A 246,261-nucleotide genomic window follows, 5' to 3' on the forward strand; every position below is an offset into this window, starting at 1 on the left:
CCATAGATTTCGAAGCAGACTTAAGTCAAAACTCTAACTCTGCTACTCAGGAAAATTCACTGTCTTCTTGGTAAGCAACTCCAGTTTAACTCCAGCCTTGTGCTTTAGGTTATTGTCCTGCAGAGAGGTGATTTCATCTGCCAGTGTCTGGTGGAAAGCAGACTGAATCAGGTTTTCCTCTAGGATTTTACTTGTGCTTAGCTCCATTCCGTTTCTTTTTTATCCTGAAAAACTCCACATTCCTTAATGATTTCAAGCATACACATAACATGCCGCAGCAGCAACTATACTTGAAAATATAGAGAGTGGTAGTCAGTAATGTGTTGTATTGGATTTGCCCCAAGCATAACACTTTTCAGGACAAAACTTGAATTGCTGTTGCCACATTTTTTTTTGCAGTATTACTTTAGTGCCTTGTCGCAAACAGGAAGCATGCTTTGGAATATTTTTATTCTGTACAAGCTTCCATCTTTTCACTTTGTCAATTAGGTTAGTATTGTGGAGTAACTACAATGTTGTTGATCCATCCTCCGTTTTATATTATCACAGCAATTCTACTCTGTAACTGTTTTAGAGTCACCAATGGTCTCATCGTAAAATCCCTGAGCAGTTTCCTTCCTCTCTGGCAAATGAGTTTGGAAGGATCCTGTATCTTTGTAGTCACTGGGTTTATTGATAGACCATCCAAAGTCTTATTAATAATTCCACCATGCTCAAAGGGATATTCAATATATTTTTTTACAGATATACCAATAGGTGCCCTTCTTTAAGAGGCATTATAAAACATCCCTGGTCTTTTTGGTTGAATCTGTGTTTGAAATTCACTCCTCGACTGAGGGACCTTACAGATCATTGTATGTGCAGGGTATAGAGATTCAAAAATCATGTTAAACACTTTCATTCCATGTAACTTATTATGTTACTTGTCAAGCAAATTTTACTCCTAAACTAATTTATGCTTGTCATAACAAAGGAGTTGAATACTTATTGACTCAAAGACATTTCAGCTTTCCCTTTTTAAGGAATTTGTAAGCATTTCGAAAAACATAATTCCACTTTGACATTATGGGGTATTTTGTGTCGGCAATTGACAAAAATCTCAATGTAATCCATTTTAAATTCAGGTTATAACACAACAACATGTGGAAAAAGTCAAGGGGTGTGAATACTTTCTGAAGGCACTGTGTGTGTTTACAAACAAGTGTATGTGTACAAATCAATTGGCATGAAGTGATAGTAGGCCTATCCTTCATAATAGGATATTCTGCTGTTTAAGGGTTTCTAACATTTCACAGGAACCTTCATTGGATTGCATCATGTGTGGCATGAGAAATAGCTGTGTTTCTGTAACAAGTGGCTTGGTAAGTAGCCAGTGACAACAACAACCTCTGCTCTAGATACAAATCACTCCATTTCATTTGAATGCCTTGTTTATCTAATAGTGTGGTGACAGGAGAAGACTTAGAATTACATTTTATTAATTTAGCAGACACTCACAGTAGTGAATGTGTAAGTTTTCATACAGGTCCCCTGTGGGAATCAAACCCACAACCCTGGCATTGCAAGTGCCATGCTCTACCAACTGAGCCACATGGGACATCACCCTGTGTTAAAGTACATGTGAGCCTGAGAGATTGAGCGGCCTGGGAGAGAAGCACAAACTAACAATGGCAGCTCCAGTTTTTTATATTTATAGCGCCCAGCTTGGGACTATAAGGTTCGATCTGCAAAAATATGATTCTGAGATAACTGGCTTTAAAGTTACGAACCCTCATTGATTTGAATGATGTCAGCAGTTTTTATCTTGTATTCTTTTGAACCTTACTGTATAGGTAGAGAACATTGAACAGAACAAGTCTATGTCAATAACTGAATTTGAAAGAAAAATGCAGATAGAACCGTGAAGTCCCAAGCTCTTGCGGTGTCAGCCACTGCAGTCTCTGTGCTCCCTCCGACACCCTGTGGCTGCTCTGGTCCCTCCGACACCCTGTGGCTGCTCTGGTCCCTCAGACACCCTGTGGCTGCTCTGGTCCCTCCGACACCCTGTGGCTGCTCTGGTCCCTCCGACACACTGTGGCTGCTCTGGTCCCTCCGACACCCTGTGGCTGCTCTGGTCCCTCCGACACCCTGTGGCTGCTCTGGTCCCTCCGACACCCTGTGGCTGCTCTGGTCCCTCCGACACCCTGTGGCTGCTCTGGTCCCTCCGACACTCTGTGGCTGCTCTGGTCCCTCCGACACCCTGTGGCTGCTCTGGTCCCTCCGACACCCTGTGGCTGCTCTGGTCCCTCCGACACCCTGTGGCTGCTCTGGTCCTCCGTGTGAAAGAGAGGCACGGGGGAGGGGGCCAGCTGCCGACTGGGATTAGGTACCTGAATCCAATCTTGAGGAGCAGTGAGCTCCAGTGGCGTTAAAGTGTTTTCTGGAGAATTTCTCATGTTCCCCGCTAGCTGATTACTTCCAGATTTTAGTTCTGCCTCAGCGGAGATGAGCTGCACAGTTTTGTCAGTCGTGGTTGAGATGTAGTTTGACACACTGGTTGCTCTGAGATGAGGTGTGTAATCACATTGGGAGAGCAAAAAGCCATTCGCAAATCATCTATCCAACATTGGACATGCATGTATTTATCACAATTTGCATGGATTTGATATGAATTAAGACAAAGGCCTCTTCAGATAAATGTTTTAATTTGTATTGTCTTCACAGCTATTTTGATTATGGTCTCAGAAAATATATACACTGAGGGTACAAAACATTAGGAACACCTTCCTAATATTGAGTTGTACCCCCTTTTGGCCTCAAAACAGCCTCAATTCGTCAGGGCATGTACTACAAGGTGTTGAAAGCATCCCACAGGGATGCTGGCCCATGTTGACTCCAACGCTTCCTATAGTTTTGTCAAGCTGACTGGATTTCCGTTGGGTGGTGGACCATTCTTCATACACACGGGAAACTGTTGAGCATGAAAAACCCAGCAGCATTGCAGTTCTTCACACACACAAACCGGTTTAAAGGCACTTAATCTGTTGTCTTGCTTATTCACCCTCTGATTGGCAAACATACACAATCCATGTCTTAATTGCCTCAACTCTTAAAAATCTTCATTAACCTATCTCCTCCCCTTCATCTACACTGATTGAAGTGGATTTAGGCAGTGGTGTAAAGTACTTAAGTAAAAATACTTGAAAGTACTACTTAAGTCGTTTTTGGGGTATCTGCACTTTACTTTACTATTGATATTTTTGACAACTTTTACTTTTCCTTCACTACTTTCCTAAAGAAAATTATGTAATTTTTTTCCCCTGACACCCAAAAGTTCTTGTTACATTTGAAATGCTTAGCAGGACAGGAAAATGGTCCGATTCACCGACTTATCAAGAGAACATCCCTGGTCATCCCTACTACCTGATCTGGCGGATTCACTAAACACAAATGCTTTGTTTGTAAATTAAGTCTGAATGTTAGAGTGCGCCCCTGGCTATCCGTCAATAAAAAAAACAAGAGAATTGTGCGGTCTGGTTTGCTTAATATAAGGAATTTGAAATTATTTAAATAATTTTACTTTTATTTTTGATACTTAAGTACATTTCAGCAATTACATTTACTTTTGATACTTAAGTATATTTAAAACCAGATACATTTAGACTTTTACTCAAGCAATATTTTACTGGTTGACTTTCACTTTTACTTGAGTAACGTTCTATTAAGGTATCTTTACTTTTACTCAAGTATGACACTTGGGTACTTTATCCACTACTGGATTTAGGTGATATCAATAAGGGATCATAGCTTTCCACTGTATTCACCTGGTCAGTCTATGTCATGGAAAGAGCAGATGTTCCTAATGTTTTTTCTACACTACATATACTGTAAATAGTAAATACAATTGGAATACAATTCTTTTTTCTAAAGATGTCAAAGATTTTACAGGACATATACTGTAAACCATTGTATTCTAGAAATACACAATTTGAATGGATATTTGAGCGATTTGGCTAAGTAAGGGGACATCAATACAAGACAATCTCTGTTTCAGCTGTAGAAAACCAAAGCCAGACCCTTTTCACCCCTCTTGTGTTGTTTTTTTTCACCAATGTCAGCACTGCTCTTTCTACTTTTGCTCATTAACCTTGCTTGTTCTTTCACTTCATAGCTCTACTAATACACCCCCTCTAACTCTTAGAAGCATCCAAATCCCCATGAATGACTAAAGAGAATGAGGCAGATATAGCCACACCCAAGCTCTGCATGGTAGATGTAAGTGGGGTATGTCTTGCCAAAGGGTTGGTTGAGCCACCCCTTGTTTCTAGGAAGCCATATACAAAATCAATCATGTGATCAAATATTTAGAAAGAGGTCATCATTTCATGGAGTCTGTGAAGGAAGAAACCACATTGAAAAAGTGGTAAGCAAGTTAGATCCAAAAAACAGATTTTCACAAACTCAAATTAGTTTATTGAGTTTTAAGACTTTTATACATCAGTTGGGGTCTCTATAAGCAACAATATGAACCTCTCATGAAAGTGTATGCATGAATCTTTTGGGCTAATATAGTCAAATTGTTGCTTTGGGGTAAATTGTGCCATTTTTCCAGGGCCATGTTGAGCCAATGGCTCAACAACCCCATACAAATGATTACATTTAGTCAGTTTTATGCATAATATGCATAGTATTTTTTCATTTTGTCATGCATATGAACTCAATATAGTGCCATTTTATTGTTACGGAGCAGACATCATCATGCCTTGTGTATTCAAATGTAAAACAAGCAGGGGTCTAGCCCCAATTGAGGTTCTTGAAAGAGCAGCCAAGGAAGTGGGAGAAGGGAAGAAGTCTATTTGAGCAGCAGCAAGGGATGAAAAAAATAGACCAATGGACACTGAAGAGTTACATTGACCAAAAAACGAATCAGTGTACCTGTGTGAAAAAGAGACTATTATAGAGTACCAGAGGCACACATAGAGTCTGTGCTTGTTAAACATATCAAGAATCTCATGGACCAGTTTCATGGGCTTAGTAGCGTCAAATTCAGAGAACTTGACTGCGAATAGGGCGGCTCAACTTACCTTAAGTTGTGTCAAAAGACAAGCTATGTTTTCAAAACTGTTATGTTTACATTCATTTTTTCCCACGGATACACAACATCCTCCAATATATGCAGATATATTTGTTAGAAACAATAGTAATGTATATTTCCCTTGACGTAGTGGCGGTGAATGTAAAAAATGGTTCAACATACACCACTGTCCCCCACTCCAGTCCACATTTGTTTCCAGGGGTAATGTTTGTTTATGCATAAGGCCAATATATTTTTTTCTAGTATCACATTTGTCACATACCTTATAGTTTAATAATCAGAGAAAGATGCAGTGGATAGCAGCTGCCTTCTGGGCTCCTGACCAATTCTGCTATTTTCTGTGTTTTTTTTTAAGTTGACCGTAACTTTTTTTGTACATAATGTCTCCGCCATCATTTCCTCCTCCTGACTGAAAACAGCCTCTGGACATCAGAACAGCGATCACTGACCTTGATTAGGAAACATTTCTACTTCAACAAGTCGGCAGCTCTGGATGTTCTGCTTACTCTGGACCAGGCCCTAATCCCTGGGACTCATTTTAGATTTGAGTCATTTAGCAAACGCTCTTATCCAGAGGGACTTACAGGAGCAATTAGGGTTCGGTATCGTGCTCAAAGGTACATCGACATATTTTTCACTTAGTCGGCTCGGGTATTGGAATCAGCAACTTTTCAGTTACTGGTCCAATGCTCTTAACCGCTAGGCTACCTGCTGCCTCAAAGGAGGAAGCCTTGGCGAAAGCGAGGCGGCATCCTGACGAGACTACGTCGATGAACAAATAGACACCGTTTCCCTCTGTTCTGTTGGTGAACATGCAGTCACTGGAGAACAAACTGGATGAGCTCTTTTCGAGACTATCCTATCAACGGGATCTGAAAAACTGTAATATCCTATGTTTCTCAGAGTCGTGGCTGAACGAGGACATGATAATACATCTGCCTGGTTTTCTATGCATCGTCAAGACCAGAGGCAGACTCGGATAAGATGAAGGGAGGAGGGGGGTCTCTTTGTAAACAACAGCTGGTGGAAGATTTCTAACGTTAAGGAAGTCTCAAGTTTTTGCTCGCCTGAGAATACCTCATGATGCAGACCATACTATTTACCAAGACAGTTTTCATCTATATTTTTCGTAACTGTCTATTTACCATCACAAACCGATGCTGGCACTAAGACCGCACTCAATGAGCTGCATAGGGCCATAAGCAAGTAAGTGTTTTTAATGCAAGGAAACTGAAATCCGTTTGCCTCATTTTTACCAGCATATCAACTGTGCAACTGGGGGTGGCAAAACTCTCGATCACCTTTACAACACACACAGAAACACATACAAGGCCCTCGCCCTACCTTTGGCACATCAGACTAGAACTCTTTCCTCCTGCTTCCTGCTTACAAGCAAAAACTCAAACAGGAAGTATCAGTGACATGCTCAATACGGAAGTGGTTCAGTGAAGCGGTTGCTAAGCTACAGGACTGTTTCGCTAGCACCGACTGGAATATGTTCCGGGATTCATCCGATAACATTCAGGAGTTTACCACCGAAGTTAATGCAGTGCATTCAGAAAGTATTCACAGGTAGAATAAACCTCTTTAAAATGGCATGGCTGCCAAATATTTTGTATATATTTTCAGTAATACCAGTCACCCCGCCGAAGAGATTCTATAATAAAGTATACTCAGTCCTAACAGATTTTACATGGGCAAATAAAATTCTGAGAATAAAATGGAATGCTTTACATTCTTTACATCTGAAGGTGGTTGTAACCTTCTAGACTTGGAACTGTATCAACTAACTACTCAAGGCTTTTACTTGCAGTATACAGTGCATTTGGAAAGTATTCAGACCCCTTGACCTTTTCCACATTTTCTTACGTTACAGCCTTATTCTAAAATAGATTAAATCGTTTTTTCCCCTCATCAATCTACACACAATACCCCACAATGACAGAGCAAAAACGGGTTTTTAGAAATGTTTGCAAATGTACTTAAAATAAAAAACAGAAATCACATTCACATACAGTTGAAGTCGGAAGTTTACATACACCTTAGCCAAATACATTTAAATTCATTTTTTCACAATTCCTGACATTTAATCCGAATAAAAATTCTCTGTCTTAGGTCAGTTAGGATCACCACTTTATTATAAGAATATGAAATGTCAGAATAATAGTAGAGAGAATTATTTATTTCAGCTTTTATTTCTTTCATCACATTCCTAGTGGGTCAGAAGTTTACATACACTCAATTAGTATTGGGTAGCACTGCCTTTAAATTGTTTAAAATGGGTCAAACATTTCGGGTAGCCTTCCACAAGCTTCCCACAATAAATTGGGAGAATTTTGGCCCATTCCTCCTGACAGAGCTGGTGTAACTGAGTCGGGTTTGTAGGCCTTTTTGCTCACACATGCTTTTTCAGTTCTGCCCACAAATTGTCTATAGGATTGAGGTCAGGGCTTTGTGATGGCCACTCCAATACCTTGACTTTGTTGTCCTTAAGCCATTTTGCCACAACTTTGGAAGTATGCTTGGGGTCATTGTCCATTTGAGACCAAGCTTTAACTTCCTGACTCATGTCTTGAGATGTTGCTTCAATGCATCCACATCATTTTCCTGCCTCATGATGCCATTTGTTTTGTGAAGTGCATCAGTCCTTCCTGCAGCAAAGCCCCGTCACAACATGATGCTGCCACCCCCGTGCTTCATGGATAGAATGGTGTTCTTCGGCTTGCAAGCCTCCCCCTTTTTCCTCCAAACATAATGATGTTCATTATGGCCAAACAGTTCTATTTTTCTTTCATCAGACCAGAGGACATTTCTCAAAAAGTACGATCTTTGTCCCCATGTGCAGTTGCAAACCGTAGTCTGGCTTTTTTATGGCGGTTTTGGAGCAGTGGCTTCTTCCTTGCTGAGCGGCCTTTCAGGTTATGTCGATATAGGACTGTTTTACTGTGGATATAGAAACCTTTGTACCTGTTTCCTCCTGCATCTTCACAAGGTCCTTTGCTGTTGTTCTGGGATTGATTTGCACTTTTCGCACCAAAGTACGTTCATCTCTAGGAGACAGAACGCATCTCCTTCCTGAGCGGTATGACGGCTGCGTGCTCCCATGGTGTTTATACTTGCGTACTATTGTTTGTACAGATGAATGTGGTACCTTCAGGCGTTTGGAAATTGCTCCCAAGGATGAACCAGACTTGTGGAGGTCTACAATTATTTTTCTGAGGTCTTGGCTGATTTATTTTGGTTTTCCCATGATGTCAAGCAAAGAGGCACTGAGTGTGAAGGTAGGCCTTGAAATACATCCACAGGTGCACCTCCAATTGACAAAAATTATGTCAATTAGCCTATCAGAAGCTTCTAAAGCCATGACATCATTTTCTGGAATTTTCCAAGCTGTTTAAAGTCACAGTCAACTTAGTGTATGTAAACTTCTGACCCACTGGAATTGTGATACAGTGAGTTATGAGTGAAATAATCTGTCTGTAAACAATTGCTGTAAAAATGACTTGTGTCATGTTTCAAAGTAGATGTCCTAACCGGCTTGCCCAAACTATCGTTTGTTAACAATACATTTGTGGAGTGGTTGAAAAATGAGTTTTAATGACTCCAACCTAAGTGTATGTAAACTTCCGACTTCAACTGTAAGTATTCAGACCTTTACTCAATACTTTGTTGAAGCACCTTTGGCAACGATTACAGCCTCGAGACTTCTTGGGTATGACGCTCCTACGTTTGGCACACTTACATTTGGGGAGTTTCTCCCATTCTTCTCTGCAGATCCTCTCAAGCTCTGCCAGGTTGTATGGGGAGCATTGCTGCACAGCTATTTGCAGGTCTCTCCAGAGATCTTCGATCGGGTTCAATTCCGGGCTCTGGCTGGACCACTCAAGGACATTCAGAGACTTGTCCCGAGGCCACTCCCGTGTTGCTTTGGCTGTGTGCTTAGGGTTGTTGTCCTGTTGGAAGGTGAACCTTAACCCCAGACTGAGGTCCTGAGCAGGGAGCAGTGTTTCATCAAGGATCTCTCTGTACTTTGCTCCATTCATCTTTCCCTTGATCCTGATTAGTCTTCCAGTCCCTGCAACTGAAAAACATCCCCACAGCATGATGCTGCCACCACCATGCTTCACCGTAGGGATGGGGTTTCTTCCAGACGTGACGCTTGTCATTCAGGCCAAAGAGTTCCATCTTGGTTTTATCAGACCAAAGAATCTTGTTTCTCATGGTCTGAGAGTCTTTTAGGTGCCTTTTGGAAAACTCCAAGCGGGCTGTCATGTGCCACTCTACCATAAAGCCCTGATTGGTGGAGTGTTGCAGAGATGGTTGTCCATCTGAAAGGTCCTCCCATCTCCACAGAGTAACTCCGGAGCTTTATCAGAGTTTACCATCAGGTTCTTGATCACCTCCCTGACCAAGGCACTTCTCCCCCTGATTGCTCAGTTTGGCCAGGCGGCCAGGTCTAGGAAGAGTCTTGGTGGTTCCAAACTTCTTAAGGCTAGGCGTCCCGCTAGCTTATATAGGTTGAAAGCTTAAATTATTGTTAATCTAACTGCACTGTCCGATTTACAGTAGCCATTACAGCGAAAGCATGCCATGCAATTGTTTGAGGACGGCGCCCCACATTAAAATATCTTTCCACCGGCACAGGTTTCATAAATTCACAAATAGCGATTAAATATTCACTTACTTTATGAAAATCTTCATCTGATTTGTCATCCAAAGGGTCCCAGCTAAAACATGTAGTGTCGTTTTGTTCAATAAAATCCTTCTTTATATCCCAAAATGTCTGTTTAGTTTGCGCCATCGATTTGAGTAATCCACTCGTTCAACATGCAGAGAAAGTAATCCAAAAATCTACCGCTAAACTTTGTTAAAACAAGTCAAAATACATTTCTATTGACTCCTCAGTTTCTATTGACTCCTATTGACCCTAAAATGTAATCAAACTATAATATTTCATACGGAAAGAAGTATGTTCAATAGGAAACCGATATTAGCAGGTGTGTCTTGTCTTCATCGTGCGCCCAAAGACGAATTTCCAAGACTGTGTCCCTGTATTAAAACTCATTATTCTTATTCGTTTTGGAAGAAACAAACCTGAAACCTTGAACATAGAGTGCTGACACGCAATGGAAGCCATAGGAATTGCATCCTGAGAGCTAGAGTTCAGAATGCCCCTATACTTTCCATTGTAAGAGCATGGGCTCTCTAAAAAAAAAGGTCCGGTTGGTTTTTCTTTGGATTTTCTCCTACCATATCTACTGTGTTTGAGTCTCCTACATTATTTTAACATTTCTACAAACTTCAAAGTGTTTTCTTTCCAATGGTACCAATTATATGCATATCCTGGCTTCAGGGCCAAATTTAAGAATGTCCTGTTGGAGGCCACTGTGTTCTTGGGGACCTTCAATGCTGCAGAATTGTTTTGGTACCCTTCCCCAGATCTGTGCCTCGACACAATCCTGTCTCGGAGCTCTACGGATAATTCCTTCGATCTCAGGGCCTGGTTTTGCTCTGAAATGCACTGTCAACTGTGGGGCCTTATATAGACAGGTGTGTGCTGTTCCAAATGTATTTTACCACAGGTGGACTCCAATCAAGTTGCAGAAACATCTCAAGGATGATCAACTGAAACAGGATGCACCTGAGATCAATTTTGAGAATAGCACCATCCCAACCGTGAAGCACGGGTCATCATCATGTTGTGACGGTGCTTTGCTGCAGGAGGGACTGATGCACTTCACAAAATAGATGGCATCATGAGCGAGGAAAATTATGTGGATATATTGAAGATACATCTCCAGACATCAGTCAGGAAGTTAAAACCTCTATGGGCTAGGTGGGACGCAAGCGTCCCACCTACTCAACAGCCAGTGTAATCCCGTGGCGCGATATTCAAATACCTCAAAAATGCAAAAACTTCAATTTTTCAAACATATGACTATTTTACACCATTTTAAAGACAAGACTCTCGTTAATCTAACCACACTGTCCGATTTCAAAAAGGCTTTACAACGAAAGCAAAACATTAGATTATGTCAGCAGAGTACCCAGCCAGAAATAATCAGACACCCATTTTTCAAGCTAGCATATAATGTCACATAAACCCAAACCACAGCTAAATGCAGCACTAACCTTTGATGATCTTCATCAGATGACAACCCCAGGACATTATGTTATACAATACATGCATGTTTTGTTCAATCAAGTTCATATTTATAACAAAAACCAGCTTTTTACATTAGCATGTGACTAGCATGTGACTAGCATTCCGACCAAACACTGCCGGTGAATTTACTAAATTACTCACGATAAACGTTCACAAAAAACATAACAATTATTTTAAGAATTATAGATACAGAACTCCTCTATGCACTCGATATGTACGATTTTAAAATAGCTTTTCGGTGAAAGCACATTTTGCAATATTCTAAGTAGACAGCCCGGCATCACAGGGCTAGCTATTTAGACACCCAGCAAGTTTAGCACTCACCAAAGTCAGATTTACTTTAAGAAAAATTTGATTACCTTTGCTGTTCTTCATCAGAATGCACTCCCAGGACTTCTACTTCAATAACAAATGTTGGTTTGGTCCCAAATAATCCATTGTTATATCCAAATAGCGGCGTTTTGTTAGTGCGTTCAAGACACTATCCGAAAGGGTAAATAAGGGTGACGAGCATGGCGCATTTCGTGACAAAAAAATTCTAAATATTCCATTACCGTACTTCGAAGCATGTCAACCTCTTTTTAAAATCAATTTTTATGCCATTTTTCTCATAAAAAAGCGATAATATTCCGACCGGGAAAGCGTGTATACGTACAAAGAGAGAGAAAATAAAAACATCTCGTGCCCTCGTGCACGAGCTTGAGTCTCAGAGTACTCTGACCAGCCACTATCCAAACGCGATAATGTGTTTCAGCCTGGGGCTGCCTCGATATCATTCAGCTTTTTCCCGGGCTCTGAGAGCCTATGGGAGCCATAGGAAGTGTCACGTTACAGCAAAGATCCTCAGTCTTCAATAAAAAGAGCCAAGATGAACAACAACTTGTCAGACAGGCCACTTCCTGTTCAGAATCTTCTCAGGTTTTTGCCTGCCATATGAGTTCTGTTATACTCACAGACACCATTCAAACAGTTTTAGAAACTTTAGGGTGTTTTCTATCCAAAGCCAATAATTATATGCATATTCTAGTTGCTGGGCAGGAGTAGTAACCAGATTAAATCGGGTACGTTTTTTATCCGGCCGTGTCAATACTGCCCCCTAGCCCTAACAGGTTAGCTTGGTCGCAAATGGGTCTTCCAAATGGACAATGACCCCAAGCATGCTTCCAAAGTTGTGGCAAAATGGCTTAAGGACAACAAAGTCAAGGTATTGGAGTGGCTATCACAAAGCCCTGACCTCCATCCTATAGACAATTTGTGGGCAGAACTGAAAAAGCATGTGAGAGCAAGGAGGCCTACAAACCTGACTCAGTTACACCAGCTCTGACAGGAGGAATGGGCCAAAATTCACCCAACTTATTGTGGGAAGCTTGTGGAAGGCTACCAAAAACGTTTGACCCAAGTTAAACAATTTAAAGGCAATGCTGCCAAATACTAATTGAGTGTATGTAAACTTCTGACCCACTGGGCATGTGATGAAAGAAATAAAAGCTGAAATAAATCATTCGCTCTACTATTATTCTGACATTTCACATTCTTATAATAAAGTGGTGATCCTAACTGACCTAAGACAAGGGATTTTTACTAGGATTAAATGTCAGGAATTGTGAAAAACTGAATTTAAATGTATTTGGCTAAGGTGTATGTAAACTTCCGACTTCAACTGTACACAGTCACTAAAAACGGTACAGGCATCCTTCCTAACTCAGTTTCCAGAGAGGAAGGAAACCGCTCAGGGATTTCACCACGAGGCCAATGATGACTTTAAAACATTTACAGAGTTTAATAGCTGTTAAATGAGAAAACATGAGGATGGATCAACAACATTGTACGTACTCCACAATACTAACCTAATTGACAGAGGGAAAATAACATGCATCCTGTTTACAATAAGGCACTAAAGTAAAATTGCAAAATATGTGGCGAAGAAATGAACATCTTCTGAATACAAAGCGTTATGTTTGGGGCAAACACAACACATCACTCTTCATATTTTCAAGCATGGTGGTGGCTGCACCATGTATCTATGCATGCTTGTCATCGGCAAGGACTATGGAGTTTTTTTTAGGATAAAAAGAAACAGAATAGAGCTAAGCACAGTCCTACAGGAAAACCTGGTTTAGTCTGCTTTCCAACAGAAATGAAGACTTTAAAATGGCAGTGTAACAATGATCAACAACCAACTTGACAGAGCTTGAAGAATTTTGAAAATAATAATGTGAAAATGTTGTGCAATCCAGGTGTGCAAAGCTCCTAGAGACTTACCCAGAAAAACTCACAGTTATAATAACTGCCAAAGGTGAAAATAGCATGTATTGACCGGGGGGTTTATGTAAATGAAATATTTCTGTGTTTCATTTTCAATACATTTGCAAACACTTCTAAAAACATGTTTTTACTTTGTCATTATGGGGTATTTTGTGGTGATGAGTGGCAGAGAAGAAATCTATTTAATCCATTTTGAATTTAGTCTGTAACACAAGAAAATTTGGAATAAGTCAGGGGGTATGGATACTTTCTGAAGGCACTGTAAGTGTATCGATGGTGTCATCCCCATAGTGACCTCCTATGACTCATCAAACAGGCAAAGCGTCAATAGAGGACTAAGATCAAATTCTACTACGCCGGCTCTGACGCTCGACGAATGTGGCAGGGCTTGCAAACTATCACGGATTATAAAGGGAAACCTAGCCGTGAGCTGACCAGCAACGCGAGCCTTCGAGGCAAGCAACACTGAACCATGCATGAGTGCACCAACTGTTCCATATGACTGTGTGATCTCGCTCTCCGTAGCCGATGTGAGAAAGACCTTTAAACAGGTTAACATTCGCAAGGCTGCGGGGCCAGGCGGAATACCAGGATGCGTACTCAGAGCATGCGTTGGCCAGCTGGTAAGTGTCTTCATTGATATTTTCAACCTATCCCTGACCCAGTATGTAAAACCAACATTTTTCAAGCAGACCACCATAGTCCCCGTGCCCAAGAACACCAAGGTAACCTGCCTAAATGACTATTTCCCCCGTAGCACTCACATATATAGCCATGAAATGCTTTAAAAGGCTGGTCATGGCTCACAACAATACCATCATCCCAGGCACCCTGGACCCACTCCAATTCGCATACCGCGCCAACAGAACCATAGATGATGCAATCTCTAAAGCATTCCACACTGCCCTCACCCACCTTGACAAAAGGAATACCTATTGAAGAATGCTGTCCATTGACTACAGCTCATCATTCAACACAATAGTCCCCTCCAAGCTCATCACCAAGCTCAGGAGCCTGGGACTGAACTCCTCTCTCTGTACTGCAACTGGATGCTGGACTTCCTGGCGAGCACACCTCCATCCACATTGATGGGGCTGTGGTGGAGCGGGTCGAAAGCTTCAAGTTCCCTGGTGTCCACATCTCTAAGGAATCGTCCACGCACACCCACACAGTTGTGAAGAGGCACAACATCACCTCTTCCCCCTCAGGAGGCTGAAAAGATTTAGCATGGGCCTTGAGATCTTCAAAAAAATGTACAGCTGCACCATTGAGAGTATCTTGACTGGCTGCATCACCGCTTGGTATGGCAACTGAGAAGTACCCAACCTCAAGGTGCTACAGGTAGCCTAGTGGTTAGAGCATTGGGCCAGTAATTGAAAGGTTGCTGCATCGATTCCTCGAGCTGACAAGGTAAAAAAAAATCTGTTGTTCTGCCCCTGAACAAGTTCCCCGGTAGGCTGTCATTGTAAATAAGAATTTGTTCTTAACTGACTTGCTTAGTTAAATATACAACATTTACAGAGAGTGGTGAGTACAATCCAGTACATCACTGGGGCTGAGTTCCCTGCCAGCTAGGACCTCTATACCAGGCAGTGTCAAAGGAAGGCACAAAAAATTGTCAAAGACTCCAGCTACCTAAGCCATGGACTGTTCTCTCTGCTACTGCACAGCATACCAGTGTACCACGTTTGGAACCAACAGGACCCTGAACAGCTTCTACCCCCATGTAAAAAGACTGCTACTGATCAACTGATTACCTGCATTGACCTTTTTTTGCACTCTCGCTTGCACTGACTCTATGGACACATACTGGACTCTACCCAAACATTCAGACATACGTATACCCCAACACACACACTACATACGCCCACACACTTAGAACATGCGCACACATGTGACACCACATACACTTTCACACACTCACACTCACACACTTTCACACTCACCACATACTCTGCTGCTACTGTCTATTATCTATCCTGTTGCCTAGTCACTATAACCTACCAATAGGGACATAGCTATCTCAGTTATCTCATACTCCTGCACATGGACTCAGTACTGGTACTCCTTAGCCGTGTTAATTTTACTCATTATTGTTATTAAGTATTCACTGTGTAATTATCCCTTGTCACTATTTGAAAAAAAAAGTTTTATCTTTAACTCTGCAATGTTGGAAAAGGACCCATAAGTAAGCGTTTCACTGTTAATCTACACTTGTTGTTTACGAAGCGTGTTACAAATCAAATTTGATTCGCAATGGCTTTATACATGAATGAATGACAAGAATCTGGCCAAAAGCAACTTTTATTTATCACCACCAGTCACCTACCCCTCTCACATTTTGACAAATTAGAACTATTTGATACCCCATCATCTTTTGAACAAATGATTTTGCTGTTGGTAGGCAGAACATAAAGACGTTCTATATGAGGATTTCCAGCATTGAAATAGCTACACATCTGGATGGCTTTCTGTCAATGATTAACTCATCAGTTCGTTACTATAGTAACTCTATAGCTACACTTGGGTGCTGTCTTTATAATTAACCTCTATCACATTGTCTTTTCTCATTTAATCTAGCTTTTTTTCTACTATCAGGGAGAGAAAAAACTCCTGCGGCTCTGTGATTTTTTTTCTAGATCAATTAATTCGCTTGATTAATGGATTCACTTGTCCTGAGTTGATAAGAGATCGGATACTTGCGATAACACATTTATGACGGAACTCCTACAGTGTAGAAGACATAGACCAGAGAAACGACGAAAGCCTTGTACTGAGGAGGGCATGTTGGTGTTCTGTTGAGGAATTCGTCTCCTAGAGGAAACAGACAGGGTAATGACAGTATCATGCTCCTTGCTAAAGCTTTGAAATGATATTGTAAACTCTACATGTTGTTGTAGCGCGAGGTGTTGTCTGAATGCATTTGCCGTAAGTAATTGTTTCGACTGCTAAATGTGTCATAATTGGACATGTTTACTCATTTTCCAAGAGCTGTTGGACAATTATAAACTTAACTTTTATGATCTGGTAAGAACATGTCATGTCGGGTCTAATTGAAAATAATGAATTCAACTGACACCAGAATATCCAAGGTTATACAGGATGTTCATATACAATATACATTATAATGCTCAAAATCAGTTTGACACACCACAGAGAAATGCAATCAAAGCATTGTGTTGTTTTTTCCCGGTGTATTTCGGACTAAGCAGGTGCATTTGTGTTGTGTCTGCAGGTGCATTTCTGTTGTGTCTATTCACTGGGTATGCCAGACAACATACTGTAGACTCCCTCTGTTTAGCCAACATAGGACTACTCAGTCCAAATCAACTCAACTGGACAGGTATACCGCCCACACCATTTATAGTTTACTCTGTAAAATCCATCCGTAAAGTTTTAAACAAAGCTAATGTATAACAATAGGTTAAATCAAACTACTGAAAGATAGTGGGTAATGATGCAAGAATCGAATTAATAAGTATAGATTTGAGTTACAGCGTAAAAAAATTAATTTTACAAAGACGTAGTCTTCTCTCTCAGAGATTAGTGTCCGGGGGATCAAGACCATGAGCCTTTGCAGTACTAAAGTCAGAGGAGAATCAGAGCTCTTTGATGTCACAGTTGAATGTAAAATGATGGCACTTTCACAATGTGGTGAAACCTCAATGTACTTGCTAATGATGACAGAGAAGGCCAATACGGCACCGAGATCCAAGGGAATTTGGCAAAATGCTCATTAAAAGGTCTAATAATTAAAATATTGATTCATTAGTCTAACATTGATTTACAGTCACACTTTATCAAGTCGAGAGGCTCTAATTACTGTGTCATTATGCCACAGGCCGACCTGTTCATTTTTGTCACTTGTAATGAAAAAGGACATTTCTTTAACTGCCTTTTAAATTTCTGACCTGTAAAATTTTAATAGGGAGTACAGTGGGTGTCGGATGTGGATTGGTAGTAAAGTCATGGGTGGCTAATGTCCCTGAGTCTGGTTAAGTGGCTGTACACACAAAGAGCTGCCTGGACCGCCTCTCTGGAGGGATTGGTCAGGGCTGCATTGTTTTAACGACAGGCTCAAACGCTTCCAACAAAGCAAAGCTAAATAGCCAAGCTCTACTAAAGCTGAACTTAGCCAATTGTATAATTGCAACATTTTTTATTACATTCAACAAAATATGCAAAAACATACCTGACAATTCCAAAAATGTAATTGAGATGTAGGGGAATATACAATTATCACTCTTCTTTGATACCATCCCTTTTTTTGTGGATAGCATTTAGTGGTTAGTTCATGAAAAGGCGTTGAACAGGAAGTGAATCCTATTTTCCACTCCATAGATTCAGAAAATGGTGCTTCAGACACTTGTGAGTGCGGTCAGGAATCCCAATTTGCCTGCCGAAATTGGAAATGTGCAGACATTGAGGTGTGATGCCAATAAAGTCAGTCAGTTTCATATAAGGGACTGGTGGATGGCCTGGTGGCTAGTCCAGTTCACAGACCAGCTAAGATGGGCCATGACACAATAGGCTCCTGTCCATGACCAACATACACTTCCACCAAGTGGAAATTGGACATTTGTGGGCGTTCCTTTTCCTCCATGAAATGTCAGTTACATTATTGAGAAGTAGAAGTTTCCATTGCCGTAAAGTACTTTCTTTGTGCTTCATGTGCTTCATTTTTATATATATTATGTCATCATTTTTTTCTTGTATTCTCTTATACGGTAAACTAATCCGATTTTGTATTGTTTTTTCAAACATAAAAATGTAAACTGTATCTTTTCTGGTAGAAGTAGTTGTAATGTCAAAATCACCATACAATGGCGCTTGATGTACTGTATGCATGAATGACAAAAATAGGCTGAGTTAATGTCAATCCTCAAAGCCAAATTAAAAACAAATTGCAATAAATCCATTAATGAAGGGCTGAGGGAACTGCTGTCTTTCCCATTTTAATGAGCTATGAAGAGAATCACACCTCTGTGATTCTGCTGCATCAGAACTACATCCACCACACCTTTGTTTGCACTCTTTATTTGCATTTCAAAGAGAGCCCATGGGAACATGCCTTGCATATTTACACCTGATTAGCAACTTTAAATGAACATGTCAAAATCCACGAAATGTTCATCAGTGACAGTGATAAGACCACACTGATTCAACACTGAGCTTGACGAGAATAAAACTACAAACAAAGGGGGATTAATCTAACATGGCATGGACTACACGCAGTTTAGTTCGTCCAAATAGATTTCATTGAAAAGGGAATATATGATTTTTAAAATTACGTTGGCTAAATGGATAAAGACATAACATATGAATGTATGAGCTCAATAACATTAAGGTTAACAGAAAGACTTGCTACTGTATGGGGATCTATATTGAGCTGTTTTAATAGGGAATCATGAAGAATGATTGTTCAAGGTTAAACATTAAACAATACTTGCAGAGGTAAAAAAAAATAATATATATTATACTGCATTCTTGAAATGGTGTGTTTGGTTATGAGCTCCTCACGTACTGTAGAACATTTATTTTCAATAGATGGGTTGGTTGTTTAGCAACAAACATCGATGCGTGCCCAATTATGGGGCAACACAGACGGGTTTGGCTAAGAATGTTGACAGCATGTAAACAATATTTTTTCTCCAATGTTTATTGAAAATAGAACATAGAAAATAGAACATAGAACATACATTTGCAAAATGAGCACTTGTTGTCTTTCAAATGCATCTTTACAGTTGTTGGTTAGCTAGCTAGCAATTATTTTTGCCATGTTAGCATTGACATGAAATCAGGCAAAACGCCTCAAAACAAGAAATGGTATCAAGAACAAGATGAAACTAACTGAAACGAGTCACTTACGATTCCCCACATGGCAGTTTCTTGTCATTGTTGCTAGCCATCTGGCCATCCAGAATCAAAACAACTCACAGACTTCTGCCCCATTGAAGCGTGCGCATTGTTTCCGTGACGTTGTCAGCTAACCCATCTATATAGATATATCTTATGTTTTTGTAGTGCATTCCTTCACAAAGATGAGATCATTAAATTTCATGACTATCCCTTAGTGTTCACATTATTATGTATTTTTTTCACAATCTGTCCAAATGAAAGAATGAAAAGGAGAGGGATCCTCCTAGCCCACCACAGCGTTAACGAACCCAGTACTCCAGCATGCACAGGAGAGGAAAACAGAAAAGTTCAAAATGTTAAGGTAAAGCTTGGGCATGCTAAGAAAAAAATGTACTCTCCATAATTTTCGATGCAAACTTTGTTCTGTTGAGCTCTGTGTAAGGTATGAAATATGAACTAACTATGTGATTATTAATTGGGCCCATTTTAATTTGAGGATTCTGGGCTGCATATTGTTGGCAGCTCTCCACGGGGTCTGTCTGCGCAGGAGCGTGTCGAGGGGGTACCAGGCTGGATGCCTCAGCTATTTAGAGAGCAGCTTGCCACTCGCACATTGGAATACCAATGAGTGAGGTTAAAAAGGCACGGCTCCTCTTGGAGACGGCTCTCCTTCTCCTGCTCGGCTCCAGAGGGTCTCCACGGACTAATTTCCAAAACCACCTCTTAATGTGGGCTTGTGTCAATCACCCGAACAGACAGCTTCATCCCCTGATATAGAATAGTCCTACATTATAACCAAGCACACCAACTGCTCTACAATAGCCACAGAGCGTTCACATACGGAAAAGGATCATAGGGTCTTTAATGACATTTCGCTCTGAAAAAAAATACTTTATTCATTTTTTTGTTCACATTTAAATTACAATCTTAAAGAATATGACCCAAAAGTGTTCTGGAGTCATAAACGATAAAGTGAATGCAAAATACAGATTTATTTTGAAAACAAAAGAAAGTGTATAGAACAAGAAGTGAAAATCTCAGAGACCGAGACATTTATTTTTATTATTATGAGTGACCAGTCTGTAAACTTTCATCTTTTCAAGACTGCACATTTACTTTTAAACTCCAACTTATGGCCATGGTGCTGTGAATATAAACTTCAAAAGAATCTCCGGCAGATGAAAATAATACTGTGGGACTTCATTTTACCCTGAAAGCTGTCTGTTGTAATCATTTCATTCCAGACTTTATCATCCACTTTTTCAAAGCCTGGGGGCTTAAGAAAGAACTAGACTGGAGGGACAGCCAAAGTACTATTTAAGAAGTGCATAATGTTATGTCTTGTAACTTTCCGGCCATATTAGTAATAACAATATTGAGTTGTTACCTTTTTGTGAAAGTCATCCATAAATTAACCAATTCTTGGGAAAATGCATAATAGGAACGTCTCGTATCTGTCAGTTAGAGATCTCATTATTTTCCCTCTGACATGGTCTCTCGATACCAAATAATATTTGGTCGGGGAAAGGGGAAAACATTTAAAAGGATCTTGAGCGGGGTGAAAGATGAACTCTCATCAGCATGCTTATATGAAAACACAAGGATAGACGTGGAGGTGTCCATTGAAACACACTTGAACATTATGAAATGGATGCTCCAAGGACATGGATTTTTTTTGGCTGTGTAGAAATAAGAATTTCGTATTCACCTCAGTTAATGAAAATATTGTTTATTTACTGAGTTTCTAAGAACAAACTGTGTATGTGATGGAAGTGACAGTATTATATACACAGGTCTAATGTATTAACAGACACTACAACGATCAACATTTCCAGTTCTTGAGTCATCTTACTGAACTCACGTGACCATATATTCTCATTAAGTCACAAACATAAAATTCCGTTGGTTAATTAAATAAAATGACTGACAAAATGTTGTGACATGTTTTCTCCTGCAAATGGAATGGGATTCTTCCTGAAGTTGAAAGTGTATTCACGGAGATGTTTATTTGGATACGGAAACAGTAAGGAAACGACCTGTTTTGAACGTTCCGGTGCCGTGTGTGATGCGACAGGGGTCAATAGGCTGCAGTAGTTGCGTGGAATTTGACTGTTGAACTGTAGAGCTCTTTGGAGTGTCAGCACTAAACTATTGATTACAATACGATAGTGCTGAGTGGGTTGGAGTCCCCACAGTCCAATCTGCCCATCAGCAGATTCCCAACGAAAAAACAGGGCACGACAAATGTGTACACTCGCTTGTACACTCGCTTGTTCCGCGAACGACATGTCCATCTGAATATCAGCCTTCTGATGATGATTTTACAATGTCGCAAGTTTTATTGTCACGTGCACAGGATACAGCAGGTGTGAAACAGTGCAGTGAAATGCTTAACTTGCAAGCTCTTTCCCAATAATACACAACAGGGATAGTAGTATAGATGAGAAGTAAAAACAAGCGATGTGAGAGAGAAGGAAATAATCAAATCAAATCAAGACAAGACGAGAATGTGGATATCTACAGGTACGATATGTAGGTCACTGTAGAGGTCAGTGCAGTGCCAGTGCCGCTATGCCAATGTGCAGGGGTACAGGAGTGATTGAGGAAGGAATGTACATGTAAAGGGGGCAAAGGTGTCTGATAGCGGGATAAATACTAATGGTAGTGATGATCTTTATGAACAATATAGCAGCAACGAATGGCCATACTAATCACTATAATCAATCAATCAATTATGGCAGCAGCGTATGTGGTGTATGCATGGTAATGAGTGAGTGTATGTGAGGTGTCAGTAGTGAGTGTGTGACCATGAGTGTGTGTGTGTGTGTGTGTGTGTGTGGTGTGTGTGTGTGTGTGTGTGTGTGTGTGTGTGTGTGTGTGTGTGTGTGTGTGTGTGTGTGTGTGTGTGTGTGTGTGTGTGTGTGTGTGTGTCTGTGTGCATGAATAGGAAGTATCAGTGCAGGTGTATGTGGCTGAGTGGTAGAGACCTGAGGACAGGCATATAGTCTGTGTAGGTAGTCAGTGTGGATAGTCTGTGGGAGTGAAGGAGGGCACAGGTAGTTAACCGTTTCATGCTATTCAACAGCCTTGTAGCCCGGGGAAAGAAGTTCTTTCGGAGCCTATTGGTCCGAGACCCGATGCTCCGGTACCGCCTGCCAGACGGGAGCTTAGAGAACAGTCCATGGCTTGGCTGGATGGAGTCCTTGGAAGTTTTTGGGGGGTTTTCATTTGATTGGCGAACAGATAGTACATCAGTAGCTCCATAAACACACCGCTTAACTCCTTCAGTGAAACACAACCATTCTTCTACTGAATCAAAATCCCTTTCCTGCTCTAGCTTTTCCCTAACATTAAACTGCACAGAAACTATCCCACATACTGAGTTTTGCTTTTTGTGTCACAATCCGAGATGGCATATGACACGTAAAACGATGAGAAAACGGTGGAGGCTTCCAGTAGATTGATTCTCCCATCACCTCATTCTTTTCTAGTTAGTATTTTATTGACTACAAAGGGAGAGCGTGAGTGAGGGAATGAGTGAGTGAGTGTCACCTATATAAATGCATTGTGCGTGAGTGAGTGAGTGAGTGAGTGAGAGAGAGAGAGAGTGAGAGAGAGAGAGAGAGAGAGAGAGAGAGAGAGAGAGAGAGACAGAGACAGAGACAGAGACAGAGACAGAGACAGACTGCCCTGTTTAATCCTTGGGGCATCGGTGTAATGTGATCACTTGTTAAGAACGCTAAGGCCTACAAGGAAATCAGAGCAGCATTTGAACCTCTAAGCTGAGTTGAACAAGATATGGCCCAGGTTGAGCTCCAGTTCTTCAGGGGGAATAAGACCACTCTGTAGAATAACGTTTGGAGGCTTTAGAGGCATACCAGTTCTTATGGTCACACAAGGAGCAGTTAGTCTGAACGGTAACCCAGTGTCCTACATGGACAAGTAAATAATCCTTGGGGTTCTTTTAGAGAAATATCTTGTATCATTTCTATTCACACGTTTCATCAGTTATAAACATAGTGGAGAATGGCCGATTTTTTTTTTCTCTCCTTCATGCAGAACATTGTAATTGTTTGATAGCAGTGATTAACCTTTGTGTATGTCAACTTTCTTTTCAAATATCTTCTCCTGGTTGCATCACACACCTCCAATTACTGTACATCAATGTAGCCTGATAGAAAGGGAAGAGATCCTATCAACTCTGGCTATGTAACTAATGCTCTATTCCTCTTCCAGGCAGATGAAGTCGATATTTATTCAACACCAAGAAGAAATGTGTTTCCAATTGTAATGCTCTCATCAACCCAGACCTTTAGAACTAAACCCAGCACGTGAAGATGTATCTATCGTCCGTCTGTCAACAAAATAAGCAGAAAAGGAAATAGGTTCAGGTTATTCGCCAGTCTTTTGCTGGATATCAAAATACAATGTTCAGCTTTAAAGGGATTACCATTTGACTATATCAACACATCATAATCCCCCTGTGTGTTGTGTGTCGACACACTTGATAATCAATACGTGAACTATCAACTTCTTTTCTCTATATCAGCGGTCTGCAGTAGGTTTCCGTACGCCATTCTTTAAAAGAGTTTACATTTAAATTCAGAGTATTTCAACTGCGCAAACATAAACTTTGTGATCAAAGAAATTGTTCACCTAGCTACGCATACACCACTGAAACGGTAAAGCATTCTGATTTACTCTACTCCTATTCATAGATGACTGATATGATAGTGGATTGAATAGATAGCGTATCACATTTCCTATTCCATTGTGATGGTATTAGAAGAACGTCACCCACGTAAGCGCAATATGAGAAAGAAAGAGGAAACTCAACCTTCCTTTGAAAGGTATGCAATTACAAGTCCACAATTCCAATGGATGTGGCAAGGCTAAAGTTGAAGCACATGAGACCGAAGAAACTTGTGCTATGGTTATGCATTTCCACCGTCCAAGAGAGTGACTGTAAAATTAATGAAGGGGGAACTCTGACTTTTAGTCAATGTAAAAATGTCATTAATGTTATTATTCAGTCATCTGAATGGTGTTGAATTTATATCATGGATGCTTCATGCTTAGAATTTTGATGGCTAGTATTTCAACCTCTCTTGTGATCAAGTATCTGGCCAGGTGTACACCAGGGACTGTGCATTGTGAGATGGGTACAGTGTGAAGGATATCAGAAAGGAAGAGGAATCTTTCTATGGCCACACTATTGAGTAATATGGATAATTCAATGTTTTAATTTTAAGGGACTTGTTTTCCGAACTGTAAAACATGCCTGTAAAAAAGTGATTGTTTTTATTTAGGGAGATAACGTGCCAACAGGCACACGCACACACACACACGCACACACGTACACACGCACGCGCGCATACAGAGTACTCTCTGGAGACCTTAGAGCCTCTGTATCTCTATAGTGTCTGCATTAGGTTTGAGTTTCCTCTATCACTGGGTTTTCCCCCTCAATTTCTCTTGGAGTGCCGGGACTTGATGAAGAATCTTTAAACAAATCAACAAAGCAAAAAGACAGTGAAGAGCCATGAATCAATTCTCCATAGAGTTTAGGATGCTGGTGAGGGATGAAGTATGTGCTTGCAATTGGAGAGTAAATGGTTTTCCGTCAATTGTGCTGGGATGCTATCCTTGTCTCGAGTACTGCTTCACATCTCCGAGGAGTGTCCTTTTCGGGTGGGAACAATATCAATGTTTTGTAATTCCATTTCTAATAACAAGGCTCTTCAGTCCTTTTGGAAAACAGGGTGCTCTTGGTAAAGTGTTCCATACTTACAGGAAGGGGATAAGAGTTAATGCAAGCCCATATCTGTTCAAAATTCTGAAACAAGGTCCTTGATAGACCACATAGATTGGTTGTGAAAATGGGGGCATGGAGTCTTTTAGCTACAAATCTGATTAAAGCTAGCACTCACTCACACAGCTGGAAGATGAAGTGTTACGGTATTCAGATGTTGTCTCCTTTATTCTTGGTTTTTACGGTACACTCTGAGACATGATACAAACATGTGTGCGTGCTTTTGTAAATGATACAAACGTGTGCATTCTCTCTCTCTCTCTCTCTCTCTCTCTCTCTCTCTCTCTCTCTCTCTATCTCGCTCGCCCTCTCTCTTTAATGATGAATACACATAAGTCCATTCATTCCTATCGTCTTGTCCTTCAACCAACCGTGCACACGAGGTAGTTTGAGGTACTGTAGTTCTCTTTCATTCCCTGGCCACAGTAAGTCTATTGACCCTCAGGGTTCTCCATTGTAGCTCTAAAGCAGTGTCGTCTTTAATCTTCTGGATCAAAGATTGGTCAATAAAAATCATCTTAGCATTTGGCGTGAAGGGGAAAAGCACATTCTGGTTTAGCACTAATTGGGACACAACATATCTATCCCATGGACTAAACCCATTTAAATCCTAATCAGCTTTCATGAAAAAAATCGGATTCAATTCATTTATTGATAAATGTTAGTTTTATAAACTTTCACGTCAGTTAATATACACATGTGTGTTTTGTAGAATACCCAAGGAAGCTGGTTTAAAATCTAGGTAATGGGTAAATCAAGGAAATCAAGAGTGTATGCAATTTGATAGTGCTCCAAGAATATACCTCTGATAAATGGTGTTCAGAGCAATGCAAAACAAAACAGTTATGTAAAAACATTAACTGACCTCTCACTACACTGGGATCAATATGGCAGAGTGCATTCCTTAATCCCACCATCTCTCATATGTCTGAAATGTTCAAGAATAAAGCACATAGTCTACAGCCCTCTTACAATTCATGCTCGACGGATGAATTATCTCCAAACTGAATGATTCCACTTCAAGCCAAAGGTTGCCTGTGTGAAAATAGCCCATGCACCATAATGTTCATGAAAGTACATTTTGATGAAGTCAAACCCAATGTGAGGCCGTTTGACAAAAGTCCTTATCTGCACCACTATGTGTTGTACGAAGTAGCAGCATAACCTTTTGGCTATGTGGCTATGGATCATTCACAGTGCTTAATTCATGTCAGTGGGATGCAGCTTGGGAACGGAGTTTATCCATAAACAAAAATGACTATAAAGAAAGCCATGGTACTGATGAATATCGTTTTAGCGGGTCATATTTCTGGCAGTATTAGAATTGAGGTTAAACCTCACCTTGATTTTATGATCATATTCTACTATATAAGGGAACTTAAAATTACTATAGGTTATTGGGAATTGAGGTGAAACAAAACTATTCGAAAAAAGGATTCCAAAAGGGTTCTGAGGCTGTCCACATCGGATAACCTTTTTTTGGTTCCAGTTAGAACCCTTTTTGGTTCCAGGTAGAACCCTTTTTGGTTCCAGGAAGAACTCTTTTGGGTTCCATGTAGAACCCTCTGGGGAAAGGGTTCTACATGGAACCCAATAGGGTTCTACCTGGAACCAAAAGTGTTCTACCTGGAACCAAAAATGATTCTTCAAAGGTTTATTTTATGGGGACAGCTGAAGAACCCTTTACTGTTTAAGATATCACCTTTTCTTCTAAGAGTGAGTGGAGTAAGTCTTGAGATATACTTTGAAGACATTTCATGGCTGGGTATGTAAGACATTCTGATCAGCTGAAAGTCTCGTCGACAGTAGACGTTTAATACAAGTTGTTTCATGATAAGCATTCAGGGTCTCCCACAATAATGGCTTGGGTACCTCCATGTCCAAAAAAGATACCAGGATTTACAAATGCCTTTGCAGAGGACTGTATTACATTGTCCTATTCTCATCTTTAGTGATCAGGAATGTGACAATTACTGTCATGTTGTGAAATTCCCACCCCTGCAAGACACTGCAAACAAATCTGTTGTGACCTCTGTTTAGCACTCTGCTATGGGCCAAGACACATCTCTTTCCTCCTAAAATGCAGAGGATTCTGAGGTCACGGTCATTTTGCCCGTGTCCCCATTAACAGATAATGTTTGTGTCTGTATCCTACTGTGCTAACACTGTACATTGAGACTGCGGCCTCTTTCTCAGTTACATCAATAGATTGCTATATGTGGGTCAAAGTGGAAGCTTTTGAATGGAGGATGATAGGAATACTTCCCAGTGTGATCAAAATGAAAGGTATTTAAACAAAGCCAAATAAACCCATCTCTCAGATGCCTGACCAGAACAAGCTGATCTTCAATGGAAATAAGTGTTAACACAGCTACACCTGTTCCAGCACTTTTGTGCCTCCATACAGAGGAGCATCTGGAGGGATGTATTGGACTCAGATTCAATTAACTTGTCAGATAATAAGGGGCAAATTGAGGGAGTTAGCTATACAAGTCTGAGGTCCAAAGGTATGATTGACGTTAGTCTCGATTCAACCCAGCATGAAAGGACGAGCTAAGTAAACAAATAGAATGCTCTCTAAATATTCCCTGTCCAAGTAATGGCACCAAGTCCAATATATTTTCTTGTGGAATCAATCCCCATATTTTCTGGTATTGCGAAATAATGTACAAAGGCAACAATTATGAAGTAGTGTCCGAAGGATCAGCACTGAGATGGGCATATATTGTGGCCGGCTGATTAATTTAATAATTCAGTAAATCTCCTGGATAAAGGACAAACCTGAACTTGCAAGCCTGTTGGGGGAGAAATGTGTTTGTAGAGAAAGGCTGAAGGGGTATTGTCAATCAAATACAGCATAATATTTTGGGCTTTGTTTAAGTCGGTGCCTTTTTACGTGATTTTTTTTGAATAAACATAAAGATTATCTTTGAAGGTAGTTGGCATACTCTCTATAGTTGGACATTTGTTAGTGGTACGTCTTGGACAAAAAGAAGTTGCAGGGGGTTTGGTGACGAATTGGTTTTTATCTGTGTGTTGCTGAATGACACAGTGTCAGATGCTGTCTGGAACCTTTCATGTTTCACTTCAGTGCACATTTCACAATCCTAGGCAGCTCCAGAATACATTACTGTGGACTTGTTGTTCTGCCACTTGTCATGTTTTGAAGACGTAGATGTACTGTAAAAATTTAGAATGATAACAATAACCAAAATGGAAAAACATATATTTAAAGTTGAGGGTAAGGTTTTTCCGTTATTGTTCTACATTTCATGGTATATAACATCATTCATGTTACATAGAGGACATCGTTTAACCATTTGGTCCATTATATAAAACATGCCTTTATTGCCCGCCACTTTAGCCAATCACAGTAACAAAACACCTTTCCACGAGCACACAATCAACACAGAAAAGCAGCAACAAGCAAAAACACCCTTAACAGCCAGTCAGTGGATCAGCCAGTGGATGGCCGTTGTCCAAGACCATGTCATTGGGAGGAAAATAACATCTAATCAATTGGCCAGTGTAATGTATGTGTGTGTATTGCTTTCATCCTCCAATTTTCCTCCAGCACTTGTGGGACAGTATCCACCCCGGTGGACATTGATCATTATTGGGGGTGATCAGTCAGCCCTCAGTCATGCTCTGTAGGAGATGAGCTCTCCTGGCTGGAACTACTCTGAGACTGGATGGCCCAACAGTAGAAGAAAGTAGTGCTGCCTCTATACTTAGTTAACACCAGTTTCCTATGTCTAATTGAGCAAACTAACTCACTATAATTTCCAAAATGTATTTTTAATTGTATGACATTGGGACATTTTTATATGTCCTACAAATTTCTATGAAGCCCTTTGAATGAGATAGAGATTAGGAAAAATGCCCAAATCCTCCAATGTTTGATTTTCAAACTCATAAGAAGCATATATTTTAAAAATCACACCCCTTAATTACACATTTCACTTCACACTTCCACAGCAGGTATTTACATGTATTCTCCCTGCGTTGGAGTAATGGTATATGTACTGCTATCACACTTTTATTGGGGTGATTGGTAATGTGTTCTGTATACAGCTGTTTGTTCACATGTAGGATCAGTTGACAACAACCTGTGAAGCAAAAGTCTCTCCATCCCCTTAAGAACAATTAAACGTTGTGAGCCCGTGATCTTGACATCTGTTCCTCCCTAGCAATCTGTTCCAGGGAAAAACTTGTTGAAATAGGCTGCAACCGCCAAGCAGCATGGCAAGATGGGGTCACAAAGTCGTTTATCATATAAAGGGTCAATTGTTTTCGGATCTTTCCAAAGGAATACTAAACAGTAGGTTTTTGTTTCTTAACAAGACAAAATGTACAGATGTAGGAGCTTAATTGGAGCCAATTTTCTACAGCAGGAAAATAGTCTTGCAGCAACAGGAAATGTGAATTTATTATGTGGATTACAATTAATGGACTTTTTTGTGGGGTTGATACATTTTTATATATTTGTATTTTTAGGGGGTAGATCAGCTTTAATATTGCAGATAGATTGTTGCTTTCATCAATGTAATTGTCTGCATCACTTCCAATCCCTCATATATTTTTGGGCAAATATATATATATATATATATATATATATATATACACATATACATACACATACATACTTACATACATACACACATAAATACATATACACATACATATAAATACATAAACATACACATATTTTTTAAAATATATTTTCCTTTATTACTTTCTAACCCTACCACCCCTCCCTTATATTTTTCAACTGTGCTGTGATGTTTCACAAAAGTTCTGAACCGTTCTATTCTCATAATTCGTACAGATTGTAAATTAAAAATCATTTTTTTTTGCTGAAAGTATTATTATATTATTGATCGATTGACTATGACTTTTCAGATCACCCATTTTTTTGTGGAAATGACAAACTACAAGTTTTGGTTTCCTCATTGCAAAGAACGTTCTCCTGCAACAGGGTATTTTATGTAATGTATTTAATCACTTTCAGTTTAATTACATGGTTATAAATAGGATTTGAACATTATAGACAAAAAGGTAAAGTATAGTATACCATGTATGCTATAGTATAATGGTATAATATAGTTCAGGGTACAATACAATCTGTAATTACTTGATTTTGTGTTTAGTAATAAAACGTGTAAGGAGTTGGACACTTGTTGGGCACTTCCTGCCCTCTAGTGGTGCTCTACCCTTGTGAGGCAGAGACAGACGGACGGACGGACGGAGAGACGGATGGACGGACGGACGGAGAGACAGAGAGACAGCGAGACGGACGGACGGACAGACGGGCGGGCGGGCAGACGGACAGACGGACGGACGGACGGGCGGACGGGCGGACGGGAGGGCAGACGGACAGACGGACGGACGGGCGGGCAGACGGCCAGACGAGCAGGAGAGTCTTTGTTATTGAGCTGTTAAACTGTACAGCGTGTTCACCAGGATAGATTTGCGAGACAAACGTTTTTAAATGATTTCATAAAATAATAGATTGGCTCTTATTCCGAAGGTAAAGACAGGCAGAACAGTTCATGGTTATGCATGTTGAGTCTGCAACCTAATGTCAGATATGAAAACTTCACTAACAAACCTTTAGATACTCCCCAAAGACATAATAATAATCTATCATTACGTGTCAATAAAACATATATATTTTTATGTAGTCTTAAATGTAAGTACAATACTGTATGTAACAACTGTAATTGAGATCAACTCAATATTAAAACACAGAACACCTGGATTCCGGACTCAGTTCAAATCATTTAGAAAATCACACCTCTTGATGAGATGTCCTGTGAAAGTCATGAATACACGTTTTGTTCTTGACAATATTCTAGCAAACTGAAACACCAGAAAGAGTATGTGAATATGATTAGGAGAGAATCAGTGTAAATGGTGCTATGATTTCCTCTGCCTCAGAAGCAGGGGAGATGGGGAGAGTGAGCAAGCGGCAAATGCCCAGTGAAAGGTCAGCTCTGTATCGATTTTTTTTTAAATATCTCTTAAAATACCTCCTGGCGTTGCAAATATTTTTGACTACCACCTGGTACTTTGTGGAAGGATGACCCCCCCCCCCCCCCCCCCCCCCCCCCATTCCCCTCCACCACCAATGCAGAGCACTGTTCTAACCAATCCGTCCAGAAAAACACTGCTTTGGGATATTCATCGATTGACTATTCAAATCCCAACATATGCGGCTCTGCTTCCACTCCTCAGCGCTCTGAGAAATGGTTCATTTCCTAGCTCTTCCACAAGGCTTCCTGTCTAGCTTAGGAGTCACTCGCACATCATGTAAATGAGAGAAAAAAGTAGGTAGAATTGTAAACAGATTCTATGTGGTGTGTTGACCGTGTTGCTGTCTATAAACCCCAAGATTGTGGGTGCATGGGTGTGTGTGCGTGTGTGTGCGCGCGCTCAACCTGTTTCTGTCTCTGTCTCTCTCCATATCTGTCTCTGTCTCTCTCTCTGTCTCTGTCTTTCTCTCTGTCTCTCTCCATCTCTCTCTCTCACTCGCTCTCTCTCCATCTCTGTACAATATGCCCTATTTTCGGCGATACTACAACGATGCTTTGGCTAGAGTGCATGCTGCTTCTTGAAGTATTTCAAAGTAATTCTTTTGAAAGTACATGTTGCATAATGTCATATGTGAACTCTTTTTGTTCTTCCCACTGAAACATTCCAAATTTGAGTTAGCGGAATATTTAAAGTGTATTATGGATAAAATGTGATTGCTGTACCTGTATAACGTCATGATGTATTCATTTCAGGGCATGTCTCATTTATGATTTTGAATACCAACCAACTGAAAATGTGCAGTTGAATACGAACTATGTGATGTCAATCAGTAGGCCTATGCCGCTGTACAAAATCTCAACTTTGCTTTCAAGTTTTACGCTCTTTTTCGACTGTAAAAACCCAAATGTTTTCTCTGCAAGACCCCTTCCTGTTTTCCCCCTGTCATTTTCCATTTCTTATCCATCCTTTTGATCACCAAAAACATCAGTCCATCTCCTCTATAAGCTGTCAGTTAAATCTCACTGCTGTCTGTCCACAGCTCTCTCTCTGCCTCCCAGTGTGCCCACCTCCCTGCTTGCCAAACTCACGTGTTACTGTGAGGAGTGAGCAGGTTTTACATGCAGTAGTGCCTTAATGTTGCTCAGTCGGTGGTCAGCCAGTCAGCCAGCCAGCCACTGAGCCACACAGCGAGCTCCTGCACTTCTGAAACACTGTTGGTCAACACAGGCCCAAGCTGCTAGAGATGCTGAAGCCACGCTCAGTCTGTTTCTGTTTCTGTCTCTCTCCATCTCCGTCTCTCTGTCTCTCTCCATCTCTGTCTCTGTCTCTCTCTCTCTGTCTCTGTCTTTGTCTCTGTCTCTCTCCATCTCTCTCTCTCTCTCACTCGCTCTCTCCATCTGTCTCTCTCTCTCTCTGTCTCTCTCTCTCTCTGTTTCTCTCCATCTCCGTATCTCTCTCTCGCTGTCTCTCTCCATCTCTGTTTCTCTCCATCTCTGTCTCTCTCTGTCTCTCTCCATCTCTGTTTGTCTCTCTCTCTCTCTGCATCTCTCTCTCTCTCTCTCTCTCTCTGTCTCTAACCATCTCTGTCTCTGTCTCTCTCTGTCTCTCTCCATCTCTGTTTGTCTCTCTCTCTCTCTCTCTGCATCTCTGTCTCTTTCTCTCTCTCTCTCTCTCTCTCTGTCTCTAACCATCTCTGTCTCTGTCTCTCTCTGTCTCTCAGTGCACCTGTCCAGCTCAGAAAACAGGCAGGGGTTCGAGGATAGCCAATAACTCTCGAAAATATCCGTTCTGATGTTATCGATTCATTGTGTGATCTTACTAAGAGCCATATACATATTTACAATATTCCCTTCTTTAATGTATACACACAGGCATTATTTACACATGTCAGTTTTTAATCACACAAACACTTGGCTTGCTGTGATTTCTCTATCTCCTTTGAGCAATATAAAGGTATGCCTTTCAACCGGGTATTATGGGGGGGGGGGGGGGGGGGGGGGGGAGCTGCCTCTTGCCAGGCTCCCTCAGAGCAGAGCACTCTTTCTAAGGTCAGAAATCCCACTGTAATGTTGTTGCTTTGAAGGTGTTTCTGAGAAGACAATAACAACTGTCCTGCTGGTGGGGAAAACAACACTATGGGTTGTTGTGAGAACGATCCTGCCGCTGGTCTGGGAAAGCTATGCTAAGCTTAACATCTAACGACATCAGCCTGGACCTAATTTTGATGTACATTTGATGTACAATAATATTAACCAAGAGTGTTTAACTTCGTACTTTATGTTAGTCTTTAGCAATTGCTACCTACATGGAGGCAGTATTTAACCAGGGGATGTGTCACTGCCTTGTACTGTAGTGTTCAATTTGAACAGTCTAATTGAGCTACTTTACATTGTAATAAGGGAAGGAAATGCATAGAATTGAAGTAGACGAGAACCTGTTCCCTTATGTATTTAAAAATAGGGCTTTAGAAAAAGCTACATTACCTATGTCTTCCCTTTTGAGATTTAATGACTCACTTGTGACTCCACAGAGAATTACTCCCAGTAATTGATTATTAAAACTTGAAATTGCAAACCATATCCATTATTTGACGAGTGAATGTGTTATCCTTGTAATTAACAAAGCTGGATACTTAGCGTTCTCCAGCACCAAGACCTCTGGAAAAATATATGCTGGGTTAGCAGGCAGACTAGGAAGCCAACATTGAAACTGTGTAATTAGCTGCGACACAATATATCAGAAAATTACCAGGTGAAAACCATCTTTAGAAAAAGTCTAGTAAAATTAGACAATTTAAACATAAAACACATGCAAATATAGCTGTCCATTATTAATGTTAGAATTTCCATCAAACTAGCCTTTCAAATACATGAAGAAATGGATCTTAATTCAGCTGTTCTTCTTACTTTGTCTGGAAGTGCAATCTATTATCTAAAAAAGGTAGACACAAACACAAAATCCAACCTTTACCTCAGTACTGTGTTTGCTCTGGTTGACTCAAGCTGTTGCAAAAATACCACATATTCTCATGATCAATGGGTTTCAACGTTGCATCCTGCAAGCCACTGCCTTTTTAGATATTTCTTTGTTGAGCTAATGCTATTTGTGTGCTACACCTGTTGTTCAACTCAACGTATAATAGCAATTAAATCTCTAAATAAATTGACAGATATAATTGGCCTTCGACAGAAGAAATCAGCTGCTCAATCAGGATGCTCATTAATAATGTATCTCTCATTATCCATGTCACTCTGTATTCATGCGTGTATCACAGGGTGGATGGAAACACGCTGCCAAAAAGTGTTGCACTGAGGAAATGGGCGTGTTTAGTGGGTAGAGGCATTTGAGAAAGAATAACAGAATTATAATTATATGTTTTGAGGTATGGCATTATTGTGGTAATGAATTCAATTACCCAAACAATATATAGCCATACACCCTACCTCTATCTAGATTATTTTGAATTAAATGTTATTTCTTACACACGTATATATTATAAAAACACATATATTTTGATGTTTAGAAAGTAAAAAGACAAAAGGCAAAACAGAGTGAAAAAAAAAGAGGACAGTGATCGTTAGATGTTTGGGGTGGCAGGTAACCTAGTTACCTTCTAACCAAAAGGTTGAAAGATCGAATCCCCAAGCTGACAAGGTAGAAATCTGTTGTTCTGCCAGTGAACAAGGCAGTTAACCCACTGTTCCTAGGCTGTCATTGAAAATAAGAATTTGTTCTTATTAACTGACTTGCCTAGTTAAATAAAGGTACATCTTTTTGTTGTTGTTGCCTTTTTACCTTAGTGACAGTGCTGTTCCTTTGGAGCTACAGTTGCATTAGCAGTAGAGCTGCCCTGGCCTCTAGGAACTGCCTGGTGTCATAGACTAAACATAGTAAATGTAAATTCGCCACACTCAAATTAGTGTAACATTTTACATTTGGTAACAGATGGTTACTTAAGGCAAAAACAATAGTAGGGTGGGTGGTCTGGGTGGGTGTATAATGCAAACGTCTAGCAACCTAAATGCGGAAGACACATTTCAGTTGAAGGCATTCAGTTGTACAACTGACTAGGTATCCCACTTTCCCTTTCCAAAGGTTGTGAGTTTGAATCTCATCACGGACAACTTTAGAATTGTAGTTAATTAGCAACTTTTCAACTACTTACTACTTCTTAGCTACTTTGCATGTTAGCTAACCCTAGCCCTAACCTTAACCCTTTTAGCTAACCCTTCCCCTAACCCTAACATTAACCCTTTAACATATCTCCTAAACTTAACCCTAACCCCTAGCCTAGCTAACGTTAGCCAGCTAGCTAGAATTCGTAACATGTCATACATTTTGACAATTTGTAATATATAGTACGAATTGTAATTCATAACATATCATAAGAAATGGGTGATGGACATGCACAAATTAATACATACAAAACGTAACATATTATACAAAATGGAGTATCACAGATTTACGTATAGAATAAAACTAAATGCTCTGAGACCAGGCTGCTGGGAGTGGCCTGACTTGCTTGGGGAGCCAGCCTCCTGCTGACACACTCTCGGGTCATGTACAGTACATCTAACGCACAGCCCATCCACTCTGTCCCTGTCTATACCTACCCTCACAGACCATCAGTACCTTCTGCTCCTTCTGGTCGGGTAAAGTAGAGAAGAGGAGAGAAGAGGAGTTGTTCTTGTTCTCATGTGGGCCCAGACAGTGAGCCCCAGTCTGCCTGGGAGGAGAAGTTATCCATAGGCTGTTTGGGCTGTTGTCTAGCTGGATGAATTCATTAAGGGAAGCAGAGTCTCTCCCAGCTGCCATCTCTCCCTTATCCCTGGCCCTGCAGCCAGACATGGATCAATGGCAGGAATAAATCCAAGAGGAGCATTTAGCTGAAGACCTCAGAAGCAGGGCTGCGTTTAAGACTTCAGTGTGCACATCTCCCCTGGATTTGAGCACAGTTTCAAAGTGAGACGTTGAAATAGCCGTGGCCATGAAGTGGTGGGGTGATTCGTTTATCTCACTACAGAGACGGTGTTGTTTTACTCGTGTTATGTGCAAGAAACGCCTCAAGTCAAAACGCTCAGCCGTCTGACTGCAATGTACAGAATACTAATCCATTTATCAAGGTTATTCATAATCTATTCACACATACAACAGTCTGATAAAGGTTCAGGTAACACGGAAAGAGCAGATGTTAAATGAAAACAAGTTTGGCTGGGGCATATTCATTCATTGCTTTCTGTAAAATAGATTTTCAATTCAATAGAGAAATATGGATTGTATTTCTCATTGTTGACAAACATGTCCTCATTCCAATGTGAACTGCAAGCATATGGTAAAAGAGACCACTGTGACTCTTTATAAACCAAATCAAATTAGGATATCATTTTTTTTTATAAAATAAAATCTTACTAGATAAATAATATTAAGATTTATCTATTAGGGATATACTGTACTGTATGCCCGTCATCACCTCATTTCCCCATTCTAAAGTTACTATTTATGTTTACTAATGACAGACCAGTGGATTATTAGTAGGCCTAATAGGTGCAGTAAAATGTTGTAAAAGTAAATCACTGATTGCTCTATTCAAACCATTGCAATTATTGGTCTACGCAACAGACGCTGAGAGATCCATTGACTTATATGGAGATTTCATCACTCCCTCCAGAATAGTACATGAAGCCATCTATTGCCATCTAGTGGCTAATATATGTACAACCGTAGTGGCTCCAGTGTCTATGCCAGGAAGGGCATCTTAAACTTGACCAAGGACGACAATGAGCGAATGGTGGACACAAACAAAGCTTTACAGAATACAAAGTATATGTACAGTTGTAGGATCTTAATTTGATCACCCTGTTGCAGGATAACCTTTTGCAGGAAATGTAAAACTTGTAGTGTATTCGAGTTTCAAAAAGGCTTCTGAAGTTTGTAATTTCCACTTCGAAGTATCAGACGTGATTTTCCCTTACGAAAAATGTATCAACCCCTAAACATTTTTGATTCATTATAATCCACATAATAATTCAAATTTCCTGTTGCTGCAGGATTATTTTACCTGCTCTTGCAAACTGGCTCAAATTAAGATCCTACATCTGTACATGGTCATTTCAGATACACTAAGGCTATTTAGGTCAGTATAAAATGGAAGCAGAGCTTGTTATGACCTGGTAAACTAAATGCATGCACTAACAACTTCACATTAATAGCATACCTTAAAGGGATACTTTGGGATTGTGGCAATGAAGTCCTTTATCTACTTCCCCAAAGTCAGATGAACTCATGGATACACTTTTTATGTCTCTGTGTCCAGTATGAAGTAAGTTAGAGGTAGTTTTGCGAGCTAATGCTAACTAGCATTAGCGCAATGACTGGAAGTCTATGGTATCTACTAGCATGTTAGCAGTAACCATAGACTTCGAGCATGGGCGTCTGGCCATCTGGCAATATGTTTATATGTACATATTCTTATTCCATCCCTTTAGATTTGTGTGTATTACGTAGTTGCTGTGGAATTGTTAGATTACTTGTTAGATGTTACTACACTGTCAGAACTAGAAGCACAAGCATTTCGCTACACTCGCATTAACATCTGCTAACCATGTGTATGTGACCAATAACATTTGATTTGATTTGAGGGTGGGCTGGTTGAGATTGACAAATATATATATATATATATATATGCGCCACCTCAGCTCAGCCAATCAGAATACTGTTGCCCACTGGTCAGCTAATTGGGGAGGTCAGGTCATCTGATCCATCCCTCTCCTTCTTGGTCAAATAGACCTTACACAGCCTGGTGTGTTTTGGATCATTGTCCTGTTGAAAAACAAATGATAGTCCCACTAAGCGCAAACCAGATGAGATGGCGTATCGCTGCAGAATGCTGTGGTAGCCATGCTGGTTAAATGTGCCTTGAATACTAAATGAATCACAGACAGTGTCACCAGCAAAGCACCCCCACACCATCACATCACCTCCTCCGTGCTTCATGGTGGGAACCACACACGTGGAGATCATCTGTTCACCTACTCTGCGTCTCACAAAGACACGGCGGTTGGTACCAAAAATCTCAAATTTGGACTCATCAGACCAAGGATAGATTTCCACTGTTTTAATTTCCATTGCTCGTGATCCTTTGCTCAAGCAAGTCTCTTATTATTATTGGTGTCCTTTAGTAGTGGTTTCTTTGCAGCAATTTGACCATGAAGGTCTGGTTCACACAGTCTCCTCTGAACAGTTGCTGTTGAGAAGTGTCTGTTACTTGAACTCTGTGAAGCATTTATTTGCGCTGCAATTTCTGAGGTGCAGTTAACTAGAATGAACTTATCCTCTGCAGAGGTAACTCTGGATCTTCCTTTCCTGTGGCGTTCCTCATGAGAGCCAGTTTCATTATAGTGCTTGATGGTTTTTGCGACTGCACTTGAAGAAACTTTCAAAGTTCTTGCCATTTTCGAGATTGACTGACTTTCGTGTCGCAAAGTAATGATGGACTGTTGTTTCTCTTTGCTTATTTGAGCTGTTCTTGCCATAGTATGGACTTGGTCTTTTACCAAATAGGGCTATCTTCTGTATACCACCCCTACCTTGTCACAACACAACTGATTGGCTCAAACGCACTACTTTTAACAAGGTACACCTGTTAAATGAAATACATTCCAGGTGACTACGTCATGAAGCTGGTTGAGAGAATGCTAAGAGTGTGCAAAGCTATCAAGGCAAAGGGTGGCTACTTTGAAGAACCTCAAATATAAAATATAACACATTTTTGGTTGCTACGTGATTCCATATATGTTATTTCATAGTTTTGATTTCTTCACTATTATTCTACAATGTAGAAAATAGTAAAAGTATAGAAAAACCCTGAAATGAGTAGGTGTGTACAAACTTTTGACTGATACTGTGTCAGTCACTCAGTCAAAACAGAAAAAACGGAAGGGTGGTGACGAAGAAGTTAGAGGCCAAAAAAGGGCACTTGAGGTCGACGCTGCTAAATATTTGAAATTAACCGATTTATTTGCTAAAACTTTGGTTCTGCTGGTCTGAGTGCTCTGTCTGTGTCTGTAGGAAATGACAGATCATCATCTACATTGGTGCAGTCTAGGTAGGAATAAAACAGAGAAAGACACTCAGGCACACTGACACAGATCATGTAGCCAGTAAGGCCTAATATGTTCCTGTCTATTTCATACCCTACCACAGTAGGCTAATTAGGGAAGGGGGATTCGGGGGACCATTTAAACACTAGGCTAGTAACAATATAGCCTAACAAGTCAGATTGGCTTTTATAACACATAGGTAAGGCAATAGTCATCTACTAGACCTTTATACAATGCTTTTTACTAAACACAAGTCACCATGTATATCAATAAAGGTCCATTTGGGTCTGTCTGTGTATTTTAATTGTTTTAACAATGTTTATTAACTTCTGAATCACAGTCTCTTCAGCTCAGCAAGTGAGTTTATAAGGTGCTGTTAAGTCCTGCCTATCTCTCGTTCATTTCATTCGATGGATGGGTGATAACTTGTTGGCAGAAAGATACGCATACGCGCTGTCAAATGCGTATCACAAAGCACAAGCACAACACTGGAAATCTATCCTCATCCACATAAACTAATCCCGGCATCGTTCTTTGACTTACACAGAAGGTTGTATATTGAATTCAACAGAAGAAAACAAAGGGAGAGAGAAACTGCCAGTTCCTTAATGTAGCCATTGGCTACAGCCAAAACATTAAGGAACTTGCAGTCTTTCTCTCTCTCCTTCTCTTCTCTCTCTCTCCGTTTTCTTCTGGTGAATTATACACCCATATGCTCTTTTGCCTCCAGAACAGCCCGAATTCTTCGGGGCGTGGAAACGTTGCTCAATTGGTATCACGGGACCTAACGTGTACCAGGAAAACATTCCCCACACCATTACACCACCAGCCTGTACTGTTGACAGCAGGCAGGATTGGGCCATTAACTAATGTTGCTTACGACAAATCCTGACTCTGCCATCAGCATGACGCACCAGGAATCGGGATTCGTCGGACCAGGCGATGTTTTTCCACTCCTCAATTGTCCAGTGCTGGTGATCACGTGCCCACTGGACGAGATGCCGTTCTGCACACCACTGTTGCACTGCGCAGTTATTTGCCTGTTTGAGGCCAGTCTGATAGCTTGAACGATCTCTCATCAACAAGCGGATTTCGCCCATAGGACTGCCGCTGACTGGATGTTTTTTGTTTGTTGCACCATTCTCGGTAAATGAGTGAAAAGCCCAGGAGGCCGGCCATTTCTGAGATACTGGAACTGGCGGGCTTGGCACCGACGATAATACCACTCTCAAAGTCTCTTTAGGTCACTACTATCAAAAATGTGTGTTACCAGTGTTTCAACTACAGTGCAACTAGCATGTCATCTACAACAATATAAATGCAATATTTTCATGAATGTATATATATTTGTGTTTATCTTGTGGCTAATTCTCAATACGTAACAATTATACAACTGAAATCAGACACTTGTTTGCTTCCTTTATTTAGCTTCCTTTATAAAACATGACAGTTCATGACATGCATTACTATTTAAATGCACTGTTCTCCCTCTATGTTAAAAGAAACATTGTATGAAATGCATTGTTAACATATCTTGGTTATTTAACTTGTTTCAAAGCACAGTACATCTTGTTTCATTATATCGTACTGGTGAAACCTGTCTGTACAAATTGCTGCATGATTACAGTACCATTTCCAAAACGAAGCAACAAACAGTACATGATGTATATCATAGTTTTGTTGTTTACATCAATATTCAACCATTCCAGGTGCTGCACATGGTTTACCTGAATCTTAAAAAAAAACTATAAAACATTAAAATGTCAATGTACAACAATTCAGATTTTGATCAATAAAAATCACAATATTATACTGTATTTCTATCTTACACTTTGTGGTTTCAATCTAAAATTAGGTCTGGATTCAATCCGTAGTGCTGAAGTTCAGCGCTGCAGTGTGCTTGAAATGTAAAGGTCATTTCCGATTGAGCTGGCATATGCAGCGTTTGCCGTGAATGAAGTCTCCACTAAAACGGGAACATTCCCTTTAAATGTCAATCGGGCAACAAAGTGGAACTTCGGCAATAAGATTTGAATCCGGCCCTTAGTCAAATATATCTTCTGTGGCTCTTGCTATAACAGAGAGCAGTTTTACATGTATTGATTCAAATGCAATCAATACAATTCAAAGTAATGTACAGTGCAGGCTAGTGAAGCGCGTTGTTGTGCATGCTCTCTCCTTACAGAGGTCACAGTACAGCTTAAACAACACGCAACCTTTTTGCATTCTCCTCTGTTACTCATACCTCTAAGATATATTTTTTTATCATAATTTGTTTTAGAAAAATACCTGAATTCCTTGAGATGTGAAAAAAAAACAACGAGCAACAGCTTAGTTTACCCAGGAGATGACCAAGGCCAGAGGACCACTTTAGCCTACATACTACATTTCCCATCATGCCTTGACTACAACCTGATAGTAGTGATCCCCTTCTACTGACAAATGACCAGGTTCAGCTTAACTGTGCCAATAATGCACAAATATTATGGCTATACCACACTGGTCATTCTATTCACATGGTGTGAACTGAGTCAAATATCCACTCTTGCTCTACGGATCCAAGTTGGCTACGGTAGAAGAAGATGTTCATTCCCATAGAAAGTTGTAATGAGCAAGTAAGCCGATACACAATGCAAACATGATCAGCTCCACATTATATACAGTACATTAACTGAAGTTTGGACTCAACACGTGTCACAGTGGTGTTTGTGATTCGTCTCCACATCCGGGCTAACATACAGGGTCAACCAATGGGCTCGCAGTAGAGCCCTCTCGGTCACATCAAGTCTACAGTAGATGCACTTTATCCAACACCAGATTTCTCAACACCTGTGGTCACTTCCCACTAAAGTCATTTTAACATCTTGATTTACATTTGGTTGAATTGTCAACTAATGTGAATTCAACAAAAAAAAACACCAATGGATTTAGGTAAAAAGTTGGGTGAAAAAAACTATGAAATTCCTTTACGTTGATGACTTTTTGCAAATCCAATCAGTATTCCACAATGATTCAACGTCGTCACACAGATATTTTTGCTGTTGAAATGACATGGAAACAATGTTGATTCAAACTAGTTTTGCCCAGTGGGTTGTGACACAGAATCTTCATCCATTTCACATCCTAACACCTCTAATTCATATTTTATTGAAAAACAAAGTCATTACAATGACCGATTACCACATTTGTCTCCAAGAGGATGGGTTCTAGTGGGTGATTATAACAGTGGTTTCAGCTGGCTTGTGTCTGGCCGTGTTCTCTGTGTCTCCTGTCCAAGGCACGGTAGGGAGGGAGGGATGTGCGGGTGGTTGGTTCTCCGGAGAGGCCCTGGCTCTGATTAAGGTGCCTCTGTATGTATTGGGCCCTGGGAGACCCCTGGCCCCTCAAAGGGTGATCCTGGCACAGTGGTGTTTGAGTTTGCAGGGCAGCACTCCCCGGTTGAGCTGGTAGAACTCCACTAGCTGGATCAGATCAGTGAAGCGGGTGTGACCGTCGTCCAGACTGTAGAACAGATCGCCCTCGTCATCCACCTAACACACACACACACACACACACACACGCTTGAGCATGTCATCTAAAAGATAAGAGAAGTGCATATACCAAAACAAGGGGTTATACTCACCGGTAAGATCTGAAAGTGTTTGATTCTCTGTGTGTGGCACAGTGACAGTACAAATGTCTTGGGGTTGCTTTGGCTGTCCCTTAGAAGAAATACTCTGAAAACAAAAGAAAAATCTCAGTTTCTTCAGGAACACCCTGGGACATTTTTTTTAACGGCATTTCTGTCCGTTTGAAAAATAAAAAAGTGTAGGGAGGAAAATACAAAAGCTATACTGAACAAAAATATAAAACGAAACATGTAAAGTGTTGGTCCCATGTCTCATGAGCTGAAATATAAAGATCCCCGAAATGTTCCATACGCACAAAAATGTTATGCACACATTTTTTACATTCCAGTTAGTGAGCATTTCTCCTTTGCCAAGACAATCCATCTGCCTGACAGGTGTGGCATATCGAGAAGCTGATTAAACAGCATGATCATTACACAGGTGCACCTTGTGCTGGGGGCAACAAAAGGCCACTCTAAAATGCGCAGTTTTATCACACAACACAATGCCACAGATGCATCATGTTTTGAGGGAGCGTGCAATTGGCATGCTGACTGCAGGACATTTCTCTACCATAAGCCGTCCTCAACGTCATTTTAGAGAATTTGGCAGTACGTCCAACTGGACTCCTAACCGCAGACCACGTGTATGGTGTTGTGTGGGCAAATGGTTTGCTGATGTCAACGTTGTGAACAGAGAGGCGGTGCGGTTGGGTTAAGGTATGGGCAAGCATAAGTTACGGACAATGAACACAATTACATTTTATCGATGGCAATTTGAATGCACAGAGATACCGTGACGAGATCATGAGGCCCATTGTCGTGCCATTCATCCGCCGCCATCATCTCATGTTTCAGCATGATAATGCACAGCCCCATGTCACAAGGATCTGTACACAATTCCTGGAAGCTGAAAATGTCTCAGATCATCTATGACCTGCATACTCAACAGACATGTCACCCAGTGAGCATGTTTGGGATGCTCTGGATTGACGCGTACGACAGCGTGTTCCAGTTCCCGCCAATACCCAGCCACTGAAGAGGACTGGGACAACATTCCACAGGCCACAATCAACAGCCTGCTCAATACTATGCAAAGGAGATGAGTCGCATGTAAATTTCGGTGTTCCTCAAGGTTCCGTTTTAGGACCACTATTGCTTTCACTATATATTTTACCTCTTGGGGATGTCATTCGAAAACATAATGTTAACTTTCACTGCTATGCGGATGACACGCAGCTGTACATTTCAATGAAAAATGGTGAAGCCCCAAAATTGCCCTCGCTGGAAGCCTGTGTTTCAGACATAAGGAAGTGGATGGCTGCAAACGTTCTACTTTTAAACTCGGACAAAACAGAGATGCTTGTTCTAGGTCCCAAGAAACAAAGAGATCTTCTGTTGAATCTGACAATTAACCTTGATGGTTGTACAGTCGTCTCAAATAAAACTGAAGGACCTCGGCGTTACTCTGGACCCTGATCTCTCTTTTGACGGATATATCAATACTGTTTCAAGGACAGCTTTTTTCCATTTACGTAACATAGCAAAAATCAGAAACTTTCTGTCCAAAAATGATGCAGAAAAATGAATCCATGCTTTTGTTACTTCTAGGTTAGACAACTGCAATGCTCTACTTCCCGGCTACCCGGATAAAGCACTAAATAAACTTCAGTTAGTGCTAAATACGGCTGCTAGAATCCTGACTAGAACCCAGAAATGTGATATTACTCCAGTGCTAGCCTCCCTACACTGGCTTCCTGTTAAGGCAAGGGCTGATTTCAAGGTTTTACTGCTAACCTACAAAGCATTACATGGGCTTGGTCCTGCCGTACATACACGTCCTGCCGTACATACACGTACGCTACGGTCACAAGACGCAGGCCTCCTAATTGTCCCTAGAATTTCTAAGCAAACAGCTGGAGGCAGGGCTTTCTCTTATAGAGCTCAATTTTTATGGAATGGTCTGCCTACCCATGTGAGAGACGCAGACTCGGTCTCAACCTTTAAGTCTTTATTGAAGACTCATCTCTTCAGTAGGTCCTATGATTGAGTGTACTGGCCCAGGAGTGTGAAGGTGAACGGAAAGGCACTGGAGCAACAAACCGCCCTTGCTGTCTCTGCCTGGCCGGTTCCCCACTCTCCACTGGGATTCTCTGCCTCTAACCCTATTACAGAGGCTGAGTCACTGGCTTACTGGTGCTCTTCCATTCCGTCCCTAGGAGGGATGCGTCACTTGAGTGGGTTGAGTCACTTACATGGTCTTCCAGTCTGGGTTGGTGCCCCCCCTTGGGTTGTGCAGTGGTGGAGATCTTTGTGGGCTATACTCAGCCTTGTCTCAGGATGGTAAGTTGGTGGTTGAAGATATCCCTCTAGTGGTGTGGGGGCTGTGCTTTGGCAAAGTGGGTGGGGTTATATCCTGCCTGTTTGGCCCTGTCCGGGGGTATCATCAGATGGGGCCACAGTGTCTCCTGACCCCTCCCGTCTCAGCCTCCAGTATTTATGCTGCAGTAGTTTGTGTCGGGGGGCTAGGGTCAGTCTGTTATATCTGGAGTATTTCTCCTGTCTTATCCGGTGTCCTGTGTGAATTTAAGTATGCTCTCTCGAATTCTCTCTTTCTCTCTCTCGGAGGACCTGAGCCCTAGGACTATGCCACAGGACTACCTGGCATGATGACTCCTTGTTGTCCCCAGTCCACCTGGCCGTGCTGCTGCTCCAGTTTCAATTGTTCTGCCTGCGGCTATGGAACCCTGACCTGTTCACTGTGATTACTATTATTTGACCATGCTGGTCATTTATGAACATTTGAACATCTTGACCATGTTCTGTTATAATCTCCACCCGGCACAGCCCTCATAGCCTGGTTCCTCTCTAGGTTTCTTCCTAGGTTTTGGCCTTTCTAGGAGTTTTTCCTAGCCAGCGTACTTATACACCAGCATTGCTTGCTGTTTGGGGTTTTAGGCTGGGTTTCTGTACAGCACTTTGATATATCAGCTGATGTAAGGAGGGCTATATAAATACATCTGATTTAATTTAGTCGCGCTGCATGAGGCAAATGGTGGTCACACCAGATACTGACTGGTTTTCTGATCAACGCTGCTACATTTGTTTAAGTATCTGTGACCAACAGATACATATCTGTATTCCCTCATGTGAAATCCATAGATTAGGGCCTTCATTTATTTAAATTGACTGATTTCCTTATATGAACTGTAACTCAGTAAAATCTTGAAATTGTTGCATGTTGCATTTATACATTTGTTCAGTATATTTAGAGTTCTTTGTGACAAAACACACAGAAAAGTGTCTGATGCTGCTTACCCATCAATCAGACCTTGTTGCGTGATTAAGCGGTGTGCCTCATCTCTGGACAGTTTGCTGTGGAACCAGGGCTGGGCCATATGGAGGGCTGCAAAACACAGTGCGACCATGGTGAATTTCATTATGCACCAAAAGGAGGAAAACATAGCACCTTTTTTTTTTTTCTAAGAGTGTGTATCTAAAAGCTAAAAGGGTTCTTCAGTTGTCCCCATAGGCGAAACCTTTGAAGACCCCTTTTTAGTTCCAGGTAGAACCCTTTACACAAACGATTCTACATGGAACCAAAAAGGCTTCTCCAATGGAGCCAGCCGAAGAACCCTTTTGGAACCCTTTTTTCTAAGTGTGCAGAAACTGGGTCATTGTGTGTGCAGAAACTGGCTGTCCTGAAATTGTCCAATAAGAAATTATTGTTTTTGTTTTCTGTTGTAAAATGGATGAATACCACCCACGAATATGACCCCACCCCAAAATTCTGCACTGTTGGTTAAGTAAGCATTTCACGGTATGTTGTTTTCGGTGCATGTGGCAGATAGAATTTGATTTGATGCCGGAAGGGAGTAGAAACTGGTGGCTGAGTCATTAAATTAGCTATTTGTAGAATCTTTGCATTGTAATTTCAGAAAATCTCCATAATATATCTCCAGTTATAGTGGAATGATAGTGTTTCACAATTTTTCACCCCAAAGTTATTTTTGGCCAATATAAAATCGTATTCTAAAATACAGACTTTCTATTTGACAACAAAAGCCAGACTGGCTTCTGGGAAAACTGCACCCTCCCTCTCATCGGCATCACTAAGAGACATGGTCATCTCCTCCTCGATCACATTGAACAAAAGCAGACTGGGGAAAGCGGGCAATGTGGAAGTCGCGCTGTTATTTTGTGGTTGCTAAAATTCTACACTCTTCGCTGATTTTCAGTTTGTGAGAAAACAATCCCTGAATGGTGTAGGGAATCATTGTACCATCTAAATGGCTGTGAAATATCTTCTCAATAACAAAAAATATTGTTTTTACAGCTGTTTGGTCCATGCTATCCGTTACCCCATTGAAATTTTAATTAAGGTTAGGGTTTAGGATAGGGACATCCCAAGGATTCTGGACTGCACTAACCTCTTCACCATGTTACAGGAAAATGGGATGCGGGGGAGGGGGGGGGGGGGTTGTTTGGAATACAGCATAGGAGTTGTTACAATTCCCCTAGCTTCCACATGGTTGATACATTTTACATGTAGCACCTTTAAGTCCAGTGTATCTGGTCAGGAGGGATGTGACTGCATTCCTGGGAGTTGCTGCATGCATGGTAAAAAAAAAGGACCTTCTACTAACCTATGTTTGACATGGGACTCTGGGAGGTGGATGGGCTTCCATGGGAGCTCAGACGGTGGCAGCTTTTCCTCTGAAGGGAAGGAGAGGAGGAGTTCAAGTATCACACGCTTGGACTATTTTCACATGGATACATCATTTCACACCTTATACACATTTTGGGCATTGACAAAGCATCTGTTGTCAGGTATTCAGTCATGGTAAAAAATTATCCTTTAAGCATTATTGCAGGACCAGTGTGTCACTGGTGTGTCATGCTGAGTAGAGAGAAATGATGTCAGAGAGAGAACCAAATGGCCTACCCTCCATGAGAGCCCCTCCTCCACGGCTACGGACAGCGCCTCCGATGGGTTCTCAATCACCCGGCTCTTGTGTCCTGAGAAGTCCATGGCCACCAAGGAGTTCTCGGAGATACTTCTCTGGAAATATTCATCATGTTTGAGGTAGTATATATTATTACGAGTATACAGTGTAGCAGTGTTTGAAATGTTGAAAATAAGTGTACAGATGGTGAGTGAAAGGTTATAGGAGAAGCACATTCATGCTTTCTGTGTGTGGTATTGTGCTGCCATCTAGTGTCTGAGAAGTGTGACTTGAGTATAATTTCTAGATGATTCCGAGCAAAATGTGCTCAAGTGACTGGAGATTAGAGCGGATGTGAATAGAATGACACATGGGCACATAGCATTGATTGTAGTCCCTTAAACTCTCAGTCACTGGTTCTAAATAAATCACACACAAAATAAAATACTTATCAGGATTGCTATGTTGTTGCTTTGATGTGTTGTTGTCTTAGGTCTCTCTTTATGTAGTATTGTGTTGTCTCTCTTGTGATGTGTGTTTTGTCCTATATTTATTTATTTATTTTAATCCCAGGCCCCCATCCCCACAGGAGGCCTTTTGCCTTTTGGTAGGCCGTCATTGTAAATAACAATTTGTTCTTAACTGACTTACCTAGTTAAATAAAAGGTTAAATATAAATAAATAAAACAATTAGTGAGTGAGAAGCATTTAAAAAATAAATAAAAATTAAATAAAAAAAATAATAAAATACAAAAATAAAAAAATCGCCATGATTTGCCCCTGTATCACTTCAGTTGTACAACTGAATGCATTAAACCGAAATGTGTCTGAATCAGCGTGGTGGGGGGGGGGGGGGGGGGGGGCTGCCATAATCGACATCCACATTTTCGGCACCCGGGGAACAGTGGGTTAGTTGTAACAAAGTGACTAGTGTTTACTTTAAGGTAGAAACATTTTAATCCTTCTTAGACTCTTCTCCGGTCCATTCAGACGATGTAAACATAATTCTGGAGCTCCCGGACATCACTGTGCAAACAAACTGATTGCTCCTTTCCTTGACATGTCTCAATTTTCTGTTTGGTTTCGTTAAGATCTAATTCTTTGTCCAGTGGTCTAGTCTAGCGGCGTGCTGTGCTCTAGGCCAGGGGTACTCAACTACTATTTGAGAAGGTGCCCACTGCAAAATGTGCACTGTGAACCATTGTACATGGGCCTTGAATAAAAATAAATAAAGTGCATGTTGTTTTCTGGAGAATAAAGGAGAGTTTAACAAAAATAAAAATCTGAAAGCACATAATGTCTCTGTGGGCCGTGCAATATTCATGTAGAAGTCCCTCTGGGCCTTGCATCAACGAGAGAAATTACACTTTCTGTCTCCTGACAATGTTTTGAACTTTGGCACAAAATGGTGTGAGAGCAACTCTTGAGACACTGGTGCCGTTGTTCATTGGTGAGCCTGGAGCAGTATTTGTTTTTAATAAAGTTCATTGTGGAGAAAGCTGATTCACAGCTGTATGCGGAGCCAAACATTGTCAGGATGTATGGTGCCAGCTTCTTGAGAACAGGGACATCAGCTGCAGGCACCATCTTTCCCCAGAAAGTAACAGGGTCACAGTCACCAGTCTGCTCCTTCAAAGACACATTTTCTTGCAGCTCAATTTGCAGTGAGGCAACATCTACCCATCTGAAGATCGGTTTTGCTTCTTTGGACAACTTTGTCACACTTATGACCAAGAAGGGGTTCTGAATGAGCAGCAGCAGTTCTCTTCCAACAGTGAAGTCATCAAAGCGAGCCTTGAAGTTTTCCATCAGCTTCTGGATGAAATCAACATGGTTTGGGAAAATCTTTGTCTCCCTGCATTTGCACCAGAAGATTGGGGAAGTGGACAAGTTCTCCCTAGAGATCATTCTTGAAAAGCTCCAATTTCTTCTGGAAAGCCCAGACTGCTGTTATCATATCACACACTGTGTTGTGCCATCCCTGCAGCTTAACATTCAGTTGATTAAGGTGTGATGTAATGTCTGTCAAAAATGCAACTGTTTCCATCTTCTCCTCATCTTCCAAAAACTGAGTTGCCTTGTCACTCTTTTGCTCTGATAACAAAGCTTTGATTTATTCCCAAATGGCCCAAAAGCGTTCTAAAACCCTGCCTTTGCTGAGTCATCTGATATCGTTGTGCAGTAGTAAGTCATCAAAACTGGCATTGGCCTCTGTCAGAAAGCCTCATAGCAAGTGGTGTTGCAGGGATGATGTTGCTCTCAACAAAAAAAATCAGTTTCATCATCATTGTCATGACCTCAGAATGCTCTTTCCCCAGACTGGCACACAGAACAGATTGATGGATGATGTCAGGTCAGGGTGGTTCTCTTTCAAACGTCCAACCGGTCCCCTCCCTCTTCGTATCATGGCTGGAGCTCCATCTGTGATGATGGAGACCTCCGACTTCAGATCTATCCTGCTTTTTGTCAGCATCCCTTTGATGGCCTCATGGGATATCCTCTCCCTGTGTGTGTGCGCTTCTAGATGTGTTATGCCCTAACTGCTCCCCACAGAATTATAAAACCTGACAAACACCAGAAGCTGGGCATTATCAGTGTTATCTGTTGATTCTTCCACAGCTAATGGAAAGCATGGTGCATTCTGAATGGGCTCATCAAGTTGTGAAGTCAAATCTTCAGCTAATATTTCAGTTGTCCTCATTGCTGTGGAATCTGACAGTAGAATCCGTTTGATCTTTTCTCTGAGCTCATCTTCTTGTTTACCTTCGAGCAAGGTGTCAGCAACTTCACACATGCATTATTTTACCAACTCAGTGACTGAAAAAGTTTGTTGTGTTTTCCCAAAACCCAAGCTTTCCTCAATGAACACTCCATTGCATGTTGTTGGGCTGTCTGGGAATTGGCAAGGGCTTTGGCAGACCTCTCAAATTGGGATTTTAGTTGGTTCATCTTGTTTGTTCTCACCTCTGTGTTCAGAGGATACGTTTGATCTAAATTACAATGCCTGGTGTCATAATGGCGCTTAACATTGGCACTTTTCATGAGGGCTACGGACTCACTGCATATCAAGCACATTGGTTTTGTGCTAGTTGCGGGGAGAATAAATACATACTGTTCCGTCCACTTGTCTTTGATTATATGGTTTTCAGAGCCAGCTTTTCTTTTTTTAACAAGCCATATTAACAAAGATACTGGTAACTAAGCTCCTATCTGTGATATTAACAGTTGAACCGCGGTCAAATCTTTCAAATCTTTCTGCCTGCTCGTCCCAAGGTTCCGTAGAGGATATTTGGATTGATGTTATTGGGTAAGACGCGGCCTCTTGTATTTGCATATAACCACGCCATTGGATTAGACAGGGCACTAGTTGAGGTGGGCGTTGTTTTTGAGAGAAAGAGAGGTTGCTGAGTTAGAGGCCGCTGCGCCCGGTAGATTTTTTAAAAAGCTGTCAAAAAGAATTGATTTACTTTTATATAACAAAATGCGACGTTGTCCGGTCCGTATTGACCCTTCTCTGGGTCCGGACCCAGACTGCGATCCGCCAGTTGAGTTTGGCTGCTCTAGGCTGTAGCGGCTGTATGGCAGGGTAAAGGAGATTAAGCAGCGCCATGACCCCTCTCTACAGTATATCCTGTACCCTAACCTAATGTACTCCCCAAGCATGTTCCCAGAAGCTGGGTTAGTCCAGGTGTGCATCCCAAATGGCACCCTTTTCCCAATTATAGTACGCTACTTTTGACCAGTACTGTACATAGAGAATCGGGTGCCATTTGAGACGCATCCTAGCCCTTCCCTTTGCAGCGCTGAGCTCAGGGTCCCAGACCCATGCCTGGACACTCTGTGCATTCCTCTGACAGCAAAGTAGAAGTGACGAGGTGTTAAGTCTGAGAGCAGCTGATCTCGGGTTATTTTTAGAGGAGCCAGGCTCCTCGAACATGTTCCAGTGCCCAAAATAGAACACGTGTTTACTCATACAGAATACTGGAATTTGAGGGGGAAACGCTCTCATTTTAGACTATTCTAGAAGATCACTCCGGTATGAACACTAAACTGTGTGTCCTGGGTCATGTGCTTTGAACAGTGTACCGGCACATTGGTATTTACACACCACTTACCATAGGTGAAGCTTTCTGTTTCTGGTGTGGTTGAATGAAGTTTTGGTACAGCTGTAACCCATACTGCAACACAAAACAGTAGGTGATAATGTTGTTCAGTAGGCACCGATCAGACATGATGAGGCATGGATGGATGGCATACAGTAAGTAGTCAGTTGGGGGTCAGGAAAGACCACACTACTAGAGTTGTGCTGACTTTGGAGATCTGTAGACACTTGACAGAGGTTGCATTCCCAATGGCACCCTGTTCCCTACATAGTGCACCACTATGACCCCTGGTCAAAGGTGGTGCACTATATAGGGAATAGGGTGTACATTTGGGATGCACCCAGACAGAGGATGTGATAAGGGGGTAGCATGGTGACTGTACCTTAAAGAGGCGCATGGCAGTGACCCAACAGGTTCTGGTCTTCTCATCATCTGCACACAACAGCTTGAGGTCTCGGGGAGAACCACGCTTAGTAGACTGGGGTGGAGGATCATCATGAAGAGAAAGCATGAGTTTATCAAACAGAATGCGGAAATTACTTGCCTTAATTGCGCCTGACGGGATAGACCCAGTTCCATTGAATAACTTAACATTGTAAAACCCCAAAGTATAGGTTTATAGATAGAAAAAGCAAAAACGCAAAACGTACCTTGACACAGAAGCCGTAGTCCGTTGGCGCTCCGTGTATCTTTTTCGCCGATAGTAACGTGTAGACGTCGCCGTCACTGAACTCGGCAATAAACTGGAGATGCCTTGGTTCCTGTGAATAGAGAACAAGAAACGTCTCAAATCTCCACATGCTTTTCAGTGTTCATTATTGTGTTTATATTACATCACCCCCCAACACACAATGCTCCATTGCAACCAGGGGTTCTTCCTGCATTCCACTGTAGAGTAGCCTCAAGTTCTATTACAAATCCAACTATGTGAGGGATCGGGGTAGAAATGTGAACAATGCAGGGGTGCGCAGTGTGAGGAGAGATGCTAAGCAAGTGCCCTGGTCCATTGTGATCACAGACTAAAAGTGATCGTTGTTTTAGCTGCAGACTCCTTCGAGCTGAGAGGTGGGACAAGGTTGGCACACTTTAACATAGTTAAGCAAATAGTATTGCCCTATCCATTACACTGTAGGTGTGGCTAGTATGTATATTTAGTGTTAAAGATAGGACCAAATATGTGACAAAGTGATAGGAGCTTTATTAATAGTATAAACATACCTGTCAGGGTGCCAAAGCAAAGGAGCACAAAGCAAACCATTGTTGAAACTTCATGTGTTTACGACACAACATTCTCACTTCCCTGTTGCACAGTGTCAAGCACAGGTACAGTCAGGTCCATAATTATTGGCACCCTTGATAAAGATTAGCAAAAAAATACTGTATCAAATAAATACAAATCTATTTCTCTGAGCAATTGTATTATAAAAATATATAATTTTAACCCAAAATGTTTTTGCATACAATTTAGCTCAGTATTTGTATAATTTATTTTATAGAGTATTTTTTTGCCCATCTTTATCAAGGTTAGAATAATGATGGACTTGACTGTAGGTATAGTTGTCTGTGTATGTGTTGACTGACTGGCAATGTGTGTGACTCCAACCAAAATTGTAGCCAAAACCAATGTACTCATGAGCATAAATCACATCATATCAAACTAAAGGAATTAAATCAAATCTAACTTCTGTTACTAATTGGATTGCCTATATTGGAGACGGCAAACCCGGGTCATTTTGTGCTCTAGTCTAAAGAACAGCTCTTCTGTAGTTGGGAGAGGGGGTAGTGGTTGGCTTGGCACAGCGCTGTGCAGGCCTAAGATTCACCTGTCATCCGTGGGTGTTGAGGGCTCAGTCCTTGGCAGTGGCATGCCATCTGACCTGAGGGAAAGCTAGCTCAACCAGTTCCACAGAGCAGCCAGGGAACAATAGAGCTAGCTACTCCCCTACTGTACACCACACCACGCTGGCAAATTGACACAGGCTTCTCACATGAACCCATAAAGCAGCAGGTAAAACAAGTTCAGTTCTCTCCTTAAACCTACTTGCTTTTTGCAAAAACACTACTTTAACACTTTTTTGAAGGAAATCTTTGTAATTCATATTGTAATTCATTAAAGGCCATGTTTCATTGAAATCTGGAAAAACGTGACGACAGTTACTTTAATATTGAAATATTTATAGACTACACACTTATATAACAAAATGTTATTGACTGACCTTTGATGTCCCCTTGTTTGAGAAGTAGAGACCTGACCTCCTCAAGACAAAGTAGAACTTCTTCCAAGACTTCCTGCCTTGTTCTTTGGCATGGAGGTACCCATGGATCTCTGGACAAGTGCTTGAGTTGAGAAATGTCTGTCGGACAGAAAATAGTCCTTAAATACTGTAGCAGCAACACTGAGGGGCGGTTTCACGGACACAGATTAAGCCTGGTCTTGGAGAACAGAGAATCTGGATCGAGTCTCTTCGAAAAGTGCTTTTTCTTTTTACCCGTTGCTTAATAGATACCTGTATTAGCTGAGAATGGTTCATAATCCCGTTGGTCTCACTTGATAAGGACACCATGTGATCTGGGAAGAAATCCTATCAATATGAAAACAACATCAGTCATAACACACAGGATCTTTACAACAGCTATCCATTACTGGTCCAGCTGAGTGCATTTAGAAAACAGGCGGTATAAATATACTAATTAGTTCACAATTGTTTTTGCTAAATCACACCCTGGTCTTACCAGCGGTTTATTGAAGAATTCATATTTGGCATAGTTCTTCCGGAAATATAGGCGACTGTCTGTGTCCACGCCCCAACCGGACAGCACCTCCATCACAGATTCATGGTCTTCTATGGTTCTTTCTGGTCAAAACAAGAGAAAGAAAATGTCAACATAGAGACCACAAAAGGCAAAAGAAAGAGAGAGAGATGAAAGTGAGAAAGATAAATGTTAGTAAAATCTACAGTATCCAACCATGTTCCTCATCACACTACCATGTAGTCAAACATTAAGGTTTAGAATAAAGTTATCAGAAGATCAAACATATAATCGTGATCATACAGTACACATTACAGTGGTTAGATCTGTTCAGATTCATAACAGTAATATAAACTGGTGCCCAGGGCCCACATACAGTACAATAAGGCCTGTGTCAGAGCAGGGCATGTGCTTTGCTACCTCTAAAACCGTACAGATTGATTATTAACCCTTTAATTAGAGATGGATTAATACATAGCTTAAGGTGGGAGTTACAGTACGTGCCCTGGTTCTGTGGGTATTATTATTTAGATATAATATAAAGATTGAACATTACTGAAATTAATATTAACTGTTACAATGGAAAGCAGTCATTTCGAGGCAGCGGACTCTGGAACACTGCACAGCCGTTTGAGGCCAAGTCATTCCCATAGTATGACCACAGTCAAGGCAAGGTGGTGGGGTGCTGGTTATGCTGGTCAGGATGGTTTGTGCTGTTTGTACCGTTTCCAAACTTTGCATCTGCACTGTTCAAGTAAATGTGATTTTGTAAAAAAATTGGAGGAAATAGTTAAAAGTCGTCCTTGTGCATAGAGTTGTATGGTTTAACTTTGTGATCATTGGTTTTTGTTTTGGCATAATATACATCTCAGCAGCATTCTGTTACCGTGGAATTGCCCAGCAATGTCTATCTTTAGTGGCCTACTTTTACAAATGTATTCATTAGGAATCCCATTTCATGTCTGAAAAGCAGCATTTCATCTCAACACAAGCACCGAATTAAGCGCTGAGAGGCTTTACAAAAAATATTACATCTACAGTACCAGTCAAAAGTTTGGACACACCTTTATTTTGACTATTTTCTACATTGTAGAATAATAGTGAAGACATCAAAACTATGAAATAACATATGGAATCATGTAGAGAATTTAAAAAAAGGTGTTAAACGAATCAAAATATATTTTATATTTGTGATTCATCAAAGTAGGTGTCCAAACTTTTGACTGGTACTGTAATTTGAGCAGCACTTCATTACAAACTTAGTGAAAGCAGATGCACTTCAACTAAATTGTACAAGAGGAGCACAAGCTTTATTTGGCTTGACCAAGATTATGAGTGAATCAGGCCACGTATTGTTATAGGAGGTTCTAAGGGCTCTAAAATGGTTAAGAGGAACTGATGTGTGGGTGTCCCAAATGGCAACCTATTCCCTATATAGTACACTACCTTTAACCAGAGCCCTATGGGCCTTAGTCAAAAGCAGTGCACTATAAAGAGAATATGGTGCCATTTGGGACACATCCTGTATACGTCCCGTGTAGCTCAGCTGGTTGAGCATGGCGCTTGCAACGCCGGGATTGTGGGTTCAATTCCATGGGGGACCAGTACGGAGAAGAAGAAAAAAAAGTATGAAAATGTATTCAGTCACTGCTTACTGTAAATTGCTCTGGAATAGAGCATCTAATAAAGGACTAAAATGTCAAATGTATCTGCACAGAAGCACTGGAAAAACAGTATTTTGTGTCAGTATGATAACATGGCAAAACAGATGCTGAGGGTTGTACAATACTGGTTCCCAGGTTTTCCAGAAATCCCAGTTACGAGAATATTTCCGGAATTAGGAGTGAAAAAGCAGGACATCCAGGAATCACCCAACCTGGGAATTTTGGAACCCTAGTTCTTTATAGTTTAACTTTCTTGGTCTCTTTATAATGCCAACAGATACAGTGCATTTGGAAAGTATTCAGACCCCTTGACCTTTTCCACATTTTGTTACGTTACAGCCTTCAATCTACACATAATACCCCATAATGATAAAGCAAAAACAGGTTTAGACATTTTTCATTCAGACCCGTTACTCAACTACGCCAGGTCACAGTTGCAAATGAGAACTTGTTCTCAACTATCCTACCTGGTTAAATAAAAAGGTGGAAAAAAAATAATAAAATAACATTGTTGAAGCACCTTTGGCAGCAATTACAGCCTCGAGTCTTCTTGGGTATGACGCTACAAGCTTGGCACACCTGTATTTTGGGAATTTCCCTGAATTCTTCTCAGCAAATCCTCTCAAGCTCTGTCAGGTTGGACGCACAGCTATTTTTAGGTCTCTCCAGAGATGTTCGACCGGGATCAAGTCCGGGCTCTGGCTGGGCCACTCAAGGATATTCAGAGATGACCCGAAGCCAGCCCTGCATTGTCTTGGCTGTGTGCTTAGGGTGGTTGTCCTGTTGGAAGGTGAACCTTCACCCTATTCTGAGGTCCTGAGCGCTCTGGAGCAGGTTTTCATCAAGGAGCTCTATACTTTGCTCCGTTAATCATTCCCTCGATCCTGACTAGTCTCCCAGTCCCTGCTGCTGAAAAACATCCCCACAGCATGATGCTGCCACCACCATGCTTCACCCTAGGGATGGTGCCAGTTTTCATCGGACCAGATAATCTTGTTTATCATGGGCTGAGAGTCCTTTAGGTGCCTTTTTGGCAAACTCCAAGCGGGCTGTCATGTGCCTTTTACTGAGGAGTGACTACTGTCTGGCCACTCTACCATTAAGGCCTGATTGGTAGAGTGCTGCAGAAATGGTTGTCCTTCTGGAAGGTTCTTCCATCTCCACAGAGGAACTCTGGAGCACGGACAGAGTGACCATTGAATTCTTGGTCACCTCCCTGACCAAGGCCCTTCTCCCATGATTGCTCAGTTTGGCTGGGCGGCCAGCTCTAGGAAGAGTCTTGATGGTTCCAAACTTCTTTCATTTAAGAATTATGGAGGACACTGTGTTCTTGGGGACCTTCAAATGCTGCAGAATTTTTTTGGTACCCTTCCCCAGATCTGTGCCTCAACAGAATCCTGTCTCTGAGTTCTATGGAAAATTCCTTTGACGTTATGGCTTAGTTGTTGCTCTGACATGCAGTGTCAACTGTGGGACCTTATATAAACAGGTGTGTGCCTTTTCAATTGAATTTACGACAGGTGGACTCCAGTTGTAGAAACATCTCAAGAATGATCAATGGAAACAGGTTGCACCTGAGCTCAGTTGAGTCTCATAGCAAAGGGTCTTAATACTTATGTAAATAAGATATATATATATATTTTTAATACATTTGCAAAAAAAATTCTAAAAACCTGTTTTCGCTTTGTTATTATGGGGTATTGTGTGTAGATTGATGAGGATTTAAATGTAATCCATTTTAGAATAAGGCTGTATGTAACAAAATGTAGAAAAAGGGAACGGGTCTAAATACTTTCCGAATGCAATGATTCATCATCAGGAAACAATTGACTCTACAAGAACAGAAGAGAAGTCACGTTTAGCTGACATTTTGACACATTTAATTTCCAAAGTACTACAATAACTTTGACTGGTTAACTTAAGTTTTCATTCATCTAAAGCAAAAGAGAAGAGACTCAGATGAACACAGCAAACTTTAAGACACACTTTACTAAACTGGTTGAATGTGAACAGCACATTTCCAGCTAAATCAATGCTTAAAGACTCCGTTAAATAATGAAAAGAACAGATGGGTAAGTTATGCAATCTAAGTGTGAAGAATGCTGCTGAGAAATGGTTAGAAGATAAGAGTCACTTTTGCTGCACAATTCAGTGTTTGCTGACCAACTTGTGGTATCAAAAGAGCAGAATCACACTGGTGTGCCACAGAAAGAGTAACTTCTTTTTTTGTCAACAATCTACACACAATACTCTGCAATATCGAAGTGTTAATGTTTTTTTAATTAGAAATGAAATAACTTAAATATATTCGTGGCATAAGTCCTCAGCTCCATGAGTCAACACATGTTAGAAACACATTCGACATCAATTACAGCTGTAAGTCTTCTTGGTTAAATCTATAAGAGCTTTGCACACCTGGACTGTGCAATATTTGCCCATTATTCTTTTCTGAATTCTTCAAGCTCTGTCAAGATGTTGGGGATTATGGCTAGACAGCCTTAGATTTTCCAGCACATTCAAAACTGGGTATCACTTTATTGTAAGGTATACATATTGGTCACTAATTAGTAGTTTATAAGTGTGTATATGAGCAGCTAAGACGGTATTTATTCCGTGTTATTAGTCATGTATTAGGCCTTAAGTATTTTCTTATTAAAACATTATAAGTCATAATACTGGTCAATCATTGACAACTTCATTGTTAGCCATAATAAATACACATTTGTCGTTAATTAAGAGCAAGACACAAGAAACAGGCTTTTAGTAAGCCGTCTCAATATGGGACTAATTACTGTACCTTAAAATGTGTTCCCTGCTCTGAATTGTGGCCACATTTTTACTTGAAAAATCTTCTTTACAGAAATGACCTCATTGGACAGAAAGGGGCACACATACCAACATAATGTATATGCCATACAGAAAACATTCCAGTCAACATTTGATGTAAACACAACAAAACTTGCATATATTTGAGTGTTGGCTGTATGGCGTATATTATGTATTACGAAACGCAAAGGAGCACACCTCCCCACACCCATGAGCAACACCATATATTGTTGGCCTGAAACTGAGAATTTCTGTAGTTTCATTAGATAAGAAATTGATTCATTAATGCCACACATTCAAGGTCGGGATTCAATCTGATCGCACAATGTTGACAATGCGCCTTTTAAAGGGATAGTTAGAGATTTTGGCAAGGAAGCCCTTTATCTACTCCCCCAGAGTCAGATGAACACAGGGGTTGGAACCAAAATTGTTTTCCAATCATTTCGTTCTGAACAGAACAACTATTTTTTTAGTTCCATTCCACTGTTTCGACCAGCAAAACAAAGTTCTGAACCGGTTCGAACTCAAAAGTTAAAGGTTTATATTGTTCCTTTCTGTTCCTTTTTTAACCTGTGAAATCAAATATTTGAATTTTTTTTACATTGAGCTCATTAAATTCACCAGTCAGTGCCGACAGAGCAGGCAAGCTAGTTGTTTAAATGCATAATGGACCAACAAGTGTAGCCTATGGCGCAAGATGCGACTGACATTTTGCTGGTGGGGAGAGAGCGAGAGAGGGTTGAGGAGAAGGCTTGAAGCGCTGGGCATCTTGTTATGACATGCATTATTTGAATTAGGTCCACATAATTATACCTAGGTGTGGCTTCTATGGAGGAACTTTGAATGTCCTTGAAGCTAGCTAGCTAACAAACTTGAGCTAGCTAGATAACAAGCTTGTGTGTGCAGAGCTGCACCAGATATCGAAGACACCTCTTACCTTTTTGTAGTTAATAAATCCAACGTGAAACTTGATAACTAGGACTATATTATCCTAAACTAGCATTGAAAAAGTGAATCCATTCTTCTCTAGCTAATAGACCGAGTGGGTCTTGCGACGGGTATACAGAGATGACCAGTAGTATAGAGTGCAGTGATGTGTCTATAAGGAACAGTGGTGGCAAATCTGATGGCTGAATGGTAAAGACCATCAAGCCGCTCGAGAGCACCCTTACCTGCCAATCTATAAATTACATCTCCGTAGTCTTTATGTAGGCCATAATTGTAAATAAGAATTTGTTCTTAACTGACTTGCCTAGTTAAATAAAGGTTAAATCAAATAAATAAAAGTCTAGCATGGGTAGGATGGTCATCTGAATCAGGGTTAGTTTAGCAGCCGGGGGTGAAAGAGGAGCGATTATGATAGAGGAAACCAAGTCCAGATTTAACTTTAGCCTGCAGCTTTGGTAAGTGCTGAGAGAAGGACAGCGTACCATCTAGCCATACTCCCAAGTACTTGTATGAGGTGACTACCTCAAGCTCTAAACCCTCAGATGTAGAAATCACACTGGTGGGGAGAGGGGCATTCTTTTTACCAAACCACATGACCTTTGTTTTGGAGGTGTTCAGAACAAGGTTAAGGGCAGAGAAAGGTTTATTGTAGAGCGTTTAACAAAATCCGGGGAGGGGCCAGCTAAGTATAAGACTATCATCTGCATATAAATGGATGAGAGCGCTTCCTACTGATTGAGCTATGTTGTTGATGTAAATTTAGAAGAGCATGGGGCCTAGGATCAAGCCTTGGGGTACTCCCTCGGTGACAGGCAATGGCTAAGACAGCAGATGTTCTGACTTTATACACTGCACTCTTTGAGAGAGGTAGTCAGCAAACCAGGCCAAAGACCCCTCAGAGACACCAATACTCCTTAGCCGGCCCACAAGAAAGGAATGGTCTACCGTATCAAAGGCATTGGCCAAGTCAATAAAAATAGCAGCACAACATTGCTTAGAATCAAGGGCAATGGTGACATAATTTAGGACTTTTAAGGTTGCAGTGACACATCCATAACCTGGGCGGAAACCAGATTGCATACCCAAGCGAATACTATAGACGTCAATAATCAACTGACTGGCTTTCTTGACAAGTTATTCCAACACATTTGATAAACAGGGCAAAATAGAAATTGGCCTATAACAGTTAGGATCAGCTTGTTTTCCCCCTTTAAATAAAGGACGCACCATGGCTGCCTTCCAAGCAATGGGAACCTCCCCAGAGAGGAGAGAAAGGTTAAAAAGGTCAGAGATGGGGGCAGCAACCTTAAAGAAGGGTCTAAACCATCTGACCCCTCAGCAGCCTCCACTGCCCTGAACCAGTTCCAACCCCTGGTGTCCAGTATGAAGGAAGTTAGCTTTAGTAACTAGCATTAGCACAATGACTGGAAGTCTACAGGAACAGCTAGCATTAAATTACCTGTAAAAGTCAAGCATGCTGTAACGCACGATCAGATTGAATCCCAGCACAAGTCAACATTTTACGTAAATAATTAGCCACCAAACATCCATACATATACATGCCACGAGTGCAATATTATGGTAATTCTGATTTAAAAGACACACTATGGAAGTTTAGATGCTAATTGTTTATGTAAATGTTTCACTTGATTTGTTGGCTAAATTACATAATTTATGTGGGGAGGTGTGCCTCCTGTCCAAGGAGGTAATTTCTGTTTAAAAAATTATGCAACTAAAAATGTGGCCACACTTCAGAATAGGGAACACATTGTAAGGTACGATGTCCTTATTAGTCCCATATTGAGACAGCTTACTAAGAATATGTTTCTGGTGTAACTTTCTATTAATTAACAACTAATATGTCTTTATTATGGTTAACAATTAAGTTATTAATGATTGACCAGTAATTTATGACTTGTGTTAGAATAAGAAAATACTTAAGGTATAATACATGAGTAATAACAAGGAAATACCTTATTAGTTGCTTATATACACAATTATAAACTACTAGTGTAACATATGTGTAACTTAAAATAAAGTGTTACACAAAATGGTAACTTGGCCTCTTAGGAACAGTCACGGTCTTCTTTGTAAGCAACTTCAGTGTTGATTTGGCCTTGTGTTGTAGATTATTGTCCTGCTGAAAGGGGAACTCCTCTTCCAGTCTCTGGTGTAAAGCAGACAAGCAGGTTTTTCTCAAAGATTTTGCCTGTGCTTAGCTCTATCCTGTTTCTTTTTATCCTGAAAAGCTCCACAGTATTTGCCAATGTCAAGCATACCCATACCATGATGCAGCCACCACCATGCTTGAAAATCAGGAGGCAGTTACTCAGTGATGTGTTGTGTTGGATTTGCCCCAAACATTCAGCTCTGCATTTAGGCAAAAAGTGTATTTCTTTGCTGTACTTTTCTTCTTCAGTATTACTTAACCTGTTATGGCTAGGGGGCAGTATTTTCACAGCCGGATAAAAAACGTACCCGATTTAATCTGATTATTACTCCTACCCAGAAACTAGAATATGCATATAATTATTAGCTTTGGATAGAAAACACTCCAAAGTTTCTAAAACTGTTTGAATGGTGTCTGTGAGTATAACAGAACTCATTTGGCAGGCCAAAACCTGAGAAGATTCCATGCAGGAAGTGCCCTGTCTGACAATTTCTTGCCCTTCTTGATTATCTCTATCCATTACAGAGGATCTCTGCTGTTACGTGACACTTCCTACGGCTCCCATAGGCTCTCAGAAGGCGGCAAAAAGCTGAATCGTGGCTTTGCAGGCTGAAAAAAAGTAGCGCGTTTGGATAGTGGCTGGTTACAGTACTGTGAGACTCAGGCGCGTTCCCGCGTCGACCCCATGCTTTGTTTTCTTTCGTCTGTTTACCTAAACGCAGATTCCCGGTCGGAATATTATCGCTTTTTTATGAGAAAAATTGCATAAAAATTGATTTTAAACAGCGGTTGACATGCTTCGAAGTACGGGAATGGAATATTTAGAAATCTTTTGTCACGAAATGCGCCATGCTCGTGACCCTTATTTACACTTCGGATAGTGTCTTGAACGCACAAACAAAACGCCGCTGTTTGGATATAACTATGGATTATTTTGAACCAAACCAACATTTGTTATTGAAGTAGCAGTCCTGGGAGTGCATTCTGACGAAGAACACCAAAGGTAATCAAACTTTTCTAATAGTAAATCTGACTTAGGTCAGGGCTAAACTTGGTGGGTGTCTAAATAGCTAGCCGTGATGGCTTGGCTACCTACTCAGAATATTGCAAAATGTGCTTTCACCGAAAAGCTATTTTAAAATCGGACACCTCGATTGCACAAAGGAGTTCTGTATCTATAATTCTTAAAATAATTGTTATGTTTTTTGTGAACGTTTATCATGAGTAATTTAGTAAATTCACCGGAGGTTTGCGGGGGGTATGCTAGTTCTGAACGTCACATGCTAATGTAAAAAGCTGGTTTTTGATATAAATATGAACTTGATTGAACAAAACATGCATGTATTGTATAACATAATGTCCTAGGTGTGTCATCTGATGAAGATCATCAAAGTAACCTTTGTGCTGCATTTAGCTGTGGTTTTGTTTTTTGTGACATTATATGCTAGCTTGAAAAATGGGTGTCTGATTATTTCTGGCTGGGTACTCTGCTGACATAATCTAATGTTTTGCTTTCGCTGTAAAGCCTTTTTGAAATCGGACAGTGTGGTTAGATAAAGGAGAGTCTTGTCTTTAAAATGCTGTGAAATAGTCATACGTTTGAAAAATTGAAGTTTTCGGATTTTAGAGGAGTTTGTATTTCGCGCCACGCCTATCATTGGATATTGGAGCAGGTGTTCCGCTAGCGGAACGTCTAGATGTAAGAGGTTTTAAGTGCCTTTTTGAATACAAGATGCATGTTCTGCATATTTGTATTCTTCTTTTCACTCTGTCATTTAGGTCACTACAATGTTGTTAATCCATCCTCAGTTTTCTAGCATCACAGACATTGAACTCTGTAGCTCTTTTAAAATCACCAATGGCCTCATGGTAACATCCCTGAGCAGTTTCATTCCTGTCCTGCAGCTCAGTTCAGAAAGGCGACTGTATCTGTGATGTGTCTGGGTGGTTTCATTTATAAAATCGACAGCATAATTGTTAACTTGACCATGCATAAAGAGATATTCAATGTCTGATTTGTTCTTGTTAGCCATGTACCCATCACTGCCCTCCTTTATGAGGATTTCAAAAAGCTCCCTGGTCTTTGTAGTTGAATCGGTGCTCGAAATTCAATACTTGACTGAGGGATCTTACAGATTAAATTTAAAAAAAATCATGTCAACCCCTATTATTTCACACAGAGTCCATGTAATTTATGTGATTTTTTAAGGCCACATTTTCCTCCTGAACTAATTTAGGTTTGCCTAAATACTTATGCAAACGTACACTTTAACATTAGAGTATTGTGTGTAGATTGTTGACGAATCATCCATTTTAATCCCACTTTGTAACACAATAAAGCGTCAAGAAATCCAAGGAGTCTGAATACTTTTGCAAGGCACTGCAAATCACTGTAATCAGGTATACTGTATTTTTATATGTGGAGGATTGTGTCGATTAAATACTTGGAAAACCGACTTGACTTTCTCAATTGCCTCTGATAGGATAAATAAAGATGTATGCAATAGAATTTTTACCTATGCCTAGATGAGATAGATGCTCAAACAGAGTCCAGCTGTGGTCGTCAATGCAATGATTCTTCATGACAAACAACTGGCAAATGTCCCGGGCTGTGATGTCAGTGGGAACCTCTACTGCGCGACTGGTATTGTCCTCATTATACACTTTGATTACCTGCAGTGAAGAAGAAAAAAAAAACACATTGACACGAACTACATCTGTATGATATAAAATATATACATACCTAACATTTACATATATCAAAATGTACATCAAAACATTAAAAATAACCAACAAGGCAGGAAATAGGGGTAGGGAGGCGTAATTTCTAATGCATAGGATTTTCAAATGTTCTCCAAGCCTAAGATATTAGGTAGGTGAAATCACATCAGTAACAAAGCCCATGATAATTCTACACCACAATCATTCAACCCACACACACACAACAGCACCAAATTCACCCAAAAGTTGGTGAATGTGTCCATAACAAAGTACTGTACTATTGCTCCAATTATCTTTCTCCATTCACAACAGTTATGTTACAGTTCTGCATTAAAAATTATCACAGAGAAACTCAACAGTCATGAAATATTAACACAAAACACCAAATAAGTTACTAACAAATCCATCTAACATCACAACTTACCCCTCTGTTGGGAGACAAGCAAACGTGTGAATTTGAGCCAACTCTGCAGCCTATGTAGGGCTGAGTGCACAGCATTGTAAACCAGGCTTTTAGTGAGGAACATGGAAACATGCACCAGACAGGCAGACAGCGCAGAGCTGAGCAGAACAAAAAAAGCAGAGCAGCGAGTCAGTGTCAGCTGGGAAGCGAAAAGCAGAGCCCTCTCTCTCTCTCTATTTACTGCAGTGGAGCTGAAATGAGCTAATTAGAAAGAGCTGCCTCTGATCACAGTGTTTTCCTGACTCCACAGATATATGTCACCGAGGCTCTGGCCCAATCACCTGCCACCTTTTCCTCAAGTAAAAAGAGACCAGGATCAGCCTGCTCTGCTCCACACACCCCAGGAGGAGGAGGAGGAGGAGAAAAGAGTCACAAGGCTCGCTCCCCCCTCCCTATTCACACAGCCATGGCAAGTCGAGTTCTTAGCATAAAGCCCTGCATGAGCTCAAAAGCAATTACAAAAGGTGCTAGTTAAATGTAATGCTAGTTGGGTCAACCTTGTCTAAAGTTGACAGGGGTGGGCGGGGAGAGGGGGAGGGAGAGAGGCACAGTAAAGATCAGCTGGCTGCCTCTGTGTGCTTGGGTCTTGGTTTAAGGCGGATCGGTTGGGCAGGACGCTCCAGCCCTCTTTTGTGGAGAGAAAGGAGGTCACAGTGCTCCAGCAGGGCTGGGGTTAGTGCCCTTAAGGAGCCCGCAGCGAATCAAACTTCAGCTATGACATCACCCCACAATGAAGTAGACGATCTAGTGATTCAAAATCAGTCAGTGCCGAGATTTACAAGACAAAAAAATAAAAATAAATAAAAATAAGATTTCCCTTTGTAGGTACCTAACAAAAACAAAAAGGGACTGCATTACTGGGATTACTTTAACAGCCAATGTCCCCTTGGTGGGTTGCCTGTACAGTACAGACAGACAAGCTAATGATAATGAGACACTGTAATCATCTTGTACATTGCAGCAATGACTTATCCGCACAAATTCTTTTTTTTTTTAAGGTAATGAAGGTTATTTTATTTTCATGACAATCTTCACCCATAACCGTCGGTTACACGGTAATTGTGCCAGCCTTATCCTCAACACAAATACACTGGAATGAACGCTCTAGCACACTAGGTTTAACATTTTTGTGCCAAGAGGATATTTTAATACATTGAAGCCCTTTATAGATGAACTGTGCTGACAGAACATTGTGTTCATTTAAAGTGAATTGCTTTACTTGAATGCTACATATGCATTGTAAATGACTGTAGTGTTACGCATACGGCATGCAGCACCCGGCCTCTGTATTCTTAACAAGAGAAACAATATGGCCTGTATGTCCTTATACCTGGGGTGATCTGCAGAGCTTCATATAGACTGCATATCTCTTTATGAATATCAATGTCTGCCATCCTTCAGAGAGCGTTGGACAAATATTTGATGAGGTACTTAAAAAAAAAAAAAAAATGACATTCAACACTCCGCAACAAAATCCTCTGGTTCTGTCCTCATTTGGTGAACTACTCTCTTAATTGGAGATACAAGATCACAGACAGCAAAAGTTCACAACTCACTAACAGCAAAAATAAAGTGCTTAGTTCAATCTAATGAATCCTTCCAACAGTCTGAACCCACACTAGTCTAAGACTGCTCCTATATGGGTTTGATCATAGCATGTTTCAACTAGGGTTGAAGTGACTGGCTACAGTATCCATGATAAATCACTTGTTCCAGGGAGTAAAATGAACGGCGAGGCCAGATAAAATGCTGCTGTGAACGGCTGCTTTCTGTGTCAACGAGGACAAAGAGATGCATTCATCAGGTAGCCATGCTGCTCCATGTGCAGACCTACACTTGTTTTTATTTCGACAGACCACAACTCCAACTCCCAAACTCACTCCTCTAAAGTGTCATACTACTAATATACAGGTAGTTATTGCGGTTCCTTTACAAAACCTTCCCTAGAAAGATTGATAAAGTCCGCTATTTTCTACCCGACTTTATGACGACTTAAGTCCTTTATATTGTCTTCAAGCTACAACAAAGAGGATTGAATATATAACGACTGCTTAATGCTGCAGTTTAAGTGAAAAGTAGTGCCGAGTGCAATCACAGTGATTCTGGAACTGTGAAACTAAATACCAAAGTGCATTTCGGTCCAAAGTAAATGTGAAGTGTGCCCATGGTTAACTTCAGATAATTACAGTCGTTCTGGAACTGAGGAAACTTAAAACAATGACATAGCCCTTTTCCCTGTCAGCCCCTGCACAGGGTGAGGGAAATAAGATAGGAGTTGGGCAACAGTGATAACGATAATGGTGATGACAAAGCTAAGCAGTGCTACGAGCTATGAAGCAGTACTAACTGCAACCCAAATTCTACTCCCGTCCTTCCCCGTCGACGGCCGCATTGTTGGACATCCAAAATGTACAGAACTCCGGGAAGAAAGGAACACGATGTGCTGAGTCTCAATGAACTTCTATTGAGAAAGGAAAGACATTTGCGCCGGCCTAAATATAGCGTTGTTAAGCAAAGCATAGACAGTTCTATAAGTCCTCTTTATCTCAAGGACAAGATTGCAGACACCGGTTTACCAATTAGTGTGTACTGGTTTTACCTTGAACTCCACGCCCACAGCTCGATTCAGTGTGTTTCCACTGTACATCCACAGTGCCCTTCACTACGGCAAAGCACTGGATAAGCTCAGTTAACCAGGCTACTCCTCCACAAGCTTCAACTCCCTGTCTGTCTGGGCACAGCAGGTCTAGCTGCTACTCATGGCCCTCTTTGCCCTTCTGCTCTTATTTTGAGGTATTTTAGTTCAACATTGTGCAGCTGTATATTCTGTTTCTGCCATGTAAAATGTCAAACCTTTCATTTCATGGGTCTGATTAATGCTTAACTTATTTTAACCATACATGTTCAGGTACTCAGGACACCAAACCAAGAATATGTTGAAAGACCATAAATAATGCTAGGGCAAACCTTTTACACATTTAACAGTGGTGCTTCTCAAGAGTGGTTCAACAGGCTCACATAGAACCTTGAAATGGCTCACTCTAGTGTCATTTTTGTCACACAGGTTTATAGACAATTATAGACACATATCTCAAGCTGTCAGATGTTTTGCATTCCAAATCACTTCTTGGTTCATTCATCGTTCGAGTGATGTCATCACAATTTGTTAGTCTGAGTTCATTGTGTCTTCTGAAATACGTGGACACAACTGTGTTTTAACGTCAACCATTGTTTTGGAATAAGTGCTCTGACTGCAACAGCTCGTCACATTATTTTGCCGCTACTATAAACCCGCTAGATCTACGGAAGCTTCTGGTGCAAAATGTAGGCCAGCTAGTAACACACACACACACAACAGAGGAGACAACTGTAGCTAACCTCAGAAGACACATGGGCCCTGTAATGACTGCCATATACTGTACTTCAGAAATAAAAGGGGAATATGTACTGAAGACAAATACATGAATTGAATGTAAAGAAAATGTGATGACTGATAGAAAAGACTGAAGCACATCCCAAAGGATCAAGCGAAACTACCCGGATATCTGGATTTGAGGTCCGTTTTTTTTTTTTTTTTTTTTTTTTTTTTTTCCACCAAGTCAAACTGGTTCAGAAATGTCGATGAATAAACATATTTCACACACACAGTTTTTCACTTCTATGTTTAGTTGAATCCAAATGTTACTATTTAACACTGACACAATTAGGATAGTTCAAGAATGCAGAAGTCATGCACAAGGTGGCAAAGAGAGGAAGGTACAGGCTCAATTCCTACCCGCTTCTGAAGACAAAGTGGAGTAATGGCAGGCAAGGTGACTCTTCTCGTATTGAAATTCATGTTTCGTTCTTCAGTACACAACAACTAAGGTGAAATGTATCCATATATCTCTTAATTGTAAATACTGGTATTCTATTAATTATTTTAGAAAAACCAAACAATATCACAATGTTAATATCTAAAATATTCAGAAGCCTCTCTACTGAAAGTGATTCTACTGTATGCTACAGAATGCACTTTGCACAGTATATCTCTACAGTGAGATCGTGCACACTGAATGTGTGAGACAGAGAAGTAGTCTCTGAACAATAAACTCCTCCTTTGTCCTTGGAAAACTAAAACTTTTTTTTTTCTCTCTTAAAGAAAGCCACTTTATCAAGCCACAAACAACTCTTGATAAAAATAGTTCCAAGGAGGACTATAGTTACAATGCAGAAGGTCAGAGAAAGCCAGAAAGCAAAAATTACTTTATATCAAGATTACAAATGGTACACAAAAGTTAATAGGTGTACTGTATTATTTATAGTAATGTAGTTGCTCATTTCTAGCAGCTCAGGGACTGTATTTCCATTGGTACAAATGCAACATGAGGTTTATTTTTTTGTTGTTGCTGAAAATGAAAACTTTGAGGGTAATCAATGCCTAGTTCTTTAGTAGCACTGACACCTCTTTCTTCTTTACCATAACAATATATATATATATATATATATATATGATAACAATATATATACGATCATGTTGGTATATTCAATGATATCATTGTACTATAAAATGGTGTAGAAATGTTGCCAACTTTAGAATAATGTAATTTGCAAATACGTCCACAATATTACCCATCAAATCACATTTGAAACGCATTTCCATATTTCATTTCTCCTAATTTCGTATCGTAAAAAAATAGTAAGTTAAGTGCAAATATAGGGAATGGATAATAGTGCATGGCTGATTTAATATCTACACAACACTACAGCAAGGAAAAGATGTGCATGAAAGAAATCTCAGCAGGCAAATAGAGAGGATTGGGGGAGAGGTGGTTGGCAGGCTGTGAATTGGGGGGGGGGGGGGTTCGCAATAGATCTGCACCAAGTTGTTCCCACAGCCACAATCGCCACAATTCATTATCCACATCTGTTTTACTGTAAGGATGAACAAAGAAGTCTTTATGAAGTTGGAGCAGGCTGCTACAGTATGCATTAGAGTTAATGATGTAATAATTAAAGTCACTCTCAATGGTCTGATAAAGGAGTTACACAGTGTTAGTAATGCTGACAAAGTTTTATAAATGTTTCCACTTAATATTACATGACGTAATCCCAAATGTGATCAGCTGTATTTAAGAATGTAACTGTAATCCAAATTACACATTTTTAAAAGAAAAAGTAATCCGGATTGATTACAGTTACTTCATATTTGTAATCGGATTACGTATTCCCCACTACATGTAATCCGTTACTAACCAACCCTGGTTACACATTAAATAAATATGTCTTCAATGAAATCTTCGAAGGGGAAAAGGGGATTTGGCCCTGACAAACATCCATTTTAATTCCTACATTGCAAAACAATTATACCTAGCTCCCTTAACTATTCTGCCAAACGCTAACTGCTGATAAACCTTTAAAAAGTTTGAGGTAAAAGGGGAATTTGATAATGATGATAAGTTATGCTTTTGTTGGAAAAGTTCAAGCGTTTAAGTCTTATTAAAAAGGGCAGGAGAAACATGTCCTTGAACACAGGACACTAGAAACATCCAAGAGTGCTAGATCTCTTTTCATAAAACCCAGTAATGCATTGAGCTAGGACCTATAATGGGTCACAGCCGAAAAGTGCCCAGAAATGCATTGTTAGATACGGACCACACATGCACAGGCCAGTTCGGCTCTGCTACATATTTCTTTCTGCAGGGCAAAGCTCAGCGTTCGAGCCAAAACTCTCCTATCAATCTTAAAATGTCAAGCAGAGAAGGCAACTTCAGTGAGAAGATAATACACTGACTATATTATGAGAAATAAAAAGAGACTAGAAAAAAACATTTTTATTATTTTAAAAGGGCTTATTATTTAAATCAACCACATTCTATACGGAAACGGATATAATTTGACATTTTAGTCATTTAGCAGACGCCCTTACAGTAGTTAGTGCACTTGTCCCACGTAGGAATCAAACCCACAACCCTGTCGTTGCAAGCGCCATGCTCTACCAACTGAGCCACACAGGGCCCCATTGGGATACATTTGAATAAATTCAACAAGAAATGTTTTTATAAAAACTTGTGTTTAATTTTCAATACATTATCCGGCTTCATGTACTAATTGAAAGAGCATGAAATGTACAACGCAGTAAACAGGTCAGAATCAGACCATGCACCATAGTTTAGACTAAATCTGGACACATTGTAGAAGTGGGAGGATTCCTTGCACACTCGTTCCTGGGGGGGGGGGGGGGTGACAGGCAGCAGTGAATTTCATACATTTCCCCTCATGAGAACGGACGAGGAGTCCTTCCCAAGCTCACTGTTTATCTGGAACCGCAGCACATGGTCTTGAGGACACAGACAAGCAGACGCTGCTAGTTATCCTAGAGTGCAAAAATGAATCTGAATTAATGGAGCCAAATTGATAACGGCGTCTCCGCAGCTCTCACAACAGTCGGCTCCAGACACTCTGTTCTTGACCAGGGCTTGATTCAAACAAGAACCCTCCACAGGCCCTCCCAGAGAGCTGAGCAGCAGGCCTGAGTCTCGCCAGTCTGCAGCCATCACACACACACACACACACACACACACACACACACACACACACACACACACACACACACACACACACACACACAAGGGCTGGATGTGGAGGAGGAACTGTATCTGACCCCACATGACTGCCTGCAAATAAAACTAACTCCCTAGAAAATGCAGGTCAATAATTACGCACAAATACCTTTGTTGCGAGGTATCGCAACAGAAACACTGCTATCCTACTTCTTTCTTTTCAACTGTACATTCCGTAAACTGAACATTCAAATTGATATTTTCATCCATATTACAGCATTATTTCTTATGTGCTCTTAATATTATTTTATAACACAAAAACAAATGGTCATTCTTACATCGTGCTATCCGGTTTGACTTGACTGTGCCGGACCTGAAATCATAAGAGCATAAATCGTCCACCTAGACATGTGTACACAAGGTATAGGTTCCTTGTGATATGACACAGTGATAGCTCCAGACTGGTAGCAGACATTCTCATTGAGTCAGAAGGCAGAACTGAACACCAACACTGTCTGGAAGCAGGGGGGGGGGGGTATGTCTGCCTTTCTGTCTGCCTGGTGAGGGGCCAAGCAGAGTGTCATTCCACTCTACCAGTTCTGTAAACCTAAAAGTCTCTCACCAGAATACATGTGGACATATGCCTTTGTTATATGACATTTATGTCGCCTCTGAGAAGTACTGACATCAATATTATGCACTTTCTACTATGGATGTCTATAAAATGATATGGATGTTATTAAAATCGTTATGCAATTATTAATAATGAACAATTGGATTGCAACGTAACCATCAATAACTTACAAATAAAGGTGTTACAAATGACAAAAATACGACCGGTACGCAAGAAGCTGTGTCATGGAACAATTTGCTTTCCGTAAAGAGTTTTATTTACCAATAGGAGTCTCTTCACAACCACGTTCCTTACCACACAAACATAGGGTCTACCTTGCACACCTTGCCAAGCATGGTATGGATTGAAGGTCTTTGTGCTAGCCTTTTGAGGGCTTTTGGTGCTGCAAAGACATGGTAGGAGCCATGTCCCCCGGCATTGCCAATGGGATCTGACTTGAGGTCATGCTCCAAAGTGCATACGTATTCTATTTCACAAGGTAGTCACAGAAGTGGCTGTGATATGGCTGAGGGAGCAGGAGTACTATAGGACCGATACTGATAAAACTTACTCTCCTTATCACCACATCTGCCCTCTTAATCCACTGGCTGCCGTTAGCCCACGTAGCACCCTCTTTCTTTATAAGTGACATTCCATGCGATCCAACATGAAATATTCTATTCCGTGTCAGTCACTACACGGTATGCAACGTACCCAAACATCAGAAAGGGTTGAAGAAGGTAATGATCAGTGACCAAAGTGTCTACACCCCAATAACAACTGGATGTAAAATTGCATTTTTTTTTTAAACAACTTCACATCCCCAAAGACATTCGGTATTTGAATAATATTCTATACGACATTAATGAATTGGCTTGAATACCATTTGAATAGTTTAACGAATGATAAACACAATAGAAACGGATAACAAATGAACTCAACCGTGTGTTAGAGATGCACAACAGAGCATGGGGCTTTTCTTGGATGAGTGCTGGTTGAAGTTGATGTGAGAGTCGACTCGCCCATAGCAGTCACGACTTGCCGCTTGGTTATGCAAATGCACCATGACATTGCAAATGCACGGCTGACAGTAGCTCAGGCAAACTGCTTTCTCACGACTGGAATAGCGTTTAAAACCCATGTTAAAACAATGGCATATCAAGCAAGGGGCCTTCGTACAATTCCGAATGGGCATTCAGTCCAATCACAGTAAACTAAAACCTGGTCAATCACGTATAAGCACACTGGCTACTCTGATTGTCACGGCAACTAGCACCACTGCACACACCACCGATACTAGTTCGATCCCTATATCTTTAATAATTTAACACACTACTCTCTCCTTTTTGTGGGACAATGTGTTTAAAAAAAATTCAAAAAGAAATAGGGAAGTAAAGCAATTCTATTTGTTATTCATGACTTTATCATTAATCTGATGATATTTAGAAACTATAATTCACGACAAAGAGTAAATAGGATAATAAAAACAGAGATTTGAGAGATAAAATTGTATGTCACAGAATGAAGGGTAGCTAGCGTAACAGTTTTCATTGGGTTGGGTTTATTTCAATCCTGCCCATATGCCCTCAGCAGGCAGCACCCAAGTAATCATTCATTCTGAGAGCAGCTACACGCTCCCCGATCGTAATTCCCATTCCATGGTCAATTTGGTTTGACATTCGATGTCCCCATCTAGCCCCATAGGGATAATCAGTTAATTACACAATGTACACGAGACATGTCAAGTAGTAGAGCCCGACCGATATATCGGTGGACCTTTTACGGATGTATTTGTATCAGCGTTTAATCCACCAAAAACGACCGATATACACTGCATTCGGAAAGTATTCAGACCCCGTGACTTTTTCCACATTTTGTTACATTACAGCCTTATTTTCCTCAATCTACACACAATACCCCATAATGACAAAGCAAAAACAGATTTTCATAAATGTTAGCAAATGTATAAAAAATAAAAAAATGATATTCACATAAGTATTCAGACCCTTTACTCAGTACTTTATTGAAACACCATCGGCAGCGATTACAGCCTTGAGACTACTTGGGTATGACACTAAAAGCTAGGCACAAGTACAAGTATGACACCTGCATTGGAGCGTTTCTCCCATTCTTCTCTGTAGATCCTCTCAAGCTCTGTCAGGTTGGATGGGGAGCATCGTTGCACAGGTATTTTCAAGTCTCTCCAGAGATGTTCGATTGGGTTCAAGTCCGGGCTCTGGCTTGGCTACTCAAGGACATTCAGAGACTTGTCCCGAAGCCACTCCTGCATTGTCTTGGCTGTGTGCTTAGGGTCGTTGTCCTGTTGGAAGGTGAACATTCACCCCAGTCTGAGGTCCTGAGCACACTGGAGAAGGTTTTCATAAAAGGACCTCTGTACTTTGCTCCGTTCATCTTCCCCTAGATCTTGATTAGTCTCCTAGTCCCTGCCGCTGAAAAACGTCCCCACAGCCTGATGCTGCCACCACCATGCTTCACCGTAGGGATGGTGTCTGGTTTCCTTCATTTTTTTACATTTAAGTCATTTAGCAGACGCTCTTATCCAGAGCGACTTACAGTAGTGAATGCATACATTTCATAAAAAAATGTTTTCTCCGTACTGGTCCCCCATGGGAATCGAACCCACAACCCTGGCGTTGCAAACACCATGCTCTAAAAACTGAGCCACACTAACCCTAACCCTAACCCTTGTACTGAGGAGAGGCTTCTGTCTGGCCACTACCATAAAGGCCTGATTGGTGGAGTGCTGCAGAGATGGTTGTCCTTCTGGAAGGTTCTCCCATCTCCACAGAGGAACTCTGGAGCTCTGTCAGAGTGACCATCGAGTTCTTGGTCACCTCCCTGATGAAGGCCCTTCTCCCCCGATTGCCCTTCTCCCCCAATTGCTCAAGGATGATCAATAGAAACAGGATGCACTGGAGGTCAATTTCAAGTCTCATATTTAACGGTCTGAAAACTTATGTAAATAACTTATTTCTGTTTTTTTTTTTACGTGTTTTTCGCTTTGTCATTATGGGGTATTGTGTGTAGATGGATAAAAAAAAATGTTTGTCCTCATCAATTTTATCCAAAGTCAAACCAACTTTGCCACGGTCGCACACTGGCCAACTGAAGATAATTAGTGAAAGAAGTTGGCTAGCTTGCTAGCTAGTCTAGGCTACTTCCAGACAAGATCAGAGCCCTATACTACAGTGTTAGAAAAGTATTCATACTCCTTGACTTACACATTTTGTTGGTTACAGCCTGAATTCAAAATAGATATATAAAAAAAAAATCTCACCCATTTACATACAATACCCCATAATGACAAAGTGAAAACATGTTTTTAGAAATTGTAACAAATGTACTGAAAATTACATACAGAAGTATGTAATTTACATAGGTATTCACACCCCTAAGTTAACACGTTAGAATGTGAGTCTTTCTTGGTAAATCTCTTAAGAACTTTGTACAATATTTGCACATTATTATTTTTTTAATTCTTCAAGCTCTGACAAGATAGTTTTCAAGTCTTGCCATAGATTTTCAAGCCAATCTAAGTCAAAACTAACTTGGCCACTCAGGAACATTCAAGGTTGTCTTGGTATGCAACTCCTATGTATATTTAGCCTTGTGTTTTAGGTTATTGACCTGCTGAATGTTGAATTCATCTCCCAGTGTCTGGTGGAAAGCAGACAACCGGGTTTTCCTTTAGGATTTTGCCTGTGCTTAGCTCCATTCCGTTTCTTTTTTTTTAATCCTGAAAAACTCCCCAGTCCTTAACGATTACAAGCATACCCATAACATGATGCAGCCACATATATGCTTGCAAATATGGAGAGTGGACTCAGTAATGTGTTGTATTGCCACATTTTCTGCAGTATTACTTTAGTGCCTTGTTGCAAACAGGATTCAATGTTTTGGAATAGTTTGATTATCTACAGACCTCCTTTTCACACTGTCATTTAGGTTAGTATTGTGGACCAAGTACAATGTTGTGGATCCATCCTCCGTTTTCTCCTACCATAACTCTAACAGTTGTAGTTACAATTGGCCTTATGGTGAAATCCCTGAGTGGTTTCCACCCTCTCCAGCAACTGAGTTAGGAAGGACGCCTGTAACTTTGTAGTGACTAGGTGTATTAATACGCCATCCAAAGTGTAATTAATAACTCATCATGCTCAAAGGAATATTCAATGTCAGATTCTTTTTTTTACCCATCTACCAATAGGTGCCCTTCTTTGTAAGGCATTGGAAAACCTCCTTTGTCTTTGTGGATGAATCTGTGTATGAAATGCACTGCTCGACTGAAGGACCTTACAGATAATTGTATGTGTGGGGTACAGAGATGAGGTAGTCATTCAAAAATAAATGTTAAACACTATTATTGCACACAGAGTGAATCCATGCAATTTATTATGTGATTTGTTAAGCAAGTGTTTACTCCTGAACTTATTTAGGCTTGCCATAACAAAGGGGTTGAATACTTATTGACTCAAACTATTTCAGCTTTCATTTTTTATTAATTTCAATAAAATTCTAAAAAGACAATTCCACTTTCACATTATGGAATATTGTGTGTATGCCAGTGACAAAAAAAATCTCATTTTAAATTCAGGCTGTAAGAACATAATTTGGAAAAAGTCAAAGGGGGTGTGAATACTTTCTGATGGTCAACTCAGTACAACTCGGGATAACCGGTACTACGATAGCGGCTCAGCTTTTAGCTAGATAAATCTATATGGCAAAGAACCCTTTAGTACTAATCTGTCCCCGGGCAGGCTAACTCAGGGCAGGCTAACTCAGGGCAGGCTAACTCAGGGCAGGCTAACTCAGGGCAGGCTAACTCAGGGCAGGCTAACTCAGGGCAGGCTAACTCAGGGCAGGCTAACTCAGGGCAGGCTAACTCATGGGTGAGGACCAATGAAATCAGACACCTTCCCTCTCGCAAAGATTGAGTCATCATCCCTTTCATTTGAGTTAGAAGACTGATTACATATTTTATGAACCTTTTACTGCAGTGTGCTAAATCAAGGTGACACAGAGTGTTTCTTGGTAGTCAAACAAATCTACTTTGAAACAAAAGTATACACCTCACACACAGTTATTGTTTTTTGTGTGTTAATTCTAATGTTAAAATACATATCACATTACACATTTAGTAATGACAGAATGCATTTGAAACTTCACGCACAGTAAAACTTGTGTATGACTAAATACAACTTTTATCGATAGGAGTGAGAAAAAAGTTGCTTGTGCATTGATAAGCACACCAAAGACGGCATTAACGATAACTAATAAATTAAAAACGACACTTCAAAACACCTATTTTACACCATGGCCTGCTGAATTTGCAAGATAACTTTTCTTTCATTTTGATTTCGGCACAAATGAAAATGTGGCACCGACTTGGCCCTTGGGTCATTCCACCTCATAGAGCACAAAAAACACCCACCATCTCAGATTGTTCTGAAATAGTTTCTGTTAGAAACCGATAGGGTTAGCATTGATGCAACATTATTTTGTTGAAATATAATTTGATCTCTGAGAAATTAATCTAGCTCATTGTACCCTAATTGGACATTTGAATTCATAGGATTAATATAATATTCAATAAATATAAACTCAGCAAAAAAAAGAAACGTCCCTTTTTCAGGACCCTGCCTTTCAAAGATAATTCGTAAAAATCCAAAAAACTTCACAGATCTTCATTGTAAAGGGTTTAAACACTGTTTCCCATGCTTGTTCAATGAACCATAAACAATTAATGAACATGCACCTGTGGAACGGTCATTAAGACACTAACAGCTTATAGACAGTAGGCAATTAAGGTCACAGTTATGAAAACTTAGGACACTAAAGAGGCCTTTCTACTGACTCTGAAAAACACCAAAAGAAAGATGCCCAGGTTCCCTGCTCATCTGCGTGAACGTGCCTTAGGCATGCTGCAAGGAGGCATGAGGACTGCAGATGTGGCCAGGGCATTAAATTGCAATGTCCATACTGTGAGACGCCTAAGTCAGCGCTACAGGGAGACAGGATGGACAGCTGATCGTCCTCGCAGTGGCAGACCATGTGTAACAACACCTGCACAGGATCGGTACATCCGAACATCACACCTGCGGGACAGGTACAGGATGGCAACAACTGCCCAAGTTACACCAGGAACGCACAATCCTTCCATCAGTGCTCAGGCTGTCCGCAATAGGCTGAGAGAGACTGGAATAAGGATTTGTAGGCCTATTGTAAGCCAGGTCCTCACCAGACATCACCGGCAACAACGTCACCTATGGGTACAAACCCACCATCGCTGGACCATACAGGACTGGCAAAAAGTACTCTTCACTGACGAGTCGCGGTTTTGTCGGATTGGGATTCGCGTTTATTGTCGAAGGAATGAACGTTACACTGAGGCCTGTACACTAGGGCGCGATCAATTTGGAGGTGGAAGGTCCATCATGGTCTGGGGCAGTGTGTCACAGCATCATCGGACTGAGCTTGTCATTGCAGGCAATCTCAACGCTGTGCGTTACAAGGAAGACATCCTCCTCCCTCATGTGCTACCCTTCCTGCAGGCTCATCCTTACATGTCCCTCCAGCATGACAATGCCACCAGCCATACTGCTCGTTCTGTGCGTGATTTCCTGCAAGACAGGAATGTCAGTGTTCTGCCATGGCCAGTGAAGAGCCCGGATATCAATCCCATTGAGCACGTCTGGGACCTGTTGGATCGGAGGGTGAGGGCTAGGGCCATTCCCCCCAGAAATGTCCGGGAATTTGCAGGTGCCTTGGTGGAAGAGTGGGGTAACATCTCACAGCAAGAACTGGCAAATCTGCTGCAGTCCATGAGGAGGAGATGCACTGCAGTACTTAATGCAGCTGGTGGCCACACCAGATACTGACTGTTACTTTTGATTTTGACCCCCCCTTTGTTCAGGGACACATTATTCAATTTCTGTTAGTTACATGTCTGTGGAACTTGTTCAGTTTATGTCTCAATTGTTGAATCTTGTTGTGTTCATACAAATAAACGCAGTTGACAGCGAGAGGACTTTTCTTTTTTGCTGAGTTTAGTACCTAACATCCGATTTGGACCAAATTTGTTTCTAACAATGAGTTAGCGATGAAGAATGCAAATACATTTTCAAAATCCACCCACGGACCCCCCACGTCAATCACACCCCAATAACTAATATAAGTTCTCTATGTCAGATGGTGGGTGGCATGGTTTGCTGAAATGACATCGAACGACCCCCATGGATTGATGTTTTAGTACTGTCTCAATGAAGAATTCGGCATTCGACTAGCAACGTGCGACATGCACGCACAGTTACAAGCCCGTTGGAGTTAGCAGCAAGCGGATGAGCAATATCCACCATCGTAGTACGGATGAAGCCTGACTGGAATGTGAAGCTAACTGAAGCTGGCTAGCTTTAGAAAACCCTGAATAGATCTAGCTTCAAATCCAATTTTATTTGCCACATACACATGTTAGCAGATGTTAATGCGAGTGTAGCGAAATGCTTGTGTATTCCTGGTCGTAATGTTGGTGAGTTGACGTTGCTCTTATATCCAATAGTATACCCCTCTGATTTGACTTTCAAGTTATCTAGAAGGTTGACTCTAGCTATGTACTGTTTTGGCAGAGTGAAAGTGCAAACGCTTCCCCCATTCAAACACACCAAAGCACGCCTCCAAGACCCAAATCTCATTCTCAGTCACATTACCTAATGAGGAGAATTGAAACCGAGGCAAAATCAGGAAGTTCAGCCCCACTTTAAAATGTTGAGAGTAAATAATTTTGCCTAGAGACAGACTACCCTCAAAAGACAGCCTGGGGGATTCAATAGACAGACTTGTCACACCCATTTATGGGGCTAGGGCAGTGATTTCACTGGTTTCTCAAGTGCTGCTGAGGATGGGTTATGACCCTGCGACTGGGGGATTGTGACACATAAACAGCTGGTCAGTCTGACATATTCCCTTTGTCTCGACAATGGAACAGCTCAAAAGGCTGAGTGAAAGCCTGTCAGCCTAATCAGGTGAGAATGCAGCTCTCATCATTGTGTTACATAAGGAGCACATTGAGACAGGCTAACAAGGAGCCACACTGTTCCAGCCCGGAGGTCACCAAGGTGTCATTCTGCATACTTCTTCAATGCTGAGAAATCCAAGTATTTCACACTTGACAATCAAAAGAGAAAGCCAAATCCATGCTAATCCCTTGGACTTTTTTTTTAAACAATAGAGCGAGGGGATCATTAGAGAAATGCAACCACTAATTTTTCTGTGTGAATCCTGGGTCAAGTGGAAAGGGGATCGGGCATAACGAGCTCATTTGAGACTGCTGTATCAAGTGAAGACTGACACTTTAGTTTCTTTGGGAAGATAATCGAGCTCTGCAATCATCTTATCAGACTACATACAGAAGAACAAACAACAATCTGATTACCTCCCTTTAGCAAATCACTAAGTATTCTAAATCGCATGGGCGCCGGAGACAACTGGAGAACGACAAATACATTCTGAAAGCAACTCATTATTAAAAGCTGAGGAGCGAGGTCTAACGCTGCTGATATTCTTTGGTTAGCACTGAGCTCTGTAATTTCAGGCTTTACCATGACTCAGAGGTCTGAGTTGGACTAACCCCCCTTGCCTCATCCCCTCCCCTCCCTCAGCCAGAGATACCCAGTGAGTGTAATTAACACCTGCAGGGAACCAATCGCCTCCAGGGAATGGGTGGTGTGGTCATCGAACGAGCCACAGCCAGCCTGACTTGACAGTTTTGGGGATAATGTATAGCAGGCTTTCCGTTTTGACGTTCAGTCATTTCTGAAAGCATAACCATAATTGTTAGCTTGGAACATAATGAATGTGCTCCCAGTTTAGTAAATGGCACCGAGCATGGGTTCTGTAAAAGCTCATATATCATACAGTACAGATACAACATTGGCACAAATCGAATCAAATCCGTGCAGAATAAAAAAAAACATTGCTCCTGACAATGATAAAATGCTAATGTTTTCACTCAAATTAAAATGAGATAGTGAAGTGAAAACAAAACCTGGTTACATCATTAAAAATGAATTTCTGTAGATCAGGAACAGCAAGAGCAGTTGTGTGACCATGTTGTATGGTTTTCTGCAGTGCAGGCTGAATCGAATCCCCTCCCAAAAAAGTATATATATTTTTTCACTTACTTTAAGTTAAAGTAATATAGTGTACAATAACTTGTGTATACCATGCATCTGCTATAAGAGGAATTAATAAACCTAACCCCCAAAAACAAAACGTTAATTCTCTCTTCTATGCTCTAGGTGGGAGACAGCCGCATGTACACAAATAACCTATACCGATAAACTCTTACCACGTAATTGCATCGCAGTTTCTATATACGCAACTACAATGTTGTTACTACAGTTATTACAAAGGTATAGGGACAAGTTAAGGTACTTAAGAGTTATTCATTTAAGCACAGGGAATTCCATGTGATGAGATCAAGTAGAACCAAAACAGAGCCAGGGATCTATTAAGGAGTGAACGCTGATCCAGTGCCAGGTCTCCTCTCCCTCACATTTACAGTCACCACTCTCTCCAACTTTCTATGGCGTCGTCCCAAATGTCACCCTATTCCGGATGTACTGCCTTCATTTTGACATTAGCCATCAGACCAGGTGTGCCGTTCATTGTAACACTAGTGCTGATACAGAATCTAGGTAAAGACCGGATCTCACAATCACACGTAGTGTGGATCCCTGTAGAGTGTGCTGACAAGGCATTCTCAACCCCTCATTTTCATACTTGCACAACTGGTTCTGCGTCCTCACGCCCTGCAGTATCAGATGCTTAGCGCAAGCCAAACATGAACGAGCTATGGGTGAATTTAAATTAAAACACGTGTCTTGCGGCTAGTTTTTTCCCCCGTCAGTACCATGCTATTTAGAATGACATGTAATGCCTGAGGTTTTCAACGTTAAAACATAACAGGGGGAATTGGTGTTTTCTATAATATACAGAGAACGCAGACTGGAATAAAATATCCGCTCACTTGAGTTGCGCCGCTTTTGGTCCAGGGTAATAAACAATCAGAGACGAGGGATGAGACGGTTGAGGGAATAAGTTCTGGGAAAGGGTTTGGAAATGGGTCAGTCAGCAGAGACTCCTCTCCCTCTTCACTCTTCCTGGAGAAAAGGGAAAGAAGAAGTATATAAAACAGAGGCAGCCATGGTAATGTCATTGGGATTGTATATTAGATTGCTGGAGGGCTGACGGTCTGGAGCCTACAGAGAGAGAGTCATAGGGATCTCCTTAGCGTCTATCTGAGACATCAGATTTTACAGTCTATACCCAAACTAAAGCTTGAGTATGGCCAGCTAGTGTTCTATACCTCCTCTCTATTGTTGGGGCCTTTGAGGAGGACAATGTGTCTTCTGTACATTCGAGGGGATCAGTATAACTGAACAGGTGATCCTCCCAGACAGACATGGATGACGGCCAGTGTCACTGTGTCTATGTCTGTGACTGTGCTGCGCCCCCCCCCCCCCCCCACACACTCTCAGCCAGTCAGACGACACACCCAGCAGAGGGACAAACCGATATTTGATAAAACAGATAACAATGCACCCTCCACCTCAGAGGCCGCTTAGAAATAGCACTTTGGAGCCTAGTTCTCTCCAAGTCAGCATTAATCCCATTAAATGGGACATTAATCAAGAGAGTTTGGTGATACACCCTCTATACATTCTGTATAGGCTACAATCTGTATACCCATGTTGACCCCATTCATGCATAGTGAATCCACAACTGAAATACAGTGTATAATGCTTCTGTTTATCTGATATGGATTTCTGATAGTGTCATGTACGAGGGAGCGGCCTTGATGGCCATTCTGTTGTTTACTTCTCAAAGCGTGTCCGTTTAATCCGTTCACATCGAGAAAAAAAACGGGGAAAAAAACAACCCTGTCCGTGTGGGAATGACCAGGCTGACAAAAGCGTCACCACATTCTCCGGTAGTAGCATGAGAAGATATGAAACTGAGAGTTTATAAGTGAAGGCCTTGAATGGTAAAAAAGGTGGCTCACGTTGACATTTCCTTACTGCTCTGTAAACACACAGCAGTTACTAAGTTACTAATTACAAGCAGAAAAGTAACAGGTGCTTGATTCGAGTCCAGTTCTTTCGGTGTACTATCCAAATTGGCTAAAACTATCCTCTCGTTGACAGCTGTGTGTTCACCACAAGTGTTTACAGGTACAAAGTCTACAGCTATTTTTCAACTGGGACTTCTTTGCCCTACCGCTGCGAACACAAAGGGTGTACTATTCCTCTGTAGGAGAGCACATTGTATGAGCTCATTAATCACATATGTTAAAGATTAACTTCAAGTAGTGAGTTACAGTATAAAGTAAGATAGATATGCTGAGGCTCTTGGAGGAAATGCTGGGATTTATATTACTAACACATTTATGAGGTTTGTGTTTTAGACAGTTCATTGAAAACAGACTAAAAATAAGTTTTTAAAAAAATACAGTAAATCACACTCATTCACACCAGCCATTCCAAAGGAGAAATAAACCATACCTATTTCCTTTGCAGACAGCAGTCTTGGAGAGCTGGGCAGTTGGTGGTTGTAAAGAAGCATGCAAAGGGATGAGGGACAGGCTGGAAGAGCCACTCACATTAGCCTTCCCACTCCCAAAAAGCTCTGCTTTCTCTCCGAGGCAGCCAGGGGTGTGTACGTCTTCCAGTGTGTTATTCATATCACTCATGGGGGCCGGCTATTTCCAAGGCATCATCTGGAGCAGAGAAAAGAGCTGAGCTGTTGGATTGGAGTGTAGAGTGTTCAGGGCAGTAGCAGAGCAGAGCAAAGTGAGAGCTGGGAGCGAGAGCTGGCTGGGCTCCTCTGTCTGATCACAGCACACAGCAGACACAAGCTTCTCCGCAAGGCTCATCTGCTGCCCATGAGGCTGGCCCAGTGGGGCAAAATGAACCCTCCTACCAAAACATGATCCACCACAATAAAGTTATTTTTAAACGCAATGACTCCCAAATGAGCCCTCTTCGCTTTGACACAGTGACATATTAAAATCCAGAAATGTGTCTCTCTCCCTGTCTGGCTTTTCCCCCCTGGTTTTAGTTGTTAATGTACCCTCTTTTTTCCCCTTCTTGTATTTTTTTATGAAATTATTTATTTTTACTACCTGGAAAGCAGACCTGCACACAAAGCACACTTACAAAGGGTTGTTCGTTGTTGGTATGCAAGTTCTCTGTAATGAGTCCTGGAGGTCTGCCAGACTGTAAGACCAACTGTTCCTTTGTCACAGACTTCACACTGAGGTCCCGACTACTTTAAACTGAGCCCCGTGCTGGATTGGATGCATGTGGAGAGTATCCCAGACAGAGTGACTCAGCTTTGGTGTGGTGGGCTGTGGCGTGGTAGTCTATGTCATTCTGTGATAGCCAGCCAGGCATTATGTGGGGGGGATGGTTGATGCGATAACATCTATCTGAAAGGTAATGTGTAACAGAGACTGGGCTGGGGTTGAGAGGCTACTGTAGATAATGACTGCCTACATGTGATTAAGGTAACATCTGGTCGCAGTACCAGTTTACTTAGCTTGCTGAAATCTAGATGACAGAACTTCGGTCAATACAAAAAGTAGCAAATGTTCTTTACTGGGTATTTCCAAAAAAGCCCCAAGCGCCAAAGTCATGTTCATAGGAGCACAACAAATTGGGTGTCAAATGAAAGCTAAGAGTTTATATTTTGGGGAAATTAAAGCATATGTCAATTTTTCTACCATTTTCCATCCTAAAAATTTGGAATGAGCAAAGGCTTTGATTGCTGGTCAAACAAAAAATGTATTAAAAAGGGTATTGAACTATACATTCAGAAAGAATTCAGACCCATTGACTTTGTCCAAATTTTGTTACATTACAACCTTATTGATGAAATTGTTTCCCCCCCTCAATCTACACACAATAGCCAATAATGACAAAGCAAAAACTGCTTTGGTATGTGCAAATGTATGAAAATAAAAACTCAGTACATTTTTGAAGAACCTTTGGCAGCCTTCTTGGGTATGACACTACAAGATTGGCACACCTGTATTTGGAGAGTTTCTCCAATTCTTCTCTGTAGATCCTCTCTCCACTCAAGGACATTGAGACTTGTCCCGAAGACACTCCTGCATTGTATTGGCCTTTGTGCTTAGGGTCGTTTTCCTGTTGGAAGGTGAACCTTCGCCCCAATCTGAGGTCCTGAGCGCTCTGGAGCAGGTTTTCATGAAGGATCTCTGCACTTTGCTCCGTTCAGCTTTCCCTCGATCCTGACTAGTCTCCCAGTCCCTGCTGCTGAAAAACATCACCACAGCACGATGCTGTCAACACTATGCTTCACCGCAGGGATGGTGCCAGGTTTCCTCCAGACGTGACACTTGGCATTCAGGCCAAAGAGTTCAATCTTGGTTTCATCAGACCAGAGAATCTTGTTTTCAAGCCTGATTGGTGGAGTGCTGCAGAGATGGTTGTCCATCTGTAAGGTTCTCTCATCTCCACAGAGGAACTCTGGAGCTCTGTCAGAGTGACCATCGGGTTCTTGGTCACGTCCCTGAACAAGGCCCTTCTCCCCCGATTGCTCAGTTTGGCCGGGTGGCCAGCTCTAGGAAGAGTCTTGGTGGTTACAAACCTCTTCCATTGAAGAATGATGGAGGCCACTGTGTTCTTGGAGACCTTCAATGCTGCAGACATTTTTTTGTACCCTTTCCCAAATCTGTGCCTTGACACAATCCTGTCTCGGAGCTCTATGGACAATTCCTTTGATCTTATGGTGTGGTTTTTGCTCTGACATGCACTGTCAACTGCGGGACCTTGTATAGACAGGTGTGTGCCTTTCCAAATCATATCCAATCAATTGAATTTATCACAGGTGGACTCCATTCAAGTTGTAGAAACATCTCAAGGATGATCAATGGAAACAGGATGCACCTGAGCTCAATTTCTTGTCTCATAGCAAAGGGTCTGAATACTTATGTAAATAAGGTATCCTTTTTTTATTTTTAATATATTTGCACAAATTTCGAAAAACCTTGTTTCGCTTTGTCATTATGCGGTATTGTATGTAGATTGATGAGGGGGGAAAAAATTATTGAATCAATTTTAGAATAAGGTTGTAACGCAATAAAATGTGGAAAGGTCAAGGGGTCCGAATACCTTCCGAATGCACTGTAAATACTTCAAAACACCATCATGTTTAAGTAAAGACCCCTGCCAACATTTAGTTTCGCAGAAATTATTTTCCTTCTGTAAGTTTAAGAAATATTGCCTAGTGTCTTGTCATTCTGTTACCAAAAACTCACATATCTTCAACATATTTTCACATCTCTCCCTCATGAGGGAGGATAATGAAAGATAACGAAGTAACAATGAAAGTTAGACCTACCAATTAGTTTGTGTTTTTACTAATATCAATTGTGTATGATTTATTAAAACGCATCATTATGTTACCAAATCGATAACTGAATGTTTGCAACAGAATTGGCTACAATGAGAATTCATAGAAGTCACAAACCACAGTTGGCAGCCCCCCCCCCCCCCCCCCCACACATTCAATGTGTAAAATCATAGCTTGATACTCTATTCTTTCTCCAGACATCCTTGAATCTTAATTCTGAGTAGATATTTAACTTAGGAAAAAGTGGTCACATAAAAAACTGAGGGAGATTTTACTGTCATTCTGTTACCAAACTTTACATCTGCTCTGTTCTTCAAGTAAATGCGTTTCTGTAAAAATGTATGTGGACATTGTTCAAAGTAGTCCTTGTGCATAGATTTGTATGGTTTAACTTTCCAATCAATGGTTTTTGTTTTGCATACTTCTAAAGAGTATCAGCATCATTCTGCTTCCGTGGAATTGCCCTACTCCAATGATGACTATTTCCACTTTATTAGTAAGTAGACATTGAACATTAATTTGTTCATGGCTGTTGTGTGTGATAATTATTGTTATGTGCTTCAAATCTGAAAAGTGGCCAATATCTGTACAGGAGCAACTTTTCAAAGTGCTACTTAAAATGCAAAAAAAATAAAAACTCTATGGCGAATGCCATTAAAACTCCCACTCTACCTGAATATCACTTGTTCTGAGTAAAGTTCTTATTACTCAATTATTGGATTCTTAAGTCAACGTGAGAGCCATCAGATAAAACTCTGAAAAGAGTGAAAATGGCACAATCTATGTTTAGTCACATGTCCATCATCATTGTGTCTTTTCACGGTTTACAACAAAACAGGCTCTAAAGGGTTTACTCGAGGACACTGAGCATCTATTCCCAGAACATGGCTTCAGTCTCACACTGAAGAGGCTTCTGTGTGTCTCGGGGTCCGTCCCAAACGGCACCCTATTCCCTACATAGTGCACTACTTTTGACCAGAGCCCTATGGCCCTGGTAAAAAGTAGTGCGCTATAAAAGAACCTGGGTGCCATTTGGGACGCATCCTCAGTTGTTTAAGCAGCCGCTAGCAATTAAATGGAAATCAGACAGATCTGTATGACCGGGAGCTGTGAGCCTCCAGTAATGCACTCCCAGTGTAAAGGAGCCTGAGCTAACAGCACTGTCACAATAACACAGCTCCACCTGGCTTAGGTTACCTTTTCACTTAGACACACCATCATATGAAAAGGCCCCCCTCTCTGGAGAGCACCACTGACAAAGCATGACACCAACAAAACAGGAAACCATCAAATAAAAAGGACAGAAGTGACATGCTACTGCTCAAGTCTTTGTAAAGGTGAATGTGAATAGTCCCATGCTTATTCAACAGATGCATTAAGCAGCGCAATAGTGATTTAGTGTAGTGCATGTGTTTGCCTGTGTGCGAGAGAGAGAGAGAGAGAGAATGACACGTACAGAGAGAAAAAGAAAAGACAGAACGACAGCGTAAGAGAGACACTACTCAAACAATTGAACTGGGGGTCCTCCAGTGGCAAAGTCCGAGACAAGGACGCTTAGGCCGAGCAGCATGAGCTGTCCAAAAATAACCCTGGACTGATACACATTCTTCTGCTATCAGTCAATGCAAATGCTTTCTAATTACATTAGTAGAAGATGAGAGCCAAAGCTATTTTAGTCGTCAGTGCCACCTCTCCCAGTCTTGCCACCATGACAGTCCCAAAATAAGACAATATCTGGTGAAATCCGAGGTAAATTCTCTCTGTGTGCATTACGGATGAGGAGTATTGGTTGAGTAAGAGATGCTGAGCACTTATGAGTTCATGTAAAGCGAACGGGCCAATCATACAGTAGCTTCGGCACCCATTTCGTTCCTTAACCGTGACCTAGGTCGTTCCTCTCATTGCACATACATGCACTGAAACAAAGCCATATTAGTGCCCTTTCTCCCAGAGGTCATATTGCATTCTCATGCCTTCAGCAGCCCCACCGAAAGTGATCCCCTCTCAGTTCTCGATCCGACACGAAGACAGTCCACAGCACTAGACTGACCTTGTCGGAAAAAGCCTGCATCCAGGGTAAGACAGCCTACATCCAGGGTAAGACAGCCTACATCCAGGGTAAGAATTACAGTACTGTGTCATCACTATGTATTTGGAGCTAAGGAGTTTCGAGTAGCTAGATCAACACTGCCATGTACGTTCGTCACAAACCTGCCGTACACGCTTCTCGTTCCCCAGTTCATTGTCCTTACTGAATACCCTAGTCCCACTCACCTCACGTTCATGAGTGGCGTGGGGAGTACAGGTGAGCTTCAACCCATGTTCCAGTGGGTTAGCTGCTCCTACAGAGAGGAGTTGGCCAGGTACACTAACATAGTGTTTATGGTGTCACAGCTGATTTCGTAAGGAAGAGATAATTTACGACAGAAGCTCACAAAGACAAAACAAAGCTTTAGGTGTCTTTCCGCAAGGTTGTGTGGTTATCGTTGTAGCTGAAAAACCAGGAACAGGTGTGGGCTCGTACAGTGTGACTGACATCAATATATGATCTAGCCCCCTAGACTATGTCCTAGCTAGAATAGGAAGTAATTGAGCAAACACTATCCTCATCATCATCATAAAATGATTTGTCTTCGGAGCAGCATACTCCCCACATCTATTTCCAGCCACACATGCAAGGGGCACTGCGCTTATGGAAAGTGCAGAAACAGTTATTCTTAGATGGTCACGTAGAAACATAATTGCGCATTACAAACAAGGCACACATCACACACACACCAACTCACTCATTTGACCTTTACAGCACAACTTACAACATCAGCTGCTCTAATGGGGGACATCACAGAATGGAAATAGCAAACTGGCTTTCTTTCCTAATCCTTCATCCTCTGTTGACGAAAAAAAACAAAAAAAGAGGACAGCTATAATACCGCAATCTATCATTCCTTGGAGTCCCGGTTTGAACAAAATGCTCTGATTCACAAAAACCAAGACAATTTAGTTGATTGGAGAGAAATGTTGTATGAGCCATTACGTGCATGACTGAGCAGCCAAAACACCTCATGCTGCTGGATTAACAATAGACAAAACCCTGTGACAAAACAGTTTTATGTAACTTGGTTGTTTTGCCCCAACTCAAGAAGTGCCGAAGCTAAAAGCAGAAGAATCCAATGCTAGGTGCAACAGGCAGATTACAGTTAGGTCTAATTTAATGTGAAATATAATATTATGTGATATGTTACCTACCTCCAAATCAGTCATGTCTAGGTAGGCTGCATTAAAGTAAAGTAACTACGGGGGTGGAAGGGTAGGATGGGGGACACAAAGAGAGGGGGGGGGGGGGGGGGGTAGCAAGAGAGTGAGATCATTAGAATCTCTACACATTGTCTGTAATTTACATATCACATTCCACCACTCACTGTAGTGCTTTGAGACTGTTTTTTAAAACGAAAGGCGCTTCACAAATCCAAATGTATTATTATTTATGACCAAGACTTTTCCACCGCTTGTTGAATTCTGTCCCGAGTCATGTCAGATGAAGAATGAAAATAATATATATACATCTGGCACCAGCCATTCAGTACCAATGATGTCATGAGTATTGTCATGCCTCCTGGGTATAATCTAAATCCAGGACCACTGTGATCTGTTAGACCTCACTAATGATTTGGCAATGTTTGGCATTTCCATTTAGTCATTTAGCAGACGCTCTTTTCCAGAGCGACTTACAGTAAGTGAATGCATACATTTCAATTCATTTCAAACATTTTTTTTTTTCTTCCCCGTACTGGCCCCCTGTGGGAATCGAACCCACAACCCTGGCGTTGCAAACACCATGCTCTACCAACTGAGCCACAGGGAGGCCACTACTGAAGAAGTCAGTTATATGTTATAGTTTTGCGGGAAGTTCTGAAAATACATCCCAATTAGTAGATGAAAGGCCTGAAAGTATTTTCTTAGTATGTGATTATTATTACCTGAAAAAGTGAAACTTAAAAGTGAAGAATACACAATGGTAAATTCCTAAGTCTAGCAGCTAATAGGCCTAATGTGTATAAGCAACTTAATTGCTTTACAAATCACTTCTAAAAGCAAGGAAACGGCTGCTAGCTTCAGTGATGCCAGATTTACTGACCTGCATGGATAACAGATTTGCCAAACGAGGCAACAAAAAATTCTAACCAATGTAGACTATTCTTTCTTTAAATACTGTAGTAATCTTACTTTTCTAATCCATGTAGAATTTACTTGAATAGCAAAAAAGTATATTTAGCGATACAGTCGCTGTTAAATTAGCATTTTTTTATTTGACAAAATCCATCAGTTAGGAAAACTAGCATCTGTAAAGTTCTCAGTTAATACCAGGTTCATGCCCTTGTATTAAACTGCATGAACTCGGGCGTACAAAAGATAGAGATATCGCATAATGTAACATGCGCCCGTCGAGCAAACACACTTCACAACTCTAGGAGAAAAATACTTGAAACGTGTAGACAAAAGGAGCTATATCTGTACAGCATAGCCTGCTCCCAGAGTATGTACTAAAGCTCTAGGAATGAAGAGGTTTTAGCCTCTGAGTGTAGTGCAGGAGGAGATAAGGAGACCTCTAAAATATCCACTTATCAACTACTAAAAATACACACCCTTTCTTGCTGAATATTACATGAGGCAATAACCAGCAATGAATTTCTAACCTACCCTGGGTTTGGAAGCAGGAGTTTTTTTTTTTTCCTCTCCAAATGATTTCATTCCTACTGGCTATGCACCAAGTGTATCATGCCTCTTTCAATCATTCAAAATTGGCTATATTGTAAAAATGTATGAAAACAAATTGTAGATTTTGGGTTTAGGCATTTGGGTTAGTAATGTGGTTATGGATAAGGTTTAAAATATATTTTCTTATGACTTTGTCAGCTAGACCACTTTGCATAGCTGCCTCCAGAACAAGATGCATGACGAAAAACGCTGACCTGTTGTAGCCAATATGGATTTCAATGTCAAGCCACGACTCAGTCACTTCCTTCGACTGACGCCAGATGGCAGTAGCGTAAGTGTTGAAGCGACGTTTTTTTTCTATGCATTTTACGGAACAGTAGACCTAAAGACATTTCACAGAAGTGTGAAATAAAGCGCTATAGCAGCCTGTGTGTAATGTCCATAATTACGCAAAGTAAACAAAACAAAATTAGATGAAAAGGATAACAATGGGAAATAGTTTGAATTATGAATGTATAATGGGGGGGTTACAGCCCTACAGGCTTGTTATGATTTTGCATAACTTTCCAATTCCCATTTGAAGATGCAACAGGGTAGGATGCATAATTTCACGTCAATGACACAGAGAAGACAGGTAGGCTGCACGTCTCTTACCTTTGCTGGCATATTGCACAGGAACATGCGCCACTGACCTCAGATATTGACTGTCTGAAAATAAGATCCAGTCAACATAAGGACTAAAAACGCAATGTCGAGGACAAAAATAAACCATCTAGACAGTAGGCTAGCTATCTGTCCAAATCCTACAATTAGCCTACATAAGTGTTCCCTAAAAACGGATTACTGTAACATAATCTACCTGCTACTCGCTGAAATAACGTTACTGCATATTGATTCCTCGCTCGTCTTCATCGTTGTCCTGGAGGTGTGTGTGTGGCGTGCTCGTCTAGTCCACGCGCTCTCCCTAGACAGGTGTTTATATTTACTCCCGTGTTACGTTACGTCATGCACAACCCTCACGTTCTACCTGAAAGAGGACTCACAGATCCTGCATGAAAAAGTTTCAAGTTTGCAGAGAAGTATCAAGTTACCTTTTTTTTTTTGTGCAACCTGGCCTGCAAGGCAATTCGTATTATCCGGGACGTTTCTTTGTGTCACTCTATTTAATATATGTTAAATTATGTGTTGTTTTGTCCTGTTTAATTGTGATGGGATTGTGAGTTGTATGCTATAAACTGCACTTCAATTACTGGACATTTTTACTGCTAATAACATTGTCTTCTGTGTCGGATTTCTTTGCAATTCAGTTCAACTTACATAAAAAAATGTTCAGTGGGAAACACTCATGGATTGTCAATATAATACTTTAATATACACGACAGTAACCTTTATTCATAACAGCATTATATGTTCAGAGAAATACTCTACACACCAGTGTATGTCTGGGCACAGCTTTATCAAAATCAAATGAGTAACACAAAATGGACTGAGGGATTTATAAGGACCACTTTCAGGTCCACCAAATTGACCTCTTCAAAATGAAAGACGGTATTAAAATAGGCTACTGTATTTTATCGATGACAATTACAACTGAATATGGAAACTAATAATATACTTTTTTGGGACAAAATAACACACGTGAAAAGTAGAATATGCATCAAATTTGAAATAGAAATCGTGAATAATAATAATAATAATAATACATACTATTATTTCATAATAACATCCAAATGATATGTGGAGAACATCTACTTACAGTTACTTTTGTCATAACAAAACAGAAAAGTAGTCTCTTCTACAGTTTTGTAGGTTGTTGTTAAGACTAGCAACAGAGGTCGTAAAAAACTATCAAACAAAGTTTCTACTCCTCTTTCCTCGGCTCATGCTCGAATAGACTCCAGGTCAGGACATCGGGCTCCTAAAAAGACAAAAGAGGGAACTTCAAACCTAACTCAACACAATGATACATAGATTATATAGGCACTCACACTGTCGCAGCCCCACTTATTAACATTGTGCTGTAACACCATGTTATTGTACAGTCTAGTGCTTACTGTAGATGTCTCCGTTGATCCATTACTTCTCAGCTCCTGTCCACACACACACTGAGCCACTGCTCAGGGTCACTCTGGCCTGCCATCTGAACAGTCATGTTGTCACTGGCTGGGCCACCGCTCAGGTCCGCCCTTCCCTGGAGCTCCAAGCCTTTGTTCTCCTCCGCCTCTCCATTGCCACTTCCCTGTGCTCAGCAGAGAAGACACAATGCACGCCATCATTCAAGACTCAGGACTGAGAGTGCCAGTCAACACTGAGGAAACTGGAAAGACACTGCTGTACCTGCTTTATATACGCCAACTACCTGTACAACACGAGTATAGGCCTAGAACAGAGTCCTTCAGGAATAAATATGGTAAAATACATGTGCGCAGGCTATTAACAAGGAGATAAAAAGTGTTCCCCACTGGATCACAGGGACCAGCACATCAATGACACGCAGGCACATTGATGTCTCTTAGGGAGGGGACCGTGTCACAGGTCAATGTACAGTACTAAGAGGTAGGATATGCAGCAAGGATTGTTTACCAGGCCACAAACTCGGCACAAACGCTTATTGTAAGACTGTTCCAATTTCATTGCGAGAAAATTGTATATACATTCTCAGAGAGGAGTACATCTCCCATTTCCTGTGTTATTCAACAGTCTCAAAGCTGACCCCAAAGGACATGGGAAAACAGCAGACCTCATCTGCGGGTAGTCTAATGGTTAAAGAGATAGCACTGACAGTGAAACATCGATCACTTTTAATCAGCTAGAAACTATGAGATTCTACTGCAAATTATTTGTTAAAGTAGGCATATGCTATGAACTTTAAAACAAGTATCAAAGAAATTAAAATTGAAGCCTAACATTTTATGGGAAAAGCAACTCTTTGGGTTTTATGTCATTTCAGAGTGTAGAGAACTGTGAATATAAATATCCAGATTCCTACTGTATGTTCTAATATTGAAAATACAGAGTCTCATATAGAGAAAGCACATAACACAAAACATCTGCAACAACTCACCATAGCCCTACATGGTCCTTTAGGATCATTGACTAAAAAGCGGCTTGTGATCGGGTAGAATGGTGGCAAGCGAGGAGAGGGTGAGGTGGAGTCAGTGGATAAGGACTGGGACCTCTTGACCGCCGAGGAGACAGCCTGGGCAAAACGGGACGGGGTCGTAGGAGAGTAGGGTTTGGGAGCAGCAAAACTCCTCAGTTTCTCCAGGCTCAGCCCTGGGGATGGGGGCGCCCTGGCAGGACTAGGCCGTGGAGATGGCACACTCGGCTCCACGTCAACTACATCAGCGCCCTCTGATGTCTCCTCGTCCCACTGCACCGGAGGAGGGAAGCTGTCCTCCTCCACTAGCTGCAGGGCCTGCGCTGCTGCTGCCACTAGACTGCCTGGAGCCTCCCTCTGGCCAGCGCCAGGACTGGCATTCAAACTTTTCACTGCCGCCGAGGTTACATAATACCCAGGTGTTCTTTTGTGCTGTGGCAAGCGGAAAGAGCCAGGCTTGGGTTTAGTTGCGGGCGGAATTTTCATCTCCGTGACCTCTGCTATTAAGCCTGCTTGGTCTCCCCCACTAGAGGGGGATGGAATCTTGTCATCTCCTGCAGGAAGTATTCTTGTTAGTGTTGAGGGGGAGTGAATAGGCTCAACCACATTGCTATTTATAGTGCTCTTACTACTAGTAGTAGTAGTAGTAGTAGTAGTAGTAGTAGTGGTGGTGCTGTTGACTTGCTGAGATTGGGAGTCTTCCCTAGGTACAATAGACTGCAGCTCGGTCTGTTCTGCTGTGACCTGTAACTGCTCAGCCTGTGTAGTACGGTCTTTGAGTTCAAGTGAACCTACTTCCTTCTCGAGAGCCACGTTGGGGGATTCCAACATCAGCTCCAGCTCAAAGTTTCTCAGTTTCTCCAAAGTCTTGTGAGGCATGATAGTGTACGTAGTCATCCCCACCTTGGGGATGTAGTCCCTGGTCAGCTCATTGGATGGCTTCGGAGGGGCCGGGCCCCTTTGAGTGGACGTTTGGTACTGAGGGGCTGCTGAGGCAGGAGATAAGGCAGGTGTGATGGGGTCAGCAGGGATCAGCAGCTCCTCTGTAGATGTGGCCATGTCCTTCTTCAGCGCCACCGTCGCAGAGGTAGAGGCTTTAGAAGGGGGAGGCACTTCCTGTTGTCGGGGTGGTGACACAGGACAGGGCGGTGTGAGATCGGTCTGGACTTGGGCATCCTCAGCAGGGGGACAGGGGGTGCTTGTGGCCACTGGCCGTTCACGATAGGAGGGGTCAGTGTCCAGCTGATCTGAGGCCTGTGTTCCTGTACTCTGTGTCATAGGCTGGGCTGCTGGTGGGCTGATAGTAAGAGAGCTCTCAGTACTACATTCACCTTTGACCCCATCTTGTGTTGTGTAATCTTTACATGGCAAGTCTGTCTGACCACCTATTTCCTCAGCTTGGCAAGGAGGGCTTTCTGGAGAACATAAAAAACATGATTTAGTACAAATAGACAATGATCTTGCCAACATTGCTACTAAAGCTATAGCATTTCATCCATAGTTAACACATTAATGTACATTGAACAAAAATATAAACGCAACATGTAAGGTGTTGGTCCCATGTTTCATGAGCTGAAATGAAAAAATCCCAGACATGTTCCATAATGCACAAAAAGCTTCTCTCAAATGTTGTGCACAAATTTGTTTACATCCCTATTGGCAAGCATTTCTCCTTTGCCAAGATAATCCATCCACCTGACCGGTGTAGCATATCTAGAAGCTGATTAAACAGCATGATAATTACACAGGTGCACCTTGTGCTGGGGACAACAAAAGGCCACTCTAAAAATGTGCAGTTTGTCACACAACACAATGCCACAGATGCTTCAGGTTTTGAGGTAGCATGCAATTGGCATGCTGACTGCAGGAATGTCCACCAGAGCTGTTGCCAGAGAATTGAATGTTAATTTCTACACCATAAGCTGCCTCCATTGTGGTTTTAGAGAATTTGGCAGTACGTCCAACTTGCCTCAAAACCGCAGGCCATGTGTAACTACGCCAGCCCAGGACCTCTTTATATTTTTGTTCAGTATATTTGAATTCATCGCTACTTGCAAACATACCATTTGCAGCTTCAGATGTGTCCATCTCAGCAATCAGCATGGGATCCGTGCGCTTAGTGTTGTTCACCATGCTGTGCACTAGTCTGTCAAAAACAGAAGTTATGAAAAGCAATGCAAAAACCCAAGTCAAAGAGAAACTACTTAATTCATACTGCACACTCTTAGAAAAAAAGGTGCTATCTAGAACCTAAAAGGGTTCTTTGGCTGTCTCCATAGGATAACCCTTTGAAGAACCCTTTTTGGTTCCAGGTAGAATTCTACCTGGAACCCAAAAAGGTTCTACAGTACCTGGAACCCAAAAAGGGTTCTACCTGGAACCAAAAAGGGTTATCCTATGAGGACAGCAGAAGAGCCCTTTTGGAAAGCGTAGGACTCTCTGCTAGAGTTCGTACTTGCCATCTGAGGACAGATCACAAGCCTGATCTTCCCCTGCTGGGCCCTCGCTCTCGGGTGGTGAAGAGGTCTCCATCTCAGCATACGGTGTGCCTGGTGCCTCCAGTGGTGGAGAGAGGGCCTCTGTTCTCTCAGAGTCCACGGAGATGTCTGCTGTTGACAGGTTGAGGCTGCTGTCGTCCTCCTGGACATCACTCATAGAGTCTAAGACCACGGAGGCAGTTGTCTCCTCCTGCTCCACGATCTCTTCCAGTGTATCAGGAAGTTGGCCATCTGCAGCACAACAGGATGGAGAAGATTGCAGAGGACATTTTCAATTATCAAGAATCGTAAAATTGAGATAACAAAATCTGCAATGTCTCATCTAAGTTGGGATGAAGAACTGCAGTGTGATGACGAGTAATGGTGTTGTGATGGGGATGAGAATGTCAGATGTTCAATTTAAACCAGACTCACTTAGAGAATAAGTTAATTTGGCTAATAAGAAAATAAGTACTCCTTTACTTCAGAATGAAGCAGCATATTATAAAAACTGATAGAAAGATGATTTAGTATTACTAACATCACTTTCACAATCACACAGCTGCAGACGTAACATTTGTGTCTCAGGGAAATTTCAGACAAGTTAACTGGGCTTAATGAAGACATGTAGCGTCTTATTATTCCCCTCTAGTTATTCACTCTGCATTTCAAGGCCGTCACAGAGGAATAGAGAGCAGAAGGAATATTCAGCAGGCTGGTTATACAAAACGGGGACTCCTCACTGTGCAGTCTGTGATGTCTAACTGAAGTGAACAGCCGTGGGACGTCGGGGAGGGATACCGAGAGAGACATCCAGGCCTGATCCTTCTCTGTGAAGTTGATTATGTGAAGCCAGCGAGGGAGGGAGGGCAGATAAAAATGGAGCAATACAAACATGGAGAAGTCAAATCTTTACGAGGACACTTTTATTTCATACAATCTGAGATAAATGGCTAGTGTGGTATTCAAATACTTAACTTACAAATGAAGTTTCTATGAAATACACTCACTTAGGCCGTCATTGTAAATACAAATGTGTTCTTAACTGACTTGCCAGGTTGAAACATTTTTTAAATTAAAAACAACTTAAGTCTGACAACATGAAAGATGTTACAAAAGACAGGAACAGAACACAAACAAGTACAAAAAGAGGCAGAAAAAAGATGACGCCTAGACGGATAGAGCCTACACTAAGTCTCTCTGGGTTGTGTGTATAGAACCTACACTACCATTCAAAAGTTTGGGGTCACATAGAAATGTCCTTGTTTTTGAAAGAAAAGCAAATTTTTTGTCCATTAAAATAACATCAAATTGATCAGAAGTACAGTGTAGACATTGTTAATGTTGTAAATGGCTATTGTAGCTGGAAACAGCTGATGTTTTATGGAATATCTACATAGGCATAGAGATGCCCATTTTCAGCAACCATCACTCCTGTGTTCCAATGGCACATTGTGTTAGCTAATCCAAGTTTATCATTTTATAAAGGCTAATTATTCATTGGAAAACCCTTTTGCAATTATGTTAGCACAGTTGAAAACTGCTGTTCTGATTCAAGAAGCAATAAAACTGTCGTTCTCTAGACTAGTTGAGTATCTGGAGCATCAGTATTTGTGGGTTCGATTACAGGCTCAAAATGGCCAGAAACAAAACCCTTTCTTCTGAAACTCAGTCTATTCTTGTTCTGAGAAATTAAGGCTATTCCATGTGAGAAATTGCCAAGAAACTGAAGATCTCGTGGAGTGGGAGGCCCCGGTGCACAACTGAGCAAGAGGACAAGTACATTAGAGTGTCTAGTTTGAGAAACAGACGCCTCACAACTCCTCAACTGGCAGCTTCATTAAATAGTACCCGCAAAACACCAGTCTCAACGCCATCAGTGAAGAGGCGACTCCAGGATGCTGGCCTTCTAGGCAGAGTTGTAAAGAAAAAGACATCTCAGACTGGCCAATAAAAATAAAAGATTAAGATGGGAAAAAGAACAGACACTGGACAGAGGAACTCTGCCTAGAAGGTTTTTGTTGTCTCTGACTAATGCCCTCCTTGCCTGGTCTGTGAGTTTTGGTGGGCGGCCTGCTCTTGGCAGGTTTGTTGTGGTGCAATATTCTTTCCATTTTTTAAATAATGGATTTAAATGGTGCTCCCTGGATGTTCAAAGTTTCGGATATTTTTTATTACCCAACCCTGATCTGTACTTCTCCACAACTTTGTCCCTGACCTGTTTGGAGAGCTCCTTGGTCTTCGTAGTGCACCTTGCTTTGTGGTGTTGCAGACTCTGGGGCCTTTCAGAAAAGGTGTGTATATATACTGAGATCATGTGACATATCATGTGACACTTAAATAAAGTCCACCTGTGTGCAATCTAACTAATTATGTGACTTCTGAAGGTAATTGGTTGCACCAGATCTTATTCAGGGACTTCATAGCAAAGGGAGTGAATACATATGCACACACCGCTTTTCCATTTAGTATAATTTTTTGAAACTAGTAATTTTTTACATTTCACTTCAACAATTTGGACTATTTTGTGTATGTCCATTACATGAAATCCAAATAAAAATACATTTAAATTACAGGTTGTAATGCAACAAAATAGGAAAAATGTCAAGGGGGATGAATACTTTTGCAAGGCACTGTACTACTGTAGTGAACGACTGGGAGTGTATGTCTGTAGATTTAATTATCAGGTTAGATTAGAATGTACTTACTGTCATGACAGCTCATTAAAGATCACTCCTCTCCCACAGAAAACATTCAATCCAAGCTAAGCTAGTCAGTAACAAATAGGAGATAACCAAAGTAAGCTAGTCAGTAACAAATAACAGATATAACCAAATGCTTGTATTCAATCAATAGCAGATAGTCTTTATTTGATCCATTTGATTATATTGAAGTACACTGAAAGATAAGCCTATGAAAACTCATGCAGGAAGGTGTAAACATGCAGCAAGAAAAACAGAATAGAGCATGTTAATCTAACAGACAGAAAACATGAGGAAAAGCAGCAGGTCAGTGCAGATAGAAGTGGACATGCTTGAGGAGGAGGAGCTGAAAGAGGCAGAGCGGGCAGAGACAGGAGGAAGATGCAGCAGCACAGACTGTCAGACACCGTCCTCTGGTGACCTGCAGGCTGCAAGTTTAGAGAGAGGAAGTACTTATAGAACATGGTCTTTACTCTTAATATGAAGAAACATAAGAATGCAATGACTATATCACAGGACATGTCCCATTGGATCACAACAGTGTTGACCTTATCCCTCAGACTTGTAGATACCAAGCATTTTAAATGAAATGAAACTTCAGAATAAGCAAACAAAGATATGGCACTAAAAACACAACTATGTTAACGTCATATTTATGATTAAGATCTAATAAAATTGTAAAGAAGAACTGTAGTCACAACAACTGTAGCTAGGTGTTCATTGTGAATGAAATTCAATCACGAGAACAGAAGCAGTAACTGACTCAATGTGTCTCGACCACTAGGAGGCATCAGAGCCAAATAAAATGAGTGCAACTCCCACTGACCAATCATTGGTCTTATTTACTGTTATCGATGGTTGACTTTAGAGACCAAAGTACAATTGTCCAAATCTCTGCCAAATCGTCCAGAAATGCAATAATAGCAATGTCTCACAAACCAGGAGAAAAATGTGTACTAAATTACATTTGAAAGAGCCTATAGACCAGGGTTCCCCAAATGGCCCCCCATGTTTTCTGAGCCCCCCCAAAATAAAGAAATAAATGGATTGTTGGATATAAAAGACCACCAGCAAATGAGTTCCAAGTGATTTTAATTTCCAAAGTATTCCCATGCATAATAGATAGATGTATGTGATTGTATACAAATGCAAGCAAGTTTTGAAATTACTATGTTTTAGTGAAATATTATATCGGTTTGGGCTTCTTGCAGTCAATTTGCATTCCACAAATTATTTTAATTATGTTCCGGGCCCCTGACCATCCGCTCAAGATTGTTTCTTGAGAGGATGAATCTAGTTGATGATCCCTGCTATAGACTCAAGTGACCCCCTCATGTAAATTTTTTTTATCTGAAAACATTGAAAACCTATATACAGGAGGTTGAGCAGAAGCCAATTCAATACAGCAGCATTAAATCCATTTAAAAACGTTCATACCTCCATCTAGCGAAGCTGCATCTTGGACAACCACACTGGGAGATGCGGGGGGTAGAGGAGCCTTGCGCTTCGTCCTCTTCAGGGAAGACTCCGTGCTGCGACTCAGACCAGCCATCTCCACAACAGAAGGGACAAAATAATCATTCAAATTCATCAAGAGCTCTGGACATAAAGTCTTAATTTTGGGGAAATTCAGGCAGTATTTTACAGACAGACCTGGCATTGACAAAGAACACAGATCGAGTTAGGTTAGACCCACTCACATGGTCACTGTCCTTTTGGGCTTCGGGCTCTGAGTCGGAGATGGACCTCTGGTGATGGCTGAGGTTAGAGGGGCATCTCTGGGACACCAGTATGGGGGGCAGGGGAGCCCGTCTCTTCTTTGGCAAGTCAGAATTCATGGAGTAGCAGTTGAATGTGGAGGAGTGGGCACTGAGCGAACTCATGCTAAGAGGTCGAGGCTTGCTGGGAAAGACTGGGGACGCCGGGGCACTGGCAGTCATTCCCTTTAAAAAGCAAACAAACATCCAATCAGATCCTGATCAGGGGCCTGTTCTCTGCAGTAAGCAAAGAGAAAACTAGCCAATCACATGACTGTGACAATATTCCCCCCTCCCCAACACATACCCATTCAAATCCTCCTAATCAGCCAAAATTGACTTGCAAATGACAGAGCTGAGAAATGTTGGTGATTGCATGTGAATAGATAAAGAACACACCTGCTCAGGTTTCTTCCTACTCCTCCTGAATAAACTGAACAATCCCTTGTTTTCTTTCTCCTTCTGTGTTTTATCTTTACCGGGTAGAACGGTATCTGTTAGGAATATATAGATCTTATTGAAGACATTTCGGAAATTCCTGACAAAGATTTAATGAACTTGACTTCAAATGCATAATGTCAGTAGTAAATCAAAATAAGGTAATAAAAGCATGTAAAAACAATACAATTGAGTTACATTACCTAGACGACCTAGATGAGTTGGGGTAGTAGGGGTAGGAGAGGCAGGTATGTCTTCTGAGTACATAGCTGTGAAAGAGAAGATGGAAATGATATGTGGTAGTAAATGCAGCATTTACATGAGTACACCTGTGTAGTTGTAAAATGAATGAATGGTGAATAGTGTTTATACAGAATAAGTATCTTGTTGGCAGACAAGATTTGGTTCTGGGTGCCGAGATTAGTTCAGAATGATTGGTAATTATTCAGATTAATGAATGTTGAAGGCTGTTGTTTTTAAATCAGAGAAGCCCTTACCTTTTGTGTCCGTTGCATACACCTCCCTTATTGCAAAATCATTGAGAGAACAGGTCAAATCCAAAGGATCCTTAGATTGGGCATCTCTCAATAAAAATGTGCTCTGCCGGTCAAATTCACATTTGTCACAAATAGATGGTAAGAGGTCTTCAAGGGGGACTCGAGGGCTTACTCTTAGTATAGTCTTCTGGGTATTTTTATAGTTTATTACCAGGCGAACAGTTGCCTGGAAATCAAATAAATGTGATTATTAGACTGTTTGAAAAAGTTATAATATATATATATATAGTACCAGTCAAAAATACACCTAAATATTTTCTACATTGTAGAATAATAGTGAAGACATCCAAACTATGTAATAACACATATGGAATCATGTAGTAACCAAAAAAGTGTTAAATCAAAATATATTTTACAGTTGAGATTTTTCAGAGTAGCCACCATTTGCCTTGATGACAGCTTTGCACACGCTTGGCATTCTCTCAACCACCTTCATGGAGGTAGTCACCTGGAATGCATTTCAATTAACAGGTATGCCTTGTTAAATAGTGTAATTTCTTTCCTTCTTAACCTCTATGGGCACCTACTCAACAGCCAGTGTAATCCCGTGGCGCGTTATTCAAATACCTTAGAAATGCAAAAACTTCAATTTTTCAAAAATATGACTATTTTACACAATTTTTAAGATAAGACACTCGTTAATCTAAACACACTGTCCGATTTCAAAAAGGCTTTACAACGAAAACAAAACATTAGATTATGTCAGCAGAGTACCCAGCCAGAAATAATCAGACACCCATTTTTCAAGCTAGCATATAATGTCACATAAACCCAAAACACAGCTAAATGTAGCACTAACCTTTGATGATCTTCATCAGATGACAACCCTAGGACATTATGTTATACAATACATGCATGTTTTGTTCAATCAAGTTCATATTTATATCAAAAACCAGCTTTTTACATTAGCATGTGACTAGCATGTGACTAGCATTCCCACCGAACACTGCCGGTGAATTTACTAAATTACTCACGATAAACGTTCACAAAAAGCATAACAATTATTTTAAGAATTATAGATACAGAACTCCTCTATGCACTCGATATGTACGATTTTAAAATAGCTTTTCGGTGAAAGCACATTTTGCAATATTCTCAGTAGATAGCCCGGCATCACAGGGCTAGCTATTTAGACACCCAGCAAGTTTAGCACTCATCAAAGTCAGATTTACTATAAGAAAAATGTTATTACCTTTGCTGTCTTCGTCAGAATGCACTCCCAGGACTTCTACTTCAATAACAAATGTTGGTTTGGTCCAAAATAATCCATCGTTATATCCAAACAGCGGCGTTTTGTTCGTGCGTTCAAGACACTATCCGAAATTGTAAATAAGGGTGGCGAGCATAGCGCAATTCGTGACAAAAAAATTCTAAATATTTCATTACCGTACTTCGAAGCATGTCAACCGCTGTTTAAAATACATTTTTTTGCCATTTTTCTCATAAAAAAGCGATAATATTCCGACCGGGAATCTGCGTTTAGGTAAACAGACAAAAGAAAAGAAAGCATTCGGTCGACTCGGGCACGCGCCTAAGCCCATAGTACTCTGAGCGGCCACTTGCCAAAAGCGATAAAGTGTTTCAGCCAGAGCCTGCCTCGATATCGTTCAGCTTTTTCCCGGGCTCTGAGAGCCTATGGGAGCCGTAGGAAGTGTCACGTTATTGCACAGATCCTCAGTCTTCAATAAAGAGCCAAGATGAAACACTACTTCTCAGACAGGCCACTTCCTGCATGAAATCTTCTCAGGTTTTGGCCTGCCATATGAGTTCTGTTATACTCACAGACACCATTCAAACAGTTTTAGAAACTTTAGGGTGTTTGCTATCCAAAGCCAATAATTATATGCATATTCTAGTTACTGGGCAGGAGTAGTAACCAGATTAAATCGGGTACGTTTTTTTTCCGGCTGTGTCAATACTGCCCCCTAGCCCTAACAGGTTAATTCGTTTGAGCCAATCAGTTGTGTTGTGACAAGGTAGGGGTGGTATATAGAAGATAGCTCTATTTGGTAAAAGACCAAGTCCATATTATGGAAAGAAGATATGACAGTCCATCATTATTTTAAGACATGAAGGTCAGTCAATGCGGAAAATTTCATGAACTTTGAAAGTTTCTTCAATTGCAGTCGCAAAAACCATCAAGCACTATGATGAAACTGGCTCTCATGAGGACCGCCACATGAAAGGAAGACGCAAGTTCATTAGAGTTAACTGCACCTCTGAAATTGCAGCCCAAATAAATGCTTCACAGAGTTCACGTAACAGACATCTCAACATCAACTGTTCAGAGGAGACTGCGTGAATCAGGCCTTCATGGTCGAATTGCTGCAAAGAAACCACTACTAAAGGACACCAATAAGAAGAAGAGACTTGCTTGGGCCAAGAAACATGAGTAATGGACACTAGACCAGTGGAAATTTGTCTTTTGGTCTGAGTCCTCCAAATTTGAGATTTTTGGTTACAACCGCCGTGTCGTTGCGAGACACAGAGTAGGTGAACGGATGATCTCTGCATGTGTGGATCCCACTGTGAAGAATGGAGGAGAAGGTGTGGAGGTGATTTACCTGCATGGCTACCAAAGCATTCTGCAGCAATTCGCCATCCCATCTGGTTTGCGCTAAGTGGACTATAATTTATTTTTCAACAGGACAATGACCCAAAACACAACTCCAGGCTGTGTAAGGGCAATTTCACCAAAAATGAGACTGATGGAGTGCTGCATCAGATCACCTGACCTCAACCCAACTGAGACGGTTTGTGATAAGTTAGACCCCAGACTGAAGGAAAAGCAGCCAACAAGTGTTCAGCATATTTGGGAACTCCTTCCAGACCTTTGGAAAAGCATTCCAGGTGAAGCTGGTTGAGAGAATACCAAGTGTGTGCAAAGCTGTCATCAAGGCAGAGTGGCTACTTTGAAGAATCTAAAATGTTAAATATATTTTTATATGTTTAACACTTTTTTGGATACTACATGATTCCATGTGTTATTTCATAGTTTTGATGTCTTCACTATTATTACTATTAGAAAATAGTAAAAATAAATGTAAAAACTCTTGAATGAGTAGGTGTCCAAACTTTTGACTGGTACTGTGTGTGTGTGTGTGTGTGTGTGTGTGTGTATAAACTCAGCAAAAAAAGAAACATCCCTTTTTCAGGACCCTGTCTTTCAAAGATAATTCGTAAAAATACAAATAACTTCACAGATCTTCATTGTAAAGGGTTTAAACAATGTTTCCCATGCTTGTTCAATGAACCATAAACAATTAATGAACATGCACCTGTGGAACGGTCATTAGGACACTAACAGCTTACAGACGGTAGGCAATTAAGGTCACAGTTATGAAAACTTAGGACACTAAAAAGGCCTTTCTACTGATTGAAAATCACCAATAGAAAGACGCCCAAGGACCCTGCTCATCTGCGTGAACGTGCCTTAGGCATGCTGCAAGGAGGCATGAGACTGCAGATGTGGCCAGGGCAATAAATTGCAATGTCCATACTGTGAGACGCCTAAGACAGTGCTACAGGGAGACAGGACGGACAGCTGATCGCCCTCGCAGTGACAGACCACGTGTAACACCTGCACAGGATCGGTACATCTGAACATCACACCTGCGGGACAGGTACAGGATGGCAACAACAACTGCCCGAGTTACACCAGGAACGCACATTCCCTCTATCAGTGCTGACTGTCTGCAATAGGCTGAGAGAGGCTGGACTGACGGCTTGTAGTAAAGCAGGTCCTCACCAGACATCACCGGCAACAACGTCGCCTATGGGCACAAACCCACCGTCGCTGGACCTGACAGGACTGGCAAAAAGTGCTCTTCTCTGACGAGTCGCGGTTTTGTCTCACCAGGGGTGATGGTCGGATTTGCGTTTATCGTCGAAAGAATGAGCGTTACACCGAGGCCTGTACTCTGGAGCAGGATCGATTTGGAGGTGGAGGGTCCGTCATGGTCTGGGGCGGTGTGTCACAGCAAAATCGGACTAAGCTTGTTGTCATTGCAGGCAATCTCAACCCTGTGCGTGACAGGGAAGACCTCCTCCTCCCTCATGTGCTACCCTTCCTGCAGGCTTATCCTGACATGACCCTCCAGCATGACAATGCCACCAGCCATACTGCTCGTTCTGTGCGTGATTTCCTGCAAGACAGGAATGTCAGTGTTCTGCCATGGCCAGCGAAGAGCCCGGATATCAATCCCATTGTGCACGTCTGGGACCTGTTGGATCGGAGGGTGTGGGCTAGGGCCATTCCACCCAGAAATGTCCGGGAACTTGCAGGTGCCTTGGTGGAAGAGTGGGGTATCATCTCACAGCAAAAACTGTCAAATCTGCTGCAGTCCATGAGGAGGAGATGCACTGCAGTACTTAATGCAGCTGGTGGCCACACCAGATACTGACTGTTACTTTTGATTTTGACCACCCCTTTGTTCAGGGACACATTATTCTATTTCTGTTAGTCACATGTCTGTGGAACTTGTTCAGCTTATGTCTGTTGTTGAATCTTGTTATGTTCATACAAATATTTACACAAGTTAAGTTTGCTGAAAATAAACGCAGTTGACAGTGAGAGGACGTTTCTTTTTTTGCTGAGCAGATGATCTATACTCACAGAAAAAAAATTACAAGATACAGCCATTATTAATTACAGTAAATACCCAAGTTTCGGAAAACAACTCTCAGATAAAACTTTTATAACTAGTACATTTCTACCACTGAGATTTCTCACGTGTACCTCTGGCATCTGAGGAATTGGCTTCTTAATCTTGTCCTCCATTCCTTTGGGCTTGAGCAGGACCTTCTCTGCTTCCAGGGCCCCGATCAGAGTGTTGGGTTTGAACTTGATTGGGTTTCTGTTGGTGGTGACGAGCTCTATAATATAGCCTGATGGGTTCAGGTGGTACTTGGCACAAAGCATCACTAACAAATCCATCATGGGCTTGCTGAAAAACAGAGACACAGGTTAGAAGTAATAAATCAACCTAGCTAAGGATAAAAGGTTGTGTGTTTTATATCCACAGAGAAGACACAGCACTGTTGGTGTGTGGAAATTGCAAATGCCAAGGAGAAACTACTATCACGAAAGTAGATGCCATGAAAGAATACGTTTTACGTTATAGTAATGCATTATCACACAACTTTTTTACAGTGATAACATGTAGCATAAGGAGCCATCCGTTTTTGCTTCATACACTACTGTTGGTGGTCTGGAAAACTCTTTAGCAACAATATCTACGCAAAGCTTTCCAGCAGTTTCCAAATTCTAGGCCTTGGGAGGGTTTTCTGCAAATATATGGCAAAAGTTAAATTATTATCATAATTAGTTCACTGTACTCTGTAAATGAAAAGAGGTTGAAGAATTGGATGCTTAATCCTTTTATATTAAAGTTGGTCTCGATTATAGCTTGAGAGGGCAAAGGGCAAAATATACCAACGGAGTGCGTTTGCGTCTTGCAAAACTAGAATAATAATATCTTGAGTAAACTTGATGGAGAGTGAACAGTGTGGGTCTGTAGTTTCATATCAGGACACAAAGTCCTTGTTCTGAAAAACAACTAAGCCCTTTTGACCGTAAGATATTCATCTCATGTTTGTCTGATTAGGCGTTTTGGTCTCAGCTGAATTGGTGTGGATGAAAGCTCCACAGACCAGACTTCGTAAGACTAACTTTCATGAGATGTATGTGCAGTGGGCTTGTATCAAAACTTAATCTAAGTTCTACCATAATAACTGTGCCTAAAACACAAATAACATTATTCTACCTTAGCAAGTGAAAAGGAACCAGCCACATTATACATTATACCACCTACAATATCTGACTCAAAGAAATGCTACATTCAGTTATAGCCTTGGAAAGATCACGTTATGGTAGAAGGATTCACGTAATCATATACCAAAAATAAATATGAATCAAATATTTGTTTTGGAATATGACACTCGCATAAGAATTGGTCAAAATGCTTTTAGATCATGCTTCATCTTGGAATCATGGGATGTCTTGGAGGTCTTACCAAGGAGGGAAAGCTGGGAGCAGTTTGTTGGTGTTTAGTCACAGTGAGACACTTCCTTTATTTATTTACTGCACTTCTTTTGACCAGGGCCCATAGGCAAGTCATTCCACAAAATTAGTGACTTTTGATATTTTAAGTAGAAATTGTGCACAAATATAGAAATATAAAAGTCTTATACTAAATGAAGTGACCTTTAATATAGACCACATGGAAAACTCAATAAATCCAATTTTTGATATGAATAAAGACTTGCTAAAGTGCCAAAATTCAGCAATTTTGACATGTCCCTCTAAGCATCCTCTGTGACTTCAATTAAAATGTTAACCCACTTAACACCAACATGTCTCCAAGTTTTCCCCATCATTGTAAAGCTGTAGTTATTTTTGTTTCTTTGACAAAGTAATTTCTGAAGCTTGTTTTAATATGGTGGAACTATTCCTTGTAAAATATTTTAATAGTCAAATCATAGTGTAAAAGCAGGTGAGCTGTTTTTTTGGCTATTTTCTGGGGTTTTGTGTTGGAAAACAGAGAAAACCGGGTGGGTCGAGCATAACATGTCAACCCTGTTACCCATAGATAGACAGGCTAGACATTGTTTAACAAAAATAATGTTGTGAAGCTTGCATTCAATTGCCCCTCCCTGTTTCACACAACGAGCTTCAATTCCCCCTGTCACGAGGGGATTTCTAAAAGATTTAAGATGTTGTCAACCCTGTTACTTTATTTGGCACTTAATAGGCAATTGAGATGGGAAAACTTGTTTTTATGAAGTTGAACATGTGACAGAATGTAAACATTAGGTGAAATCAAAACGTTTTTTGTTGTTGCCAAGTTACACTACTCAAAAGGCAACTAATTAGTCTGTCTAAACTACTGGCACACAGCTTGGACACCCATGCATACCCCACAAGACATGCCACAAGAGGTCTCTTCACGATCCCCAAGTCCAGGCGCACAGTACTATATAGAGCCATGACTACATGAAACTCAATTCCACATCAAGTAACTGATGCAAGCCATAAAATTAGATTAAAAACAAAACAGATTTTAAAAAAAGACCTTATGGAACAGCGGGGATTGTGAATCAACACAAACATAGGCACAGACACATGCATACACACACACGATAACATACGCACTATACACACACATGGATGTAGTACTGTAGATATGTGGTAGTGTTGGAGTAGGGGCCTGAGGGCACAGTGTGTTGTGAAATCTGAATGTATTGTAATGTTTTTTAAATTTTATAAACTGCCTTAAATTTTGCTGGACCACAGGAAGAGGATCCATAATAAATACAACATTGGTGGAATGACTCAGACACTAAGTAGGGAATAGGGTGCCATTTGGGAATTAAGACCTAGTCTCACCTGCCATGGACAGTGGCTGTCTTCTCCACTCCGCCTGGCAGAACCACAACCAGAGTCAGGTCCTGTTCAAGTAGGTTCTCCTTCTGGTCCATGGTCATCTGAGGAAATGCTGATACAGAGTGTCTCTGGGAGAGGCCTGCACCATCCAGTCCCTTCACTGATTCTGGGGGAGACGGGGCCTTGCTTTTGGTCGACACTCTGCCGGTAGGAAAAGCAAAGGGACAAGATGAGCCTCACACAATCATTTAAAAACTCTTAATAATATATTTTCAGCCTATTGCAGTCAGAAACAATACGACGTAGAAAACCCATTTCCCTGATGGCACCCATATGTAGGTAACATTAAGCTGGTAGAAAAAGATGACGCAGGGGCTCTGGGTAATATTTGTCAGGAAAAAAATTATAACCATCCACAATAGATGAAAAAACGAAATTTCATTAGACATGATTATGTCATGGCACTGCATGAAAGGAATCATTTCTTCCCGACGTAAAGTAAGCAGCTATTAGATGAAAGAGCTTGGGTTCCCTTTGCAAACAAGTCACAAGACACTCAAGTGTGATTGATTGATTATCCCTTCGGCTTGAGGACAGTGCAGCGTAGGCAAGGATAACACATGTGAAACAGAAAATTAAGTTGGAGCATTATGTGCTAAGGCGGTCTTTACACAAAGAGCTGATCGGATTGGTCAAACAACCAATTAGTGGGAAAATAATCAGAATTGAGCTGCCTGTGTAAACACTGCCCATGTCTCTGTTTGCTTTACTGTTGTCTTTTAAAACCAACATAATCGCCCCTCTAATCATTGAATGAGCTATTATTATTATTATTATTATTAGGATATGTGGCAGTGTAGTCAAAAACTAGATTTTCCTGAGTTTTATATAAACTCAGCAAAAAAAGAAAACGTCCCTTTTTCAGGACCCTGTCTTTCAAAGATAATTCGTAAAAATACAAATAACTTCACAGATCTTCATTGTAAAGGGTTCAAACACTGTTTCCCATGCTTGTTCAATGAACCATAAACAATTAATGAACATGCACACATGGAACAGTCGTTAATACACTAACAGCTTAAAGACGGTAGGCAATTAAGGTCACGGTTATGAAAACTTAGGACACTAAAGAGGCCTTTCTACTGACTCTGAAAAACACAAAAAGAAAGATGTCCAGGGTCCCTACTCATCTGTGTGAATGTGCCTTAGGCATGCTGCAAGGAGGCATTAGGACTGCAGATGTGGCCAGGGGAGTAAATTGCAATGTCTGTACTGTGAGACGCCTAAGACAGCGCAACAGGGAGACAGGACGGACAACTGATTGCCCTCGCAGTGTCAGACCATGTGTAACAACACCTGCACAGGATCGGTACATCTGAACATCACACCTGCGGGACAGGCACAGGATGGCAACAATATCTGCCCGAGTTACACCAAGAACGCACAATCCCTCCATTAGTGCTCAGACTGTCCGCAATAGGCTGAGAGAGGCTGGACTGAGGGCTTGTAGGCCTGTTGTAAGGCAGGTCCTCACCAGACATCACCGGTAACAACGTCGCCTATGGGCACAAACCCACCGTCGCTGGACCAGACAGGACTGGCAAAAAGTGCTCTTCACTGACGAGTCACGGTTTTGTCTCACCAGGAGTGATGGTCGGATTCGCGTTTATCGTCGAAGGAATGAGCGTTACACTGAGGCCTGTACTCTGGAGCGGGATCGATTTGGAGGTGGAGGGTGAGTCATGGTCTGGGGCGGTGTGTCACAGCATCATCGGACTGAGCTTGTTGTCATTGCAGGCAATCCCAATGCTGTGCGTTACAGGGAAGACATCCTCCTCCCTCATGTGCTACCCTTCCTGCAGGCTCATCCTGACATGACCCTCCAGCATGACAATGCCACCAGCCATACTGCTCATTCTGTGCGTGATTTCCTCCAAGACAGGAATGTCAGTGTTCTGCCATGGCAATCCCATTGAGCACGTCTGGGACCTGTTGGATCGGAGGGTGAGGCCTGGGGCCATTCCCCCCAGAAATGTCCGGGAACTTGCATGTGCCTTGGCGGAAGAGTGGGGTATCATCTCACAGCAAAAACGGTCAAATCTTCTGCAGTCCATGAGGAGGAGATGCACTGCAGTACTTAATGCAGCTGGTGGCCACACCAGATACTGAGTGTTACTTTTGATTTTGACCCCCCCCCCCCCCCCCCTTTGTTCAGGGACACATTATTCAATTTCTGTTAGTCACATGTCTGTGGAACTTGTTCAGTTTATGTCTCAGTTGTTGAATCTTATGTTCATACAAATATTTCCAAATGTTAAGGTTGCTGAAAATAGTGAGAAGACATTTTTATTTTGCTGAGTATATATATATATATATATATATATATATATATATATATATATATATATATACACACACACACACACACACACACACACACACACACACAATGAGGTTGGAATAATACTGTAAAATTGTGTAAGAGCTGTTTGAAGACAGCTTTTTTGGTGGGATGAAGTTTTGGCCTTCCATGGTGACATCACCTTGTAGTAAATTAGTTAAATCGACCAATAAGAAAGATAGTTCCAAACCTCTCTGCCAATAACAGCTAATTTTCCGTTTTCCCCTCCCCACTCAGACCACTCTAGCAAAACTCAGACCAGTCCTAGCAAAATTCTTGCTTGAGAAATTGCCAAGACCATTTTAATGAAAACAAATCACAGTAAGGTACTTAATTGTTACCCAGAAATGATTTGATACTAAGACCTTTAAGATTTTGTGGCGAGAAAAGTCTGACCATCTGTCACCAGAAATGTGTGGCCAGGCCCAATCAGTATAATGATGATGTAATTTGGATACATTATTTATCCAAATTACATCATCATCATTAAACTGACTGGGTTCCCTGGGGAGAGTGTAAACCATTTTTGTCTAAACCATTTTTTCTTTAGGTTGGATTGGAAATGTGTATCACTGTACAGCCAGATTAATTCCAACCTGACCACAACTGCTAACACAGTCAGCCAAAGAAAACATGCATGTATTTTAAAAGGAAGATATTTCTTGATAAAAGGTCACACACTTTGTCCTTCAAAGAGGGATACTTTACAATACAGTATGAGAAATGCAAATAATGCTTAACTAAAATAATCTATACATTTATCACATTTAGAGACATTAGGTTATGGCATCCTATTTGTGCATTGCCTCAGACAATAATGTAAGGAACATGCACGGGCAACAAATGCCTTTTTTGATGGCATTTCCCTTGATGCTAGTCTAGCGGCAGGATAATTAAAATATAATATTCCTTCTTGTGTGTTGTCTGGTTATGTTTAGTTCTTACCTTCTTTGGGTAGACCGTATGCGCACCCTCCTGCAGCTGTATAGTACCAGGTGTTAGCAGAGGGAAATTCCACTCAACATCTGTTTTCATATTTCGCACTGTAGATGTATCTAAATAAATATCACTAGAAACCAGCTTAAGCAAACGCAAATGCAGCTACCTTGCTGTTTTTCTGGCTGTAAGTTAGCCGTAGTTGGCTAGCTAGCAAGCAAGCAAGGGATAAGAACCTTGGGGGTTCTATTTAAGTGATAATGCCCAATGCCCAGACAGTATTGCAATGGAACATTTTGAACAAACGACAGAACAAAGAGACTTAACGACTGGGTCGCGTCTCTGGCAACTGAACCGATAGAACGACCAGCTGGCTTGGGTAGCAACCTTAGATGTGAGTCGGGACTATATCTTGTGGAAGGACGAAACGGTATGAATAAATACATCAAAATAATGTTTATGAAAATATGTCAACCATTATTTGAATATGTTGGTAACCCGTTGTATCTAGGGATAATGCCCTGGAAGGTGGTGTTTGGAGGATATGGTTTGACCGCCCGGGACAGACACCCGTGCTAATATATCCTCCAAACACCGGCTTCTTGGGCATTATCACTTAAATAGAACCCCCATAGAAACTAATCAAGTCAAGGTTTAGTGGGCCTGGGCCCATCAAGTTAAGAAATTGCAAAAAATCCTATTTTCAGAGTAAGTGGTGCCCTCTGAAGAAATTCCATAGGCTACAGGTTAGGCAGCTTAGTCGACTGTGTTACTCCCCACTGAACAACCCCTTGAATGATTAAAGAGAAATAACTTAGATCAACCGTCCCGCGGGGGAGGAGTTTGTAAGTAAAGAGAAATTTTTCCAGGACATAGACATATCTGACATTGGTAGAAAGCTTACATTCTTGTTAATCTAACTGCACTGTCAAATTTACAGTAGCTATTACAGTGAAATAATACCATGCTATTGTTTGAGGAGAGTGCACAATTTTGAACATGAAAAGTTATTAATAAACCAATTAGGCACATTTGGGCAGTCTTGATACAACATTTTAAACATCAATGCAATGGTTCATTGGATCAGTATAAAACTTTGCACATACAATGCTTCCATCTAGTGACCAACATCTAAATTGCAGCTGGGCTGGAATAATACATGGCCTTTCTCTTGCATTTCAAAGATGATGGTACAAAAAAAATACAAAAGAACGGACGTTTTTGTAAATTTTATTATCTTTTACCAGATCTATTGTGTTATATTTTCCTACATTCCTTTCACATTTCCACAAACTTCAAAGTGTTTCCTTTCAAATGGTACTAAGAATATGCATATCCTTGCTTCAGAGCCTGAGTTACAGGCAGTTAGATTTGGGTATGTCATTTTAGGCGAACGTTTTGTAAAAGGGTCCGATCCTGTTGACAGATGATCCCAGCTAAAACAGAGACACAGACACTACAGTGGTCCACATCAGGCTAGGCTACAAAGTCCAGATTTCATGTCTCAAAGTTTTACGGCAACGTGATTATGGGAATGAGACACGTTCTCCTCACCAAAATGAGGTCAAGATTTTGTTTCTTTCCACACATTTTACATTTACATTTATGTCATTTAGCAGACGCTCTTATCCAGAGCGACTTACAAATTGGTGCATTCACCTTATGATATCCAGTGGAACAACCACTTTACAATAGTACATCTATATATTTTTTGGGGGGGAGGGTGGGGGGGGAGGGTTAGAAGGATTACTTAGTCCTATCCCAGGTATTCCTTAAAGAGGTGGGGTTTCAAGTAGGAAACAACATTTAAGAGACATTTTAACTACAACTTAAAACAGTGTTACTGTCATAGGCTCTGAAAACAAAAAGCAGGTGCCAATATAGCATTAATTAATAGTCAAAAGTGCTTAAAGACAAACATAATATTGTTCAGTTTATGAAACAGTCCTGCTTTTCTCAGTAGACATATTCAGACACTTCTGAGAACATGTGTATGTACAGTTGAAGTCGGAAGTTTACATACACTTAGGTTGGAGACATTAAAACTTGTTCTTCGACCACTCCACTAATTTCTTGTTAACAAACTATAGTTTTGGCACGTCGGTTAGGACATCTAATTAGGACAAGTCATTTTTCCAACAAATGTTTACAGACAGATTATTTCACTTATAATTCACTGCATCACAATTCCAGTGGCTCAGAAGTTTACATACACTAAGTTGACTGTGCCTTTAAACAGCTCGGAAAATTCCAGAAAATTATGTCATGGCTTTAGAAGCTTCTGATAGGCTAATTGACATAATTTGAGTCAATTGGAGGTGTACCTGTGGATGTATTTCAAGGCCTACCTTCAAACTCCGTGCCTCTTTGCTTGACATCATGGGAAAATCAAAAGAAATCAGCCAAGACCTCAGAAAGAAAATTGTAGACCTCCACAAGTCTGGTTCATCCTTGGGAGCAATTCCCAAACACCTGAAGGTACCACGTTCATCTGTACAAACAATAGTACGCAAGTGTAAACACCATGGGACCACGCAGCCGTCATACTGCTCAGGAAGGAGATGAACGTACTTTGGTGCGAAAAGTGCAAATCAATCCCAGAACAACAGCAAAGGACCTTGTGAAGATTCTGGAGGAAACAGGTACAAAAGTATCTATATCCACAGTAAAACGAGTCCTATATCGACAACCTGAAAGGCCGCTCAGCAAGGAAGAAGCCACTGCTCCAAAATCGGCATAAAAAAGCCAGACTACGGTTTGAACTGCACATGGGGACAAAGAGCGTACTTTTTGTAGAAATGTCCTCTGGTCTCAATCCCATAGAAAATTTGTGGGCAGAACTGAAAAAGTGTGTGCGAGCAAGGATGCCTACAAACCTGACTCAGTTACACCAGCTCTGTCAGGAGGAATGGGCCAAAATTCCCCGAACTTATTCTGGGAAGCTTGTGGAAGGCTACCCAAAACGGTGGACCCAAGTTAAACAATTTAAAGGCAATGCTACCAATTACTAATTGAGTGTATGTAAACTTCTGACCCACTGGGAATGTGATGAAAGACATAAAAGCTGAAATAAATCATTCTCTTTACTATTATTCTGACATTTCACATTCTTAATATAAAGTGGTGATCCTAATTGACCTAAGACAGGGAATTTTTACTAGGATTAAATGTCAGGAATTGTAAAAAACTGAGTTTAAATGTATTTGGCTAAGGTGTATGTAAACTTCCGACTTCAACTGTATATAAAGTTACATACAGCCAATAAATTGATCCATTACCATTAAGTTACCTTGGTAGACAAGTACTTTTACTATACTTAAGTACTTGCCAGTTGCCAGACAGTGTATCAGATAACACACAGTAGTATGAACTCTGAACTCACAGGGTACCGTTGCCAACCATCAGTTACTGTCTGTCTGGGGCCAACAATTGATTTGCAGTGTGAAATATGAAAACAGATGTTGAGTGGAATCTCGCTCTGCTAACACCTGGTACTGTACAGCTGCAGGAGGGTCTGCATATGGTCTACCCAAAGAAGGTAAGAACTAAACATAACCAGACAACACACAAGGCGGCATATTGTATTTTCATTATCCTGCTGCTAGACTAGCATCAAGGGAAATGCCATCAAAAAGGCATTTGTTGCCAGTGCATGTTCCTTACATTATTGTCTGAGACAATGCACAAATAAGACGGCAGTTCAAAAGGCATAATATCCAGGTACTGCTACCGATTTTCAAATACCTGAGATGCCTTTGTGTGTGTGCGCGCATGTGAGAGTTAGCGAGAGAGACCACAGTCCATGGAAATTCAACAGTATGTGACTCCAAATCATTCCACAGAAGTTGATGTTCTAGTGTTGTACCGTTGATGATTAGGCTACTTCCTGGTCTTTGATTGGGAATCATTTCCAAAACAGAGGAACCACTACTAACTGGCTGCTACTCACTCCTCTAAATGGATCGACTGAAGGGGCTGGGCAGCAGGCAACCAACTCATGACTACTCACACAGTGAAGTACAGTATGACTACTGGCCTGCATTAAATACATTCTCCAGGGATTGTTATCATTTTTAAAACAAGTTATATCCTGATATGCCATTCTTGTATTTGTTTTGAAGCAATAAAAAGGCGGCACAATAACATCACCATAAGAGCTGTCTAAATTCTTTACATTCCGACATGCATTATTGTAGCTGGAACATAGGAATGTTCCCGTGAAATAACTTTGCAGCTTCTTTCATGAAATGTTTTCATAATCAATGGGAAACCCTGAGGGGGGGGAAAAAAGGTCATACTTGATGGGGAAAACAACAGTTTGTTTATGCTTGTGACCGACAAGAGTCAGTCTTGCCCAGCTGAAGTTAAAGTCAGTAAATACATGGGATTCGTTAACTCAGGTTTGATGCATAAAGATTAGCAAGCAATCCCGCTGTTGTAGTCAGTTAACGGTTGGTGTGTAGCCTAAAGGTCCCTTGGGAAAGGTGGGTTGAAGTACAAAGCGCAAAACAAAGTGGCTATGCAAAACAGGCTTTCCTGCCCTCTTCCGGACAACACCCTGTGTATTTTAAGAAACCACCAACAACATTCATTGTTGACTCTACTGTACGGGCTCACACATGCCACTGCAGGGTTAACAGAAACTCTACTGTACGCTCCCCACTTCAGCAAAACTATTGAATCAAGGCAAACTACAACCATCCACTCAAACCAATGTATCTTACAACATTCTTGTATGACAGTACAAATAACATGGGCCACATTGGGTCTTAAAGAAAGTATTACCTAGGCAGATGTACTTTCAAGAATCGTAGTAGTAATACCCTAAGACTGAAGGCACGTATACCCATTACGTTCCTCTTCAACAGTGTATTCGTTAATAAACAATGCAACATAAGTAAGACAGGGTGCTATAAGAAGATGTAGACAGACCTAGAGTGCCTCAAGTGAACCCTGTACTCTCGTTTCCAATGCTGAATACATGTTTGAACATGACACATTCATCCTAAAACAGATCCTCTCCACCAATCATTATCGAGTAACGCCTTCTTACCTCTTGGCCTCAGTGTTGAGTTATCCCCTCTTAAATACCTGCAATCTCCCCTGGATTCAAAGACAGACTCTGCTACGATATGCCTGTTGGAGCCACTGAGGTATAATAAGAAACGGCTGGAGCAGAGTAGACCGGGCCTACCTTAAAGCCACGCCCAGGCCATGATATTAGAGAATCTGTAGTCTCCTTTATTTTAAAATCGCCTCACAGTGGGCCCCCTCCGTCTGTCACTCGCAGAAAGCTCTTAAGCATGGTGTGTCGGTGGAGATTCAGTTCCGTTCAAACACAGAGAGAGAGAGAGAGAGAGAGAGAGAGAGAGAGAGAGAGAGAGAGAGCTCCCCCACGGCTAGTAATAAGCAGAGGGCTAATCAGCTTTACTTTACCTCCCTGCGCACTGCGTTGCAGCCGTGAACCTGTGGGCATGGCGGTGAAACAACACAGCCCTGCCATCCATCACATTCACAGCATGTTGATCAACTGCCTCGCATAGCCTCCAGTTCACACCACTGTGTCCGCTAGCTGTCTGTCCGGCTTACAGAGCCTGTCCAACAGCATGCCTGAGACGCTTTCCAAATGCTAAAATCAGCTGTTCATTTGTACGCATTTGCTTTTCATTATTATCTGAAAGACACAGACCACTTACCACCATGCCCTGCTTCTTTGAAGTGACTCATTCTGAAGTCACATCAGCAAGTGTGTGTGGATCTAACTCCCATAAACCAGCCTGCCAATGAATGAGATCACATGCACACCTGCTCAGATATGTTTCACCTAGGGTGCTGTAGTTGCTGAGACAAGAGTTTGGAATGGATTCCTTGTAGGCTAATCTTGTAATGATGTCTAGATGATTGCTTTCTGATGACGTCTGGTAAACATATCCTTAGATGACAAGACTTAAGCTTCAAGCCTCGGGACTTGTACTCATTTGCATAGGGTTGTTGAGATGAGGTCGATTTAATCATGTAACTACTGGCATTACCTTAGCATTATTGATCTGATGGATCCACAAGTCTCAATTCTAATAAACTTTATTTTGTTTTCGGCATTTGATCCACATTTGTATTTAATCAAACCTTTGTCTGGTTTTGGTTAAAATCGGTCAAATGTGAAATAGTAAACAGTATTAGAAAACTCAATGGAAAAACAAATGATTAAGTACATGCATTGTGCACGGGTAGGTTTTAATGATATGATCGAAGTGATGTTGTTAGTTACAGTAGTGGTTACTAGGTAGCTGAGCATTCCACCTGATTGGGTCTACTGTACAGCAGCATTCATTTCAACAACAGAAATGGTGACTAAAATATTCGTCAAACACCTATTTTTAAGTGGCAATTGACGAGACTATAACTGACTAAATAGACCCAGAATAAACTGTAACAAAAGGCAGATGTTTTATTTCAGTTCACTAAAACAAGAGGAGATTAAATTCTCTGTGACTAAAATCAGACTACCTATTGGACTGAACAATCGTTTTTGGCGAGATTGAGCGCTTTTCAGTTAGCAGCACAGATGCACAGTGCAGTCCTGTTCAGCAGTGGGAAGGACACGCCACACCCATCGTACTTCAGCTGGTGAGCTTTCCCCACTCACTTTCCCCACTACATTTCATAGCCAAGTTATGTTGCCACAGTATCCAAGTCTCCCTCTTTTCCTCAGAGAAAACGACTTGAATCTAGCCCTTACTGTTCAAAAGATATGACCCATAATACCGCCACTACATTTTTTTAAACATTTCTATCGCGCATTGGTCATTCTAAAACCATTTGTTTATGCTACACCTTGTTCAGTCATGTTACCTCATCAGCTACAGTGCATTCGGAAGTTATTCAGACCCCTTCCCTTTTTCCTCATTTTGTTACGGTACAGCCTTATTATAAAATGTATTAAATAAATGTTTTCCTCATCAATCTACACACAATACCCCATAATGACGAAGGAATTGTCCGTAGAGCGCCGAGACAGGATTGTATCAGGCCACAGATCTGGGGAAGGGTACCAAAGAATTTCTGCAGCATTGAACAAGAATATAGTGGCCTCCATCATTCTTAAATGGAAGACGTTTGGAACCACCAAGACTCTTCTTAGAGCTGGCTGCCCGGCCAAACTAAGCAATCGGGTAAGAAGAGCCTTGGTCAGGGAGGTGACCAAGAACCTGATGGTCACTCTGACAGAGCTCTAGAGTTCGTCTGTGGAGATGGGAAAAACTTCCAGAAGGACAGCCATCTCTGCAGCACTCCACCAATCAGGCCTTTATGGAAGAGTGGCCAGATGGAGGCCAGTCCTCAGTAAAAGGCACATGAAATCCCGCTTGGAGTTTGCCAAATGGCACCTAAAAACTCTGATTATGATAAAAAGATTCTCTGGTCTGATGAAACCAAGATTGAACTCTTTGGCCTGAATGCCCAACTTCACACCTGGAGGAAACTTGGCACCATACCTACGGTGAAGCATGGTGGTGGCAGCGTCATGCTGTGGGGATGTTTTTCAGTGTCAGGGACTGGGAGACTAGTCAGGATCAAGGGAAAGATGAACGGAGCCAAGTACAGAGAGATCCTTGATGAAAACCTGCTCCAGAGAACTCAGGACCTCAATAGGGTAAAGGTTCACCTTCCAACAGGACCACGACCCTAAGCACACAGCCAAGACAACGCAGGAGGGGCTTCAGGACAAGTCTCTGAATGTCCTTGAGTGTCCCAGCCAGAGCCCGGACTTGGACCTGATCGAACATCTCTGGAGAGATCTGAATATAGTTGTGCAGCGACGCTCCCCATCCAACCTGAGAGCTTGAAAGGATCTGCAGAGAACAATGGGAGAAACGCCCCAAATACAGATGTGCCAAGCTTGTAGCGTCATACCCAAGAAGACTCAAGGCTTTAAATCACTGCCTAAGGTGATTCAACAAAGTACTGAGTAAAGGGTCTGAATACTTAAGTAAATGTGATTTCAGTTTTGTATTTTTTATACATTTGCAAAAATTTCTAAATATCTGTTTTTGCTTTGTCATTGAGGTATTGTGTTTAGATTGATGAGGGGAAAAAATTATTTAATTCATTTTAGAATAAGGCTGTAACGTAACAAAATGTGGTAAAAGTCAAGGGGTCTGAATATTTTCCAAATGCACTGTAGTTATAGCTAACAACCTGGGGCACATTCAGCAGGATGCACCGTTTTGGAATGTTCAGATAGAATATTCTATGTAGAACAAACATGCCTCTCTGACATGTTGAATAAGGAATAATGTTGGCTCCAGTAATGGAATTTCTATCTAGAACGTTTGAGAAGATTTTGCAACGGAGCTTGGTCCTGGTAACATTACCAGTAACTTATAAGTAAACATTTGGTGGCACAGAAAGAAAGGAAAAGGGATAGCAAACAATTTGACTAAATTCGTCTTGAAACTAACCTATAAAAGACAGGGAAAATAAATGTGTTTTTGGTTAATGTGGACCCAGTAACTCAGACTTGAGCACTTGGACTAGGACTCGAACACAGGGACTCGGACTTCAGCCATAGGGACTCGTGACTCGACCATTGATGACTCGGACTCAAGCACAGGGGACTTGAGACTCGATTTTGAAGTAAGGTTTGGTGACCGACTACATTACTGTCTGGGAGAAACAGTCATTAGCTCCTGTTCAAAGTCATGAATCCCCGTTCTATTTTTGGACATCAATGTGGCTGCGGTGTCTGTGGAGCTTTGATAACAATGGCAATACCGCGACCGAGTGATGGAGGTGCAACCCGTACTATTTTGCCAATACTTTGCAGCAGCATCTGGTGATATTGTGCTAGTCTCTCCCTCTCTCTGTGCTTGTGTGAGTCTTTGTTTTGTATGTAATGTGCAATATCTATGTAGGCTGAATTAGGAATTTACATGGCCAGATAATTCTTAGATATTCTTATACATGTTTGTCATATTTCTGCTGTTGGGAAGAGAATAAGATGTTATGCAGAAAAATATGTTTGTAGGACAAGGGTATGTATGTTCGCGCACATGGAATTCAGTGATTTATGTTTACTTTAGGATAATGATGCAATACAAGTGTGATGTGACAAAAAAAAGCTTGCATATGAGAAAAGGTAATAATAGGCAAGCTAAACTCAGAACGATATATTCATATTTAAAGCACCAATATCTACAGTATGTTGGAGTCAGATTTCACAAAACAGAATGACATATCAACTTTTTTCAGTTCCCATAATAATTAATAATGCCAGGAATGGCATACATGTTGAAACATGACATGAAACTCTGATTGAAAAGCAGGATACAGATGCTGCTTTTTACAGTCTATTACAGAGTACTTGAAGTGTCCAGTGCTGTATTTTGTTGTCTAAATTATAAAAATATATGCAAGAGGTCACCATCTGCCTATTAAATATATTTGTGACCAAAAGCAGGAAGCTACAGTTTGACCTTGGGTAGTAAGCGTACAATGGCTCCTGTAAATTTCCTACATCTTACAATGAGAGCGCCAGATCAATAGAGGTTTAACAACATCAGGTCTTTTCCTGCACCCTCTGCCCTACTATGTACTGTACATGTCACTTTCACAGGTTTTCTTTCACTTAAAATAACAGAACTAAGTGCTTGATACAGTGCAATGATCAAGTGCCACTCAGTTCATGCTCCAAATGTAAGGGCAACAAATAGGTTGTCTACTCAAATAGATTGTTTGGTATACTTCCTCTGTAAATAGTATGTCTTTTGAGTTTGTCCTTCATTTAACAGAAAAGCCATATCAGATGATAAGGGGACAACTTGTGGTTGGAGGTAGTAGTGGGTGGGAATTCGCGTGACAGGATGGGGGTGGGGTTGCAGAGAAGGGGGTAAATCCCTGTGGAAAGACAAAAAACACAGGGCCAGGGACACAGCTGGTAATTTGGTAAGAGGTCACTCACAGTAAACACAAGCTGTTTAGAGAAGGACTGGAAAGGCCAATACTCCAGGAGCTGTGTGGGACGGATGGATAGAGATAAGAAAAAAAGAACAACTATGAAAATTCCCCACGTGTATCGTTTATTATTTTAGGCAAAACAAAACCATTTTCCCATAACATGTTCCACGCAGTCTTCAAACTTGCTTGGCAAATTTCACACCCTTATTTAGACAACTGATAAGTATCTCGGGGGTATTAATACCTTCAGGTTGGCTAAGCGTTAATATACAGTATGTACTGTAATAACCCTCTCTTATGAAATCACCTTATTTCACTTCAGTAACATTGGACCATCCCAAATGGCAACTTATTCCCTTTAGTACACCTCTTTTGACCATAGCCCTGGTCAAAAGTAGTGCACTATAAAGGGAATAGCTAGATGCCATTTGAGACGCACACATTATTTTTTATAGTACTTTCTTTCACATTCTGGGTGATCCTTGAATTCTATGTACTGCACATGAAAATCACCCAGCGCAGGTCACAGAAGAGATCAACCTAGTCTGACTGGTTCTCTTCCCACTTTTCCCCCCCACACCGAATTTCAGAGGTCAAATTTGCTTCTGCAGAACACTCTCATTACAGGCAAGATCCTCAAAAAGTTATACAGCTACACCATCGAGAACATTCTGACTGGTTGCATCACCGCCTGGTATGGCAACTGCTCAGCATCCGACCGTAAGGCGCTACAGAGGGTAGTGTATACGGCCCAGTGATTCACTGGGGCCAAGCTTCCTGCCATCCAGGACCTCTATACTAGGTGTCAGAAGAAGGCCTCAAAAATGGTCAAAGACTCCAGCCACCCAAGTCATAGACTGTTCTCTCTGCTACCGCACGGCAAGCGCTACCAGAGCGCCAAGTCTAGGTCCAAAGGGCTCCTGAACATCTTCGAACCCCAAGCCATAAGACTGCTAAACAATTAATCAAATGGCTACCTGGACTATTTGCACTTTTTACACTGCTGCTACTCGCTGCCTTGCTAGTCATCTATGCATAGTCACTTTACCCCTACCTACACGTACATATTGCCTCAATTACCTCGACTAACCTGTACCCCAGCACATTGACTCGGTAACTGTACCCCCTGTATATAGCCTCGTTACAGTTATTTTATGTTGTTACTTTATTTAGTAAATATTTGTATTAAAACTGCATTGGTGGTTAAGGGCTTGTAAGTAACCGTTTCACTGTAGGATCAACACCTGTTGTATTCGGCATGTGACAAATACATTTCGAATTGACCTTGGTACAGTCAAGACAGGGTAAACATCTGCCAAGCATTAAAATATGAGAACAACAAGTAATGTGTTCCAGTCCAAGTGTGTTTAAATCCATTGCTTTTGGCTTGATAAGAGGTGAAACTAGGAGCTATTTAAGGGTATTTAAATCCATCAGATACACAACATAAGCATCAGCTGACTATGTAATAATACGTGTACGGCACTGAGCGAGAGGAACAAGTTGGTCCTTTCTGTGAGGACATAAAAATCGAACCAAACTGTACTTGTCACGAGCTTCATAAACAACAGGTGTAGAACAATAGTGCTTACTTAGAGAAATAATAGAAAAGTAATAACACAAGGAATAAATATAACATGAGTAATGATAACTTGGCTATAGACACAGAGTACCAGTACCGAGGCGATGTGCAGGGGTACCAGACAATTGAGGTAGAAATGTAAATATACAGTACATTTGGAAAGTATTCAGACCCCTTGACTTTTTCCACATTTTCTTTTGTTACAGCCTTATTCTAAAATTGGTTAGATACAAAAATGTTCCTCATCAATCTACACACAATGCCCAATAATGACAAAGAGAAAACAGGTTTTTAGAAATACCTTATTTACATAAGCATTCAGACCCTTTGAAATGAGACTCGAAATTGACCTCAGGTGCATCCTGTTTCCACTGATCATCCTTCAGAAGTTTCTACAACTTTATTGGAGTCCACATGTGGTGAATTTAATTGATTGTACATGCTTTGGAAAGGCACACACCTGTCTATATAATGTCTCACAGTTGACAGTGCATGTTAGAGCAAAAACCAAGCCATGAGGTCAAAGGAATTGTCCTTAGAGCTCCGAGACAGGATTGTGTCAAGGCCCAGATCTGGGAAGGGGAACCAAAACATTTCTGCAGCATTGAAGGTCCCCAAGAACACAGTGTCCTTCATCATTCTTAAATTAAAGAAGTTTGTAACCACCAAGACTCTTCCTACAGCTGGCCACCCGGCCAAACTGAGCAATAGGGGGGAGAAGAGCCTTGGTCAGTGAGGTGACCAAGAACCCGATGGTCACTCTGACAGAGCTCCAGAGTTCCTCTGTGGAGATGGGAGAAACTTCCAGAAGGACAACCATCTCTGCAGTACTCACCAAATCAGGCCTTTATGGTAGAGTGGCCAGATGGAGGCCAGTCCCCAGAAATAGGCACATGACAGACTCTCAGACCATGAGAAACAAGATTCTCTGGTCTGATGAAACCAAGATTGAACTCTTTGGCCTGAATGCCAAGCATCACTACTGGAGGAAAGCTGGCACTATCGCTACGGTGAAGCATGGTGGTGGTAGCATCACGCTGTGGGGATGTTTTTCAGCGGCAGGGACAAGGAGACTAGTCAGGATCGAGGGATAGATGAATGGAGCAAAGTACAGAGAGATCCTTGATGAAAACCTGCTCCAGAGCACTCAGGACCTCACATTGGGACGAAAGTTCACCCTCCAACGGAACAGTGACCCTAAGCACACAGCCAAGACAACACAGGAGTGGTTTTGGGACAAGTCTCTGAATGTCCTTGAGTGGCCCAGCCAAAGCTCGGACTTAAACCCGATCTAACATCTCTGGAAAGACCTGAAAATAGCTGTGCAGCAACGCTCCCCAGCTAACCTGACAGAGCTTGAGAGGATCTGCAGAGAAGAATGGGAGAAACTCCCCAAATACCGGTGTGCCAAGCTTGTAGCGTCAAGAAGACTCAAGGCAGTAATCGCTGCCAAACGTGCTTCAACAAAGTAAAGGATCTGAATACTTATGTAAATGTCATATTTCAGTTTTAAATTTCTAAAACTGTTTTTGCTTTGTCATTATGGGATATTGTTTGTAGATTGTTGAGGTGGGGAAAAACTATTTAATACATTTTAGAATAAGGCTGTAAGGTAACAAAATATGGAAAAAGTCAAGGAGCCTGAACACTTTCCAAATGCACTGTAGGTAGGGATAAAGTTTCTAGGCAACAGGATAGATAATAAACAGCAGCAGCTTATGTGATGATTCAAATGTTTTAGTGCAGAACGGGTCAATGCAGTTAGTTAAAATAGTTAAGAAATAACTACCCAGACTAACTACACTACATTGCCAAAAGGGTGGCAGTTTGTAGTACACACAAACATACACACATGACCAAAAGTACATGAACACCTGCTCGTCGAACATCTCATTCCAAAATCATGGGCATTAATATGGAGTTGGTACCCCATTTGCTGCTATAACATCCTCCCACTCCTCTGGGGAGGCTTTCCACTAGATGTTGGAACATTGCTGCAGGGACTTGCTTCCATTCAGCCACAAGAGCATTAGGTGAGGTCGGGCGCTGATGTTGGATGATTAGGCCTGGCGCGTTCCAATTCGTTCGATGGGGTTGAGGTCAGGGCACTGTGCAGGCCAGTCAAGTTCTTCCACACCAATCTCAAACTTTCTGTATGGACCTCACTTTGTGCATGGGGGCATTATCATGCTGAAACAGGAAAGGGCCTTCCCCATGCTGTTGCAACAAAGTTGGAAGCACAGAATCATCTAGAATGTCATTATATGCTGTAACATTAAGATTTCCCTTCACTGGAACTAAGGGGCCTAGCCCAAACCATGAAAAACAGCCCCAGACCAATATTTCTCCTCCACCAAACTTTAGTTGGCACTATGCATTCGGGCAGGTAGCGTACACCTGAAACCTCACCTCTTTAAGGAATACCTAGGATAGGATAAAGTAATCCTTCTAACCCCCGCCCCCCCCCCCCCCCCTAAAAGATTTAGATGCACTATTGTAAAGTGGTTGTTCCACTGGATATCATAAGGTGAATGCACCAATTTGTAAGTCGCTCTGGATAAGAGCGTCTGCTAAATGACTTAAATGTAAATGCAAATGTTCTCCTGTCTTCCCAGATTTGTCTGTCAGACTGCCAGATGTTAAAGCGTGATTTATCACTCAAAAGAACGTGTTTCTACTGCTCCAGGGTCCAATGGCGGCGAGCTTTACACCACTCCAGCCAACTCTTGGCATTGCGCATGGGTGATCTTAGGCTTGTGTGGGTTGCTCGGCCAAGGCAACCCATTTCAAGAAACTCCCGCTACGAACAGTTCTTGTGCTGATGTTGCTTCCAAAGGCGGTTTGGAACTCAGTAGTGAGTGTTGCAACCGAGGACAGATGATTTTTACGCACTATGCGCTTCAGCACTCGGCGGTCCCCTTCTGTGCACTTGTGTGGCCTACCACTTCGCAGCTGAGCCGTTGTTGCTCCTAGACATTTCCACTTCACAATAACAGCACTTACGGTTGACCGGGGCAGTTCTAGCAGGGCAGAAATTTGACGAACTGACTTGTTGGAAAGGTGGCATTCTATGACGGTGCCACATTGAAAGTCACTGAGGTCTTCAGTACGGGCCATTCTACTGCCAATGTTTGTCTATGGAGATTGCATAGCTGTGTGCTCGATTTTATACGTCCGTCAGCAATGGGTGTGGCTGATATAGCCAAATCCACTAATTCAGAGGGTGTCCACATACTTTTGTATATAGTGTATATGATGTTAGCTACTGCACATTATGCACAACAGAAAATTATAAAAGCCAATAGATGTAGCTAGCTATAAGCTCTCTTGGGTAAATAAATTCATCTAGCTCCAGGAGGCTAATCTTTTTGAGTCTGAACTGTATTACTGTACTGTATTATATTGACTGGAATTACTCACATCGTTCAATTAAAAAGCAGGGAGAGAACATGTGATTCTGGTACAGCACATGCGTATAGGCTAGTGAATTTGATTTTAAAATAGGGCCTATTTGTATAATTAGTAGGCTGACGCATATATTCACACCTTTTGTATTTCCCCTAATATTAGCCTACCTCTTCTTTCTCTCTATTGTTGCATCATTCTTTCCTCGCTTTCAACAGTTACATAAAATAAGTTTCATTGTCCTTATCTTCATCATTCTAATGACATCCTTGAATAATATAGGACTATAATGAGTTGCAGAAGGCTTTCACGTCTCTTCACTAAGATTGAATGGTTATGAGTCTAAATAAATAACTGCTATAGCCTACCGCCATCGCGGGTTCGCTCTTCTTTCAAACTACGCCTGAGTTCTATTGGCTGCTGCATTTAACATTCAGCAAACAAGAGCTTGTGTCCCTCTTCAAAGTCTATCACTATAAGAAATGCAAAAATGCAACCTATTCGAGCTTTTCCTGCATGGGACTCCAAGAGCTAAGGAGTGTTTAAGGAGAGAGGCCAGCGGAGCACAGGTGTGTGCATTTTGCGCAAGAGACAAAGTTAGAAGCTTAATATACATAACCCATCATTAAATTAGCAAAATTTAAAGATAATACTGCATTGAATGTATTACCTAAAAGAGGTAGGCTAGGACATCTATATATAGGCCTATATACAGTTGAAGTCGGAAGTTTACATACACCTTAGCCAAACACATTTAAACTCAGCTTTTCACAATTCCTGACATTTAATACTAGTAAAAATTCCCTGTCTTAGGTCAATTAGGATCACCACTTTATATTAAGAATGTGAAATGTCAGAATAATAGTAGAGAGAATGATTTATTTCAGATTTTATTTTTTTCATCACATTCCCAGTGGGTCAGAAGTTTACATACACTCAATTAGTATTTGGTAGCATTGCCTTTAAATTGTTTAACTTGGGTCCACCGTTTTGGGTAGCCTTCCACAAGCTTCCCAGAATAAGTTCGGGGAATTTTGGCCCATTCCTCCTGACAGAGCTGGTGTAACTGAGTCAGGTTTGTAGGCATCCTTGCTCGCACACACTTTTTCAGTTCTGCCCACAAATTTTCTATGGGATTGAGACCAGAGGACATTTCTACAAAAAGTACGCTCTTTGTCCCCATGTGCAGTTGCAAACCGTAGTCTAGCTGTTTATGGCGGTTTTGGAGCAGTGGCTTCTTCCTTGCTGAGCGGTCTTTCAGGTTATGTCGATATAGGACTCGTTTTACTGTGGATATAGATACTTTTGTACCTGTTTCCTCCAGCATCTTCACAAGGTCCTTTGCTGTTGTTCTGGGATTGATTTGCACTTTTCGCACCAAAGTACGTTAATCTCCAGGAGACAGAATGCGTCTCCTTCCTGAGCAGTATGACGGCTGCGTGGTCCCATGGTGTTTATACTCGTACTATCGTTTGTACAGATGAACGTGGTACCTTCAGGCATTTGAAAATTGCTCCCAAGGATGAACCAGACTTGTGGAGGGCTACAATTTCTCTCTGGGGTCTTGGCTGATTTCTTTTGATTTTCCCATAATGTCAAGCAAAGAGGCACTGAGTTTGAAGGTAGGCCTTGATACACCTTGATAGGCCTTGATACACCAGATACACCTCCAATTGACTCAAATGATGTCAATTAGCCTATCAGAAGCTTCTAAAGCCATGACATCATTTTCTGGAATTTTCCATGCTGGTTAAAGGCACAGTCAACATAGTGTATGTAAACTTCTGACAGAAATAATCTGTCTGTAAACAATTGTTGGAAAAATGATTTGTGTCATGCACAAAGTAGATGTCCTAACTGACTTGCCAACCTAAGTGTATGTAAACTTCCGACTTCAACTATATCAATCTAGAACAGGATTATCTATTTTGGATGTTGAGACAGTTGAGACAGAGAGAAAGACAGAGAGAGAGTGCTCACGCCTGCACTGATTTAAAGCAACCATATTCAAGTGATAAGATGTTTTTATTTATTGCAGCAAACAGTCTTACAATTTAAAAAAATAAGGTGACCCCCGATAGCCAGATGGGTAAATTAGACGCGCATTCGGTCTTTATATTACTGTAGCATAGACTATGCTGCAGCAAATGTATGCTTACCTGTCACAAGAAAAAAAGTTACCATGATGGGATGATAGGTCTACATGCATTGTGAACTGCACACAATACTGAGAGGGGCTGTCTGTTCCCACCCTGAGCATTGATGATTCATCATGCGGAGGACATAGGCAAGCCAGATCGCATATAATTTAACAGTTCCATTTCATGATATGCTGTTCATATAAATAATTGATTATAATTGCCAGTTTCACGCAGTTATTTATCTCGGGAGAAAAGGGAGTGGTAAATCCCGGTAAGTCTCGGTAATCGGGTTCCCGCCATTCAACCCTAGTCAGGGATGAGCAGTGCTGGAGAAGAGAGTATTTCCCCTTGAGTCATACTTATATCTATCACACTGCATTCATTCTTTTGAGACAATGCTGCATTGTCTACACTGGAGTGTTTTTCAAAGAAGCAACAGACTGTTGCTCTGCGGTCTCCCCTGATGCTCATCACATGCACTGGTGCTTCCAAAAAGTCATCAAGGGACCAAGAGCTTCATACTTTATATGGAAACATAACTATGATCTTGTTTTGTGATTACAGTTTTCCAAGTAAAAGACAGAATGAAATATGAAGAAAAAAATATGAAATTTGCCACAGTGCGATAAGATAACGTATGAATATGCTGTTCCTTATGAAGGATACATATTCTTACAATTTTTTTTTTTTTAACTATTAGGCTATCTGGCTGCTAAATGCATGCTGCGGTGTCCTATTCAATATATGGCATGGAAAACAAGGAAATGATCTAGAGATTTGCTTCACACACTCTTTTTCAAACCTTTTTTAACAGAAAACGCTCTGTTATGGGGGTGGAAGGTAGGTGGCTTCCAACTGTTGTGTGTCAGAAGAGTGCACAACAGAAAACAAAGCGCGGGCCAAGACTTCATACACAGTCTTGACTATTTGCATTCTAGCAGTGTACATACATTCTACAGACACTATAATAACCCCATTTGCACAGAGCTATTGTGAGGAATCTGTGTCGATTTAGTGCGCTATCTGACATTAAAACGGAGCACATAAAATCCTATAATAGCCTACCAATTAATTTGGGGCAATTTGAGCATAATGTTGCCTGGTTGTGTGTACAACCCAGTACAACTCCAGTAATAAGAATTCAGTGGTATTTACAGTCAGTGCGTTGGTTTCAACTGCACAAAACAAAGACAAACCATTATTCCCCGTTCTCTGGATGATGGCCACTGTCTGTTTTAGGCCTCTGAGGCATAAAGCATGCCGTCCACCAGACATAAAAACCTTTGTATTCCCAAGAAATTACGAGGTTAGTAAATACAAGCTTAAGGTCTCAATTACATTTTTTCCCCTAAGTTTTCATACTGACCAAATTCAGTGATTCCACCTCTCCATTACGTTTAATATGGTAGTTGCTAAGAGTGGTGTGGGTCCCCGTTGGAATGCCACTTCACAGAAACTACAACAAGGCCTGAGATATCGGTGACAAGTCACTCAACACTGTGCGATATCTTTATCTGCAGTACTGAATCTATCAAACAGCATTGTCGGTAATGCGACATTGCACAAGCGTATAATCATCATCATTGCACAAACGTATAATCATTGCACAAATGTATCATTAAATATTGAAAATTTGTGCATTGAAAATGTATTAAGAAATGTGTACATTTTCATATTAGTTCGTCACATTTGTGAGTTAATGATACAAATGTCCTCCTCTATTGGCTTTCAGAGTTTAGTGAAGCGTTTGGTGGTAAAGGTGTAAGCTAGTTCCTGGTCCAATTGGGAAGTCTATTCCTGGCTGAACAGAGAGCCTTTTATCCCTTAGGAATGTTTCAAGGGGAAAGAATACTAGAACTCTGCGGGTTTTCTCTCTGCTGAATCATCATCTTACCTTACATAAGTAGCTTTATTCCCCTTTAACTGCACCCAGTGAGGAAATCACAAGCCTAGACCCTGACAAATGAGAACACTCTGTCACACATTGTAGAGGCCCAACTATTTCCATAATAGTTCTTCTGTTTGGAGATGAAACTTTGCAGGAGTATAAAAGGATTAGGTCTCCGATAATATTTTTACAACTAATTAACATCACAGTAGTTGAAATGGCAAACTTGGATTTTAAATTGTGGTATTAGTTTCACAAGGTCCTCTCCACAAGGAACAAGTTTGCCTCAAAGAACTATAACTTTTACCATGGACAAACATGGGTGTTCAGTAGCTCATATTAGAGGTGTACGGCTGCCAGTATGCTACATTTTGGCACTATAACACATAAAATAAGGTTATAGGGCAGTGTTTTGACTTGGACCCCAATGATTTCAGCTTGCAGCAATATTTTCCTCAAATCTATCGGTTGTAGAATTTGGCCCATCCCTCTCACCATAGCTTTCATCATTAAATTCAAAAGTGCAGCTGTGCACTTGGACTGCCAAAATGTCTGGAAACAGCTGTGGGGAGTCACAATACCTTAACCAATTCCATACTCGGCTCCACCCCAAGAGAAGCCTGCCATGTGAGATCATGGTTAAAAGGTGTGTCCCATTATCAGCGCAGGCTTTACATAGCTGTGAGCATAGATCAACTCGGTCCTCAGGACCCCAAGGGGTGTACATTTTGGTTTTTGCCCTAACACTACATAGCGGATTCAGATAAACATCACGATTAGATCATTTGAATCAGCTGTGTAGTGTTAAGGCAGAAGGCAGAAACCAAAACATGCACCCCTTGGGGTCTTGAGGACCAAGTTTGAGAAATGCTGGTATGGAGCGAGGAATGTCACCTATAAAATACAAAACTGTCAGAAAATCTAGGACATCCTCCTCCTACATTCCTTTACTGCATACTGTAGGCCTGTCTGTGCAGCGCTATTCATATAAATGCTAAGTTGCCAAGTCAAGAATTTCAAAATGAGACCAGATGTCATTTCAAACAGATGCTGCGGTGACCAAATGATACTCTTTTACTAGATATTAAAGGGAAACTTCACTGCTAGACACTATTTAGACCAGCTGGACTTGGAGGGCAAATGGCAAACAAGTAAGTTGTTTGCTGTCAGTAGCTAGCTAGTAATATCAGCTCTCTTTTTACACGAGGCAGTGTTGTTCAGTACAGAACAATTTTGATCAATTCGGCAATAACGGGGATTGCTAGTAGCACTACAAGACAACCTAGCCATGTTGAGCTAGCTAGCTTTGTTTGCTATACCCAAAACTTACTGTAGCCTAACGTTATAGCTAGCTAGACACAGTGTTTTTCACTAAGAGCAAAACCAGAGAAATGTTTTGATGATGATGAAGTGTAAAGGAATGACTTTGGCTTTATGACTCATATTAGTCTTTGAGTAACTACACCTGTGTGTTGTAGCTAGCTAGTTTGTGAAGGTGAAATATTGAATATTCTGCATTGTGCTGTTACATTAGAAAGACAGTACACAACAATTACCCATGAAAGTCAAATAGTGTTTTTGTCATTTTCTTACAGACAAAACTGCTTGATGGTCGACAGATTACTTTTGGAGTTTGTTCTACGTGGGGAGAAGCTAGGCAGAGGACATCAAATCCCCTTGCCTGCTTGTGCTGTTGGGGCCATTCAAGCAATTTATGCCTCACACAATGAACAGTATGTTGGATACAAAGAAGTTGATGACTCAAGAAGAGATATGAAAGGTCCCATAACAACAATCTCCCCTTGTGTCAAAGTGAACCAAACTGCTATCCCCAAAAACACCATATGCAAGTATTCCCTTTGTAGAACTGTAGTATTTATTATAGCAATATATATATATATATATATATATATATATCTAACTAAGTCATACATTGCCATAACTGTTCCTGCATACAGCTGTGTAAACTCACCTAGGTCTCCAGCGCAAATAAACATTGTCGTGAATTCAAGCAATGTCTACTTATTTGCTACATTGACAGACTAATCTGTTTTATTGAAACATATTTACGTACCAACAAATGAAAGTTGAAATGATACACCAACTCCCTGCATCATTTATTTTAGTAGTAAGCGTGTACCAAGTTACTTCCAAATACGTTTCATGAATACCACAATGAATTGATCCATGGTTTCTGATGCAGCTGGAATGTTCCAGGCAAGATCCCGAATGTTCTTCAGCTGGTGAACCTTGTCTTGTGTTGGGCAATGGCAGTTGGTCTGGCAGAACTTCATGAGCTCCGTGAAATTAGACTCACAGACTACACAATTTGGCTCTTGCCAGTCACATGCAGTCTTTTCCTCTTTCAAGTCAGACGACGTTGAGCTTGAGGTTGTTCTCGGCTGAAAGCTTTCATCCAATAGGTCTACAGGATCTGTACTACTGAAGCTGGTGTCAAAGTAATCAGCAGCAGCAGCTGGACTAGTTTGTACGACACACACTAGTCAGTGACTTGCCAACATTTTACTACTTTGTCCCCATCAATACACACTCAAACAAGGTACAGTACTATATCCACCCATCCCCCTCGTGTCAATAGATAATGTATACTAACCTTCACACACACATGCGTCAGTCACCCACACCATCCCCTCTTTACTAATAACTCAGCTTTTCTTAAATTTAGACTTCAAGTTTTACATAAACAAATCAACTAACCCTCCATAATACAGAGAAAAGTACAGTAGAAGTTGAAACCTACTTATAAAACACACCAACTATGACAACAAGACACAAACCATGTTTATGCCTAGCTCCAGTATATTTATTTGCTCATGGAGTCAAGGTGACTTACACTAGTTCCTGGTGCTGAGCTTGATGTTGATGCCGGTGCAGATGTTGATGATATTGAACTCTGTAAATAGAACACATAGGCCAGTCACGTTAGCCTCTGCGGTAGTTAGTTAGCTAGCTAACGTTTAGATACGGTCCGGTAGGCTGTAGCTAACGTAACCTAACGTAGCTTGCAAAGTTACAAATTACATTGCCAGATAGCAGTTGGCTATTTACATAGATTTTCTTTGGAATGCGTATTATGAAAGCTAGCTAACTAGATTTTAGTTTCAATAAACAAATGTAGTTCCCTAGCTAGTTACGTTAGCTAGATAAGTTAACTCTGCTCGACTTCTTAGTAAGGTAACCGATGAAATTAGGGATGCACGATATATCAGTGAACATATCGGAATCGGACGATATTAGCTAAAAATGCCAACATCGGTATCGGCCCGATGTCTAGTTTAATGCCGATGTGAAATACCGATGTCAAAGCTGACGCGCAGACCTATATAACGTAGGTACATGACGTAATGACGCTAGAGGTCGACCGATTAATAGGAATGGCCGATTAATTAGGGCCGATTTCAAGTTTTCATAACAATCAGTAATCGGTATTTTTGGCCACTGATTTGCCGATTTCTTTACACCTTTATTTAACTAGGCAAGTCAGATTAAGAACACATTCTTATTTTCAATGACGGCCTAGGAACGGGGGTTAACTGCCTTGTTCAGGGGGGATTCGGGGATTCGTTTTTGCAACCTTCCGGTTACTAGTGCTAAGAGCCTCGGCGTGACCCTGGACAACACCCTGTCGTTCTCCACTAACATCAAGGCGGTGACCCGATGCTGTAGGTTCATGCTCTACAACATTCGCAGAGTACGACCCTGCCTCACACAGGAAGCGGCGCAGGTCCTAATCCAGGCACTTGTCATCTCCCGTCTGGATTACTGCAACTCGTTGTTGGCTGGGCTCCCTGCCTGTGCCATTAAACCCCTACAACTCATCCAGAACGCCGCAGCCCGTCTGGTGTTCAACCTTCCCAAGTTCTCTCACGTCACCCCGCTCCTCCGCTCTCTCCACTGGCTTCCAGTCGAAGCTCGCATCCGCTACAAGACCATGGTGCTTGCCTACGGAGCTGTGAGGGGAACGGCACCTCCGTACCTTCAGGCTCTGATCAGGCCCTACACCCAAACAAGGGCACTGCGTTCATCCACCTCTGGCCTGCTCGCCTCCCTCCCACTGAGGAAGCACAGTTCCCGCTCAGCCCAGTCTAAACTGTTCGCTGCTCTGGCATCCCAATGGTGGAACAAGCTCCCTCACGACGCCAGGACAGCGGAGTCAATCACCACCTTCCGGAGACACCTGAAACCCCACCTCTTTAAGGAATACCTGGGATAGGATAAAGTAATCCTTCTAACCCCCCCGTAAAAGATTTAGATGCACTATTGTAAAGTGGTTGTTCCACTGGATATTATAAGGTGAATGCACCAATTTGTAAGTCGCTCTGGATAAGAGCGTCTGCTAAATGACTTAAATGTAAATGTTACTAGTCCAACGCTCTAACCACCTGCCTTACATTGCACTCCACAAGGAGCCTGCATGGCAGGCTGACTACCTGTTACGCGAGGGCAGCAAGAAGCCAAGGTAAGTTGCTGGCTAGCATTATACTTATCTTATAAAAAACTATCAATCTTAACATAATCACTAGTTAACTACACATGGTTGATGATATTACTAGTTTATCTAACGTGTCCTGCGTTGCATATAATCGATGCGGTGCCTGTTAATTTCTCATCGAATCACAGCCTACTTCGACAAACGGGTGATGATTTAACAAGCGCATTTGCGAAAAAAGCACTGTCATTGAACCAATGTACCTAACCATAAACATCAATGCCTTTCTTTAAAATCAATACACAAGTATATATTTTTAAACCTGCATATTTAGTTAATATTGCCTGCTAACATGAAATTGTGTCACTGCTCTTGCGTTCATTGCCTGGCTCGTTGCGAACTAATTTGCCAGAATTTTACGTAATTATGACATAGCATTGAAGGTTGTGCAAAGTAACAGGAATATTAAGACTTAGGGATGCCACCCGTTAGATAAAATACGGACAGGTTCCGTATTTCACTGAAAGAAAAAAAACGTTTTGTTTGAGATGATAGTTTCCGGATTCGACCATATTAATGACTTAAGGCTCGTATTTCTGTGTGTTTATTATATTATAATTAAGTCTATGATTTGATAGAGCAGTCTGACTGAGCGGTGGTAGGCACCAGCAGGCTCGTAAGCATTCATTCAAACAGCACTTTCGTGCGTTTTGCCAGCAGCTCTTCGCAATGCATTGCGCTGTTTATGACTTCAAGCATGTCAACTCCCAAGATTAGGCTGGTGTAACCGATGTGAAATGGCTAGCTAGTTAGCGGGTGCGCGCTAATAGCGTTTCAAACGTCACTCGCTCTGAGACTTGGAGTAGTTGTTCCCCTTGCTCTACATGGGTAACGCTGCTTCGAGGGTGGCTGTTGTCGACGTGTTCCTGGTTCGAGCCCAGGTAGGAGCGAGGAGAGGGACGGAAGCTATACTGTTACACTGGCAATACTAAAGTGCCTATAAGAACATACAATAGTCAAAGGTATATGAAATACAAATCGGAAAGAGAGAAATAGTCCTATAATTCCTATAATAACTACAACCTAAAACTTCTTACCTGGGAATATTGAAGACTCATGTTAAAAAGGAACCACCAGCTTTCATATGTTCCCTTGTTCTGAGCAAGGCACTTAAACGTTAGCTTTCTTACATGGCACATATTGCACTTTTACTTTCTTCTCCAACACTTTGTTTTTGCATTATTTAAACCAAATTGAACATTTCCTTATTTATTTGAGGCTAAATTGATTTTATTGATGTATTATATTAAGTTAAAATAAGTGTTCATTCAGTATTGTTGTAATTGTCATTATTACAAATAAATAAAATCGGCAGATTAATTGATATCGGCCTTTTTTGGTCCTCCAATAATCGGTATCGGCGTTGAAAAATCATAATCGGTCGACCTCTAAATGACGCCATGTAAAATTTTGCGCTACACCTGCAACACAGCATTCCTAACCTAGCCCAGCCCACAATGTCTGCTGTGTGGATCGAGCAGTCAACAAGTCGAGCAGTCATTTGAAAGAGACAACTCAAACACCAAGATAATGGAATTCATTGCCCTTGACAATCAACTGTTCTCTGTCATGGGTGATGTTGGCTTTCGCGACTGTTCGAGCACCGGTACACACTAACGTTACCAAGTGCGCCGTTGTTCAGATGTTGCCCTACCAGAGTTACACAGTAATACTGTCACTGCTATTAGCTTCAGGACATGCTATGGAATGCCGTTTGGGTCTTTGCGTGTCAAAAAAGATACACGTCAAGATACACGTCAAATAACACCATTTGACAATAACACTATTTGACACGTTAAATCAGATTTTAATTTGACTCGTCAAATAACACAGTTCTATTATAGAATGTTATGTGTTCTGAATTTGCACATGCAAGCCAAGCGCTACCACTACATTCAGTGCAGTCAAAGCTGTACAAAAAAGTCTGCAAACAAGCAAACACCGGCCACAAAAGATGTGTTTACAATACCGCGTTGGTATTAAAGCATTATTTGTTCGACCGCAACTTCTGGGGTAGCTAGCTAGCTTTCGCTTGTTACCTAGCTAGCACCAATACAACCAGCCTGAAAACAATGACCAGAAGAAACTGCAGTCATTTTCACTATTCTTAGCAATGATTTAGGAATACTTGTGAGTAAGTATTAGCTAGGTTCATGAAAATAAATAGCTAGCCAGCTACTTAACCCTGTTGTCCAAAGCTAACGTTATAAGCAGCCAGCTAGTTTCATATGTCTAGAGAGGCTCGACCTGACCGGGTAATGTGTTGTGAAGCTAGCCACAAGAAGGATTAGGCACAATTGTGGAATTGCAGTTTGCCTTCAAAATAAAAAGTCCCTCTTTGAAAGTGATTTAGACTAGATAATGTTAAACAAGGTTGGTATGTGAAGCAATGAAATGGGGTATCAGTCTACTCGGTGACACCCACAGAATACAACTGTGAAGCGTTTACGCAAATATTAGCGTTGTAGTTCTTTTCGCAGGACTGCGACTGTGTGAAATCACCTCCCCAGTCAGCCTATTGTGTGTATTGACATTCATATTGCATTGCACAGCTTTACCTAAGGATTGGGGATCAATGAAATGTGGTATCAGTCTACTCAATACGCAAGATATTTTTTCCCAAATGTTTTCCCTCCTCAGAGTTATCAGACTCCAAAACATCCATGTGTTATTGTTTTTCCTCTGGAATAGTGTTCAATGCACATAGGTTGACAATAAATGTGGCTCAATTCACAGTTGTTTCAGAATCCCATAATAAGAGCTACGATGCTAATGTTCTCTGGATGTCACTGAGTAGACTGATACCCCATGTCATTGATCCACAATTCATAGGTAAGGATGTACAGTGAAATAAGTATGCCCCCAATTTTCAAGTGTAATACATCCAGTGTGATTTCAGATTGTCAAATTAATAATTGATTGTCTTTTGTTGATTTTAAATAACATTCAAACCTCATGATCTATTCAATTATGGCATAATTCTATTACTTGTATGCATTTGCATCACTGTCAATGTCATACTTTTATTTTGAAGGCTAACCGCAAAGTCCTAGGTCCGACCACCATTAATCAAATAAGAACTGTCTTATAAATGAAGGTTATTTTAGATGATGACACCTAGCTATATAGTTAGCTAGCTAACTATAGCTACTGAAACAAATGTCGTTTTGCTATGTGTTTGGGGAAGAACATTGTTTGCATCCATGAGCTAGCTAGCTTTTTATGACAAGCACTGTACCTATCGATGAATCGTTGTGACATATGAAATACGAGTGATAGTGTAATCAATATGTAATAATGTAATAAAAATGTATGAACGTTCAGTCATATTCAGGTGCTGATTGGTCAACAAGCTTATTTGACACGTCAAATAACACTATTTGACGTGTCAAATAAGCTTGTTGACCAATCATCTTCTTTAACATGCAAAGACCTGTTTACGGGAAAAAAAATGTATGAAATATATGCATTCACTACTGTAAGTCACTCTGGATAAGAGCGTCTGCTAAATGACTAAAAATGTAAAAAATGTAAGACCCAAACGGCGTTCCATAGAAATCCTGGTTGAGAATGAAACGACTGAACAAATGAACAACAAAACAGCACAGCAAGTAAGTGAAATAAATAGGTTTTGATTATGTTTTACTGGTACATACGTAAATGCCAACAAAATAACTTTTTGGTGCATGTCAGAGCAAAAACCAAGCCATGAGGTCGAAAGAATTGTCCGTAGAGCTCCGAGACAGGATTGTGTTGAGAAACAGATATGGGGAAGGGTACCAAAACATTTCTACAGCATTGAAGGTCCCCAAGACAACAGTGGCCTCCATCATTCTTAAATGGAAGAGATTTGGAACCACCAAGACTCTTCCTAGAGCTTGCCACCCTGCCAAACTGAGCAATCGGGGGAGAAGGGCCTCCAGAGTTCAAGAACCCGATGTTCACTGACAGAGCTCCTGAGTTCCTCTGTGGAGATGGGAGAACCTTCCAGAAGGACAACCATCTCTGCAGCACTCCACCAATCAGGCCTTTAAGGTAGAGTGGCCAGACGGAAGCTATTCCTCAGTAAAAGGCACATGACAGCCCGCTTGGAGTTTGCCAAAAGGCACCTAAAAACTCAGACAATGAGAAACAAGATTGTCTGGTCTGATGAAATCAAGTTTGAACTCTTTGTCCTGAATCCCAAGCGTCATGTCTGGAGAAAACCTGGCACCATCCCTATGGTGAAGCATGGTGGTGGCAGCATCATGCTGTTGGGATGTTTTTCAGTGGCAGGGACTGGGAGAGTAGTCAGGATCGAGGGAAAGATGAACCGAGCAAAGTACATAGAGATCCTTGATGAAAACCTGCTCCAGAGCGCACATGACCTCAGACAAGGGTGAAGGTTCACCTTCCAACAGGACCACGACCCTAAGCACACAGCCAAGACAATGCAGGAGTGGCTTCAAGACAAGTCTCTGAATGTCCTTGAGTGGCCCAGCCAGAGCACGGACTTGAACATCTCTGGAGAGACCTGAAAATAGCTGTGCAGTGACACTCCCCATCCAACCTGACAGAGCTTGAGAGGATATGCAGAGAAGAATGGGAGAAACTCCCCAAATACAGATATGCCAAGCTTGTAGAGTCATGCCCAAGAAGACTCGAAGCTGTAATCTCTCCCAAATTTGCTTCAACAGAGTACTGTGTAAATGGTCTGAATACTTATGTAAATGTGACATTTCCGGGGTTTTTTTGTATAAAAAAAAAATCTAAAAACCTGTTTTTGCGTCGTCATTATGGGGTATTGTGTGTAGATTGATGAGGGGAAAAAACGATTTAATCCATTTTAGAATGAGGCTGTAACGTAACAAAATGTGGAAAAAGTCAAGGGGTCTGAATATTTTCCGAATGCACTGTATATTAATAACATATTAAAGAAGAAAAAGTGAAAGAGCAGCGGTTTAATTTCCCTTTAAGTTACTTTTCCAATGGCCAAGCAGAACTAGATTTAGTCTAGGCCTAGGCTAATTTGGCAAATCCTCAAGTAAATTTAATTGTGTTCATAGAGCTATGTACACTATTTATACAAAAATATGTGGACACCCCTTTAAATTTGTGGATTTGGCTATATCAGCCACACACGTTACTAACAGGTGTATAAAATCGAGCACATGGCCATGCAATCTCCATAGACAAACATTGGCAGTAGAATGACATTACATTACATTTACATTTAAGTCATTTAGCAGACGCTCTTATCCAGAGCGACTTACAAAATGGTGCATTCACCTTATGATATCCAGTGGAACAACCACTTTACAATAGTGCATCTAAATATTTTAAGGGGGGGGGGGGGGGGGGTTGGGGTTAGAAGGATTACTTTATCCTATCCTAGGTATTCCTTAAAGAGGTGGGGTTTGAGGTGTCTCCGGAAGGTGGTGATTGACTCCGCTGTCCTGGCGTCGTGAGGGAGCTTGTTCCACCATTGGGATGCCAGAGCAGCGAACAGTTTTGACTGGGCTGAGCGGGAACTGTGCTTCCTCAGAGGTAGGGGGGCCAGCAGGCCAGTGGTGGATGAACGCAGTGCCCTTGTTTGGGTGTAGGGCCTGATCAGAGCCTGAAGGTATGGAGGTGCCGTTCCCTTCACAGCTCCGTAGGCAATCACCATGGTCTTGTAGCGGATGCGAGCTTCAACTGGAAGCCAGTGGAGAGAGCGGAGGAGCGGGGTGACGTGAGAGAACTTGGGAAGGTTGAACACCAGACGGGCTGCGGCGTTCTGGATGAGTTGTAGGGGTTTAATGGCACAGGCAGGGAGCCCAGCCAACAGCGAGTTGCAGTAATCCAGATGGGAGATGACAAGTGCCTGGATTAGGACCTGCGCCGCTTCCTGTGTGAGGCAGGGTCGTACTCTGCGAATGTTGTAGAGCATGAACCTACAGGATCGGGTCACCGCCTTGATGTTAGTGGAGAACGACAGGGTGTTGTCCAGGATCACGCCAAGGTTCTTAGCACTCTGGGAGGAGGACACAAGGGAGTTGTCAACCGTGATGGCGAGATCATGGAACGGGCAGTCCTTCCCCGGGAGGAAGAGCAGCTCCGTCTTGCCGAGGTTCAGCTTGAGCTGGTGATCCGTCATCCACACTGACCTTACTGAAGAGCTCAGTGACTTTCAATGTGGCACCGTCATAGGATGCCACCTTTCCAACAAGTCAGTCCGTCAAATTTCTGCCCCGGGCAGCTAAATGTTATTGTGAAGTGGAAACGTCTCGGAGCAACAACAGCTTAGCCACGAAGTGGTAGGCCAGACAAGCTTACGGGACCACCGAGTGCTGAAGCTTGTAGCACGTAAAAATCATCTGTCCTCTGTTGCAACACTCACTACCAAGTTCCAAACTGCCTCTGGAAGCAATGTCAACACAAGAACTGTTTGTTGGGAGCTTCATGAAATTGGTTACCAAGGCAGAGCAGCCGCACACAAGCCTAAGATTACCATGGGCAATGCTAAGGGTCGGTGGGAATGGTGTGAAGCTCGTCGCCATTGGACTCTGGAGCAATGGAAACGCGTTCTCTGGAGTGATGAATCACACTTCACCATCTGGCAGTCCGACAGACTAATCTGGGTTTGCCGGATGCCAGGAGAACGCTACCTGCCTGAATGTATAGTGCCAACTGTAAAGTTTAGTGGAGGAGGAATAATGGTATTGGACTGTTTTTCATTGTCCGGGCCCCTTAGTTCCAGTGAAGGGAAATCTTAACGCTACAGCATACAATGACATTAGAGACGATTCTATGCTTCCAACTTTGTGGCAGAAATTGTTTTGTCGAGATCGGTGTGGAAGAACTTGACTGGCCTGCACAGAGCCCTGACCTCAACTCCATCGAACACCTTTGGGATGAATTGGAACGCCGACTGCGAGCCAGGCCTAATCGCCCAACATTAGTGCCCGCCCTCACTAATGCTCTTGTGGCTAAATGGAAGCAAGTCCCCGCAGCAATGTTCCAACATCGAGTGGAAAGCCTTCCCAGAAGAGTGGAGGCTGTTATGGCAGTAAGGGGGGTGGGGGGGGGACGATGATGACCAACTCCATATTAATGCCCATGGTTTTGGTATAAGATGTTCGACAAGCAGGTGTCCACATACACTACATGTGTGTACTACAAACTGTCACCCTTGGACGAGGGCCTGTGTTTTGGCAGTGTCAGTTGTAGGATAACAAATGTAGCATGGCGTGGAGGGCCAAGTGATATCTCCACAGGTCATTGCACTTGAAAAGTGGGATGAATTTTCAGAAGCATTTGTCTAATGGCTCCAAGTATAAGAAGCACCAAATAACATAACAGCTCATGGAGAGAGTGGTTTTAATTTACAAATTGTTTATATTAGAAATTGAATTTATGACATGGATGGATGAATGTATTTCAGTCTCAATATGGGAAAGTCAGCAACTGGAGAAACGGAAACTTTATATTTATTGTTATCAAGCCTTCAAATTCTCCATATCGCTTCTAATTAAAATCACATTAAGTCTGTAGCCCTCCCTTGCATGCCAAAGGAGTGAGCAGTGACTCTAAAAGATTGCAAAGAACTTTGGAAACTCACTCCCCAGTTTCAGAGCCAACGCCTCCAACCAACTGGAATACTGTCAGCTGACATCATCTCCAAGCAACCGTTCCTGAACCAAATAAATGGGACATTAAAAGTGTTATGACTGTGGCATATTGTAAAGAGATGATCTTTGACTCTTATTTGATATTCAATATTAGGAAAGACGCAAACATCTTCTCATGGATCATTTTGTTTTACCACCAGTGGAATTTTTGGGATAGGTGATTATTACAAACTACACATAACACATAGTTGTCTTTCTGACCATCTACACTATGTGATACATCTATGAAATCATCCATACAAACAATTATTTTGAACTGTATTGACAAAAATTAAATAGCCAGTCGTTGATTATAATGCACATAAGATGCACACTGGTTTGCCTCCAAAATGCTTCCCATCACCTCAACATGTGGTCAAGGAAATTTCTCAGAACAACTCTTACGGCAGGAAATTAGCGGAGTTCAAAAATTACTGAAACGTCTGCAACAACTGTTACTTTAGTTACTACACGTACTCAGTATGAGGTGGAAGAATTTAGGTTAGAGTTGATTGAAAGATGCACATCTCAAGCCCCTCTGGGTGTGGGCTACTAGATTAGTCAAACCCTTTGCCTTAGACATGCAATTATGTCACTAAATTGCAATTTGCTTGCAACATGTGTCCAAAAATGTGTTGCAACACGATCTTTTTGGGGGTATAGAGTGGTATAGAATAGATGAATGAAATTAAGGGATCCCAGTTAAGTCTGGGAAAAGGTTTGAACTGAAAAGGGTTTGGAATGACATAAGACTCCATGGGTTACAAAAGTCTCATATTTTCCAACTGATGTCATCTCAAGATGATCTCACATGTTTAAAAATTCCACAATAATGATCTAATATACACGTTTTTTGTCATTTCCTCATCAATCTTTAGAAGCATTTCAGCACCCCTCCAAATAATAGTGACTAATGTTACTTCTAAACATGAAGTGAACAATAATGTAATGTAGACTAGAGTTGAGAAGAAAAGCTGTCGGCTGATAAAATGAATCCAAATACGTTCTCACACAGAAGCCTCTTAATTACTAAATACACCCAGAATGAATCCACTTACCTCGAGCCAGAGAGTCGTCGTCGTGGAGTTCGTTGGGACACATTATCATCCATGTCTAGCTGCACAGGTTTAACAAAGTCCCTCGGACTACCGAAAGTGAAGCAAAGCACACAATTATTCATATTTCATAACAAAAATTGCACAGGTTTACATCTAGAGCTGTCCCATCCGAATGCTTACAGTGGTTGGTCGAAACCCTATTGACAATCAGGACAGAGTTTCGGATGGTAACTTGCCTTTGGTGCCCGGCATGCAAAGTGGGACACAGGACAATTATGATTTAATTAAGCTCATTATGTTACTCGTCATCTCTTACCATGAACGCCCCTGGCCCTCCGCGCTGCTGTCAACTTTCATCAGTATTTATTAGGGAGAAGAAAATAAATTATACCGTACAAAATATAGCGTGGCGTTGATTCGTTCAGTGATACATTAGGCTACTGTGCGTTCAAAATGAATTCTAGAACTCCCACTTCCATCTTGATCCACACAACAGTCGCTCCTCTGTTCCAATACGCCGCCAGCACAACCCAGTCTTTCCATCGTTTAGCCAGCAGTCCACATTTCAAAGTTGTGACACGATGCCTGCTACAAGCACTGCTAAGTTTTCTCTGCCAAAAGCATACCAACTCCAAAAATCGACGTCAAAACGTATGAGTAGAGATTCAAATAACCATTCGTGGGGCGTCGAATAGCTCCACTCTTCTCCCGTTTTTACTCCCAGCGGTAATTTCACCTATCCATCCCAGAGGGAATACACGTACTTGCCTGATTTTTAAATGAATTCAACAGTGAAAATGTATGTAAAAAATTGTACTGCAGGAGACAATTCATATTACTTTTATTTTTAGTGAAGTTAACAATTCGGGTTTACATTTATAATATTGAAATATACTAAATATTATAATCATGAAATTGCCCAAATCGTAAATGTATAACATATTCCCTCTAACCAGCAGTGGAAAATGCACTACCATTGGACAAACTTCTTTAACTACATTGATCTTCGAAGGGCGTGACATCAAGGCAAGAGAGCAAAAGGTTACCTCCGAGAAACCTTTTTATAAAAGTTTCATTTAGTCTGATTGTTACAGCGACGTCGTGTGGTAGGCTTCTCGAAGGTAACTTCTCGCGAAATTCACAGTGGAACTTTGTCTCAGTCTGTCATACAAACTGATGAATGTATTGCATTATGGCACTTTCACAAATAGTAGCATAAATTATAACACACACATTCATTGTAGAGGTAATAAATACAATGAGCATACAAAGTCATATTACAAAACCCCAGTGTGTAATAACAACATTTCACCTAGAATTCTGAGTTGAATTCTGAAAGAGTAGCTCAGTGAGTGGTGTGGGGGATATGGAAAGGTTGGAAGTTGCGCAGTAAAACATCTCGGCACCATGGGAGCAGTCTTGGGGGAACATAACCGCCATGATCAAACCAGTTGTCATGACAAAGACACCAGCTATGAGGATGAGACAGGGGATGCGGTTTTCACCTTGGAACCAGCGCTCTGTGGAAAGCTTGAGGTAGCAAGCTGATGGAATGATGAAAATTAAAGGTGTGGCACTTACAACACCCTGGAAGACAAAAAAAACATTTGTTAAAAAGATAACCATTGCAATTTTAGTAGAGAAATAAGTTACAACAATTCAAAAGGTCATCCGGCTTACATTTAACACCAGAACCATACCCAGACAGTCGTAGGCCAAGGATAATGCTGTGCACGCTGCAACTATGAGCAAGGTGACCGCCACATGGGCATGGTTGTTGAGAGACCCTTTAAAAAAAACATTGGATACTACCTGCAAACATAAAAGAGAGAATAAGGACTTGATTTTTACAGGGTGATGTGCACTAAACCCAATGAACACTGCACCACAACATACTGTCCTGTGCCATATGAAGTGGCATGTGCATAAATAACGTCATACCTCTCGAGTCACAAAACACTCCAGAGGAAAAGTTGTTATTATACTGATGCCAAAACAGAAGCGACCAAAAGTAGCCAGGTCATCGTTCCCACAGTAGTTTTCAAAGATATCACCTGAAAATATAGAGGCGATCAGAAAAAATGTACTCTTTAGGCAGTGTGTATATGGATGCACTTGGGTCTAACGCCACGAGATGGTTCTATGATTCTATGTGTTGTGTTTTACCTTGTGTGTACCCAGTGAAGGTAGCATAGCCAGTCACAGCAAACAGAATACTGACAATCATAGCCGAACCAACAGACATGTGGGTGACACGAGACCAGTTACTTAGGCTCTGTTCCTTCAGAGAGCCGTAGATCATAAAGCTGTTGTGATGGCAGATAAAGGCTATGGAACAAAGGGATATGGCAAAGTATTACAATCTATGAACAGTCGAAATGACATTTTTGTGTGGTCGTTTTGTGTGGAGTTCCTCTATTATGAAACTTGATATCCATTACCATACAATATGAAGATGTACACGTGTATAGGTCATTTTGTCTCGAGCAAGTATTACTTGTACTTTACAAATATACAGTTGATGTAGACGAGAACTGACCAAAAGACATAACACCAACGGCCTGAATCGCATTCCACCTTGCAAACACCCACGCATTCTCTGTAGGGGGACTAAGGACACAAAGTAATTAGATAAACATGTTGTTAGCCATTTTAAGTTTTTCTAATTCCAGAGTAAGTGGTTTCAATAGTCGTTTAGTTGACTGGAATATAAAATAAAAACAGAATGTGTTTCAGATTGGATTAGAATATGATATAGCATGTGAGTGAATAGGTTATGACAGTGTTAAGTAATATAATGTACATATGTGGTCCCAGGGTAGCTGCTCTGATGATAACAGTGATGAGGATGAAAACCGTCAACACCATGGACAGTAAGGACACCTGGAATCACATAGATAGATGCTTTAGCTCACAAATGATAAAATGAGTCAATGACTCCTTAAATAAATGTGACAATATGTGATGAAGTCTTACCTTTCCCAGATTTGATATATTCCGGAAAAGAGACAGGGGTAATGTGAATAGAATAGTGGATACTGCGATGACAAAATGTCTCTCTGCAAGTATGTGGCCCGGTCCAACTGCAAATAGCATATATGAAAAATATAAATTAGCAACGTGCAATTAACAAATTGTTGTTTGCGCTTAATTCAGAAAAACTGTGACCTATTTTTTACTGTCACTGTATTAGCATATCAATGCACACAATTTGTGGCTTGAATTTGTTCAGATATATTACATGAAAGTACAATGTGCCATACTGTACCTCCAGGTAGTCTCTGAAACACTTTGGTCAATGTGTCACCAGTTATGATGTTGTAGCTGATCATAGCTGGGGAAGACACACATTGTGGTTATGTTCCAATCCAAGTCCCAATCTGTACCTGTATATCTGTATATCAGACTGCTCAATCTCATAAAATCTTGGTTGTAAGTAGTTCTGATTTTCTTTAAAATGGCACCTCCATTCAAGACTTACCAATGAAAGGGTATAGGAACTGCAATAAAGACAGAACCAGAAATCCAGTGATACCGAAAGTGCTACGTACAAGTGACTGGTAACTATTTGTCCCTGAAAGATTCCCTCCTCTTATCAACAAGATGATAGAGTAGTCTGCAAGGAAGAAACAGGACAACGCCACAATGTTAGCTGTTGAGTTAAATACATGTTATCGTAAAAGGGAGTTCATCACAGTTGTCACCGTTCCAGAACCTACCTGTAATAAATGCTACCAAAACCAAGAGAAAAAGGCCAAGGGGAAGGCCAGACTGGTTTAAGGAGTATGGCAAACCTGAAAAACAAATTAAATGACAGATCATGTTATCACAACATATTCCAAAATATCTAGATGTTTTTAAGAGTTTATATTTTCATTGTACTGACAGAAAAAGTTGAGTCATACAATTTAGAAGGAATTTTGGAAGCACAAAAGAAGTATTATGATGTCAGTGGTCATATGATGCAGAGGCCAACCACCCAGGGGCTGATCAATGTGGCTGAGCTACACTACCGTTCAAAAGTTTGGGGTCATTTAGAAAGATCCTTGTTTTTGAAAGAAAAACATTTTTTTTTGTCCATTAAAATAACATCAAATTGATCAGAAACACAGTGTAGACATTGCTAATGTTGTAAATGACTATTGTGGCTGGAAATGGCATATTTTTTTATAGAATATCTACATAGCCGTACAGAGGCACATTATCAGCAACCATCACTCCTGTGTTTCAATGGCACGTTGTGTTAGCTAATCCAAGTTTATCATTTTAAAAGGCTAATTGATCATTAGAAAACCCTTTTGAAATTATGTTGAAGACTTCTCTGTCCAGTGTCTGTGTTCTTTTGCCCATCTTAATATTTTATTTTTATTGGCCAGTCTGAGATATGGCTTTTTCTTTGCAACTCTGCCTAGAAGGCCAGCATCCCGGAGTCGCCTCTTCACTGTTGACGTTGAGACTGGTGTTTTGCGGGTACTATTTAATGAAGCTGCCAGTTGAGGACTTGTGAGGCGTCTGTTTCTCAAACTAGACACTCTAATGTACTTGTCCTCTTGCTCAGTTGTGCACCGGGGCCTCCCACTCCTCTTTCTATTCTGGTTAGAGACAGTTTGCGCTGTTCTGTGAAGGGAGTAGTACACAGGATTGTACGAGATCTTCAGTTTCTTGGCAATTTCTCACATGGAATAGCCTTAATTTCTCAGAACAAGAATAGACTGATGAGTTTCAGAAGAATGTTTTGTTTCTGGCCATTTTGTGCCTGTAATCGAACCCACAAATGCTGATGCTCCAGATACACAACTAGTCTAAAGAAGGCCAGTTTTATTGCTTCTTTAGTCAGACCAACAGTTTTCAGCTGTGCTAACATAATTACAAAAAAGTTTTCTAATGATCAATTAGCCTTCTAAAATGATAAACTTGGATTAGCAAACACAACATGCCATTGGAACACAGGAGTGATGGTAGCTGATAATGGGCCTCTGTACGCCTATGTAGATATTCCATTAGAAATCAACCGTTTCCATCTACAATAGTCATTTACAACATTAACAATGTATACACTGTATTTCTGATAAATTTGATGTTATTTTAATGGACAAAAAAAGGCTTTCCTTTCAAAAACAAGGACATTTCTAAGTGACCCCAAACTTTTGAACGGTAGTGTAGGTCCTATGATGTTTTCTATTCCCAGGAAATCATGTGATCCTGCATGTTCAACGTATATAACTTGCTTATCTTATTGGGTAACATGATTGACAACTTATTAGACAGTAACTTGCAACAGGTGCTCCCCTCTCAAGAAGGGTGTCATTGCAGCTATTGCCACCCTTAGGTATATTCTGCTGTGCTACTGAAATACAAACATGATGATCCCACAATTGAATGTATAAACAGTCATTTACCTATTATTCCAGATCCTATTATCGAATTGATGAAATTAAAAGAGGCTGATATCATCGAACTTGTGACTTTTCCTCCAACCACCTTTTGTGAAGCAAGCAACGGTTTCCCTTCGCCATTCTCAATCTAGGGTCAAATTAACACATTTTAACACACTTAACACATCATGTTGTAGAATGGTGGTAATCGTGAGTATCAATAAAAGTAAACCTATTCGTATCATAGTAAGTCGGCAGCCTACCTGTTGAGCTTCCCGGTCTCCACTTTCCTGTATTGATGTACTCATTTTTATTCCACCTGGTGTTCTAAGTGTTTCCGTCAATTTATAAACGTTCTATCCGCATCTCTGCCATGAAATTGATTAACCGGGCAGAATGTTCAAAACTTTCCTGATCGGAGTCGTTTAAGTTCGCCCATGAAAAACGATGGCAACAGCGCCCCTAAATGGCTTAGTACAACACTGGGTGCGTTCCTAATAGGTCTAGACAATTTCTGCAATGGGTTGCGCTGATTACAACATCATTATAATACTGATGTGGTTCCTGAGATGTGAAATATAGACCTGTGCAGAATTGTATATCTGGAACGCGTTCAACCTGTAAGCTGCATTCGACACAATTACCCAGTCGAGTGAAATGAGTTTTAAAAGATTAGTATCCAAAGTATTTCTTTGTTCAACTGAAGGAGTGAATATGCAAAACCGAACAAATCCTTCACCAAATGGATAATAAAAATAGGCATATACGTCCTTTGCAATTAGGGACAATGGAATAAATAACATGTTGGGTTCTATTCAACATTTGTGAGGGTTTCAAAGAGTTCATAGAGTTTTGGTCATGTGTTAATATCAATTGTTCCATTATGAAAGAATTGTAGCCTACTGTACATACCCCAGTGTGATCAAGTCAGCTGACATGAGAAGGCCTAAAAGGCTAGAGTCAATTTAGGTCAGACATGTTTTTATTTTTCTCAGAAAGATAGTCACATGTAGAAAAACAAAGCAGAAACACAAAATTAAACTCAACAAAAACGATTTGACTTCGGAAATAAAATGGTGTATGTCTGTGGTATCAACAATACACATGTGTTATGAATGAAGACTTTAAATAATATCAAAAGTAGTACCATGTGTTGTTAGGCTTCACTACTGTATGTGAGATGAGCTGTTCTTCGATTTATAAGAGTGTATAACATGACACCACCATCCAATGTTGGTACAGAAAAACAAAGTCTCAATCAGTTATTAAAGTATTTGGAACATTTAAAGCAGTTGAGATCACACGCATCACTGCACATTTCAAAGTTTCTCATCACACTCTTGCTTTCCCATAATGCATGCTGTCCTACCCAGGATTGCGTAAGCTCAGTCCGGGCCACATTGTCTGGCTGGCACTCAGACAAACGCTTGCTCTTTAGAGCACCACCCATCAGGGTCCCTGTCTCTGAGCATTGCTGTCCTAGAAACGACTGAACGTGTCAGAGTAGTTTCTGATGATTCAGTGAAGTGGGTCATGGTGGAAACTCACACACTGGCCAACCGTGCTATAGCAACATGAACCCAGCAATGTCCCCTGAATGGAAGAAAAAAAAAAGTATCCTAGGAAAAACATTTGACAGGGAAGTCTGTAAATGTCACAGAGCGGTTTGTTAGTCATACATCAGCGTGGGCCCCTTTGGCAACGAAAGGAAGTTACCCAGAAAACAAAAACCTTTAGAGATTCATGATGTAATTAATATAATTGAATATAATTAAAAAGTAGTGTTAGTGTAATTTACCCAAATTAGAGTTTAACCAACACATTTTACCCAATTGGAGACACCAATCTATATGTGCTTCCTTCATTAACTATTTCACTCACACATCTCCAGTCGGGATCAGACTTAACCGATCCTCTGGTGTTGAATGGAAAACTATCAAGACGTTCAATAACACTGTTTTCTCTGAAAATACAGAGTTGATGGTTGCTGCACTTCAGTAATTGGACGAATGACACAAAGCAGCATTTCATTCCGTTTGATCCCTGAACAATGCTGCCTGCAGCCCCTAGGTGCCCTCAGAAAACTTGAAGATCTGTTTGTATTTTAGAGGTAGAATGACAGAGGGCAATATTCACACTTTTTTTTATACGTGCCTTCTTATTTATCAGTCTCTTAACAAACATCTAATAAAATAGTAATAGATGCATCAAAGTTGGTATTTTATGTTTTCTTAGATTAGCCTATTCAAAATGATGACAACAAGAGTAGGCTACTAAAGGGTAGAAAGACGAAATGGATTCACACACGGTAGTGACAATGCACACATGGTAGTGACAGTGTGTAGCGAAGCCTTTAGTTGTATCATAATGAGGAAAAACACCCCCTACTTCACTCACCACTAGATGATGATCTGACACTTTTGTTATGTTTTTTTTTAAGGTGTTACAGATACATGTAATCTCCAGTTCAGTGATGCCAAACTGTAGGCTGGCTCTCTATTATCGCTTCCCGACATCCACGACCACAGCAGACATTATTTATGATCACGCACACAACCCTGCATCTCTGCAGTCATTTGTACCCGGTAACAACCGGAAGCGCAACAGAATGCTCTGAACAAGGCGACTGTGGTGGCAGCAATTTCATAACGCTCTCCTGTGTGATTTTTTTGGGGGGGTCCATCTCTGGGAAATACTACATTATAGAGAGGAGAACCTTTTGACTTAATCAAGTATCCACATGTGTCCTCGAATCACCTTTTTACTCGGGAGAAAGCAACATCAAGGCGTGCCTGGCGATTATTGGCGGATTCTTCCCCTTCTTGGATGACAAACTAATGGTGGGTGCAGGGGATGGGAATGGATGCCATGGGGCTGCCCAAAGGTGGGAAATGTTGTCTGTGTAATTTAGATAATTCTCCAAAAAAGTATTTATTTCTACAATAATTTAATTTCTCAGTAGAAAACGGAGAGGGAGCTGTCCCTTTTTTTTTTCCAAAAGTGATGCGTCAAAGCTGATGGAAAAATAGGGGGAAAGAAGATGCCTGGAAGGCCCTTAAACAATAAAGATCAATTATTGGTAACTGAATGTTCCATGATGCGTAGGCCTAACCTCTATATGTCCTATTCAAATAATTATGACAGACCTTCGTATATCTACTCAAATAATTGAGTTTAGGGTAATCTTTATTATGGGCATCTTGTCATTTTGACATTTTGACCAGAGTTTACAGATCTTATTCATTTAAAAAGAACAACTGTGGCGTAAGTTTTAAAGGGAATTTGTCTTGTTAGGTAAAATAAGCTCTTTAGAAGATAATACAATGATCCTGCTAGTTATGACAGCTTTGTGATCAAACCTCATTCTTATGTCAATGGATCAAACACTGCATCAGGCGTGAAGTATATATCCTCTGACAACATTGTTCTTTCGGCATTTTTGATCTCCCAGAGAAAATGTAGTTCACCACAAATTATACGTGTTCCCTACTGTAGCCTAATTTAACCTTGTCAGAGCGGATATCAATCGAATGTGGTCGATCACTGTGATCATAATATTGTCCCCTCTACTGCTGTTCCTGTATCAGGTTTATAAAACAGATTATTCCAGTTGACCCACCTAGAGAGGGTGTCACTTCCTGGTATTCCAACCTGTTAGATTCATATCAACAGTGGCAAAAAGGCTACAGACGATGGAACAGCCAGACAACGATAAAACCTACTGTAGCCGACACTTCGGCCCCTGGGACTAGATAGGACGTAATATGATTATTGCCGAAGAAAGACTATGACAACTGAACATATATCAGTCAATAAATGATTTCGACATTATCCCACTGGGAAAATGTTTTTATTTATTAATCTGCGACATAGGCCGGTCATAACACATCAATATACATATATTTGTAGGCTATAAATCATAATCAGTCTGTTCGAACTCATCATAATGTATAGGCCTGCATTATTTGGTGGTGTCGCCGACGACCTAAATGTATCATAAGTCTCCAATCACTCGACAAAGTAGCCAAATCTTTCTTCAAAATTGAGGAGGGATGCAAGCAGTGTTTGTGGGCGCTTGGCTATAGTACTGTCGTGTATGTGAATGGGAAGGGTGGATTGAGGGTGTTGGCTCTACCAGACTAGCTGGGTAGGGCTGAGATTTTGCTATGAGAAAGGCGTTGGAGCCTTCTCTAGGGAAATAACTAAAGCCGCAAGTATAGCGATAGCAGCTGCCCGCCATTGATAAAATAACCTGTTTGATTCCCTCATGTAACATCTCATGCGGTCATATAAACAAATCTGAGATTAGCCGAAATCTAGGCATTCATTTTCGTATGTGTACACGCGCCCTTTTTCATTTTCTGTTGTTGTGACCACTTATTTAGCCAATATTTACCTTCCCTCCGCAGCCTACCAGGGAGCACCTTCTGGATGAGACATAGGCTATAGCCTACCATACAGAAGCAGTGTCAGGCTGCATGTCAACTTTGATTTAACAGGTTATGGTAACAGTCAATCAGATGTCATGAATGTGTTGCCCATAGGCTGCTGATAATGGTTTGAATATGATAATGGCCCTTCATACATTCTCATCTGTTGTTTGACTGGTAGGCCAGATAGCATATCTTTAGGCTATGTATTTCACCTCAGCAACTTGCTTTTGCTCGCTGTTGACAGCTTAGAACGTTGATTTTGTACTATTTTGTTGAAGCATATTCCTAGCGCAATTCCTAGCGCTATTATTAATTGAAATTATCATAATAATATAATGTGTAACATGATATAATAACATAATCGTATCATGTGTTTGCATGCATGAGTAAACTAAATCAACAAGCATATTTAGTCATGAAATGTAACATCATATACAAAAAGTGATATGCGCCCTAAAACGAGTATGATTTTAATCGTTACATCATTCTCGACTTTTATGTGGGTAAGGCCATAACTTTTTAATCTCTCCTTCTTGGGTATATCTCTTGTGAAATAATGGAGAATAAATCGTTGACATTCACACAACCAGCAGCCACTCTGTAAAGGGGATATCAGGCATTTCTGCACTTAGCCTAGTGCGGTTAAACTTGCAGCACCGTAGACAGCAGCACACGCGCGAAAATAACCCGCTCAAATCCCTCAATCAACAGCTCCCATCCACGAGAGAAAGTAGCCTAGTAGTTGCTTTGTTGACAAAGTGATTTGTCTTTATTTTAATAACAGACTAAACAACTCACGTCCCAATGGGCACACACTGGTTGAATCAACGTTTTTTCCGCATCATTTCAATAAAACTACGTTGTACCAACGTGGAATAGACGTTGCATTGACGTCTGTGCCCAGTAGGGTTGGACTTTCAATGTGGTTTATGGTCGGCTATAGTAGGCAATATGGCACATAAATGCCAAAATGCTTTCGCACAAATAAGAAGCTGATAAAACGTCTGCTGATGCATGGCAATTACAGTTCATTTGGGAAAGTATTCAGACCTTGACTTTTTCCACATTTTGTTACTTTACAGCCATATTCTAAAATTGATACAATTTTTTTCCCTCATCAATCTACACACAATACCCCATAATGACAAAGCAAAAACTGTTTTTTAGAAATGTTTGCAAATGTATTACAAATAAAAACAGAAATGCCTTATTTACATAAGTATTCAGACCCTTTGCTACAAGACTCTAAAATTGAGCTCAGGTGCATCCTGTTTCCATTGATCATCCTTGAGATGTTTCTACAACTTGATTGGAGTCCACCTGTGGTAAATTCAATTGATTTTACATGATATGGAAAGGCACACATCTGTCTATATAAGGTCCCACAGTGCATGTCAGAGCAAAAACCAAGCCATGAGGTCGAAGGAATTGTCCATAGAGCTCCAAGACAGGATTGTGTCGAGGTACAGATCTGCAGCATTGAAGGTCCCCAAGAACACAGTGGCCTCCATCCTTAAATGGAAGAAGTTTGGAACTCCCGAGTTCCTTCGTGGAGAGGGGAGAACCTTCCAGAAGGACCACAATCTCTGCAGCACTCCACCAATCAGGCCTTTATGGTAGTGTGGCCAGACGGAAGCCACCCCTCAGTAAAAGGCACATGACAGCCCACTTGGAGTTTGCCAAAAGGCACCTAAAGGACTCTCAGACCATGAGAAACAACAATCTCTGGTCTGATGAAACCAAGATTGAACTCTTTGGCCTGAATTCCAAGCATCACGTCTGGAAGAAACCTGGCACCATCCCTACAGTGAAGCATGGTGGTGGCAGCATCATGCTGTGGGGATGTTTTTCATCAGCAGGGACTAGGAGAATAGTCAGGATCGAGGGAAAGATGAATGGAGCTAAGTACATCACTCTGTACTTAGCTCCGTTCATCTTTCCCTCAATCCTGACTAGTTTTTAGCTACTTTGCAACTACTTAGCATATTAGCTAACCCTTCCCCTTGATGAAATCCTGCTCTAGAGTGCTCAGAATCTCAGACTGTGGCGAAGGTTCACCTTCCAACAGGACAATGACCCTAAGCACACAGCCAAGACAATGCAGGCGTGGCTGAATGTCCTTGAGTGGCCCAGCCAGAGCCCGGACTTGAACCCGATCGAACATCTCTGGAGAGACCTGAAAATAGCTGTGCAGCGACGCTCCCTATCCAACCTGACAGAGCTGGAGAGGATCTGAAGAGAAGAATGGGATAAACTCCACAAATACAGGTGTGCCAAGCTTGTAGCGTCAAACCCAAGAAGAATCGAGGCTGTAATTGCTACCAGAGGTGCTTCAGCAAAGTACTGAGTAAAGGGTCTGAATACTTATGTAAATGTAATATTTAAGTTTTTTATTTTTATACATTTGTTAAAATTCCTACAAATAGTTTTTTGCTGTGTCATTATGGGGTATTGTGTGTTGATGATTGATGAGGGAAAAAAAACAATTGAATCTATTTTTGAATAAGGCTGTAACATAAGAAAATGTGGAAAAAGTCAAGGGGTCTGAATTCTTTCCGAATGCATTGTATATCAAGTCAATAGACTTTTCGCACAGACTTTTTCATTTTGCCTGAGAAGATTAAAAATCTTCACTACATTGAGACTAATTTCTATTTGAGACCACTCGACCAAACTTAATGTGGGTCCATGTGAAAGAGGGGAGCCCGTTAGAATTAGTGAAACATGGAAGAGGAAGGCTGGGGTTGTCGGCCACTGAGGTCAAGGCCCCTGGTCACGTTTTGTTATGAACAGGACAGTGCTATGCATGGTGAAAGACAGAGAAAACAAATATGCTGTCATTTGGGGTCAGTAATGATAGAGGAGACAAATGACTCGGCCTGGTCTCATATACTAGACATAATATAGTAAATGTAAATCCGGGACACTGAAATTAGTATGATATGTTATGTTTGGTGTAGTTACATAAGAAAGAAGGTTACTTAAGGCAGAAACTAAAGTATACCGCATACGTCTTGTAACCCAAAGGTTTTGTGTTTGATTCTCATCATTGACAACTTTAGCATTTTAGGTAATTAGCAACTACTTAGCATGCATGTTAGCTAACCCTTCCATTAACACCAACCTTAAACCTTTAATACAAACCCCTAGCCTAGCTGTCACGTCCTGGCCAGTAAAAGGGTTAACTGGTATTGTAGTTTGGTCAGGACGTGGCAGAGGGTATTTGTTTTATGTGGTTAGGGGTGGTGTGTTTTCTAAAGGGTATTTGATTTATGTATTCCGGGGTTTTTGGGCACTGTTCCTTGTTTATGTAGTTCTATGTTTAGTCTAGATATGTTGAGTTAATTGGGGTTGGACTTCCAATTGAAGGCAGCTGTGTGGTGTTGCCTTTGATTGGAAGTCCTATATTAGTTGGGTGTGTTTTGTCTGTGTATTTGTGGGAGATTGTTCTGCGTTTAGCCTTATGCTTTGCCAGACTGTTTTTGTCGATCGTATTCCTGTTTGTTATTTTGGTGTTCATTTGGTACTTATTAAAACGTTGAGATGAGCATTCACATACCTGCTGCGTTTTGGTCCTCTTTAACCGACGACAAGCGTGACACTAGCTAATGTTATCCACCTTGTTAATGTTATCATTAGCCACCTAGCCACCTAGATTACGTCTAGCAACCCGAAGATTGAATGTTCGTATCTCACGATGGACAACTTTAGTATTTTAGCAACTTTGCAACTTCTTAACCCTTTTTAGCTACTTTGCAACTACTTAGCATGTTAGCTAACCCTTCCCCTAACCTTAACCCTTTAACCTAACTCCTAACCTTAACCTTTACCACCTTTTACCCTAACCCCAGCCTAGCTAACATTAGCCACTTATCTAACATTAGCATTTGCCACCAAGCCACTTAGCTAACATCTAGCAACCCAAAGGTTGCATGTTCGATTCTCATCACAGGCAACTTTAGCATTTTAGATAATTAGCAACTTTGCAGCTACTTACTAGTTTTTAGCTACTTTGCAACTACTTAGCATATTAGCTAACCCTTCCCCTAAGCCTAACCTTAACCCTTTAGCCTAACCTTAACTTAAACCCTAACATTAACCCCTAACTCTAACGTTAGTGTTTGCCACCTAGCTAACATTATCCACAACAAATATACATTCGTAACATTTCATACGTTTTGCAAATTTGTAACAATTTACAAGTTACATATCATACTAATTGGAGTGTCCCTGATTTAAATGTACTATGTTTCGTCTACCCCAGAGTCCAGGTTGAACGACTTGCCAGTTTTGTGCAGCTGGCTACCTCAAAGTCATGATGTCATGTCACCAGCTTCCAGATGAAAAAAAAATATTTTAATAATCTCAACAGCAGCTAATATCTCCAGTTGTCATTAGTGAGTAGTACACGTGTGCTATAGATAAATCAAATCGAATCATATTTGTCACATGCTCAAAATAAAGACAAAAAAGCTTGTAATAGGTCCAACGGAGAGACTTGGTACAAGGATTCCAACCTGGTGTCTCATCGATAACATTGGAAACTGGGAATTGCCTTGATTACATTTTGATAAAGCTTAAAGGAAGTATTTTCTTCATCATTACGCATGCTCACTATACCTGTTGAAATGTGGTACAGCAATAAAAGATAGAATATCATTATTATATTTATTTTATATATATATATATTATACAGATATTTACATTTACTGTACCATTATATCTATGTTTTTGATTCTAGAGCAAGGTATACCCACTGGGCACAAACTGGTTGAATCAAAATTGTTTCCATGTCATTTCAACAAAACAATTCAATATGATGATTTTGAATCAACGTGGAAAACTGATTGGATTTGCAAAAAGTCAAAAAGTAAAGGCATTTTTGGAATGTTTGTATTTTTTCAACTTTTCACCTTTAACCTGAATACAATGGCATGGTTTACATTTTTGATGATCTGAAATCAAATCAAATTGTATTTGTCAAACGCTTCGTAAACAACAGATGTAGACTAAGTGAAATGCTTACTTATGGGCCCTTCCCAACAATGCAGAGAAATAAAGAGAAATAAAAGAAAAATAATAACACTAGGAATAAATACACAATGATAACGATAACGTGGCTACTGTATATACAAGGGGTACCAGTACCGAGTTGAAGTGCAGTTGTACAAGGTAATTGAGATAGATATGTACATATAGGTAGGGAGGAATTTACTAGGCAACAGGATAGATAATAAACAGTAGGAGATGTGTATGTGATGTCAAAAGAGTTAATGCAAAAAGGGTCAATGCAGATAGTTAAAGAGTTAACCAAGAGTAGCTACCCGGACTAACTATTTAGCAGTCTTATGGCTTGGGGGTAGACACTTTTCAGGGTCCTGTTGGTTCCAGACTTGGTGCATCCGTACCGCTTACTGTGCGGTAGCAGAGAGAACAGTCTATGACTTGGGTGGCTGGAGTCTTTGACAATTTTTAGGGGTTTCCTCTGACATCCCCTGCTATAGAGGGAGCTCAGCCCCAGTGTTGTACTGGGCCTTATGCACTACCCCCTGTAGTGCCTTGTTGAAACGGGGTCTGGTACTCTCTAATGTGTGGATAGGCCACTGGGAGTAAACAGATACCGGACAACACTCTGGCCAAAAAGTGATGACAGACACAGAAGCCCAGTCTAGGAGTAATGATGAAACAGAGTATACATGTGGTCTGTGTACAGAGGGAAACAGGATAAAAGAAAGAGAAAATTACTACAATGTAAATCCAATTAACATTAATGTCAGCAATCTCCATACGCAATTTACAATAAGAGAAAAATAACGCACCATAATTCCTCTCAGGAGAATTAACATAAAAATGTATCACATAATTGTACAAAATGGTAAAGCAACTGGTGAAGAAAGTTACCCATCTACATACACATTTCTTGTATTTACATTGAACAATAGCAACAGGAATATTATAAAAGTGAAATAATTATTTGTTCTGACTTACATTTGGTCAAAAACTGATAAATATCCCTGCAAAAATTAAAATGGTCTGATCTCCAGGAAAGCCAACTCTCAGTTCCATTTGTAAACTAACAATTGGTTGCCATGGTGAATAATCCAATAATAATTGGTAGGACACATGAAAGGAAACATCAAATACTGGTAGAGCAATAAAATGTCCTTGTAGATCTAATTAAATTCAGAGGATTCTAAATTCAAATCTAACTGGCTTTAATACACTTCTGGTCAGATGCCAAGCAGTTGCCATACCAAGCGATGATGCAGCCAGTGAAGATGCTCTCAATAGTGCATCTGTAGAACTGTTTGAGGATCCATTCCAAATCTTTTCAGCCTCCTGAGGGGAAAGAGGTATTGTTGTGCCCTCTTCACGACTGCGTTTGTGTGTGTGGACCATGATCCTTCCTTAGTGATGTGGACACCAAGGAACTTGAAGCACTCGACCCGCTCCACCACAGCCCCAGCAATGTGAATGGGGCCATGCTCGGCCTTCCGTTTCCTGTAGTCCATGATCAGCTCCTTTGTCTTGCTGAGGTTAAGGGAGAGGTTATTGTGCTGGCACCACACAGCCAGGTCACTGACCTCCTCCCTATATGGAACTAAGCACGCACCTCTGAGGGGCCCCTGTGCTGAGGGTCAGCATGGTGGATGTGTTGTCACCTACCGTCACCACCTGGGGGTGGCTCATCAGGAAGTCCAGGATCCAGTTTCAGAGGGAGGTGTTCAGTCATAGGGTCCTGAGCTTAGTGATGAGCTTGGAGGGCACTATGCTGTTGAACACTGAGCTATTATCAATGAACAGCATTCTCATGCAAATGTTCCTATTGTCCATGTGAGAGAGGGCAGTGTGGAGTGCAATAGAGATTGCGTCATCTGTGGATGTGTTGGGGTGCTGTGCGAATTGGAGTGGGTCCAGGGTGTCTGAGAAGATGGTGTTGATGTGAGCCATGACCAGCCCTTCAAAGTATTTCATGGCAACAGGGCGATAGTCATTTAGAAAGGTGATCTTGGTGTTCTTGGGCACAGGAACTATGGTGGTCTGATTGAACATTTTACGTATTACAGACTGGGTCAGGTGGAGGTTGAAAATATCAGTAAAGACACTTGCCAGCTGGTCAGCGAATGCTCTGAGTACACCTCCTGGTAATCCGTCTGTCCTGCGGCCTTGTGAATATTAACCTGATGAGCGAGATCACACAGTCATTCGGAAAAGCTGGTGCTCTCATGCATGGTTCAGTGTTGCTTTTCTCGGAAGAGAGCATAGAAGGAATTTGGCTCATCAAATAGGCTCAGGTCACTGTGCAGCTCATGGCTGGTTTCCTTTTGTTATCAGTAAGAGAGCAGCCACATCTGACGAGTGTCTGAGCTGACTTAGTAGGATTTGATCTTAGTACAGTAATTTATGTTTTCACTGTTTGATGGCTGGTCGGAGGTCATAGCGGAATTTCTGATAAGCGTTGGGATTAGTTTCCCTCTCCTTGAAAGCGGCAGCTCTAGCCTTTAGCTCAGTGCGGATGTTGCCTATAATCCATGGCTTCTGGTTGGGATATATATGTACGGTCACTGTGGGGACGTCGCTTTGATGCACTTATTAATGAAGCTGTTTACTGATGTGGTAAACTCCTCAATGTTATCGGATGAATCCCGGAACATATTCCAGTGAAACGGTCCTGTAGCTTAGCATCCGCTTCATCAGACCACTTCCGTATTGAGTGCGCCACTGGTACTTCCTGTTTGAGTTTTTGCTTGTAAGCAGGAATCAGGAGGATAGATTTATGGTCAGATTTGCCAAAGATGACCTAGAGTTTTTTTGACACTAGTTGCAAATTGTGACATTTTGTTTCATTGCCCTGCATTAAAATCACCGGCCACTAGGAGTGCCGCCTTTGGATGTGCATTTTCTTGTTTGCTTATGGCCCTATACAGCTCGTTGAGTGCAGTCTTAGTGCCAGCACAGGATTGTTGTGGTAAATAGATAGCTTCGATATAGATGAAAACTCTCTTGGTAAATAGTATGGTCTGCAGTTTATCATGAGGTATTCTAACTCAGGCAAGCAAAACCTTGAGACTTCTTTAACATTAGAGATCACGCACCAGCTATTGTTAGCAAAGAGACACACACCTCCCCCATAACCCCACCTGAAGCTGCCGTTCACTCTTGACAAAGCACTCTTGACAAAGTCCTTGTTCTTCAGGACCCGTTGATAGGATAGTGATTGTACATTCACCAATAGAACAGAGGGTAGAGGCATTTCATTTACTCACCAACGTAGTCTCATCAGGGAGCCCACTCTTTTGCCTCCCTTGCGCCGTCTCTTTCTCTTTTGAGTCCCGGGGATTTGGGCCTGGTCCGGAATGAGCAGGTACATCCACAGCAGCTGACTTGCTGAAGTAGAAATCTTCATCCAAATCTTATGCTGAATGTTTTCAAAATGTATTTTTGTCCTTTTGGTAACTATAGTATAAAGGTTGGCTTTGGCTTTGAGGTCAATTTGCCATATGCAGTAAGGCCAACAATAGGAGGAATTTTAAATAAGCCACTGTGGCTGAATTTCGTACACAGTTACAACTGGCAAATTCTGTACAGAAAAACTTTTAGTGGAAAGCCATTTCTTGATGACTTCTTCCGTTTAATGAAGGAAAATGATATGCGGCTACTAGCCATTAAATTGATTAGAAGATGTGTGAGTAGTATACAGTACTAATGCCGATCATAGGCACTTATGAGTTCATTCCAAATTCAGGGTCAATTTGTGCACAGCTGGCTAAAGAGTCAAACTAGTCCATCACAGCTGTGATAATAAAGGTATTTCTAGTATAACGTATTTAATGTATTTATTTGCTTTTCTGTTTTAACAAATCATTAATATTCACAACCCACAACAACACCACTCACATGAAGAATATGGGGAGATATGATCATCTGCCATAACAGAACACAAAGACACCTCACACAGAGGTTACAACAACTACTTTCGTTTCACTAAATCCCTTGATGGGTTTTACTATGTTGACATATTGATGTGATTTATGTTAAATCCAATCCAGCATTGAGCAGTGTGTTAGTGATTGATTTCTTGGATCCGACAAGACAAGCAATGTATTTTATTGCACTGTAAAGCCAATGACGTAGAGATAAAGCAGATGTGACAGATGCAGAAGAAGCAGTAGTAAAGGGATGCTTGAAATTGCCATTGTAGTGTCTCTGTGCATCATGTTACTACTCTCTGAGTCTATTTGGAAAATCAGCCTCTCCCTCTGTCTCATCCCTACTCTTTACTCTGAGACATTTTAAAGTGGAAACTTTGGGCTTTGAACGAGACCATGCCTCCTAGCTGTTGTCTGTGTGATTGGCTCTGGAACAGAGAGTAATGGGTTAAACTAGAAGTCGCATGTGATGCGAAATCCCTCAGTTTAATCCCGTGTATTATAATGTCAAATCTGACAGAATTTTTCCCAGGTAGTTGCTGTGGATTTAAGAGCATGGCCAGGTCTCTCTAGACTCTTTAGGACCAGCTACTTGTCCTCTGTGGGATCTGTCCACAGCCAGATCTCCCCTCCACTCATTGGGTTGTTTTCTTTAGAAAAAGTGAAGTGATAGGTGTGAAGAATAGACTGTGAAGTACCTCATATTGATGGTTTGGCCACCAAAGAGTGGCATGGAAAGCATTTTTGTTTTCCTTCTCACTGGTACCTGTGTGATATTGGATGATTGTAAGTGTAAGATTATAATGGAATAATATTGTTCAAGTCAGTGTGTTAGGCACTTATCAAGGTTGTACATTTCCTTCAACAGAAATATTTTGCAGGTTGAATGTTGTTTTTAGGATATCATTGCCTCAGTAGTCGACGCTCAGTCACTACACTTGCCTCTTACTGGAGTTTCTCCCTCTTGTTTCTTCAGCCCTTTCTAATGCAGGAGGCTAGCCGTTCACTCTGAAAGTGCAGGATGAAAAGATGGCACAGCTGCTTGTACCGCCAGGACCAGACAGCTTCCGCCCGTTTTGTCGTGAGTCCCTCGATGCCATCGAGAGGCGGATCGCTGACGAGAACGCCAAAAAGTCCAAGGCGAAGCCCAACAACAATGATGACGACGGGCCTAAGCCCAGCAGTGACCTGGAGGCGGGCAAATCACTGCCACTCATATATGGGGACATTCCCAAAGGATTGGTGTCCACACCACTGGAGGACTTAGACACCTTCTACAGCAACCAGAAAGTGAGTGGGATTGGTCATCCCAAAGAGCTGGGCTTTGAAACCAAGGAGAGGATGTTTGGTTGAGTTGTGAAGGGTTAAGGCAGTATTGGAAAGCATTGGAAAGCATTTGGATCCATGTCATATTTTGAGCAGAGAGTTTATGTTTATGCAAACTAGTACTGTCTATCCTGTCATGTGTACGCTGTGCAGTGAGAGATCTCTATGTGTCAGGCACTGTGATTACCCAGAGTTGCAGTAGCACAGGCTTTCTCTGTTGTCAGATCCAAGTTCAGTTGTTATCGTGTAGGACAAAGTGATGAAGCACACTGTCATCCATCCAGAGCCTTTGTATCCAAGGTGACAGAAAAGCTATGATTGATAGGGCTCCCGTCTGACAATTTCAGGGGAGACATATCACGACACCACAGAGTACCACTGTGCTCTACAATGTGCGCTATAGCAATAACAGAAGCTGGTGTTGTGTTGTCCTTCTTTTTGTGAATAATTTCCATCAATCCTAAGTGACCAGGAATATGTGTTGACAGTCTCTCTCTCTCTCTCTCTCTCTCTCTCTCACAGACCTTTATAGTGTTGAACCGAGGGAAGGCCATCTTCCGCTTCAACGCCACTCCTGCCTTGTATGTCTTAAACCCCTTCAACCCTCTTAGAAGAATATCAATTAAGGTTTTGGTACACTCATATCCTTTGATTAAAAAAATATTAACCACATTTAATGTTTTTGAGGTCAAATAAATATGTGTCCTATATCCTATGTTTGTATCTTGTTTGTACAGATAATGATTTAAGCATTAAGGCCCGAGGGGGTGTGGTATATGGCCAATATACCATGGCTAACGGTTGTTCTTATACACGACGCAAAGCGGAGTGCCTGGACACAGCCCTTAGCCGTGGTATATTGGCCATATACCAAAAACCCCCGAGCTGCCTTATTGCTATGATAAACTGGTTACCAACATAATTAGAGCAGTAAAAATATACCTGTGTTATATGGTCTTATACAGTGAAGGAAAAAAGTATTTGATCCCCTGCTGATTTTGTACGTTTGCCCACCAACAAAGAAATGATCAGTCTATAATTTTAATGGTAGGTTTATTTGAACAGTGAAAGACAGAATAACAACAAAAAAATCCAGAAAAACGCATGTCAAAAATGTTATGAAATGATTTGCATTTTAATGAGGGAAATAAGTATTTGACCCCTCTGCAAAACATGACTTAGTACTTGGTGGCAAAACCCTTGTTGGCAATCACAGAGGTCAGACGTTTCTTGTAGTTGGCCACCAGGTTTGCACACATCTCAGGAGGGATTTTGTCCCACTCCACTTTGCAGATCTTCTCCAAGTCATTAAGGTTTTGAGGCTGACTTTTGGCAACTCGAACCTTCAGCTCCCTCCACAGATTTTCTATGGGATTAAGGTCTGGAGACTGGCTATGCCACTCTAGGACCTTAATGTGCTTCTTCCTGAGCCACTCCTTTGTTGCCTTGGCCGTGTGTTTTGGGTCATTGTCATGCTGGTATACCCATCCACGACCCATTTTCAATGCCCTGGCTGAGGGAAGGAGGTTCTCACCCAAGATTTGATGGTACATGGCCCCGTCCATCATCCCTTTGATGCGGTGAAGTTGTCCTGTCCCCTTAGAAGATAAACACCCCCATGTTTGACGGTGGGGATGGTGTTCTTGGGGTCATAGGCAGCATTCCTCCTCCTCCAAACATGACGCGAGTTGAGTTGATGCCAAAGAGCTCCATTTTGGTCTCATCTGACCACAACACTTTCACCCAGTTGTCCTCTGAATCATTCAGATGTTCATTGGCAAACTTCAGACGGGCATGTATATGTGCTTTCTTGAGCAGGGGGACCTTGCGGGCGCTGCAGGATTTCAGTCCTTCACGGCGTAGTGTGTTACCAATTGTTTTCTTGGTGACTATGGTCCCAGCTGCCTTGAGATCATTGACAAGATCCTCCCGTGTAGTTCTGGGCTGATTCCTCACCGTTCTCATGATCTTTGCAACTCCACGAGGTGAGATCTTGCATGGAGCCCCAGGCCGAGGGAGATTGACAGTTCTTTTGTGTTTCTTCCATTTGCGAATAATCGCACCAACTGTTGTCACCTTCTCACCAAGCTGCTTGGCGATGGTCTTGTAGCCCATTCCAGCCTTGTGTAGGTCTACAATCTTGTCCCTGACATCCTTGGAGAGCTCTTTGGTCTTGGCGATGGTGGAGAGTTTGGAATCTGATTGATTGATTGCTTCTGTGGACAGGTGTCTTTTATACAGGTAACAAACTGAGATTAGGAGCACTCCCTTTAAGAGTGTGCTCCTAATCTCAGCTCCTTACCTGTATAAAAGACACCTGGGAACCAGAAATCTTTCTGATTGAGAAGGGGTCAAATACTTATTTCCCTCATTAAAATGCAAATCAATTTATAACATTTTTGACATGCGTTTTTCTGGATTTTTTTGTTGTTATTCTGTCTCTCACAGTTCAAATAAATCTACCATTAAAATTATAGACCGATCATTTCTTTGTCAGTGGGCAAACGTACAAAATCAGCAGGGGATCAAATACTTTTTTCCCTCGCTGTATACCATGGCTGTCAGCCAACCAGCATTCAGGGCTCGAACCACCCAGTTGATAATGCACTTTATACAACGCGTGGGTCTAATCCTGAATGCTGATTGGTTGAAACCGCATTCCAGCCAGTGTCTATTCCACAACTTACCACCGGCTAAATCTAGCCAAGCAATTTATAAACTTGATCTCCACTATAAAAAGCATCTAGACATTATCTCACATTTTAGACTAACATTTCATTTTCAACACCAGAGATTTGTATAAACCTTGCTGTCTGTCTCTCCAATATTTGTAACATTGGTCAATATGCAAATTCGATCTCTAGCTGTCCCATAGTAATGACCATGTCAAAGAAATGTCAGTAGAAAACAGGTAAAACAAAAAGAAGTGCAGCTAATTTGCTGTCTTTCCAGCTTCAGTTTGAAGTGATTGTGTTAGCTGTGATGTTGGCTAGCTCCTCTGAACAACAGTGTCCTGACGAGTGAGCACATTTTCTATGCCAGGCAAAATAACACCTCATTAGCTCGTTGTTATGGATGTATCCAAATAAACGTATCCAGACAGCTTAAACAAACGCAAATGCAGCTACTTTGCTGTTATTCTGGCTGCACTTTTTGACCTGACTGTAAGTTAGCCGTAGTTTGCTAGCTAGCAAGCAAGGGATAAGAACGTTGCCAGCCAGTATGGTAATAGCACATTTAGAATGAACGACTGAACAACTGGGTTGCATCTCTAGATACAGAACAAAAAGACTGACCAACTGGGTCGCGTCCATAGATACAGAACAAAAACACTGACCAACTGGGTCGCGTCCATAGTTACAGAACAAAAAGACTGAACGACTGTGTCGCGTCTCTTGCAACCGAACCGATAGAAAGAACGACCAGCCGGCTTGGGTAGCAGCCTTAGATTTGTGTCGGGACTATATCTTGTGGAAGGATGACAGTATGAATAAATGCATCAAAATAACATTTTTAACAAAAATATGTCAATCATTATTTGAATATGTTGGTAACCCGTTGTATAAAAGTGATAAGGCCCTCGAAGGCGGTGGCACAATATATCCTCCAAACACAGGCTTCTCGGGCATTACCACCTAGTTGTGAGAGGTGTACGTTCTATGCCAGAGTCAAGTGTTGTATTTTATGATATGTGTAATGAATATTGAATCAATAGGTCTGGACAGTTCAGTTTCCTTGACAACTGCCTCCACATTGTTCAGCATGGTAATTATGTTGACTATCCTTACCAACTGTGCGTTTATGACCCTGAGTCAGCCCCCGGACTGGGCAAAGAATGTAGAGTAAGTCATCGTCTTACCCCTAAATCGACATGCTTCCACAATACACACACACAGTAATCTATGTAGACTAACCAGTCCCCTTTGTTTCCAACAGGTACACATTCACTGGAATCTACACATTTGAATCTCTTATAAAAATTCTGGCAAGGGGCTTCTGTGTAGGGAAGTTTACCTTTCTCCGAGACCCATGGAACTGGTTGGATTTCTGTGTTATTGTCATGGCGTAAGTATTCTCTCATTTTCCTGTTATGATCAGTAACAGTCTGTAGCTTTAATAAGGACTATTATTAGCTTCTGATGTTATTACTTACCTACAGTGTGTAACTATTGGCAACATGTACACCGGGGTCCCCCAAAATTCAGCACGCGGGTTATTTTATTTGGCCCCCAAAGTATAGATTTTTTGTTTATAATTTTTGTTGTTGGACATTAAAGACTGTAAAATCACCAGAAAATCAACCCAAAAGTGATTTAAATTGAGGAAATCTGTTCCCAAGTATTCCCAAGCATAAATAGAGAGGCATATGTGATTGTATCCCAATGTAATCAAGGTTTGAAATTATTCTGTTTTTGTCAAATACTAAATATGTTTGGAATTCTTGAGGTCAATTTGCAGTATACAAATTATTTATAACTTTGTCCTGGCCCCCCGACCATCCGCTCAAGGAAAAATTGGCCCAGGCTGAATGTAATTGGGAACCCCTGCTGCACAGTCACTAATGTTCACTATAAAAAAATTCTCACAACAAACCCACTTCTACACTGCTAGAAATTTTGCCTACATGTATTTCTACTAACACCTACCAGACTTCACTACTGTTTGTTTTTGCTGCTTGAGGCAGATGAGTTACAACAAGGACAGGATAAATGTCGATTTAGATTACAACATCGATTCTGTTTGTTGTTCAGGGGCAACATGCCACTTTGGTTTATTCTTTGTGTTGTTAGTGCATTCATTGTTTGTGGCTTACACAAGAGAACAGTCGTATTGCAATACTGGGTTAGGATGGTTGCAAGTCTCTGTAATTACAATACCATGTAGACATGATGAATATTGAGGCACTCATACTGTTCAGACTAACCTGAACTTTGATAGTGTTAATCCTTGTTTAATGTCCTCAGACTCCTCACACCTATTGTCTATCCCACCATGTAATAGTGTTTGAGGGGTTTAAGGCCCTTGCCATGTAACATGAATGTCTTTTCTCCTGAACTACACAAGCTCTATTGTAATTGTGAATTTTCCTGCAGGTATGTAACAGAGTTTGTAAACCTAGGCAATGTTTCAGCTCTTCGCACTTTCAGAGTACTAAGAGCTTTGAAAACTATTTCAGTTATCCCAGGTAAGGAGTGCCTGCTGCCAGTTGTCAGCCAGCCCCTTCCTTGTGTCATGTTTCCTCCGACTGCTCTTTGTTGTCCTGTCATGGCGTCTGTTTGTGACCTACCCCTTATTTCAGATATGTCACAGAGTTTGTGGACCTGGGCAATGTCTCAGCACTGAGAACGTTCAGGGTTCTCCGAGCTTTGAAAACTATATCGGTCATCCCAGGTGAGAGAAGGTTAAGGGTTAAGGTTTAGGGGCCAAAGGGTGGTAATGTACTACTCACTCCATCAAAGTTTAAGGGTCACTTCACCTTTACATTTTTATTTAGATCTGATGGTTTGCCTCTCATGCTGTAATATGGCCAGTAAAAGCAGTAATCTGAAGCAGTTCCTTGAAATGGAAAGGATTCTCTGCTTTTAGACATACTATTTTATTTCTTGATTTGTTTATATCTCCAGAACAGACTTGGGGGTCTAGTCGATTTTGTTTGCATGAGACTGTTTAAATCCAGCTTGTGTAATTGCGTTTGTGGTGCTGTCCAGCTCTCCTCTCCTTCCTTTGCTGTTTGGGATGGTTGCTTGTCATTGCCCTCCCTGACTGGGGTGTCTGCCTTCATTCAACTGCTCCTGACTGTGCTGTTGGTCTAATAATAGTGTGTCATATGTCAGAGCTGATCATGATGCATGTCCACCCTCACAGACATGCATGCTTTTGTTATTGTACTCTGAGACATATTTTCTGATCCAAGCTCTTAGTAAGGTTTATAACACACTGCTATATCTACAGTACAACCTACATAAAGTGCATTTGGAAAGTATTCAAACCCCTTGACTTTTTCTTCATTTTGTTATGTTACAGCCTTATTCTAAAAATGATTCAATTGTTGTTTTTTTTCAATCAGATTCAAGTCCAGGCTCTGGCTGGGCCACTCAAGGACCTTCAGAGACTTGTCTTGGCTGTGTGCTTAGGGTCGTTGTCCTGTTGCACCCCAGTCTGAGTGCTCTGGAGCAGGTTTTCATCAAGGACCTGTCTGTACTTTGCTCCGTTCATCTTTCCCTCGATCCTGACTAGTCTCCCAGTCCCTGCCATTGAAAAACATCCCCACAGCATAATGCTGCCACCACCATGCTTCACCGTAGGGATGGTGCCAGGTTTCCTCCAGACATGATGCTTGGCATTCAGGGCCAAAGAGTTGAATCTTGGTTTCATCAGACTAAAAAATATTGTTTCTCATAGTCTGAGAGACCTTTAGGTGCCTTTTGGCGAACTCCAAGTGGGGTGTCATGTGCCTTTTACTGAAGAGTGGCTTCTGGCCACTCTACCATAAAGGCCTGATTGGTGGAGTGCTACGGAGATTGTTGTCCTTCTGGAAGGTTCTCCCATCTCCACAGAGGAACTCTGGAGCTCTGTCAGAGTGGCCATCAGGTACTTGGTCACCTCCATGATCAAGGTCCTTCTCCCCCGATTGTTTGGCCAGCTTTAAGAAGTCTTGGTGGTTACAAACTTCTTCCATTTAAGAATGTTGGATGCCGCTGTGTTCTTGGAGACTTTCAATGATGCAGAAATGTTTAGGTACCCTTCCCCAGATCTTTGCCTCGACATAATCTTGTTCTCAGAGCTCTACTGAAAACTCTTTCGACCTCATGGCTTGGTTTTTGCTCTGACCTGCTCTGTCAACTGTGAGACCTTATATAGACAGGTGTGTGCCTTTTCAAATCATGTCCAATCAATTGAATTTACCTCAGGTGGACTCCAGTCAAGTTGTAGAAACATCTCAAGGATGATCAATGAAAGCAGGATGCACCTGAGCGCAATTTTGAGTCTTATAGCAAAGCATCTGAATACTTATGTAAATGTTATGTTTCAGTTTTAAATTTAATACATTTGCTAAAACAAAAGTAAAACTGTTTTTGCTTTGTCATTATGGGGTATTGTGTGTAGATTGATGAGTTTTTTATTTGTATTTAATCCATTTTAGAATAAGGCTGCAACGTAACAACATGTGGAAAAAGGAAAGGGGTCTGAATACTCTCCAAATGCACAGTATGTCAATTGTGGCGAGAACTGCCTGGACATTATAACAACTATGAGTAGGCATATTGGTTTTTATAATCACCCGTAGAGCAATAAAGGACTTTATTTTAAGCTACATTGTCATTTATGGACGTGTGCTATAAACATAGTACTGGGATTTGGATCTTAGACAGAAAAGATGATGTGCTTATCATGGCTCATATAACTAGTGGAGAAAGAACATGGGATAGCTAGGGTTGCAAAGATACTGGTAATTTACCAAAGTTGCCAAAATCTTCAGTAATTTGGGTAATTAACAGAAAATCCACTGCAATATATCGTCAATTTGGTAATTCATAATTGAATAACTTTAAAAAAAATGTATTCACATATAGTATTCCTTTTGTATGTATATGTCCGTATTGTCTGAGTTTCTAGTAAATAGACCATATGGTTCAAGAGAAAGTAGCCTAATTAATGAAAAAAAAACATTCATCAACAATGGCATTATTTTCAATTAACTCTGCAATTATTCCAACTATTGTCTTTTCTTCACAACTGCCACCAGTTTGACGCCAAACATTGATAGCAAATACATATTGACATAGTCAAATAAATATAAAGTTTGCAAAAAATATATAAAGGATATTATGCTGAAATGCTAATATTAAACACCAATATGTTTAATGTTCACTTAGTTGATGGTTTATATTTAAGATAATGTTTTACAGCTTTGTTGTTTTTTTATTTTTAAATCATCTTATTTAATGATGTCATATATTTTACATGTGATAAGGCCACACAGAGGGTCAGAGATAATTACAGACATCTGTAATAATCTGAAGTACCCCCAAAGGGCCACAAGATGTCTTGAAATAAATTACCTTAAATTCTTGAAAGATACCAAAATTCTGGTAGTTTACTGGTAAACTTCGAACGTTTCCAGTAATATACCCTCCCTTTGCAACCCTAGGGGTAACAGATGAAACCTCATCCTCATGATGGACGACCCATTGAGACAGTAGAGCGTGTCACCGCACTGCCAGCAAACCAATCTTTAACAGTTATATGAGCAGCTTCTTTTGGACACATCCACACTGTTTCCTTTTACACATATGAAGCAACAGACATATAAGGGTGTGTCATAGGTCAGAGCTGATTGTGACACAGGCCCACCCTCACAGACATGCATGTTTTTCCTGTTGTACTCAAAGTCATCTTTTCTGATACAAGCTCTTAGTAGGGTTTATAACACACAGGTATAAAAACTACTGTGACATATGTCAATTTGTGGCCAGAACTGCCTGGACATTATAACAACTATGAGTAGGACTTCCTTAGCTTATTGATGTTTATAATCACCCATAGAGCAATCAGAGACTAAATTGTAAGCTACATTGTCATGTATGGACGTGTGCTATAGACATACCGGTATTACTGGGATTTGGATCTTAGTCAGAAAAGATGATGTGCTTATCATGGCTCATATAATTCTAGTGGAGAAAAGAACATGGGAATAACAGATGAAACATTCTCATGGTGTACGACCCATTGAGACAGTCGAATGTGACCGCACTGCCAGCGTTCCAATCTCTGACAATTATATGAGCAGCTTCTTTTGGACACATCCGCACAGTTTTTTAAAAGCAACAGACGTGCTGTTTCATGCTGTGATGTTTACATTGTGTACAAACAAAGGCGTCTTTCTTTGCATACACTGTATAAGACTCCTATGCGAATAACAGTGAGGTTCTGTCGTGTCCTGCAGGCCTCAAGACCATTGTGGGAGCGCTGATCCAGTCAGTGAAGAAACTGTCCGACGTGATGATCCTCACTGTATTCTGCCTAAGTGTCTTTGCCCTGGTAGGGCTGCAGTTGTTCATGGGGAATTTAAGAAACAAATGTTTAAGGATCCCTCTTAACTCAACCGACCTCTTCGATGATTCATTCGACTTTAATGGGACGGACCTCAACAAGACCAAGTCGTTCAACTGGACCTATTACATGAACGATCCCAGTAAGCATGTTTCTTTGGCTTCAGACAGTCAATGGAGGGTTAGTGAAGGTCATGCTAGTAGCCTCAGACTACAGTGTGTGAGTCACAGCTCATTGCTAGTAGCCAAACGAGCAGACCCTGGCTAAAGAGCGTAATTTAAAATGACAGGAATGGCTGAGAGGGGTTTGTAAGAGCTTCTGGTGGGAAGTATTGTGGCGGTTAATCATAACACTGCCTGTTGGTGGATGATACTAGTGGAACGTTTAGCTTGTCAACACGGAGGGTATTGAGTCACCACCCAAGTGGGGAAAATGGCAGTGGCACCCTGATGGCCATAACACTAGGACCTGGGCAACCATGGGGTAAGAGGGGAGAAAATAGATTGAGCATTTTTAACGACCAGAGAAAGTGCTTTTTGTGAATAAAGCTTTGAACTGTTCTCTAGTTACAATGCTGTGAAGGTATTGAGGACGGAAATCATTTATCCTTTTTGCAGTTGGCAAAAGATTGACTTTGTCTCTTTTTCCTGTAGAAAATTATTACTACCTCCCAGGTAAAAAAGATGCTTTGCTTTGTGGAAATGGCAGTGGTGCTGGGTAAGATCGAGCCCACATTACTGTCTTTGTATCTGATCGTCAGGATGAACTATTAATTGTGCTTGTGTGCGTGTTTGTGTATGCATGCGGGTGTGTGCGTGTGTGCTTGTCCTCGTGCATGTCTTTGTGCTTTAACATCAAAATAGAGTTATTGTGAAAACCAGATATTGTGAATGCAGAGATAGGGATTATGATTGGCTTGTTGTTTGTTGTAGGCTGTGCCCAGAGGGATTCTGGTGCATCAAAGCGGGCCGGAACCCAGATTACGGCTACACCAGCTTTGACACGTTCAGCTGGGCCTTCCTGTCTCTGTTCAGACTGATGACTCAGGACTACTGGGAGAACCTCTACCAGCAGGTCTGTCTCATAGAGATGTACTAGAGAGCTCAACTCCTGTCTTTGCAATGGCCACTTTTGTGACAGCATGGGCAGCACCATTGAGGAATATCTACATTTTAAAGTAGTACATTTCTGTCTCTTCTACTTCTTTGAGTGTACTGGCAGTTTTTAAATAGACTGATAAGGTGCATACCACCCCCTACTTTGCTGGAGTGTATAATCTAATCAGGAACAGTATAAAACCAAGGTTGGTGATTAACTTCCACCTGCAGTTATGGAATGTTTGCCACCAAATTGACTACTTCAAAATGTTGAAAGCCCTCAATGGTAGCCTGGTGGAACCAGCCTGATTGCCATTCTATTTACAGAATGGTGAACACAGCGATCAGGCTGGTTCCACAAGGCTACCTCAACGGCGCTGCCCTGGCTAAAACAGGCTTTGTGCCCAGGCTTTGGGCCCTCTATGAAACTCTATGGTTTGTCTGCTTCATACCATGTGATACTGGAGGCTTTTTATTTTGAACATGTGGAAGGAACTCCTTGTGTTGTCATTGGACAGACCTATTTGTGCCAGCTTCTGTGCTCTGACAGCATATGTAGCGAATCTCTTGGGTATCACTGAGAGATAGAGATGTGTTATAAGCGCTGTTGTTCCACGCTGTCTCTCTTCCAGACCCTGAGGGCTGCTGGTAAGCCATACATGATCTTCTTTGTGTTGGTCATCTTCCTGGGCTCCTTCTACCTTATCAACCTAATCCTGGCTGTGGTTGCCATGGCCTACGACGAGCAGAACCAGGCCACCATTGAGGAGGCTCAGCAGAAGGAGGAGGAGTTTCAGAAGCTGAAGAAACAGCAGGAGGACGCACAGGTACAAGATGTCACCGATATAAATCCCATCATAAATTGGGTGGTTCGAGCCCTGAATGCTGATTGGCTGAAAGCCGTGGTATATCAGATTGTATACCACAGGTGTGACAAACATTTTATTTTTACTCTTCTAATTACGTTGGTAACCAGTTTATAATAGCAGTAAGGCACCTTGGGTTTGTCATTTATGGCCAATATACCACGGCTAAGGGCACACCCCCTCTGGCCTTATTGCTTAATTATGGCACACCCATTTCAACAACCTTGGAATGTCTTTAACAGTAAAATGTTTTAAATCATTGATACTGTTAGTGTTATCTTATTTTTACCATGACCTGAAAATGCCCTGCGTAAGCTTCCAATATTTTTTTATGTCATTTCTGATGTGCTGCCGCTGAGTCTTGTATTGCCCTTGACGACAGTGGTTTCTGTGTGTTGATTGGCTTACAGGCGGCGGCAGCGGTGACAGCGGCTGAGAGCGGGGAGTTCAGTGAGAGAGGGGAGCTCACTGACACCTCCTCAGAGGCCTCCAAACTCAGTTCCAAGAGCGCCAAAGAGAGACGCAACAGGCGCAAGAAGAAAAAGCAGAGAGAGGAGGAGGAGAGAGGGGACAATGACAAGTTTCACAGGTCTGAGTCTGAGGGCAGTGTGCAAAAGAGTCGTTTCCGCTTCTCCATAGATGCCTCCAACCTGCTCAACTACGACATGAGATGTTCCACACCACACCAGGTCAGGCTCCTCTTCTTTTTTTAACCTGCTCCTTTCCCCTATCTTTACCTTTCGCAATCAAAACTTTGTGTGTTCGCTGTATTGCTGTAATGTTGTGCATGCTGCACACTCCTTAGTGAGTCTACCCCTGATTGTTGTACGGATTACTTGCATCATCATCAACATTAATTTCAATTTGTTTTCTTTTTGATACATTTTATCCTCATCATAATCATCATCATTATTTTCATCATCATTATCTATATCATCGTACGCTATCCTCTCCATTTTCAGCAGCACCATCATCTTTCAATTCCACATTTTCCTTATCATCGTAATCCCTATCATCATCAGCAGAAGCAGCAGCATTGTGCTTATCATCATAATCATCATTATCCTCTTCATCATGCTCTTGCACATTTCCTTTGATATTATCCCTGAGGTCATCCTCAAGGTAATCAACATCATTGCGTCATCTTCATCACAATCATCATCATCTGCAGGACCCGCTCTTCCATCTTTAATTACTGCACTTCTCAACCCATGCGTATACCAGTGATAGGCACTGAGGAATGTCTTTCTCTCCCAGTCCTTCCTGAGTATCCGTGGACCCCTGTTCTCATCCAGACGAAACAGCCAGGCAAGCCTCTTCAGCTTCCGGGACCGAGCGCAAGATATGGGCTCGGAGAACGACTTTGCCGACGATGAGAACAGTACTTTCGAGGACAACGAAAGTCGCCGGGGATCTCTGTTTGTTCCCCGGCGGAGCGACCGGCGCTCCAGCAACCTCAGCCAGAACAGCATGTCGTCACATGTCCTGTTGCCGGCCAATGGGAAGAAGCACAGCTCCGTGGACTGCAATGGGGTGGTGTCCCTGGTGGGCGGGGCTTCACTTCCCACATCACCTGAGGGACTCCTTCTGCCAGAGGTGACAGTAGATAAAGCCTCTACCGATGACAACGTAAGGAAGTTTGGTTTAGCCTGGATGACCTAGACCAGCTCTGTGCGGTCTCTACCTGCCGAGCCTCTACTGTAGTTCTGCTGTGGTGTTCTAGTGTGTCTATTGTTGCATTCCCTTCTCTCTTTCCCTTCTCTCCCTTTCTGACTGCACGTGTTTTCCTTGGTCTTATACAGTATACACGACATGTACACACTGAAAGATAACGTGTTTAAACAAATGAAATAGAAGGCAGTATAAACAGATCTAGTTTTCATATAGATTGTCATATATTCCATATATGTACGAACCTATTTCAATATTTCTATTGATGTGATTGCAAATACAGTATTTTGGGGGTTTAACAGATAATAACATCCTGGTTAAGCGATTATTAAGCCTCTTGAACATGGCCATCTTTGGTGGTTAGTTTGTGCTAACTGCTGATGCAATTGGTTTGTGTTGACTTATCAATCCATGGAAGATGCTTCCAAATGATGTAACTTCATGTAACAGATGAATCTATGTACGTCCAGGGCAACACTACGGAGACAGAGTACAGAAAGGCCCGATGTGAATCGTACCAGGCCTCTATGAACTTCCTGGAGGACCCAGGGGCCAGGCAGAGGGCCTTCAGTGTAGCTAGTGTTATAACTAATACTATGGAAGGTGTGTACGACTATACCATACCCTAGACACCCCCTAAAACAAATAGCAAATAGCAAATAGACTAAAATGAGGACACATTCATAAAACAAATATTTCTCTGTTATTTCTCCTCTATATGTATCAGAACTTGAAGAGTCGAGACAGGAGTGCCCTCCTTGCTGGTACAAGTTCTCCAACACCTTCCTCATCTGGGACTGTTGTCCGGCATGGCTGAGGATCAAGAAGACAGTCAAGATGATCGTGATGGACCCTTTTGTAGACCTGACTATTACCATATGTATTGTTCTGAACACAGTGTTCATGGCTATGGAGCACCACCCAATGTCTGGGGATTTCAAAAAAATGCTTTCTGTGGGAAACCTGGTACGCAGTCACGTCAATTGTTTTTGCCATATCACTTTGAATCGGCCATTTTGGAATCGCCATGACATGTTAATTACTGTTATCACTGTTTTGTGTGTTGTTTTACTCAGGTGTTTACAGGTATCTTCACAGCTGAGATGTGTTTCAAGATTATTGCTTTGGATCCGTACTGTTATTTTAAGGAAGGCTGGAATATATTTGATGGTATCATTGTCAGTTTGAGCTTGATGGAGATTGGCTTGGCCAACGTGTCTGGAATGTCTGTCCTCAGATCATTCCGATTGGTAAGAGCATCGACACTACAGCACAGCATCCAGTATGCTGCAGGTTCAGTCAATAATCACTGGTAAAAAGTAAACTGTCAACGTATTGGAATAGCAATGAATATTAATCCTATTCTTGTCTTTGTAAGCAGCTGAGAGTATTCAAACTGGCAAAGTCTTGGCCCACACTGAACATGCTGATCAAGATCATTGGTAACTCAGTGGGGGCTCTGGGTAACCTCACCCTGGTCCTGGCCATCATCGTCTTCATCTTCGCGGTGGTGGGCATGCAGCTGTTTGGGAAGAACTACAGAGACTGTGTGTGTAAGATCTCTACAGACTGCACACTGCCCCGCTGGCACATGCATGACTTCTTCCACTCCTTCCTGATTGTGTTCCGGGTGCTGTGTGGGGAGTGGATCGAGACCATGTGGGACTGTATGGAGGTGGCTGGCCAGAGCATGTGTCTCATCGTCTTCATGATGGTCATGGTCATCGGGAACCTGGTGGTAGGTTTACAGCTCTATACTCTATCTGTATTACTGTTAATCCATTGTATGTTTTTATCAATTACAGTAACTTTGAAACATTATGTGTGTGTGTGTGTGGCAGGTCCTGAATCTGTTCCTGGCCCTGCTGCTGAGCTCGTTCAGTGCTGATAACCTGGCGGCCACGGATGATGACAGCGAGATGAACAATCTGACGGTGGCCATAGGCCGCATCCACCAGGGCATCGCCTTTGTCAAGGCCTTGGTGTGCCGCTCCTTCCACAGCATCTGTCTGAGGAAAAAGAAGGGGAGCCTGGATGACCTCCACAGAACCAACTACAACTCCAACCACACCACTGTGGAGATCATGAAAGACCCTGAATACGTGAAGGATGACAATGGCACCACCGGTGGGGTAGGCATGGGAGTGGGTAGCAATGCAGCAGGGAAATACATAGTCAACGACAACACTGACTACATGCAGTTCATCCACAACCCCAGTCTGACCGTCACGGTGCCCATCGCTGTGGGGGAGTCGGACTTTGAAAACCTCAACACTGAGGACTTCAGCAGCTATTCCTCAGACATAGAGGGAAGCAAAGAGGTGAGCATGTTCACTTCATTTGGACTGGCATGATTCTATGTGGGAGTAGTACACAGTCTGAGATTCATGTACCTAGTTTGAAATCAACTGTTGATCTAGGTTTACGATTTGAAAAAAAAGACAGTGACTTTATGAGCTTAAAAAAAGACAGTGATATTATACAAATATCTGCTTGTTTGCTCTTGTTTGTCCACATTGTCTAACATAATTACGTTACAATGACTCATTAGAGATGATTGCACTTTTTCCAAGTGATGCAGTGTCTAAAAATGGTGACAGCCAGAGCCAGGTGGTGCTCAAATATTATCATGTAATATTGTGTATTTGGCACATTAGAGCTTAGAAAGAGGGAATTGCTGGCCTTTCACTCGCTGTTCACTGGGGGTATTAATCAGTTGCAAGTTATGGACGTAGAACAGCTGCATATGTCAGAGAGTTCCCCAAAATGATGCACAATGATGAAAATACTGTCATTATATTTTATCCAGGGAACAACAACATTTAGTCCCTCCAGTTCCCTTATCACAGTTTTAGATCGTGTTGACGTCAATAAGAGATATGCAAGTCGGGGGTCATTTCGCAGATCTCATGTTAAGCTTGGGCCATTAGTGATTACTACGTTTCAGTAAGACTCCCGATGTCTCGTCGATCTATGGCTTCTGATTTTATGGGCCGACAAAATAGAGCGAGAGGCAAATAGAATAGGAGCGACGGATGAAGACCGATTCCAGATATTGGCTGTGGTGTGGTCCACTGCGGATGCATTTGTTGCTTAAGATAAGTAGGATCTTCCATTGCAGTGGTCATGCTGGTGCACTTAACCCACGGTGCATGGCAAGCAAAGTATGAGCATGTGACATTATGGATCCTCTGGAGTCCCTGTGTACCGTGACCCTTTAACGGGGATAAGCTAGAGAGACAGGAAAATACTAGTCTTCAAATTACATTATGTGCCATTTAAGTCTAAGTGCTCTGCAGCTACTTCCTCCTCTTTAGGGTGCTTTAATGCCTTGTATTGTAGTAGATAGGCCCATTCATCTCTCTCTCTCTCTCTCTCTCTCTCTCTCTCTCTCTCTCTCTCTCTCTCTCTCTCTCTCTCTCTCTCTCTCTCTCTCTTTCTCTCTCAGAATATGGTATAAACTGAGGGCCTACTGTGAATTAGTATCTATGGTAACATTGTAGTCAGACAATCATAAAATATCACTGTTACGGTTGTATTTCGCTGATGTTGTTGTACTCTGCTGTTCATGTTGTTATGGCGCTGTAATTACTATTTATCGTTTAACAATAATGACTTTTGTAAATTTGGTGAGACTGTATTTTCTTCACTAAGTGTATTTTCTGAGAGGTTAATATGTGACTAACATGCTTTGCTCCCAGACAAGGTAGCATGTGGTACAGTAACTTACCACACTTAACCCCATTTGTTATTGCAGCTGTTTCACAGACGCTCTCAAGGTTTTCAATGAGAGGAGACTTGTAAGACCACTTTATTGTACATAACACTAACCATGGAGGTTGCCTATTCCATTTACCAAAAAAAGAACAACCTTTGTATTGGATTGCTCATCTATGTTTGTTTCTGCTTGATCATACTTTCCTCCCTACTTCATTTCTATTCGTTCAGTAGCTGTTCTGATGCTGCCAGCCCTGATAATTTTTTATTTCATTTTTGATATAAGGCTTCTTTGCAATACTTTTTTAAATGAATGATCAACACCACCGTTTCCATCAATAGTTCAGCCCATGGTTATTATTTTGTTTTGTTCCTTTGGTTTGGTTTTTCGGGGCTGGATTGCTCAGCAGCCAGAGAGAACCTGGAGCTTTACAAATCTGGCTGATATGCTGTAGAGTAATGGATTTTGAACATCAAAATTCATTGGAGGAATGGTTCACAGCCCAAACATGTATTATGGCATTTTCATTTGACGAATATGATCCATAATGGAATGATGAAAGCAGATGATTACAAATGCTTGTTTTTAAGAGGACCATCATTATTTCAATCAGCTGAGTTTCCAAAATGAATATTGTTGTTAGTAGGCATACCGTTATTAATGATGTGCAAGTAAGAATACAGAGTATAAATACTACTTATATGGTAATGACTAATTATATTTTACTTAGGTAGCTGAATAAGCTCAAGTCCAAAAGAGGTGCAACTTCTTGAGTTACTACTAAAAACAGATAGTAGAGTATACAGTATGTGGTAATGACAAGATATCGTAGTGCCTACAACAGTACCTAAATTGAAGGTCAAACATCTCTATGATTCCGGTAGCTTAGTCAAATGGAGTATTCAGCGCATATATCATCGTAGCATGCACATCATTCCCCATTCTGCATTAGCTGGGTCCCATGACAGCTCAGTGCTGTTGCACTCTCCAGAAAGGCATTAAGGCTGCTCTCAGTTCAAGGCTGTTGGAAGACACACCCAGTAGAAAGACACCAAGTGCTTGAGGAAAGACGGTGAATAAGCTTTATTGACATACCTCATACAATTGGCCCATGTTTGAATATTGTCAAGAGTATTAGATGGTGCATGGTGAAGTTGATATATTTTGTAATCCAGTACACCTCTTTCGAAAAGCAGCCTTCCTCTAGTTATTACACTGTATTTAGGACATTTTCTAAGGACTATTTTCTATTGTCAAATATTGGAGGCATTTTTTTTACCCTTATTTTACCAGGTAAGTTGACTGAGACCACATACATTTACAACAATGACCTGGAGAATAGTTACAGGGGAGAGGAGAGGGGATAATTCAGCCAATTGGAAGCTGGGGATGATTAGGTGGCCATGATGGTTTGAGGTCCAGATTGGACATTTAGCCAGGACAACGGGGTTAACACCCCTACACTTCCGATAAGTGCCATGGGATCTTTTAGTGAATGCAGAGTCAGGACACCCGTGTAACGTCCCATCCCGAAAGACAGCACCCTACACCGGGCAATGTCCCCAATCACTGCCCTGGAGCATTGGGATCTTTTTTTTTGGGGGGGGGGGGGGGGGGGGGGGGGATACAGGGTGGTATGCTGCTGGTTTATTGTGTGATCCACATGGGTCCAAAAACCACAAAGGCCTTTGTAAAACCATATAGGATCTATAAACTACATTATTTCCACAGTAAGATCACACTACTCTGTCAACTTATCTCATCCTGGGTGTTTAATGCCCTGTCTCCAGGGAAGGTTTGAGTGATTAGGCTGTCCTAATCTGACACTAGCCTGGAATGCAGACTCCTTAGTGCCTGTCTTGGTTAAAGTGCACAACACTGTTATATCTGCTGTTAAGCTAATGCAGGCGACCCTCTTTTTAAAATGAATGAGGCTTGTCTACTGATTAGCAACTGGACATATGTGTTTTCATGTCAATGAGGGAAATGTAAATGGGGGAATAAAACTGGTTTGTTTGGGTCAAAAAGTCCTGGACATGAAAATACCGGAGCACACATGTTCTATCATTAAGATCACAAGCTTGGTTCAAACACGCACTTTTAGAGAATGCATGCCATATGACTAAAGTGAAATCATTTTTACCTTCAGCCTTTATCGAGATACAAATATATTTTCTTACAGTGCTCATATACCAGCATCTCTTAACCTACAATTGGACTTTCCAAACTATACGTGTCTCATCTCCTAAGTCTGTAGGTACTTTTGATTGATTCTGCATGAAATGATACAACTCTAAAGAAAGACCCTGTGAGCTTACATATGGCAAGCACCCTTGCATCACTGGGTGATCCATTGTAATGAGGCTCCCGGGCAAATGCTAGCGTCCCAGGCCCTGTCACAGGTGTGCTATGCTAATGTTGCTGTGGCTTCGCTCCCCTTGCAGCAGCTAGCTAAAGACCGTCCACTGAGCTCATCAGAGGGCAGTACAGTGGACATCAGGGCCCCAGGAGAGAGAGAGGGCTCGGTGGACATGGAGCCTGAGGAGTCTATGGAAGCTGAAGGATGCTTCACTGATGGTGAGAGATACAGTAGGCTACGTCTCAGCATGTGGGTACTGTTTTTTTGCGAATGGCTTCAGGCATAACAAGCTGGAACCCAGAAACAGAATGGGTCTGATCAGAACATAGTTAGACATTCGTCATGGGCATTTCTCTGGGAATGAGCTGATCTTTATAACAGAAGTATAATCTGTATAGCTATGCTGTCTGCTTTCAGGCTGTGTCCGTAGATTCCAATGCTGCCAAGTGAACGTTGAGGAGGGCAAGTGGAAGATGTGGTGGACATTGAGGAAGACCTGCTTCAGGATAGTGGAGCACAACTGGTTTGAGAGCTTTATCATCTTCATGATCCTGCTCAGCAGTGGAGCACTGGTGAGTGGGGAATTAATGATTTGGGGAAGGATCTGAGGCTATGAGAGAGAGGGCAGGCAGATTCTCTTCCATTGTCTGACTTACAGTAGTACCCTTATGAGAAACAATGGAGTAGAAATGCTGCGAGGATTGTTCTACTTTTCAAAGCGCTTAGTACTATGTAATTGACCATTCTGTGATCCCTTGACACAGAATTAACTGGTAACAGATCTGATGAGGCAGCCGCAGCTGCTCTGGTGTATGAGATTAGTGTGGGTTATAGGAAGTGATAATCGGATTGGCTTGTGTTTACACCAAGGCATTTGAGGACATCTACATCGAACAGAGGAAGACCATTAAGACATTGTTGGAGTTTGCGGACAAAATCTTCACCTACATCTTCATCCTGGAGATGTTGCTGAAATGGGTGGCCTATGGATTCGCCAAATACTTCACCAACGCCTGGTGCTGGTTGGACTTTCTTATTGTTGACGTAGGTATTTTTTTAACTACCTCTTCACTTGCGCAAAAAAAAGATATATACAGTGCATTCGGAAAGTATTAGTACCGCTTGACTTTTTCCACATTTTTTTACGTTATAGCCTTATTCTAAAATGTACAAAAAAAAATCCTCATCAATCTACTCACAGTACCCCTTAATGACAAAGCGGAAATAGGATTTTAGAAATGTTTGCAAATATATGAAAAATGTAAAACAGAAATACCTTATTTACGTAAGTATTCAGACCCTTTGCTATGAGACTCGAAATTGAGCTCAGGTGCATCCTGTTTCCATTGATCATCCTTGAGATGTTTCTACAACTTGATTGGACTCCACCTGTGGTAAATTCAATTGATTGGACATGATTTCGAAAGGCACACATCTGTCTATATAAGGTCTCACAGTTGACAGTACATGTCAGAGCAAAATCCAAGCCATGAGGTCGAAGGAATTGTCCATAGAGCTCCGAGACAGGATTGTGTCGAGGCACAGATCTCGGGAAGGGTAACAAAAATGTATTTCGCATTAAAGGTCCCCAAGAACACAGTGGCCTCCATCATTCTTAAATGGAAGAAGTTTGGAACCTCAAAGACTCTTCCTAGCGCTGGCCGCCCGGCCAAACTGAGCAATCGGGGGAGAAGGGCCTTGGTCAGGCTGGTGACCAACAACCCGATAGTCACTCTGACAGAGCTCCAGAGTTCCTCTGTGGAGATGGGACAAACTTCCAGAAGGACAACCATCTCTGCAGCACTCCACCAATCAGGCTTTTATGGTAGAGTGGCCAGACGGAAGCCACTCTTCAGTAAAAGGCACATGACAGCCCGCTAGGAGTTTGCCAAAAGGCACCTAAAGACTTTCAGATGATGAGAAACAAGATTCTCTGGTCTGATGAAACCAAGATTGAACTCTTCGGCCTGAATGCCAACGTCACATCTGAAGGAAACCTGGCAGCATCCCTACGATGAAGCATGGTGGTGACAGCATCATGCTGTGGCAATGTTTTTCAGCGGCAGGGACTGGGAGACTAATCAGGATCGAGGGAATGAACGGGGTAAAGTACAGAGAGATCCTTTATGAAAACCTGTTCACCTTTTATTCTTAATACATTTCCAAACATGTCTAAAAACCTGTTTTTGCTTTGTCATTATGGGGTATTGTGTGTAGATTGATGAGGAAAAATAATATTGAATGCATTTTCGAATAAGGCTGTAACGTAACAAAATGTGGAAAAAGTCAAGGGGTCTGAATACCTTCCGAATGCATTGCATATATACAGTACCAGTCAAAAGTCCTGACACACCTACTCATTCAAGGTTTTTTCTTTATTTTTACTATTTTCTACTTTGTAGAAGACATCAAAACTATGAAATAACACATGGAATCATGTAGTACCCCAAAAAGTGTAAAACAAATGCTGGGAACCACACATGCGGAGATCATCCGTTCACCTACTCTGCGTCACACAAAGACATGGCGGTTGGAACCAAAAATCAAAAATTTGGACTGAGACCAAAGGACAGATTTCCACCGGTCTAATGTCCATTGCTCATGTTTCTTGGCCCAAGCAAGTCTCTTCTTATTATTGGTGACCTTTAGTAGTGTTTTTTTTGCAGCAATTCGACCATGAAGGCCTGATTCACGCAGTCTCCTCTGAACAGCTGATGTTGAGATATGTCTGTTACTTGAACTCTGTGAAGCGTTTATTTGGGCTGCAATTTGAGGTGCAGTTAACTCTAATGAAGTTATCCTCTGCAGAGGTAATGCTGGATCTTCCTTTCCTGTGGCGGTCCTCGTGAGAGCCAGTTTCATCCTAGCGCTTGATGGTTTTTGTGACTGCACTTGAAGGAACTTTCAATGTTCTTGAAATTTTCCGGATTGACTGACCTACATGTCTTCAAGTTGTGACAACCCTCCCAATCTCTTGCCAAATTCGTTCTCTTTACTCTTGTTTTCCTTAATAGGATGTCAATGGGTGGAGAAGGGAGGGTCGTCAGCGAAATGGGACACTTGGGCCCCAGTGTATCCCGGGGATAAATACACCTTTCCCCCATACATTGAGGAGACTCTCTCCACACAGACACACTGTTATTTTTGGTTGTGGCATTTTGTGGCTTGTTTTGGCACCTCTCAACACCCCTCATTATCACCATTTATGCACGCAACCACTCACTTACACTACTGATTACTGACTGCACACACCGTTGTTAATTGAATATAGTTTACTTTAGTTAATAAATATATTTTTGTTATTCCTCGATCTCTGCGTTGTCTCCCTTTTTGTTAAGGGCTACGAGACGGTTCGTGACAAAGTTATGATGGACTGTCATTTCTCTTTGCTTATTTGAGCTGTTCATGACATAATATGGACTTTTACCAAATAGGGCTATCTTCTGTATACCATCCCTACCTTGTCACAACACCACTGATTGGCTCAAATGCATTAAGAAGGAAAAATATTGCACAAACTTTTAACAAGGCACAACTGTTAATTGAAATGCATTCCAGGTGACTACTTCATGAAGCTGGTTGAGAGAATGCCAAGAGTGTGCAAAGCTGTCATCAAGGCAAACGGTGGCTACTTTGAAGAATCTCAAATATAAAATATATTTTGATTTGTTTAACACTTTTTTTGGTTACTACATGATTCTATATGTGTTATTTCATAGTTTTGATGTCTTCACTATTATTCTACAATGTAGAAAATAGTAAAAATAAAGAAACCCTTGAATGAGTGTCCAAACTTTTGACTGGTACTGTATGGGAAAAGATTATAGTGTCTTTTTCACCTCAACCGAAGTCGACTCTGGCTTTAGGACCACTTCAAAATCTTTTATGAACTGAGAAATAGACCGTTTATTTGAGTGCTCCAAGGGGTTTTTCCGCTTAAGCAAAGTTCTTAGTGTCCAATACAATATCAAAATATGCTTTTAAATGCAAGGACATTGTATTATCGTTTCATTGTTGAAATGATACTGTAATGTAGTCAAGGCGAGACAGTGACCCATTTCCTGGTTTATATCTTTGAGACAGAGGCTCTGCCTCCCCTGAGTGTCAATCAGTTAGTCACGTGTCTCATGATGACATCATTGTGTTTACAGGTCTCTTTGGTCAGCCTTGTGGCCAACGCCCTGGGCTACGCTGAGCTGAGTGCCATCAAGTCCCTGAGGACACTGCGAGCACTGAGGCCCCTGAGAGCGCTGTCCCGCTTCGAGGGCATGAGGGTAAGAGTCGCCAGACCTGGGGCCTCATTTATAACCGTTGCGTAAATTTAACACTAAATATCTGCGTGCGCCATTTCTGAAAAGACTGCACTCACACAAAAATATTGAGATTTAGAAACATACATACGCAAGTTTCCTGTTATAAATCAGACCTGTCGTGAAACTGTGAACGTGTGAACAAGTATAACTCCGCCTGAAAAAATGCCCATAATTCATCTTTTATGGTTGACTTTTTTTTTTTATATATTTGATGTATACATTGGAAGTATTGGAATTTGGCCAAGACAGTATCTAACAAGATAGCAATGCATGGCAATCTTGATCAAATGTTTTTGGAGGGGTTTCCAGAATATTTTGCTGTATCTCAAATCAAATCTAATTTTATTTGTCACGTGCGGCGAATTCAACCGGTGTAGACCATACAGTGAAATGCTTACATTCTAGACCTTAACCAACAATGCAGTTTTAAGAAAAATGTGTGTTAAAAATACATAAATAACAAATACATAATTAAAGAGCAGCAGTAAAATAACAGTAGCGAGGTTATATACAGGGGGCACGGTACAGAGTCAATGTGCGGGAGCACAGGTTAGTCGAGGTAATATGTACATGTAGGTAGAGTTAAAGTGACTATGCATAGATAATAAACAGAGAGTAGCAGCAGTGTAAAAGAGGGGAGACGACGACAATTGAAATAGTCTGGGTAGCCATTTGATTAGCTGTTCAGGAGTCTTATGGCTTGGGGGTAGAAGCTGTTGAGAAGCCTTTTGGACTGTCACGGGTATCGTCGGTGAAGGAGGACCAAAACGCAGCAGGCATGCGGTTGTTCATTTTGAACATTTATTAACTCCAAAATGAACACAAAAATAACAAAAGAGAACGAACGATAAACTGACAGTCCTGTAATGTTGACACACACTAAACACGGAACAATCTCCCACAAATGACAAACACAAACACACCCTAATATATGGGACTCTCAATCAAAGGCAAATAGACAACACCTGCCTTCAACTGAGAGTCCCAACCCCAATTACCCAAACATAGAAACAGACACACTAGACTAACCATAGAATACATGAAAACCAAACAGTGCCCAAAAACCCCGGAATACTTAAATCAAATGCCCCTTCAACAAACACACCACCCCGAACCACATAAAATGAATACCCTCTGCCACGTCCTGACCAAACTACAATACCAATTAACCCTTATACTGGCCAGGACGTGACAGTACCCCCCCCTCCCCCTTAAAGGTGCTAACCCCGGAAGCACCTTAACAAAAATAACTCCAAGCAACACCAAAAATAAAAATTCCCCCCTACTAAAGGGAGGGAAGGGAGGGTGGCTGCAGTCAACGACGGCACTGTGCTACACCCCCCCTCCCCAACCCACCTATCTCTGGAGGTGGCTCCGGCTCTGGCCGTTCCAGGCTGTCGGGGCAGTCTGGCAGCTCGGGGCGGTCTGGCAGCTCGGGACAGTCTGGGCAGTCTGGCAGCTCGGGACAGTCTGGGCAGTCTGGCAGCTCGGGACAGTCTGGGCAGTCTGGCAGCTCGGGACATTCTGGGCAGTCTGGCAGCTCGGGACGTTCAGGGCAGTCTGGCCACTCCGGCAGTTCAGGGCAGTCTGGCCACTCCGGCAGTTCAGGGCAGTCTGGCCACTCCGGCAGTTCAGGGCAGTCTGGCCACTCCGGCAGTTCAGGGCAGTCTGGCCACTCCGGCGGTTCAGGGCAGTCTGGCCACTCCGGCGGTTCAGGGCAGTCTGGCCACTCCGGCGGTTCAGGGCAGTCTGGCCACTCCGGCAGTTCTGACGACTGTTGACTGGCGGGCAGCTCTGACGACTGTTGACTGGCGGGCAGCTCTGACGACTGTTGACTGGCGGGCAGTTCTGACGACTGTTGACTGGCGGGCAGCTCTGACGACTGTTGACTGGCGTGGCTGGGTTTACGCACTTGAAGGCTAGTGCGGGGAGCGGGAACAGGACGAGTCGGACTGGGTTGACGCACTTCCGGGTCCGCACGAGAGACAGGAGCTGGAAACCCAGGGCTATGGAGGCGCACAGTCGGTCTTGATCTTACCTCCTGCACAACCCGTCTTGGCTGGATGGAACTAGTAGCCCTGTACGAGCGGGGTGCTTGTACAGGGCAGACTGGGCTGTGCAGGGGCCTGATGGTAGCCGTGCGTAGAGTGGGAGTTGGGTAGCCTGGTCCTCGGAGGCGTACCGGCGACCAGATGCGCTGCGCAGGCATCCTCCTACCAGGCTGGATGCCCGCTCTAGCACGGCACCTGCGAGGGGCTGGAATAACGCGCACCGGACTGTGCGTGCGTATGGGTGAGATAGTGCGCTCCTCAGCGAAACATGGCACTCTCCACCTCATACGCTCCTCCATATAACCACGGGTAGCTGGCTTCCGGCTCTTCCTATGCCTAGCCAAACTACCCGTGTGCCCCCCCAAAAAGATTTATTGGGGGTGCCTCTCGTGCTTCAACGCCAGTCTTGTCCCTCGGAAACGTTCCCGGTCCATACCAGCCTTACTCCTTTCCTCTCTCTCGCTTACCACCTGTCCCCATGGAAGGCGATCTTTACCTGCTTGGATCTCCTCCCAAGTGTAGGAGCCTTTTCCCTCCAAGATCTCCTCCCAAGTCCATCTCTCTCGTTTGTCCAATTCGAAATTCCTCTGCTCCTTCCTCTGCTGCTTGGTCCTGGAATGGTGGGAGTTTCTGTCACAGGTATCGTCGGTGAAGGAGGACCAAAACGCAGCAGGCATGCGGTTGTTCATTTTGAACATTTATTAACTCCAAAATGAACACAAAAATAACAAAAGAGAACGAACGATAAACTGACAGTCCTGTAATGTTGACACACACTAAACACGGAACAATCTCCCACAAATGACAAACACAAACACACCCTAATATATGGGACTCTCAATCAAAGGCAAATAGACAACACCTGCCTTCAACTGAGAGTCCCAACCCCAATTAACCAAACATAGAAACAGACACACTAGACTAACCATAGAATACATGAAAACCAAACAGTGCCCAAAAACCCCGGAATACTTAAATCAAATGCCCCTTCAACAAACACACCACCCCGAACCACATAAAACGAATACCCTCTGCCACATCCTGACCAAACTACAATACCAATTAACCCTTATACTGGCCAGGACGTGACATGGACCTAGACTTGGCACTCTGGTACTGCTTTCCATGCGGAAGCAGAGAGAACAGTCTATGACTAGGGTGGCTGGAGTCTTTCTCAATTTTTAGGGCCTTCCTCCGACACCGCCTATAGAGGTCCTGGATTTCAGGAAGCTTGGCCCCAGTGATGTACTGGGCCGTACGCTCTACCCTCTGTAGTGCCTTGAGGTCGGAGGCCGAGCAGTTGCCATACCAGGCAGTGATGCAACCAGTCAGGATGCTCTCGATGGTGCAGCTGTAGAACTTATTCAGGATCTGAGGACCCATGCCAAATCTTTTCAGCCTCCTGAGGGGGAATTGGCTTTGTCGTGCTCTCTTCGCGACTGTCTTGGTGTGTTTGGACCATGATAGTTCTTTGGTGATGTGGACACCAAAGAACTTGAAACTCTCAACCGGCTCCACTACAGCCCAGACGATGAGAATGGGGGCGTGCTCGGTCCTCCTTTTCCTGTAGTCCACAATCATCTCCTTTGTCTTGATCACGTTGAGGGAGAGGTTGTTGTCCTGGCATCGCACGGCCAAGTCTCTGACCTCCTCCCTATAGGCTGTTTCATCATTGTCGGTGATCAGGCCTACCACTGTTGTGTCATCGGCAAACTTAATGATGGTGTTGAGTCGTGCCTTTCCATGCAGTCATGAGTGAACAGGGAGTACAGGAGGGGACTGAGCACGCACCCCTGAGGGTTGCCCCCGTGTTGAGGATCAGCATAGCGGATGCGTTGTTATCTACCCTTACCACCTGGGGGTGGCCCTTCAGGAAGTCCAGGATGCAGTTGCAGAGGGAGGTGTTTAGTCCCAGGGTCCTTAGCTTAGTGATGAGCTTTGAGGGCACTATGGTGTTGAACGCTTAGCTTTAGTCAATGACAAGCATTCTCACATAGGTGTTCCTTTTGTCCAGGTGGGAAAGGGCAGTGTGGAGTGCAATAGAGATTGGGTCATCTGTGGATCTGTTGGGGCAGTATGCAAATTGGAGTGGGTTTAGGGTTTCTGGGATAATGGTGTTGATGTGAGACATGACCATTCTTTCAAAGCACTTCATGGCTACAGACGTGAGTGCTACGGGTCGGTAGTCATTTAGGCGGGTTACCTTAGTGTTCTTGGGCACAGGGTCTGCTTGAAACATGTTGGTATTACAGACTCAGTCAGGGACAGGTTGAAAATGTCAGTGAAGACACTTGCCAGTTGGTCAGCGCATGCTCGGACTACACGTCCTGTTAATCCATCTGGCCCTGTGGCCTTGTAAATGTTGACCTGTTTAAAGGTCTTACTCACATCGGCTATGGAGACCGTGATCACACAGTCGTCCGAAACAGCTGATGCTCTCATGCATGCTTCAGTGTTGCTTGCCTCGAAGCAAGCATAGAAGTAATTTTGCTTGTCTGGTAGGCTCGTGTCACTGGGCAGCTCGTCGGCTGTGCTTACCTTTGTAGTCTGTAATAGTTTTCAAGCCCTTCCACATCCGACGAGGGTCGGAGCCAGTGTAGTACGATTCAATCTTTGTCCTGTATTGATGCTTTACCTTTTTGATGGTTCGTCGAAGGGCATAGTGGGATTTCTTATACGCTTCTGGGTTAGAGTCCCACTCTTTGAAAGCAGCAGCTCTACCCTTTAGCTCTGTACGGATGTTGCCTGAAATCCATGGCTTCTGGTTGGGGTATGCACGTACAGTCACTGTGGGGACGACGTCATCGATGCACTTATTGATGAAGCCAGTGACTGATGTGGTGTACTCCTCAATGCCATCGGAAGAATCCCGGAACATATTCTAGTCTGTGCTAGCAAAACAGTCCTGTAGCTTAGCATCTGCGTCATCTGACCACTTCTTTATTGACCGAGTCACTGGTGCTTCCTTCTTTAGTTTTTGCTTGTAAGCAGAAATCAGGAGGATATAATTATGGTCAGATTTGCCAAATGGAGGGCGAGGGAGAGCTTTGTACGCATCTCTGTGTGTGGAGTAAAGGTGGTCTAGAGTTTTTTCCCTTTAAGTTTCCCTGCATTAATGTCCCCGGCCACTAGGAGTGCTGCCTCTGGATGAGCATTTTCCTGTTTGCTTATCGCCGTATACAGCTCATTGAGTGCGGTCTTAGTGCAAGCATCGGTTTGTGGTGGTAAATAGACAGCTACGAAGAATATAGATTAAAACTCCCTTGCTAAATAGTGTGGTCTACAGCTTATCATGAGATACTCTACCTCAGGTGAGTAACACCTCGATACTTCCTTACTATTAGATTTCGTGCACCAGCTGTTGTTTACAAATATACACAGACCGTCACCCCTTGTCTTACCTGAGGCAGCTGTTCTATCTTGCTGATGCAGCGTAAAACCCATCAGCTGTATGTTATTCACGTCGTCGTTCAACCACGACTCGGTAAAACATAAGACATTACAGTTTTTAATGTCCCAGTGGCAGGATATACATGTTCATAGATCATCTATTTTGTTATCCAATGATGGTATGTTGGCTAATTGGACTGATGGTAAAGGCAGATTACACACTCGCTGTCGGATCCTTACAAGGCACCCCGACCTATGTCCCCAATATCTCTGTCTCTTTCTCCTGTGAATGACGGGGATGAGGGCCTTGTCTGGTGTCTGAAGTAAATTCTTCGCGTCCGACTTGTTAAAGAAAATGTTTCCTTCCAGTACGAGGTGAGTAATCGCTGTCCTGATATCTAGATGCTCTTTTCGGTCATAAGAGACAGTGGCAGAAACATTATGTACAAAATAAGTTACAAATAACTCAGAAAAAACACACACAATAGCACAATTGGTTAGGAGACCGTAAAACGGCAGCTATCTCCTCAGGCGCCTTTGTATCTAAACTTGTTATCAAGGCACAAGGTGAGACCCAAATGCAGACCCAGGAGGCAGATGGTTGGAGTCTTACAATGTTTATTAATCCAAAGGGGTAGGCAAGAGAATGGTCGTGGACAGGCAAAACGGTCAAAACCAGATCAGAGTCCAGGAGGTACAGAGTGGCAGACAGGCTCGTGGTCAAGGTAGGCAGAATGGTCAGGCAGGTGGGTACAAAGTCCAGAAACAGGCAAGGGTCAAAGCCGGGAGGACTAGAAAAAGGAGAATGCAAAAAGCAGGAGAACGGGAAAACTGCTGGTTGACTTGGAAACATACAAGACGAACTGGCACAGAGAGACAGGAAACACAGGGATAAATACACTGGGGAAAATAAGCGACACCTGGAGGGGGTGGAGACAATCACAAGGACAGGTGAAACAGATCAGGGCGTGATACTTGTCTGAAAAACAAAAACATTGCACTTTGTTGTGGACTTGCAAACAGATAGTTTGAATTCAATTATGTTTGGCATTTACTTTTTCCCAAACCTAAATAGGCTATGCTGCACTGCCGGCGAATTCTGAAACATTGTTTACTCTGAAAAAAATGAAAACTACAGTAGGCCTACTTACATTGGTAGCTACACACTACAATGCAAAAGATCAACTGTCTTTTCACCTGTTAAATTCTACTCTATGTAATAAACCGCTGTCCCTTTCAGATGCAAAAACTTGAAATTATAGTAGTCTATCTAATAGGCACAATGATAATTTGTTGAGTGGCTACTTTGGGAATATGAAGTCATCATGGCTGGAAAGGTGAGGAATTTATTCTGCAATGGATATAATACATGTATTATGTATTATGTTTATAAATAAAATATTGTCTATTCGAGAATTTTGACATTACAGTATTCAGATGTAGTTGTCTACAAATGTCAATGGAAAAGGTGAACCATCTGTTCTACCGTTAAACTGTGTTTCAGATCGGCTCAAATAGTGCAAAATACTTGAAATAGCTTATTTATTTACTATTGTGAAGTGGGTCCAATTAAATGAGAGATGGGACGAACGGTAGCCTATCCTAACTTGTTGTAGGCCTATCGGCCATTTTGCGAATATGAAACCATCGCAGTCAGAAAAGGTGAGGAATTTATTCTGCAATGATCATTGAAACAAAATAAATAATAGGAAATAGATGCCTATTTCAAATTATTTTAGAAAGATAAAATAAATAGATTTTTGCTCTTCTTAATAACAGCAGATGATTGCCTCTTGTTATTATATTTAGCTACCATTTGTTTTTGTTATGAATAAGAGTATCATCATATATTCCTGCACAAGGCTACTACTAGGCTACTTTTGCCTTCTTGCAATGCGTACACATGGTTTAAAGTTAGCGGGAGGATAAGCACATTCTCATCTCAAGTTCAGTTTAAATAAATTCCAACTTTTGAGTGAAAACTGGTGCACACATGTTTTGGGGCATATTTTGTGCGTACTCAATGTTTATAAAATGAGGCCCCAGAGCCCTCACTGTAAAAAAATCACCCACAAATCTAGTTTTTTTTTCAACTAAATATTATCAAGTAACTAGTTCCAAATAAATAAAAAATGGTTTAGTTAACTTTTCAGTCAAAGTGTTACCTGAACTTAACAGTTTTAGTTGGCCCAAACGTCGCTCCAGCGTGATAAAAACATAGTCAAACATTCAACTTTCATTGCACATGTTCATTTACACAATGATTATTACTTAACACCAGGGATTTGAACTCCCAACGTCTTGGTTGATGACCTTGCAATTATCCTGCTACGCCACCACGACGTTGTCAATTAGCAGTTCATCGGACTATTCTCATCATCATTGATTTGATTTACTTATTTAAGCAATTTGAGTTTTTTCCATATGTTTGTCCAATGTTGGTGGAGCATATTACTCTGTTTTATTGTTACTCCTTAATCACTATTATAAATATAATAGTTTTTCTTGAGTGTACTTTTAACAGAGCTGAGATTTACTTTGAAGTGCAAAGAGTAACAATACAGAATTGCAGGAAGATTGGCATGCTGTGACTCAAAAGGTTGTGTGTTAAAATCCAAGGTGAGGACATGTTGAATACTAATTACTGTATAAATGCGCAATGTAATAATGCATGTCAAGTATGTAATTTGGAAACATTGTTTGTAATAATAAGAAACATTTTGAAGCGCTTTTCATTATAAACTCAGCGAAAAAAGAAACGTCCCTTTTTAAGGACCCTGTCTATCAAAGATAATTTGTAAAAATCCAAATAACTTCACAGATCTTCATTGTAAAGGGTTTAAACACTGTTTCCCATGCTTGTTCAATGAACCATAAACAATTAATGAACATGCACCTGTGGAACGGTCATTAAGACACTAACAGTTTACAGACGGTAGGTAATTAAGATCACAGTTATGAAAACTTAGGACACTAAAGAGGCCTTTCTACTGACTATGAAAAACACCAAAAGAAAGATGCCCAGGGTCCCTGCTCATCTGCGTGAACGTGCCTTAGGCATGCTGCCAGGAGGCATTAGGACTGCATGGAAATGTGGCCAGGGAAATAAATAGCAATTTCCGTACTGAGAGACGCCTAAGACAGTGCTACAGGGAGACAGGACGGACAGCTGATTGTCCTCGCAGTGGCAGACCACGTGTAACAACACCTGTACAGGATCGGTACATCCGAACATCACACCTGCGGGATAGGTGCAGGATTGCAACAACAACTGCCCGAGTTACACCAGGAACGCACAATCCCACCATCAGTGCTCAGGCTGTCCGCAATAGGCTGAGAGAGTCTGGACTGAGGGCTTGTAGGCCTGTTGTAAGGCAGGTCCTCACCAGACATCACCGGCAACAACATCGCCTATGGGCACAAACCCACCATCGCTGGACCAGACAGGACTGGCAAAAAGTGCTCTTCACAATGAGCGTTACACCAAGGCCTGTACTCTGGAGCGCGATCGATTTGGAGGTGGAAGGTCCATCATGGCCTGTGGCAGTGTGTCACAGCATCATAGGACTGAGCTTGTCATTGCAGGCAATCTCAACGCTGTGCGTTACAGGGAAGACATCCTCCTCCCTCATGTGGTACCCTTCCTGCAGGCTCATCCAGACATGACCCTCCAGCATGACAATGCCACCAGCCTTACTGCTCGTGCTGTGCGGGATTTTCTACAAGACAGGAATGTCAGTGTTCTGCCATGGCCAGTGAAGAGCCCGGATATCAATCCCATTGAGCACATCTGGGACCTGTTGGATCGGAGGGTGAGGGCTAGGGCCATTCCCCCAGAAATGTCTTGCAGGTGCCTTGGTGGAAGAGTGGGGTAACATCTCACAGCAAGACCTGGCAAATCTGGTGCAGTCCATGAGGAGGAGATGCACTGCAGTACTTAATGCAGCTGGTGGTCACACCAGATACTGACTTTTGATTTTGACCCCCCCTTTGTTCAGAGACACATTATTCAATTTCTGTTAGTCACATGTCTGTGGAACTTGTTCAGTTTATGTCTCAGTTGTTGAATCTTGTTATATTCATATAAATATTTACATATGTTAAGTTTTCTGAAAATAAATGCAGGTGACAGCATACCACCCTGCATCCCACTGCTGGTTTGGTTCTGAAGCTAAGCAGGGTTGTTCCTGGTCAGTCCCTGGAAGGGAGACCAGATGCTGCTGGAAGTGGTGTTGCAGGGCCAGTAGGAGGCAATACTTCTTCTGGTCTAAAGAATATCCCAATACCCTGGAGCAGTGATTTGGTACACAGCCCTGTGTAGGGAGTTGTCTTTTGGATGGGATGTTAAACGGGTGTCCTGACTCTCTGAGGTCACTAAAGATCCCATGGCACTTATTGTAAGAGTAGGGGTGTTAACCCCGGTGTCCTGGCTAAATTCCCAATCTGTCCCTCATACCATCATGGTCACCTAATCATCCCCAGCTTGCAATTGGCTCATTCATCCCCCTCCTCTCCCCTGTAACTATTCCTCAGGTCGTTGCTGTAAATGAGAACGTGTTCTCAGTCAACTTACCTGGTAAAATATATAAAATATAAAAAAGAAGACATTTATTTTTTCTGAGTTTACAAGAATTATCTCAAAGTCCCTAAAATAAAAATTAAAAAAGAAAATAGTAAAAAATAAACAAGCAATTATACAGTACCAGTCAAAAGTTTGGACACACCTGCTAATTCTAGGGTTTATCTTTATTTTGACTATTTTCTACATTGTAGAATAATAGCAGACATCAAAACTATGAAATAACACATATGGAAACAGGTAGTAACCAAAAAAGTGTTAAACAAATATATTTGAGTTTCTTCAAAGTAGCCTCCCTTTGCCTTGATGACAGCTTTGCATTCCCTATAGTCACCTGGAATGCATTTCAATTAACAGGTGTGCCTTGTTAAAAGTTAATATAGAAGATAGCTCTATTTGGTAAAAGACCAAGTCCATATTATGGCAAGAACAGCTCAAATAAGCAAAGCGAAATGATAGTCCATCATTGCTTGAAGACATGAAGGTCAGTCAATCTGGAAAATTTCAAGAACTTTGAAAGTTTCTTCAAATCAAATCAAAATCAAATCAAATTTATTTTTATATAGCCCTTCGTACATCAGCTGATATCTCAAAGTGCTGTACAGAAACCCAGCCTAAAACCCCAAACAGCAAGCGAAGCATGTGAAAGAAGCACGGTGGCTAGGAAAAACTCCCTAGGAAAAACTCCCTAGAAAGGCCAAAAACCTAGGAAGAAACCTAGAGAGGAACCAGGCTATGAGGGGTGGCCAGTCCTCTTCTGGCTGTGCAGGGTGGATATTATAACAGAACATGGTAAAGATGTTAAAATGTTAAAATGTTCATAAATGACCAGCATGGTCAAATAATAATAATCATAGTAGTTGTCGAGGGTGCAACAAGCACGTCCGGTGAACAGGTCAGGGTTCCATAGCCGCAGGCAGAACAGTTGAAACTGGAGCAGCAGCACGGCCAGGTGGACTGGGGACAGCAAGGAGTCATCATACCAGGTAGTCCTGAGGCATGGTCCTAGGGCTCAGGTCCTCCGAGAGAAAGACAGAAAGAGAGAAAGAGAGAATTAGAGAGAGCATATTTAAATTCACACAGGACACCGGATAAGACAAGAGAAATACTCCAGATGTAACAGACTGACCCTAGCCCCCCGACACATAAACTACTGCAGCATAAATACTGGAGGCTGTGCAGTCGCAAAGTGCAGTCGCAAAAAGCATCAAGCGCTATGATGAAACTGGCTCTCATGAGGACCGCCAGAGTTACCTATGATGATGAGGATTAGTTTGTTAGAATTAACTGCACCTCAGATTGCAGCCCAAATAAATGCTTCACAGAGTTCAAGTAACAGACACATTTCAACATCAACTGTTCAGAGGAGGCTGCATGAATCAGGCCTTCATGGTCAAATTGCTGCAAAGAAACCACTACTACAGTAAAGGACACCAATAAGAAGAAGAGACTTGTTTGAGCCAATAAACACAAGCAATGAACATTAGACTGAGTCCAAATTTGAGATTTTTGGTTCCAACCGCTGTGTCTTTGTGAGATGCAGAGTAGGTGAATGGATGATCTCCACATGTGTGGTACCCACCGTGAAGCATGGAGGAGAAGGTGTGATGGTGTGGTGGTGCTTTGCAGGTGACACTGTCAGTGATTTATTTAGAATCTAAGGCACACTTAACCAGCATGGCTACCACAGCATTCTGCAGCGATACGCCATCCCATCTGGTTTGTGCTTAGATCGGACTGTCATTTGTTTTTCAACATGACACCTCCAGGCTGTGTAAGGGCTATTTGACCAAGGAGAGTGATTGATTGCTGCATCAGATGACCTGGCCTCCACAATCACCTGACCTCAACCCAATTAAGATGGTTTGGGATGAGTTGGATCTCAGAATGAAGGAAAAGCAGCCAACAAGTGCTCAGCATATGTGGGAACTCCTTCAAGACTGTTGGAAAAGCATTCCTCATGAAGCTGGTTGAGAGAATGCCAAGAGTGTGCAAAGCTGTCATCAAGGCCAAGGGTGGCTACTTTGAAGACTATAAAATATATTTTGATTTGTTTAAGACTTTTTTGGTTACTACATGATTCCATATGGGTTATTTCATAGTGTTGATGTGTTCACTATTATTCTACAATGTAAAGAATAGTAAAAGTAAAGAAAAACTCTTGAAAGAGTAGGTGTGTCCAAACTTTTGACTGGTACTGTATATAACCATATCATAAAAGCAACAATCAAAGTCTAGGAGGAAGGGTAGGCCAGATTAGCCTTGAGGCCAACTTTAAAAGCCTCAACAGTCTGAACAGCCCTGAGATTTTCAGAAAGGGAGTTCCAAAGGCATGGTGTGTGGGAGAAAAAGGCATGGTTCTCCATTGTTCCTATCCGGGTCCTGGGTGCATGAAGCAGTTTAGCGTGGCTTGAACGTAGGGTGCATGGAGGTTCATAGGGGGAGAATAGATCTGACAGGTAGGCAGGTCCGATGCCATTTAGGGCTTTGTAGACCAGGAGGAGAATTTTAAAGTCAATTATTTGAGGGACAGGTAGCCAATGGAGGTCAGCAAGTATGGAGTGTCATAATTTCTCCAGCACTGTTTTGAATGAGTTGTAATTTATTCATCGAGTTTGCAGGCAGGCCCCCAAGTACTGCATTCCCATAATCAATTCTGGAGAAAACTAATGCATGGATAAGCTTTTCTGCTTCAGAAGTGGTGAGAGAGGTTCTTAGGTGGGAGATGTTCGAAAGAATTATGTTTTACAGACGTGGCTAATGTTTGCATTGAAGGAGAGCGCAGGGTCAAATTTCACTCCCAGGTTGGTGATGACAGACACTGTGCTGTCTGAAGATCTGGCCAAGTTGTGTGTGTGTGTGTGTGTGTGTGTGTGTGTGTGTGTGTGTGTGTGTGTGTGTGTGTGTGTGTGTGTGTGTGTGTGTGTGTGTGTGTGTGTGACTAGTTCCACAGCCTTTTTTTGTGGTAAAATAATGATTTCTGGTTGAATGAACATATGAGACAAATTGATCAAACACGTTTTCTCATGTTGGAGCTAAGTTTGGGCCAACTTAACATTTTACCAAAAAGTTTAGTGAACAAAAGAAAGACTAAAACCAGCTACTTTTGAAACAGTTGAAACAACTAGATTATTTTTACAGTGCTGTTGCCTCATAGTGCATATCATCACAGCCAGAGCCACATATTTAGAGAGTTGCGCCAACTTTTAGAATTTAGATTTGTTTTCTAATTATAGACATTCAGTTACATAGCATTGTTTAAATATTCCCCACGACACATTAATGGGTAACTAACAAGTTTTGGCTACATGGGATACAGCTTTTGTCAGAATTGACTTTTTGTAGCATTGGCCCGCATTGGCACAATTCTCTAAGTACTCTACATGGCTCTAATGACAGCCTCTTATCAACGTGACATCAGCTCCCTGCAAGGATACAGAGCTCTGTAGACAAACTAAGGCCCAGAGCAACCCAACAGCTGTCACGGATTTCGTATGAACGAGACCAAGGCGCAGCATGTGTATCGTTCCACATATTTATTTATCTGTGAAACTATGCAAGACATACAATAAACTATAAACAAAGAAACAACAAACCGTGACAGAGGTGCAACATACACTAACTCAAAATAATCTCCCACAAACACTAGTGGGAAAAACAACAACTTAATTATGATCCCCAATTAGAGACAATGATGACCGGTTGCCTCTAATTGGGAATCATACAAAAACCCCAACCTAGAAAAAAAGTACCTAGAACACAACGCAGAAAATATATAAACTAGACAAAACCCCCCAGTCACGCCCTGACCTATTCTACCATAGAAAAATACAAGCTCTCTATGGTCAGGACGTGACAATAGCTGAACAAAAATATAAACACAACATGGAAAAATGTCAAAGATTTTACCGAGTTACAGTTTATATAAGGAAATTAGTCTATTGAAATACATTTATGCGGCTCTAATCTATGGATTTCACATGACTGGAAATACAGATATGCATCTGTTGGTCACAGATAACTTTTTTTTAAAGGTAGGGACTTGGATCGGGAAAACCAGTCAGTATCTGGCTCTCGCAGCGCGACACATCTCCTTCGCATACTATTGATCAGGCTGTTGATTGTGGTGTGTGGAATGTTCTCCCACTCCTCTTTAATGGCTGTGCAAAGTTGCTGGATATTGGCGGGAACTGAAACACACCATTGTACACGTCGATCCAGAGCATCCCAAACATCCTCAATGGGTGGCATGTCTGGTGAATATGCAGGCCATGGAAGAACTGGGACAATTTTAGCTTCCAGGAATTGTGTATAGATCCTTGCGACATGGGGCTGTGCATTATCATACTGAAACATGAGGTGATGGAGGCAAATAAATGGCATGACAATGGGCCTCAGGACCTTGTCAAGGTATCTTTGTGCATTCAAATTGCCATCCATCAAATGCAATTGTGTTTATTGTCTGTTGCTTATGCCATACCATAACCCCACCGCCACCAAGAGGGACTCTGTTCACCATATCAGCAAATTGCTTGCCCGCATAACACCATAAACGCTGTCTGCCATTTGTGAAGAGTACACTTCTCCAATGTGCCAGTGGCCATCGAAGGTGAGCATCTGCCCACTGAAGTCGGTTACGATGTCGAATTGCAGTCAGGTCAAGACCCTGGTGAGGACGACGAACAAGCAGATGAGCTTCCCTGAGACGGTTTCTGACAGTTTGTGCAGAAATTCTTCAGTTGTGCAAACCCACAAGTTTATCAGCTGTCCGGGTGGCTGTTCTCAGACAATCCAGCAGGTGAAGAAGCATTTCTGGGATCTTTTATTTCAGCTCATGAAACATGGGACCAACACTTTACATGTTGCATTTATATTTTTGTTCAGTGTATATTTAGAGATACCTTTCCTCTTCTATTCCTCCTTTTCCACCTACATGTGTTTTCAGGATGTTATAACACAAGAGTTTCCATCAGTCCCACCGGCAGGTCACATGCACTCATCAGAGGATGTCAGCGTTACTGGAAACGAATCAATAAGACATGTGGAAATGGCATTAACTGGACTTCAGTTAATTAATACATGAAAACAATCTTAAGTCTTGGAGGCTACTGCACTTAACCATCATAAACTTGTACAGTACTCTCACAGCAACATACTTTAGCCAGGGTTTTTGGATGTCATATGTGGGCTGGTATAATCAATGTAGTTCTTATCGATCAAATGCCAGTGCTATGACGACAGTCTCTCCTCACATGGTTGTCACTGAATTATCCCATCTGCATGACTGACTTCTCATTGCTACACTGGCTCTCTATTTATGCACTTTGAAACTGTACTGTGTTTGAATGTTGCTTGCTGCTGGGTACTGCCTTTAACATGAACAATTTCTTTATTTTTGTGTTTGTGCTTTTCATTTACAGTTAACAAATTATGTGACTTCATCCTGCCTCTAAAAGGTTTTTTCTGTTTCGTTTTTTCACACTGTAGCCTAATTGTAATTCACTATAACAAGTAAACATAGCATCACAGTCTCTCCTTTACAAATAAATTTCCCCCCTTGTCCTTTCCTTTCCTTTTTTCCTTGTTGTTGTCATGGTCGTTAATAAGCTGTGCGAAGTTAGTGATACTTGTGTTGAGCTTTACACTGGCATTTAAACACTTTACTCTTGTGTTTTCCTATTTTCACCATCACCAATCAAAGTCAACATGTAGCCTACAGTACAGATGTAGGATCTTAATTTGAACCAGTTTTCTACGGCAGTAAAATAAGCATGCATCAACATGAAATGGGAATTATTATTCTGACTATAATGAATGGACATTTTTGTAGGGATGGATACATTTTTTCGTAAGGGAAAATCAGGTCTGAAATTTCAAAGTGGAAATACAAACTTCAGAAGCCATTTTAACCCTTAAATACTCAATGCAAAGTTATCCTGCAACAGAGTGATTAAGATCCCACATTTGTATATATTGTCAGTGCTGAAAATGATCATTATCCAATGTAATATTGTCTATGGTTCTATATCTGAGACTGTCTGTGTGAATCCTTGCAGGTGGTCATAAACGCTCTGCTTGGAGCCATCCCCTCCATCTTCAATGTGCTGCTGGTCTGCCTCATCTTCTGGCTCATCTTCAGCATCATGGGTGTCAACCTGTTTGCAGGGAAATACTACCATTGTATCAACATGACCACGAGTGATCGCTTCGAAGTCAGAGACGTGGCTAACAAGACAGAATGTTTGGCTTTGACAGGTACCCACTGGAAGAATGTCAAGATCAACTTTGATAACGTGGGAGCAGGCTATCTGGCACTGTTACAAGTGGTGAGCGGCTCTCTCCAGTCACCTTTCACCAGAAATATTTTATTGGCATTTTCTAAAGAGAATGGACCCATGTCAAAAGTTTTGTATCAATTTAGTGTGGGCAGACGAATTGTGCGAGGGCAATGTCCTTCTGAACTAGTGTCTTAACTATTAGGTAGTAAAATGTTCCTTACTTTCTCTCTAAGGCTACATTCAAAGGCTGGATGGACATCATGTATGCAGCTGTGGACTCTCGCAATGTAAGTCTTTTCAGTAATACCTTTCACAAGGTATTTTAGACTAATGGTTGATTGTGTTTGCACATTGTTTATTTATATATGATCATATTTTGGTTTTATGATGTTCATGTATGGTAATACTAGGCTATTCTATTACAGTTGGATGATCAACCCGACTACGAAGTGAATCTGTACATGTATCTGTACTTTGTGGTATTCATCATATTTGGATCCTTCTTCACACTCAATCTCTTCATTGGTGTCATTATAGACAACTTCAATCAGCAAAAGAAAAAGATTAGTATTTTTTAATGTTGTAGTAATCATGCAATGATATATGCATCAATTTTCTCTGATTTAACGTAATGAGGAGTTTTCTCTCCAAATATGGGCAACTAAATGTGTGTAAGAGCTGCAGGAATTTAACTAGGCTTGTCTTGCCTCTTTACTTTGGAGGTCAAGACATCTTCATGACAGAGGAACAGAAGAAATACTACAATGCTATGAAGAAGCTTGGCTCAAAGAAACCCCAAAAGCCTATCCCTAGGCCAGTGGTAAGGTCATACTGTACCACTCTCTTTCTCAACAAAGACATTCCTCAATTCATGAATCTCTATTTCTACATCCTGGTGTCTCAAAATGCTTCTTTCTTATGTTTCCTCCAGAACAAGTTTCAAGGGTTTGTCTTTGATTTCATTACAAAGCAAGCCTTCGACATTGTCATCATGATTCTTATATGCCTTAATATGGTCACCATGATGGTGGAGACGGAAGACCAGACAGACGACATTCGTAAAATTCTCTACAAGATCAACCTGGTGTTTATTGTCATGTTCACCGGAGAGTGTATTCTGAAGATGATCTCACTCCGACAATACTATTTTACCATTGGTTGGAATGTATTTGACTTTATCGTTGTCATCCTGTCGATAATTGGTAAGATTTTTCACCTATTGTTCATAATTGTAATACTGCAAAGTGATATTATGCTTTGGAGATTATTATGTGTAATTCGTTTCTGTCCTTTCAGGTATGTTTCTCTCGGAACTGATAGAGAAGTACTTGGTTTCACCAACCTTATTCCGAGTCATTCGACTGGCCCGAATTGGTCGTATCCTTCGCCTCATCAAGAGTGCTAAGGGAATCCGTACACTCTTGTTTGCGTTGATGATGTCACTTCCTGCATTGTTCAACATTGGTCTTCTGCTCTTCTTAGTGATGTTTATCTATGCAATCTTTGGCATGTCAAACTTTGCATACGTCAAGAAGGAGTCTGGGATTGACGACATGTTCAACTTTGAGACGTTCGGCAACAGCATGATCTGCCTGTTCCAGATCACCACGTCAGGGGGCTGGGATCTCCTGCTGGCCCCCATCCTCAACAAGGGAGAGCCAGACTGCGACAGCCGGAAAGAGCACCCAGGAAGCACGTACAAGGGGGGAGACTGTGGAAACCCCCCTGTGGCCATTATCTTCTTTGTGAGCTACATAATAATCTGTTTCCTTGTTGTGGTCAACATGTACATTGCTGTCATCCTAGAGAACTTCAGTGTGGCCACTGAGGAAAGCGCTGAGCCCCTGAGCGAGGATGACTTTGAGATGTTCTATGAGGTCTGGGAGAAGTTTGATGCGCGGGCCACCCAGTTCATGGAGTATGACAAGCTGTCAGACTTTGCTGATGCCCTAGACCCCCCGCTACGCATCTCTAAGCCCAACAAGATCCAGTTGATCTCAATGGATTTACCCATGGTGAGTGGGGAGCGCATCCACTGCCTGGACATCCTGTTTGCCTTCACCAAACGTGTCCTGGGCGAGGGGGAAGGCTTGGACATCCTCAGGGGTCAAATGGAGGAGCGATTTATGGCCTCCAACCCCTCCAAGGTGTCCTACGAACCAATCACCACCACACTGCGCCGCAAGCTAGAGGACATGTCTGCCCTGGTCATCCAGAGAGCTTTCAGACGATATCTTCTCAAGCGTATTGTTAAGCGGGCCTCTGCCATGTACAAGGAGAAAATGCAAAGTGGAGGCACGCTCCTTGATAAAGAGGTTCTCGTCATAGACAAATTTAACGAGATCTCTACTTCAGACAGAACTGACATGACACCCTCCACAGCTTCTCCCCCATCATATGACAGTGTCACAAAACCTGAAAAAAACAAATATAAAAAAGACAAGAGAAAGAAGGAGGTGAAGGAGAAAAAAAAGTACATGGATGTTGGGAAGATTTAGCATAGATTTCATTCTGCTACAAATTGTTTACAGCCTTTGAAGGTGACCAATGCGTCAAGTGAAGTGTCTTTGGTGTGAATATCTATGCCAAACTGACAATGCTTACTTGAGTCTAAATGTAAGGTTGGTGCCTAACATGAGGTAGTGACTCACATTCTTAGGCTGTAAGAATTGTTTGGATGTTAATTTCTGTGGGGACTAAAACAAATGTTTGCCAGATTTATAGGGACAGGTAAAACATTTTGTTGTGTGTTGTTACAATCAGAAACGTTTAGTTATACTGTAACTTCTCTTGCAGCTAGTACTTCCAGGGTTGCATTCCGTGTCTTGCATTATAACTGCCATATGATTTACTAACTTATTTTTCTTACAGAATCTTGTTTTTAAAACTCATAGGTTGATTGTGTGACTATTTTTGTAAACATATGTTTTACTGTAAAAAGAGGGGTTTCATGTATTGCTTTAAAGGTAGTCTTGTTCACTTTAAATGTTCATACAACTTGACTTGTCAAGTGTGATCAAACACACATCCTTGTGGGGTGCAGGGCCCAAAAAAAAGTTGGTATAAAATAAATTGTGCCCGCACACTCATAAACCGTTTTTAAATGAAGGTACATGGTGGAGCTTATGCATGTGCGGGCTCTGTTTCGAGCATAAGACATGACTACTCATGACAACCATTATTGCTGCAGTGCAGTTAGGGGGATTGCTGCAGTTCAATCGACGTGTAGACTTGCATGAATGCTTACCCATGATTACAGTGTCGCATTACGCACCATCACCAAAATGAGCTTGGTTTCTCCGTGATGTCTGAGGGACTCATACTTTGATGAATCTGTAACATTATGTTACTCTCACTATTACAAATCAACAGAAAAGATTTCTCCTGAGCATACAGTCCAAATACCATTACCAACAACTGTTGTCTATAATCAGTTTCCGAACAATAACACGCTCTAGAAAAACATAGTTTTCCTCCTTTCATTCATCAGAAACTACAGTACAATGCAGAATACATTCATCTTTAGTGCTGGTTGACAGAGTTGATACACATAGTATTCGTAGTCCAGCTCATCTCTCCAGCTTGAACCTCAATTGCCTCAAAGACATGTCTATACTGTCTTTTCTCTTCATAGTGGTGAATGATAAAATGAGCCAATTTCCTCTGCACAGTATAGTTGTGACCATCAGGTGTAAATCGCCTGAAATAATCTCCAAGCCTAGTCTGACAGGTGAAACACTGTATTCTGTGTCATATATGCTCACTTAAGAGGCATTCCAACAGCATGTATCTTGTGTACTCTGTGGTTTTGGTACTGCAACATCATTAGTAAGTGCTATAAAACTTGTCATTTACCAAATCTAAATTGCTTTGAGTTTACCTTTCCTACCCACTTCCCAAATATTTTTCCATTGTTATTGATGTATCTGTATGTACATATTCTATAATATATGAAATATACAAATATATTTGATATATTATGTGATGTTTCATGTATAATGGAATATATGAAGTTGTTAATGTTATTTAATACATATATCTATTATATTCTGCATTCTCTGCTCTATATGGCAGACAGACCAGAGTATGAAGCATCCAGTTGAGGCTGTGGGAAGATTTTGTAGTTAGATTACACTCAATGTCTATATAAATATTGTAATATAATCATTTTTCTTTGTACTGTACAACTGTTTTGTAAATAGTTTGCTATACAATATAGCCACACTGTCTGCGCTATAGCCACTTTAGTTATTTTAAGTTTCACTGCACCCTTTCATTTGGAAATGCCTCATGTGATCTAGTGAAGGGGAAGTGGACATCTCATTTTGATTCTTGCATCTTTTATTTTGTGTCATTTGTAAACTGTGGTCACATTTTACCTCACATGCTTTATCATAATAAATATCTAAGATGGAACATCAGGTTCAGAGAATTCTGAATATGATTGTCTCAAGGCTAGTGTGACAGCACAAGTCTTTGATTGTTTCCTACATTTGTTTACATAGTAATCCAATTCCTCAGGATGTTACTTTTGTCAGCTGTTCCCTTTGTATAAAGTGTCACAAGTATCTGTAATTAAAATGTTATAAAGTATGTTATAAAGAGCATATGTTGCATGTAATAAAAACGTTCCGAATATGTATATACCATACATGTATACACAATGAATGTTTTGATTACATAACATTTAATAGATCACATCTTTATATGCATTATGCTTGTAGTGTATGAGTAAACTGCATGCAAGATATTGCTATAACCCATCTCATTGAAAAGCCAAAAGAATAAAGAATACATGTACCTCAGGTATGTCTGTAAAATATTAATTTATTCCATCGCACGTGTTTGACTATTAATTTACGACTTCGCAATCCATACAGTACATCAACATACTCTATAAATACATTGTTATCCAAGTTTTGCATGCTTAACAAATGTTTGCAAAGCAGTGGCCAGTGAGTTAAATGGATTCATCTAAGGTCCTGGAGTTTTTTTCCCATGTCAGATAACATGCTCAGCAAACACTTTTTACTTGATCATGTGACCTGACCAGTAAAAATGTGTGGCCCCAATTATAAGATGTTTTAATGGACTAAATGTGGATTATTAATTTAATATATAAACCACTATAAATCAATCATGTTACAATGTAGTTGCCCATGGAGTTCCAGAATTATAGCCTCATGTCGTTGAACGGAAGGAAGTCTTACATGATTTTTAAGCATTTATTTGGAGATATGTACTATATACAGTAAATCCTGACTATTACACTGCATTTCACACCACTAAATACTTCAGAATACATTTACATTAATACGTTACTCTCTCGCGGGAATTCGACTAACGGTCCGTAGCCAAACGTAGCTGCTGCTCATGTTGGTATCTGTACTGATGGCGCAAAAGTCATGACAGGGAGACATAATGGAGTGGTAACGCACGTGCAACCTGTTGCTCCCAACACCACTTGGGTACACTGCAGCATCCACCGAGAGGCTCTTGCTGCCAAGGGAATGTCTGACAGCTTGAAAGACGTTTGAAAATGGTTTACTTTGTTAAAGCAAGGCCGCTGAACTCTTTTGTATTTTCAGGGCTATGCAATGCAATTTTTCAGGGCTATGCAATTTTCAGGGCTATGCACGGTCAGCGACCGTGTAATGCTTTTACAACACACAGAAGTGCGCTGGTTATCAAGGGGTAAAGTATTGACACTTTTTTTAAATTGAGAGACGAGCTTAAAGTTTTCTTTACTGACCATAATTTTCACTTGTCTTACCACTTGCATGATGATGACTTTCTCACACGACTGGCCTATCTGGGTGATGTTTTTTCTCGCCTGAATGATCTGAATCTAGGATTACAGGGACTATCCGCAACTATATTCAATGTGTGGGACCAAGTTGAGGCTATGATTAAGAAGTTGGAGCTCTTCTCTGTCCACATTAACAAGGACAACACACAGGTCTTTCCATCATTGTATGATTTTTTTGTGTGCAAATGAACTCAAGCTTACGGACAATGTCAAATGTGATGTAGCGAAGCACCTGAGTGAGTTGGGTGCACAATTACGCAGGTGCTTTCCCGAAATGGATGACACAAACATCTGGATTCGTTATCCCTTTCCATGCCCTGCCTCCAGTCCACTTACTTATCTGAACAAGAGACCCTCATCGAAATTGTAACAAGCGGTTCTGTGAAAATTGAATTTAATCAGAAGCCACAGCCAGATTTCCTGATTGGGCTGCACTCAGAGTATCCTGCCTTGGCAAATCGTGCTGTTAAGACACTGATGCCCTTTGCAACCACGTACCTATGTGAGAGTGGGTTCTCAGCCCTCACTAGCATGAAAACTAAATACAGGCACACCCTTCTCATTAACCTGTGACCTGAGTTATTCACCATTTTCGATGAACAAATAAGGTTTTATATGTAAGACGGTTAAATAAAGAGCAAAATTATTGATTAAATTATATTACAATTTGTGCCCTGCTCCTATGAGAGCTCTTTGTCACTTCCCACAAACCAGGTTGTGACAAAAACTCACACTCATTCTTATGTTTAATAAATGTATTGTGTGTGTGTGTTGCAGGCTTACAATGACGGCAAAAAACAACATTTGAGAGTGCACTGACCCTGGTGCTAGAGGGGGTACGCAGCTGGAGGTTGAATGTTTGAAGGGGTACAGGACTATAAAAAGTTTGGGAACCACTGCTTTACAGCATACTGTTTCATTTCAAATCTATTCCAAACAAAATATGAACACAACAGTATTCAGCTGCAATACATTTTCATGTTTAATGGTTTGCTGACCTGTGAGTACCTTATACATGTCTTTGTGCAATGCAGTCTCAGATTTCAGTAAACAAAATGCTGGATATGAATTGTTATTAGTCTATTCTAAGTTGCATTATGGTCTTTTACTGTTATGGGTATCAAGTAGTATGATTCACTTTCCCTTGCATATCGTAACTCTTCCTGAACTCTATGATGTACTATTCATGAAAGGAACATTATAAAGTTATTTCATACAAGATTCCATTTCTTTTATACTTTGTCTGTCTTTTTGCTCTGAGTGGTATACACGTCTTGAATGCACTCGTGTTTCAAGATACAAGAGGGATAATTGCTTTAGGCCCATAGCAACTCTGCTACTTAAATCAGAGCTATATTTCAACGCCTGTGTGTTTGACACAGTTCATCAGAGATGCAGTAGCAGCTGACGTCTATGCTGAGAGGTCAGGGCTGCCAGTCCCTGTTTATTAACTTGAGGCTTTTGTGTGAATGAATGAATGAATGAATGAATGAATGAATGAATGAATGAATGAATGAATGAATGAATGAATGAATGAATGAATGAATGATTGAATGAAAGGTGGAGGCAGGTACAATGCTAGGAGTGGCAGCTGAGCTTCTGTCTCTTGAGCCAGTCAATGCCAGCTCATGTTTTCTACTCAGCTCAGCCTTAGTCACTGCTTTGCATGGCCTACTGGGTGTATACAGTAGCTACTAGCTAAAGACAGGGCAGAGTGAAACCTGCATCATCTACATTCTAGCATGGTTGGAAATGTGGACAAATTAACATTAATTTGTATGATGCAATAGATTCACTCAATTCCATAGATGTGACTCAGATAGTGTTTTCAATTAACATCTCCATTGAAAAATACCTAACTGGCCTCTATTTTACAAAACAGGTGGTATTGTCTGGTGACTAACATTACAACAGACTTCTATCTACAAGGGAACGATCTGTTGCTGTCAAATCAAGTCTGAAAAGCATCTGTTGTTACAACAAGTCTTCCTCTCTGTGCTTTTTAAAGGTTTAATCTGTGTCTGAATCCTGATCAAGTCACGGGGGATTTGTCAGTGTGCCCAAATCCTTGTCAGTGAAGCAAATATTTTCCAAATATGTCTCATAAAGACAGACTGCCATTAGCATACTATCATTTGTAAGAAGTTCCTGCATTGTGTGTTTTATTGTATTACTGTTTCAAACAGGAAACGGAGCAGGATATTGTATACACACATTTAAGCATTGTGTTCATCATCCTAAATAATATAATTTTTTCTTGGAAAGAGAGGACCACTAATTGGACTGGACCTGTCTCAAGTAACTAACCACATAATTACAAAAGCATTAGACATAAAGCTTTTCCAGTCACCCAATTTAAGACTTTGACCACCATTATTGCACCAACACCGCAATCAGCATTAGTTCCACTTAAGATCCAGACAGGATCTTAAAGGGTTAATTTATCATGTGCCAAATTGTAATGAGCACTTTACAGTGAATTATCTGTTTGATAGGAGAAAACTCACTGTTTCTCTCTTCTGGTTGCAGTGAGGAAATGTCACAGACAAATGTCTCTTCTCTCCACAACATGTGCCTTAACTACAAAGACCTAATGGTACAGTATGTGATCAAAGACATTGCATATTGGATTGTTTGAGAGACGTTTGGTCATCATGAATTTACTAAAAAATCATGAGGTGACGCACACCCACATTTATTGTAGAGGACCGTGCTGACTAACAGAAGGTTAACTGTATAAAAATAAAGAAAGACACTACATATGCTCCCAATCATTGTATGTACAACCAACGTTTTGGCACTCAGTGCCGTCCACAGGCTTACATAGTAAAATCATCATGAATTGACACAGAATTATAACGTCTGCGTCTGAGAGGGTTTTCGATAGGGTATATGGGAACAAAAGAAACAAATAAATATAACTGATATTGTAGTCTTGTGTAAATTAACAATGGATGTTTGTCACAATGAAATAATGTTGTTTCTGAGTGGTTCAGCAGTGGCTGCTGTTGGAGTCCATTAACATCTTGAGTGGGTCAAATATTTGATAAATAATTCATCATAGCGCAAACACTGAATGGCTTTTACCTGGGGCAACTCTTGTGCTACTCTGCCTGGAGCACAATGAACAGGAGGAGGACAAATGGTACTGGGCGGAGTAATACGATGAATCCTTTACACATTGAAATGATTATAAGCATGCACCACACCCAATCCTAGTGATTGTGCTGTGTTGTATTTCTCTGACCGGCTTTGTCATAAAAGCAAAAATGATGCTTGTATTTCTATCCAGTGGCATTCTGTAGTTTAATGTTAGGCGCGCAACTTTGCTTTTAGAAGTGTGGGGGACATAACCTGGTGAGGGGTCTGTGGGTCCTCCCCCCTAAATTTTTGGGGCATCTAAATCTAATTTTCTGCATTTCCACATAATTGAATATGACCCATGGCCCTTCTAGCGGTCTCTATTTATAACAACAGAAAGTAAGCAAAAATTCCCATGAACAGTCATCAAGCTAGAAAAGAGACCATTATCAAATATGTTTAAATGATTGCTAAGACAGAACTAGAGCAAAGGTAATTCAACAATCAATATTGTGTTGCACCTTAAACCAATAGCCTAACAAATGAACAACTCTTGAACATTTTTTGTATGCAGACAACTTTTGTTTGTGTTAATGGAATTTTAATGTGTCAAAACAGTCTTGAAAATGTTAGTCTTGTCTTTGGTGTCATAAACAATCCTTGGTTCCTACATGTGCCTGGTTAAGATATGGGGGAGCATCATGATCTCCTCTTTAAGACCATCTGGCAGAATGCCCAGAATATGTTATTTAAGTTAAGATAGGAGTCAGTGCCAGACACATGCCGGAACCAACCCTATGAACTATGCCTATGTAACGTGTTCGTAACCAGTATATAAGGGAACTAACGGACGGTTGGAACCTCTCCAACGCACTGACAATATAGAATTATTAATTTAAGATTGACTTTGAGTGTCCCTGTGTAAGAATTTCCACAACAATTTGGTGTCAATGAAGAGGATGATTGATTCTGCCTGCGGAGCTTTCCAGTGGGGTTCTGCGAGGAAAACCGATGGCGCATTTTATGAAGCGTGAGGGAAATTCCCGCCTGACCAAAAGACAGCGAGACTCGCGCAGACCAGACCCTTACTGTGGGCTGCCCAGGAGGAGACACATAATCTGTGAACAGTTAAGGGACAACAACTGATTTCAGTAAGTCAATTTAAATTAATCTGTATAAAAATACAAATAAATGATACAAAATGTAATTAATGCGAGTAATGTATAAAAAAGGTACCCGTAGTTTTATAAGAGAGAAGGCTATTCACTAGTATTATGAGAAGACTAAAGCGAGGGCATAGCAGTACCATGGAAAGCCCCGCTGACAGCTGTCTGTAGATATTTATAAGAGAAGTGTCTACGTGGTCTGCAGCCACTACAAATAGCACAAGGTGTTTTTGAATACAGGGTGTTATTTATATGTATAGGAAGTAGCGGCAAGAGAACTGTTGAAGATACATATGGTGCATAGCAAGTAACGACAAGAGAATCGTTGAAGATACACATGGGGTAATAAGGGAGACTACCGAGTGTGTTTGGGAATAGTACTAAGTGAATGTGGATGTGAAAGTTGTGTATGGTTGTGTGGGTGTGGAAGGAAGTGTTAAAAGGGAATGGAAACCCCTTAGGAAATAAATCTAAGCGAAGAGATGTATTCAATCCACTAATACTAAACATGTACATTTAACATTTAACATTAAAACATCTCTATATTTAGTATTTTGATCATCGACAAGGTTTATTTGAGCTACTGTATGGTCAGCGACATTTTAAATTGCCATAGTAATGACTGACGCCAGTGCGTCACTGGCAGGAATCATCAAATTGTCTGTGGTATTGAGTTTTCGTGCGGAGGGTGACTCGAAGAGAGAGGTTAGGTGCGGACAACGAAGATGGAAACAACAAGTAGTAATTCAAACATGAACTGTATAGCATCAGGCAGTATGAATTGGCTTAAAAAAAATCCCTTGGTAAGCTACCATCGGATGCCCAAGGACCCACAACTTTTGAAGAAGTGGCTCCATGTCCTGAAGAGGAAGGATGTGCCAGCTCGAGCTAGTAGGATCTGCAGACAGCACTTCGCGGTGGCAGACTTCGCGATGAAGGGCACTTTCGACCAACCAAGAGTTTTCAAATGGAAAGGAGTCATAGACCTACGTTAAAGCCCTCTGCTTGTGCCTCTATGTAAAATGTTGAGGGTTATGGTGTATGGGTTACCGACCGACCATTATCAAACATCGCTGACTTCGGAGTCAACCAAAAGCGACTGAACGGAGGAGTCTACACGAGTCAATGCAATGGAGCCTGAGGTAATGTTAACCGGTCATGACTGTTGTTGACTGGACAACTTTGTTGAAACTCTAGTTGAAGGTAACTAGCTAATTGTGTCTGAATTGTTTTGTGTAACACCCCCCAGCAAGTAACTCAACAGCAACTAAAATTGCAACACAGTTTCTCCATGTGCCACAGTTATTAGGTAGTTACTGTACCTAGCTTCCACCTCAGATAGTCAAGTACTGTAATAAATTTGGTTGACAGATTTGTATTTGTAATTTTGTATTAGCTCCACCTCATTTAGCTAGACTGAAGTTGACATAGCTAATGTTTTCTGAAAAATAAATGTTCTTGTATGCTTTGTCAACACACACACACACAGCAAATATGCTGTGTGTGTGTGTGTGTGTTGACAAAGCATACAAGACAGATATATTTGGGTTGAGTTGTCTTAACAAAATGTTTTTTTTTTCACAATGACATCTTCCCTGAAAAGGTTTTCATCCTGGAGGAGACTGTGCAGGAGGCAGAGGAGGTACATGCAAATCCATGTTATTTCTAAGGATAATGTTTATTTCAAGACACAATCTGTCACACCTGAGGCCATTTTGGATATAAAATGGACAATATACAGTATATTCAGTGATTCTTGAATATAACTATAGCCTATAGATGCTTTAATTGTTTTCTACCAACAGGAAAGAACGGTTAGTACAGCATGCCAAACTGACCCCTTGGTGCCAGAGTGTTCCTGTGCTGTGGTGGAGAAGCGGTCCACTGGGACCATCACTAAAGAGCTCAGGGCCCAGCTAGATTGCACTCACAACCATCAGTATACAACCAAGTCCTGCCCCTATACGCCACAGATGAAGCTGACGGAGAGTGAGATCAGTGAAAACCATAACTCGCTGTATGAACCTGAGAGCTCAGAATCACAATCATCACCTCATCCTGAGATGTTGAACTGTTGCACCCTCTATAACCACTGTGGTTATTATTTTGATGTAAAAAGGGCTTTTGTAAAATGCATTTGATTGATTGATTGTTTGCTGTGCTGGATGCTGTGTATTCACTAACTCTCTGAGTGATGGGACATTTTTATAGTATCTGAAACATATTTAGGTGTGTATTTAATCTGCATCTTAACTTCTTAAAGTGGCAATCAGCAGTAGAAACAATAACAAAGTGTCTCCCTGCTCCTCTTTCGGTAAAAAGCTGAGGGATGGAGCTGGAGAAATGTAACCACTCTCAAATTCATTGACAGAGCTATAGATGCAAGGACTGACCGTCCATGATATCAAAATTGTAATCCTGTTTCTATGATCTGTTTCCACTACCATGTACCCAGTTCGCTTTGGATAAAGGGGTCTACTAAATGGCATCTATTATTAAAGTCTACTTTGACTCTGCCAACTAGCTGCCCAGTGTAGTTACCATTCATTTCCAATAAATGGCAGCCAAAGCTAGTTGAAGTCATTACTCTAGCGACAGGGACACAGGATTAGTGCGTGTTGAAAGCAGTTGTATCTTTAAAGCAAGTTTATCTGGTTACTCTTAAACCTGTTGTTATAGTGGACAAGCTAACTAATACTATTTTAACATAAGGTGCAGGCATTGGCTCTATGTCTTGAAAATAAATACAGCAGGCTAGATTTACTAAATTAACTGGTTTTATTCAAACTCAAACCCTATTTGAAAAATGCCTTTGCTTCTGGTATGCACACCTTATGGAAGATCTAAGTCCTAGTGTTTCCATTCCCCTTTAAGCTGATTGAAATTTGGATAATAAATTGATTTAAATGATTACTATTAACATTGGAATTTGGATAATATGATTGACACTTGGATATTAAGTTGATTGAAATTTGGATAACAAGAGATTGAAATTTAGCTATAACGTACTGAGTGAATGAGAGCTGTCAGGGGACTAGCTCCAGTGTGAATGTGGAGTGACTGTGAGCTGAGTTTTCCAGTTCTGTGTGAGTCTTTCGACCTCAAATGTTATTTGATGTAAATACCTAAGTCGACTACCGCCCGTCGGATCTACAGGCAGAGGATAACATGTCTCAGAAATCACATTTGAAATCTCATTTGAGGGTAACATGTCTCAGAGGACAACATGTCTCGATTTGTAACGAGGATAACATGTCTCATTAGAGGATAAAATTATTACACGTCTCATGTAATGAGGATAACATGTCTCTGAGGGGAACATGACACATTTTTAGATTACACGACTCATCAGTGGAGTTTGATGGTATAACGTTGTTATGTATGTGGAGATATGAGAGGAGAAAGTACTATTCCCGAATATGCTGTTAAATAGAACACAAGTGAATATTTAAACCCCTGTATGAATAGAACACTGGTGTAGAGGAGGACTTTGTGATGTAACACAAATGTATAATGGGTTACTAGAGATAAAGATGAAGTAACAACATAAAAAATAATAATAATACACAACTTGCACACCCACAAATAGATGTATGTAAGTGGTGTAAAAAGTATTCAGAGAAATGCTCAGAGTGGTCCCTTTATGGATAATTTGATAAAGATAAGGTTAAACCATTGTACAGGACATGAATTACGCCTAACCAATAAAACTATAAACGCTTATGAGATTTCCTCCACCCTGGAAATTCATTTTGAAATAAAACTCATACCCTGTTAAATAGAACCAATGATTTTCTGTTAACTAAAGTTAAGGCTCCCGATGTACTCCCGATGGCTTTTTTGTTGATATCCCAAATGATGACGATTTAAACCAATTTGTGAATAGGCCAAATGGAAACTGCATCTGTTTCTCTGACTATGCTGTCTCAGTTGTCAGACTTATTATGGACCGAGCCCGCCATCTACAGGGGACTGACAGACAGTACCAACCCAGTTAATACATATTGATCCCTCCAAAGCATTACATGTTAATCTTAAAATAATAGACATTTAATAAGGGGAAGCAGAAAGTGAATATCAAACAGAAATTTCAAATAAATATATAGAGTAACATTGTTATGGTAGACTAAAAAGAAAACAATGCCTTCCAAAATGAAGAAAGGTATGTTTGTTTTGTTTTAAACCTTGCAATACAGGGAAAAGCAGAACTTTGTGTGAGAGTGATCCATGTGTATTAGTAGTAATAGATTGAGAAGGTCTTCCTGTTGGGAAGAAGAGAGTTCTAGTTGAAGGAAACATATATTGAGGCTAGTGAAAGTAACAAAGTGAATGGTAATTGGCTTTCAGATAGCACTCCATTAATGCAACATTTTAGTAATTTCAAGTAAGACAGAGTGATTGAGCATTGAGACTGATTAAATTAGAGGCCGCTCACTCTTCAAGGCCTGGTCCACTGCTCTCGTGTTTAACTCATGTTCTCTGGAATGCTCTTTAGGTTTTATTACCCAAAGACATCGTAAATCTCCTCTGTCAGTGTTATCTCATAGAGGCCCATCCTCAGTAGAACACACACACAATAGTTAACAGAATACTCTATTCTGTCGAATAAAACAACCATTATAATGCAATACAAGCATTATAACATAATGTTGCAATTACCCTGACATTCCTCCATTTTGAGAGTCCTCTCAACTTAAAAGAAAATCACAAGATTTAAGAACATTCATTCACATGTAGAAAATGCATATATTCTACATAAACCAAAAATCACAAACACAATAACTCATTGCATGGGGTTCCTGCACATGACCAGCTTCCACAGCACTCACTCAGCCTCATCCCAAGAAACTCAGCACTGTCTCTTATTTCAACCGCCAACACATTTTCTAAGCACTCTAGCAATTTGTCTGGGAAGGTTATGATCTACAGTCACCTGCACAAACCCATGCAGAAAACCAAAAATGCATACAGTTTATGAGATTCAAAGCTATATTTTCCATAGACAGTGAAAAGCACATAATTAATGCATAATGCAGTGCATGCAACAATGGAGTTTAATAAAATAAGCTTTAGTTATCTATCACACTCCAATGGATCAGCATAGTATGTTGGAAATGACTATTTCCATCCCAGAAACTAAAATTAGCATATCTTGTTGGACAAATCCAGGTAGTGACTCCTGGTTAAAGTAAAATGTATTCCCTTGGTGCCTGATGAACATGACCCAAGACAAGCATCATGATTCCACTATTTATAAGGCGACGCCTATAGATCAAATAGATTAGGATCAGTTTCACTCTCCAGAGCAGAGTTCACCGTCTCCATCCACCAGGGCATGCTGAGAATAGTGTCAACATCTTTAGTTCATAACAACAATCAAAACAATCAATCCCTAATACATGAATTGCTTCACTCATATAGATATTAACATACTCAACTCAAATCAATCCTTCAGTTTTAAAAATCATTACATTTCCAAATCAAATCATAATTAGAACCCGATTAATTATCCAACCAAAATGTATAATGACATTGCTCAGTGATTCAAATTGGTCCTATCACTCAAAGTAAAAAAACTCAATTTAACACACATCAACATTGGCAGAATGTACATTTATATTAACATCCAGTATAATTATCCCATAATTCTACAATTAACTTTTTTATCACAATTATAATACAGATCAGTATCTCAATGCATTCTTAATCTAAATTACTATAATTTTACGTGGTGTAGACCTCTACAATCAACCTGATACCCCAGAAGTCTACAACACAGTTGACCAACCCCCTCCTTCAGGCAATGATTCTTCTGGCGTCCTTTTCATCTTCTTCAGATAGCTTTACAGGTCAAAGTGGATGGCCCATTATGTCTTGTCCATTCGTCAACCAGTATACCAGCAACATAAGAGAAGTTTAGAACAGACTCCTCTCATACTGGGAAGAAAAAATAAAACATTTTCAGACCTTAAGGGCCGTTTTTATTTCAAATGTAGTACCCAGACGGAGAAAATCCAATAAGCGTTTTATAGTTACATCGTTAGGGTAAGATAACCAAAAGTGGACACACTCCAATCAGTATCTAGACCACACTTGCCCAGATTTTGTAGACAGTTTAACTTCTTTGGGATAGGGGGCAGTATTTTCACGGCCTGATAAAAAAACATACCTGAATTAATCTGGTTACTACTCCTGCCCAGAAACTAGAATATGCATATAATTAGTGGATTTGGATAGAAAGCACTCTAAAGTTTCTAAAACTGTTTGAATGGTGTCTGTGAGTATAACAGAACTCATATGGCTGGCCAAAACCTGAGAAGATTCCATACAGGAAGTGCCCTGTCTGACAATTTGTTGTCCTTCTGTTGCATCTCTATCGAAAATACAGCATCTGTGCTGTAACGTGACATTTTCTAAGGCTTCCATTGGCTCTCTAAAGCTACCAGAAAGTGGAATGGGGTGTCTGCTGTCTCTGGGCAAAGAACAGCAGCAGAATTTGTAAGTGGTCAGCCTGGGGACAGTGAGACTGGAGATGCGCGGTCACAAGACTACTCCATTTTTTTCTTTCAGCCTTTGAATGAATACAACGTTGCCCGGTTGGAATATGATTGCTATTTTACGAGAAAAATAGCATAAAATTGATTTTAAACAGCGTTTGACATGCTTCTAAGTACGGTAATGGAATATTTTGAATTTTTTTGTCACGAAATGCGCTCGTGCATCACCCTTCGGATAGTGACCTGAACGCACGAACAAAACGGAGCTATTTCAAAATAACTATGGATTATTTGGAACCAAAACAACATTTGTTGTTGAAGTAGAAGTCCTGGGAGTGCATTCTGATGAAGAACAGCAAAGGTAATCCAATTTTTCTAATAGTAATTCTGAGTTTAGTGAGCCCCAAACTTGGTGGGTGTCAAAATAGCTAGCCGTGATGGCCGAGCTATGTACTCAGAATATTGCAAAATGTGCTTTCGCCGAAAAGCTATTTTAAAATCTGACACCGCGATTGCATAAAGGAGTTCTGTATCTATAATTCTTAAAATAACTGTTATGTATTTTGTGAACGTTTATCATGACTAATTTAGTAAATTCACCGGACGTTTTCGGTGGGTATGCTAGTTCTGAACATCACATGCTAATGTAAAAAGCTGGTTTTTGATATAAATATGAACTTGATTGAACAAAACATGCATGTATTGTATAACATAATGTCCTAGGAGTGTCATCTGATGAAGATCATCAAAGGTTAGTGCTGCATTTAGCTGTGGTTTGGGTTTATGTGACATATATGCTTGCTTGGAAAATGGCTGTGTGATTATTTGTGTCTGTGTACTCTCCTAACATAATCTAATGTTTTGCTTTCACTGTAAAGCCTTTTTGAAATCGGACAATGTGGTTAGATTAACGAGAGTCTTATCTTTAAAATGGTGTAAAATAGTTGATTGTTTTACATTTAAATTACAGGTTGAAATGCAACAAAACAGTACAAAGCAAAGGGGGATGAATACTTTTTTGCAGCTCTTTGTTAAGGGTTTCTGTGACTTCATTAGCTGTGACGCGTATATGGTTGAATCATCAGCATACATGGACACACAGGCTTTGTTTAATGCCAGTGGCAGGTCATTAGTAAAAATAGAAAAGAGTAGAAGGCGTAGAGAGTTGCCCTGAGGTACACCATACTTTACATGTTACATGTTTGACATTAGAGAAGCTTCAATTAAAGTTATATTAGATAGATAGCTCTGAATCCATGATATGGCAGAAGTTGAAAAGCCATTGCACATACGTTTTTTCAACAACAGGTTATGGTCAATAACATCAAAGGCTGCACTGAAATCTAACAGTACAGCTCCCACAATCTTCTTATTATCAATTTCTTTCAACCGATCATCAGTCCTTTGTGTCTGTGCAGTACAGGTTGAGTGCCCTTCTCTATAAGCATGCTGAAAGTCTGTTGTTAATTTGTTTACAGAGAAATAGCATTGTATTTGGTGAAACATTATTTTTTATTTTTTATTATTTGTATTAGGTCTCCCCTGGTTGAGTTGGCATAACCCTGTTATTTTCTGGTCTGAGAGGTGACTGCTGGGTTGGTCACAGGAGTGTCAGGGGAGGTGTCTCGGGGTGTCTGGAAAGTCTGGACCAAGACCCTCAAGTGGATTTATCGGAGGAGTACACGCCTGCCTCCTCATCGACTCTGGGACTGTGCCATTGACCTGCTGTCTGACACAGCCCTCCCAAGAGGACACGTCTATCCCCTCTCCTATGCGGAGACCGAGGCCATGGAGACCTACATACAGGAGAGCCCCCAGCAGGGTTTTACCCGCCCCTCTACATTACCAGCCTCCTCAAGCTTATTTTCTGTGAAAAAGAAAGATGGGGGACTGTGCCCCTGAATTGATTATCAAACTCTGAATAAAGCCACCATTAAGTTCAGCTATCCTTTACCCCTCATCCCAACTATTACGGAACAAATGCACTGGGCGCAGTACTTCACGAAACTGGACATGAGGAGTGCCTACAATCTGGTGCACATTCGTGCAGGCGACGAATGGACAATGGCTTTTTCCCCCGACCATGGGTCGTTACGAGTATCTCGACATTCCCTTTGGCCTGTCTAATGCTCCTTCGTCCGGGGCTTCAGCACGGTGGTCGCACCTCTTATCTCCCTGCTGAGAGGAGGTCCCCAGCGGCTTCATTGGACGATGGAGGAGGAGAGGGCGTTCGAGACGCTAAAGGCATGCTAACACCACTGCTCCCGTGCTGGCACATCCGACTCCTCACTCCCCTTCATCGTCGAGGTGGATGCCTCCGAAGTAAGAGGCGGGACAGTGCTGTCCCAGCACACCGGAACCCTCCAAAGGTGCGGCCCTGCGCCTTCTACTCCAAGCAGCTTAGCCCCGCCCAGAGGAACTACAACGTAGGGGGCTGGGAAATCTTGGCGGTCAAGAAGGCTCTGAAGGCGTGGAGGCACTGGCTGGACAGGTCCAAACACCCTTTCCTGGTGTGGACGGACCACTGTCAGAGCAGCGAAGAGGCTAAACTCGAGACAAGCCAGGTGGACTCTATTCTTCGCCAGGTTCCAATTCACGCTTTCCTATGGGCCAGGCTCGAAGAACGTGAAGGTGGATGCCCTGTCTCACCTCTATGATGCAGAGGAGAGGCAGGGAGAGGAGACCCCATCATCCCTCTGTTCCGTATCATCACGCCAGTGGTGTGGGACGTGGACACCGACATACGGCAGGCCCTGCATACGGCACCTGTACCTGCACAGTGCCGAGAGAACCGCGCCTACGTGCCCATGGGACCACTTCCTTACCTGGGCGCACATGGCGTCTGTGTCAGGCCATCCTGGGATAGGCCGTACCATCGCCTGACTGACTGAGAAGTACTGGTGGCCCATCTTGGCTAGGGACGTCCAGGTTTATGTCTCTTCCTACTCCAGTTGTGCCCAGTCTAAGACACCCAGACACCTCCCTCATGGAAAGCTCTTTCCCCTGCCGGTTCCACAATGACCCTGGTCTCACCTCTCAGTGGACTTTGCCACTGACCTTCCCCCTCGCAGGGGAACACCACCATTCTTGTTGTTGTGGACCAGTTTTCCAAAGCTTGTCACCTCTTTCCTCTGCCTGGGCTCCCGTTGGCCTTGCAAACCGCAGAGGCTCTTTTTACGCACGTCTTCCGGCACTACGAGATCCCGGAGGACATTGTGTCAGACCATGGCCCTCAGTTCACCTCACATGTATGGAAAGCGTTCAGGGAACGTCTGGGGGTCACGGTCAGTGTCACCTCCGGGTACCACCCTCAAGCTAATGGGCAGGTAGAGAGGGTCAATCAGAAGGTGGGCAGGTTCCTGAGGTGTTACTGTCAGGACCGGCCGTGGGAGTGGGCGGAGTTTCTTCCTTGGGCTGAGTACGCACAGAATTCCCTCCACCACTCCTCCACTAACCTCACTCCTTTCCAGTGCATGTTGGGGTATTAACCGGTCCTGGCACCTTGGCATCCGAGCTAGACCAAGGCCCCTGCGGTGGACGAGTGATTTCGGTGCGCTGAGGAGACCTGGAACGCTGTGCACACTTGTCTCCATCGGACTGTGCATTGGCACAAGGAACAGCACCTGTTTTCTCTCCAGGTGACCGGGTCTGGCTCTCCACCCGGAACCTGCCCCTCCGCCTGCTCTGCCGGAAGCTGAGCCCATGGTTTGAAGGGCCGTTGAAAGTCCTGAAGAGGGTTAATGAGGTAACGTACCGTTTACAACTCTCTGCTGATTGACGCACTAACCCGACTATTCATGTGTCTCCCTTCAGGTACAGGGCGTCTCCAGTACCTCATCGACTGGTAGGGGTACAGCCCAGAGGAGCTGTACCCCAAGGCCGGTGTCGCCACATTGCTGGTGCAGCGGGGGGTGCTGCTTATACAACTGTAGAAGATAATGTTCTGCAGTTATAATATGCTTGCCCTGCCTATTCCTTAATTATTAATTGTATGTATTTGACCACTAGCCATTGAGGACCAACATGTCTACCACACCCTCTCTCCTTGGCACATATGTACAGACCCCTGTAACCATCTGATCCTGCTAAGATGAGGCAGGCATGACAAAGAATTACCTTGGTGTACACATGAATAGGGCTGTTGCGGTGACCGTATTCCCACCACACCGGCGGTCACGAGTCATGAAGGCAGGCAAATTCCATGTGACCGTTTCGTCATGGTAATTAGGCTTCTCCAAGCTCTGACACTGCTGCTGGTCATTAGTAGCCTACCAAACTTGCTAACTGCCTGGTACTCAGCACTTTATTGTCCCTCTAATCACTCTGACATCAATGGAAATGTGATCAAAAATCTAATCAAACACTTCATGAGAGCCCATGAGCTCATGTTGCGCAACATTTCTATAGGCTATGCAATTGCGCAAGAAAACAGAGTGATGGCCTCTACCAAAAAGAGGAGAATCCCATCAGCATTCTATAGGCTAGGCCTACTATATTTATTTCTCAACTTTCCTAATATCAAGTACATTGCTTATATTTACAACAGGAGTATAGCCTACCTGTTTGGCATGAAAATTAACCACTGGAAAAGCGTCCTCCTTTCCCTATTTAAGTACATAGACAACATGTATTTTTTCCCGCTGCCCCTGTTTTGATACAGGTGCATGATAATGGTCCATTCTAAATCAAAACAAATTTCACACATATATTACTTAGTATATGTAAAGACACAATTAAATGAAGGATAGTCTGATCGATGATAATATTAGCCTATCACCTGTAAATTATACATTATCACTTGTGAATGATGCCCAGCATAAGAAACAATGCCTTTTTTTGCAACTTTTTCGGATCATAGTCACCCGCCTTATGTACCTAGCCCATAGACTTATATGTGCCCAAATAATTTTGTAAAATTAAGCACATTAATCCACTTTACAAGGGGTGTAGAGCCTAACTGGTATACATAAGCAGCATGAGTTTCAAGTTTGGGGAAGTTCATTTTCACCATAAAAATTCACCATTGCTGCGCTTATAATGTAAAGAGATAGGCAAAATATTATTCAGCATTTTCAGCTAAACGTTCTGATCTGTTGCATCAGCCACATTGCTTAAAAAAAAAAAATGTAGATGCTAGTGGTTATATTAAATTGGAATGTATCGCATCCCACAGAATAGGGTGACTTTTGTACAGTGGTTCTTCCTTTAAAAGTTTTGAGTTTATGCCACAACCGTTTGTGGTAGATGGTAGCATTTTGTGGTAAATTGCGTCATTCTGGCAACAATGGCTGACACTTAAATAACTTGCCATAGAATTCTGCGGCACCACGCAAGCTGTGCAGCAGTATGCCGCAACTTTTAAAGGAAGAACCACTGTACTATGGGGGATAGTAGATTGACATGGGCAGTGCTTTTGCTGTTCGTTAGGACTACTCATCTTGTTGGCTGACGAAAAGTAAATGTGGACAGTTCTTCCAATGTCTTCAATATGCACCTTGGAATTGGATAAGGACGCATGCAGTTGCGTCCCTGATGTGGTTTCCACACATCTCCTGGCTTCCACACATAGCCTACAAGCCACTGATGCAGACCTTTGGGACATATGCATTTTAAAAAGTCTAATAAATCCATGTAATATAGCCTATATCTTCACAATAAATCCACTATTCATTTTAGACAGGTCTAAAGAAGCATGATATAAAAATATTTTTAAAAAGCTATTTCAGAACGTGTGTGGGACATGACCCCCCTGTACTCAGTGAAAGTTATGCCCCTGTTTAATGTAATTGACATTATCCAAATAACTGCTGGGTCAACCCAACACCTACTGTAGTTATGTCATCACTGTAGTGGATAGGATGAACAATTTAGGAATTGTTCAAATTCAAATGCATTGCTGTGACCCATGTCCTTAGTTAAAACTGCATTATCCAAAGTTAATGAGAGAGCAACATGGGGTTACTGTGTTACTAAATATGTTATGTGACTAAAAAGAGCAGATAACCCCCTTGATGGAAACAGTGGCAGGTCTGGGGGAGCTCTTATTGGAGTCAATTAAATGAGGAGTTATGCTGCAGATTCTCCTCGCCTGTTGCCTGGCAACCTGACATCCCAGCTACTCTGTGTGACTGATCAGCTGGTTCCTCATTTCTCAGACCTTTACTGCCTGCCTCCCAGAATGCTCTGTACAAACGGGAAATCTGCCCTGGCTGTCCTCCCCTCCCCCACTCTCCCCCTTCATTTACATGTGCGAAAATGTCCATCTATCTGGAGGGCAAATGCAACTATGGAGTTTGCTGTGATCCTGGCCATATGATGGGTGTACAAAAAAATGCAACTGTGGAAAAGAGAAACATAAGAACAGATTTTTGCTTCATATAGATGGACTGGTCTTCTTGACAGGAAAGGGATTCCCATTAGCTATAAATAGTGAGGACCCCACCTCCCGCAGCACACGTACACTCACACAGCACAAACAGGCATGGACACCTGAGCTAATAGCAAATATTTCCGCCGGTGGTTAGCTGGGATACCCAAGGTAATGAGCCAGAAAGGTTGATGCCTAACCTATTTACTCTCAATAAACATGGTTAGTAATCTGATATTATGCTTTTATGCAAAGAACAGTCCTGTTTATGCTGCTATAGATTACCATCATGGAGATTTATGCATTTCTCTCGCCCTTAACACAATCACTAACCATCCAAATTGACCCACTGTAAAGTTATATTAATTAATAGGATCATACAGTATGCTACTGTATACTGTATATGTATTTGAAGTATCACATTTTTATTAAATGGTCTTATAACAACATGGAAAAAATGTAAGTGTATAACAGCCAAAAGAGAAGTGTGTGTTATGGAGTGGGACACTTGGATCAACAAGTAGCCTATTACAGAGAGAAGCCACAATGGAAGAGGCCAGTAATATATAGCAGGATACAGCCCAGGGACACATTTATCAGTCTCTCCTAACATGTTTTTGTAATGTGTTCTTGTTACCAGCTACTGTACAATATCCTACTCTTCCTCACAGTGCTATTCCCTCAAACGACAACACTACAGTTCCACAATAACATGTACACACATTTTGTTCATGTGTGTTTATGGGGTTGTTTCTACAACTATAAAAAAGAAATAACATTCAAACCGCACTTGACATGTACTGGTTTGTTAATTTATCCTTTATAATCAATGACTGTTTAGCAGCAACTCTGTGAGATCACAACAAGGTGTGTACTACAGTATGTGTTAAAGGGGATGATGTATGGCCCACAGTTGCCCATGTTCAGAGCTCGACAGCAACCTGATTTACTCATCCATTAATGTGTGCTGCAGAAAGTAATGATTATGTGCCAGTGTTTGTGTTAAATAGAGTCTGACAAGGCATGGAAAGGTCTCCCATGGGAAAGCTGTTCTGTGCCCATGCACACTTTACATTGGATGCTCCAACCATAAAGTCCCATATTTCCATTGCACATGAGAGGAAGTGGGAGTTCGGACAACATGCTATGACTAACAGCAATAGTCATAATTATTTCTGATAAGTATACTGTGCCTGGACGTTCATTTAACCTATCTATGGTTGTATATTTTCCCGGTAGTTTACAAATGTTCCATCCCAAGAATAAGTCACTATTCTTCCACGTAACCGCCAAAACCGGAAGTGTCTTTCAAAAGCATTATAAAATATATACTGTAAATGTCTGGATTTGATTAGAGCTTTGAATTGATTAGAGCATGAAATGCTACCTGAGCCTGATGAGCCATGTATTAAAGACATTTTATGAGCCCTACATTAATGGCATTTAGTCCAAGCCCATAAAGGCCCAAATGATTGTGTTATCTAACTGGCTACATACTGTAGGTACATTAAGCACTACAGAAAAACAGAAGAACCCATAGATGTAATTAGCTATATGCTCACGTTGGGTAAATAAATTGATCTAGCTCCAGTAGGCTAATCTTTTTGAGTGTGAACTATATTACTGTACTGTGTTATACTGTATTATATGGACTGGAATTACACACATCGTTCAAACCATGATAAAGCAGAAGAGAACATGCGATTATGGTGCAGCACATGCGGCCTACAAAATTACAAGTATAGGCTAGAAAATTTGATTTTGAAGTATAATAGGGCCTATTTGTATAATTAGCAGGCTGACGCATACAGTACAGTGCATTCGGGAAGGTATTCCATCCTCATCAATCTACACACAATAACCCATAATGACAAAGCGAAAACAGGTTTTAGAAATGTTTGCAAGTGTATTAAAAATAAAAAAACTGAAATATCTTATTTACATACGTGTTCAGACCTGGAGTAATGAATCACGTTTCACCATCTGGCAGTCCGATGAACGAATCTGGGTTTGGCGGCTGCCAAGAAAACACTACCTGCCCAAATGCATAGTGCCAACTGTAAAGTTTGGTGGAGGAGGAATAGTGGTCTAGGGCTGTTTTTCACGGTTCGGGCTAGGCCGCTTAGTTCCAGTGAAGATAAATCTTATCGCTACAGCATACAATGACGTTCTCAACGATTCTTTTCTGTTTCAGCATGACAATGCCCCCATGCACAGAGCGAGGTCCATACAGAAATGGTTTGTCGAGATCGTCGTGAAGAAGTTGACTGGCCTGCACAGAGCCCTGACCTCAACACCATCGAACACCTTTGGGATGAATTGAAACACTGACTGCGAGCCAGGCCTAAACGCACAGCATCAGCACCCGACCTCACTAATGCTCTTATGTCTGAATGGAAGCAAGTTCCCGCAGCAATGTTCCAACATCTGGTGGAAAGCCTTTCCAGAAGAGTGGAGGCTGTTATAGCAGCAAAGGGGGGACCATCTCCGTATAAATGCCTATGATTTTGGAATGAGATGTTCGACCAGCAGGGGTCCACATACCTTTGGTCATGTTGTGTATCTTTCATAATTTTTACCCTAATGTTATTAGACTGCCTCCTCTTTCTCTCTCTATTGTTACATCATTCCTTCCTCGCTTTCAACAGTTCAATTTAATATGTTTCTTGTCCTTATCTTTATCATTCTAATGACATCCTTGATGTTATGCCTCTGAATAAATAACATCCTTGATGTTATGCGTCTGAATAAATAACTGCTATAGCCTACTGCCATCGCGCGGTCGCTCTTCTTTCAAACTACACGTAAGTTCTATTGGCTGCTGTATTTAGCATTCAGCAAAAAAGAGCTTGTGTCCCTCTTCGAATAGTCCATTGCGATAAGAATTGCAACAACAAAAAATGTGTGTAGCTTTTCCTGCATGGGACTCCAAGAGCTAAGGAGTTTTTTTAAGGAGAGGCCAGTGGAGGACAGGTGCTTGTGTATTGTGCAAGAGCCAGAGGCTATAAGTTCAAAGCTTATTATGCATTACCCATCTTTAATTAGCTAGACATAAGGCCAATACTGCATTGAATGTATTACCTGAAATTAGGTAGGCTAAGACATCTATATATAGGGCTATATATAGAACAGGATTATCGATTTTGGATGCAATTTGAATGGCGTTGATGGAGAGAGAGAAAGACTGTGAGAGAGTGCTCGCACGTGCACTGATTTAAAGCTAAGATATTTGAATAAAAGTCTGGTTTAAAATTCTGTAGCTGCAATAAAAAAAGATCAGTGCAATTAATAAACGAGGTGACCATCGAAAGCCAGATGGAGATGTGTAAATTAGATGCACATTCAGTCTTTATATTAGTGTAGCATAGGCTATGCTGCAGCAAATGTAGGCTTACCTGTCACAAGAAAAAAAGTTACCATGATGAGATGATAGGTCTGCATGCATTGTGAAGTGTGCTCCATACTAAGATGGGCTGTCTGTCCCCACCCTGAGCATTGATGATTCATCATGCAGAGGCCATAGAGAAGTCAGATTTAGACATAGCACATATTTTAAGAGTTCCATTTAACGCCATGTTGTTCATATAAATAATTTATTATAATTTACCGGTTTCTCGCAGTTATTTATCCCGAGAAAAGGGAGTGGTTTTGGGCAGTAAATCTCGGTAACCGGGTTCCCGCCATTCAACCTTAAATGTATACTACTTTATGCCTAATATTTGGTGTCTGACCTGCAATTCCCAAGCCAGAAACCTCATAGCTCTGCGCTTTGCCATATGTTCTGGTTGTCTTTCCATGTGTCTGCATATTTGACTGGAAAACCCCTAGCAACGCTTTGCTGCTTGAAGTGTGCATATCTGAAAAACAGATGGCCCATACACACACACACTACAATCTTGTGACCACACAGATTCGACCTCTGTGGATGGGAGCAATTGGCAAATCAGAGCTATCTCGAATCATTGACATATACTCAAAGAGACAACCTTATTTTTACATGCAGAGTGTCTGTGTGCTCTGTTTGAAATGAGCCATTGTTTGTTTTTGACTTCATAGAGACCTACCCTCTCAGGTTGTCTGTGAATGCATACAGTATGTAAAGCATGTGCATTTACATTTTGTAACTAAATATCAATTCCAATCACATCAGATCTTTTCACATACATTTTTTCCAGAGCTGATTTGATTGGTCAAAAGACCTGTTAGTGAAACAAATATTAGAATTGGGCTGCCTGTCTAAAATGCAGCCTTGGTAGGTTAGGCTCATAGCCTAACAGTTGTGGGGTGAAACTACTAGTTTGCTTGTGTCATGGTGCGTTAGTCCGACAGTGTCCAAAAAGACAGCATTTTCCTGAAAACATTCATGCCTTTCAAGGAAGAAATCAAATATTTCTTACCTGATGCGCAATCGTTCCCGTCCATGACCTTGATCTTGATTTAGGTCAGTGAATCGGTCAGGGTGGAGGTGCTGGCCGAGCTCAACCTCTTCCTCCATCTCCTTCAGGACCTTTTCGATCCCATAGAAATGGAACGGCCTACTAGCCCTACCTGTAAAATGTCATGGATTTTTTGGTCTGTTCCCTACATACTGTGTACAATAGGCTTAAGCAGAGCCATATTATATTGGTCTAAATATGACCAACTGGCTCAATTTGGTCTTATGTAGCAACATTTTTAATTCAGTTTTTTTACGTTGGATAAACGTAGAGACTCAGAGCTAGAACATTGTGTATCATACCCTACAGTTGAGGAACATTGGGAAAGTAATTCTGCTTTGAAAGTTAATAAATGTGTAACCCCATGTTTGAGAAAATGAATGTTTTGGTACACCTACTGGAGAGCTCTTCTTTGCCCACACCCATTCAGCATCATTCACACCCTCTTAATTAAGCAGCCCCACCCATCTCTTTAAGGATTCATGTGAGGCCATGTGCTAAACAGAGTGAGTACAGTAGAGTACTAAACAACCAAAGATTTCAAGACTAAAGGCTGGTAGACATTTGTCGCAGTGACATCATGAACATTTTATTGTCACCCGACAACAAACTTGTCGTTGTCGTTATGAAAAAATATAAACGCAAAAACAACAACAGGCAGCATTACATCAACAGCCTGGTGGTCCAAAATAGCATAACTGGTGTATTTTAACACAAATAAACCCATCAGTTTAAAAATGTATTTAGTATATGTCAGTTTAGCAAACCAGGCAACTAAACACAACTTTTTAAACGTTGTAGTTCGTTTCTAGCTTGTTAGCTAGCTAGCTCATGTGTCACGACACCTACAGAAGGTGGCGCCCCTCCTCGCCCGGGCGGCGATCGGCGGTCGTCGTCGCCGGCCTACTAGCTGCCATCGATTTATGTTTCACGTTCTGTTAGTTAGGCCTAGGTTAGTTGCGCACCTGTTTTGTGTTAGTTGTTAGTGGGGAGGGGTATTTAGGCTAGTTAGTTAGGTTTGTTGTTTGTGCGGGATTGTTCGTTTGTCAGGGTGTGTTTCATGTGGTTCTGTATATTGTGGAGTTACGCTATTCCTTTTGGGCTGCGTCCCTGGTTACGTTCTTTTAAGGGTGGTGCGTTACTTTTGCACACCTTGCACTCCATACCTTGCATATTTTCCGTGTGGATATTTTTATTAAATTCATTAACGGAATCTTTCTGTCTCCTCAGGGGCGGAAATCCCGGGGGGGACGGGGGGGACACGACCCCCCCATCCTGGGAAAAATATGATTTGTCCCCCCCAATATATCACTGAAACATAACTATGTAATTTAAATAATATTAATAATACGCAATGAAAGCAATTGTGCTGATTATAGACACTTAATAGCTCGTTTTTAAGTTTCAAAAGATTGCGACCCCCCCACCCTTTGCCTCACAATGGTTTGATCCACTGCCAGTTCCTTAGCTTGTGAGGTAACGTAGAGGTCTTATCTACTGTCTGAAAGGCACTCAATGCACGTAACTGACGTGAGGTTAATCCAGTCAATCGCGCACACACACTAGCTGAATATGCAGAGCTAGCGCGCAAATATTAACTATTAAGCTAGCTAGTACCTATTCCATTTATGTGGCGTCGTCAAAGATGGAATCTTTTGCTATCGTCAATTTATTCCAAGATCAGCATGCATGTAAGTTAGTGCTTCAAAGTCCCTGTGATAAGGTTAGCGATAAACTGAACAGAACTACACTCTCTTCTACCATTGTTTTAAATATATTTAATGGTCTCGTTGCAAAAGCTAAATTGTCGCAAGGGAACTTTTATTTATACATTTTATTTCACCTTTATTTAACCCGGGTAGCAAAGATTATAGCAAACACCACTGAATTGGTGCTCGCTAGCTTTGCAAATTCAGCTATTGTTAGAAGCCAGCCAATATGAAACAAACGATTAAAATTACAAAAGGTTGCAGCATATGTTGTGTAAATGGTGAACTCATACAGCTGTCAACTCTTGTCACTGCAATCCGTTTCACATTTGCTAGCTACCTTTTAGATCGAAGCCCATATACAATGATAGAAGATAAGATGATAGAAGCCCATCTCCTACTGTAAATAACCTACATACTGTGTGTGTGTAGCCAACCAGGTAGAAAAATGGCAGAAAAAAGACAGACATCAGAGTATTTTTCAGTACACCAAAACGCAAAGTAAGAACCCTAGTAGCCTAATATCTCAAAGACTAGTTGATAAAATGTTCATAAGAAAGAAATGAAATTCTAATGGAAATGTTTCACAATGATGTCATTAGGCAGAGCAGGCAACAGATGGCACACAGACAGCAGAGTTGGGGACAGATATGCAGGGACAGACTGGCAGAGACAGGGAGTCTCAGGTAAGTTTGTTGAGTCTTTGTTTGGCAACATTATGAAAGGTTCTCCATTTTTTTGACTTGTAAAATAGGAACATAATTGGAAAATGCCATGGATACCCCCACTCTCAACTTAAACTGGTGACTGAACTAAGATTTGTTAAAGGCAATGGTATTGCTGTTATGATTAGTTGTGTAGTTTTGGGTACCGGTAGTTAGGAGTACGGCAAACACCTTATTTCTTTGGTTCCTCAATATACATTTACCATATTAAACGTAGGCTATGTGTTACAGCACTACTTTTGGTGTCCCCCTCAGGAATTGCTCTTGAGAAAATGTAATGTAATTGTCCCCTCCAAAGTTGATATCAGATTTTCGCCCCTGTGTCTCCTGCGCCTGACTCTTCGGAATCCACAAGCCACCCATTGTGACATAATGTTAATTTAGCTGACTAGCCTGTTCAAATAATGACATTTACATTTACATTTAAGTCATTTAGCAGACGCTCTTATACAGAGCGACTTACAAAATGGTGCATTCACCTTATGATATCCAGTGGAACAACCACTTTACAATAGTGCATCTAAATCTTTTAAGGGGGGGGGGGGGGGGGGGGTTAGAAGGATTACTTTATCCTATCCTAGGTATTCCTTAAAGAGGTGGGGTTTCAGGTGTCTCCGGAAGGTGGTGATTGACTCCGCTGTCCTGGCGTCGTGAGGGAGCTTGTTCCACCATTGGGGTGCCAGAGCAGCGAACAGTTTTGACTGGGCTGAGCGGGAACTGTGCTTCCTCAGAGGTAGGGGGGCCAGCAGGCCAGTGGTGGATGAACGCAGTGCCCTTGTTTGGGTGTAGGGCCTGATCAGAGCCTGAAGGTATGGAGGTGCCGTTCCCTTCACAGCTCCGTAGGCAATCACCATGGTCTTGTAGCGGATGCGAGCTTCAACTGGAAGCCAGTGGAGAGAGCGGAGGAGCGGGGTGACGTGAGAGAACTTGGGAAGGTTGAACACCAGACGGGCTGCGGCGTTCTGGATGAGTTGTAGGGGTTTAATGGCACAGGCAGGGAGCCCAGCCAACAGCGAGTTGCAGTAATCCAGACGGGAGATGACAAGTGCCTGGATTAGGACCTGCGCCGCTTCCTGTGTGAGGCAGGGTCGTACTCTGCGAATGTTGTAGAGCATGAACCTACAGGATCGGGTCACCGCCTTGATGTTAGTGGAGAACGACAGGGTGTTGTCCAGGATCACGCCAAGGTTCTTAGCACTCTGGGAGGAGGACACAAGGGAGTTGTCAACCGTGATGGCGAGATCATGGAACGGGCAGTCCTTCCCCGGGAGGAAGAGCAGCTCCGTCTTGCCGAGGTTCAGCTTGAGCTGGTGATCCGTCATCCACACTGATATGTCTGACAGACATGCAGAGATGCGATTCGCCGCCTGGTTATCAGAAGGGGGAAAGGAGAAGATTAATTGTGTGTCGTCTGCATAGCAATGATAGGAGAGACCATGTGAGGATATGACAGAGCCAAGTGACTTGGTGTATAGCGAGAATAGGAGAGGGCCTAGAACAGAGCCCTGGGGGACACCAGTGGTGAGAGCGCATGGTGCGGAGACAGATTCTCGCCACGCCACCTGGTAGGAGCGACCTGTCAGGTAGGACGCAATCCAAGCGTGGGCCGCGCCGGAGATGCCCAACTCGGAGAGGGTGGAGAGGAGGATCTGATGGTTCACAGTATCAAAGGCAGCAGATAGGTCTAGAAGGATGAGAGCAGAGGAGAGAGAGTTAGCTTTAGCAGTGCGGAGAGCCTCCGTGACACAGAGAAGAGCAGTCTCAGTTGAATGCCCAGTCTTGAAACCTGACTGATTAGGATCAAGAAGGTCATTCTGAGAGAGATAGCAGGAGAGCTGGCCAAGGACGGCACGGTCAAGAGTTTTGGAGAGAAAAGAAAGAAGGGATACTGGTCTGTAGTTGTTGACATCGGAGGGATCGAGTGTAGGTTTTTTCAGAAGGGGTGCAACTCTCGCTCTCTTGAAGACGGAAGGGACGTAGCCAGCGGTCAAGGATGAGTTGATGAGCGAGGTGAGGAAGGGGAGAAGGTCTCCGGAAATGGTCTGGAGAAGAGAGGAGGGGATAGGGTCAAGTGGGCAGGTTGTTGGGCGGCCGGCCGTCACAAGACGCGAGATTTCATCTGGAGAGAGGGGAGAAAGAGGTCAAAGCACAGGGTAGGGCAGTGTGAGCAGGACCAGCGGTGTCGTTTGACTTAGCAAACGAGGATCGGATATCGTCAACCTTCTTTTCAAAATGGTTGACGAAGTCATCCGCAGAGAGGGAGGAGGGGGGGGAGGGGGAGGAGGATTCAGGAGGGAGGAGAAGGTAGCAAAGAGCTTCCTAGGGTTAGAGGCAGATGCTTGGAATTTAGAGTGGTAGAAAGTGGCTTTAGCAGCAGAGACAGAAGAGGAGAATGTAGAGAGGAGTGAGTGAAAGGATGCCAGGTCCGCAGGGAGGCGAGTTTTCCTCCATTTCCGCTCGGCTGCCCGGAGCCTTGTTCTGTGAGCTCGTAGTGAGTCGTCGAGCCACGGAGCAGGAGGGGAGGACCGAGCCGGCCTGGAGGATAGGGGACAGAGAAAATCAAAGGATGCAGAAAGGGAGGAGAGGAGGGTTGAGGAGGCAGAATCAGGAGATAGGTTGGAGAAGGTTTGAGCAGAGGGAAGAGATGATAGGATGGAAGAGGAGAGAGTAGCGGGAGAGAGAGAGCGAAGGTTGGGACGGCGCAATACCATCCGAGTAGGGGCAGAGTGAGAAGTGTTGGATGAGAGCAAGAGGGAAAAGGATACAAGGTAGTGGTCGGAGATTTGGAAGGGAGTTGCAATGAGATTAGTGGAAGAACAGCATCTAGTAAAGATGAGGTCAAGCGTATTGCCTGCCTTGTGAGTAGGGGGGGAAGGTGAGAGGGTGAGGTCAAAAGAGGAGAGGAGTGGAAAGAAGGAGGCAGAGAGGAATGAGTCAAAGGTAGACGTGGGGAGGTTAAAGTCACCCAGAACTGTGAGAGGTGAGCCATCCTCAGGAAAGGAACTTATCAAGGCGCCAAGCTCATTGATGAACTCTCCAAGGGAACCTGGAGGGCGATAAATGATAAGGATGTTAAGCTTGAAAGGGCTGGTAACTGTGACAGCATGGAATTCAAATGAGGAGATAGACAGATGGGTCAGGGGAGAAAGAGAGAATGTCCACTTGGGAGAGATGAGGATTCCAGTGCCACCACCCCGCTGGCTCGATGCTCTAGGGGTATGCGAGAACACGTGGGCAGACGAAGAGAGAGCAGTAGGAGTAGCAGTGTTATCTGTGGTAATCCATGTTTCCGTCAGCGCCAGGAAGTCTAGGGACTGGAGGGTAGCATAGGCTGAGATGAACTCAGCCTTGTTGGCTGCAGACCGGCAGTTCCAGAGGCTGCCGGAGACCTGGAACTCCACGTGGGTCGTGCGCGCTGGGACCACCAGGTTAGAGTGGCAGCGGCCACGCGGTGTGAAGCGTTTGTATGGCCTGTGCAGAGAGGAGAGAACAGGGATAGACAGACACATAGTTGACAAGCTACAGAAGTGTTGTTTCTTGTATTATTGTCTCCTGTGTCTTTAGAGAACTGTTTCACTTTGATATCCTTTTTCTTCTGTCCTGATTTTCTCTTTCTTTTCTTCTGTTAACTAGATATTCTTTGTTGTTCTTCGTTAGCTAGCTAGCTTCTATGACCATATCATATAGCTGACAACATCTTCACTTTAGCTAATTTGTATTAATTATTACAGGAAAATAAACTCACAACAAGATCCTGATTTACAAGTTAATGGCGAGCTAATTACAGAAAATGACTTATGGTTGTGAGTGTGAAGAAATAAAGAAGGGCATTCTACCAGAGAATTTTAGAACTTAGACACTGTTTTGTTGGCCTAACGTTATATCCTAATTTGACTTTTGTGCAGGTCCTGTTGTTCTTCATATTTCAGTCTCTGGTAAACACACACTATATCAAATTAAATATATGTTTATTTCTCACATGCACAGGATCCAGAAGGTGTAAACGGTACAGTAAAATGGTTACTTGCATAGTGGAGTCTTTTGTTTAGACATGTTGCTAGCTAAACAATAAACCATAATCCCAACACATAATGTTACTACCCTGCATGAATCTGAAGCTAAAGCTAGCCAACTAGGTTCAGTGTTAGCTAGCGAGCTAACATTGGGCTATACATAGTAATGCAAATGTCTCTGAGATACGAATACCATTACTGCACAGATCATTCTCGTAACATTAGCTAGAGAGCCAGCCAGCTAAAGTTAGCTAGCTAGCTAACAGTACACTTTAACTTGCAATGAAAACAACTTTCTGTTTGAAGATGTAATCTGGAGACAGATGTTTTAAACATGTTCTCTTTTCGACTGCCTCCGCATATTTGCAATCAAACACTTTTGCATATCTTCGCGATATCTTTCAAAAAAGCTGTCTCAGAAAGGACTACCTACACATACTGGGAAGCTAATGTTATAGACAGAAGCATGCTACATTTCAGACCAATCAGAACTCATTTCTAGGCATGCCCAGCCCATCCAATATCTCAGCCAATCATGGCTAGCGGGAAGATCCCTGTCTTTTACCATAGCTAAACCAACTATGCTCGTAATTTAACAATTGTATTCTTATTTGCAGATGGCATATACGTTTGTTATTAAGGCACATGTTCCAGAAGGCATTTCTGCCATTTCTTTATATAAAAAAAAAAGTTTACATTCAAATGCCTCTCCTGTGAAGTAGTGACACACCACATACGCCTAGTTTCCTGAAATGAGTCAGAAATAGGCCTCATTCTGAGAACTTTGCAAAGGGAAGGGAACTCTGCCAAGACCTCGCTTTTCAACTAAGCACCATGAATTAAGAGCGATCTGAAGTGATAAGGAAATTTGTCAACCCTTGGTGGACAGTGGGAGTTTTAAAGCCAGTGCTAGTGCTGCTGCTGCTTCTGCTTCTGCTTCTACTTCTTCTTCTTCTTCTTCTTCTTTATTGTTAAGTCCCATCTGCCCAATAGGGTTTCACAGATTGATTGACAAATGAGGCTTTATATAGTTCAAAATGGCCTCGTGGGTTCAGGGACCTATCACAACGGGAATAAAAAACAAAACATGATGTGACTGGTAAATTAGTTGTACAAAATATTACCAATAGAAGCCCCAGGGGGCCATTTTGAAATATATTAAAGCCTCATTTGTTTCTTAATCTGTAAAACCTCCTAGGGTTTTAGATGGAGATTGATGGAGCTTGAGATTGTATGCGCTTTCATCAACTTCCAATGTCTTCTAAGAGCTGCTAATCTCTCTAGACCAGGGTTCCCCAATAGGCAATAATTGAATAGGGTTCTCAAATAGGGGATTTTATTTGGTCCCCCAAGTCTTCTTAGTTTATTGTTATTTTTTACTTTTTTTTAATCAGTTTTGTTGTTGGACATAAAAGACAGAAAAATCACCAGGAAATCAGCTCAAGTGATTTTAATTTAGGGAAAATGTTCCCAAGTATTCCCAAGCATAAAAATAGAGGCATATGTGAATGTTTCCCAAATCAAGGTTTGAAATAATTCAGTTTTTGTCAAATACTATATCTGTATGGGATTCTTGCAGTCAATTTGCAGTGTTCCCCGACCATCCGCTGAATACATTCTTTCCCCCACGGTTGAATGTAATTGAGGACCCTGCTCTAAATTGATAAGAGTTACATATCTCAATATTATTTTGGATGATATTATATCGATACTTTGACTTCAAGTTTTGACTGCATTATCTAGTACTAGTCGGCTGTACATTCGGCAAAACTAAGGTATTTTTCATCCTATAGGCCTAGCTTATTCTACATCTTCTTTTAAAATAGTGAGGTGACGTGTTTTCAGCACTTTTATTTTCATGACTGATCAAAACAAATGTTCTCATGCTCTCTCTTGTCGCTCTGCAGCAGACATAGTGAGCAATATGCAGTTGTGTAAAGTACTTAAGTAAAAATACTTTCAAGTACTACTTATTTTTGACAACTTTTACTTTTACTTCACTACATTCCTAAAGAAAATAATGTACGTTTTACTCCATACATTTTCCCTGACCCCCAAAAGTACTTCTTACATTTTGAATGTTTAGCAGGAAAAAAAATGGTCCAATTCAATCACTTATCAAGAGATCATCCCTGGTCTACCCTACTGCCTCTGATCTGTCAGACTCACGAAACACAAATGCTATGTTTGTAAATTATGTCTGAGTGTTGGAGTGTGCCCCTGGCTATCCGTAAATAAATAAACACAAGAAAAGTGAGTCTGGTTTGCTTAATTTAAGCAATTTCAAATTATGTATACTTTTACTTTTGATACTTAAGTATATTTCTGCAATAACATTTACTTTTGATACTTAAGTATATTTTAAACCAAATACTTTTAGACTTTTACTTAAGTAGTATTTTACTGGGTGACTTTTACTGTTACTTGAGTAATTTTCTATTAAGGTATCTTTACTTTTACTCAAATATGACATTAGGTACTTTTTCCACCACTGGCAATATGTTTGGAACATCAAATCAGAATAAAATCACAGTTTGAATCGCAATACATATAGAATCGTGAGAATTGTGAGAGTCGCAAAAATATCATATTTTCACCTAAGTATCAAGATAATATCAAATATTGAGGTCCCTGGCAATTCCCAGCCCTACCAGACAGACGAGTTGCCTGGGATTTACGAGACTCAGGAGTTGCAGAATTTCCTTTTCACTTAAGAAGCCTTTGGCCATACATTTCTTGTAGAGAAACATCCCAAATAAACGTTTTTCTTATTATTTCATCGATAGTATTTACAATAATGCAATTTTAGGTCACGAGACAAAGGCTTTCAGTGACTTAGAGAGACTAAAGAATGTTTTCAAAGAAACTATGACATTTGGAAACATTAAACATTAAAGGGAGTTATGTTCAGCACTGATACAAAGTAGCCCTCCTGATACAAAGTAGCAACAAGCGTCCTCTTCTCACAGCTACGGTGCTAAACCACCACAAGCGCAAGCATGCGGGTGGTTCAATATTTTACATTTAGCTTGCTTGGTGCACCACCTTGTGAAACATTAGTCTCATTTTCAACTTCCTTTACCATTTGAAAATGGCGGCGGTGGTTGTCAAGTAAACGAAAGACGCTAACTAGTTTTTGTAAGATGGCGAAAATGTAGCTAGAATTGGTTTGTATCTAGCTTTTTGATTGTTAAGGTGGCTGCGGTATTCAGTGAAGACTTCGCTTTCAAACCACTTGAACCACAGACTCTAAATAAGATGTTGAAAAATGCGCAGGTATTATTTTCACGATTTGGACATTAATTCGCTTTCCAAAACTAATAAACGTGGAAATGTGAGCAGTATTTTGTATTCCGAGTTGAATTAGTTAGGGAGCATAAACAAAGTACAAACTTTTTTACATTCGAATTTCAGTAGCTTCTTGGTCATGTGACCTACTTGACTCAAACAAGGTTCAGAATGTCCACTGGCTTCCCTTCTATATTGCACACACTTTGGTTTGTTCATTTTCAGCTCACACATTTTTACATGAATTTTCAAACTTTCTAATTTCAATAGCTCCTTGGTCATGTGACCTACTGACTTCAAACAAGGTTTAGAATGTACACTCAGTGGGCCTACACATTGTACAACCTTTAGCTTGTCCATTTTCATCTCACACGTTTTTACAGGAATTTTTTAAAATGTCAATAGCTCCTTGGTCATGTCAGTTACACACCTTAGAAGCATGCAGTGGATATACAGCCATATTGCATAACCTCTAGTCATGTATCTTCTATATTGTTGTACATTAATATTAGTTTGACAATTAGGGGGTTCAGTCCAGTATTGTGTTAACCCTTTTCTTGAATATTTATCTATAATAATTGGTAGTTCTAAGTACTTATTTTCCCTGTTTTTTATTTTGCCACTGTATTTATCAGCAGTACACAATAGGAGAGAGAGATAATATCTCATTTCGTCGTTAATATCAACCTTTTTTAAATTTATTTAACAAGGCAATTCAGTTAAGAACAAATTCTTATTTTCAATGACGGCCTAGGAACAGTGGGTTAACTGCCTTGTTCAGGGGAAGAACAATAGATTTGTACCTTGTCAGCTTGGGGATTCAAACTTGCAACTATTCGGTTCCTAGTCCAACGCTCTAACCACTGGGCTATGCTGCCACCGTTAATATCAACCATAAAGGAAAAGGGCAAAGTATGAGAGTCATGTTCTTAATTGTCCAAAGCAGGGATGGAGAGTGAGCTAGGCTGCAGTGGGTTAGCTGGTCAATACACATACTGAACATGTAAACACAGTAATGGTGGCCAGAGAATCAATGAATAAAAATAGAAATTTGACAAATGAAACAGAAATTGTAGACCTTTAATCTTTTCCAACATGTCAACAGACACTTACCTTCAAATAAGTACAAAACATTTCAGTGTTAACTTTCTCTTTATCCCTGGTTGATGTACATTTCAGAGCCTCTTAGGTGTGGATGGGCTATAGCATACATTTTCAACAACAAAGACTGCACTTCCAGTTTGTGTTCTTCACTCTGAACTCTTTTGTCTTCATTCCTGGTTAGAGCACATGGAACCACCGTTGGCATGCAAAACATTCAATCAAAACAAAACAAAGCATAACACGTTATAAATATTATCAAATATCAATGCAGTATGACGAATTAGCCATCCATTGTGTTATATCATAAATTGTCATACATGCCGTCACTGTTGTCAAAAGATAATAAACATGTTAAATAAAGTTACTAACCCAGTCAGTCTTTGGGCCACATCCAGGTTCTTTATCAGCACACATGAAGCAGTTGTTGGCTTTGTTGAACTCTGAAATCATAGGCATGAACTGAACTTATGGCTGTCCCACACAACTACATAAAAATAAAGAATTTACATTTACTTTGAATTAAATGTCATTACATTTCAGACATTTTTTGTATATCCTTCAGCCATTTCTTTTCACAGTTGCTCCATGTGTTTTTGTGAAGGTTCTATATGAATTTGGGATGTTGGGGAAGTTCTGTGCAACTTTCTTGGCCATCTACACCACATTTTTTTTTACCTAATTGTCACGTAACAGCTAACCATTCATTATTGAACATATAGCTATCAAACCTGCTGTCACGACTTCTGCCGAAGTCGCCTCCTCTCATTGTTCGGGCGGCGTTCGGCGGTCGACGTCACCGGCTTTCTAGCCATCGCCGCTCCATTTTTCATGTATCCATTTGTTTTGTTTTGTTCCCTGCACACCTGGTTTTCATTCCCCAATCAATCTACATGTATTTATTCCTCTGTTCCCCATCATGTCTTTGTGAAAGATTGTTTGTGTTACGTGTTATTTGTTTGAAGCGCCAGACTGGTTTGTTTTTTTCCATGGTATTTCACGAAGATGTTTATTGTTAAACATAATTCTTGTGACTGTTTTGCGCGTTTTGCACTTTTGCCTCATTAAAGTGTGCGCCTGTTCACAAATCTCTGCTCTCCTGCACCTGACTTCGCTACCGGTAGCACACACATGACACCTGCATTACAAAGACCCCGCTGCTGAAGGTGTCCTGCTGCATGGTGTGAGTTATTTCCTCTCCTTTCCACTTTATGTCCACCCAGTCACCTTTTCCATGGCAGGATCTTCTCATTTTGAAGTATTCTATTTTTTATGTAAACATAATGGAATTCTGATTAGTTATAGGCAAATTAATTCACAGGCCAAAACTGTATGCTGATTTCCTTATCACTATAATCTAGTAGAGGTAACTTCCTTTATGCCGCATTCTACACACAGCCTAAATTATAGGCACTGAACCATTTACAGGAGAATAATAAAAGTAAAAGTAGCATATAGGATCCAACCCTATCAGAGTGAATAAATGTAGAGCGTTTGTAGACTTTAAGAAAAAAATATTAAGTGACAGTTTCATCAGTACGTGCTTAAAGAAAGTCATATCATAAAGATCACAGATGACAGTGTCCACCAAATCTATGACAATAGAGCATGAATTGTAAGAACCAAAGTGTGTTTGTCAAAATAATATCTGAAAATGTCAGTTGTTGAACATAATACTTCTATTTGCAATAGCAATTTATGATATATGCAGTTGAGGAATGTTCCATGTATCAACACATGTAGGACGGACATAAAACATTCCCACATACAGTACACGCATAAATAGAGGCATTTTTCAGCTATGATTATACCACTCAGAATCAGAATGGATATGACAATGGGGCCAGCACAGGATGTAATACACCCTTACAACAATCTACTTTTTGATCTTCTTCACTTCTTATCTGGTAAACTGTTACTGTGTGTCAAGAAAAGAGCCCCAATTTGGGGTTAGTGTACTCCAGTAAAAAAGGGCTGGTTTAGATTAAAAACTATTGCCCTGTGTCCCCGTTCATAGGGGCATGAGAGACTAGTCAGTGGTAGAATTGAGTTGGCACTTTATTGGCCCAAACACCCACAGACCCACAAGGTTGAGGTTACTCATGGACAGTAATTAGTATATATATATATATATATATTTGCATTAACGCATTGTCTTCTAACTGTCCAAGAATAGGATCCAAAGTGTTAGGAAATATTTGTTCCCATAAATACAAAGGAGGATGTCTCTCCTCATACCTCTGGCATTTTAGTCAGACTGCCAGACTGTGTAAAAACTTTATGATGGGGCCGGCAATGGAGTTCCCATTGACTAAGCACCACAGAGACCAATAAGGAGAGAATACATTCAGGTCAAGGGTGCCAATTGAAAGTCAAGGGGTGTGTCTGTGCCTTTTGGATTACTCTCTCTTTACAGAGAACCCCTGTGGTTCAAGTCAAGAGCTACCCTTCCCCTTTCAGTCTGCTCTGTACATGTCTGAAAGTGGGTGTAGGCCAGCAGCCAAGAGAGTTTTTCACAGTATGTCATAAAACATTATTACAGTTATAAATGTATGTAAAATGCTAATATGTATTAGATCCAGTACAATGGAATAATTACAGTCCACTGACTCTATAAGGGTAGTCAGTGGACATTCTGAACCTTGTTTGAAGTCAGTAGGTCACATGACCAAGTAGCTATTGGCATTTTAAAGTTTGAAAAATTCATGTAAAAACGTGTGAGATGAAAATGGACAAACTAAAGGGTGTGCAATACATAAGGGTAGTTGGTGGACATTCTGAACCTTCTTTGAGTCCAGTAGGTGACATGACCAAGGAGCTATTGAAATTTGAATGTTTGAAAAATTCATGTAAAATCATGTGAGATGAAAATGGACAAA

At 41.4% G+C, this 246,261-nt stretch overlaps 4 protein-coding genes across 16 annotated transcripts; 1 reads left to right on the forward strand and 3 right to left on the reverse strand.

Moving 5' to 3' along the window:
* Positions 1-40,717: 40,717 nt before the first annotated feature.
* grb14 (growth factor receptor-bound protein 14) lies at positions 40,718-92,782 on the reverse strand. 10 transcript variants are annotated; one of them, XM_014173170.3, is made up of 16 exons: positions 92,692-92,779; positions 92,487-92,540; positions 84,245-84,459; positions 82,711-82,843; positions 64,843-64,999; positions 54,701-54,822; positions 54,475-54,549; positions 54,184-54,321; positions 52,618-52,728; positions 52,350-52,445; positions 51,980-52,042; positions 47,864-47,980; positions 47,565-47,634; positions 46,237-46,324; positions 42,934-43,027; positions 40,718-42,841 (listed from the first exon to the last, which is right to left on the reverse strand). In XM_014173170.3, the coding sequence occupies exons 3-16, from the start codon at positions 84,430-84,432 to the stop codon at positions 42,695-42,697; spliced, it is 1,599 nt and encodes a 532-aa protein (XP_014028645.3). In that variant the 5' UTR covers positions 84,433-84,459; positions 92,487-92,540; positions 92,692-92,779; the 3' UTR covers positions 40,718-42,694. The 10 variants fall into 10 exon arrangements, with proteins under 10 accessions (XP_014028645.3, XP_014028647.3, XP_014028646.3 ...); XM_014173172.3 differs by lacking the exon at positions 92,487-92,540 and having other exon boundaries at positions 92,692-92,782; XM_014173171.3 differs by having other exon boundaries at positions 92,487-92,747.
* Positions 92,783-93,180: 398 nt separating this feature from the next.
* Positions 93,181-146,378, reverse strand: LOC106586194 (cordon-bleu protein-like 1). 4 transcript variants are annotated; one of them, XM_082968909.1, is made up of 15 exons: positions 146,067-146,378; positions 145,751-145,837; positions 135,409-135,468; positions 110,251-110,448; positions 107,602-107,809; positions 102,804-103,029; positions 102,510-102,575; positions 102,268-102,362; positions 101,812-102,054; positions 101,549-101,663; positions 97,388-97,661; positions 96,996-97,078; positions 94,897-96,347; positions 93,887-94,071; positions 93,181-93,750 (listed from the first exon to the last, which is right to left on the reverse strand). In XM_082968909.1, exons 1-14 carry the CDS (start codon positions 146,105-146,107, stop codon positions 93,916-93,918), a joined length of 3,303 nt encoding a protein of 1,100 aa, XP_082825035.1. In that variant the 5' UTR covers positions 146,108-146,378; the 3' UTR covers positions 93,181-93,750; positions 93,887-93,915. The 4 variants fall into 4 exon arrangements, with proteins under 4 accessions (XP_082825035.1, XP_082825036.1, XP_014028661.1 ...); XM_082968910.1 differs by lacking the exon at positions 135,409-135,468; XM_014173186.3 differs by lacking the exons at positions 135,409-135,468; positions 145,751-145,837; positions 146,067-146,378 and adding an exon at positions 118,779-118,914.
* A 195-nt stretch (positions 146,379-146,573) lies between these two features.
* Positions 146,574-151,254, reverse strand: slc38a11 (solute carrier family 38 member 11). Its single transcript, XM_014173187.3, has 11 exons — positions 151,150-151,254; positions 149,470-149,544; positions 149,232-149,366; positions 149,019-149,084; positions 148,727-148,833; positions 148,554-148,633; positions 148,290-148,360; positions 147,917-148,078; positions 147,692-147,804; positions 147,431-147,562; positions 146,574-147,337 (listed from the first exon to the last, which is right to left on the reverse strand). The coding sequence occupies exons 1-11, from the start codon at positions 151,202-151,204 to the stop codon at positions 147,059-147,061; spliced, it is 1,275 nt and encodes a 424-aa protein (XP_014028662.2). The 5' UTR covers positions 151,205-151,254; the 3' UTR covers positions 146,574-147,058.
* Positions 151,255-153,709: 2,455 nt separating this feature from the next.
* On the forward strand, positions 153,710-209,995 carry LOC106586196 (sodium channel protein type 2 subunit alpha). The gene is made up of 27 exons (XM_014173188.3): positions 153,710-153,965; positions 165,465-165,778; positions 166,337-166,455; positions 169,567-169,656; positions 169,751-169,879; positions 171,114-171,205; positions 174,762-175,010; positions 175,522-175,585; positions 175,801-175,942; positions 176,598-176,792; positions 177,242-177,520; positions 178,089-178,460; positions 178,973-179,105; positions 179,230-179,468; positions 179,579-179,752; positions 179,884-180,240; positions 180,344-180,823; positions 184,665-184,797; positions 184,997-185,151; positions 185,450-185,623; positions 188,731-188,853; positions 204,969-205,238; positions 205,424-205,477; positions 205,616-205,753; positions 205,906-206,010; positions 206,122-206,392; positions 206,487-209,995. The coding sequence occupies exons 2-27, from the start codon at positions 165,518-165,520 to the stop codon at positions 207,686-207,688; spliced, it is 6,000 nt and encodes a 1,999-aa protein (XP_014028663.1). The 5' UTR covers positions 153,710-153,965; positions 165,465-165,517; the 3' UTR covers positions 207,689-209,995.
* Positions 209,996-246,261: the final 36,266 nt, after the last annotated feature.

Source organism: Salmo salar, chromosome 25 (genome assembly GCF_965601325.2).
Source record: "Salmo salar chromosome 25, fSalSal1, whole genome shotgun sequence".
Lineage (NCBI taxonomy): Eukaryota > Metazoa > Chordata > Actinopteri > Salmoniformes > Salmonidae > Salmo > Salmo salar.

Excerpts from the sequence above, each read along its gene's own strand:
- LOC106586196 (XM_014173188.3), top strand. The coding sequence starts at position 165,518 with ATGGCACAGCTGCTTGTACCGCCAGGACCAGACAGCTTCCGCCCGTTT. Across the intron at positions 171,206-174,761 it reads AACTATATCGGTCATCCCAG|GCCTCAAGACCATTGTGGGA; the intron begins GTGAGAGAAGGT and ends CGTGTCCTGCAG. Across the intron at positions 175,011-175,521 it reads CTATTACATGAACGATCCCA|AAAATTATTACTACCTCCCA; the intron begins GTAAGCATGTTT and ends TTTTTCCTGTAG.
- grb14 (XM_014173172.3), bottom strand. The coding sequence starts at position 84,432 with ATGAGTGATATGAATAACACACTGGAAGACGTACACACCCCTGGCTGC. Across the intron at positions 54,823-64,842 it reads TCTATCTCATCTAGGCATAG|AAAGAACCATAGAAGACCAT; the intron begins GTAAAAATTCTA and ends TGTTTTGACCAG. Across the intron at positions 54,322-54,474 it reads ACCATTCTCAGCTAATACAG|ACATTTCTCAACTCAAGCAC; the intron begins GTATCTATTAAG and ends TCTGTCCGACAG.
- LOC106586194 (XM_082968909.1), bottom strand. The coding sequence starts at position 146,107 with ATGAAAGTTGACAGCAGCGCGGAGGGCCAGGGGCGTTCATG. Across the intron at positions 135,469-145,750 it reads CGACGACTCTCTGGCTCGAG|AGTTCAATATCATCAACATC; the intron begins GTAAGTGGATTC and ends TTCTATTTACAG. Across the intron at positions 97,662-101,548 it reads TGCAGCTTCGCTAGATGGAG|ATGGCCAACTTCCTGATACA; the intron begins GTATGAACGTTT and ends GTTGTGCTGCAG.
- slc38a11 (XM_014173187.3), bottom strand. The coding sequence starts at position 151,204 with ATGATATCAGCCTCTTTTAATTTCATCAATTCGATAATAGGATCTGGA. Across the intron at positions 149,367-149,469 it reads TTTGGTAGCATTTATTACAG|ACTACTCTATCATCTTGTTG; the intron begins GTAGGTTCTGGA and ends TCTTCCTTGCAG. Across the intron at positions 148,634-148,726 it reads ATATATCAAATCTGGGAAAG|GTGTCCTTACTGTCCATGGT; the intron begins GTAAGACTTCAT and ends ATGTGATTCCAG.